The 288,358-nt window shown below is 37.4% G+C and overlaps 1 protein-coding gene, 2 long non-coding RNA genes and 1 pseudogene across 5 annotated transcripts; 1 reads left to right on the forward strand and 3 right to left on the reverse strand.

Moving 5' to 3' along the window:
* The window catches only part of LOC110740408, a 2,766-nt pseudogene extending 569 nt beyond the window's left edge, over positions 1-2,197 (reverse strand).
* A 12,617-nt stretch (positions 2,198-14,814) lies between these two features.
* TRPC6 (transient receptor potential cation channel subfamily C member 6) lies at positions 14,815-146,904 on the forward strand. The gene is made up of 12 exons (XM_031653018.1): positions 14,815-15,643; positions 92,477-93,251; positions 107,855-108,019; positions 113,749-113,965; positions 120,403-120,636; positions 123,095-123,359; positions 124,574-124,769; positions 125,514-125,717; positions 127,701-127,775; positions 143,329-143,412; positions 144,685-144,760; positions 145,306-146,904. The coding sequence occupies exons 1-12, from the start codon at positions 15,474-15,476 to the stop codon at positions 145,455-145,457; spliced, it is 2,613 nt and encodes an 870-aa protein (XP_031508878.1). The 5' UTR covers positions 14,815-15,473; the 3' UTR covers positions 145,458-146,904.
* LOC103877845 lies at positions 64,603-147,507 on the reverse strand. 2 transcript variants are annotated; one of them, XR_002517181.2, is made up of 7 exons: positions 147,453-147,507; positions 144,471-144,680; positions 142,904-143,056; positions 136,567-136,751; positions 99,917-99,998; positions 97,682-97,719; positions 64,603-69,139 (listed from the first exon to the last, which is right to left on the reverse strand). It is a non-coding gene; the product is annotated as an uncharacterized LOC103877845 (long non-coding RNA). The 2 variants fall into 2 exon arrangements; XR_004177391.1 differs by having other exon boundaries at positions 142,904-144,680.
* A 75,319-nt stretch (positions 147,508-222,826) lies between these two features.
* Positions 222,827-254,973, reverse strand: LOC110741269. Of its 2 annotated transcripts, XR_004177392.1 has the most exons (4): positions 251,505-254,973; positions 250,854-250,951; positions 247,552-247,650; positions 222,827-228,219 (listed from the first exon to the last, which is right to left on the reverse strand). It is a non-coding gene; the product is annotated as an uncharacterized LOC110741269 (long non-coding RNA). The 2 variants fall into 2 exon arrangements; XR_002517179.2 differs by lacking the exon at positions 222,827-228,219 and having other exon boundaries at positions 245,367-247,650.
* Between the last annotated feature and the right edge of the window lie 33,385 nt (positions 254,974-288,358).

Consider the following 288,358-nt stretch of genomic DNA (forward strand, 5'->3'; position numbering starts at 1 on the left):
AAAGGCAGTTTTCCTATTTCTTTTCCTCAGTAAAGTTATGTGTTGCGTAAAGGAATGAGGCTCATTTTGGTGAAAAATGCTTTTGTACAAAAACTTTTGAATTCTTTCACCTCCCGGTGCAGACGTTTCAGGCCCTGACTTGAACAAGGATATCAAAATAAGGTAACACTGGTTTCACATGAGCCTCAAGAGTGTAATCTAACTGTACCTACCATCTTACTTTACGTTACTTTAAAAAAGTTTAACGTCCATTTACCAATGCCAATTCAGTGGACTGTATTTTCTCTCTTAGGAAGTCTTCAACCAAATTGGAATTAAATTAATCTCCCTTTAAAGTGCAAGAAAGCTTTTGACAGACTAGTGTTTGTTCTGTGGCATAGAAAGAGAAGCATGCCTCCCCCAGCACTGGCCTAAGAGGCCCCACAGGAAGAACTGGCTGCAGGACAGTGATCCATTAGGTCTATCAAAAAGCAGGGGGAGTCAAGGTTCAGCCTAGAAAGAGGGGTCCATGCCAAGTGTGGCTTTTACCTGTACCCAGGTTCTAAACAGATCTTGGGTCCTCTAACTGACAAGGCGGGGGCACGGCACATGTAGTCAAGAGGGTCACAGTCCTCTCAATGAGTCAGTGAATACCTCTATGCCATGATTTGTCAAAGCTCATATGGGTAGTGGTAAAGGAATCAGGAAGCCTGGGTTTCAGAACAGCACAAACATTCTTTTCCTAGTAAGCAGTGATCGAAGTTCTTATCTAGGGTAAATGATGAAAAAATAGGTAATGAGATCCCCCATACATCACTGCTGAGATTATTTAGTCCAACTTTGAAGCAGTACAAAATGGCTTCTTGCACACAACAAGGGCAAGTTTTGTACTAATGTTTCTCAAACACCAATTATGTCTCCAGCGCTAGCCTCAATTTAACAGGTTTTTAAAAATGTACCTTTCCCATGTCACAGCCAAGGTAGAGTCCCTAGAATAGAAAGGGCTCTAGAAGCCAGTGGGTGTGAGCACATTCAAGTGAGGCGATTTGAGCTTATGGGTCCGTGGTGGCTGTTTCTTCCCTTCCATCACTAGGATGTTCGTCTTGGGCAGCTTCAAGGTTACTGCATCTTCAGCCATTCTGTTGGCCTGGGCATGGATCAATTCCATTGGAGAAGGCTTCTGGGCTCTTGGTAGGCCTGGGTGGCAAAACTTCCAGAATCATACTTCTGAAGGCATCTTGGTCCAAAGAGACTCCACTTATCTGACAAGTTTCTGTCCTTATCCCCACTTCCAGAATCCATGGTGCTAGGATTTGGGCCAGGTAAGGCTGTGGAAGAACCAGAAGTGAACCAGCCTCTGGGCTTCTGCCTAGGGGAGGAATGAGGAGTGGTGCTTGGGGTGACTGGGCTGATACAGGCTGCCTCTCTTCTTTTGTTATCTGTCCACTCTGTAGCTTTAGTTTGTGGAGTGTTTCTGCCACTGGAAGGTAGTTGGTCTCCTTGGTGGTGAGGCCCCTGTGGGGTGTGTAGCCAGCATCTTTCAGCCCTGCCTGTCACCCAAAATGCTGAATGCTTTCCTGGATCTGTTTTGTTATCAGATAATTCATGATGACATGGGTAGCTTAGCCTTCACCACTGGGACTTTGTCCACACTGTCGATGGCCAGGGTCATGGCTGGGGAGGGTAGGCTGGCCTCATCTTGCTCCACCTTGGTGAGGCACCGATATTGTGCTCTGGAATAACTGGCTTCCAGGGGACAGTGCCCATGTCTGATGGAGGAAGAGTCATGGGCACAGGGTCCTTGAGGGCATCATGATAGCTGGATGCCCAATGGTGTATCCTGATGGGCAGGAACGTCTTGCCTAGAGACCCACTAGCCTCAAGAGCAGGCACTCCTGGTTGTCTTGAAGCCATTGAAAAACTGGGATCCAGGTGCTTTTTCTATCTAGAATTCTGAGCTACCACCACAGTGAAATGATGTGATGACTAAGCTGACAGATGTTAAGGAGAAACACAATCCAGCTGCTGCAAATTAGCAAAACTTCCCAGGAAGTATCCATCCAGAGGTTCTGTTATCCTGCTGCCACGGGGCTGCCTGCAGCCTGGAATTTGGCACTAAAGAGGTTCCGAGGGCCCACGTCTCCTGAGAGGATGTGGCGCAGTCTGGACCCAAGCCATGGTGAGAGCAGCAATGACACAGAAGGTCTCCGGTTCCCAGCAGACAACACTGCCCCAATGCAACCTATTGTTAAAGGAAAAGATAATGAACAAAGATGATGCAGTTGTTGGAAGTAGAAGATAAGGGCTTTAAAGGAGTTGTTATAACTATGTGCAATGAAGTAAAATAAAATATTAATAGAAAATGTCTAAAGTAAAGGAAGATATAGCTTGCATATATATAGAAATAAAGAATAGACATGCTTCTATCTTTATTCTTCATATCTTATCCTTTATGTATAAAAAAGTATCCAAAATTTTGGAAGTAATATCAAATTTAAAAATTTATTTCATCATATTAGCAGAATCAAGATGGAAGAGGAAAAGAACAGAGAATTTAAAGATGACCAATAGAAAATATCTAATACATAGAGGTGTTTGTAGTATTCTCTGATGGTAGTGTGTATTTCTATAGGATTGGTGGTGATATCCACTTTACCATTTTTTATTGTGTCTATTTGATTCTTCTCTGTTTTCTTCTTGATTAGTCTTGCTAGCGGTCTATTAATTTGTTGATCTTTTCAAAAAACCAGCTTCTGGATTCACTGATTTTTTGAAGGTTTTTTTTTGTGTGTGTCTCTATCTCCTTCAGTTCTGTCTGATCTGTTATTTCTTGCCTTCTGCTAGCTTTCGAATGTGTTTGCTCTCGCTTCTCTAGTTCTTTTAATTGTGATGTTAGGGTGTCAATTTTAAATCTTTCCTGCTTTCTCTTGTGGGCATTTAGTGCTATAAATTTCCCTCTACACACTGCTTTAAATGTATCCCAGAGATTCTGGTATGCTGTGTCTTTGTTCTTATTGGTTTCAAAGAACATCTTTATATCTGCCTTCATTTCATTATGTACCCAGTAGTCATTCAGGAGCAGGTTGTAAATCTAGAAGAAATGGATAAATTCCTGGACACACACACCCTCCCAAGACTAAACCAGGAAGAAGTTAAATCCCTGAATAGGCCAATAACAGGCTCTGAAATTGAGGCAATAATTAATAGCCTACCAAACAAAAAAAGTCAAGGACCAGATGGATTCTCAGCCGAATTCTACCAGAGGTACAAGAAAGAGCTGGTACCATTCCTTCTGAAGCTATTCCAATCAATAGAAAAACAGGGAATCCTCCCTAACTCATTTTATGAGGCCAGCATCATCCTGATACCAAAGCCTGGCAGAGACACAACTACAAAAAAGAGAATTTTAGACCAATATCCCTGATGAACATCGATGTAAAAATCTTCAATAAAATACTGGCAAACCAAATCCAGCAGCACATCAAAAATCTTATCCACCATGATCAAGTGGGTTTCATCCCTGGGATGCAAGGCTGGTTCAACATGCACAAGTCAATAAACATAATCCAGCATATAAACAGAACCAAAGACAAAACCCTCATGATTATCTGAATAGATGCAGAAAAGGCCTTTGATAAAATTCAACAGCCCTTCATGCTAAAAACCCTCAACAAATTAGGTATTGATGGGACATATCTCAAAATAATAAGAGCTATTTATGACAAACTCACAGCCAGTATCATACTGAACGGGCAAAAACTAGAAGCCTTCCCTTTGAAAACTGGCACAAGACAGGGATACCCTCTCTCACCACTCCTATTCAACAGAGTGTTGGGAGTTCTGGCCAGGGCAATCAGGCAGGAGAAAGAAATAAAGGGTATGCAATTAAGAAAAGAGGAAGTCAAATTGTCCTTGTTTGCAGATGACATGATTGTATATTTAGAAAACCCCATTGTCTCAGCCCAAAATCTCCTTAAGCTGATAAGCAACTTCAGCAGAGTCTCAGAATACAAAATCCATCTGCAAAAATCACAAGCATCCTTATACACCAATAACAGACAAACAAAGATCCAAATCATGAGTGAACTCCCATTCACAATTGCTTCAAAGAGAATAAAATACCTAGGAACACAACTTACAAGGGATGTGAAGGACCTCTTCAAGGAGAACTACAAACCACTGCTCAATGAAATAAAAGAGGACACAAACAAATAGAAGAACATTCCATGCTCATGGATAGGAAGACTCAATATCATGAAAATGGCCATACTGCCCAAGATAATTTATAGATTCAATGCTATCCCCATCAAGCTACCAATGACTTTCTTCACAGAATTGGAAAAAACTACTTTAAAGTTCATATGGAACCAAAAAAGAGCCTGCATTGCTGAGACCATCCTAAGCAAAATGAACAAACCTGGAGGCATCACACTACCTGACTTCAAACTATACTAGAAGGCTACAGTAACCAAAACAGCATGGTGCTGGTACCAAAACAGAGATACAGACCAATGGAATAGTATAGAGCCCTCAGAAATAATACCACACATCTACAACCATCTGATCTTTGGCAAACCTGACAAAAACAAGCAATGGGGAAAGGATTCCCTATTTAATAAATGTTGCTGGGAAAACTAGCTAACCATAGGTAGGAAGCTGAAACTGGATCCCTTCCTTACACCTTATACAAAAATTAATTCAAGATGGATTAAAGACTTAAACATTAGACCTAAAACCATAAAAACCCTAGAAGAAAACCTAGGCAGTACCATTCAGGACATAGGCATGGGCAAGGACTTCATGTCTAAAACACCAAAAGCAACAGCAATAAAAGTCAAAATTGAGAAATGGGATCTAATTAAACTAAAGAGCTTCTGCACAGCAAAAGAAACTACTATCAGAATGAACAGGCAACCTACAGAATGGGAGAAAATTTTTGCAATCTACTCATCTGACAAAGGGCTAATATCCAGAATCTACAAAGAACTCAAACAAATGTACAAGAAAAAAAAAAACCATCAAAAAGGGGGCAAAGGATATGAACAGACACTTTTCAAAAGAAGACATTTATGCAGCCAACAGATACAAGAAAAAAACGCTCATCATCACTGGCCATCAGAGAAATGCAAATCAAAACCACAATGAGATACCATCTCATACCAGTTAGAATGGCGATCATTAAAAAGTCAGGAAACAACAGGTGCTGGAGAGGATGTGGAGAAATAGGAACATTTTTACACTGTTGGTGGGACTGTAAACTAGTTCAACCATTGTGGAAGACAGTGTGGCGATTCCTCAAGGATCTAGAACTAGAAATACCATTTGACCCAGCAATCCCATTACTGGGTATATACCCAAAGGATTATAAATCATGTTAGTATAAAGGCGCATGCACATGTATATTTATTGCAGCACTATTCACAATAGCAAAGACTTGGAACCAACCCAAATGTCCATCAATGATAGACTGGATTAAGAAAATGTGGCACATATACACCATGGAATACTCTGCAGCCATAAAAAATGATGTGTTCGTGTCCTTTGTAGGGACATGGATGCAGCTGGAAACCATCATTCTTAGCAAACTATCACAAAGGCAAAAACCCAAACACCGCTTGTTCTCACTCATAGGTGCGAATCGAACAATGAGAGCACCTGGACACAGGAAGGGGAACATCACATATGGGGGCCTGTTGTGGAGTTGGGGGAGGGGGAAGGGATATCATTAGGAGATATACCTAATGTAAATGATGAGTTAATGGGTGCAGCAAACCAATATGGCACATGTATACATATGTAACAAACCTGCACGCTGTGCACATGTACCCTAGAACTTAAAGTATAATTTAAAAATATATGTATAATACGAAGAAGAACCAGAAAAATAAGATCGAAATAAAGTAAACAAATAACATACATGTATTTATTTGGAGTCTGAGAAAGAGACAAGAGAATGGGCCAGAAAAAGATATTTGAACATATAATCACCCAAATTTTATCCAAATTTAGTTAGGCACAGGTTTTCAGATTCGGGTAACTCTTGCTTGCTTTTGATCCATCAATTCCACTTCTAGGAATTCATCCTAGAGATTTACCTCTGTATTAGTCTGTTCTCCACTGCTAACAAAGACATACTGGGTAATTTATGAAGAAAAGAAGTTTAATGCATTCACAGTTCCACATGTCTGGGAATCACAATCATAGGAGAAGGCAAAAGAGGAGCAAAGCCACATCTTGCATTGAGGCAGCCAAGAGCGAGCATGCGCAGGAGAACTCCCCCTTTATAAAACCATCAGGTCTTGTGAGACCTATTTACTATCATGAGAACAGCACAGGAAAGACCCTCCCCCATGATACAGTTACCTCCAACCTGGTCCCTCCCATGACGTGGGAATTATGGCAGCTACAATTCAAGATAAGATTTGGGTGGGGAGACAGCAAAACCATATCAACCTCCAATAATATGACAACACACATGCACAAGACTATTCATTATTACATGATTAATAGTTAAAAATATTGGGTACAGTTTCAATATCCATGCATTGGATATTGTTTGAACAAATTTTGATTAATTTTCACTAAGGGACAGCAAAATTTTCTTAAAAACCAGGGAGGAATTTTTGGCCCACAGTCTCTCATTTCAATTACTTAATTCTGTGGTAGTAATCCAAAAGCCACCATAAAAAAAAAAAAGAAAAACATATAAACCAATGTGCATGGCACATCAATGAAAGATCACTTACAAAAACAAATGCTGGGTCAGATTTTACCTGTGGGCCTTAATTTGTAAATCCTTGATTTACACAATGGATTTATACAACAATGCATCAATTTAAAAAGATTGAAGAGGATCTCTATAAACTGATATGGAGGGATTTTCAGAGGCTGATCAAAAGTGCCAAATCTAGAACCATTTGAACAGCAAAATAAATTATGATGATAATGGATAATAACCACTTCAATCAAAGATCTGTCCATGAATCCATGGATAATGAATGAATGGCAGAAAAAGAAAAAACTTTTCATTCACTAACCATGCATTCATGGATATAAATTTTATGTATTTATACATATTGTTGTATACATATATTTATGTATTCTTCACAGATTACTCATATTTTTATATTATATATATAATAATTATTATGTGCAGCGGAACTCCCCCTTTACAAAACCATCAGATCTTGTGAGACTTATTCACTATCATGAGAACAGCACAGGAAAGAAAATAATAACAGCACAGAAAAATTATTATTATTATTTCTGGGCTCTCTATTCTGTTCCATTGGTCGGGGTGTCTGTTTTTATGTCAGTACCATGCTGTGTTGATTACTATAGTTTTAGAGCAGATTTTGAGATCAGTTTTAGAGCAGATTTTGAGAACAAAACTGATGCCTCCAGTTTTGTTCTTTTTCCTCAGGATTGCTTTGACTATTTGGGGTTGTTTTAGTCAGGGTTCTCCAAAGAGACACAGCCGATAGACTATGTAGAGAGATATATGAAAAAGGATTTATTAGAATTGGCTCACTTGATTTCACAGGTTGAGAAATCTTGCAGACCATCTTTAAGTGGGAGAACCAGGAAAGACAGTAATGTGTCTGAGTCCAAGTCCAAACTGCAGAACCAACAAAGCTGTGGTGTACTTTTCAATCCTGAATGCTGGTGAGCGTGAGGGCTACATGTATGAGTCCTGGAGTTCAAAGGCCAGACAACCTGGAGTTCTGATGTCCAAGGGCAGTAGAAGAAAGGTGTCCTGTCTCAGGGAGAAAAACTGAGAATTCTACCTTCCTCTGCCTTTGCTCCATGAGGCCCAAAACTGATTGGATGATGCCCACTCGCATTGAGGGTGGATCTTCCCCACTCAGACCACCAACTCACATGCTAATCTCCTCTGGAAACATCCACACAGACACACCTGGGATAGCCTGATCATCTAATCAAAACCATAATTACCTGGGCTTCCCTTTTAGCAAAAGAGGGATCAGTTCCCCCTGAAGCATTAAGAATAATGCCTTACCTGCTATCTGAGTATACCTTAATCAAGTCAAGTCCAAAGTTAACCATCACAGGTTTTTTTGTGGTTCCATGAAAGTTTTAGAATTCTTTTTCTTTCTGGGAAAATGTCACTGGAATTTTGATGGAGAGAATCTGTAGATAACTTTGGGTAGTGTAAACATTTTAACAATATTAATTCTTCTAATCCATGAACATAAAGTATCTTTCTATTTATCCATGTCTTTACTTCCATTCTTCAGTGTTTCATAGTTTTCAGTGTCAAAGTCTTTTGCCTTCTTGGTTAAATTTATTCCTAAGTATATATTTTTTAACAATTGTAAATGAGATTGTTTCCTTGATTTCATTTTTGGATAGCTTTTTTTAAAAAAAATAAATGCAATTGACTATTGTATATTGATTTTGTACCCTGCAACTTTACTGTATTGTTTATTAGGTCTAACAGGTTTTTTTTGGTGGAGTCACTAATATTTTCTAACTATAAGATTATGTCATCTACAAACAGGGACAATTTAACTTTTATAAGATTTAACTTTTTTGAGATTTGTTAAACTGCCTTTTCTTTAACTATTGAGATGGTCATATGGTTTTTGTTCTTTATTCTGTTAATGTGGTGTATGACATTTATGGATTTGTACATGTTGACCCATCCTACGTTCCAGGGAAAAATGCCACTTGATCATGGTATATCATCCTTTTAATGTATTGTTGAATTCAGTTTGCTAGCATGTTATTGAGGATTTTTGCATCAATGTTCATTGAGGATATTATAATTTTCTTTTATTGTAATGCCTTTGTCTGTCTTTGGAACCAGGGTAATGTTGGCCTCATAAAATGAGCTTAGAAGTATTTCCCCTGCTTCAGTTTTTTGAAGTAATTTGAGAAGGGTTGGTACTAATTGTTCTTTAAACATTTGGTAGAATTCACCAGTGAAGACATCAGGTCCTGGGCCTTTCTTTGAAAAAGATTTTGGTTACTGATTCAATCTTCCTACTTGTGATTAGTTTGTTCAGATACTTTATCTCCTCATAGTTTAGTCTTGGTTGATTGTAAGTTTCTAGGAATTTATTTCTTCTAAACTATCCAATTTGTCGGCGTATAGTTATTTGTCTTTTAAGATTTTGTCTCTTAAGATTCTTCGTATTTCTGCATAAGTTGTAATGTTTCCCTTTTCATTTCTGATTTTAGAGTCTTCTTTCATTTTTTTATTAGCCTAGAAAAAGGTTTATCAATTTTATCTTTTCAAAAGACCCACTCTTAATTTTGTTGCTCTTTTATATTGCTTTCTGAGTCTCTGTTTTATTTATTTCTTCTCTGATCTTTGTTATTTCCTTCCTTCTACTAGTTCTGGACTTAGATTGTTCTCTTTTTTCCTAGTTTTTTTTGAGAAATGATGTTAGGTTGTTTCTTTGAGGTTTTTCTTCTTTTTAAATGTAGGTGTTTATTGCTACAAATTTTTCTCTTAGAATTGCCTTTGCTGCTTCCCATAATTGAGTAAGTTGTGTTTATATATCATTGTCTCAATATTTTCCCTTTGATTTCTTCTGGGATCCATTGGTTGTTCAGAAGCATGTTTTTTAATTTCCAAATACTTGTGACTTTTCCAGTCTTCTTCCTGTTATTTATTTCTAGTTTCATGCAATTGTGGCCAAAAAAGATGCATGATATGATTTTAATCTTCTTAAATGTGTTGATTATATGCTTTAAAAGGCTCACCTGTATCTTTCTTTAGTAGGTTTTACAACTTCTTGAATTACATTTGACTTATTAATGCATGCCATTTTTGACAAAAGTACGAGATAGAAATCTCTTATCGAGTTTGATTTATTCCACGTGCCTTCACATCTCCCATTGACTTAAGATGTGCTCTTTATCATACCACAAAATATTTTGTATCCTATATTCTATTACATTCTTTATATATTTCTAGTTTATGAGTACCAATTTATATTATTTATTGTGTTTTTATTAAATCGTTTGATATTTTTTAGACCCAAGTTTCTTTCATTTATTTTCTTTTTTGGATTTTTCTTTTAGATATTTATTTTTAGAAATGTGAAAAAATAAATAGTAGAGAAAAACCTGTCCTTAGACAGGAAGACATAAGTATTGAAACTACTACATTCTAACTAAATGTATAAATTTAATACAAGCATAATGAAACTATCAATAAAATGTATTATATAATTTGATACAGATCTTTGATTATTTTTCCATTAGGTCTTAGTGAAGATTTAGAATTTTCTTTTCATAGGTTTTACAATTCTCTGTTAAATATATTTCTACTTTATATTTTATGGCTTTTATTATATTTTGGCTAGCTATTGCTAATATAAGGGAAAACTGCTGAATTTTTAATATTTACTTTTATTATCTGGTACTGTACCAAACACATTTCTTACTTCTGAATCTAACTATTTTTCGTTAAAAATCTTGAATTTTTTATAGTAGACTATTAGATAACCTGTAAAGTGATAGATTTATGTTCTCATTTCAAACTTTTTCTTCTCATTTTTTATCACGTTTTATTTTACTTATTGTTGAAGTTCTCAGCTATGTAAAATAGTAATGATAATGACAAACATCTTTGATTTCTTACATTAATGGAAACATTTCTGGTGTTTCTCCATGTTGTTTTTATCTAAAATAGTTTTCTTCACCATGTTAAAAATTTGTCTGTTACTCTTAGTTTACTAAGCTTTTTCTTATTTTCTTTTACAAAATGAAGAATAGATATTAAATATTATCAACTTTTTGGATCCATGGAGACGATGATTAGTTTTTGAATTTTAGACTTTTTCTTAAAGGACCTTAGTGTTCATTTAATTTTCCATAAATATATTAATTTCCTTTGTAGTATATGTGGAAAATTGAGGTCCAGGTTGTATTTGAACATGTCCAGTGAAAAAAAAAACCAAAACAAAACAAGGCAAAAACAAAATAAAACAAAAACCCAAAAGCAGCTCAGTCCATTCTTGATATGTCTTCATTTATTTAACTTGGGTGACATTGATCTATAAATCAACAATCTTTTCAACGGTCTTCTAACTATTTATGAATCATTCCTTTGTTACCCAGTTCTTATTTTTCAATCGCGCTGACAAACATATTACACAATTGTTCTCTAAGTGAAACCATATTAATCACAAGTGCTTACAAAATAAGCATATGACAATGTCAGAATTTTGGACAACATCTATGTCAAGCTCAAATTAGAGCAAAAATGAAATTAGCAATTCATAGATTCTTCTATTGGTTTCTGATGATTAATAACATAACATTTTAGCTGCAAGAGAGATACCAAATGTAAATTACTATAACCTCTTTATTTTAAACATTAAGAAATTGAGGTTCAAAGATATAGCAGCACCTGCTCAGATTTTACTCAAACTGGAGTTTGCAGAGCACTTTCATTCATAGAGAATCAGCAGCCCCTCTGAAGCTTCTGAGGTGTTTCTGTTTTCACCTGGTCAGTTCTACACGTGATAGGAATCAGGGCTCAGGGTTTCCATGCTTTAAAATATCCAGATGAAATCGTGACTAAACTTTTATCTGTACTTCTGGCCAACCAGAAGTACATTTCCCAGAGAGACTCCTATGTTAGTGGTTTTCCATCAGCAACAGCAACTCACAAACTGCAGGTTTGTGTAACTTTTGAGCTTCTTGAGTCATTAAGCATTTAATGTTTTCTCAACCTTTTGCTCCTGGTGGCCATTTATTTTCCTTTCCCTTTAGGTTCCTTGCCTGAGACTTCCTAGAACAGCGGTCCCCAACCCCCGGGCTATGGACTGCTATCCATCTGTGGCCTATTAGGATCTGGGCCACACAGCAGGAGGTGAGCAGTGGGCAGGCCAGCAAAGCTTCACCTGTATTTGGTATTTACAGCTTTTTCCCATCACTTGCATTACCGCCTGAGCTTTGCCTCCTGTGAGATCAGTGGAGGTATTAGATTCTCCTAGGAGCATGAACCCTATTGTGAACCATGCACGTGAGAATCTAGGTTGTGTGCCCCTTACAAGAATCTAATGCCTGATGATCTGTCACTGTCTCCCATCACCACGAGATGGTACCACCTAGTTGCAGGAAAACAAGCTCAGGGATCCAATCAAGTCTACATTATGGTGAGTTGTATAATTATTTCAGTATATATTACAACGTAATTGTAATAGAAATAAAGTGCACAATAAATTTAATGTACTGAAATAATCTCCAAACCATCCATCCCACCCCACAGGTCTGTGGAAAAATTGTCTTCCACGAAACCAGTCCCTGGTGCCAAAAAATTTGGGGACCACTGTTCTAGAGGACAACTCTTTTTCTTTACTCCATTTCTTCTATCAGCTTTTCAAAACACTGTGTTACATATATTATATGTATAATATATATACACATAATATATATATCCCACATGTATATATGTAAAGTATCAATTTTTGCAAAATCAAACTATTAATCAAACAGTGCAGATGTATAATGAGGCAAAGGTCCTCTCTCAGTAACATCTCTTCCTCTGCCCACAGAGACACATAACTCACCTTCATCCTCATTTCTCAGAATGAATGAATGTTTTTTTATTTCAATGGCATAAACATACTATATAAACTTACATAACCTATAATTGCATAGCAACTTCCAACTCTGTAAGAACTATCAGTCCTGCATTCACCCAACAATTTTTTTAACTTTAAAAACTATCGTTTCTTTGTTCACTCAGCTTTCTTCATGACTCCAGATCTACTCAATACTTCCATACTTGATTCAAAAATACATTATTTAATCATATTTGGTCTTTTTAAAAAATTGGTTTCACCATGTTTTTAATGTAAAGTGATAAAACTGCATAGGTAACTACAGAATGCAGGAAGTTAGAGATTGAGGTGTAATTGTATACCAGCTTATTGATGAAAAAACTGAGGCAGAGAGAGATTTAATGACCTCTCTGAAATCATGCAACTTCAGTTAGGGAAGTGGCCGAAATAAAAATCCAGGCTTTGAGACTTCTGATCTAATGATTCCACTTCATCATGTCATAAGCTCTTTCAGAATCTTCTAACATTTGTACACCACCTTATTCCTTCTGGGTACTCAATAAATGCCTGGGCTTGTTAGTCCGGTACTCACTATACTTCAAAAAAAAAAAAAACCCAAAAAAAACCCAGAGAAAAACATGTCTTATCTTCCCACATGATAAATTGATGTCAGAATAAAAGTTTACTGTAGTAATTTTTTCAGTGTGAAGGTTGTTACCTGTGAATGAAAAACAGTGTTATGAGAAAAGGCACAAACAGCTCAACTAACTGTAACAACAGCAAAATAAATTCTGTCTCAATTTTTGTTTTTTTCCTTTTACATGAAAGGTTAACACTTCAACTGACACTACAAGTGTTTACTAATTTGGCTTTAGCTCACAGAATTTGAATTGGGTAGAAAACCTTTGAATATTACTTTTCCCATGAATGTTTTCCCCATACTTGGTGTTGCCAAAGAGATTACCTTGGCACTGTTTAACTTAACATTTATTGACTAATTCATTCAAGCATCAAAGCTTATGAATACTTACAGATAGCAGTTGCCACAAACAAATATTAGGCAGAATATCTTATTGCTAGGCATAAAAACTAGAAAATTGTAAGAATTTTAAATAATGGCTCCACATGTTGAGAGATCAAAAAGGAAGACTCTAACTTAAATCAGAAAGAACAGACTTTAGAATGATACGGGGGTTGTTTGTTTCCCCAGGAAAAATGTTCTTTCCAGGGCCAAGAGCATTTTCTTATTGTTTCTATATTCCTTCCGTCCATCCATCCATCCATCCATCCATCCACCCACCCACCCACCCATGCAGGCAGGCATGCACCCTACACACCTGTGTCAAATACAAAGCTGGATCCTCAGGACCCAGTGGCTTCTGCTCTGAGTTTCAGTTTTAAATTTAAAGGCAAACTCAGAAGTTTCTAAATGTGTGGCCTCTTTTCCCCTCTATCAAATCAATTGCTTTTTCCCACACTTCCAACATTCATTTTGTTGTCCACCTGTTCATGGGAAGCAAAGGCACCTTTGCAGACAGATTTCGGTCTGGCTTTCTTTCATCCAATTGCAATGGGCCTCTGATCTTTTCATGGCTGGCTGCTTGCCATGCACGTCTCAAGGAGCACCTCCTTGGAGGGGCCTCTTTTAACCATCTCATCTGAAGTAGTCATTCACCAGCTTCCATCACATCAACCTGTTTTATTTTCATTGCAGCATTTGTCCTTGATATTTTTTCAGTTGCTTATTTAATTGGTCCCCCTTTCTGCCATGAAAGCTCTATGAGGGCAGACAGGTGCCTCATCTGCTTGTTTGCCTCCGAATTCTGAAATGATTTGAAACGCAGTTGGCATTCATTAAATATTTGTTGACTGAATGAATGGATTCTTAATTGGCTACTACTGCTTGAAGGTCTACAAATACTGATTCATCCTTGTTGACAAGTTTTTACTTCTCACACGTGTGCATATTAATCAGACTTTAAAACTAAGTCTTAAAAATAAAAACAGCTTGGAAACGTGGGAAACATCTGGCAAAGAAATCATTGTGGCATTCGCAGTGATGGAAGGGAAATTTTTTTCTCTGAAGTAAGCAGGTTGTTGGCCTCTTTATCGGTATCATTGGAAAATGCTTGCCTATTTTTGTTGATTTTCTCAGGAACTGGGAACATCTGACGTTGGGAACATAAAAAGTTCATTTTTAAAGCAGAGTCATAATAACTTTAGGAGTTGAGAGTAAGAGAGAAAATGCCCAAAGAAAATGAAGGCAGTCTGGAGAAAGAAGAGGCTCATGTCCCTTTTAGGGAACAGGTTTCCCTGGCTTTTCGAGAGTGATACTTAAAGGAAGCTTCCTAGAAAGTCCGCAGTTGGTATCCTTACTAAATAAGCCAACTAAATAGTAGAGGGGAAAAAAATAGTGCGTGCCTGGCTCCTCCTAATTCAGGCTTATACCGCCTCCTGAAAGTTGTGGCTACAGCACAGGCTTTGGCTGTTTTCTAGAACGTCGCTCGGATCCCTTTAAAGGTGGGGATCTTGACGGAGAATGCCGGGGGATGAAGGCGGGAGCTGAGGGCTGGAGAGTCTCTGTTGACATAGTAACTCTTCAGCTCTGTCTCCCTTGCTCTCCGCTCTTACGCTTCGCTACCACCAGCGGCCCCGCCTGTGCCCTCTCTGCCTGGGAGTCCCGGACGCATTCTCGCGGGGTCTCCTTGGCCTGACCCGCTCAGGTCAAGGTCCCCTTTGCATCCCCTTAAGTGGTGATTTCTCCCCGGGCCAGTGGGCGAGCCAGTTGCGGCGGGCGGCTGCACCCCCTGCCTCATCGCCGTTCCCTGGGCACCGGTCTGCCCAGGACCAGTTCAGCCGCTGACGCGCGCCCTCGGCACCGGGTGCCCGCTGGGACTGCCCACTCGGCTCCCCCGGGAGCGGGACCCAGGCCAGTCGGGCGTTCCCGCCATGAGCCAGAGCCCGGCGTTCGGTCCCCGGAGGGGCGGTTCTCCCCGGGGCGCTGTCGGAGCCGGTGCGCGGCGCAACGAGAGCCAGGACTATCTGCTCATGGACTCGGAGCTGGGAGACGACGGCTGCCCGCAAGCCCCGCTGCCTTGCTACGGCTACTACCCCTGCTTGTGAGTGCCGGCGATGCGGGGCGGGTAGGGCGCGGGCTGCGCGGAGGGAGGCTGTGCACTAGCAGGAGTGGCCGAGCCCGGTCCGCGCGCGTTCTGAACCCGCGTGTGTACCTCCTAGGACGGTGCTGGGAGGTCAGCGAGAGCCAGGGCTGGGACCTGAGTGAGTGGAGGGGCGCGCGGGGAGTTGGGGGAAGGGGGTGTCTAGGTTTGCTCCTCGTAGGTACCCATGGATATGTTTGCCCACGAGAGTGAGACCGCAGAGTACCAACACCATTGCAGGTGATCAGATGGGTGGTCGATTTCTCCAGACCCGTTCATCCTGTGCTCTCCAAGAGACAGGATCGCTGCGTAACAGGCGTGATCTGGACACGGGGCTGATTCAGATGTGCGCTCGGGTGACTCTTAGCTTCCGTGAGAGAGATGACTAGAACTCCAAGGGCTGGAGCCGCCTGGGTGCGTGCGGGTAACTCCTGAACTCGTGCGCCCAGCGGCGGTCTCCACGCTTGGCTTAGCGTTTCGGGCTGAGCGCTCAAGTCCTTGGACCGTGGGACAGCCAAAGTTAGACCAGGACCTCTCCCCGCTCCTGGGGCCTTGGGGTGAAGACAGAAGTAGAACCAATAGGCCTCTCCACTGGCGGCGCGAAGCTTTTTACCAGGGGCGTCTGGGGAGACGAGGCTGTTAGGGGCGTGGGCTGGGAGACTCACGGGCTGTAAAAGTGAGGGTGTCGGGGTCGTTTGTGTTGGGCTATGGGTAACTACAAGCTTTTGTTTATGAATCTAGGGTATTTTTTTCTTGTGGCTGGGTGGGTGACGGGAGGGGAGGTAGGGAGTAAGCAGAGTGGACTCCAGAAGAAAAGACTCTGCTTCCCCAACACTGCTGTGACCACATGTGCAGCGGGCAGATAGCATTTCTGTCCCATTGCCCCTTTGGGTGATTGAGTAGTTAAGTTTCCTGACTTGTCACATCCACCCGCTGGCGGTTTCCCGAGGTTCTCAACTCTATAAACAGCTTTAGTTGTAGGGAGGATTCCTCCCCATAGGTGCCTGGCCTACCCTCTTGATAGATGGGTGCTGTGTCAGGGCTGTCCAGTCTCAAGGCCTGCGGTGCCCTTCTGAAGTAAGAGGTGAGCCCCAGTAAAGGGAGCACCTAAAAGAGGTGAGCCCCAGTAAAGGGAGCATCTAACTTTTCTCAAAGATAAAGGAAAATAGTTAGAACTGGTTTCATTCATCTTTGTGCTGTGCAAGTTAAGACCTTTTACAATTGTGTATATGTTTTTCTTTTTAAAAGTTCAAGACATAATTCCGTACCATACAATTCTCCCATTTAAGCTGTACAATGCACTATTGTTTAATACATCCTTAAAGTTGTACAGCCATCACCAATATCTAATTCCAGGACAATTTCATCGTCCTTCAAAGAAATCTTATACTTCGTGTTAAATTAGAAGATATTTTTATTTCTCATAGTACAGACTCTTCCAACTTTAATGGGTAGCATACAAATCATCTGGAAATCTTGTTAGAATGCAGATTTTGAGAAGGCAGGTCTTAGGTTACAGCCCAAGATTCTCCATTTCTGACATCCCTCAGATGATGACAAGATTGCTAGTCCATGAATCACCTTCTGAATAGCAAGGTGATATATGACAAGAAAAAAGAGTGGAAAAAAATAAATTAATCCTGGATATTCTGAAATGCTATTTTAAAATTTGCTTTGAAGGTGTAAGTTTAAGACATAGATGGAATTTTTATTGGCTTAAACTTGAGATCTCCGATGTCTGAGGGTTATAGGTTTGGCAACATTACCTCCTGGCTAAACTAGGTGACTAAAAATTTATACTGCTTTTTAAAAATTAGACTGGCCCATGAACAAAACCTTTTTTCATTCAGTAATCCCTATAATCACTTGTCACTGTGTCTGTCAAAAAATTATTTGATTAAAAAAACTTGTGGTTATATATCAGTAGTGAGAGAGACTAAATAAAGTAATAATGCCAAGTTGTCCTGAAAACTTTCCCTAGTGCTTTCTTCAAATGTGTCTTACTGCCTAATTTGTCTAATTATTGTCATTACGTTTTTTAGCTATAGGTTCTCACTGTTACCCAGGCTGTCCTCAACATGCAGTATTTAGTGAATATGTATTTTTCTCCCTTAGTTCAAGAATCCTGGACTATTAAAAAATAGAACTGAGCAGCAGAGTGATCAACAGAAATATTTTAATGTGCTTCAATTCATAACATCCACCCTCTGCATGACGTCAGAGGTACTATAATACATGTAAGAGTGAGCCATGCTCTAGAATTTGAGCTTGGTTTTATGTGAATCTATTATTTCCAAAAGGTTCTATAGCTACATTTCATCCACTGTTTTCTCTGACAAGGTTTTAATTTTTTTCCAGTTGAATAATCAACTAACAGAAACATTTTAACCAATAAACAAAAGTACTTCACACCTATGATGTATAAGAAAGAGCTAAAGAAAATTACTCCCTCTGGTAGAGTAGAAATCAACTCTTCCATATGCTTTTGACTTGTGAGTTACACAATTTCATTTTTTTTTTTCAGAGTAGGGGGTATACCATTTCTGAAAGTGGCAATCACTAGTACATTTTAGATATGAATATTGCCATTTTCTCAAATCACTGAGATTTTCCCTTATGAGATTCCAAGTCTTTGTAAGTTGTCATTTCTGTGGAATGAATTATATGACTCTTGCCAAAAATTTCTCTTTCAGTTTTCTTATTTAGAAAGATTTTACATATATTTACGGGGCTTTTACTGCTGAAAATTGTGGTAAATTATCTTATTTGTGAGCAATTATGTGTTATAAGGCCTTAATTGTTAAAGTAGTGACAAACTGAAATGATGTTTAGAAGAAAATGACTCAGATTTTCTCTTTGTTCAACGTTCAATAGCAAATCAATTAATACACTCTATTGTTATCAATTTGTAATGGCGATTAGCAAGAAAGGCCCATGTCCTGCCAAGGTCCCAGGAGGCATTTTAGATTTCCTTTATTTAGAACTTTAAAGATATGTCTATAGTTCATCACTTCTGAACTTGGGGAAGAATCCCAGACATTAAAAAAAGTTAAGCAGTTCTAAAATCTCAAGATCTGGAAACACAGTCCAGCTAAACTTCCTACTTGGGAAGGAGTAATTGATTAATTATGAATAATGAAACAGTAAACTGTAAACTAAAGCACTGGCAATGCAGTTGACTAAGACAATCTGAAAAATTTATGGTTACAGACACCTAGCAGTACTGAATAAAAGATTTTAAATGATTTTAAAACATTTCCCAATTTTGTGAAAAATAAAAGGGTAATCTACCATGGGCTAAGAACAAAGACAAAGATTGTGAAGTGACGATGTGGTTGTCCTGTGAGTTATGCATCTCAGTGACCAAGGAGCCTGGAATCTAATGTCCATATGAGACAGAAAGAAGGCAAATTCTTGGTGCCAGATGAGGCAGAGAGCTGGAACTGAGATATCTCTGTCCCCTGCATAAAACCATTAAATAAAAATGTAGGCTAGAAATATATGCCCACCAGCATAGAGTGAGAACTCTCCCCCTTGAGAATATCGTTTTTGGGATTTTTGTTTTTATATCCTACCTAACTAGAAATTCTCAACCTGGAAAATACTCCTGAGGCTCCTACAAGAGCAAAACATAAAATCATTATGAAAGACTAGTACCAAGCATCTAGATTGCCTAGGCTTTTCAAGAAGAAAGCAAGTCCTGCTAAAGATATGCTTGCTATAATGAATAACAAAACACACAAGGAAATAGTCAACCAAGAGTGAGAGTCAGTGGACGATACGATCCATGAGTGAGAGGCAATATAAGACATGCAGTAGCCAGTGGATTTTTTAAAAAGTTGAGATAATCAACAACATGAAAAAGAATATTTAAAAGTATGTATAAATATTGAAAATATAAAACAAGAAATCAAACCTTAAAAAAAAAATGACATTTTTAAAGAAAAGGACAAATAGAACATCTATAAGTAAAAAATACAATTCTTACAAAAATTCAATGTAAGGGTTAAATACCCAAAATGCAGAGACATAAAAAATATTTTATATGAACATTGTTAAGAGTAATGGAGCTAGAAGGTAAGAATTCCAGGAAAAGAAAACATGTAGAAGTGGGAGAGGCAACACTTGAATAGATAATGGGTGAGGATTTTCCAGAAATAATGAATTTTCATGTTCATGAAATATACCAATATTACTGTAAAACAGAAAAATAAACCCATTTAAACATATCATTTAAATTGCAGAACACCAAAGACAGGAGGAAATACTAAAAATTAATCAAAACATAGAGATTTGAATGAGAGTTTTAAAATTCAAAGTATTTACAGTGGAAATGCACTCATAATATATTTTGATATTACCTTGGTTATAGAATGTATAGCTTGTAAGAACAATGGATTTGCCATTACATAAAAGGTTTACTCTCTAGTTTTTAATGGAGTCAGTGCTCCACTGCTGATAAGGTCTCTGATGGATATGTACTAAAAATTTTTTAAAGGTGACTTATTGAATCACAGTCTTAGGGGAAACTGAAAGTGATTCTTAATGTTATCCTCTATTTCATATGAAAACACAAAAAATGACTTTTTAAAAATGAGTCACAGATCCTTTAAAACTTTATTGACTTCAAGAGGGTTTTGGATGACTTGAACCCCATTTATGAACCCCAAGATCCAGAGTTTGAATTCCCAGTTTAAAGTAATGTAATATCAGAGACCACAAATAAATAAAATACCCCACATAGTGCTTTCTTTTCTCCAGGCAAAAAAAGTTAGCATTGAACACATTGATAAATAAATAAGAGAATGAAGCATTCAGACCTTAGGCTAGAGAATCTTTCCTGATATTACTTGCCAATAGGGTAACTTACTCTCTTAAAGAAGTTTAAGATTGAAGAACATGGACTCAGGCCTATGCATCATATTACATTATCATACCCTTGTTATCTCTCCCTTGTTTTTGGCAACCCTGATCATTGAAACATCTGCTACACATTTCTACACTTATTTGTTCACATGTCCTTTTCCTCTTACTAGAGCGTAGGCCATAAGAAGTGGGTCTGTCCTTCATCCCCCTATGCTTAACACAGTACCTAGCAAAGAGAAGGTGCCATGTAATTTATTCCTCAACAAAGATATTTCCTCCTCAGTATTTATTCTAGTAAGAAATACAATGATGCCAGCTGCTTTAATAAAATAGCATCTGGATCAGCTAAGTTAGGTAGAAGAGTGAATGTCCATATCAAAAGAGATACCTTTATCTTATATTCCAGCTGCCTGTCACAAAGACTCATCTTTCAGGGAATCTTTCACTAATCACTACACGCTTCTTTTTAGCTTTCTAGCCTGAGGCTCTTCCCTTAAAGTTCTCTCTGCACACCTGAGGTGAGGCTGTATCTTTACCAGAGAGAATTACTAAAAAGGGAAAAACTCCTGGCTGGCTATAACTGCTCTTCCAGCTCATTTATGGAGTCTCCTAGGGACTGACCCTTGCCTGGACACAAGCATCATCTCTCTGGCAGTGAGTGTTCTTGCTTTCCCTCTGCAGACCGTCCTCAATTAATCTAGTCCTACGTCCCAGCCCAGACTGAAGAATGACTGCCTTCCCACCTCCCACCACAACCTTTTTCTTTGGTGTAATATCTGCTTTCCAAACTTTGTCTTTTAAAAATTCTCCTTCTTTCCTAGATGATTGACATTAGATATGTCTACTGCTTTGAGCAAAGATACCACCACTGATCCACAGAGGTGTGGCTTTACTCTCTGACCCCAAAGGGGCAGTCACATCAGAACACGACAGCCCAGCAGCAGTATAAGGTATTTCCAAATAAAATTAAAGGGTTGATTTTCTTACAAGACATATTTATTGAATGATACGTGAAATCAATAAAAGAGAACATGCACAACACCATGATTTCTTATACATACGTAGTGATTTAGAATGGAGAAAGAATCCTATAATCTATTACACCCTTTGAAATAGCATGTATAACCATAAAGCCAAGACCTGGACTTTGGTGAAAGATTTGCATTGTGGAAGCTTGCTCTTCCAGGGGAAAAGCACGTGTAAAAACACCTTTGAATCTGGCTCACCTTCTATTAGGAGTAATCATCTCCCCCAACCACTTGGATTAATGGTGGGTCTCATAGCTGATGACTTTGAAGCTCTGTGTTCTGCATGGAAACGACCTGTTTTGTGTTGAAACCTCCCCTGGCTTGAAGTAATCAACTCCACTGGTAACACATTATTATCGTGAAGCGTTTTTAGGATGCCAGCATTGTAGGTTGTGGAATGATTGCCAGATGTTCTTAAAAGCCCACATTTATTCTGTAACAAAATGTTTGTCTCCAGGAAGACATTGCATAATTTTTTTTTTCTCTAGACAGTTATGCTCCTTGAGTTGTAAGAAGTAACTTCATAAGGCAATTCATCTTAAAGAAGGTAAAAGTCATAAACGGAAAACATTTTCTTGAGTCCATTCTTATTTTTCTCCCTCTTTCATAAAAAATGCCAAATATAATTGGTTCCAGTTGGATACAATTACCATGTGTGATTGCTCTTTGTTTAGGAATCTTCTGATGGCTTTCAATACATGCAGAAGTGCTCATCCATATGCCAAATTTCAATTAAACTTTGGCATCTAAAATTTGGTATGCTGCTCAAGAGGCTTTAAGCCATTGGAACTGACTGAATCACAGTTCTTATAGAATCTCTGTTTAGAGCAGAATACAGAAATGAGTGTTACACATACTCAAACAACCTATATGATTGCAGCATAACTGTTCTCCACCTAATTCAGCTCTCAGCCATGACAAAGAGGAGAAATGATGTTAACTAGAATTAGATACAGTTTAATGTAAGTTGCTGTTTCTGTGAAGGACTAATCCAAAATATTTATGTATATTTGGGGCAACTAACATTTTTTGAATACCTATTCTGTAGCAGGTTATTTTCTAGTTGTCATACAAATGTAATTAGATCTTCAGAGCATCCACTCAGCTATTTTTAGCATCCATTTTATAAAGAACAATGTTGAAACTTAGAAATGTTAAACAATGTGCAGAAAGTTATACAGCCAGTAAGTCGTTGTCAAGTGGGCAAAACCCAGTATATTTTGGGCTGGAACACGTGGACCGAAGGGCTGGCAGGTTGCATGGAGTCCTCTATTCTCTCAGTATCCCATATCTCAGTCCTCTATTCTCTCAGTATTCAGCCAGGCACAGCTGGATACAGGTGGATTATGCTCTTCAAAAGTGCACTCACCCCCATTCCTTCTCTTCTCCCTTTTCATAGGAATTTGGAGAGCCACACATTGGCTCTGATCTACTGAACTAACATTCCTTGTGCTGTGCTCATTATATCTAAGTTATATCCTGGGTGCAGGCAGAGGACTGGAAGAAAGGGGCATAAATAGCAGTAATAAGTATGTTTAACCCTCACTTTCTCTTTCTGTTGAAATCTTAGCCATCTTTGAAGGTCAAGCTTTATATCTCCCTTATTTCATTAATTGATTAATCTATTTATTCTTTCACTTCTGTTGATTTTATATGATTATGTCCAGCAAGCATAGAAATAATAGCTAGATTTATTAGAGATTTCTGTGTGCTAGGCCATTCTCCAAGTGCTTTGTAGGTATTAACTCATTTAATCCTTATAACCTATGAGATATGCATTTTTATAATCCTCACTTTACTGATAAGGAAAAGGAATCACAGTAAAAAGAAGGTAGGTGACTTGCCAAATGCTACACAGCTAGCAGTTGGCACAAATGGGAAGAAAGAAAGGGAAGAGCAAAGGATTTCGTTTTATCTCTTATTTCAATAAAGAGTGAAACTAGGTTTTGAAAAATTGCCAATCTTTGTCACCAAAGGAAGACTATGAATGTAACAAAATTGTGTGTCGATTGCTAATGTTACCAAAGATCCACAAACTGATCATGACTAAAGACTGTGAAAGGCAAGGCTTTCTTTTACTTTTCAATGCCATCATGTGGATAAAATTGCTTCTGTGCTATAATGCAGGTTGTTTTAGAGACATTGACTCACATGACAGTGTGAAACTGGGGATTTCACCACAACATTTGCATAATTTTAAAGCATTTACATGGTATTCATCTAAAAATATAAGTTGCTGGGAATCAATTATAGTGTGGATAGTCATGTTAAGATTGACTGCCTATTCAAAGCAGAGTTCATGTTTCAGTTGCAGCAGCTTTGGTTTTTGACACAAAAAGCATTTTGTCCTGACTTGCACTAGCACAAAACTTAAAACACACACACACACACACACACACACACACACACAGAAAACAACCAACCAAAAAAAACTAGGAAGAATTCTTTTCACGGGACTCGCTAACAAAACTATCTTAAGAGTTATGAGTCATAATAAGAATTATAAATGGCAATTTCTAAAGGTAACTTAAAAATTCTTTTAGGGAGTTAAACTGTTACAGATAAAAATCATTTTTGTTGTTGCTGTGTTAGCCTTCTTGAAACAGAATTTTGCATGGAGTAGATTGAAGGGTGGCAGAAGCAGCTATAAAAAGCTGATCCCTGGGCAGTAAGAAAATCCTCACACTTACCTAGAGGAAGGATTTCTGCAGGAACCCTTTTCTTGGAGGGGCATTGAAGGCCAGACACTGTATTCCGTCTGGAAAGATGCTTAATTTATTTCAACAAACATTTGTTTAAGTTCCTTTGGTACATTAGGCACCATGTTAGGGTAACCATGAATACCATATAGCATGAAGTCTAAACTTCTATCAATTGTAACCTGCTCTGACATTTTATGTGTCTTTAAGAAGTAAGCAAAAAGAAGGGTTATCAGTTAAATTATATCTTAGATTTTTATTTTATACTTCTTAAAACAGTTCTTTATACTCAATTAGATATAGATTTGGATCATCTATAACTCAAGCACATAATAAAAAAGAAGATATAAACAAAATACATTTGTTATGGTATTCTTAAGTTCCTTCACATTTAGGGATGGAGTCTTCAGAATCGCTTTTCAACTCAGAAGCTTCAGTGCCCATATTTTTTCACAGTGCTGTGCTCTGTGCCAAAAGGATATTGGTGATGAAGGATTTCTTTAAAACAATCTAAAGAATCCATAATAGACCAAAAGCTTTTGGTGCTAGACAATTAAACTGACTTTGCAATTACATATAACTAGCCTATTTCGACTAACAGTTCCAGAATGTTGCTAAACAAATCTGATTCCACACTGTTCCTCATGTATTCTCCACCCTTCTCAACACACACACACACACACACACACACACACACACACACACACATTTGTTTCTCAGGCTTGAAAGGAGCTTCACTACTGTTCCCAGGATTTTTTTCAAGCCATGCTATTCATTCTGAAACTCTGGATGCTATTGTTTTTAATGTTGGCACATGCACTGATGATGAAAACTATGTCACGGTAATGACTGACACTTGACTGACAGTGATTGCAAGAAGGCTTAGATTATAAGACATGTTGTGTCTAGAGAAGTTAAAATGGGAGAAATATGTGTCTTAGAATCAATGAAATATGATGTTCAGTGTGCTAGAGTTACTGTAAATGAGGAAGAAGAGGAAACATGGAAGATTACAAGGCAAACAGTATTGTTTATGATCTGTCCAAAAGCTAAGAAGTTTGGATTTTATTCTCTAGCTGACTTTAAAACACAGATAAGACTATGCCAGACCCTTGCTTTATTTACATTAGCTTATTTGATCCTCACAACAAACCTGGGTGGTTGGTAATATTATTTCTACTTGTAAATGCAGAAAAAGAAGTTCAGAAAGGTAAAATAATTTGCCAAAGAATTAATGGTTCTTAAGTATCTCAGGATTTGGGCTCATATTTGACTGTTTTGTTTATTTGGTTGTTTGCTTTTACTGGTCTACGCTTCCTCTGAAGTAGAATACCAGTTTGATGAGGAAAGGATGTACTCTGTAAAAAATGACTAGCATCTGGTAGGGACTCAAGACATATTTGTGAAATGAATAAATCAATGCCTGCCTTATACAAAATTATTTCAGTGTATTGGCCTTATCTCTACAATTCTTTCTTCTATGGACATCATACGGTATCACCAGACTTTGCCTTTTAGGGTATCAAGTTTTCATCTTAACATTTTTAGAAACACATTATTGGAGTTTTATATTCTTGAAGCTTAGGTCATTTGACAAGTTGCATTTTTTAAATTAAACTTTAAATTTTGGGGTACATGTGCAGAACGTGCAGGTTTGTTACATAGGTATACGCATGACATGGTGGTTTGCTGCACCCATCAATCTGTCATCTGTATTAGGTATTTCTCCTAATGCTATCCCTCCAATAGCCCCTCACCCCCTGACAGGCTCTGGTGTGTGATGTTCCCCTCCCTGTGTCCATGTGTTCTTCTTGTTAATCTCCCACTTATAAGTGAGAACATGCGGTGTTTGGTTTTCTGTTCTTGTGTTAGTTTGCTGAGAATGATGGTTTCTGGCTTCATCCATGTCTCTACAAAGGACATGAACTTATGACTGCATAGTATTCCATGGTGTATATGTGCCACATTTTCTTTATCCAGTCTATAATTGATGGGCATTTGGGTTGGTTCCATGTATTTGCTATTGTGAACAGTGCTGCAGTAAACATATGTGTGCATATGTCTTTATAGTAGAATGATTTATAGTGCTTTGGGTATATACCCAGTAATGGGAATGCTGGGTCAAATGGTATTTCTAGTTCTAGACACTTGAGGATTGCCACACTGTCTTCCACAATGGTTGAACTAATTTACACTCCCACCAACAGTGTAAAAGTGTTCCTATTTCTCTACATCCTCTCCAGCATCTGTTGTTTCCAGACTTTTTAATGATCACCATTATAACAGACATGAGATGGTTTTGATTTATGGTTTTGATTTGCATTTCTCTAATGGTAAGTGAAAATGAGCATTTTTTCATATGCAGTTTGTTGGCTGCATAAATGTCGTCTTTTGAGAAGTGTCTGTTCACATCCTTTGCCCACTTTTTGATGGGGTTATTTTTTTTTCTTGTAAATTTGCTTAAGTTCTTTGTAGATTCTGGATATTAGCCCTTTGTCAGATGGATAGATTGCAAAAATTTTCTCCCATTCTGTAGGTTGCCTGTTCAATTTGATGATAGTTTCTTTTGCTGTGCAGAAGCTCTTTAGTTTAATTAGATCCCATTTGTCTATTTTGGCTTTTGTTGCCATTGCTTTTGGTGTTTTAGCCTTGAAGTCTTCGCCCATGCCTATGTCCTGAATGGTATTGCCTAGGTTTTCTTCTAGGCTTTTTATGGTTTTAGGTCTTATGTTTAAGTCTTTAATCCATCTTGAGTTAATTTTTCTATAAGGTGTAAGGAAGGGATCCAGTTTCAGTTTTCTGCATATGGCTAGCCCCTTTTCTCAACACCGTTTATTAAATAGGGAATCCTTTCCCCATTGCTTGTTTTTGTCAGGTTTATCAAAGATCAGATGGTTGTAGATGTGTGGTGTTATTTCTGAGGCTTCTGTTCTGTTCCATTGGTCTATATATCTGTTTTGGTACCAGAACCATGCTGTTTTGGTTACTGTAGCCTTGTAGTATAGTTTGAAGTCAGGTAGAGTGATGCCTCCAGCTTTGTTCTTTTTGCTTAAGATTGCCTAGGCTATGTGGACTCTTTTCTGGTTCCATATGAAATTTAAATTAGTTTTTTCCAATTCTGTGAAGAAAGTCATTTGTAGCTTGATGGGGATAGCATTGAATCTATGAATTAACTTTGGGCAGTGTGGCCATTTTCATGATATTGATTCTTTCTATCCATGAGCATGGAGTGTTTTTCCATTTGTTTGTGTCTCTATTATTTCCTTGAGCAGTGGTTTGTAGTTCTCCTTGAAGAGGTCTTTCACATCCCTTGTAAGTTGTATTCCTAGGTATTTTATTCTCTTTGTAGCAGTTGTGAATGGGAGTTCAATCATGATTTGGCTCTCTGTCTGTTATTGGTGTATAGGAATGCTTGTGATTTTTGCAGATTGATTTTGTATCCTGAGACTTTGCTGAAGTTGCTTATCAGCTTAAGGAGATTTTGGGCTGAGACAATGGGATTTTCTAAATATACAATCATGTCCTTTGCAAACAGAGACAATTTGACTTCTTCTTTTCAAAATTGAATACCCTTTATTTTTTTCTCTTGCCTGAATCCCCTAGCCAGAACTTCCAATACTATGTTGAACAGGATTGGTGAGAGAGGGCATCCTTGTCTTGTGCCAGCTTTCAAAGGGAATGTTTCCAGCTTTTGCCCATTCAGTATGATATTGGCTGTGGGTTTGTCATAAATAGCTCATTATTTTGAGACATGTTCCATCAATACCTAGTTTATTGAGAGTTTTTATCATGAAGGGCTGTTGCATTTTGTCAAAAGCCTTTTCTGCATCTATTGAGATAATCACGTGGTTTTTGTCATTGGTTCTGTTTATGTGATGGATTACATTTATTGATTTGTGTATTTTGAACCAGCCTTGCATCCCAGAGATGAAGCCAACTGGATCATGGTGGATAAGCTTTTTGATGTGCTGCTGGATTTGGTTTGCCAGTAGTTTATCAAGGATTTTTGGATCAATGTTCATCAGAGATATTGGCCTGAAATTTTCTCTTTTGTTGTATCTCTGCCAGATTTTGGTATCAGGATGATGCTGGCCTCATGAAAAAAGTTAGGGAGGATTCTGTCTTTTTCTATTGTTTGGAATAGTTTCAGAAGAAATGGTACTAGCTCCTCTTTGTACTTCTGGTAGAATTTAGCTGTGAATCCGTCCGGTCCTGGACTCTTTTTGGTTGGTAGGCTAATAATTGTGGCCCCATTTTGTTATTGGTCTGTTCTGGGATTTGACCTCTACCTGGGTTAGTCTTGGGAGGGTATATGTGTCCAGGAACTTATCCATTTCTTCTAGATTTTCTAGTTTATTTGTGTAGAGGTGTTTATAGTATTCTCTGATGGTAGTTTGTATTTCTGTGAGATGAGTGGTGATATCCTCTTTATAATTTTTTATTGCATCTATTTGATTCTTCTCTCTTTTCTTCTTTATTAGTCTGGCTAGTGGTCTATCTAGTTTGTTGATCTTTGCAAAAAACCAGCTCCTGGATTCATTGATCTTTTGAAGGGTTTTTCATGTCTCTATCTCCTTCAGTTCTGCTCTGACCTTACTTCTTGTCTTCTGCTAGCTTTTGAGTTTGTTTGCTCTTGCTTCTCTAGTTCTTTTAATTATGATGTTAGGGTGTCGATTTTAGATCTTTCCTGCTTTCTCTTGTGGGCATTTAGTGATATAAATTTCCCTCTAAACACTGCTTTAGCTGTGTCCCAGAGATTCTGGTATGTTGTGTCTTTGTTCTCATTGCTTTCAAAGAACATCTTTATTTCTGCCTTAATTTTGTTATTTACCCACTAGTCATTCAGGAGCAAGTTGTTCAGTTTCCATGTAGTTGTGCAGTTTTGAGTGAGTTTCTTAATCCTGAATTCTAATTTGATTGCACTGTGGTCTGAGAGACTTGTTATGATTTCCATTCTTTTGCATTTGCTGAGGAGTGTTTTACTTCCAGTTATGTGGTTAATTTTAGAGTAAGTGAGATGTGGTGCTGAGAAGAATGTATATTCTGTTGATTTGGGGTGGAGAGTTCTGTAGATGTCTATTAGGTCTGCTTGGGCCCGAGCCGAGTTCAAGTCCTGGATATCCTTGTTAATTTTTTGTCTTTTTGATCTCTCTAATATTGACAATAGAGTGTTAAAGTCTCTCACTATTATTGTGTGTGAGTCTAAGTCTCTTTGTAAGTCTCTAAGGACTTGCTTTATGAATCTGGGTGCTCCTGTATTGGGTGCATATATATTTAGGATAGTTAGCTCTTCTTGTTGCATTGATCACTTTACCATTATGTAATGGCCTTCTTTGTTTCTTTTGATCTTTGATGGTTTAAAGTCTGTTTTTTCAGAGACTAGGATTGCAACCCCTGCTTTTTTTTTTGCTTTTGATTTGCTTGGTAAATATTCCTCCATCCCTTTATTTTGAGCCTATGTGTGCCTTTGCATGTGAGATGGGTCTCCTGAATACAGCACACTGATGGGTCTTGACTCTATCCAATTTGCCAGTCTGTGTCTTTTAATTGGGGCATTTAGCATTTAGCCTGTTTATGTTTAAGGTCAATATTGTTATGTGCGAATTTGATCCTGCCATTATGATGCTAGCTGGTTATTTTGCCGGTTAGTTGATGCAGTTTCTTCATAGCGTCGATGGCCTTTACAATTTGGTTTGTTTTTGCAGTGGCTGGTATTTGTTGTTCCTTTCCATGTTTAGTGCTTCCTTCAGAAGCTCTTGTAAGGCAGGCCTGGTGGTAACACAGTCTCTCAGCATTTGGTGGTCTGTAAAGGATTTTATTTGCCCTTCACTTATGAAGCTTAGTTTGGCTGGATATGAAATTCTGGGTTGAAAATCGTTTTGTTTAAGAATGTTGAATATTGGCCCCCATTCTCTCCTGGCTTGTAGGGTTTCTGCAGAGAGATCTGCCATTAGTCTGATGGGCTTCCCTTTGTGGGTAACCTAGTCTTTTCTGTCTGGCTGCCCATAACATTTTTTCCTTCATTTCAACCTTGGTGAATCTGACAATTACGTGTCTAGGCATTGCTCTTCTCAAGGAATATCTTTGTAATATTCTCTGTATAACCTGAATTTGAATGTTGTCCAGCCTTGCTAGGTTGGGGAAGTTCTCCTGGATAATATCCTAAAGAATGTTTTCCAACTTGGTTCCTTTCTTCCCATCACTTTCAGGTACACCAATCAAACGTAGATTGGGTCTTTTCACAAAGTGTCATATTTTTTGGAGGCTTTGTTCGTTTATTTTCACTCTTTTTTCTCTAATCTTGTCTTCATGCTTTATTTTGAGTTGATCTTCAATCTCTGATATCCTTTCTTCCAGTTGATCTATTTGGCATGTATGATACTTGTGTATGCTTCATGAAGTTCTTGTGCTGTGTTTTTCAGCTCCATCAGGTCATTTGTGTTCTTCTCTAAGCTGGTTATTCTAGTTAGCAATTCTTCTAGCCTTTTTTGAAGGTTCTTAGCTTCCTTACATTGGCTTAGAACATACTTCCTTTAGCTCTGAGGAGGTTGTTATTACCCACCTTCTGAAGCCTACTTCTGTCAGTTCATCAAACTCATTCTCCATCTAGTTTTGTTCCCTTGCTGGTGAGGAGTTGTGATCATTTGGAGGAGAAGAGGCATTCTGGTTTTTGGAATTTTTGGCCTTTTTGTGCTGGTTTCTCCCCATCTTTGTGGATTTATCTGCCTTTTGTATTTGAAGTCGGTGAGCTGCAGGAGGGGTCTCTAAGTGGACGTCTTTTTTGTTGATTTTAATACTATTCCTTTCTGTTTGTTAGTTTTGCTTCTAACAGGCCTCTCCGCTGCAGGTTTGCTGGAATTTGCTGGAGGTCCACTTCAGACCCTGTTTGCCTGGGTATCACCAGCGGAGGCTGCAGAACAGCCCAGATTGCTGCCTGTTCCTTCCTCTGGCAGCTTCATTCCAGTGGGGCACCTGCCAGATGCCAGCCAGAGCTCTCCTGTATGAGGTGTCTGTCGGCCCCTACTGGGAAGTATCTCCCAGTCAGGATACACCGGGTTCAGGGACCCACTTGCGGAGACAGTCTGTCCCTTATCAGAGCTCAAACACTGTGCCCAGGGAGGAGGGACTCTAGAGAGGCCGTCTGGCCTCAGGGGCTTTGCTGAGCTGTGGTGGGCTCTGCGCTGTTAGAACTTCCCCACAGCTCTGTTTATAACTGTGAGGATAAAACCGCCCACTGAAGCCTCAGGAATGGCAGACGCCCCTCCCTGCACCTAACTAGAGTGTCCCAGGTGATCTCAGACTGCTTTGCTGGCCATGAAAATTTCAAGTCGCCAGATCTTAGCTTGCTGGGCTTCATGGGGTTTGGACTGGCAGAGACAGCCTTCAGCCCTCTTTCCAGGGTGTTTGCTCAAACAGCTGCCCAGGTTTGTGCTGGAAACCCAGGGCCCTGGTGGTGTAAGTACCCAAGGGAATCTCCTGGTCTGCGGGTGGCCAGGATCGTGGGAAAAGCTCAGTATTTGGGCCTGAGTGCACAGTACAGTCCCTAATGGCTTCCCTTGGCTTGGAGAAGGAGTTTCCCGACCCCTTGCGCATCCCGGGTGAGGTGATGCCCCACCCTGCTTCGGCTGGCCCTCCTTGGGCTGCACCCACTGTCCAACCTGTCCCAGTGAGATGAACTGGGTACCTCAGTTGGAAATGTAGAAATCACCCGCCTTCTGTGTTGATCTGCTGGGAGCTGCAGACCGGAGCTGCTCCTATTCTGCCATCTTGCCAGCAACCTTGATGAGTAATAAGAGTTCTGTGATACATTCTTGATCTCTAAAATGGTGCTTGTTAAATATTTTTTAACAATCCTACAAACAAGATGTGTATATAAACAATTTTTCTTTTCATCTTGATAGAATGCCTGTGAGGATACATCTTTTTTTGTTGTTGTTTTTATTTTAATAACAAGAGGAAAGGGGTATAAATTTTTATTTAAGTTGAAAGAATTTATGAAAACTAAACTTCCTGAGACCAGAGCTCAGTATCTCCAGGAAAAAAATCTTAAATACTGAAATGAAGAAATCCAACTTAAAATCAAGAAAGTTGGAAAAGAATGGGTAAGCAAAAAATGTTCTAAAAGTTACACATTATTGATAATATAATTTTAAGTTGTACCATGTTGTGCCTAGGCAAAACTTACAAAGTGATTTAGTTGATTTTTATTGTAATCTGTCTTCTAGAAATTAGGTCGATCATTTTCAAATTAGATTACAATATGCCCCATATACCCAAAGTGGCTTAGAAATTATCCGTATGTCACTTCTTACCTGCAAGAATCTAATATCCTTTTGCTAGAAACTTATGGCGGAAGATATCACTGAAGAAAGAATGTTGTGTGTTAAGTGAAAATAGAGAAAATATTAGCAAGCCCTTGTCTAAACATGTACACCGGATGATGGGGATTAACAAATGTTTTAATTAGTGGTTTTCACATCTGGTTATGTTTCTGAATCACTTAAATGATTTTTAAAAATACAGATTCCCTAAGGCTGACAAGAGTCCAAATAAATCAGAATTTCTGAGGATAGAGCCTAGCAATGACATTTTTTTAAAAAAATTATCCAGATGATTCTAATATGTAGGTAGTTTTGGAACCTATTATTTCAACTATTTTAGATTCACTATGAAAACCCGAGTTGAAAATAAACCTAGTTTCAATCAAGGAAGCTGTTACTGTGTATTTATCCAATAAAAAACATATGAGATTAAGAAATTATGCCATTTAGGATCCAATGATCAGATATTGTCAAATAAATTAGAAAATAATATATTCTAACTTAGCAAATTTTCATCAAATACCTATTATATAAAAAGTGCTATTCTTAACATATTTTAGGAGCAGAAATGATGGGTCTCTATGATATGCTTGATAAGATATCAGGAGAGTAATGTCAGAGAGTTGTTTTTTGCGAAAGTATATGAAAAAAATTCCCATTCCAGTTTGTTTCTTAAAGAACTGCCTGTTGGAATAATTTTATATTTGAATTAAAGGGTAAAAGAATTTCTCAGAATTTGATTTTTATCTTAATATTGACTTTCTTCCTTATTTGGATTCTCAGTGTAAACTTCAAGTTCTGCAATTTCAGAAAGTATTGAGGAAATTTGACCTTTTTCAAATCACTCAAGATTTTTAGGGTAAAATTTCCCCAAAGGATGAAAATTTTGCTAGTTAACTAAACTCATTATCACTTAGGTGGGTTTCTTCTTTTTCTGAATATTATGTAATTTTGAACACTTCTTTTCATTTGTTGTTTTCTTTGCTGTGCAGAAGCTTTTAGTTTGAAGAAGTCCTACTTGTTTACTTTTGCTTTTGTTGCCTATGCTTTTGGTGTCATATCCAAAGAATTATTGTCAAGACCAATGTCAAGGAGCTTTTTTCCTGTGTGTTCTTCTAGGAAAAGGTCTTATGTTTAGGTCTTCAATCCATTTTGAGTTGATTTTTGTGTATGGTGTAAGAGAGGGATCCAATTTAATTCTTTTGTGTGTAGCTATCCAGTTTTTCCAGTATCATTTATTGAAGAAACCATCTTTTCTTCCATTATGTCCTCTTTGTACCCTTGTTGAAAATTATTTAACCCTATATGCTTGAGTTTATTTATGGACTCTCTATTCTGTTCCATTGATCTATGTGTCTGTTTTTAAGCCAGTACCATATTGTTTTGATTACTGTAACTTTCAAATATAATTTGAAATTAGGTTGTGTGATGCCTCCAACTTTTTCTTTCTCAAGATTACTTTGGCTGTTTGGAGTCTTTTGTTGTTCTGTATACATTTTAGAATTGTTTTTCTATTTCTGTGGCTACTGGAATTTTGATAGGGATTGTTTTGAATCTCTGCATCACTTTAGGTAATATGAAAGGTTTAACAATATCAATTTTTCTAATCCATGAGCATGGAATATCTTTCCATTTGTGCCTTCTTCAATTTCTTTTGTATTGGAAGCATCTCTTTTTAAATTCAGGAGGAAGACAATGATGCCTACACTGCTGCTTCTATAAGCATGTACTGGAACCTTAACTAGCACAGTAGAAAGTGAAAGAAACAAAAATAGTAAGTTTGTAAAGGAAGAAATAAAAGTGCCACTATTAGCATAAGATTGTATAATAAAGCTCAAAAATTCCATGGAAAAATTATTAGATACAGTAAGAGAGTTTAGCAAATTGTTGTATATATGGTTGATATATAAAATCAATCATACTCATATCAGCAATGAACTGTTAGAAAACATACGGTTCACATAAACAACAAAACTTAAGGTCACTGGGAATAAACCTAGCAAAAAACGTGGCTTTAATGGAATAAAATTTAAAATTGTATTGAAAGACATTAAAGAGTATTCATACAATGCAAAAGTATACACCATCTTCACAGATAATAAAACTCAGTATTAAAGATGCCAGTCGTTTTTTTTTTCTTTATGAACTGATGTCTCACATTGGATTCTTTATTGGGTAGGTGGGAGTAGGAAGGACAAGTCTGTTAAATACTGCAATGTGTGCAGTAACATTCTCTGTTTCTGTAGCTTTATGCAGTTAAACATATAACCCTGTTTTCCTCTGGCCATCTCTTTCTAACTCTAAATGTACAAATAGAAAATGGAACAAAGAAGGGAAATACTTAATATGAAACTAGTTGGGTAATTCTTGGGTAGAGGGATGCAGAGGCCTGTACTGCCCTCACCTTCGCTCTATAGCCCCTCTGTGTGTTCACTTCTTCCTTCATGCTCTGCATACCCAGTTGTGCACAAACCCCCAGTGTCTCCTCCCATCCTGCCCCTCTCTTTTCTTCTCCCTCCAGCCCCATTTTCAGATATTCCCATCCTCTCTATCCTCACTCCATTCATACTTGACTTTTAAAATTTATAAATTAAACGAATGTATGGTGAGTACTATTAGGCAGTAATTATTGTACTAGGAACAAGAAATTAAAAAAAAAAAGATTTACAGGACATACACAGCCTACAGACAATAAATAGCTTTAACATTTTTTGTGATGTTTTCCTACCTAAAACCTATTCACTCTTCAAGACTCCTTAAGCTTCAGTTTTCCAACATATCAGCCCTGCCCCACTCTTGCAGACACATGGGAAAAGACAGACACGTGCACATATAAGCATCCTCAGCACTTCACGCAGCTTCTGGTCCAGAGTAAACCCTCACTCAGTATTTTCACAACTACCTGACTCAACAACACATTCTTATCCTGTTCTAGTCCCTTGGGTCTCTGTTATTCTTGTAATCAATCTCATAATCAGTTTCTAGTACAACACTATGTGGTAGAACTTTTTGAAGTGGTGGACATGTTCATTATCTGCTCTGCCAATGTAGCCACCACTGGTACTGAGCACTCGAAACATGGCTGGTGCAACTGAGGAACTGCATTTTCAGCATTAATCAATTTTAATGAATTTACATTATTATATATGGCTAGAGGTTACCATATATACTGGACAATACAATTCTAACCTCTTTACATGGATTAGTTTTCCAGATTACTGGCAGAAGAAACGCTAATGAAGAACATCCTGTCTGCCAGGCATATGCTAAGCGTTTTACACATAGGAATCCATTAATACCTCACAACAGCCCCATGAAGTAGGCCTATTATTTTCTCCATTTTTGCAGCTTAGGAAGTGAAAGCCCAGACATAAACTAACTTTCGCAAAGTCACATAGGTAATTCGGAGAACTGAGATTCAAATTCAAGCAGTCTGACTCCAGAGTTTATTCTTAGGGCTTATTCTTTACCCTCTTGGACGAGGTGTTTTTAATACTTACTTTCAATGTCATATTTCATAGGGGTCAGAAAGGAGGATAAAGGCATTTTTCCCATTATGCTTCAACTCACAACAGTAGGTAGCTACCTACATATGAGTATGGCTCAGATTATTTTATTATGTATACTAGGATTTTTGGTATGAGGTCTATAGAGCAAAATTTAAATGATTAGTTCTACAATTTCAGGTGTTACAGAAACAAGCATTTTCATATAATATATAAAAAATATCCAGTGAAAAAGAGAACAGAGAAAGAATTTTAAAACATGGGATTTGCAAAGGGATTTACCCTGGCAATATTCTGGAACTCAAGATGAAGCCATAAGCTTTTTGAATTTAGAGACTGTCCCGAATTCATAGGTACTAAATAGTTAACTAAATTATGTACTAAATACATAACCGCTCATTTAAATCCTTGCAAGTCCCACTGAAATTGGGTTATTTCCCCTAGTTTCGTATTTCCTCTTTGTATTCCTTTATTCTGTTACCATCTTTATTTTTAAGTCAATTGTGTCTCTTTCTCTTCCGTTTTATGACCAGGTTTATCCATTTTCAGGAGTATGAGAAGAGGACAAGAGCTGAGAAATAGGAACCATCCCCAATCAAAGGTAGTTTGAATTTTTAGTTTTCCAGGATATTTATTTACCACAGGTTCACTTCACTCACCCAGGCAACCAGCACCATCTTTTTGTGATCCTATGGTATATCTCAGGCATTTGTGAGCTGTGCCCCAGGCAACTTGTTAGTAATCAGGATAAAGAACCAAACTCTGAAAATGATTTACTTTTAAAAGCATTGTAATGTATATTCTTTAATATCTTTGTATTTATAAATATATATAAACTAATATGTATAAATATATAATATGTGTATATTTATATATATTATTTAATGTCTTCTTATCTATATTGTATATATTTTTAATGGGGTCACACTATGCTTACTTATATTGCAATTGTTTTGCTTTCCCATTTAACATGATTATGAATTTTAGGGCGTTTAAGTTTAGCCCTGCAACTCTGATATTGGCATGCTCTCTCATATGTTTCCTGAGTAGAAGAGAGAGGAATCAGGCTTTTGAAAGTCCCAGCCTACACTGTCAGTGCCTCTATATAGCACTATAGCCTCTATATAGTAAGGGAGCTCTCTCTCATTAGATATCCACCAGGTCAGATGTAGAGTAGAAGGATATAAAGGATGAGAAGCACTGTTCTCAAATGTTCTCAACAGTTTCCATGAAAATTTAAAATAAAAAGTATGGAGAGGCTTCTAAGTAAATAAAAGAGTTGGCATGGAACTCATGTATACAATTGATAAGGGTGCTTATTCTAACTGAAATAAATGACTGACTTTATGTATATCTAATGAACTTGCTCTTTTAACTTACAGTACATCAGAACAAATGAGAAGCAGAGGACAGTACTTGAGACTGAGATTTTGTGGTTGTCAATTTGCTTAACGCTTTATATTTTAAAAAGATGAGTTACTCAAGTGGAATATTATTAGTGTAGGAGGAAAAGTCCTGTAACCCTCAAACCCACTTATAGCATTGATACATTATCAGCAGCGTGCTATAATGATTGACATTCATAATGTGTTCTTGAGTCATCCAAAGAAACTTAATCTGATCATTGTGAATACAATTTAAGAAAAGAGAGATGTATCCAATGTATTTTAGAAAGATTTCAAATCCAATACAACAAAAATGTTCATGCTGTAAGACATCGTATTAAACTGGGATGCTCTTTTATATGGATTAACTCACTGACGACAATCTGAGACCCTATTGTGGGTAGTTCAGGTTGACTTTCACTCTGACTTCTGCCTTCCCTCACCAACATTAACTCTCCTTACCTTCTTCCCCATCTTTGTGCTCTAATAATAAATGATCAGTGCTTCTGACTGCTGTGCCATTCCTATACTGTTCTCTGCCTAGATTACCTTTGACTCTAATTCTTTTTTCTTCAGGAACAGCCCTTCAGAGAATCCTTCCCTGAATTTTCCTCTGCACTCTGGGTTGCTTCTCAGAGCTCTCATAATGTTCTGGGCAGATCTATGCTATTTTTTTTTTTAAATCACACTGTAGTACAGTGATTTATTTCTGTGTCTGCTGTATGGGGCTTTCGGGTATTTGAGGGCAGTGGCTATGGCTTAGTGATATACCTGTTAGTTATAGAACAGTTTGTCACACATATTATCTAAAAACGTTCAATGCATGGAAGGATGGTTGAATGAATCACTCCTGCCAACTCAAATGCGTAAGTGCAAGAAATGAAAACAAGTAAAGCACATCTGTTGTAAAGGACGGTTGGGGACGTCGTGACCTTGAGAGGAGCCTTACATAAAATTGATAGTGTTCATTCAACTCTGATCAGTTGTTGCCTGGAGACTCTAGAGGCTTGTGTTCCAAAATTCTCTCTTTATTTTTTTTTAAAGAGAAGCCAGAATTAAGGTTTTATATGTGAAGTGTTCTGATTTTTTCAAATGCTAAATGGTGCAAAAGAAGTATACACCAGGCTCACCCACAGACTAATCATTTTTAAAAGATTTAGAATGAATAATAGGTCAGTTTCCATGAAATTCTAACTGGAAATTGAATACATTTTGCCCACTCTTATGCCACCATAATGAAACCTAAAACTCTGTTGATCCAAAACAAAATTGAAGTTATCTTGTTGTCAAACAGGTTTTATTTTTATTTCAAAACTTGATCTGACAGATGTTACTTTTTCACAAGATGGTCAGCTCTTGCTTTAAAAATGAACTGTAAGAAAAGGCATTATAGTAGATGCTTTTAGGTGTAGAGAAAAATAAATTTTGAAAAATCACTGAAATAACAATTCTTTCAAATTGCCAATAAGTTCTCTTAGCTCCCTGTGAAAAAAAGTTCACTTTTATTTAGAAGTGTGTTCACGATATGTCATGATCATTATTTGTTTTGTTAAAATCTATGATGATAACTTGATGGAAAATAACTCCCTAGGGAATAGCTGGGCTAGTGCTCCTCAAACTTGTTAAAATTGTAAATGGGCAATTTATAATTGTATAATTTTGTGGGGTACAAAGTGTTATGATTTATGAATACGGCGTGAAATTAGGGATTTAGGCTAATCACTAAACAGACTAGCTCAACAGATTAGTGATGTTGAACATTTAAGAATACGTCTGTTGGCCATTTGGATGTCTTCTTTTGAGAAATGTCTATGTAAATCTCTTGCTCATTTATTAGCTATGTTTTGTTTTGTTTTGAGTTGTTTGAGCCCCTTATATAGTGTGGATATTAACCCCTTATATATATATGGCTTGCAAATATTTCTCCCAATTCATAGGTTGTCTCTGTACTCTGTTGTTTCTTTTGCTGTGCAGAAGCTTTTCAGCTTGATATAATCCCATTTGTCTGTTTTTGCTTTTGTTGCCTGTGCTTTGGGGCTTAAATCCAAAAAAACATTGCCTAGATCAGTGTTGTATAATTTCTCCCCTATGTTTTCTTCCAGCAGTTTTACAGTTTTTGATTTTATGTTTAAATATCTAATCCATTTTGAGTTGATGTTTGCATATGGCATGGGATAAGGGCCCAATTTCATTCTTCTGCATGTGGATAGCTAGTTTTCTGAACACCATTTATTGAAGAGACTATCCTTTTGATAGTTACCATTGTGTATTCTTGGCACCTTTGTCAAAAAATCAGTTGACCATAGGCTGGGCATGATAACTCATGCCTGTAATCCTAGCACACTTGGAAGCTGAAGAGGTAGAATTGCTTGAGCCTGGAGGTCAAGGCTGCAGTGAGCTGTGATTGCACTGCAGTCTGGGTGATAGAGCAAGACCCTGTCCCAAACACACACACAAAAAATCAATTGACCATACATAAATCAGTCCTGGGCTTTCTATTCTGTTCCACTGGTTGGTGTGTGTGTGCGTGTGTGTGTGTGTATATGTGTGTGTGTGTATATATACTTTTATATGTATACACACATACATGTATATACATATGTGTATATACGTATACACACATACATGTATATACATATGTGTGTATACGTATACACACATACATGTATATACATATGTGTGTATGTATACACACATACATATGTATGTTTACATATATATGTGTGTGTGTGTGTGTATTTGCCAGTACTATGCTCTTTTCATTACTATAGTTTTGTGCTAGATTTTGAGGTCAGGTATTATGATAACTTCAGTTTTATTCTTTTTGCTTATGAATTGCCTTGGCTATTTGAGGATTTTTGCAGTTCCATATGAATTTTAGGACTGTTTTTCTCTTTTTATGAAAAACGACATTGGAATTTTCAAAAGGATTCCATTGAAACTGTAGATCACTAATCTGTAGATCACTTTGGCTGGTATAAACCTTTAATAATATTAATTCTTGTAATATATGAACATGGAATATCTTTCTATTTATTTGTGTCTTCCTCAATTTGTTTCATCAACATTTTATAGTTTTCCTTGTAGGAGACAGTCACTTCCTTGGTTAAATTTACTTCTAAATAATTTACCCTTTTTGTAGCGATTGTAAATGAGATTGTTTTCCTGATATCTTTTTTCAGATAGTTCTTTGTTAGTGTATAGAAATGTTACTGATTTTTCTGTTGATTTTGTATCCTACAACTTTACTGTATTCATTTGTTATAACAGGTTTGTGTGTGTGTGTGTGTGTGTGTGTGTGTGTGTGTAATCAGTAGAGTTTTCTGTATGTAAAATTATATTATCTACGAGCAGAGAAAATTTAACTTCTTCTTTTCTAATTTGGATGCCTTTTATTTTTTTCTCTTGCCCAATTGTTCTGGCAAGCTCTTCCGGTACTATGTTGAATGGAAGTGGTAAGAGTGGGCATCCTTGTCTTGTTCCAGATATTAGAGAAAAAGCTTTCATTTTTTTCACCATTGAGTATAATGTTAGCTGTGGGCTTCCCATATTTGACTTTTATTTTATTTTTTGAGACACAGAGTCTCACTCTGCCACCCAGGCTGGAGTGCAGTGGCACAGCCTCGGATCATTGCAACCCCTGACTCCCAGGTTCAAGCAATTCTCATTCATTAGCCACCCTAGTAGCTGGGATTACAGGCATGTGCCACCATGACTGGCTAATTTTTGTATGTTTAGTAGAGACAGGGTTTCACCATGTTGACCAGGCTGGTCTCAAACTCCGGACCTCAAGTGATCCGCCTGCCTCGGACTCCCAAAGTGCTGGGATTACAGGCATGAGTCACCATGCCCGGCCATCTTTATTTTATTGAGGTACCTTTCTTCTATATGTAATCTGGTAGGAGTTTTTATCATGAAAGAATGTTGAATTTTGTCAAATGCTTTCCTGCATCTGATTAGATGACCATATGGTTTTTTGTCCTTTTGTTTTTCAATGTAGTGGATCACATTTATTAATTTGTGTATGTTGAGCCATCCTTGCATCTCAGGAATTAATCCCACCTGATCATGGTGGATGATCTTTTTAATGTGTTGTTGAATTTTGTTTGCTTGTATATTTTGTTGAAGATTTTTGGATCTATGTTCATTGAGGATACTGGCCTATAATTTTCTTTTCTTGTATAGCTCTCTTCTGACTTTGATATCAGGGTAGGGCTGGCTTCTTAAAAAGAGTTTGGAAGTATTCCCTCCTCTTTAATTTTTTGGAATGGTTTGAAAAGGACTGGTATTATTTCTTCTTTAAATGTCTGGTAGAATTCAGCTGTGAAGCCATCAGGTCCTAGGCTTTTCTTTGATGAAAGACTTTTAATTATTGGTTATTTATTCAATCTCCTTACTTATTATTGGTCGTTCACATATTCTATTTCTTTGTCTTGGCAGGTTCTGTGTATCTAGGAATTTATTTCTTGTAGGTTATCCCATTTGTTGGCATATAATTATTTCTAGTAATCTCTCTTAGGAGCTTTTGTTTCTATGGCATCAGTTTTAATGTCTCCTTTTTGTTTCTCATTTTATTTGAATCATCTCTCTCTTTTTTCTTAGTGAACCCAACTAAAGGTTCGTTGATTTTATCTTTTCAAAAAAATACTCTTCGTTTGTTGATCTTCTCAATTGTTTCCCTAGTCTCTATTTCATTTATTTCTGCTCTAATGTTTATTATTTGCTCCCTTCTGCTAACTATGGGCTTATTTTATTTTTCTGTTTCCTTGAGGTATAATAGTAGGTTGTTAATTTGAGATCTTTCTTCTTTTTTGATATAGGTGTTTATTGCTATAAACGTTCCTCTTAGAACTGCTTTTGCTGTATTCTGTAAGTTTTGGTATATTGTGTTTTCACTTTCATTTGCCTCAAAACATTTTTTAAAACCCCCTTTTAATTTTCCTTTCACCCATTGGTTGCTCAAGAGCATGCTATTCAGTATCCGTGCATTAGCAAATTTTTCCAAAGTCGTCTTGTTACTGATTTCTGTAATTTCGGTCTTTTGAAATTTGCTGAGGTATATTTCGTGCCCTAACATGTGATCTATCTTGAAGAATGTTTTGTATTCACTGTTCTTCAAGTTTTATAAATAAATTTTATTTATATAAAATTCTCCACATTTTATGTTCCTGACTACAGAAAAAAAAAATGACTGGTTCTCATAGAAATCTGGTACAGTCCACCATAAACACAGATATTCTTTGACATCTGTTTTACATTAAAAGTTTGCATTCTATTACATAATGTTCCCATGTTCATCTAAAAATAAAATTGTTTTTCCACCGTCCCTTCTTCCAAAAAGATGAAATATGTTTATCCATAACTTTGTGTGTCCTTAGGTCACACCGCATGCTCAGGGGTATTCATACCAGGATGCGGAAAAGCAGATGACTCACATTGATAACTATGAGCAGAATATATCAGCTCAACCACCTACCAAGCTCAGGTCATAAGCAAATATATTGAGTACACAGGACCCTTCCTAGACAGGAAAAGGAAGCCTTTTTGTGGTCGTTGTTAAATAATAGAAGAGAAGTCCATTGCAGGATGGTGAAAGAGTAGGATGCCATGTGACAAAATTGAAAAGAAAGGTACAGCCTTTGGAACGGAAGAAATAACGTGGAGTCCTCATATGTTCCATGACCAGTTGACACCAAGCCTAAAACATCCTGCCTTTGAATAATAGGTGAAGGCTGATTTCATCAAAAAGAGATTTAGGTGTATAGTCATCTAGTGAATGTACACTTCACAAGGATGAGTTCCCAAAGCCTGAAACTCTCCTGCTCATGGCAGTGTCCCTTGGCCTACCACAGAGTGAGGGCTCAGTGACTATCAGACTGCAGTGTCGTAGCACTTAACATTATCTAGGTAAGAAGAAAGAGCAAACACGAATGGAACCCGGAACAACCTTAACCCATGGAGTGGCATCTTTGTGGCCTGTTTTAAGACTCAGGCATAGAGAACAAGACAAACTTACAGAGGACAGAGAGGGAAGGGAGTCAAACGGGTGGCATGCCTACACCCAGCGGGAGGACAAGGTAGGGCGAGGAAATAGGGCTGGGATTGATTGAGGGTGTTACTCAGCTTTGAACGAAGATCAGCTGCTATCCATCTTAGACTGGAGTTTACAATAACTTTCATTAACTTTTAGTTAATATAGAATTTTGTTGATTGGTTATTTTTCATTTTTGTTTTTTAAAATTTTTCCTCACTTTTTGGGTGATGCGGGGAAAGGAATATAGTGAGGCTGATAACTTGCTTCTTCCCATTGCCTGGCACTGGGCAACCACCACCTGAAACTGGCCAGGACACTGAAGGATACTGTAGAGGTCAGTGTCTCACACTGAAACCAGGAAAACCCACCATATTCCCAATTTATATATATGTTTTATATATATATTCATGCAAACATGGGAAACATTAAGGATTCCAACATAATCAGGTTACTGTTTATTCTCTTAACAGGTTATTATTTATTTATTTATTTTTTTACTATTGTTCCACTTTGAAATAAGCTTAGATGCCCAGTTAATATTTGTTGTTAGATGCCCAGTTAATGTTTGTTGTTCCAGCTTCTCTGCTACTGGCCTCTTAACGAAAAGCAGAAGTGAAAAGGAATATACACAGTATAGAATATACTGTCTCACACATCCATGTCACTGAATGTGCTGGTCTGTCTGCCTGGAGCGCTGATTTCTCCTTCCTCTTTATTTATGGAACCCTTTTGCATCTGACCACGTGTGCTTTAAAAGTCACCGGCCGGTGAATTCAGTTTCAACTGATGCAGAGTCCATTGTGTCTATATCCGTATTTCCATGTGCATTGTGCATACCTCTAGCATAGCATTTAAACCATGTGTGAAATGTGTTCACATGAACGTTTTCCTCACAGAACTATGAACACTTAAAACAGCATCTAGTATAGAGCAGGGACTTAATTTTTTTTTCAATTGTCTCATTTTCCTTTACATATACCCTATTACTGAGCTTGGTATCTAGAACATGATACATCTTAAGACCCTTTTTGTGGAGAGAATGATGTATGAGTGCACTTGTTCTTCTAAGAGTAACTATGGGAGCCAAAAGAGACGTAAACAAAATAGAGGAGCTTATCCATACACGTGTGCTAGAATATGTTATAATTCTTAGCGAATGAGATCCACTATGTATGCTAAGTTCTCAGTAGGTGAGCTGGTTGAGAGGGAGGAGAGCTGGAAACTTTTAGAAGCACAACCTGGTGGATTCTAAAGTATTGATCAGCAATCTAGAGTATGTTGTCCAAAGGCATGGGACTAACATTACTTGCTTTAAACTAACATTGGTATCCAAGAGGGGCTGATGTGACAGGTGAGGAAGGCAGTAGGAGGTAATAGGCAGGGAGATATTTACATTTAGCCTATGGTTTCATCTCAATTACTCTTTTGTTTATCCAGTTTGAAATAGAATACCAGCTGTGATAAAGGTTCAGGGAGAGGGTTACAAAGTCTAGTCAGGAGGAAACAAAAGCAAAATTAAAAAAAAAAAAAATAAGGCTGGTATCAGAGTAGGCAGAGATGGGTTAGGTTACAGGAAAGAGTTAGCTTAGAATGGCATTTGGCTTCTGCAGTAAACTTCAGTGTTTCAATGCTAAACTTCACTGGCTAGAGTTATTACATTTATCAGAGCTGGCTCAGGTTCACAATCTTGAATGAGACAAAGAAAGAGGGGACAGGCGCTGACTCATTGATTACATCACCTATCTTACTTCCCATTAATACTCTACCTCACCCCATCTTACTTCCCATTAATACTCTACTTCCCAAATTTCTGCAAACCCAGACTTTAAGGAAGCTTCTCTTTTCATATTAGCCAAATGCCACATATTTCTTTGCCGTTATCTGATGAAAGAATAAACATTTATTGGTTCTGATATTTTCACTTAATTTCTGCCGCTTGAAACAGAAAAACCACACTGGATAAAGTCTGACAATGTTTGTCACTGTCATTTATATTTATGCCACATCATTTACTCATGTTATTCCAAACACTAACCAGAACCCAGAATTAGACCTGATCCTCAGCGGCTATAAGATGTATATTTAGTACCAGTTGAAAAATAATAATGTAGGAATTATAGAGGAACAATACAGAGTTTGAGACATTTATCATCTTAATTAGATGGAGAATTTTTTTTTTTTAAATGGGTAATCTAATAGCTAAGACTAAACTTCTTTTAGGATTTGTTGTTGGATCGTAAACCAGTGTTCTCTTTTTGATTTGGGCAACAAATAAACAAGCCTAAATAGAAGAAAGATGTCTGAAGAGCAAAACTTGAACTTTCTGACTCACCTCCTTAGTTTGCCTTCTGTCAGAATGGATTGACTAAAGCTTTATTATTTGGTACAAATACTTTCTGGACCATTTTGTTTCTTGACATACAAACTGCTGAGACAGAAGGTGATGAAAATATTTAGAGCCAAGTAATTTTGGGTGATTAGAAAAGCCAGCCTCTGTGGCTTTGTAGAAAGCTACTATGTTTTTCTTTCTTTCTTTTTTGAGACGGAGTCTGCCTGTCGCCCAGGCTGGAGTGCAGTGGCCGGATTCCAACTCACTGCAAGTCTACTACCGGTTCACGCCTATTCTCCCAGCCTCAGCCTCCGAGTAGCTGGGACTACAAGCCACCACCTCGGCCTCTCTCGCTATTTTTTTGTATTTTTTAGTAGAGACGGGGTTTCACCGTGTTAGCCAGGATGGTCTCCATCTCCTGACCTCGTGATCCGCCCGTCTCGGCCTCCCAAAGTGCTGGGATTACAGGCTTGAGCCACCGCACCCGGCCTACTATGTTTTCAAATATAGGCCACTGTGTGTTTCAAATGTGGGTTACCTTGATTTCTCCTCTTCGTCATCTTTCTTGTTTCTTACAGCTAGGGGTGACCTGCTGCCCATTGGAAAATGTGCACCGAATGGCCCTGGCTTTACTTAACAAAAGAAAACTATAAGTTTCTAAGTTCTGAAAATAACTTATAAAGGATAAATAAAGTATATGATCTTATTGGTGTAAAGAACTGTGAGGGGTCTGAGATTTTTATTTGCAAACATACAAGATGGCCTGACACAGTTTCATGGATGCTGATAAAAGACACAAACCTCCTGGGCAAAGTTGGACAGCCTTTAATCACAGCAATAATTGGAGCTAGTGTATTCTCATTTTTGTATCAGTTCCCCAAGCCGCAATTTCTACAAGGAGACACAACAGGATGGGATGGTACCTGCACTCACAGTGAGTTGCGTTACAGAAAGGATCTCTGAGCTTAGAGAACCTAAATCTTTTGTAATGAGCAATAACCATGATGGCCCTGAGGCTCTGGTGGGAGACATTCTATCTTCCAAGGCTGTTTGTTTGCTTTAGAGATGTCCTTGAAAATATAGTTTGGATCAAAGGGCAAACATTGCCTTGCACACAATATGTGTAGAAACTCTAGACCCATCTGTAAATAATGGAATTTTAGGAAAGTTTTTGAATCATTAATTGGCAGGGACAATTGTTGGTGGGGGAGGGGGAAGTTGATTTAAACCTTGTTTAGAACTACAGAAAAAAGGTACAACTTTATGACTGTATGAGAGAGTAAGAAAAGCAATTTCATGGAGCACTGATGAATCAAGATTTTTTTCTAGAGAATGTTATTTCTTAGAAGAATAATTTGTATTAAGTAATTTTTAAAAAGAGAAATTATGCCAACAAATAAAATACTTTCAGTGGTCAAATCTAATGTATTTTTTGGCCTTCTTTTTGACGAACAGTTTATAAAAATATTTTGTTACTAAGATTGTTACTCCAGATTGGCCATCAATACTGTTTATTCTTTAATACTTTATGGTTGCAGTTAATGACTGCCAGTTCATAATATTGATTTAGTCCTTTGAATTCATTTAGTAGTTTCACTGACTATATTTAATGATTAAATGTTAAATACTCATTTCCAGGAAGTTTGAAATTGAACTATTTATTTATAGAAGGATGTTGACTTGAAGATATGCTCTTATATGGAGAAACTATTTTCTGATTCCTAAAGTACAGAAGCATTTTCTCTAAGCAAACTAGACTAGGGATACTGACCACTTTGTCCTGTGTACTTATGTATTTGTAATCGTATAGTTGCTCTTAATGAAAAGATTCTTTTAATTTTGGTCAATGCAGCACCACAATTAAATATTTCCTTGTTAAATCACATGGTTCAATTTACTTTAAATACTATGATCTAATAAACTATGGGAATCATCTTTTGTATCACAATGATATTAGGTGAGCTCAATGAATGTATGGTTAAGCACATATATTATTTTTAAAATAAAAATGAAATATAAATATGCAATATTTCAAAGTACTACATTTGATAAGAATACATTTTTTTCAGTACAGTGAGGTCATACCACATACTCTCCATGTTGTGCGTATTTTTTACTTAATCTGTTTGTGTTTTATCATGTATCATCCTACAAAGGCCTTAGGCAACATTTATATATAAAGAATAATACTGTTATTCAATTGCCCTTTATCCTTATTTATTAATGCTTATTACAAATATTACAGATTTTGCTGTTGAAATTATTTTTTCTTTACTTCTGTTGCTTAAAAACACTACTGTGTGTTTTAAGGTTATGAAAATTATCAGTTGAACACATATTTGTATAATAGCATTAGCAGAAATAAAATTGAAATTAAGAAAAAGTATCAATAAATCTACACTCTAACAAATCAAATTATATTTCTCTCAGTTACCTTACTTTACCTCTCCATATATATGCATGATTTTACATCCATAGCTTATATACTTGTGTCTTTTTAAATTTAATGTAACATCATACTTGTATTTTCATATGTGTAATATGTATTCTTCATAATAATTATGATAAAAGGCAGATAAAATTCTGTCAAGGAACTTTTTGTTGAGGAATTAATTATATGATGATTTTGTAACTGTTGGGCATATGTAAGTTGATTCTAAATTTTTATTCTTATACATAATGTTGCAAAAAAATCTTAATTTAAAAAAATTTAGATTCTTTTTAGACTAAATTTCATCAATAATAATCTTCAAAGCAAAAAACCTGAATAGAATTATTTTCATGAGTCTTAGACTATACTATAATTTTCAAAAGACTGTTCCAATTTCTGTGTCATCAGAAAAATGTGAGGTTATAATTTTGTATCAGTCTTGTATACTTTCGGTATCGTTCTTTAAACTACTAACTCAGCATGGAAAAAATACCTCATATTGTTTTTAATTTGTATTTATTTGTCTATTCGTTGAATAAATATTTTTCTAAGTATTGCTTTATTATATTTTTAAAATTATATTTACATGAAATTTACCTATTTATCTATTAGGGCCATACTAGTTCTTTCTCAATTTTATTTTATTTATTTTTTGGCATTTTTTATTTGTGTTTTATATTTTTATTATTTAATTTATTTTGTAATATTTCATTTTACATACAAGAGTTTTCTTTTTTATCCCTTTTTTCTTTGTCAATTTTTCTCTCAATTTTAAATATAACTCCTCTTTTCTATCTTATTCAATGTAATGTTTTGCTCTCTGCCACTTTTTATTGAAATGATTTTATCATAAAGATTTAAATATTTCTTTTTATTATAGCCTTTTGTAACATATCAAAGTTTGTAACTACCAATATAAGATCTGATAAATGTTGACTTGCCTTTTTGCTATTTTCTTGGATTTGTCTTTATTTAGCTAGCTAAATAAAACATGTATAAATGTTTTATTCACTTTTTTTTTTGCTTTATGGTATAATATGAGGTGTGGATATATAATTATTTTTCCATATAGCTGACCATCCTCACATTGTTTCAATAATTATTTTTCAATTTTACAGTATATCCCTTTTTAAATCAACCTATTGAATACGTTAGATGTATTTCTAGGTTTTGAGTTCTGTTCAACTTACAGAAGTATTTGATTTTGTACTTCACTTGCTCTTAATCACTTCAGGTGATTAAAGCAGGCATGTTTAGTATTCAGCTCCTCCCATTAGTAGGCCTTCGTTCTGATCTGTACATTTCACAATCTTTTCTAGAATTGGATTATCTTTAATTTTAGAAAGTGATATTTGAACATGAAACATCAAAAAATACAGAAGGATACAAAAGGAAAATGTCAGTCTCTCTGCATGAACCCTACCCTTGGTACTACCCCCAGAGTTACCCACTGATATTTCCTTGCACATTCTTTCAGAACTTGTCAATGCATATGCAACCCTATATACTTTTTGACAAAGCTAAATTATATGATATCTTCATACTCTTCTACACCATGATTTTTTTTCACTCAATAGTATATCTATTTTGTAAAATCTTGCATTTTAGCAAATATACATTTATTGTATTCTTTCTAATAGCTGCACTATATTTCATTGTATGGAAATATTCTTAAAAGTTTTAAGTAACCATTTTATCTCAGTTTTCTTTTTATAAATAAGCATGATTGTTTATGGATGCAGCATCTCTTCAAGTCAGAGTGGTATGAGCTTTGCTATCACACAGAATTGGTGTGAATAAAAAAAATAGAATTGGATTCTTACTGTGGTTAAAGGGCTTGATGCTTCTTTGGATAAGTTACTTAATCTCTTTCAAACTCACTTTCCTAATCTGTGTGTGTGTGTGTGTGTGTGTGTGTGTGAGAGAGAGAGAGAGAGAGATCTCAGTATATATAATTATAATATTACATCAGTATATATATAATTATATATTATACATGATATATTTATATAATTACATAATTACATATAAATTATATATATTTTATATATGTGATCTAGTTCTTAGGCTGTTGGGAAGATTAAATGAGATGGTAAATTTTAAATGCCTAGCATACAGTTCAAGAAGTGAAAGGAGAGAATATTTCAGGAAACCTTATTTGTTGAAGTTCTCTTACAGTTGGTTGAATAGAAATCCTATTTTAGCCCCATTACTGAAATAATAGATTCACTGTACGTGGCAAGACTTCCATACTCTCAATAGTCTTAGGGAATCTTAAAGTCATAATTGGCATCTCCTGGAGACAGTTTATATGTGAGAAGTATGTGTGAATATATTTGCAGCATATTTATTGACATAACAGTTACATTTTGGTGTCAGAATTGTCTAGTAGTCTTATTTCAGTGTTCCTTAGTTTGCTATATGATTCTGAATGTTGGGAATTAATGAGTAGGAGGAGACAGGCAGCAGGCTAGGGGCATATAGTGCCTACTGGGATTAAAGAAGATACACACCTGTGTGCACCTGTTCCATTCTCCATGTCCATTTGTTAGTGTATGCTGGACCTTCAGGCAGTTTTCTAGGATACAAGTCAGAAAGATTACTACCTGGCTACCTGTTAATATAGTATGTCTTCTACACAAAATTTCTGATAACTTATTGCTTTCTAAATTACAGACAGGAAGAAATATTCGTAACAGAAATTGATGGTCTCAATTGATATACTGGGGGCATGGTTGACGTAATTGATAGGGCTTGTGCTAAACACACAGGGAATGTAAGTTCTCCTTAGTTTGAACCAAGAAGGTTTTGGGAATTTCTAAATAAGCTATTAGATTCCTACAAAATGTTCTTGGCAGCAGAGCCTTTGTTCCATGCCATGCCATCCTATTTGTGCTTTAGAGTACTTGAGATGCTTTGTTATTCTTATCAAAAAGGAAATATTACATTAATGTTTGTGAGTACATGGGAATCTCAGGGCCCATATATACTTAGATGTCATGTGTTTGTGAAAGAAAAGGAACATTAATTAACTAAAAATAATTAACACTTTGTAATAATAATGACATTTTTGTTCTCATTCTTTATTGGGAGACACAATACACACATAGAAAAGTAAATTATACATATAAAGTTTAATAATTATAAAATGAATTTCATGTAGCAATGGTCAAGATCAAGGAACAAAATGCCACCAAACCCAGAAGGTTCCCATGGACCTCTTTCTGACCTGACTCTTGTGAAGATCATTTGTTTTTCATTATCACTTAACATTTATATGTTTATCCTTAAACAATATAATGTGTTTGAACTTTCTATAAGTGGATGATGTCATTTGTATTTTTTTTATTTCTTGCTTATTTTGTTCACCTGATTTTTTTTTTTTTTTTGAGACAGAGTCTCGCTCTGTTGCCCAGGTTGGAATGCAGTGGCACGATCTCGGCTCACTGCAAGCCCTGCCTCCCGGGTTCACGCTGTTCTCCTGCCTCAGCCTCCTAAGTAGCTGGGACTACAGGTGCCCGCCACCACGCCTGCCTGATTTTGTGTATTTTTAATAGAGACGGGGTTTCACCGTGTTAGCCAGGATGGTCTCGATCTCCTGACCTCGTGATCCGCCCACCTCGGCCTCCCAAAGTGCTGGGATTACAGGCGTGAGCCACTGGGCCCGGCCCATCTGATAATTTTGACATTCATAAAATGTTAGTGTCTCTCTAGTTCATTCATTTTATTACTGTACAGTATCTCTTGTATAAATATACCATCATTTATTTATCCATTCTATTATTGATAGATATTTGTGTTACATGTATATAGTCTCTGTTTGGTAAAAGACATCTTTATTAAAAAAATAATGAATAGAAGTAAAATTTCATCAGTTTTCCTGCAGCTGCACTTCACTTTTTTTGAAAGCCACTGCTTCCCAGATGATGTGATAGATGCTTTATATACATCATGCTTAAAACTCAGATCAGAGTTACAAGTAAGTGTTACAATTCCCATCTTGTACATCAAAAAGCCAAAGCTCAGAAAGGCTAAGTAGCTTGCCCAAATTTCTAGGTACTAAGTGGAAGAGCTAAGATTCAAAGTCAGGTTTCTCTGGCCACTTCATTCACTCATTCATTAATTTATGCATGTGTTTATTCACTAACTTGTTACCAAGGAACCTCTATCTTATCTTGAAATCTTTGCAGTGCTTCCTTTATCTCATCACACCAGTCTGACGATAAAGAGTTGTAAATGTGATACTAGATCCATTATTTTTCTGTTTCCTGTGAACTCAGTTTATCTTCACTCTCTCTTGTTCTTTATAGCCCTATTCACAGAATGAAACAAGTTGAACATCATAGGCAAGCAAATAAATGAAGGGCCTATCTGTGTGAAAACCAGAAAACACCAGGAATGCTACATGTGTAATTAGGTCAGACAAAATCGATGCCTATGTTTAGTAGCTGATATGAAAAATAAAGTCTATCTCAAGCAAGAGGGAAGATGTCTTAATTAAAGGAAGGTAAATGATAAAGGCCTCTCCATAATCTACCTAAAAATTATTTTAAGGAATGGGGGGAAACTCCTAATGTGTTACTTAGAAGAAATGTATTAAGCCTGAATCCAAATGAGTGCTTTATCCGACTATTCGGTTTTTATCGGAGACTTCATGATGTTAACAGAGTATTGGATTAGCAGTCAAAAGATGCAGACGATCTAATAATTTCAAGAAAGCTATTCTTCGGATTACAAAATGAGCCAATGTGCTTGTAAAACAGAAGTTTTGTTTATTTCAACTGTTGTGGCAACGTAATGGATATATATACAGTTGTTCCTTAGTATCCATAGGGGATTGGTTTTGGGTTCCCCACTCCCCATGCAGATAGCAAAATTTATGGATGCTCAAGTCCCTGATATAAAATGTTGTAGTATTTTCATATAACCTAGGCACAGCCTCCTATGTACTTTAAATAATCTCTAGATAACTTACAAAACCTAATACAATGTAAATACTGTGTAATAGTTGTTATATTGTATTGTTTATTTGCAATAATTTTATTGTGTATGGTTATTATTTATTTATTTCAAATATTTTGGATCCACAATGGGTTGAATCAGTGGGTGTAGGACCCATGGATACATAGGGCTAACTGTATATGATGTGTGTGTGTGTGTGTGTGTGTAAAGACTAATACAGACCTATTTTTCATTCAGAACAGTAACTCTTATAGGAGTCTCACACTTAAAGGCTAGGTGATCTTCATAAATTGAACGAATTCCTACAATGTTATTTCACAGGGCAGGGTTTCTACATATAGCACTACTGGTGCTCCAAGTACATTCCTAGAAAAGTTAACAAAGTGTCAATTAATTTGAAGACCACTGAACAAACTTTTAAAAAAATTATTATTATACTTTAAGTTCTAGGGTATATGAGCAGAACATGCAGGTTGGTTACATAGGTATACATGTGCCATGGTGGTTTGCTGCATCCATCAACCCGTCATCTACATTAGGTATTTCTCCTAATGCTATCCCTCCCCTAGCCCGCCACCCCCAACAGGCCCCTGTGTGTGATGTTCTCCTCCCTGTGTCCATGTATTCTCATTGTTCATCTACCACTTATGAGTGAGAACATGTGGTGTTTGTTTTTCTGTTCCTGTGTTAGTTTGCTGAGAATGATGGTTTCCAGCTTCATCCATGTCCCTGCAAAGGACATGAACTCATCCTTTTTTATGGCTGCATAGTATTCCATGGTGTATATGAGCCACAATTTCTTTATCAAGTATACCATTGATGGACATTTGGGTTGGTTCCAGGTCTTTGCTATTGTGAACAGTGCCACAATAAACGTGTGTATGCGTCTTTATAGTAGAATGATTTATAATCCTTTGGGTATATACCCAGTAATGGGATGGCTGGGTCAAATGGTATTTCTACTTCTAGATCCTTGAGGAATCATCACGCTGTCTTCCACAATGGTTGAACTAATTTATGCTCCCACCAACAGTGTAAGTGTTCCTATTTCTCCACATCCTCTCCAGCATCTGTTGTTTCCTGACTTTTTCATGATCATCATCCTAACTGGTGTGAGATAGTATCTCATTGTGGTTTTGATTTTCATTTCTCTAATGATGAGTGAGGATAAGCATTTTTTCATATGTTTGTTGGCTACATAAGTGTCTTCTTTTGAGAAGTATCTGTTCATATCCTCTGCCCACTTTTTGATGGGGTTGTTTTTTCTTGTAAATTTGTTTAAGTTTTTTGTAGATTCTGGATATTAGCCCTTTGTCAGATGGATAGATTGCAAAATTTTTCTCCCATTCTGTAGGTTGCCTGTTCACTCTGATGATAGTTTCTTTTGCTGTCAGAAGCTCTTTAGTTTAATTAGATCCCATTTGTCTATTTTGGTTTTTGTTGCCATTGCTTTTGGTGTTTTATTCATGAAGACTTTGCCCATGCCTATGTCCCAAATGGTATTACCTAGGTTTTCTTCTAGAGTTTTTATGGTTTTAGGTCTAACATTTAAGTCTTTAATCCATCTTGACTTAATTTTCCTATAAGGTGTAAGGAAGGGATCCAGTTTCAGCTTTCTGCATATGGCTAGCCAGTTTTCCCAACGCCATTTATTACATAGGTAATACTTTCCCCATTGCTTGTTTGTGTCAGGTTTGTCAAAGATCAGATGGTTGTAGATATGTGGTATTATTTCTGAGGGCTCTGTTCTGTTCCATTGATCTATATATCTGTTTTGGTATCAGTACCATGTTGTTTTGGTTACTGTAGCCTTCTAGTATAGTTTGAAGTCAGGTAGCATGATGCCTCTAGCTTTGTTCTTTTTGCTTAGGATGGTCTTGGCTATGCTGGCTCTTTTTGGGTTCCATATGAAATTTAAAGTAGTTTTTTCCAATTTATCTTGGAGTGGGACTGCATGGTCATACAACACATGTAAGCTGAACTTTATAAGAAATTGCCAAAGTGCTTTTCAAAATGGCTACACCATTTTGCATTCCCATCAACAATGTATGAATTCTAGGTGTTCCACATCCTTGCCAAACTGGATGTGGTCAGTCTTTCTTATTAGCTCTTTCCTGATTAATTATGTAGCACCTTTTCACATGCTTAAGGACATTTGCATATTTATGTTTTCATTTTTTGCCCTTTGTTTTGGGTTGTTTGTCTTAATTGAGTTGTAATCATTCTTTATATATTCTGGATAGAGGTTCTTTACTGTGCATGTATTTTGTAAGTATTTTCTGTCTATAATTTGTTTTTAGCATTTTCTTGAATATCAAAGAGCAGAAGCTTATAATTTTAATGAAGAACTGTTTACCAATTTTTAAAATAGTTAATGTTTTTAATATCCTGTCTATGAAACCTTTGTCTAATCTAAGGTCACAAAGATTTTCTATGTTTTCTTAAGGTTTTTCTCTTGTGTTGAAGTCTGAAGTTCATAGAATTTTAATCTGTTTAGGTGTGTCTTTTATTTTCATTTAAAAATTATATATATATCACATTCACTAGGCATAATAGATTATATAAATCTAACTATAAAGATAGTCAGAATTTGTTTTATTCACTGGTCTTCATAATGGCAAAGTATGCTTATTTTTTAGTAGACACTATTCTCTCTTTAGTTTTCTTTTGTGTTTTTTTAAAATGTTGTAACTTTTTAGGATTCATAATAAATGGTTTAAACTTTAGACAATTAATTACTCATTCTGGGTAAATGCAGGATGCAAAACCCAAATATATCATTTGGTTTCTGCATATGAGTTGGGTTTGACTGCTGACTTTAGTGGTGACTATCAGCTAGTTGAAATCAGCATTTACACAATACAAACTTGCAAAACTACCTAACAAACCTAGATCGGTCCCAGAAAGATGTATTTTAGATTTTTACTTAAGGGGACTATCTTTATCAGTGGGTCTGAATAGCGTGGCTAATGTACATTTTTTTCAGTCATGAGGAGTTAATTGGCACCCTATTTATAATTGATCCTGGTATTCATTCATTACATATTTAGATAGGCTGCCACAGGCAGGTGCCCAACAGTCCTTGCACTTCTCTTTTACTCTGTGTCTCATCTGATTCCATACTTGAAATTACAATGGTCAAAATTGTAGATTAAGACACAGTAAATATGCTAAGTACAATTATGGCTCTAATTTCAGTTCTTTCAATAATTAAAAAAATTTAGGAATCCTTCTTTTTCTCTTCCAGTAGAGAATGCACCAGCCATTCTACCGATTACATTTTAGACCTGACAATTGCTGATTTCAACTGAATTATCCAAGAGTTGCCTGATATTTTCCAGATATTCCAAACTTCTAGACATAGTATATATTTCAAGATAATAGGGTGGTTCTTGGTTGGAGGCTCTCTGCTTGACTCCTCCCTGTAAGCGTCTTGAGAGCCCATTGTCATTACTCATGCTAAACATGCATATACATTAGCATGCTCTGTGCCTTAGCTCTTGAATTATTAAGAAAATTAATAATGTAATACTTTTTTGCTTTTGCGCTGCATAGCAATTGAAGAAGGCATCCTCCAGCCTGACATCCTCCAAGGTGTTCTTCAGCCCTTGGCAAAAGTAGGCATGAGTGGAGCCCTTAATCAGAAATTGCCCATGGAGAATTCCCTCACCATATCCATCTACTGCCTCTGGCCTAAGCTTTCTGTCTTATATAGACTATAAGAAACACAGTAAAACGTCATTTCTACTAAAAATACAAAAATTACCCGGGTATGGTGGCAGGTGCCTGTAATCCCAGCTACTTGGGAGGCTGAGGCAGGAGAATCGCTTGAAACCAGAAGGTGGAGGTTGCAGTGAGCTGAGATTGCGCCAGGCCACTCCGTCCTGGGCGAAAGAGCAAAACTCTGTCTCAAAACAAAATTAAAAACAAAAAAATACAGTCACTTTAAGAAGAAATTTATTTGTTTAAAGCATTATAACTCTTCTACCCCATTTTGTCAAAAACCTCACATAATTGGATGATAGATAACCAGCAAGCTGAATGAGTTTAAAAATTTCGGATATGTTTTCATCATAGAAAATTTGGAATGAAATTCAGTAGACTCCAAGCATGTAGGATGTGACCATTTAACACTACATATGCCTAGGAAATGCAAAGGATAAAATACTTTATGGTGTGAAGAATATCACGTTGTTCTTTTCCTCCATGTCTTTAAGAAAAATTAAAACATCACAAGATAATTTAATTTGCTGTAATTTAATGTCCTGCTCTGAGTACCTAAGTCTGCTTAACTCTCCCAATGTTCCTTAGACCCTGCGTTATTTTGTTTCCTCATCTGCTCTTGTTCTGCCTGTGCCCTTCCCATCACAGCTGAAGAGCAGAGGCCTCAGGCAGTCTTCTATGTGTCTACCCCATCGGTGTTGCCTCATTTCCACTGCTGATAATTGTTTCAGCATTTCCTAGAGAACAGGAAATTTTACACATATGTGTTGTTCACAGCTAAGAGAAGCTAAAGAACTTTTGAATAGCTTTTTAATCTTATATAACTCGCTCAATTATTTGCTGTATTTTGACATAACTAGAGGTTTAAAAATGATTTCGTATTTCAAATCTATAATTAATCACATAATAAAAACAAATGCTCCCATTGAAACTTCCATGATTGACTCTGAATGGCTGTTCCTTCACCACCTGCCAATTCTCCAGCATTGATGTCTAGACAGGTGGGCTTCATTTCACAAACACTCCCAAATTCATAAAACAGATGGCCTAGGACTTAAATAAATTTTAATGTCACTCTCCTTATGCAGAAACTTATTACTAAATTTCTTTATAAAGACAACTGCCATTAGAAGATTGAAATATGGCCTGTTTTAAGAATAATATGAGTAATTTTTCTAAAGTATGTTTAGATTAGGCCCAGGATTCTGGAAAGATGCTTATGGCAGAAGAAGCATAGTTTTTAAAAATGTCTTCAAACTCCCTCCTATAAACAGCCAAGGCAACTCTTTAGTAAAACCAAAAAATGATGGACAATATTTATGACAAAATTGGTGACAACAACCCCAAAATGTACGTTGATGAGGCAAGTCAGCAATAGCCAAAAGTTCTGCTTAGAATAAGTGCCTTCAGAGGAAAACTCAGTGTAGCATCTGAGAAACTGAGAACAGGTTAGCTCCACACAGAAATAGATATTTAATAGAAGGCCCAGGCAGTCTGAGAACAGCAGCTGAAAATGGGAGGGTTTTCCTCACTCTAATAGCAAAGTGCACAAGGCTTACGGTCAATTCTAAACATAAGAGCAGTCTAGCCTCAGAGTTGGAGCAGTCTAGCTCTAAGGAATCTGAAAACTGAGACTTGAGCGCTGCTTTCTAGGACTAGACCTCACAGTGAGGGTTGGAGTCAAAATTGAGCATAATAAAGATGATGGAAAGAAACGAAAAATATTCAAATAAAAGTGGATATGTTTGTTTTCAAATTACTAGTGTAAAACACTGCCACAAATTTAGTGACTTGAAACAACATAAATGTATTTCTCGCGGTTCTGCAGGTTAGCAGTCTGGATGGGCATGGCTGATTTCTCTGTTCTGAGTTTCACGAAGCACAAACCAAGGTATCAGCTGTCTGGGCTCTTGTTGGGAGACTTTAGAAATCGTTCACTTCCATGTTCATTCAGGCTGGTGGCAGAACATTGTAGTGTGTAGTTGAAGGACTGAGGTCTCTGTTTCCTTGCTGTCTGTTCTGGGGATCATTCTTAGCTTCTAGAGCCTGCCAGCATTCTCCGGTTCATGGCTCTCTTCATCTTCAAAGCCGACAGCAGTGGCCTTCTCACATGGGTCCAGTCTTTATCATGTCTCAAATCTCTCTGATCTCTCATTCTGCCTTATGTCTCCTGCCTTCAGTTGGAGAAAGTTTTCTCTTTTTAAGGGCTCATGTGATTAGATTGAGTTTACATGGATAATCCAGGAAAATCTCTCCAGACTATTTCATAGTCTATAACTTTAATTACATCTGCAGAGTCCCTTTTGCCATGTAACGTAACATACTTACAGGTTCCGGGGATTAAGGCATAGACATCTTTGGGAGACCATTCAACCTCCCACCCAGGATTTGGTTGAGGGGATAAGGTAAGGGGCCACAGAGCCAGGAAGTCTTGGGAAGCAAAGCTGCTGTACAAAAATGACAGAAGAGGGAGCTTTGTGACATTAGAAGGTTACCCTGAACTATATACCTCCTAAAAACTCAAATAAACTAATTTCATAGAAAAATAGGCAATAGAAAAGTATAGAAATAGCTTTTTCAAAATAAGCTAAAATACTTTAAAAAGATGATATAAGAGCAATATTCATCAGAATGAGAAAAATTCAGAAAGGAGGTAACAGAACTGAGGTATTAGAAATAACAAAAATCCACACAAGAGAGAAGAAACACACTAGAGAGTGCTAAGTAAAAAATTTTTTAAAAATGAAGAAAGAGATTTTAAAAAGAATTAGAAAGTTAACAATTGTGAATAGGCAAAGAAGAATCAACATAAAGGTAATTGAGATCTCTGGAAAAAAATTAAAAACAAAGCAAGAGGACAGAAAAATATACTAAGAACTGCAATCCAAGAAAACTGCAAAAAATATGTATACATTTAAAACTATATATTGAGGGTACATGGAGTACCTAATAATATCAACCCAAAATGACCAACATCAGACACATTCTAGTAAAATTATTCATTTTAAAGAAAAAATAATTTGGCATCTAAGCAAAACCAGTAGGTGAATTATAAGGCAAAGAAATGTAAATTATCATCAGACTTTTTTTTTGCTAGCAGAAAATGGAATAACATGTTTAAGATACTCCAGGAAAGAAATATTAGACAGTGATTTTTATATTCAGCAAACTGACCTTCAAGTAGAAAGGGTGCAGTTTAACTGTGAACAACATACAAGAACTCAAGGAAATAGTTCCCAAGATCCCTTCCTGAAGAAGCTTCTAGAAAATGTGCCCCAGCTATCCAAAATGACTAGAGGAACATCAACATAAGGCCGTGTGGCAGCATTAAAGAATTCTATAAGTTACTTATAGAATTCAGACAAGTGTTTTTGAAAGAGAGAGAATGTAGTATATATGGCCAAATGTTCAGACAGAATATGGTGTAACTACAAAAAAAAAAAAAAAAAAATACAGGGAGAAAAAAATAAACCCATTCTCAGTAACTGCATAGGCAACAGTAGCATTAGTGTAACAGTGAGACTTAATGACTGTAATGTGGGATAAAGTAAATGAATATATATGGAATATTCTATCATCCCTTGTGTCCTTGGGAATCAGGATTCTTGGTGTAGTTGAATAAAAGATATAAAAGAGATTAAGTGAAAAACGTTGTAGTCTTGAATTTGGATTTAAATCGGAAGTACTATTTTGAATATTATCTTAAAATTTTCTAAAGGAAGTGAGGTTCAAAGTCTGCATTATCTTATCCCAAAGTGCTCCAAATGTAGATGGCAGCACTGTAACCCCAGATGTTCAGTCCCGACACTTGACACTTGGTAAACACATTTAACCTTTTACATCCTTAACTCTTTGCTCACAGCCAGTCTGTAAATCCTATTAATTCTACCTTTCCAAGATTTCTCAAATTCATTAACCCCTTTCCATCCTAATGGTGCCATCTCTCACCTGGAGTACTGCAATAGTCTCCTGACTGGTCTCCTTGCATCTAGTCTTGCCACCCTCCCATCTGTTCCTCAGATTGCAAAGTATCTCTACAAAACAAATCTGATTGCATCACTCCAGGTTTTAAACTCATCAATGACATCCCAGAATCCTAAGAATGGTACAGTGGCCTGAATGCTCTGGCCTCTGACCAATGACTGAGCCCAGAGAGGCATCATTCTTCTTTCAGCTCTCTGATCCCCTAGACCTACTGGACTTTTGGCTCCTCAAACATGCCAGGATCTTAAGGGCCATGATATTAGTTATTTTCCCTCTCTGGAATGCTTTCTTCTCCCCTCTACTACGTCTTACTTTTTCTTTGGTTTTCATCTTAAAAATCATTTTCTCAGGGAAGATTTTCCTGATTCCTACCCTGGACTAGAGAATATACCTGGGAGTGTATTGCATTCTGCAGTTCTTGTCACACTCTGAGCACTTGCAGTGACCTTTTCTTTTCTTCACTTTCACTTCCTCTTTTTCTTTCTTTTCTTTTTACAGGGGGGGTAGGGGGCGAGTCTCACTCTGTTGCCCAGGCTGGAGTGCAGTGGTATGATCTCGGCTCGCTGCAACCTCCGCCTCCCGGGTTCAAGCGATTCTGGTGCCTCAGCCTCCTGAGTAGCTGGGATTACAGGCATGCACCACCAAGCCCGGTTAATTTTTGTATTTTTAGTAGAGACAGAGTTTTGCCATGTTGACCAGGCTGGTCTCAAACTCCTGAGCTCAGATGATCCGCCCATCTTGGCCTCCCAAAGTGTTGGGATTACAGGCATGAGGCACTGAGCTTGGCCTGCAGTTACATTTTCAATGGCAGTTTTTCTCATCAGCATGGAAGTTCCATGAAGAAAGAAATCTGTCTGCTGATTTCCCACAGTTTCCCTATTTCCTAGCACATAGCAATGCTGATTAAATAAATATTGATAAGGGAATTACTGTCTGAATAGACAGGATTGGAGCATTTTAAACAGTCTGCCATTTTCCTTGTTAATCTTTGCATTAATTAAAATCAAGCGTGATGTCATCTATTTTATTTATAGGAATATTATTTAAAGGATAGTCTCACATTCTATAGCCATTAATCTGGTTATAAACTTTTTTGTTATTAAAATTTTTCCAGGCAGGTCATTTCATTTATCTACAGAGCATTTTATTCTTTCCATCCTAACTTCTAACTTCAATAAAAGCTGATTGGCATGCCTAATCAATAATGCTTTTATGCTCTGCTGTGATCACACTAGACAAATCACAAAGGAGAAGCAGTCTATTATCAGGGATTTTACTAACAAGTAAACAAAAAATCTATTAAGTCATATCCTAGTCAGCCCAGTTTTCTGTATGTTCTATATTTGAGGTAAACATAAATGTTCAGAATAATGACTCTGTAGTCCTCAGAAGTTCTGTGTCATTAAAAAGATTCAGAAAGTTTCAAACAGAAATAGACAAATATATTTTATGAATACTTTCAGTAACAAAGGTTTAAAGCAAAAGAAAAAAAAAAGATTAAGGAATTAGTTGGCTAGTAACTAAGGTATCCATAAAAATAAGTTAACGAGAACATGCTACTTCTGAGCATTCTGGAAAGTGTTTACCTTTACTTTTATGTTATGATACATTTCTTAATCACGTTGGCTCCTCAAAGGCTTTGTGTTTGTGTCCTTCTTTTCTTTTTCTTTTCTTTTCCTTTTTTTCTTTTGCTTTTGTGACAGAATCTTGCTCTGTCACCCAGGCTGGAGTGCAGTGGTACGACCTTGGCTCACCGCAACCTCTGCCTCCCAGGTTTAAGCGATTCTTGATCCTCAGCCTCCTGAGTAGCTGGGATTAGAGGCATGCACTACCATGCCCGGCTAATTTTTTTTTTTTAATTTTTTTTTATTTTTTATTTTTAGTAGAGACAAGGTTTCACCATGTTGGCCAGGCTGTTCTCGAACTCTTAACCTCAGGTGATCTGCTCACCTGGGCCTCCCAAAGTGCTGGGATTACAGGCATAAGCTACTACGCCCAGCTTGGTGTGTGTTTATTTTCTCATATAAATCTTACAGGTGTATATGAACCATTTATGTTTCTGGTGTTTAGAAATCTCCTAATAAACCTTTTAAAATTTTTTCTGAAATGCAGATTGGATGGAAACCTCACTCAGCTGTGAAGTAGTTGTGTTAAAAAGATGTGAGCCATCTCTTGCTAAATGAACCACTAATTCTAAATATGTATCAGTTGTTATTTAATCTTTCTTTTAATTAGGAATACATGGAGTTATTAATCTTTTTTCTATAGTATTATTTAGCAACCTGGGGTTTTTTTTTTTTTTTAATAAACATCCTGGACATTTTCAAAACATAATTCTAGGTGAATTCATTTGTTTTAGGATTATGTTTACACCAAATCCTTACTATCATACCTTGAAATGATACTTTAGTGTGGGCAGTAGTAGTTCAGATTATATAAGAAGTGAAGGGGTGCCAGTCACGGTGGCTCATGCCTATAATCCCAGCACATTGGGAGGCTGAGGTGGGTGGATCATTTAAGGTCAGGAGTTCGAGACCAGCCTGGTCAATATGGTGAAAGTCCACTTCTACTAAAAATACGGAAACTAGCCAGGCATAGTGGCAGGTACCTGTAGTCCCAGCTACTTAGGAGGCTGAAGTAGGAGAATCACTTGAACTTGGGAGGCAGAGGTTGCATGGAGTGAGATAGTGTCACTGCACTCCAGCCTAGGCAACAGAGCGAGACTCCATCAGAAAGAAAAGAGAGGGAAGGAAGGAAAATAAGGAAGGGAGGAAGGAATTGGGGCCCAGTTCAGTATCCATCATTGAGGAAGGATAAGAACAGAGGGACCTTCCTGATGGCAGAGCCTGATTTTGGAAGAGCTGCCTCCTGAGCTAGATGGAATGGGAGCTTCCAGACAGGCATATAGCACACAGCATCAAGGAACCTATTAATAGCTAATGTGGAGTTACAGGAGTGGATGATCATCAGCCATAAGCCAATATATTATGGAGCCCTCAGTTGCCTGAGTGGGGCTGTGAATACATCAAACTGGCCTTTGATATTGGGCTGAGGTTCAGGGTAGGATTAAGTCCCAGAAAGGAATGGAATCCTAAGCAGAAAGCAAGTTAGAATAAAGGAATGGTGAGAAAGATAGAAGTCCTTGTATATAAATTGAAATACCATAAAAAAAAAAAAAATGGCCAAAGCTTAAGCAAAGCCCCAGTTAAATTTAGGAGTGACACCAAGATCCCAATATGGTCAGGCTCTTTCTGCTGTGACTCCCTGAACCTGACACTTGGCACTTCAGACCTACAACTGCTGATATGGTTTGCATATTTGTCCCTGCCCGAACCTCATGTTGAATTGTCATCTCCAATGCTAGAGGTAGGGCCTGGCAGGAGGTGTTTGGGTCATGGTGGCAGATCCCTCATGACTTGGTGCCATCTTTGTGACAGTGAGTTCTAGTGAGATCTGGTCATTTAAAAGTGTGTGGCACCATTGCCCCCCGCCCCCCCACAACCAAACTCTCTCTCTCTTTCCCATTCTTGCCATGTGATGTGCTTGTTCCCGCTTTGCCTTCCACCATGATTGGAAGCCTCATGAGGCCTCCCCAGAAGTAGATGCCACTATGCTTCCTGTACAGCCTGCAGAACTGTGAACTAATTAAACTTCTTTTCTTTATAAATTGCCCAGTCTCAGGTATGTCTTTATAGCAATGCAAGAACAGCCTAATACAAACTCTTACTCCCATCTTTTTCATCCCTGATCACCTCCCAAAGACTGAACCTTATTCGTTGTTCATTTTCTGTATTCTCAAGCCCATTTTTTTAAAGTGCTTCCTCTACCCTGACCTTCTTGGTTTGTGGCTCACCATGGCACTGTTGAATGTCTAGCCATGCAGCTCAGCCAGCACTGAGGTTTTGTGATGCTTTTTTTCTGAGGAGCTCAGAGTGGCTGCTGGCTTGGCAATGAATCCTCGGGGAAGCTGGGAGGAAGAAGGATCTGAGGCTGCCACATGGTCTCAAGAATCTTTGTTGTTGGAAATCTGATGTGCCTTCCCATACACTGCCTCACCCTCTTAACTGCCACCCCCAAGTGACATGGAGGGGAACAGCTTCTCCCTTTCTCCCACACTCCTCTGTCATGCTACTGGGTGCTCTTGGCTAATTCTTTCTCCTCCTCAAAGCATCCTTCTTAGCAGCCGAATTTCACCAGCAAAACAATGTTGGCTGAGGGCTGGAGCCACACTGTTCATTAGCTCTCTTCTTTTTTCAGGAGTTGGTTAAATTCGCTACATTGTCCTCTCCCAGTTACTTCCACCACTTGGACAGTCCTGATGAACAGGCCATGCATCTTTCAGTTGTTCTCATGCCATGCTATGAGTGACCCTTATGCACACTGACCCTAGGCTAGGACTCAAAATGCTGGCAAATCATTTTTATTCCTGGATGCTTTTAGGAAAAGAACAAGATCTATCTCAAACTCAGGTTAGCTTCAATAATTTATAAAACAAAGTAAGAATTCCTCAAAGGTGGAGTGAAGCAGACTGTAGGACACCAGATACACATTTTGTCTGGTTTCCAATTTTCCAAATAGCTGAACCAAATTCCACCTTGACGGTGTGATTAAAGCCATAGCTTCAATGAGAAGATTTAGGTTTTGTGGATTCTTGCACTTATATAATTTTAGGGACCTTTGCTAGAGTCTTTCCCAAGACTTGGAAAGAGACCTGTACCACTGAGATACTCTGAAGATTGAGTTGCTTCGTTTCAGGATACATTTGCCCTTGGGTTCAACTGTACGATGTTGTTGCTTGATCTAAACCCTGGACTTGCTTTTGCTTTAGCACCATGAATGATCTCATTTTGGTCCTTGCCCATCTAACTGTGCGTCTACCTCAGGACACTTCTTGCCATGCCCAGAAACACCTTCCCAAGTCTCCCAAACCTGCAATCTCTGTTATGGCTAAAACAGGCAGATAGGAGAGGGAGAGAATGCTTAGGGCAGTTCTGCAATAACCCGGGAATGGGCTTTTGAACCTCAGTGGAGCAGAAAGAATGGGGAGAAGAGGCGATGAACTCAGCTGGTTATAGAAGATGCAAATAAAATGTAGTATATAATGTCAATACTAACTGGAAGTGGGAACAATGGATGTGGAAAAGCTGCTGATTTGGGCCTTGTGTATTTAGATTGGGTGAAAATATGGTAGGTAGTAAAATAGTATTAAATACAAAAAGTCTCAAATTATGCCTGCTTCATTCATCCTATTCATAAGATTTGGGAAGAGTAATTAGCAAATAATCTTCTTTCAGTAAAATCAGATATTCCCAGAATCAAGATTGTGAGTCAAATTCTTTTTTAGAATAAATGCTATGCATGCTGTTCATACACACTAACACAATCTTTCATATCTAGAAAAAGTAATACTGAATGCCTACCAAGGTAAAAGGCAATGCATTTGAAAGGTTTAGGATGCAGACTTTGGGTCCAGACTTCCTGGAGTCAAGTCTCTGTTCCACCAGTAAGCAGCTGTGCTACCAAGACCAAGTTATTTATACTCTTGTTCTTCAGTCTTCCCACCTGTAAAGTGGTGGTACTAATACTATGTACCTCATAGAGTTCTTACAGGGATTGAGTTTTTTCCCAGATTTATTAGGGTGTAATTGACAAATAAAAATTATATGTGTTCAAGGTATACAACATGATGATTTGATATATGTATGCATTGGGTAATGATCACTACAATCAAAGTAACCAACTCATCCATCACCACACATTGTAACTGGTGTGTGTGTATGTGTGTGTGTATATGTTAGGCACACATTAGGTTACTCTCTTAGCAAAGTTCAAGTCAACAATACAGTATTATTTACTAAAGTCACCATGCTGTACATTAGATTCCGAAACTGAATGTTTGTATCCTTTAACCAACACCTCCCCATAGCCCCCAACCCCAGGCCCTGGCAATGCTATGTGTTTGACTTTCTAAGATTCTACATTATAAGTGAGATAATACATATGTTGTTCTGTTTGTTTCTTTTTTATGGTTTCTATTTATTTATTAAATATCTTATTTTGTTGATGCATTGGTTTTGTGCTTGGTTGGGTCCCAGGGCTGATGGGATTGCCTCCAGATCACAGTTTGTGGTTGGCAGGCCTGTTACCAGGGGCTCGAACTGGCATGAATATTGTCTGGTCCCTTGGCAGACTGGACTTCCAGGATCTTGGTCAGTAGGGCTGGTATTGATACAAGGATCCACTTCAGGGTCTGCAGACAATGGGCCTGTTACCAGGTCTGTAGACAGGCGTGGCTTCTTCTGGGTCCTTGGGTGGGTAAGACTGACCCCAGGCTGCAGATAAGAGGAGCTAGAACTGAGTGAGTTCCAGCTGCTTCAGGGTCTACAGCCCAGCCTCATGTCTCAGACCTGCCTCTGGAGGCACAGATGGACGTGTCTCCTGCCAGGTTCCTGGACAGGCAGAACTGACCATGGATCACAATTGAAGGACACTGGAGATAAATTTCTGGGCTGTCTTAGGATCTGCTGTGGGATGGAGTTCCGCAAGCCTGCTTCCCAGGATACCTACAGGTGTGACTCCTGGCAGGTTCCTGGGTAGGCAGGACTACTTTCAGATTGCAGTTTATAGGGGCTACAGCCAAGTTAGAGCTTTTTCAGGGTCTGCTGTGGGACTGAGGGTAGCAAGCCTGCTTTCCGCGGCACAGATGGGTGTGTCTCCCAGCAGGTCTCCGGGCAGGCATGATTGTTCTCAGACTGTAGATGAGGGGCTGGAGCTGAGTTACAGGGGCACTTTAGCATCTGCTGCCAGGCCTGTGGTTGGTGGACCTCTCACCCCAGGCATGAATGAGCACGACTCCTTAGAGGATGGTTCTGGTGGCAGGACCAAGGCTAAACAGGATTGTAGCTGGGTCCACAGGGGATGGGTTCATTTTTGATCAATGGCTTATACCATAGTCAGCAAAATGGCCACCCAAGTGTGGGCCTGCCCTATTAAAACAAGCCCACTTGGTTTTGGCCTGTACCAGAGTTTTAAAATCTCCCTGGATCCCAAAGCTCCCACTGAGGCACTTTTATCAGTGGATGGCTGCCAAATCCTTCCTGCTGTGTGGGTATGTGAGCAGGGGGCCTCCTATTCCATTATCCTGCCAACTGTGATTGACTTATCATTTATAAAATCATGTTGAAAATTGTACCTGGCATGTACATAGGAAGCAGTATCTGTAGCTCATAAATAAGTGCATGTTTTTTAAAGTCCCTCCTAATTCCGAGATTATCAAATTCTGTAGGACGATCTATTCTAGCCAGGCTTTAGCATCGGTTTACTTTGCATTCAGATGATTCTGCATTAAAACAAACAATTTTGAAGTACTACGTATGTCCGAAGTCCTAGTTAAAGGGCAAGAGATGACTCAGTGCATGCTCATGCCTTTATCCAGGCAATTTAATTCCTTTGATGAAGCAGCAGCATCTACTGTTTCCCTTAGGGGAGTGCTCCAAAGGCAGGAGCTTTCATTGCCAAGATGCCGCCCTGATATTTAGCGTAGACCTCTCATTTAGTCTATGTCTCACCATCCCTCCTAATCGACTGTATATGCATTATCCTACTCCCATCCTCAGGAGTAGAGTATTGGGCAGTGAACTCCCTTCATCCTTTCTGATCTTTCTAGGTTTTTAGTGAAGTTTGAAGCTTTTTTGAACCGTTTGATCTGTGAACCCATGTGTCACAACATGAAGTCTTTATTTAAAGTATGTGGGAATTCCTTAGAAAACGTACTTATTATTTCTTACTTTCAACTAATGTTCAGTACATGAGTTGTTCAAAGGAGAAAAATGGTGCCTATCCACTGTTCATGTCTCCTGCTTGCTAATGTGGCTGTGTGCTCATTAGTTGGAATTTTCCAGAATATATGGCTTGGGAACAATCATTAATATTTTCATGATTCCAGATGCCAATTGGCCTGTAGTATTTTTTACAAATTATTTCTTCATATGCATTCTTAGGTCAACTCAGCCTTCCAGAAATCATTTAAGAATCTTTCAGTCTGTTGAAATTCCGTTTGGCCCAATGAATTTTTATTGATGCAATTAATTCTTACCTCATACTGCTAAGCATGTTTATGTTTTTCAGATATGCACAGGCTAAGAAAGTACCATATGGCAAAGGTGATGGTCCTGCATCTGCACAGATTTCTGTAAGGGAAAGCAGACTACACATAATATAAACAATAATACAATAGTAATAAGCTCATTTATTGAGTGCATATTATGTGCAACTCTTTATAACATGTTGCCTCATATAATATAGATGCCAACAACCCTCTAAAGTAGCATTGATTTAAAGATAATTTTAAGTATTTCATAATAGATCGTATAAAAAAATAAGATCATATTGCATATATTAAGCTTTATGCAGTGACAGTGCCTATGAGGTTTGCAATGTGTAGGCAATGAGGTTTATCCAAGGCACAATATTGCTGATTGAAAACTCTTCCCATATTGCATATACCACCTTATGATCTACTTCATTTTTCCAGGTCCCATGTGGTAGACAATTTTCCATGTCAGTAGCTTAAGTTCTAATGATTAGATAATGCTCCAGTAATCTGACTTTTACCTTTCCCATTACACATTCTGTTTTTTTTTTTTAGATTTATTTATTCATTATTGATAGCTTTAAGTCTGTAGGGTACATGTGCATATACATGACAGGTTTGTATACATATGTATACTATGTGCCATGTGTGTGTCTGCTGTTTTTTTGTTTGTTTTTTTTTTTTTGAGACGGAGTCTGTCACCCAGATTGGAGTGCATTGGCATGATCTCGGCTTATTGCAACCTCCGCCTCCCAGGTTCAAGCGATTCTCCTGTCTCAGCCTCCCGAGTAGCTGGGATGACAGGTGCCCACCACTATGCCCAGCTAATATTTTAAATTTTTAGTAGAGACAGGGTTTCACCATGTTGGCCGGACTGGTCTCAAACTCCTGACCTCATGATTCGCCCGCCTTGGCCTCCCAAAGTGCTGGGATTACAGGCGTGAGCCACTGTGCCTGGCCGACAAAAATATTTTACACTCCATCACATTCCAAAAAATGTTTGTGCTATCATGAATTTTATCAGAACTAAAGAAAAAAACTTAATCAATTATTTAGTTGCTTTATTTTAAAATGTCTTTCTGCAAATAACTTTATAAAGTCAATTAGCCAAATTCAAATTTTATACCATTGTTTTTATAAAGGCTTCAAAATGTCCATGAAAAGAATTAAATAAGGTGCATGTGTGCACACCATCCACCAACTACACACACTTCACGAATGCATATAATCTCCTGTTAACCTAGGATACAGTATTGGAATTCTGTCATCAAAAATGTAAATTTTAAAATGCGTATTTCCTTGAATGTTATATAAAAACACGTACTAGCCCAGTCAAATCATGATGGGCATAAAATGATCAAGCAAAAGACTTGCTTCATAAAATTATTAAGTGTCCTAGAGGTTTCTATTATGATTATAGTGCTTTCAAGTATTGTTTTTCAAACTTCAGAGTAATTAGTGAAAACATAAACATATTTAACCAAGACTTGGAGGCAGTAATTCAACAGAGCCTTGTCAAACCAAGAAACCCTATTTAGTATTTAAGAGGAAGTATAGATTTCAGAGGCAAATAATATATTGCAGTAAATGATTAAAAAAACAAATTTTATTCCTGAATAGTCATAAATAATTAAAACTGTTCATATTTCCAGCATGTTTTTCTTCTCCAGTGTTAGTAGTGTGCTGTATAAAATACTACACAGCCTTGTAGCTATACAATAGTTTTTGAAATTGTAGCCTTGTTCATTCATTTAACATGTATGTAAACAGTGAATAGTATTACTCACCAGAAACATGACCAAATCAGATATACTTTAAAAATACATTTTCTATTGTCCAGGAACTAAGACTATTTAATTTTTTGTTGTTGTTGTTTTGAGACAGAGTCTCCTTCTGTTGCCCAGGCTGGAGTGCAGTGGAGCCATCTCAGCTCACTGCAAGCTCCACCTCCTGGGTTGACGCCATTCTCCTGCCTCAGCCTCCCGAGTAGCTGGGATTACAGGCGCCTGCCACCATGCCCAGCTAATTTTTTGTGTATTTTTAGTAGAGACAGGGTTTCACTATGTTGGCCAGACTGGTCTCAAACTCCTGACCTCATGATCCACCTGCCTCTGCCTCCCAAAGTGCTGGGATTACAGGTGTGAGCCACCATGCCCGGCCAAGACTGTTTAATTAAATCATCTTCTAATCAGAAAATTTTGGAAAGAATTTATGTACAGAAATAAAGAGACAGTTTAGCAATAACACATCTGAAAAGATTCACTCAGTAAGAAAACAACTATACTTATTGATCTTGACTTTAATAAAAGGAAGAGAAACTATGCCAAAATGTATTTTTTTAAGTTCAAAGCAAGTATCTTATATAAAAGTTTCTGAGGTCAGAAAATGTGCCATATTTAACTTAATGTTCAGCATGTAATACCATTTCACATGGATATTAGCACTGAGAGTTTCTGTAAGAATAACAGCGGTCTTCTCTCTATTGGAGGAAACAGTTCCATTAATTAGAGGGGTCTGCATCATGCGCATGAGTGGTCATTGTTAAAAAGAGAGGAACAAAGAGATTCATATTTACACCCTTTCATTAATGTACATATATGGAACTCTTCAGGTGCCAGAAATCACATGAGGGACTGGAAACAAGACACATCTCTTGTCTTGTTGGAATCTGTTCTACCATGTAATTAAAATATACTGTGATAAGCACTCTGCAATGAGGGCCATGAGTACAAAGGACTATGGATCACAGAAGAAAAGGAGCTGCCCCGCCCATCCTATGGAATCAGGGAAGGTTGTCCTGATGTGTTCTCTTAGTTCCTGCTGGTGATACCTCCTTTAGGCCATCACTGCGGCTTGTAGCCATAGTCTCTTGCCTGGTCATCCTGCTTCCTGACCCTTCTCCTCTCAACTTCAAATATGATGTAGAAGTTTTCAGTGTCTCCACATTATGCTCAGGATAAAGTACAAACATTGCATCATAACTCAAAAGTTTCTTCATGACTGGCTGCCCTTTCCCTCCATCTTAATCTCTAGCTACGCTGTTGTACTTGACTGTCAAAGTATATCAAAATACTTTTGAGTTCCAAAAATGTGTTATGTTCTCTCTTACCTTCTGCCTTTTGTTCATGCACTCCCAAGTTCTAGAATAGTCTCTTTCCTCTTACTGAACGTTTACCTGGCTGATTCATACTCATCCTGTAGGTCTCAGTTTGTATCTGTTCATCCAAGCCAGAACTATGAGTGTTGTCCTAGTCTCTTCCCTTCCTCCTTTCCGTTCAATTCATCACCATGTCTTAGAAATTCTAAGACTAAGCATCTTTGCTGTGGGTTACTTTTTAAATTTCCCCTACTTATTAAAATAAAACCGCACAGTTGGTTTTCTTGTTCCTCTTTCAAAGGTGGTGAAACTGAAGCTAAGAGATACTAAGTTAGTCACTCAAGATCACACTCTTAATAACTCATAAGCTAGGATTCGAGCCAAAGTCCATTTGACTCCAAAGCCAAAATGCTCTACTACCTTGCCTTTCCATTGCAAGAGATATGCTAATGACCATTACGTGTTTGTTCCAAAACAATAGTACTTTGATACTTTTCATTTTGTTTAATTGTTTCTTCTGTGGTTATGCAAAAATCAGTGGCTAATGTAACTGGCACCAGATTTTTAAACATATTCATCTCTTCAACAATTCCTTTAAGATTTCTACTTAATGCAAAGGCTATTTCAAGTGAGGCAATGAGACTTGATTGATTGTTGCTTAGGTATTTTTAAGGCATAGAAATGGAGAAATACTTGGAAAGTGAATTGAAGCAGCATTTCATTTTGTATCAAGGAAAAAAGTATTATTTAAAAAGTATTGCAGGCACACCGTGGAAAATTCATAAAATAATGACAAAAAACGAGTGAAAGATAAAATCACCTGTACTTATTCCTTCTATGGATAACACTGCATCAAATTTTGCTGTCTGCTTTTCTTAAATGAAGTCTATGTATCACATTGTATACATACCACCTACTACCTGCTACTCACTATTTTGATAAATGGAGAATATTGACATAGAAAAACAAAAAACAAAGTGCTGAAATCAAAGCTCTTGCAGCATGGTAGAATTATATTTAATGGTAGAATTACATTTATGATTTAAATACATTTAAATTTAAGGGATAAAAATGGCCTGAGGCTGAAGCCCCTACCTCTCCATTTGTTGGTAAATTCACTTAAGGGACCTTGATCAACTTATAATCCCAAATTTGAAAATGGAAGGCTGTTGTAAAGTAAAATGAATGAGAGGCTACTTTTAGATTGGAGGAATGTGGACTAAACAATGGGATGTAGGCAGCTGAGTATCTATGGGTAATCCTATGTTGACTTTGACAAAGACAATGGCTGTTCTTTTCAGAAGAATGCCTTCTAAATTAACAGCCATTATAATTTTAAAACCACAGAAGAATCAGGGTGAGTGGAATAACAGGGGACAATATATTTTACTAAAATGTAGGCAGGGAAAAGAGCAGAAAATTTCACATGAATCACCATCTCCATTCTGAATCATTTTATGCAATAATAGAAAAATTTTAAAACAACCTTGTTTCCTACTTGTATGCACATGCCTTAAATGATCACTGTAAGTGGAGCAAAGTGTTTGAGTAGAGATTAGATATATTTCATCTCAAATGTAGAACCACTGAAATGGTTTAGTCTTTTTCAATTTGCTCTATTCAGTTTCAGCTAACAATAAGTATCTGTGAAATGAACTCCTGTGTAAACTAAGAGAAAATGTGGAATTTTTGCTTTTTTACTCTCCAGTGAAGTTTCAAATTGGTTTCTTCAAAGATTTAGTCCATTAAGGTTAGTGTAATCTATATTTTATTTCTGCTGTTATTGATTTAAAATGTTTTATAAGAAAGATAAGAGAAAATTACAGATAGTTGAAGACAATGGCAACTTTTCAGTTCCATTTTCTAATATATCTTAGAAATGATATAGACTAAGAAAGGAGAAATAAAACTTCACAGATGTCATGCCCATGGCATAACTTGAAGACAGAGAAACACCAATTTCAAAATTACTCTGACCAGTAAAAGAAAAAACTCTGCTAAATCGTAATGCAGGTCTCTCATCCTCCTGCTCCCTGCTTTCACTCTGACCTGTTTTGGGACAAGCAAAGACAGCTAGTGAACAGTCACAAGTTGATCTAAAACCACTGCCAGAAAGACTCACTTGACCTTAAGTCTGAAGAATACTAAAAAAGTGCCTTGGTAGATCAGAGCATGAAGATTAAGCGTTCTTTCTTTTGATGATGCCCAATTTGTCAAATTTTTAAGTTCATGGAATCATGCTTTTGGTGTCATATCTAAAAGTCTTTTGCCAATTCAAGCTGTCAAATGTATAGGCATAAATTAGTCCACAATATACTATAATCCTTCTGACATCTCTAGACTCTGTAATGATATCATCTCTCATTCTTGGTATTGGCTATTTGTGTTTTTTATCATTTTTGTTTCTAATTAGTCTGATAAAGCTTTACAAATTTTATGGATTTTCTCAAATAATTCTATTATAATGCTGGCACTGAGGCTATGCCTAACATTTCTTTGCAGACATAGATACCTAGGTTATTTCTATGCATGCTTTCATCCATTCAACAGATATGTGCTGAGTACCTACCAGGTGGAGGCCCTGTTTTATGCACTGGGAATACTTTGGGGGAAAATAAATACTTTCATAGAACCTACATTCTTATGAAAGAGACAAACAATAAACAAGATAAATAAGTAAAATGTACAGATGTTAGTGATAAGATGAAAAAAATAAAGAAGAAAATATAGACCTGGAATGTTAGAGGTTGAGATTTTACTTTTAAATAATAACCAGGGAAGGCCTTAGTGAAAAGGTGACTGTATTAGTCTGTTCTCACATTGCTATAAAGAACTACCTAAGACTGGGTAATTTATAAAGAAAAGAGGTTTAATTGACTCACAATTCTGCAGGCTGTACAGGAGGCATGGCTGGGGAGGCCTCAGGAAACTTACAATCATGGTGGAAGGCAAAGGGGAAGCAGGCACATCTTACATGACCAGAGAAGGAGATCTTGTGAGAACTCACTCACTATCATGAGAAGAGTAAGGGGAATATCCACCCCCATGATTTGATCACTTCCTACTAGGCCCTTTCTTCAACACTGGGCATTACAATTCAATATGAGATTTGAGTGAAGACACAAATCAAAACCATATTATTCTGCCCCTAGTCCCTTCTAAATCTCATGTCCTTTTCATATTGCAAAATACAATCATCCCTTCTTAATAGTCCCCCAAGTCTTAACTAATTTCAGCATTAACTCAAAAGTCCACAGTTCAAAGTCTCATCTGAGATAAGGCAAGTCCCTTCAGCCTATGAGCCTATAAAGTAAACAACAAGTTACTTACTTCCAAGAGGCGATGGGTACAGTCATTGGGTAAATACATTTGTTCCAAAGGGGAGAAATCAGCCAAAGGTAGGAGCTATAGGCCCTGTACAAGTCTGAAACCCAGTAGGGCAGTCATTAAATCTTAGAACTCTAAAATAATCTCATTTAACCCCATGTCTCATGTCTAGGCCATACTGATGCATGCGGTGAGCTCCCAAGGCCTTGGGCAGCTTTGCCCCTGTGGCTCAGCAAAGTTCAGCTCTGATGGCTGCTCTCAAGGGCTGGTGTTAAGTACCTGTGGCTTTTCCAGGTGCACAGTGCAAACTGTCAATGGATCTACTGTTCTGGGGTCTGGAGGACAGTGACTGTCTTCTCACAGCTCCACTAGGCAGTGCTCCAGTGGGGACTTAGTGTGGGGGCTCCAACATCACATTTCCCCTTACCACTGCCCTAGTAAAAGTTCCTCATGAGGGCTCTTCCCCTACAGTAGACTTCTGCCTGGACATCGAAGAGTTTCCATACATCCTCTGAAATCTAGACAGAGGCTTCCAAGCCTCAACTCTTGCCTCTGTGCACCTGCAGCCTTACCATGACATGGAAGCCACCAAGGCTTATGGCTTGCACCCTCTGGAGCAGCATCCTAAGACATATCTGGGATCCTTTCAGCTACTGCTGGAGCTGGAGTGGCTGGGAAAGAGGGATCAGTGTTCTGAGGTTGCACAGGGAAGCTGGGCCCTGGGCCTGGCCTATGAAACCATTCTTTCCTCCTAGTCCTCCAGGCCTGTGACAGGAGGGGCTGTCACAAAGGTCTCTGAAATGCCTTTGAGGCATTTTCCCCATTGTCTTGGCTATTAACATTTGGCTCCTCTTTACTTATGCAAATTTCTGCAGCAGCTTTACTTCCTTTCCTGAAAAATGGGTTTTTCTTTTCTACCACAGGGTCAGGCTGCAAATTTTCCAAACTTTTATGCTCTGCCTCCCTTTTAAATATAAGTTCCAGTTTCAGATCATTCCTTTGCTCATGTATATGAGCAAATGCTGTTAGAAGCTGCCAGGCTACATCTTGAATGCTTTGCTGCTTAGAAATTTCTTCCATTAGATACCCTAAATCCATCACTCTGAAGGTCAAAGTTCTACAGTCCCCTAAGGGAAGGGCACAGTGACTCCAACCTCTTTGCAAAGGCATAGCAAAAGTGACCTTTACTCCAGTTCTCAGTAAGTTCCTCATCTCCATCTGAGACCACCTTAGCCTGGACTTCATTGTCCATATTGCTATCAGCATTTTGGTCACAACAATTTAACAAGTCTCTAGGAGGTTCCAAACCTTTCCTCATCTTCCTGTCTTCTTTTGAGCCCTCCAACACAATTTAACAAGTCTCTAGGAAGTTCTAAACCTTTCTTCATCTTCTTGTCTTCTTCTGAGCTCTCCAAACTGTTTCAACCTCTATCTGTTACCTGATTCCAAAGTTGCTTTTACATTTTTAGGTATCTTTATAGCAATGCTTTACTTCTCTGGTACCAATCTCTATATTAGTTCATTCTCACATTGCTCTAAAGAACTACCTGAAACTCAGTAATTTATAAAGAAAAGAGGTTCTGCAGGCTGTACAGGGAACATGGCTGAGGAGGCCTCAGGAAACTTACAATCATGGTGGAAGGCAAAGGGGAAGCAGGCACTTCTTACATAGCCAGAGAAGGAGGAAGAGGGTGAAAGGGGAGGTGAGACACATTTTTAAATAACCAGATCTCATATGAACTCATTCACTATCATGAGAATGGAAAGGGGAAAATCCACCCCCATGATCTAATCACCTCCCAGTAGGCCCCTTCTTCAACACTGGGGATTACAATTCATCATGAGATTTGGGCAGGGACACAAATCCAAACTATATCAGTGACTTCTAAGTAAAGAAATACCCTAATGAATTGAGAGTGTGTGCTCAGGTATCAGGATAAGAGCTTCCAGGCAGAGGGTAGAGAAAGTGCAAAAGCACAAGCATGCTTGGTACATTGAGGAAGAGCGAGAAGATCAGTGTGGCTGGAGCAGAGAGACTGAGTGAAGGGGTCAGAGAGTTAAGAGAATTAGTACAGGTGAGATTGTACTGATTCTTTTAACTCTCTGACACCCTCGCTCAGTAAAGATCAGATTGTGCCAGGCCTTCAGGTCATCGAATCTAGATCTAGTATCTAGATGCCTGGACTGTGGTGGTAGCAAGAGGTGTTCAGATTCTGGATACATTTTGAGATACAGCTCAGAAGTTTGAAAAATAAGCAGGATTTCCTGATTAAATGGTTTTTGGAGTATGAAAGAAAGAAGCCCAGGATACCACCATGATTTTTTTTTTTTCTGAGTAACTAGAAAATTGGGGTGCCACTAACTTACATAAGGAACAAGATGGGTGAAGCAGATATGGGAGAGAACATTGTTTTGCAGCATGTTTTCACCAAGTTCTCACCTGACTAGGTTATTTAGCTTAGTCTTTGTCCTCAAAGCTGTTGAAAATGAAGGTAAATGTTCCACTTAGTTAAAACAGAGAAATAGAATTAAATGTTGTATTAACTGGAAGGGTCCTTAGAGGTTGCTTTATTTATCTTAATTTTATTTTTTAAAATTATTTTTAAAAATTTTTGTGGGTACATAGTAGGTATATATATTTATGGGGTACAAGAGATGTTTTGATAGACATGCAGTGTGAAATAAGCACATCATGGAGAATGGGGTATCCATCCCCTCAAGCATTTATCCTTTGAGTTACATACAATCCAATTACATTCTTCACATTATTTTTAAATACACAATTATGTCATTATTGACTATAGTTAACCTATTGTGCTATCAAATAGTAGGTCTTACTCGTTCTTTCATCCTTTTTGTACCCTTAACCATCCCCAACTTCTCCCAAACCTCCACTACTCTTCCCAGTCTGTGGTAACAATTCTTCTACTCTCTATGTCCAGGAATTCAATTGTTTTAATTTTTAGCTCCCACAGATGAGTGAGAACATGCAAAGCTTGTCTTTCCTTGCCTGGCTTATATCACTTAACATAATATCTCCATTTCCATCCATGTTGTTGCAAATGACTGGATCTCATTCTTTTTTATGGCTAACTAGTCCTCTACTGTGTATAAGTACCATATTTTCTTCATCCATTCATTTGTTGATGGACACTTAGGTTATTTCCAAATCTTAGCTATTGTAAACAGTGCTGCAACAAACATGGGAGTGTAGATATCTCTTTGATATACTGATTTCCTTTCTTTTGGGTACATACCCAGCAGTGGGATTTCTGGATCATATGGCAGCTCCATTTTTAGTTTTTTGAGGGGAACCTCCAAACTATTCTTCATAGTACTAATTTATATTCCCACCAACACTGTACAAGGGTTTCCTTTTCTTCACATCCTCACCAACATTTGTTATTAGCTGTCTTTTGGATGTAATCCATTTTAACTTGGGTGAGATGACATCTCATTGTAATATTGATTGGCATTTCTCTGATGATCAGTGATGTTAAGTATCTTTTCATATTCCTATTTGCAATTTGTATGTCTTCTTTTGAGAAATGTCTATTCAAATATTTTGCCTATTTTTTGATTAGATTATTAATTTTTTTCCTATATGATTGTTTGAGCACTTTATATATTCTGGCTATTAATCCCTTGTCAGAGGGGCAGTTTGCAAATATTTTCTTCGATTCTGTGGATTGTCTCTTTACTTTATTGATTGTATCCTTTGCTGTGCAGAAGAGAGATTACTTTAGAAGCAAGGAAACAGAAGACCAAAGAGGGCAAATGATGCTTTTCTTTCAACTGAAATGGTGGCAAAAATCTGGCTGATTCTATTGATTAAGTTCCACAATAACATCTCATGAGCAGATATACTGGTATATCACAACTCGGGGCTCCAGCCAAGATCTGAGGAATATTGACTCAAACAACTTCTTAATCTAGGCCAATTCTTCTGCTTTTATTTGGCCACGGTATAAATGGGAACAAATTTAACACCAGCTATGGGAATATGTAGGGAAGAAGATGTTGTTTATTGAATTGGATCTTCATGATAAGAAAATTGTCCTTAACAGGACCAGAAACTAATTTCCTTTCAATAACATTTGTTTTTAGGTAATAGCATTTTGGAATAAAAATGAATTAACAGCTCAGGGTTCTAAGCAGCTGTTTAACATTGGGCAAGTTAGTTTGTATCTTGGTTTCCTCAGGTAGAAATTAACTATATAATTAATAATTTTTATATACTCCCTCCTCTAGGAATACTTAAAAAGGTACTTGAAAAGTGACAAGGTTGAAACAGACAATTTTAAGTACCCTTCTGGTACTTACAATTTGCAGGTCTATCATTATTACTTTGGTGGGTAAAGTGGAAGTAATGTAGAAATGTATTCCATGCATGCAAACACTTAAATAACTAGCATTCAGTCAGTGACTAATGGCAGTAATAAAGAATCACCGAGTAGGATGCATAGAGGAAATATGAGCCTTCAGCAGAGTTCTCAAATTTAAATTTACTAGCATAGGAATAAAAATACAATTAGTAAAAATGGTTTGAGTTATATCTGTAAAGACTGAAAACGAGAGTTCTTACCATAAGAGAAAAAGGGTAAGATAAGAATCACTTGTCCATGGAAAATAGAACTTTTTTTTCATGTTGTACCAAAACACCAAGGCTTTAGTCAACTAGATTTGCTTTATGGTGTACCAAAGCAATGGCTTCACTAGTTTCACTGAATTTGTTTTCCTTTTCACCTTCCTTTAGGGAAGTCATATAACTTTTATAGCTTGAACACACTATTCTAAGTAGAGGCACATTGATCACATCCCTGAAAGTTGAATACAGCTGCAAATGGATATAGACAAATTCCATTATTGGCTCAACATAATGGGTAGCTTTCCAGCTACTGGCTGCTCGTATTAGGTAGCTTTCAGTGTTTTGCTTTTGTAAAATTGATTTTTAAAAAATATGGGCAAAAGGGGAAACATGGCAAAAAACCTTGATTGACAACCTTACTCCTAAAGGCAATGTGGAAGAGTTCAATGAGGGTGAGCCCTCTCTCGCCTCTGAGGTAATGTGTTCTGACCTGCTCTTTTATAGCGGAGTAGGGAGTAGAGAGCAGCAGATGCATGGCCAGATGCCCTGCTGGCTACCCTGCCAGCTGCTGCAGCTCTGAGGAGCCCTGTGTTCCAGGATGAAATTCATGGTCAGCCTTTGACCAACCTACAGGGGCTCTTACAAACTCTCAGGGAAGCTGGAGCCAGATAATGAACCACAGACTCTGCTCTGCTTATCTTATTTTAAGAGTCTTCCTCTAAGAGTGTAGCAGTCCCTTCCTTATTCTACCAAGTTTGTGCTAAGTACTTACTTTTTTTGAGCTAATTTGTGTTGTTTAGGGCATGCAAAGCTGGAAAAGCTATAAAAAAATAAGAGAATTCTTAACATAAAAACCAGATAATGGTTGGTTGTTGGGGTTCAGGGGAAGATAATAATTTAAACAGGCACACAGAGGTCTTCAAAGTGATCAGTGATCACGTTCTTAAGTGGAGATAGGTAGGAAAATGATGTTAATTTTGTTATTAATCTTAAAATTGTAGTTCTTTTCAGCATGTGTGCTTCACAATAATAAAAAATAAGATTAAAAAAATGAAATAGGACATCTGCAAACCTACGTTTACAGTCTTGCCTTACCACTCATTGCCAGCATGAACTTAAGAGGGAAGTTTCTAGATATCAACCAGTTTATAACCAATTCTAGGTATTGTTGAAATTCACAAATGTTCACAGTTTTGGGGGAGGGGATATTGAAACTCTGCTTTTTTTTTTTTTTTTTTTTCCTTCAGCTGCATTATGAAAGAAATTCAGAAAACAAAGAAAGCCCCCAAACGTTTTTCCTTATATTGCCATGCCTGTTCAGGAGTGATCTCCAAACATTTCTTCATGTAGCGAAATAACAAAGCTAGCCTCACCAAATGCTGTGAAAATTAAATAAAATAACACCTATAAAGTTATTTGGTCGTAGTAAAAACTTCTAATAAATATCAGTTTCTATCCTCCTAGCCTTAGTCAAATTAATTTAATATATGTGTACTTACAAGTTTATATAATATTTTTATTGATAAAGCTAGAGAAACGGGTAAATATATAGTAAACTTATAATTTACTTGACACAATTAGTATACTCAAAAATCAAACTCCATCGAATTGCTATATTTCATTTTTACTTAGGGTGGGTAAGTACCTTTCACTTTATGACAAGTAAAAATTAGTTTAAAATTAAAATACTGTGAAAAAAATACAATTATGACTACTGAGAACTTACTTGGTAAATACAGGATACACTTCCTTGCAAAATTTAACTCTGACAGTAGAGGTAGTTTGTGTAGTAGTATGTTGTTATGCATTTGATTATTGATCGATAAGCGAAATTCTATCTAATTTTTAAAAACGTTTTTGATAGGGAGTAAAATAGTTTGAGAAACTCCTAAAACTGTGACAAACTAGGGTGCTCTCCACTCATTTTTCTTTTCATATTCTTTTTTCTATTGCTTTTTTATTCATTTGTAGATGCATAAAACATTTTGTGCCTGGCTCTGTGCTTGGCACTGGAATTCAAAGATAAGTTCAGGTTTAAAGAATACAGGTTAGAAGGGAAAGGGAAACATATAGTCAGAGATGAAGGTATAAGAATAGAACACACTTTAAGAACAGTGGTAGCAAAACAAAGCACAGAGTGTTCTGAAGATTAAAAGCATAATGCCCTTTTGGCCATGTTGACATCACAGCAAGGGAAAATACAAAAACAAAAAAGGGGGATCAAACTGTGTTCTTTGGACACGTGGTGCAGATTTAACAGCTGGCATTAAAGGAAGAGAAGCCATTTAATGATTTCTTAGTTTCTATCTCATTTAATAAGCAGAGCATCTTCAAACTGGAAAGTCTTGAATAATTATGATTAAGAAGGATTTGAGGTCCATGACAGATGAGGCATTGAATTACCTTAAGCAGAATTCCACAAATCACCAATTTCATAGTAACCCTAACAGGTAACTGCCATCCTTGATGCTGTTCTCTTTCCAGTTTTACAATTAAGGAATCCGAGGCTGAGAGGGATGACACAGGTAGTACCTGACAGAGTAAGGGTTCCCAACTCAGTTTATCTTTCTTTAAAGCTTTGTTCTTCCAAATATTTTGCAAGGTTCCCCAAAGTTTTCTCAAGTTTAGGTCCGCAAGGACTCAGTTCTCGGTTTCCCTCAATTTGTCCACAATTATTCTCAACTTGAGATCTTGAATTATAAAAGCTCCAAACCCCTCAGAACAAAACCTTGTGGGGTGGCAATCCAGTCTCCGAGTTTTGAAGCTTGAATCTCCTAAATCGGAATCCTGAGCTGTTAAGGAATTACCTAAATGTTTACCTTTCTGCCCTATGGTGGAAGTGCTAAGTGCTAAACTGTGAATATCAATGGATGTTTCGCTTCTAAACCTGAGTGCTAGACCTTTAGTTAAACTGAGCCCGGAACCAGAAATCGTGTTGGGGATGGGAACTCTCATGTGTTCCAGCCATAATAAACATTTTTCAGGGTTTTTTCTGGGCTGCTGACTTATACAACTGTGATTTTCTCTGCCTGCAGGCTGAGTCTCCTCGTCCCTCCTCTCAACTAACTCTCCTTCATTCTTAGGCTAAGTGACATGTCCTCAGAAGGCTTTCCGGGACCTTCCGATTGGGTTGAAAACTGTTTGCTAATCATTTATATGCCACACTACTTCCTTTTTGGTAACATTCATCACCCTGTAATCTTTTGCTTATTCTCTTTTTTTCTGCCATACCCTATTTTTTTCTGGCTGTACCCCCATGTGCCTAACACAGTACCTAGAACATGTTGAAGCTGAGGTTCAGTAAATATTTGAATTGACGAATGAATGAATGAATGAACTGTCACGATCCCAGTGGTGGTGGGTGTGAGGGTTGATAAAGATGTCTGAAATCATACCACATCAGCAAAGAAAAGCATTTCACAATTTTGGTTTCAATAAATGAAAGCTCTGTGCTGAATGGTCCTGCCAATTTCTCTGTCCATGTACTCTATTACACATAGCAGTCTCATACAGACTGAAACCTGTACTGTGAGCATTTGGAGCTGTCCCCCATTGTGGAGATTTAGAGCATGTTCCAGACCTATTATTTAAAGTCTTTCTTCAGCACCATTATCTCTGGTAGTCAGTAGCTTCAGCTTGTGCTCTTCACATTTTGAATGTTTCTATGACATCAGATTATCCTTCTTCTCACCCTCCACATCAGAGTTGTTCATCCTAAGCCTCATATGAACATCAACTTAGAATTTCTATGGATGAATCTTAGTTACAGATTCATTTTTTAAGATAATGGACTGCATGAACTTGAATGTGGATGTCTTTCCTGACAGCTTAAAGAAGGGAAAAATAAGCTCAGAAAGGTGTGAACTGATGATGCCATAATTACTCATCATCAAAAATACACTTACCATTTTTTTGGTGCATATGTTTTCATCAGTAATTTCTTTTCCTCTCTCTCTCTCTCTCTCTCTCTCTCTCTCTCTCTCTCTCTAGTAGTTTAAAATCTTTTAAAAAATTATTTCAGTAGGTTTTTTGGGGAACAGGTTGTGTTTTACATAGATAAGTTCTTTAGTGATGATTTCCGAGATTTTAGTGCAGTCATCACCGGAGCAAGGAGTTAATTATGGCAAAGTCAAATTATCGTATATAGAGCACATGCTGGGTGTTGTTGACTTGGTCCTCTTGGCCTACTTTTCATGCTTTGCATACTGTTCTCTGACTGTGGCAATAGCGCCAGAGCAGACCTGTGTGGACTGCATCAATGGGCTTCTTTGTCCCCCAGCACTGGGCTGAGTTCAGCCCATCAGAGGCACTTGTGAGATATCAGAGGGCAGGAGAGTGAGGTCAGAGTTATCAGTTCCCTTGGCTCTCTCCTTGATGGTGGGCTGTCAGCCTTTATAGAAGGTCAGGGCCACTGTCAAGTGTCCCTTGTCTTACAGTTATCCTGTTTTGGTAACTGTTCCCTCCTTATGCCCCTTCAGACTTAAGCCTACATTGTCCTAGATGTGAGCACTGCATGGTGCCATGTTGGATTTCCCTAACTTCGGAACACATACTCCTAGAGTTCCTTCATTAACTTTTTTAGATTGTCTTCTAATTGAAGTATGTTTTTTCCTCCCCGGAATCTATCTTATACACAGGATATTTGTGGAATTGGAAAATGCTTGTGTAATACACATGATTATGGCAGTCATTGATAATAGAAGCAAAGAATTTAAACCTCTTCTTTGATGAGATAATTTGGATATAGTTTGCTAGTATTACACAGAAACTTTTTAATATTCCCAAGAGTACTCTGTTTTGTTCTTAAAGCTTTGTTCTTCCAAATGTTTTGCAAGGTTCCCCAAAGTTTTCTCAAGTTCAGATCCCCAAGGACTCAGTTCTCAGTTTCCCTCAACTTGTCCTTAATTATTCTTACCATAAATGTCTGGCCCCAGAACTCTTCCAAAGAGCATTTCAAAGTAGGAAGACATGACACATGAAATAAATTAAACCACCAAGGAGAAGCTAAAAGGGAACAATGACATTTCAGATGTTGTTTTATAAAAAGGCAAGTTCCTGTAACTTCCATTATTTACTCACAATTTCATTCTCTCACACAGTTTGAGTTCTAATTTATACAAAAAAAATGTCAATTGATGATACACACAAACCAAAAATTTGTTACATGCACCTGACATTTTTCAGTCATACTTTAGCTGGCTCCTGACTGAAAGTGACAAGCAGCTCAGGCTCTTATCATTTCATTCATAGAATACTAAGGCAGGGTGTGATGTAGTGTGACTGATCAAACAGAAAGTTCATATTTGAAGAAATGAGAAGAGTTCATGGGGAAAATTGAAACTAATTGAATCAAAACAAAGAATTGCTATCTAGAAGACTATTTGGAAGTTCAAGGGATTTGGTAGTGCATTGTGAAGATGGATGCTCACACTCTATGTACAGTGTAAACAAGAGGCAGAGAGAACAGGGTAAGAAAATATTAGTTCTGGCTTTATTTTTATTTTTTTGTTTTGTTTTGTTCATTGAGACTGAGTCTTGCTCTATCACCCAGGCTGGAGTGCAGTGGTGTGATCTCGGCTCACTGCAACCTCTGCCTCCTAGATTCAAGCGATTCTCTCACCTCAGCCTCCCAAGTAGCTGGGATTACAGGCGCCCACCACCATGCCTGGCTAATTTTTGTATTTTTTAGTAGAGACAGGGTTTCACCATGTTGGCCAGGCCGATCTCAAACTCCTGACCTCAGGTGATCCACCCACCTAGGCCTCCCAGAGTGCTGGGATTACAGGCGTGAGCCACCGTGACTGGCCCTAGTTCTGCCTTTAAAGTCAAGAAAATCTCTGCTTCTGGATCATGAACAAGTCACAAGGATGCCATTAAAAACATGGCTTTCAACTTCCTTTTTCCCCTGTTGAGCTCACTACTTATTTGAAATGAATATAAAATATTAAATATACACTAGAACACACTGTGGCTCAACCTTTGTGTATTGTTCCTTTTTTTTCTGTGTAAGGTTGTACATTGTAGTCATTTGCAGTCAGGTTAATAGGGAACAAACAGGCTTTAAACTTTACTCCTTTGACAGGAGGGATTAATGTATTCCGCAGTTATGTTCTGAGAGTTTACAGTGTGTCCCTCTGCAAAGAGGGGTGAATTCAGTGTGAATAAGGCAAAGTCATCATTGCTCTCATAGGACTAAGGAAAACCACTTTAATTGTTTATTGCTTCCTCAACCCCAGAGGAAGGGCCTAGGGTATGTGCCCAGAGATTAAGTAGTCAGGGCAAAAACAGTGTCAGTGTTGTAAAATGAGAACCAATGACTTATTTCATTCCTCTCCCTAAAGTGGTTTGCAAACTTGCTAGTTGTGTATAATGTTAATCTCTAAATTTTATCTGAGTCTAATTATTCCCATTGATAATTGTGCGTGTAATAAAATGCGAATTCTGGAATTTCTTTTATTTTTACTTTCCTAGGATGTGGCTGACCACACTGCCTGAAATAGTTACATTCCATTTACAATTTTAAAACTTCTGCTGTAATAGAATTGTGCTTTAAAATATTTGTAAGGATTTTTAAAGCACAAAGTCAAAGTTAAGCTGAGTACTTAATATGGAGCTTAGTTTGTATAAAAGCAGTTCCATGTGATAAAAGTGTATCGTAGTGGAACAGGAAGTAGACAAAATTACTACACGCGCTCTGGACTCAAGCATGCAATCCACTCTACTCAGAAGCTAATTTACATTGCTGGCATTTTCAATAGAGATGGATTATTCCATCTCTCACTATGTGGGGCAACAAGCACTAAAGGGATCAGGAAAATGAGGTATGTAAAAACACAGTTTTCATGACCTAATCTATATTTGAGTGCCATAGGGGTGGTGGCTAGTTATATTCTTTCTTAGAACCAATATTTATATGTTGTGATAAACACCTTATAAAAATACAGACATGAAAATGTAGGTTACTAAGCTTTTAACCATGCTAAATGTGGCTAAATGGGTGAAGAAAATTTCTTAATAAATATTTTCATAAACAGAAGAGCTGTATTTGAAAAGTGCGCCCTTGAGCTGGAATGAACATGTCTTTTGTTGAAGTAGTGCTATGGAGCTATGGGCTGAGTTGTTCCTCTTTTTAATAGATGATTTTGCTGGGTTTCATTGGCTATTAATGTAAAATTCTACAACATAGTTTTATTAAAACCATTTGCAGAGAGGTTTGTAATATAATCTAGTAACATCTAGTAATTCATCTTTCTTGAATTGCTTTCAAATACCTATTACTTAAAAAGTTGTTTTACACATTTTGCTTTTGTGTAGGAGAGGCAGGGATTAAGCGACACCACTTGTGACATAAAAATACAAATAAAATCTTGTATTGCTTCTCCAGGCTGCAGTTAAGAAAGCTAAGGAGAGCAGCAAGGCATGCGTTTTGTTCTGTCAACAACATGCAAGCAGCTTTTACTGTGTTCACTGCTCATGCAAGAGGTGCCGAATCCATTGTGCCTGCATTTGTAATATACCTAAAACAATAAAAATTCATTGTGCCTGCAGTTGTAATATTCCTAAAATCAGCAAAAACAAACAAAAATGTATCAGATACATTCTGGCTTTTCAGATATAGAATGACAGAGTTGTAATTCTGTCACAGACTCATATATAGTTGACAGAGTGCTAAAGAGATTATGATAATCCAGGACTTTTTATAAAAATGTATCTGAAAATTATATGATTGCATATGATTAATATGTGTGGTCACAACAACTAAGACAGAAGATGCTTTAAAACTGAAAAAACAAAATTCTACTGAAATATCTTTGCTGTTCCTTCAAGAAGTTATAAGTACAAAAGCGATAGTAATTTAGAAGGAAATAGGACACATCATTAGGATTAGTGGCTTGCCAAGATAGCACTTGTCATTTTTCAAATAAATGGGAAGGAAAATCATAGATTGTTATTTTTAAATTTTAGAATAAAAGATGTCACAACTCAGACATTCTATTTAGCTCAATGTAAACTTAGTATTGGATGAAAAAATAAAGTTTTGTAAACCAGATTAAAAATTGAGATATAAGTAAAGTTGCTAATTATTATTTTTCTTTCTTTAAAAAGACAAACAAAGGGCAGGTGTGGTGGCTCACACCTGTAATCCCAGTATGTTGGGAGGCTGAGGTGGGAGGATCACTTGAGCCCACGAGTTTGAGACTAGCCTGGGCAATATGGCGAGACCCCATCTCTACAAAAAAATACAAAAATTAGCTGGGCGAGGTAGCATGTGCCTTTAGCCCAGCTACACAGGAGGCATAGTCTGTTGAGATAGGTCAGAATAATTGTTTCTCCCATTTTAATGGATGAACAAAATGGAGGCTTGTTCTTGATGTTTTAGTATGTTACTATTTTGTGTCAGTTTTGTGTCATTTTTTTAGTTACATGAGAACTTATCTTGCAAGTTCTCAGTCCCAATTCTTTCATCTTACTTTTATAGATCCCTGATCCTATTTTTTTCACCCTTAATTTTACAGTTTTTCTTTTTCAAAGCATTCTTCATGTTTGGAAGATATTGTCTCTCCCCCTAATTTTTGAACTTCCTCTTGTCTACAATAGAAACTATGCAAAGCAATAAATACAGAAGATAAGAGAGAGGAAGTGAAAACCTAAAGAGGTTAGTAGAAGCCAGAAAAGTGACAGAGAGAAGGGAAGAGGGTTAAGAATTTCAGCAGGAAGATGATGGATGGTTCCTCATGTAACAAACCTTGATGATCTCCTGTCTCTTCTACCTCATCCATCTTGTTAACTCAGAAATAACGTGATTCTTCTAGAAACTCACCCCTTACTCAGGAATCACCTTTTGCCAAAACCAACATTAGGCTCAGTCTAGTTTTTATAAGGGGAAATTATACTCTCTTAGAAAAGACATTATAAGGAATATTTCTTTAAAAAGAAGCAAAGAATAGCTACTAAGAATCACTAGCTATATGAGGAAAAATTCTATGAAATACAGAGACCAAAGCAAGCAAACACAAATAAGCAACTCAGGAGTAAGTTCTCTGAATTGTGATCTGTGCAGTCTTTATCATTAACATCCCCAGAGAGAGAAGAGAAAATTTTTGTGCCTTTAAAAGCAGAAAAGTCTTATAAAAAGTAACATTTGAAAATAAGGTTTTTTTGAAAATCAAAAATATAATTTTCATAGATATAAAGTTGAAGAAATTTCCCAGAATATAATAAATAATATTGAACATAAATAATTGGAAAGAGAAAAGATAAGAAAATTAAAGGACAATTCCAAGATGTCCAATCCAAAAAGGAGGAGTTCCAGAAATGGTACATTGGAAACAGGAAACGAAATGATCAGATAAATAGAGCAAGAATATTTCTTAGAAAAGGACACATTTTTTTTCCAGATTAAATGGTCAGCACTGTGAAGAAGAGACTCCCTTCAATAAACAACCATGTAATTTTAGAACACCAGAGACAAAGAAAATATCCAGAATCAAAATTACATCATGCTTCTCAGTAGTAGCCATAAAACTATAATTTATTAGAGCAAGCCCTCCAAAATTATCCTCAACTTGAATTCTCTACCCAGCCAAACTATCAGTTAAGTTTAGAGGTAGGACAAAGTCAGTTTTAGATGTACACCTTCTTTAAAAATTCACCTATGCATGCTTTATTAGGCAGCTGTCAGAAGATTCGCTGTACTAGAACAAAGAAGTCGACTCATAGAAAAGAAGATCTGGGATACAGAAAACAAGGACTACAATACACAGAAGCAAAGTAAAGAGAATTCTTGGAGTGATACTGTAGGAAGATTCAAAGACAACATACATGCATCAAGTCTAAACAGCAACTGGTCCAGATTTTCCAAAATTGAAAAAAAAAAATCCACATAATATGTCGAATGTATTAAAATAAGACTTACACTGATGGAGAAGAGAGTTTGATTGAATTAGTCATATGTATATAGAGCACTGAGAAAATGAAGAGAATTTTTATCTACTAGGTTTGAGTTTTTAAGGAAGCTGTACCTGAAAAGACACTATAGTTTACCACTTAGCTGTGATTAGCACTTGCATTGTCATATTTTAAACAGTAAATAGTTATCTAAAAAAAGTCATGATATAATGATTCTGGAATGATACGGCATCATGAAGGGGGTCTGTGTGTGTGTGTGTAAGAGAGAGAAGTGTGAAGGTATGGTGTAATGGGAAGTCCATAGGTAATGCCAAACCTGAAAAATCAAGAAGTAACAATATAACCAAAGCTATGTGGTTATAACATTTAAAATTATAAAATAGCCAGCGAAAATAGTTAAATTGAAATGTATTACCTCTGGAGATCAAGACATGGAGAGAATAAACTAAAATATGCACATGTATAACTTTACTAAAATTAAAAATGGAATTAAAAATAAAGTAATAGCTACAGGACAAAATAGTCACAGATGCTATTCCTTTATAATAAAAGTTGCATATATATTATCTACTGACCCATTTTGGAAATTATTATTATATTGTATAATTTGATATTGGTCCTTCATGTCATTTTTGAGACTTACAAAGTTATCTCTTTAAAAAAACATCAGTTTGGTTGATTTTAAATGGGCCTTGGGTAGCTAAAGGAATCACTGTTGAATGAAAATCTATGAAAAATATTTGTGAATATGGCAGCATACTCTTCAAGCTCCTCCAAGAAGTAAAATTTGTTTGTGAGTTGCTGAAACTTTACTGTCTTCCTTTCTATTCCTGGCCATTACACTGCCACAGACAGCATTGTCTGGAGACGTGGAATCAAGATTGATAAAGGTCAGTAGGGAAAGCAACTAAGATTCTCCAGACCTGAACATATTGGAGGGAAAGATGGCTTATGAGGTCCTTGGATCTTTTTATTGTCCTCTTTATACTGGGAAGTTTGTGACAGTTTTTAAAGAGGGATGAATCTTGGAACATTCATAAAGAGAAGAAACAATACTCATTTATCACACCTTTTACTTTCTCTTTAGCCTCCCCTATAACCTGGCCCTGTCCCAGTTCTGCAAAAGCATGCCTTCTTTGGGTTCAGTTAGTGATACCGGTAAGAGTTGAACCTCTAATTGTAATGAGATCCCTTCAAGCTCAGAAGACCTTAAGACACAAAGTTATGAATTAATAACAAAAAAATCTTCATTATAGCATTTTGATCAGAGGAAGAATCACATCCCCTTCCCCCCCTCCCCCCCTTTGATACAGGATTTTGTTCTATCACCCAGGCTCGAGTGCAGAGACAGAATCATGGCTCTCTATAGCCTTGACCTCCTGGGTTCAACTGATACTCTGCCTCAGCCTCCTGAGTAGCTGGGACTACAGGCATGTGCCGCCATGCACCGCTAATTTTTCTATTATTTGCAGAGATGGGGTTTTGCCATGTTGTCCAAGCTGGTCTTGACCTCATGGGCTCAAGTGATTTGCCCACCTTGGCCCTGCAAAGTCCTGGGATAATAGGCATGAGCCATAGCACCCGGCTCACTTTCCCTTCTTATAACAGATTGAAGGACTACATTGAAGGCTGGCCACTGCTCTGACCACTGCCTGCACCACAAAAGTGTTTTTTCCTACCTGACACCTTGTTCACAATTTTCTCCAGGTTTGCAGTGATTTTTAGGACAACAGAGTTCAAGCATTTATTGCCCATATTAATGAAACCTATACTCTAACATCTAGCTGATACCTCTGCTAGAGAAAACTTTCTACCTATACCCAACCCCTGTCTCACCCTCCCGAAAAACACTCTCACCTGACTTCTACTCATACTTCCATTTTCAGCTTGTCATTTTCCCTCAGAATCTGGGATAGGTGCCCCACTATAAGCTTATCATTATAATTAAGCTGATAACAAATCAATATGCTGATTGCCCATCTCTCCCTTTAGTCTGTAAGACTTGTAGAGGCAGGAAAAAGCATCTTTTTTTTTTTTTTTCCCCACTATTGGCTTTCTTGGACCTAATATAGTTCCTGGACCTGGCATCAGAGGGACTCAATAAATAATTGTTAGCTTGGCTGGATTTGCTATTGTCTCTACTTCTTAAAATGTAGTCTTATATTCTCTATCACATTGTGACTGATTATGAATAAAAGAGTCCATCTTTCCTAAGTCTATACCATCTATAGTACATTAGTTTCTATTTGAATGGCACAGAGTAATTATGGCAATTGCTAGTCTCCACCCCAAATTGGAATGTTAAAATCTGTAAAGTGCTTGGCTTTCTTAGACGTGAAGTTCTTGGAATCCATTAACAAATAAATGCATCTTCATTTTATAATATAGTAGGTCTAGAGATGATGAGACAACATCTAATATACTTGAGGATTGTATTAGATGAATGGCAAGTCATTTGGCACACTAAAATGCTCTTAATATGATTTGTTTACAATCTTTCTGTTTTATTGCAGCCGGGGATCTGACAACAGACTGGCTCACCGGCGGCAGACGGTTCTCCGTGAGAAGGGGAGAAGGTTAGCTAATCGAGGACCAGCATACATGTTTAGTGATCGCTCAACAAGCCTATCTATAGAGGAGGAACGCTTTTTAGATGCAGCTGAATATGGTAACGTCCCAGTGGTGCGGAAGATGTTAGAAGAATGCCACTCACTCAACGTTAACTGTGTGGATTACATGGGCCAGAATGCCTTACAGTTGGCAGTGGCCAATGAGCATCTGGAAATTACAGAACTTCTTCTCAAGAAAGAAAACCTCTCTCGAGTTGGGGATGCTTTGCTTCTAGCTATTAGTAAAGGTTATGTTCGGATTGTGGAAGCAATTCTCAGTCATCCAGCTTTTGCTGAAGGCAAGAGGTTAGCAACCAGCCCTAGCCAGTCTGAACTCCAGCAAGATGATTTTTATGCCTATGATGAAGATGGGACACGGTTCTCCCATGATGTGACTCCAGTCATTCTGGCTGCCCACTGCCAGGAATATGAAATTGTGCACACCCTCCTGCGGAAGGGTGCTAGGATTGAACGGCCTCATGATTATTTCTGCAAGTGCAATGACTGCAACCAGAAACAGAAGCATGACTCGTTTAGCCACTCCAGATCTAGGATTAATGCCTATAAAGGCCTGGCAAGTCCGGCTTACCTGTCATTGTCTAGTGAAGATCCAGTCATGACGGCTTTAGAACTCAGCAATGAACTGGCAGTGCTGGCCAATATTGAGAAAGAGTTCAAGGTAGGTCATTAACAACAGAGACTTCACCCTCCACAAGCCACAGTCAAGGTGTATTTATCAGCTTCCACCATGTGCTCAGCACTGTGCTAGTTACTGTGGACACTAGGTAATTTTATAAGTTTATTCAACAAGCTTTTTATTATAATCATTGTAGCAAAAGTTGTGATCGCTACCATTTAGTGATGCTCTACTGTCTGCCAGACATTTACGTTTATTATGTCTAATCTTTATCCCTCCCCCTTGAGGAGACATTATTAGTTCCTGTCTAGATGGGTAAATGAAAGCATAGAAAGTTTTGGTAATGCCCAAGATGAACAAATGGGAAATGACACAGCTGGGTTCAGAATCCAGGTATAGTGCTCTCTGAAAAGTCCAGGCATTTTCCTCCCAGAAAACACTATTTCTATGTTCAGAGCACAGTGATAGATGCTGTTGAGGTCAGAAAGAAGAATAAGCTTAAGGAAGTCACAGTTGACTTGAGAGACAAATGCACACATGAATAAAAAATAAAACTACCAGGTAGAGGTAAAAGCAACATACTGTAGAAATTGAGAGAAAACAATATTTAATTCCTATTAGGGTGCAGGGAAGTTATGTGGAAGATGGCATTTCAGCTGTATGTGGTGGAACAAGTAGGATTTTGGAAGGCAGAGAATGAGGGAAAAGATATTTTAGGCCAAGGTACCAGCAAAAGCAAAAGATTGTAGATATAAAATAGTAGGAAATTAGAACTTCGACCAGTCAATAATCTCTTAATAAGAAGTATATGGAGAGATAAATGGTGTCAGACGCTGCCGTTGTCCACATGGGCTGTACTACATGTGGAGAGGATGAAAGCTTGCATCCCTAGCCAAGATCTTCCCCACGGGTATCTCTAAACTCCCTCTACCTGTTTGAGGTAGTTCTGATCTGTCTTCTAGTGCCCATCACCTTTTACCATGGATTATTGTTATTTATGATGTGCTTATCTCCTTTACTAAAAAATGCAGGTTGGAAACAGGTTTGATTCATCAAGTACAATGTTTTACAAAAGTGACTATTGGTTTCATTTTTTTCTATTCTATATGCTGTGAGAAGGCTTGTTTTTCTGTACTCTGTTCTTGAGGTATTGCAGCCCAGGCTTTCCTGGGCAGCTTCTTGGTGCCACTGTCACTGATGTTTCATCCCAGTATTGGATGTCATGTGTCCATCTATCCTCAGGTCCAGTCTATCCAGAAAGGATAGAAGGAGGAAATGGCTATGGAAACACTCAGTATGTGCTTGGCTCTCAAGGTAGAGGAAGGTGTTTTCCTGCAGCTACCTGGCAGCTAACAGGGCAAGACAAGCAAATGGTCCTTTTCAACCGTGTCTCAGATTCTTACCTACTTTTTGCTTGCCTCCTAGGACACAGAGAAATTCACCTGATTCAAATTAAAGCATTTTGAACTCTGACGAATATTAATTATTTTCAAAATCTATATTACTAAATTTGCCTAATTTCAACATTTCTGTTTGCTTTACTGTATCCCTGTTTACATGCTTTCTCTAAACCACTGTAGGCTATTATATTCTCTATTTGTTCATTAATTCACTTGCCTACATCTTTTGAGTCCCTGCTCTTTTTTACTGGGGATAGTTGAGGATGAGGATGGCGAGGCAGTACAAAATACAAAGATAATTCAGTCAGCAATCCTGTCCTCAATTAGTTTATAATCCAATGTGATAGAAAAGATCTGTGTGTAGTAACTATCATATTAGGCATGACCTTATGAAGTGAGGAGGCGGCTAGTGGCTTAAAGGTGGGAAGAATCACATTTAACCAGGATGTAAACCCTTCATGGTCCCTAAATGCATTGCAAAATGTTGAGGCCTCCACATGATGATGAAGACGTAAAGATCTGGACATTCTTCTGTCTGTTCATCACACCCTTCTTTCTGCTTTCATCAGTGTGAAGTGTATGGATTAGCCACTTTCCTCCCATTTATGCTTCTCTATTTGCTCCATTGTCTTGAGCAGTTACCCAGAACCTCTGAACATGCATACCTTTTTCTAATGCCCTGCCTCTGTGAAGGTTTCAAGGCAAAGAAAAGATAAATCTAACCGAAAACATGAATGTATTTAGGAGTATGTTATTAATGTCTTTTAAAAATCACTTTCAAAAATTTGATTACTGTTAAACAAGAGTAGCAGTTTAAAAAGTATATCCTAGAACTTGACAATTTTTATAATTAGAAACCTGACTCAAAATTATTGCACAAGGAGAAAGGGCAGTTGTTGGCTTGATTTTTAAGGCCTTTTTACAAAAACAAACAAGAAAAGATTTCTTCCCTGCCAGGTATCACGCATTCAAACAAATACTCTTTTTCTCTGAGATTAGTTTGGACAGCCTTGCTGCATACAGGGCTGAGCCTCCCTTGCCTTCACGTGTAAACTAACAGAGAAATCACATTCCCCCACCACCCATGGCTACTGCGACACTCACTCTTGTCCCAGCAACCCAGCCTCAGTTTACAGCAGGATGGGACCTTACAGGAATAGAGAAGTTGATGTCTCTGAGGTGAGGTTTGCTGCTGAGTCTGCTGTTTCTGCCCTTAAAAATGAGTTATACCTGATGTAAATGACGAGTTGATGGGTGCAGCACACCAACATGGCACAAGTATACATATGTAACAAACCTGCACGTTATGCACATGTACCCTACAACTTAAAGTATAATAATAATAAATAAATAAATAAATAAAAGAAAAAAAATAACTTCTTTTTTCTTACTTTAAATAATATATCGCCATGTTAGAAAATAATAATATAAAAATGAAGGAAGCTTTAAAAATCATTCCTAATTTTGGCCGTCAAGAAATAAACACTGATACACCACAAACATGCCAGCACATACCCTTTAGGTCCTTTTTTTTTTTTTTTTTTTTTTTTTTTTTTTTTAATCGTTTTAAATAGTCAACCCCCTTAGAGTCTCAGGAAATAAATGTCACTGAGGCTGGATAGCTTAGGCCTGGTCAGCCTCACAGGGACCTGAGAGATTGCATTGGCCACAGGAGATCCTCCCTGTTCATGGTATGTATGTATGTATGTATGTATGTATGTATGTATTTTGTTCCCTTTCCATCTGAAAGATGTTTGAAAACCTCTGTGTTCATGTGTTCATTTGCACAGTTTAAAATTAATATCTATTTTTTTGTCTTCTGTAAGCATAAATGTTTTTAAGGGATATGATTTCTGCATGGCATACATATTGCCATTTAAGAATAGAACTCTTCAGTTCTCCTTCAGATACATGCAAAGGACTCTAAATGTTATAATGATTTCATGCCCACCATCAACTAAGCGAACAACATCTTTAATGTTCAGAATAGCTGCATCTTTCCTTTTACTCCTGAGGTTATATTTTCAGTCCAATTTCCTTCACAAATGTGATTCCTCATATTATAGCTTTTTATTATTGTAAAGTCTCTTAAAATCGCTTTATATAGATATCAACATATATATCATATATAAATAAAATACATATAACACACATATATATGAAATTTTAGAATTTGTTTCATTTCCTCTTGCTAAAAGGCTCTGGATATTGAAAATACTCTGGAAAGAGTTGTCATTATATCTATTATTAGCATATTAGATCAAAAACTACAAAAATAAACCCAGTTGTTAAAATTAATTATTATGGGCCAAGCGCGGTGGCTCATGCCTGTAATCCCTGCACTTTGGGAGGCTGAGGCGGGCGGATCACGAGGTCAGGAGTTTGAGACCAGCCTGACCAACATGGTGAAACCCGTCTCTACTAAAAATACAAAAAAATTAGCTGGGCATGGTGGCGCGCACCTGTAATCCCAGCTACGCAGGAGGCTGAGGCAGGATAATCGCTTGAACCTGGGAGGCAGAGGTTGCAGTGAACTGATATCATGCCACCACACTCCAGTCTGGGTAACAGAATGAGACTCTGTCTCAAAAAAAAAAAAATTTTTTTTGAAAGATAAATTTTAACTATGTGACACAATTCTTATTGGATGTATTTTTTAGTGGTATTAATCATGTTCACGCTTTTGCTATATATTTAAGGAAAGAAAAATGTGTGTGTATATATATACACAATATAAAATATGTATATATACACTATTTATATATATTTATGTATATGTAGCTAAAAATTAGTTGGTATGGCAGCCGGTATGTTATTTTAGTCTTTGTTAATAGGATATATAAACTATTAAAGATTTTATGGAATAAAATTAAAAGAGGATAAATAGTAGGAATAAATATTTCTAGATATGATTGGATAACAATTTTACTGGATTAAAATTCTAAATCAGAAAGAAATCACATAAAATTTCATCCATGGATTTTGACCACTTTCCTGTAAAAATTTTGAGTTCTGTAAACCATTCCAAGTCACATTTAAAAGAATCACTCTCACTAAGCTTTTCTGCCTTACCTGTTTGAGATACTTTTCTTTTCTAGCCAATGATACATCTGAAAGATATTAAGAATAATATAAGGAATCATTTACATTTCAATACTTGACAAAGCATTGTTTGGTATTCGGTATTCCCTACTGATGCTGTCTTTGCCTAACTCTTTCTGGACTCTCACTCAAGAAGTGTTCATTCTTTGACAATTGTTGGCAAATGAAGGGGAAAAGTCATTAAAAATGGCCTTTGTTTCTGTCTCCACCCTGCACTCGCCATCTGAAATCAGAACATCCCAACATGAGCCAAGGTGCTGCATTTCTATCACTAAGCTTCATCTTCAGCAGAAGTGTGTATTTATTCAGGGAAATACAGGAAGCCCTTCAGGGTTTATAGTACCTGGATACTATACAAGGGGGACTGTCTGTTGTTTAAAGGGGGACTCTCTTTTGTTTGCTACATGGGTGGGTGGGTGAGCCAAAGATGCATTTTCAAGGAAATCCATTTTAGGAAAGCGGAATATCTGCAAATTGATTCCCTAAAATTTGTCCATATTCTACAGCTCCTTGGAAAGTATTCATATACCTCTGTGTGAAGACGATTCATCTATTTTATGACAGTCAGAGAATGACTTTTCATAAAGATTTTATAAGCTCCAATATATAGCTTGCTTTTCTAAGCACCTTCCAAACTGTCTCCTACTACAATAACCCATAGTCCATTAACAAAAGAGACCATGGGAGATGTTACTGGGTTTCCGAGGCAGTTTTATCCTGTGCCTTGAACCTTCTAAGCCTAAATTTTTTGTTACTCATATCACCACATGTATAGCTGGTTCCAAGCAGAGGTGACACCAGACCTCAGCAGAGAAATCTAACAATTAGGTGGAGCCACAGGAACAAGAAGAAAACCAAGAGATGTTGGGGAGTTGCAGGTTTTAAAAGAAACTGGGGAAATATAATAAATATTTTTACCCATTCAAATTCAATTTTTATACTGAATCTTTATAAATAGTTTTAGGTTTTGGTAGCATGAGACCTCAGCCATCTTAAGCTTAAAATTGGGTTAAGACAATTTTGGCAACACACACACAGTCAGTAAAAAACAGAAAACCCAAAACTTTGACTGGTTTTGATACCAAAGAAGGACAGCAAAAGCTCTTGGTTTTTCTCCTTGACTTGAGTTTTCATTCAAATAAGGGATAACAGACTTAAAGACAAGGAGATCAATACCAGGGATGGTCTTGTCCACCAATACATTCCCCAGCAATCTTAATTTCTTTTTAGTTCTCAGTATTTGTCTATGACTTACGTCTCTAATTCCCTCTTTTTTTGAACCTATTTACCTTTTAGGTTTGTGTCTTTGTAGTGACACACAAGGTTTCCTTTTGTTCCCCTTAAAAATCCTCTCTTTTGGGGCTTGTCAGAGGGTGGGGGACAATGGGAGGGAGAGCATTAGGACAAATACCTAATGCATGCGGGGCTTAAAACCTAGATGACAGGTGGGTAGGTGTAGCAAACCACCATGGCACATATATACCTATGTAACAAACCTGTACGTTCTGCACCTGTATCCCAGAACTTAAAATAAAAATTAAAAAGGGGAAAAAAATCCCCTCTTTTATACAGCAGGAATCGTCCTCTTCTCTGTCATTCTGGATAGAGAGCTTTTCTGGAGGTCTTCCAGCTCCTTTACATCTTCCTAGAGGTCTGCGCATGGATGTGCACATGGCCCTCCAGATGCCTCTGCTGCTGACTCTGAGAAAGAGGAAGGGTAGAGAAGCTCCCGCCGTATCTGTTTTTAAACTGTTGCTATGTGTATAATATTCAAAAAATGCCTGGCATTGTTTCAAAGATAACTATCCTCCAAGAAAATGGCTGCTTTCAAAAGTACTTTTTGTTGGGACAAAGATGATGTGACTGTTATCAGACCTTAACAGGGTGACAAAGGGTGTCACATGCAAAATAGTCTGTGAGGCAGAATCACAGCTCCAGAAGAAGAGAGCTTGGATCCTGACCAAAGAGGAAGAAGAAAGTGTACCTTAGCTGAGCTTTATGAATTATTCTGTTATTTACACTCTATGCTATAGCAAAATTTAAGTTGTCCATAATGACGTGAAATTAGGAGAAGGCCAGCAAATGAAATAACCTTTTCAAGGTCATATAGTTATTTAAGTGGCAGGGCAGAAATTCAAATCCAGGTATGCTTTCTACTCAGCTATGTTCCTTTCGTTACATCAGTTAGCAAAATGTGTTGCTTACCTACTATGTACTTCACACCATGCTAGGTTGGGAGGATTCAAAGGTGAGTAAGATATAATCCTTGTCTTGAAGGATATTGAGTCTATTCAAGAGAGGCAGAAACATAAACCAATAAATGCAATAAAGTGATATGGGTGTGTGTGTGTGTGTATGTGTGTTATTGTCTTTGAATGTCCTATTGTAGTTTGAAACAGATGGGCAGAGAAAATCTCATTCTCATAGGACTGTAGGTCTGTGACAAGTCAACAGTTAGGGAGGGAGTTAAGTGCAACAGTTTGCTTGAAGAGCAACCCCAGCCCCTGAAACTCTTTACCTTCATCGCTACTCTCCAAGCTTCGTAGCTTCAATGGGACCTGAAAATTCTTATGCAAAGGCAAGAGTGAAAGCTAATCAGACATTATGCTAAGTGTATATAACCAAACGCTATATTAACTAAGCAGCGACTGCTGATGGCAACAATCAATAGAAAAAACCTGACATATCTAGGAAAATGTTTTTCTTCAACTCTTGTTTTGAAATTGTATTTCATTTCTTTTTACCTTTTCTATAGAATAGTGCCTGATTAACTTTTATATCCTCAGAATCCCACATAGTAGATGCTTTATAAATGCTTGTTAATCATCACCACAGAGCTCCATGATCAGTGTGCCATCTGGTGACATTTATCCTGAGGAGCAAGAGAGCCCCAGAGTTATACTTGGTCCCAAGAAGCATGGCTGGCCAATGCAACACTGTATATATCATAGTATTATACACTCATCTTACTGATATGGTTTGGATTTGTGTCTCTGCCCAAATCTCATGTCTAATTAGAGGAGGGGCCTGGTGGGAGATGACTGCGTCATGGGGATGGATTTTCCTCATGCTATTCTCATGCTAGTGAGTTCTCATGAAATTTGATGTGTGTGAAGTGTATGGCACTTCCCCCTTCACTCTGTCTCCTGCTGCCACGTGGAGAAGGTGCTTGCTTCACCTTTGCCTTCTGCCATGATTGTAAGTTTCCTGAGGCCTCTCCAGAAGCAGAAGCCTGTATAGCCCATAGAACCATAAGCCAATTAGACCTCTCTTTTTTATAAATCACCCAGTCTCAGGTAGTTCTTGAGTGTCAGTGCCTCTGTTGCTGACTGAGAAAGAGGAGGAGACTAATATGCTTACTCTTCACATATATAATCTCATTTTACAAACTCCCATCTTAGTAAGAGTGGTATCTATCACAGTGCTGTGCATAAACTATTTGTTGTGAAAATACATGAATAATTGTTTTATTTCCAACGTTTGCAGATGATATCCAGGAATTCCAACATGACTTGATATTTGATAGCATAGCTTTGTGATGGGGACTGCAAAGAGCTAGATACTGTTTGTGAAATAATGAAGACAGTAATAATTATAATTACCATTGATCTGCACTACCCTGTGCCAGGAAGTTGGCATTCATTGTCTTGTAAAATCTTCACAGCAACCCTAATTCATGGGTACTAATATTATTCCCTTTTTAAACATGAGGGTTAGAAGCTTTAAGAGATTAAATCATTTATCTAAAGTCACATAGCTAGTAAGTTTCAAACCCAGGTCTGCCATCTTCAAAGCCCACATAGTAGATTACTGAGAATCAAGGCACACATTTTTCTCTACCCTGTTAATTTCTATGAAGTAAACTTCATTCTTTATATAGAAAGAAGAGCCAGAGATTAAAATCACAAATCATAACATTTATTATTTAAAATCCAGCTAAGAGGAACTTTTGAAATGATCATTTTAACAGGGGTATTTTTTTGTAGTTTCTAAACTGTGTTTCATTAGCCCACTATGAGTTATCTCTTTTCAACTTTTCAAAGGTTAATAGGCAAGCACCCATATCTTGATTAATGAATGTACGGTGTAGGTGTGTGATCCAAAGACATGACCCAGAATTAAGTTAACCCACCAACTTCACTTTTCCTCTCACGGAACCAACATCATAGTGCTGCATTCTAGCTAATGAACTACCACCAACGTTGTATTTGAGTGAGCTTACATGTCAGTTACTGAAAATATGAATTAATAGTAATGTCAATAACTTAAAATAGGAAAATATTTATAAATGATTTCCCAAGTAGAAAAAGTGCATATTTCTGAAATCATAGTCTTATTCTTTCTTTCTCCCTCTCCTTTTTCAATAGGTATTTTTGCTTAAGAAAATGTCTTAGGAATTAGTGATGAATTGGACAAAAATTTATAGATTAAGGTATTAAATACCACAAAACTCTTGCACTTTACTTTTTCAGTCCATGTGGTTTCTGCTTTAAAAAAGTGTTACCTACATTTGTAAGATCATACGCTCTTTTCCAATATCTAAATATATCTGAGCTTTCTTAGAATTCTAGAGAGCACTGATTTTGACAATTACTTTGTTGCTTTTAAAAGGACTAAGAATTCACTATACTTGAACTCTACAGTCCAGAGAAGCCAGGTGCATTAAATTTTGTCTTAGCTCCATGGTATGTTTTGAATGTCAAGAGATGGCCTGTTTTCAGATCTTCTCTGTGATGATGTAAAGTAGTTACACTTTATCGAATGCTTGCTAAATGCTCACAACCATGCTAAGTCCTTGGCATGCATAATCTCTTTAATACTTATTTAATCTCACTAAACCTCACTGTTCTTATCTGTAAAATGAGAGTAATAAGAACCCCTACCTGATAGACTGCTTCTGACTTATTAAAGGTTACATAGCTCATAAGTAAAAGAGTTGGGATTTGATTACATGTATCCAGCTCTAAGCTACCAAGTCGTAACTACTATAGTATAGTGGACACGGACAAATATGTACCTCCGTGTCTAAGAGTTTGTCCCCAGGGCCCTAACAGACTATTTTATAAAATGGGCAAAGCCATTTCCTTGTAACACTCTATATACTATCTGCCTAGACGTCTGTTTATAAGTAGTTTGAGCCATTTTCAGCTAGACATTCTCAAGTAAGACACAATTTGCTTTATTAATTTGCTTTTCTGGAATCTTTTTGAACCTGCATTTTAGCGAATTGTAGCCTGTTTAGCAGTTACTAAACTGCACTGATACTCACTTTTGGCATGATTTACAGAAAGGAGCCCAAGCAGGTACCTTACACATACCTAGTATTAAGCTGTTCTCCATGCAGACACCCCCTAAATATGGCCTTACTGACTGACATCCAGAATCACATATATTTCTCTGGATCTTTCCAAAGAAATCTTTTCATCCTACAACACACTGGTTTCAGGAAGAGGAGACAATTAACTTTAAATCTGCAGCGCTGGGTTTAAGAGAAAAGTCTGTCATTGAAGCTGTGTGAGAACCTTAGTTTTTTCATGTGCAAAATGGTAACAGTATTTGCTCTGCTTGCCCCCTCAGTTGTTTCAAAAATCAAAGTAGAAAAGCACTCTACAAATAAGAGAGATAAAGTGGCATTATCCCAAAGGCAAAAGGCTTGGGGCCAAGAAGATTTAGGGTTAAAGCTTGATTTTGGTGCTTACTAGCTGCATGATTTTGGACACACAATTCAACCTGAGCAATTGTAAAGATTAAATGAGATAATACCATCCACCTGCAATACAATAAGCTCTAGCTCAAGCTTGTCCAACGCACACCCCAGGGACATGTGGGTTGAACATGAGGCCCAGGATGGTTTTGAATGCAGCTCAACACAAATTTGTAAATTTTCTAAAAACATTGTGAGATTTCTTTGTGAAAATGTTTTAAGTTCATCAGCTATCATTAGTGTTAGTGTGTTTATGTGTGGCCCAAGACAATTCTTCTTCCAATGTAGCCCAGGGAAGTCAAAAGATTGAACACCCCTGCTAATAGGCTTTCTTGATTAGCATTTAGTTATAGGTGGTCTTAGTGTAAGAACATAGAGGGAGGAAATGTTAGAAAGGCATGAATGAAGATGTAAAATGATGTCATATAGAAGCAGGACATGAGTTTATGGTAATCTGAATGTGACCTGCACGATATAAGTCTTCCCAATAGAGTATTAGATCATCAGCAACAAACTACAAAACTACAACAGTGTTTCATTAAACTTTCTTTTCTCTAAAGAGATGAGTCTTAAATTGCAGACTCTATGTCTAGATTTCATCTTTTGACCCTGTGCCTGCCATATAAAGTTCTTCAGTTAAAATCTGTTAAATAGACATGTACTTTTGTTTCCTTCTTGAAAACCTTCCTGTAAAATGCCTCTATGCTTCTTTTTTACTTAACGACAGTTTTAAGCAAGGTCTTCCAAAGACCTATTAAATGTATATTGCATGCCTAACGGATGAAGTTGAGCCCATGAAGGAGATGATATATGCAAAGATCCTATGATCATGCTGTGGAAAAAGTTGGTTATTTATTTTATTCCTGAATCCTCAAATATAGTGAGTTTTGTACACTATACTTCTTTTTTTTTTTATGTGGGTCTCAGCTTTGTTGCCCAGGGCTGGAGTGGTGGCACAATCATATGGATCACTGCAGCTCCTCGGACCTGCCCCATGATCCCTCCCCGCCTCAGCCTCCTGAGTGAAGCACTGGTAACTGCCACCACCACCGCAAATAATTCCTTTCATTTCAAAACAGTACTCAGTCTAGGGGTATAAAACAATAACGCAGGGTTTTGTTAAGATATGTATGGCGATGCCACAGCCAGTGCTGCACCAATTAACTCATCATTCACATTAGGCATATTCCCTGATGCCAGAGAATGCAGGCTCGTCGTGTTGCTCCGTGGCTGGTCTTCAACTTCTGGGCCCAAGCGATCCACCCACTCTGTTCATGCATCGATGCGCTGTATCATACCCACACCTGGCCTAGCACCTTTGTGTCACCCGATTATGTCTTGCATTTAAATTTCTTTTTTATACAGCCTAAAATGGCTCTATATATCAGCAGAAACTGCAATTGAAATATGATAAATAAGGGATAAAATGAACAGTAAAACAAAAATGGAATGTTTCTCTGAGCAGGAGCCACGCCTGTGGGTCCTTTAGCTAGAGCCAGGACGCTTATGCCCATGACTCCAATCATCCCCTGGCCACAGGAAACCCCTCGTGGTTTCCATCTGCACGTGCGCTCAGTCAGCTGGTGGCGGGAGGATGTAGTCCCAGCTGGCTGGGAGGCCGAGGGCAGGAGTGGAACCCGAGGGTGAGCTGCAGTGAGCCGAGACGCTGACTGCACTTCCGGCGTTTGGCGAACAGGAGCGACCGTTCCGGCAAAAAGCAAAAAAAAAAGTAGAATGTTTTCCGAAGGCAAACCTCTGCCTCGAAGTCTCTGAAGTACAGCAAACGTGGTTATTCTCCACGTTATTGCTTTTGTTTGTTGTTCCTTCAGAATGACTTACAAACTATTACCGCAGGCAAAGATTCCTTTGTTATTGTTGATCCCCTTTGATCTGCGGCGAAAACACTGGAAGCTGAAAGCCTTGCGCGATCTTTGAAATCTGTGAATGCCGAAACAATCCGGAGAGCGGATCACGGCCTCTCAACTCGTTAAAATTCGTCATTGGCACGATAAAGCGGCACATCTGGTATGGAAACCTATTTTACATTTATTTTATCTCTGTTGGTGCTAAATAAGGATAAAGGGTTGATAGTTTTGACGAGCGATTTCGACGCGGTTCGCTTGTTGCCCAGGTTGGAGGGTAGGGCGCCATCTTGGCTCACTGTAAGCTCTGCCTCCCTGTCTGGTCTCCTCCTCTAGTCTCTTTAGCCTCCCGAGTAGCTGGGACTACGAGAGCCCCAAAATTTTGTGCCTCCCAAGCCTGATTTTTTGTACTTTTAAGAGACTCAGCTCACCTGACAGTTCAGGCTGTCCCCCAAACCCGACCTTCTCATCCACCACCCCAGCCTCCCATCACATGGTTTCATGAGCCCAGCCTAGATTCTCTCAACTCACCAGCTAAACTAGGCAGATTCCTTTCTCTGAACAACCCATACACCCACAGAACTCCTTACCCACACTAAATGCCAGTCGCCTTAAAATCTTAGATCTCACAGTAGAACCTTACAGAGATTGCCACTTTTCTTTGACTGGGCTAATGATATAACAACGACTTTATGAATCCAAATTCTAAAACATTTGTTATAAGACAGGAACATCATTATTTGACACTCAATTCCATTTTCCCATTTCTTGCTGTTTTCCAATAATGCCTTCAATTCCTTCTTTGCTGCATTAGACTTTCCACCAGCTGCACTTTTATTTGTGAAATATTTTTAGTCTCTGTCTTCAAGCATTGGTCCCATTCTCTGCTTTCTTAGATTATGTGAGGTATCTTTTAAAAAGCTGGCTGGGCACAATGGCTCATGCCTGTAATCCCAGCTCTTTGGGAGGCAGAGGCTAGTGGATCACTTGACGTCAGGAGTTGGAGACCAGCCTAGGCAACATAGTGAAACCCGGTCTCTACTAAAACTACAAAAATTAGCTGGGTGTGGTGGCGTGCACCTATAGTCTCAGCTACTAGGGAGGCTGAGGTGGGAGGATCACTTGAACTCTGGAGGCAGAGGTTGCAGTGAGCCAAGATCATGTCACTGTACTCCAGGCTGGGTGACAGAGCGAGACTCTGTCTCAAAATAAATAAATAAATAGATAGATAGATAGATAGCTTTTAAAGGTAGGTTTTTCTAATAAAAGTAACATATGCTTATGGTAAGTTTTCAAAGAGTATAAACATGTCTCCTCCCAATATTTCCAGTTCTGAAGGGAGAATAATGAACCATTGTTATGTTTCTATACACAAATTTCTTTCTTGGACAACTTTACATAACAGTCAATAAATGTCCACTTTATCTTTTTAAAGGTTGTATTATTATCTCATTATATTCACATCTGTTTACTATTTAGGGATGTTTATTATAATTTTCAGATTTTTGTTATTAGATTTTTATTTATTTTTTATACAGTAAACATTTGTTCATATAGCTTGCTTACTTGCATGACTTTTACTTGTAAACAAAAATTCTTAGATGTGGAATTAATATGTCAATTTTTATTTTTAGATTTCCAAACATTTGCTAGGTTTCCCTTCAAAAATGATGTACCAGTTTCCATAAACACCAACAGTGTGTGACAGGGCTTATTTCTTCCACCCACAGTGGGCTTTATCCAACTTTACCATTCTGAGTAGATAAACATTCTATCTTGTTTTAGACTTAACTCCATTTTCTACCTACCGCTCAAACTATCTTTGAGGTTAATTACCCTTAAGAGTCACTTGTAGTTCTTTTATATAACCTGCCCTTTGTCATATTTTAATATTAATGTCAATATTAAATATTGTAACTTTTTAATAACTTGACCAATTTTTATTTTGGGATATTGCTTTTTGTATATTAAATAACTCTGCCATATGTATATTTCAGTTGTAAAAATAAATACATGAGAATGTAAAGATTCCCTCAAAAAATAAATATTGAAAATTTAAGTCTTCTTAATTGAAGAGTTTTTGGCACAAGAATAAAAGGAGAGATCAATAGAATAAAATAGGCAGTCCAGAAACAGACCCATATACAAATGGGAATTTAGTATTAACTGTGTGACATTGTAGGTCAATGCAGGAAAGGTGATATTTTTAAAAAAGTATTTAGGCAACTGAGTTAATGTGATCTCTTTCTAGATGAAAAAACTATATAATCATAAAAGCTATACATAAAAAGTAGATTAATCTTTTTATAATATTCCATTAAAATTTTTTCTGTGCTTTGAAAGAAAGCTTGTTTGTTATAAAGGTAAAGCTTGATAAATTGGAATCTTCAAATTTATGTCAAACATGTTAGAACCTTTTCCCATTTGCTTGTTGCCTGTTAATTTGATGTTTTATGTTTGTTCTTTAATTCTAACAATATATTTCATTGGAAAGCATGGAATATTAGAACACATGAAAATCATTTATGCTGAACCTTTCTTTAATCAAACTTAAATGTTTTGTCACTTCCCTGCTAGTTTGTAGCTCATCCAAACTGCCAACAGCAACTTCTCTCCATTTGGTATGAGAATCTTTCTGGTTTACGACAGCAGACAATGGCGGTCAAGTTCCTTGTGGTCCTTGCTGTTGCCATTGGACTGCCCTTCCTGGCTCTCATTTACTGGTTTGCTCCATGCAGCAAGGTATGTACGTGAAGCCTACACCTCCATTATCTACTAGAAGAATGTCTTAAGTGGGGAAAAAACTTACCTTCAGAGTGAAAATTTAAGGAATTATAGTTGAGTTTCAGTAATCTTTATTGTTTTTAATATTATAAAATAACTCCTGTTTGGGCTCAAATAATTTTCTTGCTTTTATTGTCATAAAATAATACATGTTTGCTATAGGAAACAAAAAAATGGAAAAGATAAAATTCACCTGTAATATCACCACTGTTAATGTATGAAAGGAAACTCAGTAACTATATTAGTTTATTTCCTTTTACTCTTTTCTCTATGTATATCCATGCATATACTTTTATATTTCTAAATGAGGTCATAGTACCATTGAGCATATATTTCAAATGACATCCTAAAAGATGAAAACTTTTTCTGTTTCTCCTCTGGAAAAAATTGAGATGAAAGTTTTGTCTTGTATTTATTTTAGCTACTATGACCAGATAAATCTTAAAGGCAATCATGTAAATACTAGTGTAATACTTGTTTCAGTAAAGAATATATATATATATATTAGGGACTAAGTACACCAGAGCCTGAGAGCAAAAATAGCCTATTTTCTTAGCAAAAGCTATCTACCCATGCTTCGGTAAAAATGCTATGTTCAGATGGATCTAGCCTTTCATTAGCGTGACAGGACACGTTTGAGAAATATTGACCTATCATTCTGTTAACAAGTGGAGAAATTCGTGTCCTGCGTTGCTAACAAGCCTATTCTTTATGTTTTTGAAGCCACATTTCTGGATCTGTTGAACTCTGAGAGGCAGATTAAAATAATTCTGAAGCTTAGTGGCTAAATGTCTGCTGGACCATCTATTAATGTGCTATGTAGAAAGAACTATCAGTTGGGTTACTTCCAGTGCTTACACATAGGCATGATTCATTTTCAAACATCTGTAATATGTGGGCGCAAACACAAACATCACCATTACTAACATATTGTTTTCTAATTACTTTGTCATATTTTTGGTGTTTTAGCCATATAAGGACCGTTCAAAATGACTCATGCTAGAAAGCTTGTGCAAAGCCTTTTAGACAGTGGAAACATCCTAATTATTTCTAGTGATGATGATAGGAACTACAGGAAACTGGACGTTTTTTTCATGAGAGTAAAATCCATCATCATAGACATTTGCCCCTTAAAATATATAAGGCCAAAATTTGGTATCTTAGATACATAAAATATAAATGAAGAACATAAAATGAAAATAGTGCAATTTACTAGAAATGACATCTATAGTACAGATTTTCATCTAGAAAGTTGAAATTTTTCCCCTTTTTACTAGAAATGACAGATTTTGCCTGGAAAAATAATGTGTGTACATGGACATGGAGTGTGGAATGATAGACATCGGAGACTTAGAAAAGTGGGGGCTCAGAATAGGGACAGGTGGCGACACATTATTTAATGGGTACAGTGCATATTATTTGAGTGACTGGTACACTAAAAGCCAGGACTTCACCACTATGCAGTATATTCGTGTAACAAAATTGCACTGGTACCCCTTAAATTTAGACAAATACATTTCTAAATGTATTTCCCTAGAACATGAGTTATATCTATGTAGGTCGTCTCTTTGTTCTTCTTCTCCTTATATTTCCTGAGTCATCTGAGATTTAAACTGAATTAAAATAGGGGGAGTTTTTGAATTATCCCTGTTCTCATTCTGTGACCAGTTAAATTATAATCTCTTTCCTAAACTGAATAATTTTCCTTTTCCATAACCAGTGTGTTTGAAAGCATAATGTATTCCAGAGTGTCTGGTGCTTTGACACAGACTATTTTTGGCAGTCCTTAGAGTTACATATTTCTTAAATTTTGATTGAACTCTAATTAAACTGATTTCCTTTACTATTTCTTCTTCCCTGGCCATATTTCTTTCTGGCATCTGTTTTCCATCCTCGTTTATGAACATTGAGGCAAACAATCAAATTAAAAGGACATTGTCAAGGTATTTTTTTCTCCTATCCAATACCTATTTTACTGTTTTTATTCTTTGAGTCATGATGATAAAATCTATTTTATAGTTTTCTATTTATAATGAACATAAATATGTTTTACAGGCCACAGGAATTTTTTGTGGGAGGAGATTGCTTCAGCTAAATTGGTACTTTTATTCCAAATATATTTTAAAAATTTTGGATTTTCCAGTATATCCGTGAACATCAATAAGATCAAATTGCAGGCCTATGCACTGTGACTGAGTCCCGATTTCTGTTTAAAGTTGGTTTTGCTATAGGAAACAAAAGTTGATGTTCTTTTTTCCCCTTTCTGAAATCCCTTTTGTTTTTACTTGCCCTCTTTCTTCTACTGTAATCCAAACATCACTTGTTTTTGTTCATTACAATAAGAATAGTCACACTGCAATTACAAATCATTTTAGTTTAAGCTAGTCTCAACCTTTTTCATTTCTATGTGGTGTTGAGTAGCTAGGTATTTAGTCATCAATAAACACCTAAAAAGACTCTGACATATAATATTTAATGACAAGTATCTATTTCAATGCTTACCCTCAGTAATTTTCCAGGTACATCAGTTGTTCAATTTCTTCATCTAGCTCTCCTCTTTTACAATTATTTTTTGGAAATTTGTCTATATCCCAGAGTATATAGATGGCAAATCTTACTGAAAAGGGTAACTCCCTTCAATTCCTAAAGTCTAGTGAGAGATGCCAAAATCTCCCTCAGTTTAAAGAGAAATATAATTCTCAACTTTTGTAAGAAAAATAAAGGCTATGAGGTTTCAAACATGCCCATTTTAGTTTCTAGGCAACCAGCTTTCTGTTTGATTGTTAAAACAAAACAAAACAAGAAAACACCAACAAACAAACCTAAAAATACCCTAAGACTTTTAATAAGCAGAAGAAGATGCCTGGATTGACACTCCCTTTAGAATAAAATAAAGGAAGAGTAATATTATCTAAAGGTCAGTAGGCCAGTGGAGGAAGAAGGGAAGCCAGGTAGGGGCCAGGCACACAGATCAGACACCTTGCCCTGAAAACTGAAGATTGACTTTAGAGGTGTTCGGGACAGTTAAACTAAGGTTCCAGAGTTTTCAGATATCAATAATGTAGATAGCTTTATTTCAACTCCATTTTATGTCCCCAACCTCATGTTTTCTATTTATGTTATTTATTTGGTTCTATTTTAACTTATGCTCTACTGTATGATGTCCTTGAAAGCTGCTTCTCATTCTTCCTGTAACCAGGCAGGTGATAAATAACATTTTCATGAATTTCACTAACAGTCATTGCCTCTAATCCCAGTTTTCCCCAAACAGTCAAATAAATTGAGAATTTAAAAAGAAATAGTTTAGGATTTATAATGGATTTTCCCATGAGAAAGATATGGATTCCTGCAATAACTTTAATACACAGTTAAAACAAATCATACATAAAACATTATAGAATTAAAATTTTATGTATAACACATCATGGAAATAGAACATTGATGTTTATTTTTAATTGTTTATATTTAAAAAGAAAAATAGCAAAGGACAATAGAAGAAAATCAAACTTACTTTTTCTACCATTTGTTTTAATTTTGCCATCATTTGATTACTTGAGAGTTAGATTTTAAAAGGATCTTAAAAAAAACAAAACAATTTAAATCAATTCCATAGGTGATAGTATCTAAGCATTTTTTTACAGCAAATTTTTACAAAGTAACTTTGGATTGGCTCTGCAATCCTAGAATCTATTGGCTTAAAACTCTGTGTGTGTGTGTGTGTGTGTGTGTGTGTGTGTGTGTGTGTGTGTGTGTGTCTATGTCTATGTGTCTAGGTCTATTCTTTGGCCCTCTGTAACTGTGGGTTCTGCATCTGTAGATTTAACAAACCACAGATTGAAAACATTTGAAAACAATTGTGTCTGTGCTGAACAGGTACAGACTTCTTTTGCCATTATTCTATGAACAGCATATTGAATATTCTCAACACAAAGAAATGATAGATGTTTGAGATGATGGCTATGCTAATTACCCTGATCTAATCACTATATGTTGTATGTATTGACACATCACTGCGTACCCCCCATAAATATGTACAAATATGTCAATTTAAAAATGTCTCTTGTAACAAAAATTTACATAGCATTTACATGATAATATATAAGTAATCTCAGTATTAAAGTATATGAGAAAATATGCCTAGGTTATTTGTAAATATTATGATTTTATATCAGGAACGTGAGTAGCCTCAGAGTTTAGTATCCATGGAAGGACCTGGAACCAATCCCTCATGGATACCTAGGGACAACTGCACACACACACACACACACACACAGCATGAGAGAGAGAGAGAGATACAATACAATATCTCCTGTTTCTGGCCTAACATTCAGAATGTCAAGATAAGTTAATTGGTTCCAGCTCTAAGTTTTATTATTTTGAAAACCATATAGACAAATAAAGGTATGGAAATAGAGAACACCAATTGTTTTCCTTCCATGATAGCATTTATCTTTTCCGAGTCTTAAAAGATAATTCCTAATAATTTACATGTGTAGGCCCATTGATGAGAAAGTATGAAATTATTCTGTAAACCAAATAGAAGTATTAAGTTAGGGACAAGAATGCCTGGGTACAAGTTCCAGCTCTACCACTTATGAGATATGTGACCTTGAACAAGTTTCTTGACCTCACTTCCTCAGTTTCTTCATCCAAAGTGGGCATTTGAGGGCATCTACCCTTTTGAATTGTTGTAATGATTACAAGTTAACAGTGTAAAGCACTTAAAAGAGTGCCAACTAAGTGTTGGTTGCATTTTATTAGTTTGTAAAGTTTTCTGTGGTAATAAACTCATTTGAAAAGCTGTTGAAAGCTATGGACCATCTTCTAAAGGGCGGGGGAAACTGTACACACAGTTTGAGTTTTGTTCATTTCAGAGGATGTCCAGATCCCTGAGTCATATCCTAGATCCTCACTCTGCCGAAGTGAAGATCTGTACATCTTAGACAGAAATTAGTCTTATACTATAAAAGGCACACTAGCTTTTATTGTCCCCATATTTCATATAAGAATCTGGTTTTCACATAATTTAGGAAATGTGCTCATTGTCACTCAGCTAATGAGGGAATGAAACTGGAACCTGAACTTAAAATGTTAGACATTAAATCCAGTGTCCTTCCAGGACATTGTTCCAGTATACTATAGGAACCGCCCTGCTGCCCTGTCCTCAGTTGGGAGTTCTCTTCTTGGTACTCATGACTGTTACTGCATTTACAAGATCACCAAAATAGCAACATCCACTCAGGCCTCAATTGCATGCCTGTCAATGGAGTATATGTGAGGACACCCACCAAGGTTCTATACCTTGCAAAGTAGACTCAGTTTCATATTTTCAATGCCACTTCCTCAATACCTCAGGCCCACTAAATTAGTTGCTTTATATGAATAATGCTGACATTATTATGCCCCATATTTTGTCAACAATATTATATATTTTAAGAATTTAAATATCGTTTATTAGAAAAACACATGTATTTCGTTATTAATCAAGAACATCAGCACATGTAGGTGAGGAATGTGAACAAAATTTTATAACAGCATAAAGATATTACTCTATCACGAATTGCATAAATATAAACAATTAGGAGATGGTTGGAATATGCAGATGTTTATTCTTGCATGTATGTATGTGGGCTTTGCAAAGCGTACAAAACAAAGTTAAGATTTTCTTTTGGTGTGTGTTGTGGCAGATGGGGAAGATAATGCGTGGACCATTCATGAAGTTTGTAGCACACGCAGCCTCCTTCACCATTTTTCTGGGACTGCTTGTCATGAATGCAGCTGACAGATTTGAAGGCACAAAACTCCTTCCTAATGAAACCAGCACAGATAATGCAAAACAGCTGTTCAGGATGAAAACATCCTGCTTCTCATGGATGGAGATGCTCATTATATCCTGGGTAATAGGTAAAGACTGATTTTCTGTCATGTTTTTTCTTTGCAGTCTTAGCAGTTGGACTGAATGACACTGATTCTTTCACACATCAGTTATACAAATGTATGCAGCATGATACAATGCACCGCACATCATAATTTTCTTTGTGTTCTTAAAGTACAGTTCCTTGGGTTCATTATCAGTGCCATAGTCTTCTCACATGCTGTGCGTTTTTTTGCATTTCCAAGGAAAACCCAGGAAGAAAACCAACAGGATATTATCAATCACACCCCACCAGTGACACAAAGCTATTATGCCATTCATATTTCGAGAGAGAGCTGTGATTTCAAGCTTCAACACAACCACAATTTTCCATTGAGATTTGACAGGAATTGACGCTAATAGACACTTGCATTTATTGAACATTTATTATGTGCCAAGAATTATTCCAAGCACTTTATAGACATCAAATCACATCATTTCTCTGCACCTCAGTTTTCTAATCTATAATGTATAATCACATCTGTTTTATAGGATTTATGTAAGGATCAAGTAACTTTCTTTAGGACTCCTGGGTGGTAAGTGGAAGAGAAGGAATATGGTCTTAGTTGCTATACTATTTGTCTTAAGAATCAATCGTACATGTAGCATTAAATATAATACAAACAAGAAAGATATTTCAATTAGACATTTATGAATAAATAAATCCAGTGACTGTTAAGTGCCTTTGTTAAGTAATGAGGATACTAAAGTGAATGAGACATAGTGCCTGTGCTCAAGGAAGTTAAGTCTGGGAGGCAGGTCAGTAAGTAAATCAATAATTAAAATTCAATGTGACAAATGCTATAATTGAGGAGTCATTGGGATATTATGAACATACACAGATTGGGGGTATCTAAATCTGAGGTGGGCTGTGAAGTGGAAGGGGCAAGAAGCCCTTCCTGGACAGTACCTTCAATTTGATACTTTGAGGATAAGAGAATGTTAACCATATCTGTTTGGGGGACAAGGATACTACAAGGCACGGGAACATTAGAGATGTGAGACTACGGCAACACCTGGCACACTTGGAATATGATGAGTTAGGCAGAGAAGGAGTCAAGGTGCATTTATGGATGTGAGTGATGGGAGATAAGGGTGGAGAAATGGCTAGAGGATGCTTTTCAGCAATTGGTGATCTGATCTGATCATGTTTTAGAAAGGTCACAGTGGTTGTGAAATAGAGGGTGGCTTAAAAGAGTCCAGAGGCTGAGACTCAGTGGAAGTGCTCCCTGCTAGGAGGATGAGGCCTGGAACTTGGGAGATAGGGGAAAGGACTTGAGAACAACCTAATAGGTAAACCCCAAACAACTTGGTGATTATTGCACCTCAGAAGGGAGAGCTGTGGATTCTGCCTTGGATCAGTAGGTAGTGACTACAGTCTCTAAGAGGGAGAATACAGAAGGAAGACCATGCCTGGGACTGGAGGAATGAAAAGCTGATAAAGTTTAGGTTATGATTGACTTTGAAGTGCCCATGGAATTTCAAAGTGGAAATGTCCGTTCAGTAATATAAAGTATGATCCCTGGGAGTATTTGGGTTTTGAGTAAAGTTCTAGCAATCCTCAATTCCAGATGGTACTTAAGGCCCTGACTATGCATAAAATTACCTCGGGTTAACATATGTAAGATGTAAAGAAAATTAGGCTCAGGGGTTTTCATATAAATCCTTTAATAATCCATAGACTTCTCCATTCCCCCCATAACATCCCATCTCCCTCTTTAGGGACCTGGAGAAGCATTGTCAGTTTTGTATCACTTCTAAGGCAGGACATGTCTTCTTGGTTTAATGCTGGAGCTTGATGAGATGATCAATCAAAATATTAAGAAGCATTTTTCAAATTACCATAGGAATATTTTAAATGTAATTCAATAGCATTTGAGTTATTCAAAACTTTCAAATCACTTCATTTCCTGAATATGTTTTAGGGAAAAATAAGGATAGTGGCATAAAATGTGAATTGTATCACCAAAGTAATGATAAATCTTGGACACAGAAGATGGCTTTGATTTTATTCTAATTCTTTTCTAATTTAATTGATGAGGCTATAAAAAGAAATTATATTTCACTTCTAATGTCTGATTTAAAATAAGAATAAACAATCACTTTTGCATGGCCTTTATCTTGTTAAACTAAAAGCCCATGTCTCATAGTTTATTTTTTATGTGTTAGTACATGTAAGGTAAATAATACAGTACTTGGCACGATGGACATGTTCAAGAAATTTCAGAAAATTATAATTATTATTCAACTTTTCACTAAGCGTTTATATGTCACTTTTACATAGGAGTGCTATTTCCTATTAGGCAAAACATGACTGTTTTAGGACAAGATGAAACTTTGAAAAATTAAATTTTCTATAAGGGGTAAATAATTTTAAAAATTAAATTTTATATAGAGGGGTATGAGGAGAATGATTTATGGCAAATAATAAATTGAACATATTATATTTTACATATAAAAATACATATAAACTTGAGAGCACCCTAAAAGGTAAACCCCAAACAACTTGGTGATTACTGCACATCAGAAGGGAGGAGCTGCTAGTTCTGCCTTGGATCAGTAGGTAGTGACTACAGTGTCTAAGAGGGAGGATACAGAAGGAAGATCATGCCTGGGGCTGGAGGAATGAAAAGCTTTGAAAACAACTAGACTGCACGAGTTCAGTGAGTTATGTTTTACATAACATGTTCATTTTATTCTTTACCATAAATTATCCTCCTCATACTAGTCTTAGTTTTATTTATTTTTTATTTTATTTATTTTGAAACGGAGTTTCACACTAGCTGCCCAGGTTGGAGTGCAATGGCGCGATCTTGGCTCACCGCAGACTCCACCTCCCGGGTTCAAGCAATTCTCCTGTCTCAGCCTCCCGAGTAGCTGGGACTACAGGCATGCACCACCACACCTGGCTAATTTTGTATTTTTAATAAAGACGTGGTTTCTCCATGTTGGTCCAGCTGCTCTGGAACTCCCAAACTCAGGTGATCCACTCACCTCAGCCTCCCAAAATGCTGGGATTACTGGCATGAGCCACCGTGCCCGGCCGTCTGAGTTTTATTTTAAACTTTATATATATTTTTTCCTTTTTCACTTAGAAACCTAACGTAGGAATATTAAACGAGGCTTTAATCAAAAGCAATTTCTTTGTAACTTTTGTCCCACCAGTCTTTGTATTTGACTTCAGAGACTAACTAACAGTGTTTATTTAAAGGGAAAATAATGAACAAGTCAGGGCAGCTGATGCTTTTGTAGCATATGTTAGATTCCTGGTTCCGTTTCTGACACTGGTATTTTTTTTAAAGTTATTCTTGAAAGAAAGTTGTTGTACTTTCTGGAAATGTTAATAAGAAGTGGCCTACTTAGATGAGGTGTTGGGTGTGTTATGTGGGCTTGAGGGAGAGGACAACACTGTTAGTCACAAAGCAGATTTATCTAATGTTTAGTTGACAGAAAGTTGAAAGGCTAAATGACAAAACTGATGTGTCAGGAGATGTTGACAAGGCAGAACAGTGAGCTCAAATCAAATCAATGAAAGGACGTATAGCAGGAACACAGGGAGGCGGACATGCTTGAAGACACTTGTGAAAAGGGCCTTAGGAGCACTTGTCACTTAATGGTCAGTCTGAGCTGCTGAGAAAGCAGATGCAGTCCTGGGCTGACTCTTCAACAGAAGGAGAGGATGGCAGTTGAGGGCAGTAATTACCCAATGGCCAGACCACATCTGCAGGCCCCGGGTGCCCCGTGCAGCCAGTTGGCAAACTAAGGAGCATTTCAAGCACAACAGCAGTTTGGAGAGTGAGTCGTTCTCACAACAGCACTTGAGGGGCTGGGGAAGCTTACCCTAGAGGGTGAGGCATGGGGTAAGACCCAGTGGAATCTGAGGCTTGTTTATTCAGAGGGCCCCATTTAGAGAAAAAGAAGACAAAGGGAGGACTTAGAAGAAGCCTGGGCAAGTAAAGACATCTTGAAGCTTCAGTTTCATGGTTAACCTGCCTCTGCTAGAGAAAAACAGATTTAATGAGCACACAGGTAGGTTTTTTGGTTGTTTTTTTGTAAAAATAAATTTGAAGGCAGAGGGAGCTGACTCATTTGCTACCTCTCTAGAGGGCAAAAATAGAACCACTGCATCCACGTTGAAGGAATATTCTGAAAATTCAACAGTGGGATGAGCAGCCTTCAGAATTAGCGAAGCACCTTATTGCAAGATCTGTATGAGCAGAGGCTTGATCAGGCTTGATCCCTGTGAAGTCTCCTGCTTGCCGCGAGCTTGGACTTGATGCGGGATTTCAAACTCTCCTTGGCAGCTCTCAGGGGTCCTCAGGACAAATGAGACAGGAACTTTTCCTTTGAGCAGAATAGCTCACTTACTTGTTTTAGTTTTTTAAGCTTCAGGAAGACATCATTTGTGCCATGAATTCTACTTCTTAGAGAAAGAGAAAAGAAGATGGAGAAGTGGGAGGAACAAGAGGAAGGGAAGTTTTGAAAACTAGGCTGCATGAGTTCAAATGTCCCTTTAGTCCCCATGCTTGTTACTCTGAACCATCCTCATCTCCTAGTGAGGCTGACAGGAACCCGGTGACCACAGTGGGGGAAAAAAACTGCCGTATTTCCTGTCACAAATTTGATCCCCCAGATTTTATATTAAATCAATCCTAGTCCCCTCTTAACTTGAAATAACTCAAAATAAGTAATGAAGTCTTCTCTTAAATCCGTATCTTCTATGTTGCATTGAATACTGGCTTTAAGAAAAGGCACATGATGTGCTCTTGGAGATTAGAGATGGGGTGCTTCCTTAATCCCCACAGGGCTCTGCAGCTATTCATATAGCAGGTTCTGTGATTGACATTTAGGACCACTGTGAGTATTTGAGGCAGGTGGTTGCTGAGAGTAAAAGGTTAATTTCAACTCGAGGCTGTGAAGGACTTCTTGATGGTGACAAGTTTTGATCCGTTGTTGGAGTTTGGGTTGTATTCTCCAGATGGCTCCAGAAGGAGACAGGATGTCAGAGTAGAGTATCTTAATAGGGATAAAGCAACTTCTTTTTAATTAAAAAAGGGGGATTCTTCAAATTAAGAAAAACATACATGTGCCAATCGTGGAAAATTTTAAATAGTAAGTACTCAGTAAACGTTAGTCATAATTTTTTCCAAGTGCCAGACGCTGAGCTGTGTATTTCACATGAACTATTTTGTTTAAGGCTCATAACAATCCAGTGAAGCGGGAATGAACCAATATAATTTCCATTTTACAACCTGAGTTTTAGATAGTTTAAATACCTTATCAAAGACTTCATAACTGACAAATGGAAGAACAAATTCTCAAATCCATGGTAGCCTGTGCACCTAAATTCCTCAAATCCAGTGTTCCTAAATACTACACTAAAATTTTGAAGAAATAGGCAGTACTATTAATAATTCCACCAGAAAAAGGCAACTACTATTAATAAGTTCGTGTCATCCCATCTAGGCTTTCACTGTGCTGGTTTTAAATATAAACCATACATCATAACATAACATTTGAAACATTTTTACTTAGCATTACAATATAAAGGTTTTTGCAATGTATGTTAGTCCAGGTCCTCTAAGAAGCAGGCACAAAGATGAAATGTTCAACAGGTTTATTAAGGGAAATGGAAATTTTATTAAGGAACATTTCTTGTGAGAGGAAATGGTGAGAAAGCTGAGAAAGGTCTCAAAGGCTCTCAGGCAGGGCTATAAGTCAAACCCCAAGGGACAGAGAGAAGGCAGGAAGGTTGAGTAGAAGCATCCTAGATCTTTACACAGTCTAAGGAAAGCTTGGCAAGGCTGTCATGAATCCTTGAGCCAAAGTCAGCCATCAGAAGAGTCCCATGTCTCCCAAGAAGAGGTACCCTCAGTAATTGGATGAGAGCAGCCTGGGGGAGACATGGCCTTGGACAAAAATGGCAGTGGTTTTCAGAAGACAGTAGGTGAGGCCTGTGACCAATCAAATTCCTATAGTTGAATGTCACTGAGGCACATTCTCATGGTCACTGTCCCATGGTAATTAATAAAATATCACATTAAATGGCTTCATAATACTCCATCTGTGGAAGTCCCACTTCCATTTTACTTCTATTTTGAGGGTGTGGGTGTGTTTGGGTTATTATAAAGTATCCTACAATAATCATCTTTTAAATATATTTTTATGTGTGGAATTAATTGATCAGCAGGACATTTGTTATTTTAAAGTGTTCAATGAACTTTGTCAAATTGCTTTCAGGTATGCACTGATATTTCTGGACTATGATATTTGTGAGGATATGGGAATTATAGTGGGACGGCAGGCTGGGGCCAAATTTTGAAGGGTTTTGTAATGTCAGGCTGAGACCTTTCAAACATATTTTGTTCTAAAGAACAGCTAAGACTGAATGCAATAGAATTGATATTTTAACCCCTTTCTGATACAGGCATGATATGGGCTGAATGTAAAGAAATTTGGACTCAAGGCCCCAAGGAATATTTGTTTGAGTTGTGGAATATGCTTGATTTTGGTATGTTAGCAATTTTTGCAGCATCATTCATTGCGAGATTCATGGCATTTTGGCATGCTTCCAAAGCCCAGAGCATCATTGACGCAAATGACACTTTGAAGGACTTGACGAAAGTAACATTGGGAGACAATGTGAAATACTACAATTTGGGTGAGTTTACAGTAGAGTCAATATAATTAAAAATGTAGAATTTTCTTGTAAAACAGGTGTCAGTAGTAGTTTGGTTACTGCCCAATTCTCATAAAATTGTTCGTTTCCAACATCTGTATCTGAAGAATGAGCATCTATATGTGAGGAAGCATGCTTTCCGCTTCTTCCTTTGATTTTTCTACTCCCTGGAAAACTCTCTTAATCACAAGACCCATCTCCCTTTATCTCTTGGATCAATTGGCTAGTTACCAAACTTCATTGAGAATACATGTCTTATGTCCTGGATTTATTTTTCCCTCTTTTTTTTTTAAACTAAAAATAGTTCACATTTGATCTAGCTAGCTAGCTATCTGTATCTCTCTCTCTGTATACATATATATGTGTGTATATATGTATATGGATATATACATATGTGTATATATATGTATACGGATATACACACATATATGTGTATGTGTGTGTGTGTACATATATACGTGCAATGGAATACTATTCTACCTTTTAAAAGAAGAAAATCCTGTTATTTGTAACAACATGAATGAAATTGGAAGACATTATGCTGAGTGAAATAAGGCAGGCACAGAAAGACAAATGGTATATGATCTTACTTATTTGTAGAATCTAAAAAAAGTCAAACTCAAAGAGATAGAAGGTAATGGTGGTTGTCAGGGGCTGGGTTAAGGGGCACAAAATGGGGAGATGTTGGTCAAAGGTACAAAGTTTACAAAGCGTACACGGTTAGGGTGAATAAGTTCTGGAGATATACAGTATGGTGGCTAGAGTTAATCATCATGTACTGTATACTTGAAAATTGCTAAGAGTAAATTTTAAATGTTCTTACCACAAAAATGTAAATATGCGAGGTGATGAATATGTTAACTAGCTTCATTTAATCTTTGCACAGTGTACACGGACATATATGAAAACATCAAGTTGTGCCCCATAAATACATATAATAAAGTTCACATTTGAGTGCCATTTTCATTTAAGATACATAAAAAGTATTTGAAAACAAAGGAATTGTTGGGATCTCTGAGAGGTTCCCCAGTCAATAACACCACTGCTTCCCAACCAGTCTTAGAATTAATTGAAAAATAAAACAAGACATTAATATGGAGGCCAGATCATCACCTCTAACACTGATAAAATCCAGAGTGGATGACATAGGTCTGAGTCTATTAGCTAATGGGTTCAGTAATACTGAACCCCAGAATTAGGCAGACATATCCTCCAATTTCTAGATAGCAATGGACCAGGGCAGTCCTCCCCACAAAAAGAGGATGGCAGCTCCATGGATGACCAGAGGAGAATTCCCAGGACAGAGAAGGCAATGCTGAGCCAGCTATGCCCAGTTATTCATCCCAATTAAGCAATCAGATAAGTCGTTCCAGCTTTCCAGGAAGAAAGTGACTAAGAGATGGAAACTGGTTCAGTTATTTACTTAAGGAGACTACCACCTCGTAGAAACCTGGATGGGGAAAATATATTCCCTTTGAATACTCATTTCAAACCCTCTGATAAGAAATTAGTTAACATTCACTTGTGAGTTTATTGGCAATATCACATAAGGGCTCCATTATTATTAATGTTTATTTTAATGAAAGATTTTTAAAAATGCACTTAATTAAAAAAATTCAAAGCTATTTGTAGATAATACTTATATTCAAAGCACTATAAAAAAGGAAACTGCTTTTATTAGTTTCTTGTTATCCTTTCCTAATTCCACTTCTCAACAAATAAGCAAATTCAAATTTGTAATTATGTTTTTCCCCTTTCTTACACACTCTTTTGTATTTTTCTTCATAATGGTTTCTTAATTGCATTTTTGATGACCTGATGTAATAATGCCAGAAAAAAATCATAAGTGAATAATTGCTACATTTTATGGTAAAAATAGACTTGAGTGTCCAATAAAAGTTACTCCTAATAAATTTAAATGACTACAAATATGCTACAAGCCTAAAATTATAGTGTAATTATAGTTTAAGACTGAATAATAAACACTACCATTTATTAAGTGCCAGGCACTTGCTAAACACGGAACGTATGCTGACTTATTGAATTCTCACAAAGACAAGAGAGTTAGAGGGGACATTGTCTCATTTTCAAAAATCGGGAAACAAAACTAAGAGAAGTAGTTTTGTAAGTTCTTTGATATACGTGTATGTGTGTACATATATATACATGAACTTTTACAGATACTGAGTCTATAGTCTGAACTCTTAACTATTATGCTATCCCCTTATGAGAAATTGCTAGCAAACCAGGAGAGTCATGTTCTCAATAAACTAAGAAGCTCAAATATAGCAGACACTTAAGAAGCCCTTTAAGTTAAGAGACTTCCATTCGAAAACGTATAGGATTCTAACGTAACTATATTTCTTTCACAGAAAAAGAAGTTACCTAAATAAACAACTTGAAGAAACTCACACAACTCTTTATCTTTGCTTTTTCCTAGCCAGGATAAAGTGGGACCCCTCTGATCCTCAAATAATATCTGAAGGTCTTTATGCAATTGCTGTAGTTTTAAGTTTCTCTAGGATAGCTTATATTTTGCCAGCAAATGAAAGCTTTGGACCTCTGCAGATATCACTTGGAAGAACAGTCAAAGACATCTTCAAGTTCATGGTCATATTCATTATGGTGTTTGTGGCCTTTATGATTGGAATGTTCAACCTCTACTCCTACTACATTGGTGCAAAACAAAATGAAGCCTTCACAACGTATGTGATCTCAGATGTTTTGATCATAGTTACTGCAAATTAAATAAATATTAGTTTAACAGTGTTTATGTAAGTCCATGGGATAAATAATGTTTTGGTAAAGACTTCATCTCTAGTTCCTCTTGCAAAATGAGGGGATTTTAAAAATGAGTTGGAGGGACTCTAAAATGTAGGAACCTTTCTAATATTAAATAATAACTAACATTTTTAGATCCAGGTAAATACCTTGCATGCCTCCCTTTATTATCTCTATTTCACCAAGAGGAAACTGAAATTCGCAAAAATTAAGTAATTTGCTGAATATTCCATAGCTGTATGTGGAACAGCCAGGGTGTAACCCTTGCTTGCTGACTCTAGGATCTGTTGCTCTGAACTCCCTTACCCTCCTGCTTACAGGGGACTCCTGGGGACACTAACTATGAAAACAGCTGCTTTCCTAATTGAATTGCTCAGATCTTATTACTGAGTAGATCTGACTTATCAATAGTGACAAGAGTTTTGACTTATGTTCACCATGGACACATTTTTTTTTTTTTAAATAAAGTGTGTTTGGAATAGATTATTTAAATATTAGGTCTGCAGTGTTACAATGAGAAGCAACAACTGAAACATAAGCCTACTGTTTTCCATATTTCTCTGAAATACAGTTTGCCAGGGAAATGTAACCACCTAAGTTAAGCAAATTGCCTTAGCTTTGGTCAATAATTAGGCCTATAGCATTGAAATTCCTACCTAAGACATGTCAGTGATTTTGGTAACATTGTCTGTTTATATTGTTATATTTTCCATTAAGATGTATATGATTATTATCTATTTATTGGATATGAGTAGAAGTATAGATCAGCAGGAAAACTAAAAGGATTCTAACAAATTATGTTATTTTTAAGTAGTACATTTAACAATTCCATTGCCAAAGCTATGGATTATTTAAGTGTTCATATCTGTGGTTAGAAATTATGTTAATAGCATTTATTGAGTGCTTTTTATGTGTTTATTGAGTTATGATTATGTACTTCATATGCACAATATTACCCCATCCTTGCAGCAATCCTATTGTAACCATTTTACAGAAAAAAGTGAGCTTCCGAGAAATGAAGATTTTTTTTTTTAATAAATAGTAATTTGCAAAGACACTAAATCAACTCACTTTTATTACGGTAATATTGTTATTTACTTATACACTTTATTTCTTTTCTTCTTTTATTTTTCCCCAGAGTTGAAGAGAGTTTTAAGACACTGTTCTGGGCTATATTTGGACTTTCTGAAGTGAAATCAGTGGTCATCAACTATAACCACAAATTCATTGAAAACATTGGTTACGTTCTTTATGGAGTCTATAATGTCACAATGGTCATTGTTTTGCTCAATATGTTAATTGCCATGATCAACAGTTCATTCCAGGAAATTGAGGTATAATCTTCAATACATTGTTATCATTTGTGCCTACATGTTTTAATTATTCCAAGGACTAACTCAGCAATGAGGATGAAAGTATGGATTGCTCTTCCCCCTTTGTTCATTCCCTGTTTTATACACTCGTTTGACCAGTAATCTGGAAAAGTTTAACTCTTTGCTTCCACATGCAACATCAATAAGGTGTCATGGGGCAGTAAGGCATAAGAAGCAGAAATGCTGATTTGATATCGATTTAATAAAAAAAACTTTAGAAATACTATATCAGCATGAATTTATATTTTATTCAAAAATTACTGCTTATGAATACTATTATTCTCCAAGTCTTTTTTGAGTGATATTCAAAATTGACCTTTTCTCAAGTTGAGATTAATAGTGTAAATTTTTATTCCAGAAATCTTTCTCTGTGTCCCAAATAATGAGTGGTATATTGTGGGATAAAAGAGAATAATTTTTCATAGCGTTTTTCAGAACGTAGGAAAATACATTTATATCTATCAGGTATTTATAAACACATGGGAACTTGGAGATTCACAGTCTTGTACAACTGTCAAAATTTTAGACAAATTTAAGAAAGAGTGTGTGAATAGAATGTTAACGTTTTGAAAAAATCTTGGAATGATCATTGGGGTCTGGGAGTGTTTATAGGCATTGTCCTCCATCTAGCCACACAATGGTAAAAGCATCCCAGTAATTCTGTTTATGCATTTCCTTGCTGACCTGTCATGTGTATTTGTATAGGATGACGCCGACGTGGAGTGGAAATTTGCAAGAGCCAAACTCTGGTTCTCCTACTTTGAGGAGGGGAGAACACTTCCCGTACCTTTCAATCTGGTGCCAAGTCCAAAGTCCCTGTTTTATCTCTTACTGAAGCTTAAAAAATGGATTTCTGAGCTGTTCCAGGGTCATAAAAAAGGTTTCCAGGAAGATGCAGAGATGAACAAGGTAACTTAGCTTGATAATGTATAATTGTATTCTTTAATGCTGAGACTACTGTAACCATTGTGCCACATCCTCTTTTTTTTTTTTTTTTTTACTATTATTATACTTTATGTTCTAGGGTACATGTGCACAACGTGCAGGTTTGTTACATGTGCCACATCCCTTTAAAGAGAATCGGTTCCTGATGACTTGTCCATTCATTCCCACATGCAGTCACTTCACATAGCACAGTCCTTTGGCTTGTGTCTGTTCAACATGAGCACACTGGACATTTCCTACTTAAAAGAATGTAAGAAAAATTCATGAAATATAACTAAAATAATATGTTATCTGGAGCGAGTACTGAAAGAAGAGCTATTCTGGGCTGCTTTTTTGCTGTTGTGGCTACATGTCCCTCACTTCTCCTTCAATTTATAGAGCCGGGTAAATCAGCAGCAGCTCGTTATGACTGGGGGGCAGCTTGATTAACTCTTAGATAACTTCTATGTTGAAAAGTTCAGAAATCAGTTGCTCACATGTAATTTAGGGAACGAGACTTGGCAATAAGTAGTTCAAGAAAGAAAGAGCTAAGGATATTGATTGAAAACAGTAATCCCACAAGGCGATGCAATCTTTAAAAAAAAATAAAAAGATTTAGTGCTTAGATGAGGCGGTAGGGCGATCACAGCATGTTCAGATATGTTTAGAGAACATGTGGAATTTTGTCTAACTGGAGGTGGAAGGTGAGGGGTTATGCTGTGCAAAGATCTCTGCTGAGCACAGACCACTATACTCAGAAGGAACACTGAGATACCAGGTGCATCCAGAGGAGGAAGGCCAGAATGGGACACATAGGGATACGGTGTCATATGAGGGAGAACTGAAGGAGCTGGCTGTTTCTTCTGAAAAAGGAAGATTGAAATTGACTAAAAATATCTTTGTAATTTCCATCTTTAGGAAGTATACTTGTTTTTCAAAAATAGGAAGAAAAGCAACGGGCAAAAAATTTAAATAGTTAATTTTTTTTTTTTTGAGACGGAGTCTTGCTCTGTCATGGTTCACGCCATTCTCCTGCCTCAGCCTCCCCAGCAGCTGGGACTACAGGCGCCCGCCACCACACCTGGTTAATTTTTTGTATTTTTTAGTAGAGACAGGGTTTCACCGTGTTATCCAGGATGGTCTCTTATCTCTTGACCTCATGATCCGCCCGCCTCGGCCTCCCAAAGTGCTGGGATTACAGGCGTGAGCCACTGTGCCCGGCCTCAAATAGTTAAATTTTAATTCGATATAAGAACAAACTTTTAACAAGAAAATCTGCCCAACAGAAGAGTGGGCTGCCTTTCAAAGTAGTGAGCTTCTCACCATTGTAAGCAGTCAATAAATGCCAGATGGCTGACAGTGGGAATTTATTGAAGATTTTTCCTTTTTACACTGCGTGGGCAATTGGACCAAATGATTATAAAGTTTCCTTGCAATAAGATTCTATCATTAAATAAAAGGAAAATGTTGTAATTCCTGCACTGTTTACCATTTACTATTTAGGGTTCTCAAGTATGTAACACATTCTCTGAGTTCTAGTTTCCTCAACTGTAATATGTGAAAAAAATTATATCTACATCCTGAAGATCAACTCAAGCATATAAAAGTATTTTGAGAATTTTAAAGCTTTCTTTAAATGTAGTTATGATTAATTTGTGGAAAAAATACCATCTATGACATTCTTCCAGAAGTATAACTTGTAGAATTCAGTGGATTGAGTGGCAAAAATTTCCTTTCCTCTTTTTTATGTAATTAAATGAGTGGTTTACAGGTCTGGTTAGAACTGCAACCTGAGGGAATTCAGAGTCCAAAGGAAATGTCCAAGCACTTGCAAAGAGAAGAACCCCGTAAGAATATGGTTCTCTCATTAAAACTTGTGGGGAATTAGACGAAATGGCTTTTAAAATACAGAATGAAGAGTGAAATTGGTTATGCAGTTATACTCATTTTACTATCTATCTTTAAAAGATAAATGAAGAAAAGAAACTTGGAATTTTAGGAAGTCATGAAGACCTTTCAAAATTATCACTTGACAAAAAACAGGTAAGCTCATATTTGAAAATATGAAGTCATGAACATGATCGGGCTCATCTTTTCAAAGAAAGGGACAGATGTTCAGAAGCAATTTTAGGAAGTAGAGAGCAGACACATTAAATAATTCAACTATTTTAACAGTTCTCAATTCCGTTATTGAGAGGTAGAAGTAAGCTATATTTCATAAGCAAAAAAGAATAGCATGTATATTTAAGACATATACTAAGCAAATACTTATATATACTTATGGTGATGGAATATAAGATTAGTGACATACAGAAAGGAATATTAAGAGATGAATCTGTCAGGAACCTGATGGAGGTTATGATTAACTTCACTCTTTGCAGCTCAGGTAAAGAGCAGGCATAGTCCCCAGTGCCTCCCAATTTGTCAATAATCAAGAAGTGATGGAAAAAGGCACTGTGGGACCTTAATGGCTATTGTGGTTGACACTGTGTATAATGAACAATGTGCGCTAGAGATCTATCAGCTCCATAACTGAGAGTAGCAAAATCCTCAACGATGAGGACATGTTTCCTTTTTTGTGGCATGTACATAGTAGGGGTACAATAAATGCTTGTTGCTAAAGGGAAATGATAAAGGAATGAATCAGGAAAAGGGCAATGTATCAGGTAGGACCTGCATTCAATTACGCACAGTAATATAAAATCCACATCATGGTGATTTAAACAAGACACGTGTTTGTTCCCCGCCTCATTTAACTCTCCAGATTTAGGCAGTATGGGGCTGTTACCAGGCATGAGTTTCTGTGATTCTTCTGGATTTTTGTCATAGTCAGATGCAAGAGGACAGCTTTACCTTTAGCTATTATACCTACTTTTCAGGCATGTAGGAGTAAGGGCAATGGAAAAGTAGGGGATGCTAGCTAAATCTGCCACCACCTTCAGAAGAATCTCCCAACAATTTCTGTTGTTATAGCTCATTGACCAGAACTGTGATACATGGCCATCCCATGGAATACAAATGACAAGGAGGGAGACCATTTTTTTGTGTGTTTTTTAAGCTGCTTATGTTACCTCCCCCAACAACATAGGAATCCTGTTAAGGCCTATCTGATAGCCAACCTCCCAGCTTCCTTTCTAACCATCCCTTCCACTAGCATGTCAACCATTACCCATTATAAATCAGAAAACAGGAGAGCTTTAGGTAAGGGGAACCCTAAGCCATTAGCCCTAGTAAGATTGGGAGGTTTGATTGGGAAGAACTTCCAAAGAACAATATCACAGGTGACAAGGGCTTCAGTGGGAGGTAACATGTGGGTGAGAGACCTGTGCATGAATTCTGCGAGCCCTGCCACAGTCTGGGGCTCGGTCACAGCAATGGGGCTGCATGGGCTGAGAGCAAGAAGGCAAGTGGAAATTGTCCCTGATCATCCAAGAGAGTCAGCAGATTAGAGTCATTGCATATTGGGACATTCTTGCTGTTCAGACAAGTTGTGTTTGGCTTGCCTATCCAGGTGAATCTAGATTGCGTTTAAAAATGACTCTAATAAAGGAAATTTAAGAAATGGAAAATAAGGGATGTAACAGAGCTACAAAGTCATTTCACTCTAGAAAGGATAGTTTAGTGGTTAGGAGTCTAGTGTATGGGGATCAACAAATCATAGCCCTCAGACCACATTTAGTCTTGAGCCTGTTTTCAGACTGAGAGTTCGAGATTTTTTAAAAATTACATTTCTAAATAGTTGTGAAAAAAATAAGGATATGTGAGAGAGACTATATATGGCCCACAAATCCTAAAATATTTATTATCTGGCTCTTTACAGAAGAAGCCTACCACCCCTGTTCTCATGATGATGGTTATGATGAAGAGAATACATAGGAAACACAGAATTAAGTTCAAATATTTTGTGAGCAATTTCTATGATTCTAACGCATGCCTGTGTGTGTTCTACTTAGAATGTTGTCTCATTAAGACTCTACTTGTTCACAGGTTGTAGGCAGTAATCACACCAACACCCAAATGTTCTTTTGAATATTAAATTACTTAATACTGTAAAGTTCTGACAACAGGGCCTGGCACATAGTGGGTATGTAATAGCTACTTATTATTTTTCTTGCTATTACTAGAGAGCAGGAACAGTAAGTATACCACATAATTTGGTAATGATATTAATCCACTGAGGACAGAGAAATAATACTAGGCCTAAAAGCCCTATAAAAAGAATGCAAAAAAATAAAGAAGGGGTCCAATTAAAAGTCATAAATGGGCATATCTGGAAAAAACAACTTGAAATAAATGAAGTAGTGAGTGGAAGAAACAAAAACAGGATTTCTGGCAAGATGGCTGAATAGGAACAGCTGCGGTCTGCAGCGGCCAGCGAGATCGATGCAGAAGGCAGGTGATTTCTGCATTTCCAACTGAGGTACCCAGTTCATCTCATAGGGGCTGGTTGGACAGTGGGTGCAGCCCACGGAAGGTGAGCCAAAGAAGGGTGGGGCACGACCTCACCTGGGCAGCACAACGGCTTGGGGAATTTTCTCCCCTTCCCAAGGGAAGCCATGAGGGACTGAGCCTGAGGAACCATGCACTCCCGCCCAGATACTGTGCTTTTCCCATGGTCTTCACAACCTGCAGACCAGGAGATTCCCTCTGGTGCCTACCCCACCGGGGCCCTGGGTTTCAAGCATAAAACTGGGCGGCTGCTTGGGCAGACACTGAACTAACTGCAGGAGTTTTTTTTTTTTTCCCCACACCCCAGTGGTGCCTGCAATGCCAGCGAGACAGAACCATTTACTCCCCTGGAAAGGGGGCTGATGCCAGGGAGACAAGTGGTCTGGCTCGGTGGGTCCCACCCCCATGGAGTACAGCAAACTAAGAACCACTGGCTTGAAATTATCATTGCCAGCACAGCAGCAGTCTGAGATCGACTTGGGATGCTCAAGTTTGGTGGTGGCAGGGGCATCTGCCATTGCTGAGGCTGAGTAGGCAGTTTTACCCACACAGTGTAAACAAAAGGGCCAGGAAGTTCAAACTAGGCAGAGCCCACTGCAGCTCAGCAAGGCCACTGTGGCCAGACTGCCATATTTCTCCTCTCTGGGCAGGGCATCTCTGAGAGAAAGGCAGCAGCCCCAGTCAGGGACTTATAGATAAAACCCTCATGTCCCTGGGACAGAGCACCTGGTGGAAGGGGCGGCTGTGGGCGCAGCTTCAGCAGACATAAACATCCCTGCCTGGCGGCTCTGAAGAGAGCAGCGGATCTCCCAGCACAGTGTTTGAGCTCTGCTAACGATCAGACTGCCTCCTCAAGTGGGTCCCTGACCCCCGTGTATCCTGGAAGGTGCCCCGCTGGAACGAAGCTTCCAGAAGAAAGAACAGGCAGCAATCTTTGCTGTTCTGCAGCCTCTGCTGGTGATACCCAGGCAAACACGGTCTAGAGTGGACCTCCAGCAAACTCCAGCAGACCTGTAGCAGAGGGGCCTATTAGAAGGAAAACTAACAAACCAAAGACCAAAGGTAGATAAATCCACAAAGATGGTGAGAAACCAGTGCAAAAAGGCTGAAAATTCCTAAAACCAGAATGCCTCTTCGCCTCCAAAGGATCACAACTCCTCGGCACCAAGGGAACAAAACTGGACGGAGAATAAGTTTGACAAACTGACAGAAGTAGGCTTCAGAAGGTGGGTAATAACAAACTTCTCTGAGCTAAAAGAACATATTCTAACCCAGTGCAAAAAAGCTAAGAACCTTGAAAAAAGGTTAGAGAAATTGCTAACTAGAATAACCAGTTTAAAGAAGAACATGAATGAGCTGACGGAGCTGAAAAACACAGCACAAAAACTTTGTGAAGCATACACAGGTATCAAGAGCCAAATTGAACAAGCAGAAGAAAGGATATCAGAGATCGAAGATCAACTTAATGAAATAAGATTAGAGAAAACAGAATGAAAAGGAATGAACAAAGCCTCCAAGAAATATGGGACTATGTGGAAAGACCAAGCCTACGTTAGATTAGTGTACCTGAAAGTGAACAGGGAGAGTGGAACCAAATAGGAAAACACTCTTCAGGATATTATCCAGGAGAACTTCCCCAACCCAGTAAGTCAGGCCAACATTCAAATTCAGGAAATACAGAGAACAGCATAAATATACTCCTTGTGAAGAGCAACCCCAAGACACATAACTGTCAAATTCACCAAGGTTGAAATGAAGCAAAAAATGTTGAGGACAGCCAGAGAGAAAGGTCGGGGTACCCACAAGGGGAAGCCCATCAGACTAACAGCAGATCTCTCTGCAGAAACCCTACAAGCCAGAAGAGAGTGGGGGCCAACATTCAACATTCTTAAAGAAAAGAATTTTCAATCCAGAATTTCACATCCCAACTAAGCTTCACAAATGAAGGAGAAATAAAATCCTTTACAGACAAGCAAATGCTGAGAGATTTTGTCACCACCAGGCCTGCCTTACAAGAGCTCCTGAAGGAAGCACTAAATATGGAAAGGAACAACTGATACTAGCCACTGCAAAAACATGCCAAATTGTAAAGACCATCAACACCATGAAGAAACTACATCAACTAATGGGCACAGTAACCAGCTAGTATAATGACAGGATCAAGTTCACGTATAACAATATTAACCTTAAGTGTAAACAGGATAAATGCCCCAATTAAAAGACATAGACTGACATATTGGCTGAAGAATCAAGACCCATCAGTGTGCTGTATTCAGGAGACCCATCTCACATGCAGAGACACACATATGCTTAAAATAAAGGGATGGAGGAATATTTACCAAGTAAAAACAAAACAAAACAAAAAACAAAAACATACAAAAAAAACCAGGAGTTATAATCCTAATCTCTGATAAAACAGACTTTAAATTAACAAAGAACAAAAGACAATGAAGGGCACTACATAATGGTAAAGGGATCAATGCAACAAGAAGAGCTAACTATCCTAAATATATATGCACGCAATACAGGAGCACCCAGATTCATAAAGCAATTAGAGACCTACAAAGAGACTTAGACTCCCATAAAATAATAGTGAGAGACTCTAACACCCCACTCTCAATATTTGACAGATGAACAAGACAGAAAATTAACAAGGATATTCAGGACTTCAACTCAGCTCTGGACCAAGCAGACCTAATAGACATCTACAGAACTGTCCACCCCAAATCAACAAAATATACCTTCTTCTCAGCACCACATCACACTTATTCTAAAATTGACCACATAATTGGAAGTAAAACTCTCCTCAGCAAATGGAAAAGAACAGAAGTCATAACAACCGCACAACTACATGGAAACTGAACAACCTGCTCCTGAATGACTACTGGGTAAATAACGAAATGAAGGCAGAAATAAAGATGCTCTTTGAAACCAATGAGAACAAAGACACAACATACCAGAATCTATGGGACACATTTCAAACAGCGTTTAGAGGGAAATTTATAGCGCTAAATGTCCACAAGAGAATGCAGGAATGATCTAAAATTGACATCCTACATCAAAAATTAGAAGAACTAGAGAAGCAAGAGCAAACAACTAAGATCAGAGCAGAACTGAAGGAGATAGAGATGTTAAAAACCCTTCAAAAAAATCAATGAATCCAGGAGCTGGTTTTTTGAAATTACCAACAAAATAGATAGACTGCTAGCCAGACTAATACAGAAGAAAAGAGAGAAGAATCAAATAGATATAATAAAAAAATGATATAGGGAATATCACCACTGATCTCACAGAAATACAAACTACCATCAGAGAATACTATAAACACCTCTACACAAATAAACCAGAAAATCTAGAAGAAATGGATAAGTTCTGGACACATATACCCTCCCAAGACTAAACCAGGAAGAAGTGGAATCCCTGAATAGACCAATAACAAGTTCTGGAATTGAGACAGTAATTAATAGCCTACCAATAAAAAAAAGTCCAGGACCAGATGGATTCATAGCCAAATTCTACTAGAGGTACAAAGACGAGCTGGTACCATTCCTTCTGAAACTATTCCAAACAATAGAAAAAGAAAGAATACTCCCTAACTCATTTTATGAGGTCAGCATCATCCTGTTACTAAAACCTGGCAGAGACACAACAGAAAAAGAAAATTTCAGGCCAATATCCCTGATGAACATTGATGTGAAAATCCTCATTAAAATACTGGCAAACTGAATCCAGCAGCACATCAGAAAGCTTATCTACCATGATCAAGTTGGCTTCAACCCTGAGATGCAAGGCTGGTTCAACATACCCAAATCAATAAATGTAATCCATCACATAAACAGAACCAATGACAAAAACCACATGATTATCTCAATAGATGCAGAAAAGGCCTTTGACAAAATTCAAATTCAAAAGTGCTTCATGCTAAAAACTCTCAATTAACTAGGTATCGATGAGATGTATCTCAAAATAATAAGAGCTATTTATGACAAACCCACAGCTAACATCATACTGAATCGGCAAAAACTGGAAGCATTCCCTTTGAAAATCAACACAAGACAAGGATGCCCTCTCTCACCATTCCTATTTAACACAGTATTAGAAGTTCTGGCCAGGGCAATCAGGCAGGAGAAAGAAATAAAGGGTATTCAATTAGGAAAAGAGGAAGTCAAATTATCTCTGTTTGCAGATGATATGATTGTGTATTTAGAAAACCCCATCATCTCAGCCCAAAATCTCCTTAAGCAGATAAGCAACTTCAGCAAAGTCTCAGGATACAACATCAATGTGCAAAAATCACAAGCATTCCTATACACCCATAACAGACAGACAGCCAAATCATGAGTGAACTCCCATTCACAAATGCTGCAAAGAGAATAAAATACCTAGGAATCCAACTTACAAGGGATGTGAAAGACCTCTTCAAGGACAACTACAAACCACTGATCAACAAAATAAGACAGGACATAAACACATGGAAAATCATTCCATGCTCATGGATAGGAAGAATCAATATCATGAAAATGGCCATACTGCCCAAAGTACTTTACAAATTCAATGCTATCCCCATCAAGCTACCACTGACTTTCTTGACAAAATTGGAAAAAAACTACTTTAAACGTCAAATGGAACCAAAAAATCCACATAGCCAAGATAATCCTAAGTAAAAAGAACAAAGCTCGAGGCATCACACTACCTGACTTCAAACTATACTACAAGGCTACAGTAACCAAAACAGCATGGTACTGGTACCAAAACAGAGATATAGACCAATGGAATAGAACAGAGGCCTCAGAAATGACACCACACATCTACAACCATCTGATCTTTGATAAACCTGACAAAAACAAGCAACGGGGAAAGGATTGCCTATTTAATAAATGGTGTTGGGAAAACTGGCTAGCCATATGCAGAAAACTGAAACTGGACCCCTTCTTTACACCTTATACAAAAATTAACTCAAGATGGATTAAAGACTTAAATGTAAGACCTAAAACCATAAAAAATCCTAGAAGAAAACCTAGGTAATACCATTCAGGAAAATATGCATGGGCAAAGACTTCAAAAGCAATGGCAACAAAAGCCAAAATAGACAAATGGGATCTAATTAAACTAAAGATCTTCTGCACAGCAAAAGAAACTACCATCAGAGTGAACAGGCAACCTACAGAATGGGAGAAAATTTTAGCAATCTGTCCATCTGACAAAGGGCTGATATCCGGAATCTACAAAGAACTTAAACAAATTTACAAGAAAAAAACAACCCCATCAAAGTGGGTGAATGTCTCAAAAGAAGACATTTATGCAGCCAACAAACATATGAAAAATGCTCATCATCACTGGTCATTAGAGAAATGCAAATCAAAACCACAGTGAGATACCATCTCATGCCAATTAGAATGGTGATCATTAAAAAGTCAGGAAACAACAGATGCTGGAGAGGATGTGGAGAAACAGGATGTGGAGAAACACTTCACACTCTTGGGGGGAATGTAAAATAGTTCAACCATTGTGGAAGACAGTGTGGCAATTCCTCAAGGATCTCAAACCAGACATAACATTTGACACAGCAATCCCATCACTGTGTATATACCCAAAGGATTATAAATCATTCTACTATAAAGACTCATGCACATGTATGTTTATTGTGGCCGTATTCACAATAGCAAAGACTTGGAACCAACCCAAATGTCGATCAATGAGAGACTGGCTAAAGAAAATGTGGCACATTTACACCATGGAATACTATGCAGCCATAAAAAAGGATTAGTTCATGTCCTTTGCAAGCACATGGATTAAGCTGGATCAGCAAACTAACACAAGAACAGAAAACCAAACACTGCATGTTCTCACTCATAAGTGGGAGTTGAACAATGAGAACACATGGACATAGGGAAGGGAACATCACACACTGGGGCCTGTCAGGGGGTAGGGGACTAGAGGAGGGATAGCATTAGGATAAATACCTAATGTAGATGTTGGGTTGATGGGTGCAGCAAACCACCATGGCACATGTATATCTATTTAACAAACCTGCATGTTCTGCACATGTACCCCAGAACTTAAAGTAGAAAAAAAAGAAACAAAAACAATAATGGAGAATTGTAATATCAGAACGCATTTGAACGTCAGTAGACATTATTTGCAACATGGCAACAAAATTAGCATTTGTCAGGTATGTTTGGCAGCAACATACACTTACATAGCACACACACACAGGGTCATGTTGGTTTCCCACCACTTTCCAGCAATGGATGTGGATACACTTTATGGCCTTCACAGGCCTGAGTTTCCTCACTTGTCATTACTACAGCCTTGAAGGGTCATTAAATTAATGAAATAACATACCTAGCAAGGAACATGGTAAGAAGTATATTTTGCTACTCACATGCCCGTTTCTTCCTCCCATTCCTCTTCCTTGGTGAAATCATATTGGTCATGGTGCGTTAACCAATCCCCCAGACCAGGAAGAGGCAAACTAACTGATGAAGGTGTGGGTTCTCGAAGATAGAGCCCATGTCTTAGTTTAACTCTGATCCTTAATACTTCTTTGGTTTTGGTACCTGCAAGTGTCTGTGGAAAGAAAGAATGCATGAATGTACAGAGGGAATGTATGGACAGAAAGATGAAGGGGAAAAAGTTACTGAAAGAATATGAAATAGCTTATCTCCAAAAGTGTTCAACTCAAAACATTTTATTTTTATTTCATTTTATTTTTTGAGACAGGGTCTCCATCACCCAAAGTGTTGGGATTACAGGCATCAGTCACTGTGCCTGGCCCAAAGAATTTTATAATTTGCTAGGACATTTTAGTAAATTATTTTGTTTGTGTGAATTAAATTATCTGCACATATCACATAAGAAAACTGGAGTAAGGTGAAATGATTTAATTTCTCGAAGCCTTCCCTAGTTAGTGGATATATTCAGAAAAGTATTCAATTATTCCTGGTGACATATTGTTTGGTCTCAATCATTTGTAACATGTGTACCAAGCATTATATAATCAAGTCTATCTTACAAGTTTAACTTCACTGTATGTATTTTAAATATTGAAATGTTTAAATATTTAAGCATTTCATGGCACCCCTTAATGGCATTAAGGGGTGCCTTTCAGCTAGTCATATTATTTAGTCTTTCTTATGAGAGTTGTGTTATAATTGACAATGTGGCCCATTATGTTTTCTTACCGATAAGAGGTTATGGATTATTAATTTCAAGAATAACAGTATCCCTCTCTAAAACCTAAATATTCATAGCAACCCTTGGAGTTGGCATATACAGGCAACTGACTTCTTTTTTATATTTATTTTCATTGTTATAAAATATATATAGCATAAAATTTACCATTTTAACCATTTTTAAGCGTATGGTTCAGGCACATTAAGTACATTCACAATGCAGACAACTAATTCTTAATTGAATATTCCAAGGACATGGTTCTGGCTCTTTTCCACCTACCTCCCATTTATGATCTATAAAATGTGTGATATGACAAAATTGTTTTACAATTTTGCAAAGGGCATTTCAATTAAATATCACACACGCACACGCAGTCCACTCTCCATGTCCATATGTTCTGCATTCGCAGATTCAACCAACTATGGGTCAAAAATATTAAAAACATCAAAAATAATATGATCATAAGAATAATAATTTAAAAAACAGTACAGTATAACAATATTTATATTATAGTTACATAACATTATATTGGGCATTGTAAGTACTAGAGATGATTTAAGGTATACCAGTGGCTATGAATAAGTTATATGCAAATAGTACACCATTTTTTATAAGGGGTCTGGGTGTCAGTGGATTTTGATGTGCTCAGAAGGGTCCAAATCCCCCGTGGATACCAAGGGGTACATGTACTGACTTTATATAATATACAATTGACTGCATATAACATATATTATGGATTAATATGAATATATAAAATTCAGCTTGTTTGATCAATATTTTATATTCACTACTTTTCCTTCCTTATCAAAACTGCACTTTGGAAATTGATATAATAAGAGTACTGAACCAAGTACTCAGAAGATTGAGATCTTATAATAAGTGTACATCTCTGCCCCTTCAGCAATTCATTTAACTTCTCTGAACCTTAGTTTCCTCATCTATAAAACAGAAATAATCAAGTTGTACAACCCATCACACAAGCATATTGGAAAGATTATATTGGTACTTTGACAATCACAGACACTATGCAAATGTAATATACTCGTATTATAAAGAAATGGCTCTTTTTGTTATTTGGTTGTAAAAAACTCAATAAATTTTTTGCAAAGATAGGTCAGTGTAATTGGATCTTATATTTTTCCGGTAAGAAAATACTCATCCTGAAAGCGTGAAGGATGTATAAGTCACTGGACAGATAAGAGAAAAATTCAAATAGAATCAAAATGCCTTTTCTTTATGATAGAAACTATGGTATCTATCAAATGAAAAAATTTTATTTTCCCTGTAGCTTCTCTAAAAATGTGGAAAATTAAAATTTATTTTAATCATCAGCAAAATATATATGATATATTGTAAACGAGTTACAGTTTTCAATAACACATATTTTAATCATAGCTTAAAACCAATTGTAGAAGAAATACTAACCCTGTGATGTCCGACCTCAATTGTGAAGTTTGGAATAAAACGTTGATTCCACTGTCCATTTAAGAATCTAGAGAGCCTTTTGTGTAATTGTGTATTGTGGTAGCCATGGAGATGTGCCGCTCCCCATTGGGCTGACTGACTTTCCCAGACAATCTTCTTACCTCTCCCCCTTTCACAGGTGAGCAGAGCCTCACAGTGGAGAGGCTTTCTCTGCCTTCTCCCGCTCCCACATATTTACCACAGTGGTTAATATATAATATACCATACGTATAATCCTGGGTACATCTCATACTTCCAACTCAGTCTTGGCATTTGATTCTTGGAGGCTTAAATCAACACAAGTATCTCTTTTCCCTTGCCATATGAGCCTGTGGTGAACAAAACTTGAGATACATTTCACATGGTTTGGTTTTACTACATACATTAAACTGTATTCCTGAGAAAAAATTTTAAGGCAATCATTTATATTTCAAATAATTTTTGCCCATTGCTAATGAGATGGTTTGGCCCTAGTGTATACATACTAAGAAAAACTCTCATGGTTCATTCTTTCCTACCCAACTCATATGGCTTATGCTTAATCTTATTTTCATAACATCTATATCTAAGATGGTAAGTGAATTTCTGATTCACTCAAGCCTTCTCTCTCTGACCTCTTGAATTTTAAAGTACTTAGTTAGCTGCACAAACACTGCTCCAGGTGCACCACAGATATAAGTAGGATGAACCATATATAAAAATACATTTTGAAACAAGGTAAGCAGACCTATTCATTATCTCTGACTGTATCCTTTAACTCTAAAGGTCACTGACTTTGGTGGTTGCTAGCATTAGCTTTTCATATAATAAGCAGACCTATTCGTTATCTTCAATCATATCCTTTAATTCTAAAGGTCATTGAGTGTGGTGGTTGCTAGCATTAGCTTTTCAGATATACAGTCTGAAAGGATAGCATAAATTAAAAGTTGAACTCTTCCATAGTCTATTACGTGTGTAAACCTGAAAATGCCAGATAACTTCTTGAATAACTGCCCTGTTCCAACTTCTGAACAGATCACATTCCAGTTGTCGTCTTAGGGTAGGTGTTTAAACCATGTAGGGTAGAGCTTAGGAGATTTTAATGCTCATCTGAATGTGGGAATCACTGTTCATTCCCTGAAGGACTTAGTCATGGACTTGGGCACATCAGTAAAAAGTAATATTTGGCAAAATATCTCTAGGATGAATTGACTACAGACAGTCCCAGACTTACCATAGTTCAACTTAATGATTTTTCAACTTTATGATGGTGTGAAAGCAATATGTGTTCAGTAGAAACTGTACTTCAAAGTTTGACTGTTGATTCAAATTTTGTGTAATAACTTTAATATAAAATAGGTGTTGTGCTAGATGCTTTTGTCCAACTGTAAGCTAAGGAAAGTGCTCTGAGTATGGTTAAGGTCAGCTAGGCTAAGTTATGATGTTCAGTAGTTAGGTGTATTCAGTGCATTTTCACCTTACTTACAATGGATTTATCAGGACATAACCCCATCATAAGTAAAGGGGTATGTGTAGATTAAAGTTAACCATGAAATAGACCTAAAGCCACATAGTAGATATTTATCTTTTTTCAAAATAATAGCTATTGACAGTTATAGAATGTCCAGTGTATTTCAAGCTATATATTCTCTATACCTCATCTCTTTAATTCTTGTAATAGCTCTGGGAGGTGGGTAATACTATTTTCCCTGTTCTATATCTGAGGATCCTAAGGATATAGAGGTGAAATGATTTGCCTACAGTCCCATTTCAAACAAGTGACAGAGCCTGAATTTGAAACAACATCCACTTGATTCAGAGCAGTATGTTTATAAGCCCTGTATAAAACAGCTTCATTTCATATCTACATTCACTGCTGACTGAATATATTGTCCATACCTTTTCAGTTCATTGCTCTGTTCCTGGCTGCAGGACATTTAATGCTTGTGGGAAATAGGTGACTCCATGAACTCTTCCTATATCCAGCAATATAAGAAACTTTAAAGACTTAAGATTACTTGTTCTTTTTAATGAATTAGAAACAAATTATTGGTGTCGCTCACTCTAATCCTACAATGAACCTACAAGATGAGAAATGTTAATATCAAACTAATTATTAGGAAATGAAAAAGAGAATGAATAAAGAATGCATAAAATGTGGTAGAAGGTATTAACAAAGGGGGCAGGCAATGGTTCATTCAGAATTGGAGAGAGTATTTATTTGCATATTAGGAACAAAACGTGCATCCAGTCCTTCCTGCTTATAGTCAACAAGCTTCCCACTTCCAGCCTCTGTGGCAGTATACATGTTGGCACCGTCTATAAATACCCAAATCCTTAAGCTTTAAATACTATTCAATTTTCAAATTGAATTTTCTTTTATGTATAAAAGTGTTGCAGACTTGGATTTCCAGACATTAAATAATTGTCTATTAGGATTTTCTGCCACCAAGTGGTAATAATACTTCCTTGCACTATTGGATAGGTTGACTCTTCTCTGTATCATTCCGTTTTTTAAGAAACATTTACTGAATTTCTATGATGTATTAGAAACTGACTCGAATTTTTTTCTGAAAATAAAATATGTTATATATGCATCCAAAACTTGGTATTTCATACTTAGAAAAAAAACTAGTCACATAAAAATGTTCCATGTGAATTTATAGATATTTAGTTTCACACCATTTAACTGTGCCATGGGTGATTGTGCCCTCCACCCCAATCTAGTGCATTTGATAATACCTGCAGATATTTTTGGTTGTCACAATGAGGTGTGGTGGGAGCTGTGATTGGCATCTAATCCGTAGATGAGGGGCCAGGGATGCTGCTAAGCATTCCATAATGCACAGGAGACCACCCACACTGAAGAATTATCTAGCCAAAAATGTCAATGGTGAGTTGATGAATAGATGGTAAATAAATCAGAGACATGATGGTTATGAGCCTGTCCTCACCTGCACACTTTATCATAATGGGCTTAATGGGAGCTTCACACTGGTCCTCACCTTTTATGATATTCTTAAGGCATAAATCATAGTTTCAAACCAGGGTTCCCATTATATTATTTAAAATGTTATGTGGAAGTTTTTATGCATTTCACAAATTTATAAATTGGTGGGGCTTGAATGATAGAAGCTAGCTAGACCACTTCCTTCATTGTCAGACAAGGTTATAGAACACTGAAGCATCTTGCCTACTGTTCCATGGCTAGCTTGTGGCAAAGCCGGATGGCATTTATCTTTCAGGTTCCCATCAAGTGCTCTTTTTGAGAACCTAAACTGCCTCTCTTTGGTTAATTTGATGAATTATATAATTTATCAGAGTGATTTTAAAATTCAGTATAAGTAAAAATATATGGACACAGACATTTTAGAGTGAAGGAAAAAGGAAATAGATACATGAAAAATGATGCTATCTAAATTATTTTCAAATGTATATATTGTTTATTATTAATCTTATCAATCTTGTCATATTTTTCATAATTGAGCTATTACCATAACTCAGCTACACCATAATTGCTTATGTTCATTTATACACAGAGCCTAGCACAGCAGCTTACATTTTGAGGACTCTCGATATATACTTGTTCAATAGGTGAATGTCTGAGTAGCTGTTTTAATTCAGTATGTGGCTATTTAAGGTATCAAAGCAAAGCACTGAAGTTAATGCAAGGATTTTAATTCAGTCTCATTGAGCTTTACTTACAACAACATAGATATCACCAGGAAATATGAATCACTGTGTATCTTTGAAGACAATCTCGAGGTGTCTCTTCCCCTAGGAAACAGTTGTGTATCATAAACATGCAAATTTAGAGCTGCTTGTTTTGCTTCAGTTCTTCTACCTATTTCTTTGTAAAACCAGTGTTTTTTTTTTCCTTTAGAAAATGCATTAAAGAGGTTTTAAATCATCCTCTTAGCATGTTAATAAGGTATGCTACCACCTTTATTGCAGATTGCTTTAATTTTTTGTTATTTGCCTATTTGGGTACATGTATTTTCATTTGAAAAGTGTGGCCCAAATGGGATTGTATTCAGTGTCTAAAATTCAAACATTAATTAGAGCTTTTTTCGCAACTGAATTCTGTTCCACCACAGTCTTACCCTGGTGTTTCTGCAGGATCCACATCAGACCCTGCTGCAGGTGTGGATGTCTTAGGTAATCAGGTGACACTGTTGATCCCTCATCAATGGACTTCTGAGATCACCACCATTATTTCCTCAATTTGTTTGGCTCTTTGACTACCATGGATGTCTCTGTGAGAAGGTTAAAGCGTGATTCTCATGACAGCGTGATTGGCAGCCACAAAGTCTAAGAGACTCCTCAGACAACCTCTAATAGCCATTAACCTAACACACCTAAAATGTCACTGATTTGTCTTGGAAGACAGAATATTAAGCACAATAAATGGCACTATACATACAGATAATTTGTGTGTATGAGACTCTTAGTTCATTAGATAACTAATTTCATTATATTATTTGAAAGAAAATTTAGGAATCCATTTCTAAATCTTTTCAAATTACAGGTTGGGTACAATAAGCAACCAAGTGTAAGGAGCTCAGAAGATTTCCGTTTCAATAGTTTCAATAATCCTCCAAGACAGTATCAGGTAAGCATGGATTTTTAAAGGAACAAGACTAGTTATTTGCAATATTTAGATTCTTGAACTATGTGATTCTTTAAAGTATTAGGATATTTTTCTCAATATCAAATAATGCATTAATTCAACAAATATTTATTAATTACCAGTACCAGGCATTTTGTAAGTGATAGAGATATATAAGTTAAAAAAATAAAGTCTTGGAATCACAGATCTGAGAGTCTCCGTGTTCACTGAAAAAGGCAAACTTTACAAAAAACATAAGAGAGTAAAATTCATTTCAGATTCCACCAGTGAGAAACAAAGACTGCTTGTTTTTGGTGAAAATTCTGCCAGCTGATTATATGTCTAGATGTGCATAATTTTACAAATATTTTAATATTATAAAATGCATATATATAATACTATATGAGTTAATTGTACTTATATAATGAGTAATCATTTTTAGCTTGTGATTTTCTCTCCACAAAATATATATTCCTATTAATTTCAGTGAATTATCATATTCCCTTATACAAATATATAATTTACTAAAAATAATTCCTTATTGATGGACATTTAAAGTTTCATTTTCGTCTGTTATATAACTAGTTCTATGAACATACTTGTTAATGTACTAAACCATATCTTTAGAATAGATTCTTGAAGGTAGAGTTTTACTATCTATCATTTAACCTTGGCTTAGGTGTAAAATTTTGTTTAGTTCTAAAACCATCAGGACTTTCTGAGCACCCACTAAGACGCCTTCTTTTTATGAAAAATATATAGTAAAAGCAATGTTTGCATGATAGAAGCCCAGGTACTTGAAAAATGTATTACATTGAAACTAGCCATTCCCAAATTAATAGAAAGTTTAAAATAAAAAGTGGTTCCATTTTTTGGTGGGTCAGACGTGGGGCTCCAATGAGTAGACCTTAGCTTAATCCCCCATTTCCATGAGCAGTAGTGTATATCTTTTACCTACCCTACTGAAAGACTGTCTTGCTTCAATACTTTTCAAGTCAAATACAGACAATGGACATAAAGGCTTACATACTTGCTCTAAACATTCTTTTCTAAGAACTCACTTTTGAGTCATTAGCCCAGGTGATGTGAAGACTGTTTTAAAAAGGAAAGCAAAATGTGGCGATCGCATGCATCCCGGCTGAATCATCTTAGTCTTTGACAGCCATCACTTCCAAAGGGCTCACTACAGGGACGAGGACTCTGAAACTTGTTCCAAATGAGAGATTTGTCATGAACCTGAAACTGACATAGATTTCTCCTTTCTCTGTTTTCTAGAAAATAATGAAAAGGCTCATTAAAAGATATGTACTGCAGGCCCAGATAGATAAGGAGAGTGACGAAGTGAACGAAGGTGAGTTGAACACAGAAGCAAATCAGCCCCTGAATGTGAGTCAGGACGGGAGCCTGATGCAGAGTGGCAGGAGAGCTGCAGAGATGGGCATGGGGAGAGTGAACTTCAAGGAAGGGGCAAAGTAGAACAGGATCTCACCAGCCACCATTCTGTTAAAGGTGGGGAATAGGCTATTTCTCCACAGGCGGGGACAGGTACCCCTGGCTAGATAAAAAGCTCTCATTCTTATGGTGGACTTGGAGGGAGGAGGAAGTGGGTGGGAAAGGCAAGGAAGGGGCTGCTGCCTCAACCCCTGAATGATTCACCAGCGTTTCGTTTTAACCTACTTGAGGGCTTTTGTTATCATTCTTCTATAATCTCTTCATTCACCAAAACACTGAGCTTAGAAAACAAAAACTTGGTTCATTAGGAAGTTATTTCCTTTCAAAGAATTCAAAATAAAATTGTGTGTGAAACTAGAGCTGATTTCCTCCTGTCCCACAGTCACTAGTGAGTCACTGCAGTGAGTATTTATAGTTGACTTCTTATCACTCTTGCTTTCAAAGGGGAACTGAAGGAAATTAAGCAGGACATCTCAAGTCTCCGCTATGAACTCCTTGAAGAAAAATCCCAGAATACAGAAGACCTAGCAGAACTTATTAGAGAACTTGGAGAGAAATTATCCATGGAACCAAATCAAGAGGAAACCAATAGATAATGCAAAGACTTCCTTAGAAATTCATATTTATTTGTGCACTTGAAGCCATATTATTTTCTGATTTATTTTCTTAAGTGCCAATGTGCCCACCTTTTAAACAAGAAGAAGTTAAATGATACCTTGGGCCATCCTATCTTCTGGAACCCTAGTATCTAATTTTTTTTGGTGATTAAACTCCACTGTTCAGGGTAAAGGCTGTAGATTATGATGAAAATTATGTCCAGTTGTTTGGTGCTTGTTTTATAAACTGCTTTCTTGGATATAACTGTTGTGATGATGTCATTGCCATGTAGTGTCTGCCTGAAAATGGGTCCCAGCAGACAGGGGCTGACCTACGTTATTCCCCATGCAGTTTTTCCTCTGAAGGTTATTTCAGGTTCCTCTTCCCCTGCTCTGTGGATCCCCTGCTGGGGACTCCCAGCTCTGAAATTTTGGAAAGAGTCGTCCATGGGCCTTTAGAATGCTTTAGTCCTTTCTTTAGAATGCTGTTTAACCACCATTTACCCTACTTACCCCTCAAAGCACATGACTGATACTGTTCATACAAAATGGGCTTATATCTATGTAAAATTTCCTGATTCATCTATTTGAAAACATTACACTTAACAATGAAAAAAGTTTTTACTCCACTGAACCCTGGAAACATGATCCAGTTGTGTGTGTGTGTGTGTGTGTGTACACACACACATACATACATAAATATGTGTGTACACATATAAATGTGTACACACATATAAATGTGTACACACATACATAAAGTAATTGCCCTATTTATTTTGTGGCTAATGTGGGCGCACGAAAGCTCTTTATGTTATAAATTTTTATTGTGACTAAAAAATTACTGTCTAAATAAGTACGTTTTATTGGAGAAAAATCAAAACCCCAAACATTGTGGTTATTTGGTTCCATTATAGCACAATTTTGTGCCATTTCTGGGGGCATTTACAGATGAATTCCCACACTTAGCCATTGAATGTAAAGGGGAAAAATAAAGTGGGAATTTGTAAATACTTATCTGTTATTTTCAATATGTTCTATCCTACCCAAATATATAAAACAGGAATTTGCATTCATGCGCATTTATCAAGAGGTGGTTGTTGTTATTTACTGATCATGTGAAGTGGTGTCTTAAACAACTAAAAGAGATGAAGGTTCATATGTTTACTCAGAGACCATTGGCATTCAGAGGATGATGGACATCAACTGGAAATGCTACTACCAATTCAATAACAGGAGATTTCAAATGCAGATCTTTAACTTCATCTTAAAGATGAAATGGTCGCAGAAAATCTGTTTTAGCTCCGACTTTGGCTTAATTTAAATCAAAGAATAGTTATGTAAGCAGATCAGAAAATACAGCTGAAAATTTATATCCAGTGATTTTGTATTTGTGGATGTTACTTATGGAAAAGTTACTTGGTGATACGTAAAGATCAATTTTCAAATATTTTGTGACAATATTTGAATCAGCAGTTGTAAAAAGTCAACCTCATACTAAATGCACTATCAGCAAATTAAAATAGTCTAACATCCACAAAAAGTGTGTGTTGTGCCATGCAAGAGATGGACCTTCATCCCAAGGATGCTCTATGACAGCACATGGGCTTGACTCCAGAAGACTCAAGAAAAGATATTCAGATTCCTCAGTGTCTTCTAAGTTGGATTGACTTGACAAGATATAAGTTTTGGGAAACTCAACAGGCATGACTGTGGGTTCCTCAGCAAAAGGCACTACTTTCCTGGTGGCTCCTATGGTTCAAATTAATGTCCTAAAGTCAGATTTTCATCAAAGTGCAACTTAATTGACATCTCTTCGAATTTCATCTTCCAACTTAGAATAATTGGCATTTCTTCTAAGTTGGAAGATGAAAAAGGAAATTAAACGTATTTTAAGAAATCTTTTAAAATTCTGACAAGAGCTTAATTACAGGCACATTGCCAAAAGGTGGTCATAAGCCTGGGAAAAGTCTCAAGACCACTGGTTTTAAATCCTACCTTCACGTCGCAGTCGTCTTCATCTTTGAAACTAAGATGATAAGTTGAAACGTTTTTATCCCAGTTGCTCTCTCCATCCTATTTCTCCCCTCCGAGTGGATGCTTTCTGGAGGCTCATGCACCCATGAAGAGGATGAAGCAGCGCTGCTTTTCTCTGTGACCACACAGCTGCTCCCCAAAGGCTGAGCCCTGCCCACTCTTCACCGTCTCACCACAGATTCACCACCAACGAATAGAACAAAGTCCTCGTTTTTGTCCATCAATGCCTGGGTTTCCTCTCTGCTGCTCTTATTACTCTGAAACTGAGAAATAGCACAAACTCAGTATGATTTTATGAGGCATATCAAAGAAATTAACAGAAACTGCTGTCTGCTTAAAACTACCAGGGATTGAAAGGAGAAGAAAATGAACTCAAGGTACTTGCAACCAAATGGGGTAATGGGCCTTGATACAAGTATGAGAAATGTTAAATATTTTCTATGAATTATCAAATGTAATCTAACTTAATGCTTACAATGACTATATGAGGTAAATGCTATCACATTTCTCATTTTGGAAAGGAGACAACTGAGGGAGTTAGAGGCTAGGTAACTTATACATGGAGTGTCAAAGCCAGAAATGAACACTATGCCTGCCTCGCATTCATTGTAGGTCTTGATGAGCCCTATGGAAGAGCGGTCGTCTCATTGTGTAGCTTATATTTAAGTTTCTAGGTGAGGAAGAATACGTGGTACCTGAACACCCTAGCTTCTGTTATATGTCCAGTCTAGGGAAAAATGAGCATTAGGCAAAGAAGGCTGTGGGTTAAGAGAGGATTTGGTTTCAAAAGGATTGTAGATATAGGGGAGGAGAAATCTCTCTCACTCATCCTATGTTCGTGACTGAGGCCTCTATGACCAAAGACAGGTTAACCAAAGAAAAGCGTACAAATTTATTTACTGTGTTTTATGTGACACAAGAGCCTTCAGAAATGAGGACTCAAAGAAACCCTTAAACTTATGTATTTTTATGTTAAGTTTGATGAAGAGTAGAATTGGACAGGGGGGTATTATGTAATGGTACTGAAGTGGTGGGAACTTAGCAAGGCCTGTTCAAATTCTTCTCTTATTCTTTGGTTCTATAACAAGAGTCTTTTATTCTTTTAATCATTTATGATCTATCTATAACATTCTCTTTAGGGGTCTGGGTAAAGTTGAGTATCTTTGAAAAACCACTGATGTGATTAAGTATGTGATTAAATATAGGGTACAGAAATCTATTTACAGTCAATAAGCCAATAAGGCCTGGGGCTTTGAGAGATGTGAAGCCTGTGTGTGTGTGTGTGTGTCTTATCTGTGACCCCATGTCTTCAGAGATAAGGAGTTTCCTGTCTTCCATGTATAGGAAGGACACTTCTGGAATGAGGGTCTCATGACCTGCTTCAGTGGAAGATCATTAAGTTTTCCCTGGAAAGAATTTTCCCTAGGAAGGGAAACCTGCTTCAGGAGAGAAGGATGAGGGGAAGGTGAGAATAACCTTCCTGCTTCTGCTGTTTCTTGAATTCCTTCAGCTCAAAATATTCAATATGCTAGGGTGCCATATTTTCGAGTAGCATGTCCTGAACCCTGTCATAGTTATAAAAAAAGAATAAAAGATGGAGATGTATATTTCTTGGCAGGGACAGTATGAGCAAAACCAAGAGCTGGCCACGAGTGTGGGACATTTAGGGAGTTCTTCGGCAAGCAATAGTAAATGCAATGGCTATGAGTCAGTGAGGAGAATGGATTGACTCAGGAGCAAATGTTTTCACTTTATTTGGACGGTCTTTCCCACCCTTCCAGGACTGTTTCGGTATGAAAGAATTTTACTGCCATGTGAATAGTGAAAACAAACTGAACTTTCAATTAAAATGGAGAGACTATATGTCAGTATTTGCCTGCCAGCCAGTCCCCTACTGAAATCACTGTCAGGATTGATTACCAGCTTCAGACCAAGGAAGAGCCCCAGACACAGATGATGTTTCTCCAGGTGGTACGTTCTAAGCATGCCCCGCATCAGTTCTGATTTGAACACATAAATATCATCTCCTTCTTGGCTCTGAAACCCTCCTTCATCACTGTGTGCCAAGCAGGGTTTGTGAGCATCATGCCAGTCATCCTGGCAGATCTGATGAATGGTGCTGAATATGAATTCCTACACTTTAAAGTCTCTGCCCTTTGATGTAGACAGCACATGTTTCCAGGTTAAACCAAGGTTGTGCAGTAGTGCAGCCCAGAACCCTAAATGGATGGAAACTGAAACTTCAGCTGTTATCTGTTATTGTACAAAACATGGAATGCTAGTCCAAGTCTTTACTTCTATATGTGGTTAGCTGAGGTGAGAGACACAGCACAGACTCTCTAAAAGACCTGGTAATTAAAGCAAATTCATTTCTTCTTTTCATGAATCTTGGAATAATTGCTTGAATTTTCTTCCTTACTCTGTGTTCATAGCTACAGCTATCAAAGTTACCAGAAGCGCTTTTCAAAAACGCTTTCCTGGGATGGATTTAATGATAAGACCTATCAAAAATATTCCATTTTAAATTAGAGATTTTTGTGTAGCTGAGTAAATAGCTAGAGACACTGACTGACTGTATGATCATTTCTTTTTTTAATATTAGTGCCACTTGATGGATAATCAATTTATCCAATATAAGTGGATCACAGATATAGTGGCTCATATTTTTCAAAATTTCATGAAAATTACGTATCAAAAGGCACTTTATTCAATGGCAAAGGTAATTTTATCTACTAAGAAGATCATATATTCATAATGACTGTAATACTTCGTAAGTATAATGTTACCTGGAACACTGAAGAAAAAACAGAAGAAAGATAGATATTCTAGTCTATTTGGGCTGCTAAAATAAAATACCATATTGGATAGCTTATAAACAGCAGAAATTTATTTCTCACTCTTCTGCAGGCTGAGAAATCCAAGATCAAGGTGCTGGCAGATTCAGTGTCTGATAAGGGCTCACTTTCTGGTTTTTGATAGTGTCCACTCGCCATGTCTCACATGAAGGAAGGGGCAAGTGAGTCCTCTAGGGCCTTTTTCATAAGGGCACTAATCCCATTCATGAGAGCTGTGGCCCCATGATATAATCACCTCCCAAAGGCCCCATCTTCAAATGCCATCACATTGGGGGTTAGGATTTCTACATATAAACTCGGGGAGGACACAAGTATTCAGATAATAACAACTGGTTTGTATAGAATCGAATGAATTTTTAACCTTTTTCTAATGTCCACCCTGGAAGTCACAAGGCTTTCATCATTGTACATTGATAAACTGTAGAAGCAGTGTATCAAAAGTTGACAGAGAGGTACATCCTCTCGCAAATGCATCGAAAGCACACTTTTTTCCCCCTAAATAATGAAAGAAAACCTTGATGCTGACATTCAGGAAGTGAGTTTGGAATTTCACGTCCCTGCATTTTTGTGCTAATTATTGTCTATGAAAAGATACTCTTATACCACCATAGGAACAATTTTTTCAAAATAAAGTAAGTTTACTTATTATTATGTCTCAGGCTAAAAGAACTGTGGCAATGCTTTAACCTTTTTAGTAGTCTGTGATTCAGCCGTGTGACATTTACCCTTCACTCTTCTTCAGAAAATGGACTTTCACCAGAATCATTGGAAAAGGTCAAATTGTAAAGTGTCTTCTTATATTTTGAAAAATGTTAACATGTCCTGTTGTTGCTACTCTTTGTTAACATTGGGAAAAATGTATACATACACACACACACACACACACACATATATATATAAAGTCTGCCATGATATACAATGGATAGCCAAAGAACACATATATATGTAATTGTATATATGCTCAAAGACATTTTTCAAAACACAGCTATCTATAATTCTATCAAAAATTATAAATATGGATCTTTTTCTTTTCCCACATACCCTTTTATATTCTTTTTTTCTTCATTTCAATGATTTCAGTCTCTCCCTAGTCTCTCTATATTATTTATCTCTGAGTTCTTTTCATGCCAATGGTTCAGAGTATAGCATCTATAGCCAGAAGTATTGGGTAAATCCCAGCTCTGACAATAGCTGTATACTCTTCACCAACTTTCTTAACCTTTTTGGACCTCATTATCCCAATTCTACAGGTGAAAAACAAAACACCAATATCTTCTACATTGAGTTTTTGTGAGGATTAAATGAGTCAATACATTTTAGGCTGATGATAAGCATTCAGTTAATACTAGCAATCATAGAGAAAGCATGTGGCTTCAAAATTTCTTTTTCCACTCTGTCTTAAACATCTCTCCCTTAAACCTCACAAATCTATTGAAACTGAGGTTCTAACTCATGTTTCTCTGATCACTTGGTACATCATGTCTAGTGCATTGTGCTAAGGATTCTGAGGCCCAGTCAGAATTGGTAGGAAAGAATGACATAGAGACATTGAATAATGCTTGCCATGGCCATGGGAAGTTGGCCCTCATGCCACATATTTGCCATTTTTGAAAACGATGAGTCACATTTGAGCAATATGTGGGAAAAATTCAAATCACTTTTATTACTTTTGAGCATGATAATTTGTATCATTTTATAATAGTATCATTCATAAGATGGCTTAGGGCAACTCCCATACTAGGTCCAGCTCACAAAACTTTTATTTGAAACCTGTGAAATTCATTGCAGTGTTCTGGGGGCTACTGCCAGTAACAGTACTAGAAACAGAATACAAGTAGTCTATAAGCAAAAGACCTGATTAATACAACCTACTTCCATGATGCCCATCTTAATTTATTCATCCTAGATAGCTATACAACCCTTGAGAATGAAGCCTGGACTAATTTGTGTTGGGTTAATTCACCTGCCACAGCTTGTGGTTTCATCCTATTTTGTGGAGGGCATACCAAATCCATGTAAGAAAGCCTTGACATTGTCCAGTCACTACGTGGCTCCTGAGTGATTTGCATCTCCGTCTTTGAAGGTGATGACTTTTGACTCATTCACTCATACTTTTGTTTAATAAGAAAGCTATCTTTTGGCTGAAGAAGTGGAAGTAAACAATCAACGAATCACATGCCAGCTTTTTCTGCTAGTCCATTTATGGGTCTAGTCTATCAGGCCGCCTCGGAGCCATGATCCAGTTGTCTTTCATGATCTACTAATAGGATAGAATTAATCCATACCTTGTGTCATTAGTTCATTTGACATTTAGCCTCACTGACAAGCAGGACACAAAGAACCTATCTCAATTTCATCACTTCTGCCTGATACTGTCCACTCTGAGACCTAATTACTTTTTCTTGCAAATCCCCAAAACATTTAGGTTTGAACTTAGGGTAGGTGTTTCTCTCCTAAACCACTAACATCTCACTAATGATTTAAGAGCCCCGGGGGAGTTTATAAAGAAAATCTGTGTGAGGCACAGTTATGGCCCCTTATAGCCTTTGAATTACTATCAATCAGGACAAGCCAGAAATCCTCCAATATTGTGGTTGGTAAAAGACATTTAATATGTCACAGGATCAGCAGTTATTTTTTAAAATAAACTTTTTCCAATAAGAAGTCTGGCCTGAGGCTGACATGAGGACATAACTTTTCCAGCAATTCATTTATTCTTAGTGTTACAATCTAGACATTAATTGTAACCTACCTGCTGCTGACTGCATCCAATGAGATAATCTAAATCATCCCCCATTCCTTCCTCTCGAAGCAGGCACCAGGCCTACAGCCTTCTAGTATTTTCCAGTATTTCATGAGAATTGCAAAAATATCCATAAGAAATGCATTATCAGAAAATCGAAATAATGCAGTACTCCATGTGTCTTGACCTGTGCTTTGCAAGAGAAGTATCTAATGCCATTTTCATTCCAATGACTTTTATGTGTCTCCATGCTTGGAAGAGCTCCTCGGACTTTGTGGCTGCCCAGCAACATGTGATTTATTCACTCTCTAAACCAAAAATAAATTCTAAGCTCTGCCCAACTATCTGAATGGGCCCCTCCTCTCAGCCAAGGACATTCCAAAGTTATCCTTAAAAACTCATTAAGACCATGATGTGAACAGGGAGCTAGAATGCTTTATTATACCCTCCTGTGTTTTGGAATTACTGGTAGAACAGACTCTTTAAGTCTGATAAGAAATATTCACAATCTACTCTGTCTGAAGCCTGCTACCTGGAGGCCTCGTCTACATAAAATCTTGGTTTCCACAACCCCTTATAACCCAGACGTTCCTTTCTACTGGTAATAGCTCAACCAATTGCCAATCAGACAATGTTTAAATCTACTGATGACCTGGAAGCTCCTGATTCGAGTTGTCCTGCCTTTCCGGACAGAACCAAAGTACATCTTACATATATTGATTGATGTCTCATGTGTCCCTAATACGGACAAAACCAAGCTGTGTCCTGGCTGTCAGCGGTGGTAAATCCTTACGAATCTGCAGTAACCTCAATTCTTGCTACTTCAGAAGAAAGAATTCGACCAAGGGGGCATAAAGCAGAGTGAGAGACCAAGGCAAGTTTTAGAGCAGGAGTGAAAGTTTATCAAAAATCTTTAGCGCAGAAATGAAAGGAAGTAAAGTACACTTACTTGGAAGAGGGCCAAGTGGGTGACTTGAGAGATGAAGTGCACAATTCTGCCTTCCGACTCACTGGCATGCTTCCAGGATCTTGTGCTACTTCTGCCCTGATTCTTCCCTTGGGGTGGGTTGTCCACATGCACAGCGGCCTGCTAGCACTTGGCAGCGGACACATGCGCAGTGTGTTTACTGGAGCTGTATGCATGCTCACTTGAGGCGTTCTTCCCTTACCAGTCAAACGTCCCCAGAAGGTCCGATACCAGTTAAATTCTGCGATTTTTTTTTTTTTTTTTGCCTCTTAATGTGCACGCTTGAGCCCATTCCCCCAACTCCTGAGATCTTGTCAGGAAGCTGCTGATTACCAGTTTCAGGTGTTTCTGTTTATAGGGAGACCACCTTTCCCTGGTGCCGGCTGCAACCAATTATTTTAGAGATAGTTTCATAGCTGTCCATCACCTGATGGTTGCCTGACATTCCCGGTTGAGGGGGACCTTCTCCTGCCTGTTCATGTCTGTCTGACTACCAGCTATAACACAATCACCTTGGGCACATGTTGTCAGGATCTCCTGAGGCTGTGTCATGGGCATGTCCTCAACCTTAGCAAAATAAACTTTCTAAATTGATTCAGACTGGTTCACAGTCATTTCACAAATCATTCTGGGATCACAAATCATTTCACTTAAAATTCAAACAATAACTAAGACACTTTATGCTCTCAAAGAGTTCTGAGCCAGACATACAGCCTACGAAATTAGCTGTGAAAGCCCCCAGGAGAAGCATCTAGGTATGTATTTGGAAGGGGGTGGGTGGGCTGGAATTTCAGGTCAAAGATGCTTCTGTTTGGAAGTAGCATACATTTTGGGGAACCCTGCACTGAGACTGAAGCATCGTTACTTCCATTCCTTGGGACAACGATGTCAGAAGGAGACCCTAGAACAAGGATTCATATGCAATCGATTTATGAAGAAATGCTCCCAAGAAAGAACTGAAAGTGGTAGGGAAGGCAGGACAAGGAAGGAGAAAGCCAAGCACTTGTGCAATTCAGGCAAAATCCTGCTAAGGGTAACTTCAAACAGATCTTGCACAGGAATTCTCTGAGCTGGACTTTCATTTTCCATTTTCTATCAGTCATTGGCTAACGGCTGCCTCAGGCGGATGTAAACTCTCGGGCACTTTCAGCAAAGGCTCCAGTAGCCCAAGGGTAGGTTTCCAGAGAAAGCAGCAGGTGTAGGCATGTAGAAGCAAAACCACACAGTCTTCATGGACAGACACATTGATAAGAGATGATGGAGGAACGCTAACAGCATCCACTCCACACCCAATGCACAGAGCCAGAAACAGTATTCTTTGTAGTCATAGATTGCATCAGAATTCTAAAATGTTACTTGGTGGCAGATTTTTTGGTACTTTGTAATTTTGGAATTTTGTTTTGGAACTTTGAGATTTTGAGAAATTGTTTTTTTTTTTTTTCCTTTGTTTTTGAGTCTGTAGAGGAAATGCATTGTATCCTCTTGAAATCAAGGAATGTCGGGGTTACATGGGGTTAAACCAGGTGACATCTTTGTCCCCTGGGGACACGGCTGTTTTTATAGGTGGCTGCTTACTCCATTAAGTTATATCATTTGGTTACAGTGATATCCCAGGCCCCCCTCCCCACCTTATGAAGCAGCTAGGCCCTTCAAATTGCACACTCATTGTCCTTCCTTTAAGTGAAGATATGCTTCTTTGAAATGAAATTTTAATGAGGGTTATATATGAACCAGTTATCATGAGAGAATTTATCTGGACCTCTAAAGAAGGAGACCCAGAATCGATAACTTTAAATGAGGGTCTAAGAACACATCCAGAATACGGGGTCATTTTGTTAGGCTGCTTTGTAACCGAGAATACCATAGCAATGTCCTTGGCCTGAGGGGCAGCAGTAATGTATTAGATAACTATGGGAAATGTAAGGGCCAAGGGCGGCCTTGAGAATAGGCAGCCAGCAGCACGAATGACTAATTTTCCCTTAGGTGGCCTTGTTCACAGTACTCACATTCCTATTGCCACAAAAAAACAACCCTGCACAAACTTTAGAGACTCATAACCCAAGGAATTAGTTCACAGTCACTTTCAGGCATTCTAGCACATATTGGATACTCAAAAATACTGACTGAATGAATACATTTGTTGAATGAATCCTTTGTTTGGTGCGACTTGCAACCCCAGAAGGGCTGGTAGCCGCAGCCTGGGAGGGAAAAGGTGGAACAGGCCTTAGGTAGAGAAAAACTCCCAAGGGACCATTTCAAGACTTTCTGGCTGAGCCTTGTGACATAGATGCCTCAGTAACCTTCTCCAGGCTTAGTCAGCTTTGAGACTTGGTGGAGGACACGCTGTACGGTAATAGGGGAGCTATCTCTGGCTGGCTGGCACAGGGATCTCCTTACAGACTGCCAGAAAGAACACACAAACCTGGCTTGACTTGGGCTCTCTTTGTTTCCTGTACACCTGACTGCTGGTCAAAACACACAGTACTCCAGATTGAGAGGTCACACTGACACAGTTCAGGCAGGCTGGTGACAAGGCCTGTGAAGAAGTAGGTGGGAAGCACCCACCCCCTGCCGCTGGTGCTGATGTCATGTGGCAAAGTGGTTCAAGGAAACGCACACAGCTCCAGAGTCATAGCTGGAGCAAAACCTACCAGCCTCCACTCATCACCTCCCAGGTGAACTTGGGCAAATGTTGAGCCTTTCTGAGACCCACTGTCCTCAGCTGCTTAAAAATAACCTATTTGATAAGGTTATTATTACAAGAAAATGTATATGAAGGGCTTTTTCTTGGAGGGTCTTAAAATTGAGCATCCCTCTCAGGAACTGGGCTAATACCATGCCTTATACATCTGCATCAGGTCTGCCCTACAGGCCCAACTCAATCTTGAGATGATATTTGTGCCTGTAAAATAATCCCAGGGCAAGACCCGGGGTATGCATCTGGGCTAATAAAGACAAGGCTGAGACATGAACAGACCAGTCTTGGGGAGATGGGGAGCAGACAGGTAGCAGAGTGGGAAATGGGGAGCTCTGGCCCAGAGCCACAACAAGACAAACACACCTGCTCTTGTCTATAACTCTTGGTTAATCTAGGTGCTAAATTTCGCCTCCACACTTCACACTGGTCTTCTCTTCTATACGTGGCTGCTGTCTCTGGTGGGGACGTGGCTTCAACCGGGCTTTATTTTCTGACACTTCCCTGATCTTGATGATAGGGGCTTAGTCATTGGTACCCTAGTCTTATGCCTGTTCTCAAAGTCAGCTAGGTTATGATCCCATAAACTGCCGGGGATCCATTGCTGAATCTTAAACACTCTGTAAGCATTCCTAGGCACCACTGGACTACAGCCCCTTCCTTGATACTTCTGTGACAGCCCCATCTGCTCAGGACTGAAGACTCCCTGGAGCATGTGTGCCCCATCAGAGATACGGTGCTGAGAATTGCAAGTCCAAGATACATTTGTTGACAAACCAATACGCTCTGAGCGCCTAACATGTGCCAGCAGCTGTTCTCAATGATGAAGACAACAGGGAAAACCTCTGCGTCCCCATGGAATTTGTATTCAGGGAGGTAAAACCAGACTATAAGCAAAATAATTAGAGGTAAAGGAGTTGCAGTTTTAAATAGGGTGGTCAGGAAAGGCCACCCGAGGAAAGATCTAAAGGAGCTAGAGGAGGGAACAAGTAGATATGTAGGAAGAACATTCTAGGCTGGGTGAACCTGAGTACAAAGACTCGTGAGCATGTCTGGCAGGGGGTTGCGGAACAGCAAGGAGGAGAAGGGGGTTGGAGGGAGGGAGGGGGATAGCAGGAGGAGATGAGGTCAGAGAGGCCACAAGAGGGGCCAGAGCATGGACAGCTGTGAGAGAAACAGGGAGACTGTGGCTTTTACACTGAGTGGAAAAGGAAGGCCTAGCAGAATTTTGAAGACAGTGAAAGTAACATTGTTCTCTGGCTGGCTGGCTGTGGGGCCTGTTCCTACCCTCATTTCTAGAGCTGAGACCTTCCTTTCTTCATCTTACTTGGCCATCATCTCCTGAACAGCAGTTTCTTGTGATATCGGGAGCATCAGAACCGGCTGGGTTGGGTCAAAGACCCACATTGTGACATTCTGTGCAGACTTTTGCTCTGACAAACGGCCGGAGCTGGACTGGAACACACTATCCAGTTCACACTATCTCCAACACCAGCCTACCCTCCCCACAAGCCTTCCTCCTTTCTGCTAGCTTCTAGCTGAATCTCTCTGCCCCTCCTTTCTCCCACCCTTTCCCCATAATTTCCTTCACATGGGCTCTTTTGCCCTAGAAAACCTGATGCTAACCTCAGGGTTTTCTAAACACCTATTAGAAGCCAGTGTTGACAGTGTACCAGGCTACCTGGTATTTCCCTGGAAGCTTCCACTCCTTCATCCTCCCACCTACTTATGTAAAGAAATGGCAATAAAATTAGCATAGGGCTTGCCTCAGGAAATTATAGGCCCAAATGAACACTAATTTCAAAAAGGAGTTTCTAAAATCTCTTCATTTTTCTTTTTGAAATTGACTAACCTGAGCCGGCATTTCAGCGCAAACCAACTATGGTTTGTGACTAAATCAAGCCACAGCCACGTTGAGCCATAGTGCCCACATCACTCTCTAGCACTACCCTGTGGTGGAGAAGGGGTGATGCGTGAAGTTGTTTTTTTTTTTTTTTAACTCTTGAGTTCAGGGGTACCTCTCTCTAGCACTACCCTGTGGTGGAGAAGGGGTGATGCATGAAGTTGTTTGTTTTTGTTTTTGTGGTTTTTTTTTTTTAAACTCTTGAGTTCAGGGGTACATGTGCTGGTTTGTTTTATAGGTAAACTTCTGTGTTGGAGGTTGTTGTACAGATTATTTCATCACCCAGGTATTAAGCCTAGTGCCCATTGATTATTTTTACTGACCCTCTCCCTCCTCCCACCCTCCACCCTCCACCCTCAAATCAGCCCCAGTATGTGTTGCTCCCCTCGATGCGTCCCTGTGTTCTCATCATTTAGCTCCCACTTATAAGTGAGAACATGTGGTATTTGGTGTTTTGTTTTCTGCGTTAGTTTGCTAAGGATAATGGCTTCCAACTCCATCTATGTCCCTGCAAAAGACATGATCTCAATCTTTTTTACGGCTGCACAGTATTCCATGGTGTATATGTACCACATTTTCTTTATCCAGTCTATCATTGACTGGCATTTGGGTTGATTCTATGTCTCTGCTATTGTGAATAGAGCTGCAATGAACATATGTGTGCATGTGTCTTTATAACAGAAAAATTTATATTCTTCTGGGTATATACCCAATAATTTGCTGGGTCAAATGTTTTTCTGTCTTTGAGAAATGGCCACATTACCTTCCACAATAGTCAAACTAATTTATGCTCCCACCAACAGAAGGTAAGTGTTCCCTTTTCTCCACAACCACACCAGCATATGTTATTTTTGACTTTTTAATAATAGCCATTCTGACTGGTATGAGATGGCATCTCATTGTGGTTTTGATTTGCATTTCCCTAACAATCAGTAACATTGAGCTTTTTTTCATATGTTTGTTGGTCACATGCATGTCTTCCTTTGAGAGGGGTCCTGTTTATGTCCTTTGCCCACTTTTTAGTAGGGTTTTTTTTTTTTCTTGTAAATTTAAGTTCCTTATAAATGCTGGATATTAGACTTTTGTCAGATGCAGTTTGTAAAACTTTTCCCCCAATCTGTAGGTTTTCTGCTTACTCTGTTGATAGTTTATTTTGGTGTGCCAAAGCTCTTTAGTTTAATTAGATCCCATTTGTCAACTTTTGCTTTTGTTGCAATTGCTTTTGGCATCTTCATCGTGAAATCTTTGCCCATGCCTACACCCAGAATGGTATTGCCTAGGTTGTCTTCCTGGGTTTTTTTACAGGTTTGGATTTTACATTTAAGTCTTTAATGCATCTTGAGTTGATTTTCATGTACGATATAAGGAAGGGGTCCAGTTTCAGGCTTCTTCATATGACGAGCCAGTTGGCCGTCTCCAAGGCAAGGAGCAGCCAGCAGGGAGCAGCTTGTGCTCCAGCTCTGGAGCAGCCTGCCAGGAGGCCTGGAGCACTGTGACATGGACTGGTTTTATGAGTAACTGGTAGGTTCTAATAACCCTGCTCATAACAATGGCATTGGAGATGGGGCCCTGAAGACCATTCATAGAGTCAAAGCAACTATGGCCTTGACTTGTACATGGGCCATCTACAAGTCATTCCTTCATGTCATCTTCCCCAGCAGTGAGTGAGATGCTGCAATATTTGAGTTTTGCAAATAAATATATTCAAATATAACATAAATATATCTGAAAAAATAAAGATTTTTAATAAATAACTTATTTTTAATTTTTACTCTGTAAAAGTCCTAATTCTTGTAGAAGATTTAGTAATATTAATCAATAACTGTCATGTATTAAACAGACATAAATGGCAGATTCTGTGCTAGGTCTTCTAACTACTTCACCTCATTGAATATGACAACCCTACGATGTAGGTATTGTTTTTTCAGAGATGAGAACATTCGAGTTCAGTCAGATCAAATAACTGGCTCAAAGTTATATAGCTAATACGTGATAGACTCAGGATTTAAGTAAGATCTGTTTGGAAATAACAGTAAAACGCAAGAAGTACAGCTATTGGAGTTAAAATGCCTTAATTCACCTGACTGTGTTTGACTTTTGTGGATGGAGGATGATTTACACACATTTAATGGTGTTGCATCGGTATGTTATAGCATTGCAAAAATGGAAGGATATAGTTTCAGCTCCCACTTTATTTCCCACTCTGAGAAGAAAAGCAACTCACTCCACACACTATCACAGCCCACCAGGAAAGCCAGTCACTCAGAGGAGCTGTGACGGGCAGAGCACTGTAGAAGCTCAGGTCATGGAGAGAGAGCCCATTTTGCACTGCCATGTCCAGAGTTCACACACACACACAAGACTTATTTTTGTGGGTTACAAAGACACAAAAACATAAAGCTAGCATACAAAGAGTGGTCTGTTTTGGTGACACTCTTGGTTTCGTTGCTGGTTTATTCTGAATTCTATTTCCTCATTACATAGGTTAAAACAAACGCTAGCTCTTTAGTAAGAAACCCTTGGAGCCTAAGCTCTGCAAGTGATCACAGATGGATACAGAAGGTTCTGATAAATGTATGGCATTTCTTTATTTTTCCTTGCAGAGCATTTGACTCAGTACCTTGTGGAGAAGACAAAAAGATCTGCTAATCATCACTGCACCCCTTTTTTCATATATATATATGGATCCCATCTGACTATTAAAGTTGTACTTCATAGTGAGAAAAAAGTAGATGGATGCTTATATAATGCTTCTTTAATATATCTTATTTTTCTCTGGGTGCACTTCATATGTTCTATGTTAACACATCTGCTAATTTAATTTTCACAGTAGTCCCCATCTTGCATCTTAGAGAAGAGAAGTAGCAATCATTGTTCTTGCTGAAGACCAGAATTCTAAACCCAACACTTTGAAGACCAAGTCCAGTACTTTATGTATGCAAGCATGCAGAGTAATTGCAAAAGAAGAGGCTCTCTCAAGAGGAAGAGTGTTGAAGCAATTTTCAAACTCAGGTCAAGTTGCTCCTGTCTATCAGCAGTGAAGTGAAAGAACAATTCGTCTTTCAATTTGCCAATGAAAGATAGAAGCAAAAAGCATCTTGACCTAGGTAAGCCAGCAGAGGGTGCCGTTGCCCCTTCCTGTAGATGTAATCATGCAAGCCCACGGGGCTCACCTTTCTTGCCTAAAGGAAAAGGTCCAGGCGAGAGGTCCCAAACTTCTCAGGTCATAATGCTCCTGCATCTTCTTTCCACAAAATTGAGAACATCAGTAAAAAATTTTCCAATAAGCAAACAGGGAGCTGAGCTTTATGGATACAGGTAACTTAGTATCTTTGAAACTGGCTTTAAATAATTTTTTTGAACTCACTAGAAAATGTTTTTTTTCAATGACTAAATGAGACCTGAGAGGACAAACAATAGTCCCTGCTGTCTGACTTCGAATAACTTTAATTTTCTCTTTTAGGAAGAGAGGATTAGTCTGTGAAGCAGCAGCTTTTCCCAGCCCTACCAGAAGAATCAGAGTTTAAACTGCCCTAGAATGATTTCTAACCCCATTCCCAAACCACCACCACCACCACTAATCCTAAATTCTCATCCAGCCACCTTCCCGGATCTATTCAACAGTGGACAACACGAGGACTTCTGTCCACAGGAAGCACGTAATAAACAGTGGTTGAATGTGCGAGTGCCGCCCCTGCTTCAATACTTAAATACCCTCAACAGCAACAAAGTGATCTGCACATTCCCCAGCTATGCATCCTGCCGCGGTTTTGAGCTGCCCTGCTTGTATGTGTCAAGAGTGAGCGTGCTGAATATCAAGCATAGAAGATGTTTACATGTGTCTTGTCCCTGCCAGTGGTTACAGACACAGCCTTAGTCTCACCATATATGCTTCAAAAGTATCTGGTGAACTGAGTAAGTAGGAGCTGGCTCTAATTATGAGTAATAAATGGAACTGGAAAATTGAGTATGAAACAGTTTAAGGGGGAGACATTCATGATAAAATCTGCTCGTGTGTGTAATTGCCTCCCACCAGCAGCAATGGCTGTCCCCTGCCTTAATTAACTTAGTAAAAGAAATAGTTCAGCCTAGAGCTCTTCATGTGGGGATGCAATGACAGGATGAAGGAGGCAGGGGAAAGCACAGCAAAGGTGCCCTAATGGGTTTTCCACATCTAGGTTGGTTGACTGTTGAGAAAAGAACAGCTTGTACTATTCTGGGTAGCATGAGCACTGTAATTTGTGACAGCTATAGGTCATGTATCTATTTTTCTGTCTGACAAGGACGAGGAGCAGCTGGTGGCTGGTACAAACTCAGATTGGCTTGGTCAGGCTGTGAACTATGAGGATAGAGCCTCGGTTTTCAGCCTGAGCTACAATGGAGGAAGGGTTTGTGGTTAATGCTTGCATATCTGTGCAAATTTAACTGTAGTTAACAGATTTGTTGCTGCAGGTGGAAAATGAAGCTTAATGATTCTAAGAACTCTGTCCTTAATTTCCTTCTGATTCTGAAAACAAGGTAGATTTTATACCTTTCGTATCTCTCCCCACTTCGACTGTGGCCACCTTCAATTGAGTCCAAAAACATTGTTTTAGTTCTTGTCAAATACTTGGCACCATGCTGGGCATTGAGGAAGTGAGAAGAGTGTGGCATACTCCCTGTCCTTTGAAGATTCATTTAATACAGAAGACAGACAAGTAATCAGATAGGGTGGTAATTGTGATAACGGATCTATGCACAAAAGCTACAAAGATGCAGTACAGATAAGGGAGCACTTTCCTCTATTGCTGTAGAATAAGGAGAATGTAGAAAACATCTCAATTCATAGAAATGAGAAGACCATATTAAAGAATGCAACTTTCCAATGCATAATTCAAATTCTTCCCTCCTGTAAGGTGATTTAAAAAGTGTTGAAGGGTAAAAAGACAGCCTCATCCTTATAGAGAGACTTTCTTCTCTGCTTATCCAAACCTCCCATGCCAAGTGATGGACCTCTGCTACTGTGACCAGACCCCTAGCAGGTTCCCTGCTCATGACCCCCACCCCTTCCTAGGTCGCAGTGTCATGGCCTCCAACTACATTAATATCATATATTTTTTTGTCTTGCAAAATATTCTGTGATTTTTATTTTATTTCCTTTGGACATTAAAAAAAAATCCTGGAAAATGCGTTCAACTGGAGCAGGAGTGTCCAACTTCTGGCTTCCCTGGGCCACACTGGAAGAAGAAATGTCTTGAACCCCACATAAAATACACAAACAGTCGCTGATGAGCTAAAAAATTGCAAAAAAAAAAAAGTCTCATGTTTTAAGAAGGTTTACATAATTGCGCTGCAAAGCCATCGTGGGACACATGTGGCCAGTGGGCTGTGGGTTGGACAAGCTTGAGCTAGACTGCTTTTGTCTCTGCAAGCCTGAAGTGCCAGTGTTTCCCTTAGGAAAAGAGCATTATCAAAGCTCCATGTAGTTAAACCACAAGACAAATGCATGTATTGAAACTGTGAACTTCAGAAAGTCAAATACACAGTTTCCTGACATCTTCTTGTTCCTAACGTGCTCATTAATTCTGTCCTCATTTCCCCTTATCCCTTCTTAACCACACCTTCCATGACTCCTCCCTTTATGGACCTTCTCCCTGTTATGACACATGCCAAAACAAACAGGTCTCCCTCGTAGACACTGTCATCCTTCACGAGGAAAAAAATTACCAAGTGGAAAGAGGGAGTTGCAATGTCCTATCACTATAGGAATAGCAATATGGTTCGCTTTTGGAGGACCAGTGCAGAGTGAACAACAAATGAATAGAAACCAAGTCTTGTGTATTTGGAAAGATCTCAGATTCTTGGAATAAATCCATGCCCTCAGATCTTCAGTGGAAGGAAGTGAGTAATAAATATATAAATAAAAATAAATATTGAAGTAAATCCTCAGTGGTGTATAAAGAAAATGTATGGAAACTTTTAAAGAAATTGCAAGTAATAACTGAATATTCCACAGTGTGACAGCAGTCCTCTTTATATTCCCAGGCTCATTGAGTTATTCCTGGAGTATTTAAACATTGAATTCTGTCCAACCATCAGACTGAGCCTCAAGATTGTAAGAAAACCACCAATAAGGGAATGTCCCCTGAATCCTAGATCCCTAGGATTTGCTGTATTAGCCAAGCACTTAAATCTTTTCCATTTGACTTAGGCTGTATTCCCCGCCTGGGTTTGTCAGGTGATCTACATGGAAAGGTGTCCCTAATTCCAGAGAATAATTGACAAAGATGTTCATTCTAAAGCAATTCAGGTTATGTTTAGACCATAGCACATATCAGGAAGTCTCTGAATGTATATGTATCCTGGAGTTTGCTAAACTTTGGGTTTTGATGCGCAATAGATTGGAATATAAACTACAATTTAGGAGGCCTTCGAACAGAAGTACAGTCTGGACCCGTGGCTTATGGTGTGTCACACAAACAGGAACAGTTTGTTTAGCAAAAGCTTGGAAGTTTTAGTGTTTCCAAAGCAGATATTCAGGGACATAATCCAATATCCTCTATTGCCAAATGAATTCCAACTGTGACCTGTTTTTCTCAGCCACGATGAGCTTTGTGTTTTTGATGGGACCCAATTGAATCCAGGAAGAAAAGGAACTAAAATAATTAACTGCACATCTCAGAGTCTGTGTCTGGCAGTGTTTAAAGTTGAAGGCAGGGACTAGCATTAAACCCTTTTATGTTGCCATAGAAGCACCCAGGACGTTAAAATCAAATCATTCGCAGTCTCGATGTCTCTCGCTGCAGGAAGCTCCTTGGAGGGGCAACAGGGATCAGACTTATTTCAGTAGAGACTCCTTATCAGGGTAAGGCACCCCACACCCTTCTCAGCACGCAGCCCTGAATTTTGTGCATGCCAGCCCCTGAGGCATCAGCTGTGAAGTTACTGCAAAAATCAAAATGGACTCCATGAATTTTGTGGTAAGTAACTTTGGAAGTTATTACATACTTTATCTTCCTCCTGAATATTCACCACACTTTTGATCACCTTAAAGACCCTGAGAAGTCTTAAAGCCAAAATGTTTTATGTGTTCCTATACATAATGTATTTTTTAACACAGACTTTTCTAATTTATTTGACTCTGAAGCCATTTTTGCAGAACAATTATTAACATCTCAAGGAATCGATGTTCTATGATACACATTTTGGGAAAGGCATATCAAAGTAACACACACTTCACACAGCAAATGAACACTGGCAAGTAGGTGCACAAACTACTCACAGGTGAGGAGGGATGCAGAAGAATATTTATAAAAATTCAAAATATAGGAGCCTCGGGGAAGGCAGCCAATATCAACCAGGTGATTCTTGCTCAAAAGTGAGGGTGTGTTTGATGAAAGTGAAAGTGGCAAAGTAAAAGTAACTTCCCTCAAATGGAAGGAAATTGGCACAAGGTGGGCTCTCACTTCTACATATTTTCGTTAAACCCCAAGGCAGATCTTCCGGTCAAATTACAAAAGCCCTGGGCAGGGTGGAGCCTGAAACCTAATCAGAACCACACAAGGATTTGTCTGCGGTGGGTTCTACGTGGGAACAGATCTTATGGCTCCCTAATGGGTCACTGACAACATTATTAAGTATGAAAGTAAAGGGAGGGATGGAGACACATTGCACACAGAAAGACCACACAGGACTGCGATCAGCAAGCTTCCTTTTGTTTCCATAATTATCAGCTTAAAACTGACTTGGAATGGGAACTCTGAGGATAGAATCAGAGCCCTTTGGCCTCAGAAGTCTAAATTGGAGCTCAAGCTCTTCAATCTCTGCTGTGTGAGTGTTATAATTTATATTCGCCTGTGAAGGGGAGTAGCCTTGGGAAATAGAATTCTAAGTCTGAGGGTATAAGGAGAGCTTGGGGACAAACAACTCATTGCTTGTTTACTGGAGATTTGTGGAAAAATCCAGGGAAAATAATTCCTCAAGAAAAACAAGTTCTTACGGAGTTTCTACCTCTTCCTGGCTTTTCCTCTCATAGACTAATACCAGAATGTTCCTGTATGTTAATTTGAATTCCTCTTAAAAGCAGACACCAAGATGAGATATGTTGCATATAAGAGATTCATTGGGGGAAATACCTATAAGGATAAAGAAGAGGGAAATTCAAAGAGTGGGCAGAGACAGACAGCTGTGAAAGAGGGGAAAAGAAGAGTGACTGGGTGGAAGGCAATTCAGCCTGCAGCAAACTGCAGTGTGGTTCTAAGAAAGTATCAGCCAGGCCAATGGCAAACACATCAGCTGAGGGTGCCTGTTGAAGTACTCCAGGCAAAACTGCGTTTCTCACAGGAAGGAGCCTGCAATTTACCTCCACAGTGCTCCAGGCTTCTAATAGCCACCCTAGCAGTGAGTTTGCCCTATCTCCAGGGGTCCTCACGAGAATGGTAAATTCAGTGTCAAGAAAGTTCCCCCAAGTCAACGAATTCTTGCTTGTCCATTCTTACATTCCAGTACCCTCCATCAAATATTCCTAAAATTCCAATACAAGTATAAGCTAGCTAAAATTCATAGTTTCTCTAGTATATAATTTCTTCCTTCCCTTATCTGGCCCAGCACATCTTCAGCTGGAATCATAGTTATCAGTGTGGAATCTAGGAGAGGAAGTAGGGGCAGCTCTTGAGTGGGATTCTTCTTGACTCACTGCTTTATCTTCTAGCAAGAGGGTTGTGTTAGTTCTTGCTAGGGAAGGGTTGCTAACTGCTGAAAGCTCTGAGAATCATCAGGATGGGAAGAATTGTGCAGAGTCAATATCCTCAGGAAATCCATCCGGTTGCCCCCATCTCATTTTTTGGGGTCCCAGGTCAGGTTTTCTCAACCATTTTCAACCCTTCTCAGCATTTAAACATCTTTGGGGCTTACAAAGGAGAAAGTAAGAGGGATTAAGTAATAAGACTTCCAAGCTGCAGCACAGTTCTAAGAACGCTTTAGCCATATGCAAACTCTCAAGTAAAGTCACCCAAAAAAGGAGTCCTGTGTTTTACAGGAATAGGCCTGCATCTATTAGGCCAGTATCCCCACTATGCTCATTTGTTATCTGGGGGGAATTCATGGGAGACATGATCTTGTCACAAACAAATGAGCAGGGAAGAGCCAGAAGAAGAGCAGCTAAGGCTACCAATCAGTTATGCTCCCCGAAGCAAGAGATCTGATTGGCACATTTTTATGGCCATCCCATCCTTCCAGGTACTGTGTGGCTGCCCTGAAGACCTGTCTGACATTGAAATGACCTTCTGGGGAAGTCTGTCTACAGCTTGAAGAGGCCAATTCTATAGACAGCAAACTATCCCTCTGGCTGATTCCTGTTGATACTCTCCAAATGAAAGATGGGTGAAAGCCAAGAGGCAGAAGAAGAATATGGAATAAAGTGGAGAAAAAAGAAGATAACACAAACCGAAGGGTGGAGCAGTGCCTCTTTTATGTCAAAATAAAAACTCAAAAATGAAATAGCAGCCAGAAGATGAAAAAGAATAACAACAACCACACAATTCAAGAAATACGAGGGGAAGAAAGGTTGCTTCTCTGCAAGGCTGTGTGCTGGACTCAGAAAAAGAAACCTTAAGAGACTGTTCTTGCCCTCCTTCTTCCCTTGCAATTGCTGCTGATTTTTGACTCTGCCATGTGACGTTTGCAACCACTTAGCTGCCTTTTGTTAACATGTCAAATGAAGTTTCTTCTCTAATTACCTCCAGCAGACAATTTAGTGAAAATTTAAAATGGATTCACTGATAGCCATCAAAATGGCAAAGTAGGAGCAATCTGGCTTCACTCATAGGAAAGCAAAAATAACTATCCAGTGCCAAGGTTATCACCCAGAATATCCCAAAACTTACAACTGAGGCTATGACAATCCCTAGAGCCTCAGAGAAGTGAAAAACCAGGAGCAGAAGGTAGGGGAAATGAATTTCTTTAACCTTGATGCCCCTCCAGCAAGCTGCCAGGCAGCACATGGAAAACTGCCCCTGGACTTCTACACTGGAAAAGTGTTGCCTCTACACTTGGAAAAACTGAGATCAGTGATCAAGGCAGACGTCTGGCTTCCCCACCATCCTGGGTTCCTTAGAAGGAAAAACATTCCTGCCTTAACCTGTGGGAATCATTCCAAGTGTCTGTAGGGTAAAAACTCCTTAGCTCAGCCAGAGACAAGAAGTGGAGGTGAGGCTAGCAGCAGTCAGCATGCAAAACTGGTGGCTGCTCTTCATTTCTGCCTAGGGAGGCAGAAATCAGAAAGGCTACTCAGAAGCATCATGCTATAGGAGGCATTATCCATGAGTGCTTTGGGCACAAACCTTCAGCCAGCCTTCCCAGACAGCCATGTATCCACTTTTCATCCCACCTCCAGGCCCATCCAAAATAGGCACTATGCAAAACTCCGAACCTGTGAAAGAGCTACAGCAAACATTAGCTTAGGGAACCATCTAGTGCTGAAAAGGAGTCAGCAATCTTGAGATAAGGGACCTTAACAGTCTGCCTAGGACCTTTAGACATATATACTCTAGAAAGATCAACACAAACCCAGACAGACAGAAAGCCTGGAATAAATACCTAATACTTCAGTGCAAAGACACAGACACATACATCCAAAATAAACAAGTGCAAACAGGAAACTGTGGCCTCAAAAATGAACAAAATAAGAAGCCAATGACTGACTGTAATAAGATGGCAATGTGTAACCTCTCAGATCAAGAATTTAAAATAGCAGTTTTGGGGAAACTCAGTGAATTCCACAATAACACAAAAAAGCAATTCAGATATTTAATCAGATAGCTTTAACAAAGATATTGAAAAAAATTTAAAAATCAAACAGAAAGTCTGAAGCTGAAAAGTGTGATGAATGAACTCAAACATACAATAGAAGGTCTCGACAACACAATTGATCAAGCAGAAGGAAGAATCAGCAAGCTAAAAGATACACTAGTTGCAAATAAACAGAGGAGAAAAGATTGTAAAAATGAAAAGAAACAAAGTTTACAGGTTCTAAGGGACAACATCCAAATAGTAAATATAAGGGTCACTGAAGTTTAATGACAAAGAAAATGCAAGAAATGCTAAAGGGGGTTTTTTAAACTGAAAGAAGAGGTGTAACAAGAAAACACTTGAAAGTTTAAAACTCACTGGTAAAATTAAGCATACAGAAAAATTCAGAATACAATAATATGATAATTGTGGTATATAAACCACATATATCCTTAATATGAAGAATAAAAGACAAAAGTTTAAAAATAATTGTAACTACAAAAGTTTGTTAAGGTATAGGCAATATAAAAATACGCAAATTGTGACATCAAAAATTCAAAATTTTGGAGGGGGCAGAAATAAATTTAAAGAGTGGAGTTTTAATTTGATTATTTCTTTTTGACAGGACTAAAGTTGCTATCAGGTAAAAAATAACTGGTTATAACTATAAGATGTCTTTTGTAAGCCTCATGGTAAGCACAAAGCACAAACCTATAATGGATACACAAAAACTAAAAAGCAAGGAATCAAAACACATTGCTGAAGAAAATCACTTAACCACAAAAGAAAACAGCAAGAGAGGAAAAAAAGGAGAAATAATCTACCAAATGACTAGAATATGAGTAACAAAATAGCAGTAGTCCTTACCTATCAAGAATTATCTTGAATGTAATGGATTGAATTCTCCAATTAAAAGATAGAGTCACTGAATGGATTTTTGAAACATCAGAAAAACAAAACAAAAAAAGACCTGATGATATGTTATACACAGAAAACTCATTTCATTGTCAAAGAAAAATATACACTGAAAGTAAAGGAATAAAAACAAAATCCATGCAAACAGAAACCAAAAGCAAGCAGAAGCAGCCATACTTACATATGAATTAGACTTTATATCAAAAATGGCAAAAAGAGGTCAAGAAGGTCATTATATGATGACAAAGAGATCAACACGACAAGAAGATATAACAACTTTAAATATGCACTCAACACTAGAGTATACAAATATATAAAGCAAATATTATTAGATCTAAGGTGAGAGATAGACTACAATATAATAATAATAGGGAACTACAATGCCCCTCTTTCAACAGTAGATAGATCATTTAGACAAAAAATCAACAAAGAAACATCAATCTTCTGGCCAGGCATGGTGGCTCATGTCTGTAATCCCAGCACTTTGGGAGGTCGAGGGGAGTGGATCGCCTAAGGTCAGGAGTTCAAGACCAGCATGACGAATATGGTGAAACACTGTCTCCACTAAAAATACAAAAATTAGCTGAGTGTGGTGGTGTGCACCTGTAGTCCAAGCTACTCAGGAGGCTGAGAGAGGAGAATTGCTTGAACCTGGGAGGCGGAGGTCGCAGTGAGCCAAGATCGTGCCACTGCACTCCCGCCTGGGTGACAGAGTGAGACTCCGTCTCAAAAAAAAAAAAAAAAAAAAGAAAAGAAAAGAAACATCAATTTTCAATTACACCGTAGACCAAATGGTCCTCACAGACATTTACAGAACAGTCTAAGCAACAGCTGCAGAATATACATTGTTCTCAACTGCACATAGAACATTGTCCAGGAATGATTACATGTTAGGCCACAAAACAAGTATAACAACTTTAAAAAGATAAATGTCATGTCAAGTATCTCTTTGGAACACAATGGTATAAAACTAGAAATTAAAGCAAAACCTCAGAAACCATAAAAATCCATGGAAATTAAACAACTTGCCTCTAAGTAACCAATCCATCAATGAAGAAATTAAAAGGGAAATATAAAAATGGTGTGAGACAAACAAGAATGAAAACAAATTATACCAAAACCATGGAACACAACAAAAGCAGTTATAAGTGGAAAGTTCACAGCAACAAATCCATACATAGTAAATGAAAAAGATATCTAATAAACAACCTAAAAATGCACCTCAAGGAACTAAGAAAAACAAGAATAAATTAATTTCAAAATTGCTAGAAAGAAATAATAAAGCTCAGTGAAGAAAGAAACAAATTAGACACCAAAAAATGCAAAGTATCAACAAAACTAAGAGTTGGTTATTTGAAAAGATTAGCAAAATTGACAAACCTTCAACTAGAGTAACCAAGAAATAAAGGAAAAAAGACCCAAATAAATAAAATTACAGATGAAAAAGGAGGGAGACATTACCACTGATATCAAAGAAATACCAAAAAACACGAGACTCTAACCAAAAATTAAACACCAACAAATTTGAGAATATAGAAGAAATGGATAAATTGCTGAACGCATACAACCTACAAAGATTAAATTATGAAGAAATAGAAACTCTAAACAGTCTGATAGTTAGTGAGGAAATTGAACTAGTGATTAAAAGTATTTTATCAAAACACAAAACATGGCATGATGGCTTTACTGATGAATTCTATCAAACATTTCAAAAGTAAAGAGGAAGAAATCCTTCCAAACTCATTTTATGAGGCCAGCATTACCCTGATTCCAAAGCCAAACCATAACACAACAACAACAAAAAAGTACAAAGCAATATCCCTGATGAACATAGATGCAAACATTCTTAACAAGATATTTGCCGGTGGGATCTATTCCAAGTATACAAGAATGATCCTACATATGCAAATCAATAAATGTGATACACCACATTAACAAAAAGAGAGGAAAAACTCACATGATCATTTCAATAGATGCAGAAAAAGCATTTGACAAAATTCAACATTCCTTCATGACAAGATGCTCAACAAATTAAATATAGAAAGTATGTGCCTTGATAGAATAAAGGTCATATGTGACAAACTCACAGCTAACATATTAAACAGGGAAAAGCTAAAAGCAAGACAGGGTGCCCACTTTCACTATTCTGTTCAATATAGTACTGGAAGTCCTAACCAGAACAATTAGGGAAGAAAAAGAAATAAGGGAATCCAAATTGAAAAGGAGAATGTCAAATTGTCCCTGTTTTTAGATGACATTATCTTATATATAGAAAACCCTAAAACTCCACCAAAAACAAAACAAAACAAAACAAAAAAACCCAACTGTTAGAACTATTAAATTAATTCACTGAAGTTGCAGGATACAAAACTCAGTAGTGTTTTTATTTGTGAATAGCAAACTATCTGAAAAAAGTAAAACAATTTCATTTACAGTAACTACAAAATTAAAGGTACCTAGGAATCAACTAAATAAAGAAATTGAAGCAACTCCACAAGGAAAACTATAAAACACTGATAAAAGTAATTGAAGAAGACACAAATAAATAAAAAGACATCTTGTGTTCATGAATTGGAAGAATTAATTTTGTTAAAATGGCCTTACTACCCAATGGTATCTACAGATTTAATGCAATACCTACAGAAATTCCAATGACATTGTTCACAGAAATAAAAAAAAATTCTAAAATTCATATGGAAATACAAAAACCTAAAACAGCCAAAACAATCAAGAGCAAAATGAACAAAGCTGAAGGAATCACAGTATGTAATTTCAACATATACTACAATGCTACAGTTAACAAAAGAGCATGGTACTTGTAAAAGAAAAATAGACACATTGATCAATGAAACAAAATGGAGAGCTCAGAAATAAATTATTGCACCTACGGCCAACAGATTTTTGACAAAGAACACACACTGGGGAAAGAACACACATTAGACTTAAAGTCAGGGTTCTTGAAATAATTCAGTCAGACAAAAAAAATATATATATATCAAGAGAAGAAAAAAGAATGAAGTAAGCCTTCTTGACATATGGGATAACATTAATTAAACAAACGTTTGAATTTTAGGATTTCCAGAAGGAGAGGAGATAAGAAAAGGCATATAAAATTTATTTAGTGAAATTATAGCTGAAAATATCCAAAGCCTTAGGAGAGCTATAGACATCCAGATCCAGTAAACTCAAATACCCTGACTTAGATTCAATCAAAAAAATGTCCTGTCTCTCGAAAGTCAAAGGCAAAGAGAGAATTCTACAAATAGCAAGGAACTGTTCCACACACAGTCAAGCCACACATAAGGGAATCCCTATCAGACTAACAGCAGATTTTTCAGCAGAAACTTTATAGGTCAGGGGAGAATGAAATTATATATTCAAAGTGCTGAAAAAAATTCTTTAAAAATGCTTCTAGCCTAGAATAGTATATATATTCAGCCAAGTTATATTTCAAAAATGAAGAAACAATAAATTCTTTCTCAGACAAGCAAAAACTGAGATGAGATAATTCATCACCACTAGACCAGCCCTCCAAGAAATACTTAAGGGAGTTTTACATCTGGGAAAAAAAGACAATTATCGGACATTATGAAAATATATGAAGGTATAAAACTCACCAATATAGCAGATACACAAATGAGAAAGAGAAAACAATTAAGCATCATTACTACAGAAAATCATCAAACCACAAAGATAAACGACAAAAGAGGAAGCAATAACAAAGGGTACATAAAACAACCAGAAAACAATAAACGAAATGACAGGAGAAAGTCTTCATCTATCAATAACAACTTTGATTGTAAATGGCTTAAATTCCCATTTACAAGATACAGTCTGGCAGAAGGGAGTAAAAAAAAAAACTATACCCAACTATATGCTGCCTACAAAAAACTCATTTCACCTGTAAAGACACACATAGACTGAAAGTGAAGGGATGTAAAAAGAGATTACATTCCAATGGAAAAAAAAAATGTACTGTAATACTTATAATTATATCAGACAAAATAGAATTGAAATAAAAAACATAAAAATATTCAAAGAAAGTCATTATATAATGATAAAGGGGTCAATTCAGCAAGAGGAGATAACAATTGTAATATATATATGCACCCAACACTGAAGCACCCAGATATAAAAAGCAAATATTTTCAGAGTTAAAGAGAGAGGTAGACCCCAATACAAAAATAGTTGGAGACTTCTACACTGAACTTTCAGCATTGGACAGACTATCTTGACAGGAAATCAACTAAGAAACATTGGACTTAAACTGAACTTTAGACCAAATTGACCTACCAGACATTTGCAGAACATTTTTTTTTTCCAACAGCTGTAAAATACACATTCTTCTCATTAGCACATGCAACATTTTCCAGAATATATGTTAGCCCATAAAACAGATATGAATAACTTTTCAAGAATCAAAATCATATCAAGTATCTTCTTATACCACAAGGGAATAAAACTAGAAATCTGTAAGAGAAACTTGGAAAACTGTAAAAATACATAAAAATTAAACAACATACTTTTGAATGACCAATGGGTCTTTTAAAAAATTAAGAGAGAAATCAAAATAGCTTCTTAAAACAAGTGAAAATAAAAACAGAGTCAATATGATTTGGATTTGTGTCCCTGCCCAAATCTCACATTAAATTTTAATCCCCAATTTTGGAGTTGGGGCCTAGTGGGAAGTGATTGGATCATGGGGATGGTTTCTCAAGGTTTAGCACCATCCCTCTAGTGCTGTTCTCATGATAGAGTTCTTACAAGATCCAGTTGTTTAAAAGTGTGTTGCACCTCCCACCTCTCTCCCATTCCTCCTGCTCCAGCCATGTAAAATGTGCCTGCTTTCCTTTTGCTTCCACCATGATTTTAAGTTTTCTGAGACCTCCCCAGAAGCAGAAGCCAGTGCAGCCTGAATAATCATGAGTCAATTAAAACTCTCTTCTTTATAAATTATCCAGTTTTGGGTATTTCTTTATAGCAGTGCAAGAATGGACTAAGACAGCAATGTACCAAAATCTATGGGAAACAGTAAAAGCAGTACTAAGAGGAAAGTTTATAGCAATAATGTCTATATCAAAAAAGTAAAAAGATTTTAAATAAACAACCTAACAATGTACCTCAAGAAAGTAGAAAAACAGAACTAAGACCAAAATTAGTAAAAGGAATCAGAAAGATCACAGCAGAACTAAATGAAATAGAGACATAAAAATAATACAAACAAAAAAATTGTTTTTTTAAAAAAGATAAACAAAATGGAGAAATCATTAGGAAGACTAAGAAAAGAAGGAAGAAGACCCAATAAATAAAATCATAAACAACAAAGGGGATATTATAACTGATACCACAGAAATACAAAGAATTATTACAGACTATTATGAACAACTATATGTCAACAAATGGGAAGACCTAGAAGAAACAGATGAATTCCTGAACACATATAAGCAACCAAGATTGAACCAAGTAGAAATAGAAAACCTGAACAGACTAATAACGGTAACAAAATTATATAAATAATAAAAAGTCTCCCAACAAAAAGCCCAAGATAGATGGCTTTACTGCTAAATTCTATGAAACAATGAAAGAAGAATTACCACCAATTCTTTTTAAACTATTCTGAATAATTGAAGAGGAGGAAATTCTAATTTATTCTACATGACCAGTATTACCCCACTACTAAAACCAGACAATGATACAACAATAAAAGAAAACTAAAGACCATTATCCCTGCTGAAAATAGATGCAAAAATCCCCAATAAAATACTAGCAAACTAAATTGAAAAGCACAATGAAAAGATAATACAATACAATCTAGTGGGATTCATTCAAGGGATCAAAGGATGCTTCAGTATATGTAAATTGATAGAGGTGATACATCACATCAACAGAATGAAAGACAAAAACCATATGATCATTTCAATAGATGCAGAAAAAGCATTTGATAACATTCAACATCCCGTCATGATAAAAATTCTCAATAAATTAGGTATAAAAAGAACATACCTCATCACCACAAAGTCCCTATATGACAAACCCACAGCTAACATCATACTGAATGAGGAAAAGCTGAAAGTTTTGCCTCTAAGAACTAGAGCAAGACAAGGATGTCTACTTTCACCACTCTTATTCAATGTGGTACTGAAAGTCTTAGGCAGAACAATCAGGCAAGGGAAAGAAAGAAAGGGCATCCACACTGGAAAAGGGAAAGTCAAATTGTCCCTCTTTGCAAATGACAGATGATCTGCTATAGAGAAAAATCTAACAACTTCACCAAAAGACTCCTAGAACCAATAAGCAATTTCAGTAACGCTGCAAGATATGAAGTTAACATTAAAAAACAGTAGCGTTTTTCTACTAACAATCAATTAGCTGAAAAAGTTTTTTAAAAAAACACTTAAAATAGCTACAAAAATACAATACTCGGGAATACATTTAACCAAGGAGGTTAAAAATATCTACAACGAAAACTATAAAATATTAGTGAAAAGAACTCAATAGAACACAAAAATAAGAGGACATCATATGTTAATGGATTAGAATATTACAAAAATGACCACACTACTCAAAGCAGTCTACAGATTTAATGTAATCCCTATCAAAATACCAATGACATTCTTCACAGAAATAGAAAAATAAAACCTAAAATTCACATGGAACCACAAAACACTTCAAATAGCAAAAGTAATACTGAGGAAAAAAAAAAAAAACCGAAGCTGAAGGCATCATACTACCTTACTTCAAAGTGTATATTCCAAAGCCACAGTAACCTAATCAGTATGATACTGGCATAAAACCAGACACATAGACCCATAGAAAAGAGTACAGAACTCAGACATAAATCCAAATATTTACAGCCAACTGATTTTTTCCACAAAGGCATTACTAACATGTAATGGGAAAGGACTCTTCAATAAATGTTCACCCAGAACATGCACTGGGGAAACTCTCTTCAATAAATGGTGCTAGGAAAACTTGCTATCCATATGCAGAAGACTGAATGTAGACCATCTATCTCTCAACATATACAAAAATTAACTCAAAAGGAATTAAAGACTTAAATGTAAGACCCAAAACTCTAAAACCATTAGAAGATAACACAGAATAAACTCTTCAGGACATTTTCTGTACTTTGGATTTTCGACCCTCCAAACCTCATGTTGAAATTTGATCCCCAGTGTTGGAAGTGGCGCCTAATGGGAGGCATTTGGGTCAGGAGAGAGGATTCCTCATGAATGACTTGGTACTGTCCTTGAAATGAGTGAGTTCTTGTTGTAATAATTTCTGAGAGCTGCTTGTTAAAAAGAGCCTGGAACCTGGCCGGAGGCGGTGGCTCACCCCTGTAATCCCAGCACTTTGGGAGGCCGAGGCAGGTGGATCACAAAGTCAGGAGATCGAGACCATCCTGGCTAACACGGTGAAACCCCATCTCTACCGAAATAAAATACAAAAAAAAAAAAAAAAATTAGCCGGGCGTGGAAAATTAGCGGGGCGTGGCAGCGGGCGCCTGTAGTCCCAGCTACTCGGGAGGCTGAGGCAGAATGGCGTGAACACGGGAGGCGGAGCTTGCAGCGAGCCAAGATCGCGCCACGGCACTCCAGCTTGGGCGACAGAGCCAGACTCCGTCTCAAAAAAAAAAAAAAAAAGCCTGGAACCTCTGTCTGTCTCTCTCTTGCTTCTTGTCTTGCCATCTGACCTTTACGCACCAGCTTTCTTTCACCTTCTGCCATGAGTGGAAGAAGACTTAATCCTTCACCAGAAGCAGATGCTGGTGCCATGCTTGTACAGCCTGCAGAACTGTAGACAAACAAACCTCTTTTCTTTTTAAATTACCCAACTTCAGGTATTCCTCTATAGCAACACGAAAAGACTAAGACAATGTTGGTCTTGGTAAAGATTTTATGGGTAAGACCTTGAAGTACAGGCAACAAAAACAAAAATAGAAAAATGAGACTGTATTATACTAAAAAAGCTTCCGTACAGCAAAGGAAACAATCAACAGAGTGAAGAGACAATCTGTAGAATATAAGAAAACATTTGCAAACTATTTATTTGGCAAGGGACTAATATACAGAGTATAAAAAGAAACAACTGAATAGAAAAAAAAAAACAAACAAACCAATAATCCAATTAAAGAATGGGCAAAGGATCTGAATAGACATTTTTAAAAAAAGATATGCAAATGGTCAACAAGTACATGAAAAAATGCTCAGCATCACTAATCATCAGGGAAATACAAATCAAAACCGCAATGAAATATCATCTCACCCCAGTTAGAATGGCTATTACTAAAAAGATAAAAAGTAAATGCTGGTGAGAACATAAAAGGAACTCTCATACACTGTGGATGGGAATATAAAATAGTCTAGGCATTACAGAAAACAGTATGAAGTTTTCTCAAAAAACTAAAAATAGAACTAACATACAATCCAGCAATCCCACTACTGGGTATATATCCAAGGAAAAGACATCAGTATATTGAAGAGATATCTGCACCCCTATGTCTACTGCAGCACTATTCACAATAGCCAAGATATGAAATCAACTTAAATATCTATCAGTGGATGAACAGATAAGGAAAATGTAGTGTATCTCTCTCTCTCTCTCTCTCTCTCTCTGTGTGTGTGTGTGTGTGTGTGTGTGTGTGCATCCCCACAATGGAATCTTACTCAGCCATTAAAAAGAATAAAATTCTGTCATTCAAGGCAACATGGATGTGCCTGGAGGATATTATGTGAAGTGAAATTAGGCACAGAAAGATGAGTATTGCATGTTCTCAGTCACATGTGGCAGCTAAAAAAAGGTGGGCTCATGGAAGTAGAAAGTAGAATTGTCATGATTAGTAGCTGGGAAGGGTAGGAGGGAGAGGAAGTTAGGGAGAGTTAGTTAACAGATAGAAAATTACAGTTAAGTAGAAGGGCAAAGTTCTAGTGCTCTGTAGCACTGTAGGGTGAATATGTTTGTTTGTTTGTTTGTTTGTTTGTTTTAAAGAAACTTTCATTTTAGGTTCAGGGGTACATGGAGAAGTTTATTATATAGGTAAACTTGTGTCATGGGTGTTTGTTGTACAGATTATTTCATTGCCCAGGTATTACCCAGTACCCAGTAGTTATATTTTCTGCTCCACTCCCTCCTCCCATTCTCCAGCTTTAAGTAGACTCCAGTATTTGTTGTTCTCTTCTTTGTGTTGTTCATGAGTTCTCACCATATAGTTCCCACTCATAAGTGAGAACATGTGGTATTTGGTTTTCTGTTCCTACTTTAGTTTGCTAAGGATAATGGCCTCCATCTCCATCCATGTTCCTGAAAAAGACATAATCTCATTCTTTTTTATGGTTGCATAGTATTCCATGGTATGTATGTGCCACGTTTTATTTATCCAATCTGTCATTCATGGGCATTTAGGTTGATTTCATGTCTTTGCTATTGTGAATGGTGCTACAATGAACATTCACGTGCATGTGTCTTTACGGTAGAATCATTTATATTCCTCTGGGTATATACCCAGTAATGGGATTGCTGGGTCAAATGGTAGTTCTGTTTTTAGTTCACTGAGGAATTTCCAGACTGCTTTCCACAACGACTGAACTAATTTACACTCCTACCAACAATGAATAAGTGTTCCTTTTTCTCCACAGCTAAGCAGCATCTATTATTTTTTGACTTTTTAATAATAAAGATTAGTATTAGATGGCATCTCATTGTGGTTTTGATTTGCATTTCTCTAGTGATCAGTGGTATTGAGCTTTTTTATAGGCTTGTTGACCACATGTATGTCTTCATTTGAAAAGTGTTGTTCATGTCCTTTCCCTACTTTTTAATGAGATTGTTTTTCTCTTGTATTTATTTATTCAGCCCGCAGCTCTCAACACCTCACAGGAAGGGGAACACGCAGGTGAGCAGGTACAGGGGCTTGGATAGGTGCTTCTGGACACCAGCAGGAATAGAACCCTGTGAGGCCTGTGGCAGCATCTAGGGGAGTACTCGTGACCCCTGGAGCCCAAGAGGGCATATGTTACCGTGTGCTCTTTTAGCTTTGCTTAAATGTTTAACAGCTCAGTGAAGGGTCAGGGTAACAACCTTTTGCACCCACCCTCTTGGTACCCGAGTTGTTGTCTGGCATCCAGGAACAATTAGATTGCATGAATGAATCGAAGGGTGGTGAATGTGGAGGAATTTATTGAGCAATGGAAGTGGCTCTCAGTGGGATGGGGAGCTGGAAAGGGGATAGAGCAGGAGGGTGGTCTTCCCCTGGAGTTTGGGCATCCCTGGCCGAGGTCTTCTCCAAAGTCCTGCCATTAAGCCATCCCTCTGAAGTCAAGCTGCTTCTCTCTGACATCTGGCGGCTGCTTCTTTTCTCTCTTTCTCTGCTGCTCCACTCTGCCACTCAGCCACTTTGCTGTCCCTCTGCCAGTGGAGCCTCAGGTTTTTGGGGGTACATGATGGAGGGTGGGGCAGGCCAAAAAGCAACATTTCAGCAGGAAAACAGGAATGCATGTTCTCACTTTGGGCCGTGGATCCAGGCTTGAGGGTGAGACTTCGCCAGGAACCCCACCCTTTTCTACCTAGTATTTCCCCGCCTCCTGTCCACATCAGTTTCAGGATGGGGGAAGAGGTGGTAGCACTTAAAGTCAAGGAAATATTTGCATGGAAAAGTGACTTTGAACATCATTGGTGAACTTGAAAACCAGTCTCAATGAAGTTGAGGAGCTGAGGCCAGCTTATAGAGGCTTTAAGCATGAATGAAAGATGAAGAAGTGATAATAGATATAAGAAACCACATTATAGCAGCTGGAAGTTTATTATTTTGGAGAGAATTTATTATTCTTAGGAGAGACATTTAAGCATAATTAAATCCTGATGGGCCATAAATTGAAAGAGGCAAGGGACTGGTAAAGCAGGAAAGTCAGTCACCTATGGAAATGAAAGGATGTGCAGGAATACAGACAGAGAGTTTATTTTTAGGCAGGAAGACAATATGTCTTATTTAACAGACAAATAATAAAGAATACTGTGTGGACTCCATAACTATGTGAGTTTGGTGGGAGAGTATATCAGGAGTTACCATTAGCTGGCTTTAATTTTCTCTTTAAAGTCAGAGACAAGGGAAATTCTTGTTTCTAAACCATTCGGTGCCTTGTTATCCCTTGATCATGACTTCTATCTCTTTTCTCTTCCCAACATTTACATGGAGCTCTTTATAATTTTGCATGGATTTCAAAAACATTATCTCTTTTTTATCTAGGGTGACCATATAATTTGTCTTCCAAACTAAGACATTTTAGTGAGTGAAGGAAATACTAACGCTTAAGCCAGGCAACAGACTATAAACTGGTTCTGTTCTGACCAAACAGGGATATAGGGCCAATCCTATTATATGTATATTTCCTCTTTTCAAAGAACTTTCCCTAGAGCTAACTAAATCATAGCTGTTCTAGAAGATACAACTTCTTCTGAAGGTACTTCTATGAGAGCTGCTTATTCTGTTGCATTTTACGTAAGAGAAGGTCAGAAGGTGAAGCCCCATCCTTCTAATTCTCACTGATGCTTTCATGGCTTAATTCCATTACTGCTTGAGGCTTATCCATTTGGCTTCTCATCATTTTGTCTGTCACTAACCACTGCCATGGTTATACATTAGAACTTGATCTTGTCTGAAATTGTTCTACTTAGGGATTTTAAGCCCTGAATCTTTTTCTAAGATATCAATTATTTTTACGATCCTCTCATAACCTTACAATGACTACAGATCCTCTGTATCAGCATGATTTAAAGTATTTTAGCAGAATAGACCTTCTTTTAATCAAGTTGATGGTTAAATGCTCATGGAACAGTTTATAAAAACCGACCAAAGTTTAAGTCACCAAAAATTCTATAAATTTACCAAATTAGAAATTATCTGACCAACATGCAATATAATCAGAAAATAATTCCAATGAAAAGAACAAAAACAAGAAAACCCATTACTTCAAATTTTTCAAAAATCTCCTAAATTCAGATATCTTCAAAGATAAAAAACAAAATTTCAGAATGTCTAAAAGATACTAATATTGAATTTATTATATATAAAAATATTTAAAAATATAAATATGACTAAATCTATGACAAAAGAAATTCATAGCTTGAATTTGAGTGTTTGTATAATTTTAAGTGTTCAACTCAAGAAGTTAGAAAAGGACCACAAAATGAATCTAAGCTATGAAAAGAAAGGAAATAATGATAACAAATTAGAAATTGTTACAAAAGAAAGAAACAGTGGGATCACTAATATATGTGTGATATGCTTTAAAGGTACACAAAATAGATAAGATACTAGCCAATCTAATTAAGAAAAAAGGAAAAAGGCCCAAGGACAAAAAATGAACAGTAAAAAATAAAGTGGGTTTTATCAGGAATTAGTAAGAGTAGCTTACAAAATATGCCAAAAGATCTGAATAGCTTACTGAGATGAATGAACTCCTAAAGAAATACAAACTACCTATTGCTTGTTAGGTCATTTTGATAACTTCTATATTTCCTGTAAGGCCATAGATCTGTTTCAGTTTTCTAAGAGTTAATTCCTCATAAAAGACCAACAAAGCAACTAAAATATTTAAACAGAGGAGGGAAGAGATCAAAACTGAATTGTAAGAGATCACTCCTATCCTCCAGCCATGACATTCCTTACTCTGTAGCCAAACAGAATGTCGGGAGACCAGTTAAGAGGCTATTACAAGAGACCAAAGAAGGATGTTGGTGGCTTTGACTGGTGACTGTAACTGAGACATATGCACAGATTCAAAATGTAGTGAGCAGAATCAACAGGACGGATGATTAAGTAGATAGAAGTGACGGGAACCGCACACAGCAAAATGATCGTATTCATTTCCTCACTTGTCTCTCCCCTTTAATTGTCTCTGTAGCCCCAGGACCTGGCATAGTATCTGCCCAAGTTACAGGTATTCTGTGAACTGTCCATCAGTTTACTCAACACATCTTTATTTCCAAATGACACTGAGGAAATATTGATTTACCTTTTGAGTGTTGCTATTTAGACAGTAAAGGTTACAAAAAAAATTGTCTACATGGGAAATTGCTTAGGAAATAAAGAGATTTGAATAAACTCACCATGACTCTTGATTTGCAATCAAAAGGACTATGGTGGATGCATTAGTAACACTCTAAGAACTTACATTATGTGAATGACATTTGGGTAGCCATTTTCCTCAGAAAAAGTCTATTAACTCAGATGTGTGACTCCATTCCCAACGACTGTAGAAAATATCTTTTACTTTGTTCATGCTTGGTAAAAGCATAAGCCCATATAAATGAATTTGAAACTAATTCTGGGATTTTTAAAAGCATACCAGAAGTACATAATGGCAAAGCATATTAAAAACCCGGTAGACTGAGATTCTACAAGCATACCAGCATACCATAAATCTCAAACTGTAGTCAAACTTCCTATTCAAACAAAATTTCTAAGTTTCATAATTGAAAGTCTCTCTGACCCAGACAGAGTTCCTCGACCGTTCCATTACATGACTATCAGAGCACTTACACATTACATAAAAATGATTGGATTTTCGGTCAGCCTCCCCTCAGTTCAGTTTGAACTTCCTAAGGACAGCAGGCATGCCTTATTTATTTTTATGCCTTCATGGGTAATATTTGGCACACACCAATGTATAATAAATAATGAATAAATGAAAATCTGTGTTAACTGCTACTAAAAAATAAAAGCCTTTGGAATGCCAAAAAGTAGATGAGTTAAAATTAATATCCAGTTTTAAAATGCTTCTGTTCGTTCAACTTACTTGAATTCATGTTTACTGCTAATCTAAGACTCATCTTTTGTGATGTAGTTACCCAATTCAATTTTTTTTGTCCAAGGTTTCTCAACCTCAGCACTGTTAACATTTTCGAATGAGTAATTCACCATCATGTTTCACTGTGCATCATGGGATGTTTAGCGGCATCCTTAGACTCTACCCATTAGACACTAGTAGTACCCTCCTTGTTGTGACAAGAAAAATGTCTGCAGACAATGCCAAATGTCCCCTGTGGTGTAAAAATCACGGTAAATTGAGAACTACTGCTCATGTCTGCCTTGGATTTTATCCACAGAGGGATAAGAAAAACAAAACCAAATCCTTGTCTAAGACAGGCTAATTGGCATGTACCAAGTTATGTGACTCAAAAGTTACAATGGGAATGAAGGCAATTCTAAACGTTCATGGTGGGAATTACATGTGATAAAATAGGTAAGCATCCTTGACAAATTTCCTAGCACATACTGGGTCTTAGAAACACTTGTTGATTCTGAATGCTGGTGTGTGATGACTCTGGAAAAATGTGTAATTTAGCAAAAACTAACTGACAAACTGAGACATTTGGGGTTTGCTGTCAACATGTTCAGCTGCAATGATATGGCTTTATTAATATGAGATTTTTTAAAATTTTGTTCTTTATCTTGCATTACTGTTTATAAAAAGTAGAATGATAGCCTTATTTTTAATTGAATTATTCACTTTCACCAAATTTTTAATCTGGCATTGTTGTTCTAAAATTTATTTTGACATAAATAGAGCCTCACTATCACCAAAGTCAGCATTTGACATGAAACCATTCCTTAAACTTAAATACATTAAATCTTCTAGAATGCTTTAGCTATCTTTAGTTTTGACTTTGAATACAAATGGAATTATGAATAGGAATTAAACCCGATTCTCCATATATTTCTTGACAAGTCATTGAAGACAATATTAAATAATTAAACAAAGGAACACTGTCCTCTAAATTTTGTCTTTCAAAATCATTTTTTCCTCATATTCAAACATTTGCATTAATCAAATCTTAAACAAGAAGCTTTTAAAAAAATACAAGTATACTACATGGTATTTTCTAGGAACTTGAATGCAAAACAATTTCACAAACTAGATATATGGCTTAAGTGGCAGATTCTGCCCCTTAAGCCTAAAATGGAATGGGAAAGGTCAGGGTGTCCTAGAGAACAGGTCTCCATGGCCTTGGGTATGCTTTCATTTTGCTGTGGGAGAAAGAAAGAATAAGGAACTGTTCTCTCCTCCTTAGGGGAAAGGCAGCTCATCCCTTGGCAAGCCTGCTACATTCCTCCTGGTTTTCAAACAGCTCACATAAAGTCCTGGAAGTCTTACCAACCTTGGACTTCTCTGTGAGCCTGAGACACTTTTGAGATTGTTTTAGAGACAGGAGCCATACACAGGCTAAGAGGCAGCTACCCACTCCTGCACAAGTATTATTTGGGTGTTCAGATCTTGACAGTCCATACTATACAGTCAATGTCTGTGCCCTTTCAAAATTCACATAGGGAAATCCTAACTCTGAAGGTGATGGTATTAGGAGGTGGGATTTTGGAGAAATGATTATGGCATGAGGGAAGAACTTTCATGAATGGGATTAGATCCCTTATAAAAGGGACCCCAGACAGATCCCTCACCCCTTTTGCCATATAAGGATGCAGGGAGAGGGCATTATCTAAGAACCAGAAAGTGAGCCCTCACCTGACACCAAATCTGCCAGTGTCTTGAGTTTGGACTTTCCAGCCTCCATTTAGTTCTCCATGAGAAATAAATTTCTGTTGTTTCTAAGCCAGCCGGTTTATGGTATTTTGTTATAGCAGCCTGAACAACTAAAACACTTCACCACCACCCCATCCCCCTTCCCCTTTCAAGCTCTCAAACCCCATCCCACCCCCCATCTTGATGCAGGTGCTTTCAAAATGGATTCCTCAGGGCTGCCTTAGGGATTTTCCACAAGCCCCACTCTTCCCAGTCCCACCACTGCTCTAGATGCTGCTACAGATCTGGTCCCTGCTGTCTGCCAGCTCCATGATCATGACTTCTTGCTTCTCATGGCAACCCTTATCAAGGAGCCTCATTTCTTTTTTTTGCAAGCACAGAGACCACAATTGCCTGTGGTTGATGATTTACTCCTTTGGAAGGTAATATGTATAAGAATTTGGAAAAGAACTATACAGAAGGACTTGCATACTTACGGAATATACCTTCCTTAGCAGGCAGTGAGAATCTAATACTCGCTTTTGCAATCATCAGTACTGGATGTTGTGTCCACACTGATCTAAGCTTAAGGCAGAACGAGTACCATTCTCACTTTGAGATGTAGTTTCTGAGGAAAACAGCACTGTTTCTTGTGCTCTACAGTAACCATAAAAATACCTGCATGAGGCACCCTGGGAGCTGGAGAGATACTCTCTGGCCAGCAGCTGGATTGAAGCTACATTCTGCAGCAGGACTGTTCGTTTGCAGATCAAATGAACTGGAAAGAATTATGAAAGGGGGACTAATAATTATAATTAATAATATCTGTAGATAACGTTTTAGTGAATCCTCCTATAATCCTTTAAATAGGTACAGTGATTATCCCTATTTCAACCAAAGCATAGAGTTGTTAAGAAACTTGCCAGTTTTCTGACAGCTAATAAATAATGGAGGCATGATTTAAAAGTAACCCTGTCGGATTCCAGTGTCAGTGTTCTCCACCACCAGGCTCTTTTGCTGTAGACTACTTAAGTTAATTTAAGTCCTAGTTCTTAGTTGTCACTTCAGCTTGCTTTGCCGTGGCTACTTCACTCATTTACAGCATTTGAAATTTGCTAAGAGAGTAGATCTTAAGTGTCTTCACTGCACACATACACAGACACACACACACACGCACACAAAATGGTAAGTATGGGTATTGATAAATGTATTAATTTGACTGTGATAATCACTTCACAGTATATATATATATATGCTATATATATTTATAACATAAAATATATTTATATCTATAGTACAAGTCTAATTATATGTATATAAATATGTATTTTATACATATATTTATATAAATATATAAATTATATATTAAATTATATCTAAATATTATATATTAGATATATAAAGATATATTTATATATAATTTATATATATATGTTGTATGTAAATATATATGAATAAAATACATAAAATAATTAAAATTTTATATAAATATATGATATAAAAATTATATAAAAATATATAAATATTTATATAAAATTTTTATATTTATATAAAAAATATATTAAATGTGTATTTATATATCAATATATTTATACTGTACATATATACTATGAAATGATTATCATAGTCAAATATTTATATATTTAAATTGCAAATATTTCTATATTTCTATATATAATTATATATATATACTGTGAAATGATTATCACAGTCAAATGAACACATTTATCACCACCCAGTTACCATTTTGTGTGTGTGTCTGTGTGCATGTGCAGTGAAGACACTTAAGATCCACTCTCTTAGCAAATTTCATACGTTGTAAATTAGTGAATATGTATATATATAATCATCACATTATACACCTTAAATACATACAATTTGTATTTGTTAATTATATCTCAATACAGCTGGAAAACATAAATTTTAAAATAAATAAAGGTTAGGCAACATCTTCCTCAGAAGACCGTTGTGGAAATGAGAGAGATAATGGATGTGGGAGTGAAATATTTCAATTTTAGGCTATCTCATTGTTATGGCAAGATGTAGTGCATTGTTGAGCTTATGGTAATACAATGGAGTGGCTTCCAAGAGATGCTTTTCACAGCTGAATTTAAAAGAATATGTCTCTATCTCTGTGACCTGATCTTTTAGAAATTCAATTCAGGCAACATATTATTTTGTGACAGAGTTGAGTTTCAAATAGAACAACTTGACACGGGTGTTGCCAGCCTGGATTTATAGTCAGTTTGTCACTGTGATCTTAAAAGAGGAAACAGTGTAGGTTGGAACAACATCTGACATGTTTATCATGGGAAGTCATATGTTAACAAAGAACTTGGGGCTTCAGTCAAGGTTTGTATTTGTAGAAAGAACCAAACTAATGCTATTTAATAACCTTTCAGGAAATTGGATACTAATGTTTTATTAATGTTGCAATTATTCTGAAAAAACTACCAGGCACTGGAAACATAAAATGACCAACTCCCGGAAATAAGATGTAGAATAAGAGTGGTTGAAAAGAAATAATGAGGCTTGAGGACTGGTCTACGTGAAGGTCAGGTAAGTGCCATTTGTACAGGCACAGAAGTATTTTCCTTCCAGAAATTTGCTGCAGTTATTACAATTGTAATAACTTCTAAGTTTCTAATATTAGAAAGCCCTTTTTTTTGGTCTAAGTGTCCAACTCTTCCTGCCCCTTCCATTGTAAAAGGAAAGTCCTTATGAAAGAGAGCACGGGAGTCTGTGAGCGATTTATTTAGTTTCCCAGATTATTTTCTGGAAAAGAATCTTATAATGGAAATGGAACTTGTTTTCAAGTCAGACATAGCAACTTCATTTCAAATTTCAGCCTTGCCACTTTCTAGCTTTGTGAGTGCAAGCAAGTTTCTAGCTTTGAAAATGTAAGCAAGTTGCAAAAGCATTCTGAATCTCAATATTCTTCAGTATAACAGTAAAAATAGTTAACTACATTGTATACCATTTCACATAATCTCACAAGGTATTCTGGGGGCTGCATGTAGATCTGGGTCTGCCATATAGGAAGGCCTAGACAAATCATCGCTTCTCCACACATCTTCACCATGATCATTCAAGTTTGATGTCAGGGGATGAAAGAAAAAAAAAGTAGTGAGCTAGAAATGGAAATCACCTTAGGAATAGTCATATTAGTTAAACTTAACCAACATCCTCTCCCTTGGGTTATTACTCTAGCTTTGGGAGTATTCTTGACTGCCAAGGAGAGATAAAGATCCTCCCCTAGGAAAATGCTGGCATCTACTTTTGATACCACCATTCTCTGTCCCTTGCTCCTTAGGCTGCAATGAGTGTCCATTTGTCAAAGCAAGTCTGCCAATCTTGCTTTCAACCTTAAACAGCACAGTGGTAGCCTGACTCTTTTGAGAGCTGAGAGCGACACTATTTAGCTCCCACCAAAACCAGAATTGTATTTGTGCTCTTTAAAAGTCAGTCATGTGGTAGGTGCTACAGAAATAGTAGTAAACAAGAGAGCCTGTCATTTAAATAGCTCACATTCTGGTGAGAGAGAGGGGACGAAGAATAAACAGGAACATGTTAGAAACTGGAATTATTTCTTTTAAGGTGATTAAATAATTTGGGCACTGAGACGGAGAATAACAGAAAAGTCATTTTCTAAATGGGGCAGTCAAGAAAAATGGTATTTCAACCTAAAAGGAGCAAGTCATTCAAAGGGCTGGAGAAAGAGCAGTGCAGGTGGAGCTTGGTGGGAAGAGCCTAGTGCATTTAGAGGAAACTCTAAGGGATTGTAGGTCATCTGGGGCAACAACCGTTGGGGAAGTAGGCTGAGAGATGGTTTAGAAATGGAAGCCAGGGGAGAGAGGAGCATTCCTCATAGTCCTCTTGTCTTCATTCAACAGGGTAGATGGGAACATCTTCACAGGAACCTCAGGTCAGGATATTTGGTTCTTGTCTTGAAGTTGGGTTCCAGAGGAGAAAGGTCCCAGTATCACCTGCTGTATCTGTTTTTCCTTAAGATGCCACAGTGAAGGTAGAGTGAGATGGGTTTCCTTGTCCCTTCTCAACTTCTTTAATGAGCGCACTTTAGTGAGAGAGCCTGTCCTTCCCCTCATCTCCAAGACTGAGGTTTAAGGACCCGTTCAGTAAAGTCATCAAGGAGATCAGGCTGACCCTCTAATCTTCCTGAAGTTTTTACTTTCCTTCCGTCCATGTGCCCCAAATTCCTCCATTTACTCTGAACAACTGTCCTCAGCTACTATCCTAAATCTGCTATCACAGGGCAATTTTCAATAACCTACAATCACCCACGCCTACTGACCACATTCCTATCAAATCTCTTTCCCCTAAAGAAAAATATTATCTTGGCTATGGTTGTTGCTGGGGGTGGGAGTGGAGAGATCGCTTATTAAAATAAATAGCACTGAGGAGGTATGAATAACTAAGTTTCCTCTTAATACCTCCCAAAGATACTTACATTCTTGAAGAATAGCTTAATGCACACAAGATAACAATTTTCTATGATAGAATTCTAGAAAAGATAAGCTTTCTGTCTTATGAATCCATGAAATATATAAAATTTTTAAAATGCACTGAGTCAAATTGGCTTCTTTTGATACATACTCATGCAATAAATACTTGGGTCAATCATGGCATACTTTTTATAGTCGATGGAAAGTGTTATTGATCTAAAATTTATGAGTGTTCTATTAAAGAATGCTGACAAGAAGAATAATGTTTGTAAAAGAATAGCAGTAAAAATACTCCACAATAATAAAATTCTATTTTTAAATGTTATGTGCAGGGGGACATGTGCAGGTTTATTACACAGGTAACCTCACATTGCTGGGGTTTGTTGTACACAATTTTTTGTCACCCTAGTGTCCAGTAGTTATTTTTCCTGATCCTTTCCCTCCTCCCACCCTGCAGCCTCAAGAAGTCCCCAGTGTCTGTTGTTCCCCTCTTTGTGTCCATAAGTTCTCATCATTTAGCTCCCACTTATATAAGTAAAAACATGTGTTATTTGTTTTTCTGTTTCTGTATTCATTTGCTAAGGATGATGGCCTCCAGTTCCATGCCATGTTCCCATAAAAGACATTAGCTCATTCTTTTTTATGGGTGCATAGTATTCCATGGTGTATATATACTACATTTTCTTTATCCAATTTGTCATTGATGGATATTTAGTCTTTAATATTGTGAATAGTGCTGCAGTGAACATTTGTGTGCATGTATATTTATGGCAGAATGATTTATATTTCTTTGGGTATAAACCCAGTAATGGGATTGCTAGGTCAAATGGTATTTTTGTGTTTAGCTTTCTGAGGAATTGCCACACTATCTTCCATAATCGCTGAAGTAATTTACACTCCCGCCAATGGCGTATAAGCATTTCCTTTCTCCACAGATTACCAGCATTCGTTATTTTTTGACTTTTAATAACAGCCATTCTGACTTGTGTGAGTGCCATCTCATTGTGGTTTTGATTTGCATTTCTCTAATGATCAGTGATATTGAGCTTTTTTCATATGCTTATTGACTGCATGCATGCCTTCTTTTGAAAAGTGTCTGTCAACGTCCTTTGCCCACTAATCAATGGCGTTGCTTGGTTTTTGCTTGTAAATTTGTTTAAGTTTCATATAGATGCTGGATATTAGAGCTTTGTCAGATGCACAGATTGCAAATGTTTCTTTTGCTGTGCAGAAGCTGTTAGGTTTTATTGATCTCATTTATTGCTTTTGTTGCAATTGCTTTTGTCATTTTCGTCGTAAAATCTTTGCCAGTTTCTATGTCCAGAATAGTATTGCCTAAGTTGTCTTAAAATCCATCTTTAGTTGATTTTTGTATATGGTGTAATGAAGTTTCGATCTTCTGTATATGGCTAGCCAGTTATCCCAGCACCATTTATTGAACAGACAGTCCTTTCCCCATTGCTTGGTTTTGTCAGCTTTGTTGAAGATCAGATGGTTGCAGGTGTGTGGATGTTATAAAAATGGAAGAAACAGATCTGGTGTTTTGTTTTCCGAATAGCAAACAGAATACAAAAATTTTAAAGTATATATTTGGCAAAGAATTCTTTATGAGAAATTATATATATTTGGTGAAGAATTCCGATTGTTTATGCTATAGAGCACAGTTACAACACATCCAGCAGAATGAGAACAAAGTTTATGTAGTACCATTCACACAGTGAGATGGTAGTAGGACTCAGAGGACAACTCTAAACCTAATTTGAAGGTTTTTATAGAGTCGGCTGAGTAGCATGACCCAGAGATTAAATTGAGGCAGGATTTTGACCAGACTTGATTTCTGATGACAATGTAAGAGAAGATTGGGAACAATGCTGAAAGGAAGAAGCTCATTCCTTAAATAAGCTAGTTTCACCTTTTTCCTCTAACAGCTCATCTTACCCTTCATTCTGGGCTTTTCTGTTCATGAAATTTTGCCTCATTTTGATTTGTAGCGTAATTGCATCCATTCTTGAAAGATTTATCATCCAGCATAGTTCCTAAGTACTTGGATTTAAACATCTTTTCTGGTGCCATGGTATTCTTGCTTTATATGTCTTTTAATTTTCTGCCCTAATATCCCTCCAAATTTTACATTTTGTCATTTTATTCTAAAGAAAATTGTCTTCCATTTTCCCAAGGAAATCTCATCTCTCTGTCTCTGAATGCTCAGGTTCTGGGCATCCCTTCATTATAAGGGACATTAGTCACTACGAGGTATCTCATTTCCTGAAATTCAAGCTGTTGATCTAAGGAAAAAGGCCAAAAATCAAGTTGTAAGTGAATCACTCATACATTTTAAGGATGCATCACAGTTTTCTTGTATAAAGTTGTTATGCTACTTACTACAATTTCTGTTTTTTATATTAACAGTGGAATTTCCAGTGTTCTATGGCAATTCCACACTGAATAAAGAGATGTTCCTATGTTTAAATTACTTATAGTTTTTTTTTTTAGAAAGATAGCTTATGTTCCCTATCATATTTTCTAGGGGCCAAGTCTATTTAGACATAGCTCTAGGCACAAGAATTAGTCCAGATCAACTCTAGTGGGGTCATCACTGCCAGACATGGTTCCTCTCTCTCCATCTACATGGTTAGTCCTTAACAAATGGATATTATTGTAATAATAACAATTATTATTTACCACGCACTGTGTTAAATGCTTTATCGTATCCCATTTAATATTTACAACAGATGCGTTTGCTACCATTAGGGAAAACGAAGCTCACAGAAGTTAAGTAAGCTGCCAGAGGTCACGCAGTTTGAAAGTGATAGAATTACACTAATTTAGTGATCCCTCAAGCTTGTACTTGATCCTGTGATCTCTCTGAAGCCTGGTATTCCAGATACCAAAGTCAAAGTCATATTGGTTTCAGGAACTTAGTATTACATGAATTTCAGTTTCCTCCTGTAACTTCTCATATGCAACAGGAATCAATTTTCCATTCTTTGTCAGTTTAAATCAGACCTAAGGCAGATGCCTTAGGTCTGTTTTCATTCAGTCCAATTTGTTCATGCTCAAGATAAAACTGCCTCATTCAACAAGGTTGAGTATTTGCTCCATGCATCCTCTTATTTTTTATTCATAGTTTGCCCATCAATTAAGATACATTTTGCTACAGGAAGCCATATCCAAACTGGCATTAAAGAAATGTATTCTCACACATAACAAGAAACCTAGACATCGTGTGGACTCCAAGCTTGGTTGTTTGATCCCCAACACTATCTTCAAGGACATAGGCTCTTCACATTTCTTCTTCTCTAATAAAATGGCAGGAGCAGTTCCAAGAGTTACCTCCGGCATATAGACCTCTTTATAAAGCTTATCGATAATAAAACATGTAGAAAGTGGGCAGAAATATTATTGTTGACTGGAATGTAATGGATGTTGGACAATCCAGAACAATGTCTGCTTCAACTTGTGAACCACTTCTACCTAGGAAAGAACTTACACTTAACAAAGTGTTTCTGCATATGTGATTGTAAAACAGTGCTGTTGGGTGGATATTACCAGGTTTCTAGTTTTACAGTTGCAGGAACCGAGGCTCAGAGAGGCAAGTGTCTGTCCATGATGAAAATGCTAACACAGTGAACTAGACCTGAAGTCTGTGCTCTTCCCACTCAAAAGAAGAATATATGTGATTGTGTATTTTCATACTCTTTACTGACTGCCCAATTTCTGAAGCAATGGTTCTGAACCCTGACTTTGCATTAAAACCAAAACAACAGACAAACAAACAAATAAGTAAATAAAAACTGAGGAGCTTAAAAAAAAATCCTGATGCTATGCCCTGTTTAATACAAATTAAATAAAAATCTTCAGAAATGGAATCTATTTTTTTTGCAAAGCTCCCCCAGGGGATTCATATGTGGCCAAGATTTGAATCATAGTTTTAAAAATAAAAGCCAAGCTGTTTTACTTAAAACTTATCATGATCTGACCTCTCTTTCCTGTCTCACCAATGAGCCTAGTGTGTCAACCAGCTGGTCCCCTCAAGGATCTATATTCCAACAGTACAAGATTGTTCCTGAACTCCTGCGTATACTAGGCTGTTTGATGATTCTGAGCTTCTGCATGCATCTACCTACCTACCTACCTACCTGTGTACCTATCTTTTTATGTGAAATGTTTGTTCTATCACTACCTATTCCCTATCACAGCCAACTAATAAACTCCAATTAGCCTTTCAATTGCAGCTCATATATAACATCTTCTGGAACATCTTTCTAGACCGTTCCTCAGTAAATAGAGATTATCACTCTCTCTGCTTCTTCCTCATTTTTGATTTACATGTCCAAGGGCAATACTAAAATCATGTGTCAAAAATGTGAAATTGCCATGTCCTAATGGGCCATAAGTTTTTTAAGGACAGGGACAGCATTTTATTTATCTTGGTGTCCTAAGAACTTAGCATGATGACTAGTACTTGGGCAACACTTAATAAATGTGTGTTGAATTAATTTCTTTTACTTTTTTTTCTCACTTTCAGGAAAACTTTTCTATTTCAATTATTATTTTATTTTCACAAAGCTTCTTCTTATCCAGGCATTCCTCTTTAAAAAATAAAACAGGCTAGAGAAGTAAGAGCAAACAAATTCAAAAGCTAGCAGAAGGCAAGAAATAACTAAGATCAGAGCAGAACTGAAGGAGAGAGAGACACGAAAAACCCTTCAAAAAAATCAAAGAAGCCAGGAGTTGGTTTTTTGAAAAGATTAACAAAATAGATAGACTGCTAGCCAGACTATAAAGAAGAAAAGAGAGAAGGATCAAATAGACACAATAAAAAACGATAAGGGGGATATCACCACTGATCCCACAGAAATACAAACTACCATCAGAGAATACTATAAACACCTCTATGCAAATAAACTAGAAAATCTAGAAGAAATGGATAAATTCCTGGACACATACACCTTCCCAAGACTAAACCGGAAGAAGTCAAATCCCTGAATAGACCAATAACAAGTTCTGAAATTGAGGCAGTAATTAATAGTCTACCAACCATAAAAAGCTGAGGAACAGATGAACTCACAGCCAAATTCTACAAGAGGTACAAAGAGGAGCTTGTACCATTCCTTCTGAAACTATTCCAAACAATAGAAAAAGAGGGAATCCTCCCTAACTCATTTTATGAGACCAGCATCATCCTGATACTAAAGCCTGGCAGAGACACAACAAAAAAAGAGAATTTTAGACCAATATCCCTGATGAACATCGATGCAAAAATCCTCAATAAAATACTGGCAAACCAAATCCAGCAGCACATCAAAAAGCTTATCTACCACGATCAAGTCTGCTTCAACCCTGGGATGCAAGGCTGGTCCAACATACAAAAATCAATAAATGTAATCCACCACATAAACGGAACCAGTGACAAAAACCACATCATCACTGGTCATTAGAAAAATACAAATCAAAACCACAATGAGATACCATCTTATGCCAGATAGAATGGTGATCATTACAAAGTAAGGAAACATCAGATGCTGGAGAGGATGTGGAGAAATAGGAGTGCTTTTACATCTCAACAGATGCAGAAAAGGCCTTCAATAAACTTCAACACCCCTTCAAGCTAAAAACTCAATAAACTAGGTATTGACGGAACATATCTCAAAATAATAAGAGCTATTTATGACAAACCCATAGCCAATATCATACTGAGTGGGCAAAAGCTGGAAGCATTCTCTTTGAAAACCGGCACAAGACAAGGATGCCCTCTGTCACCACTCCTATTCAACATAGTATCGGAAGTTCTGGCCAGGGTAATCAGACAAGAGAAAGAAATAAAGGGTATTCAACAGGAAGAGAGGAAGTAAAATTGTCTCTGTTTGCAGATGACATGACTGTAAATTTAGAAAACCCCATTGTCTCAAGCCCCAAATCTCCTTAAGCTGATAAGCAACTTCAGCAAAGTCACAGGATACAAAATCAATCTGCAAAAATCACAAGCATTCCTATACACCAAAACCAGACAAATGGAGAGCCAAATCATGAGTAAACTTCCATTCACAATTGCTACAAAGAGAATAAAATACTAGGAATACAACTTACAAGGGATATGAAAGACCTCTTCAAGGAGAACAACAAACCACTGCTCAAGGAAATAAGAGAGGACACAAACAAATGGAAAAACATTTCATGCTCATAGTTAGGAAGAATCAATATTGTGAAAGTGGCCATACTGACCAAACTTATTTGTAGATTCAATGTTATCCTGATCAACCTACCATTGACTTTCTTCACAGAATTGGAAAAACCTACTTTAAAGTTCATATGGAACCAAAAAAGAGCCCGTATAGGCAAGACAATCCTAAGCAAGAAGAACAAAGCTGGAGGCATCACGCTACCTGACTTCAAACTATACTACAAGGCTACAGTAACCAAAACAGTGTGGTATTGATACCAAAATAGACCAATGTAACAGAATAGAAACCTCAGAAATAATGCCACACATCTACAACCATCCGATCTTTGACAAACCTGACAAAAACAAGCAATAGGGAAAGGATTCCCTATTTAATAAATAGTGTTGGAAAAACTGGCCAGCCATATGCAGAAAACTGAAACTGGACCCCTTCCTTATACCTTATACAAAAATCAACTCAAGATGAATTAAAGACCTAAACCTAAGACCTGAAACCATAAAAACCCTAGAAGACAATCTAGGCAATACCATTTAGGACACAGGCATGGGCAAAGTCTTCATGACTAAAACACCAAAAGCAATGGCAACAAAAGACAAAATTGACAAATGGGATCTAATTAAACTAAAGAGCTTCTGCACAGAAAAACAAACTATCATCAGAGTGAACAGGCAACTTACAGAATGGGAGAAAAGTTTTGAAATCTATCTGACAAAGGGCTAATATCCAGAATCTACAAGGAACTTAAACAATTTTACAAGAAAAAACAACCCCATCAAAAAGTGGGTGAAGGATATGAACAGACACTTCTCAAAAGAAGACACTTATGTGGCCAACGAACATATGAAAAAAAGCTCATCATCACTGGTCATTAGAGAAATGCAAATCAAAACCACAATGAGATACCATCTTATGCCAGTTAAAATGGCAATCATTACAAAGTCAGGAAACAACAGATGCTGGAGAAGATGTGGAGAAATAGGAACACTTTTACACTGTTGGTGGAAGTGTAAATTAGTTCAACCATTGTGGAAGACAGTGTGGCAATTCCTCAAGGATCTAGAACTAGAAATACCATTTGACCAGCAATCCCATTACTGGGTAAATACTCAAAGGATTATAAATCATTCTACAATAAAGACACATGCACATGTATGTTTATTGTGGCACTGTTCACAAGAGCAAAGACTTGAAACCAATTCAAATGTCCATCAATGATAGACTGGATAAAGAAAATGTGGCACATATACACCTTGGAATACTATGCAGCCCTGAAAAGGGATGAGTTCATGTCCTCTGTAGGGGCATGGATGAAGCTGGAAACCATTATTCTCAGCAAACTAACACAGGAACAGAAAACCAAACACCACATGTTTTCACCCATAAGTGAGAGTTGAACAATGAGAACACAAGGACACAGGGAGGGGAACATCACACACCAGGGCCTGTCGGGGTTGGGGGCTAGGGGAGGGATAGCATTAGGATAAATACCTAATGTAGATGACAGGTTGATGGGTGCAGCAAACCACCATGGCACGTGTATACCTATGTAACAAATCTACACATTCTGCACACGTATCCCAAAACTTAAAGTATAATAATAAAAAGAAAAAAAAATTACATATAAAAAACAGAGCAGGGATTTATTATTTTATAATATATCTGTGTATAATTGGAATGTTTTTCTTACCACTTATCACTCAACCTTAGCAGAAAAATGCTGTGCTGACTCTCTGACAGCTGTACTAAAGCAAATGAGAAAAAGCAGCACCTTTTCACTCTGGAGAAAAATTAGGCTGTGGCTAATATAGCAATTTGATAAAAATTCACGGTGTTCTTGTGTGTAACATTTCAAGTTTGGGACAGGCTAGAAAATCTGACAGTCATTTTGTATTTAATCAGAGCAAGAAGAAAACAAGACTGTTGGAGTACTGTGCTATATCATTCAAAGTAGCCATCCGCATTGTGGCTAGTCTGGAAAAACAAGTGAATATTCTACAGGTACATTTAGATTCAAAGTGTATGTAGAAAGCTAAGTGAATTTTTCACATTCTTCTAGCCTAGCTTGGGCAAGGAGACTGTACAAAACAAGAAGAAAACTCAATATCCAATCCAAAATTAAAAGTACTTGTAAAGCTGTGAATCCAAAGGGAAGAAAAATCACTCAGAATGGCAACAGGATTAATGACAGGGAATGCATTTCTATAAAACATAGAATTAATTATTTACGAAGGAAGACGGAAGAATTCTGTTTTACATAATCCCTGACTTGGATAGTGACTTAAGTACTTATACTCTTAGAATAACACAGATGGAAACAAAGAAGGAGATGCCCACGGCAGTGACAGAGGAGCTCTGAGAGCTGCTCCAGGTAGGCAGGGTCCAAATGCCCCTGCACAAGTGTGGGGGCCAGTTACCCACATATAACAATTCTTGATCAGTCTTCTTGTTTTAGCAATATATTCACAGCTGCCTATGGAGATCACCACAATCCTTCATTCTGGTCTCTGAGAAAGCAACCTGACCATCTAAAATAACAATTCTCATCTTGCTGTCTCTTTTCTTTTTCTTTTTTGAGACAGAGTTTCACTCTTGTTGCCCAGGCTGGAGTGCAATGGTGTGATCCCAGCTCACTGCAACCTCCGCCTCCCATGTTCAAGTGATTCTCTTGCCTCAGCCCCCTGAGTAGCTGGGACTACAGGCACACACCGCCATGCCCAGCTAATTTTCTTATTTTTAGTAGAGACAGATTTTTTAGTTTCACCAGATTGGCTAGGCTATAGTTAAATGCCTGACCTCTAGTGATCCATCCACCTTGGCCTCCCAAAGTGCTGGGATTAGAGTGCATTTTCTTTAAAGTACTTATCACAACCTGAAACTACTTTTTAAAAATTATATATTGTCTCTAATCTCCACTAGCATAAGAGAATATATTTTGTCTAGTTTATTTACCCTTTTTTATCAACTAGAATATTGCATGATGCATCACATGTGCTCAGTAAATACATATGTGTTTATATATGTGTAAGTGTGTATATGCATATACATGTATACACACATATTTTTAAATGCATCAATTACTTTAATGAGATTTTCTCTTCTGTGGCAAATATTTTGGTGTAGTTGCTAGTGAATCTAAAGCATACAAAATGCAGGTATTTGGCAAAAAATATATATGCATACACACATATATTTGTATACACACACGTGCACACACATACTCACATATATATCTACACTTATGTAGTCTCCTCACAACTGATGAATAGTAAAATTGTTAGTGAAAAGAAAGAATGAAATAGGTTGAGAATGTCTCTGTTCCAGTCAGGAGTTGAGGAGAAGTGATCCAGAGGGCCTAAGAAATTTGGTATCCTCAAGGCTAAGTGATTGTAAGAAAGTTTCCCAATATAATGCAGACCTGGAAGGAAGTAGATATTCTTATAAACTTTTATGTTTATAAAACAAAAATTATGCTGACCGAGAGGACATGCACCTTGCAGGAGGACCCTGAAAGGGCTGCTGGCAGAAGATGAATCCTTATGCTATGAGATAACTTCTTTCACTTAAAAAAATTGCTTGAGTTCAACCGAAACCAATAAGAGGCAGTAAAACAATAAACTACCATCTGGATTTAAAATTACTCTTAAATTCTCCCTTTGTTTCTCCTAGCTCAGGAGCAGAAGTTTTCCCTTTCCCTAGCCAGCAGCACAGGGCGTAATGAAACCTATGAACTCGTACCACCAAGCTAACAAGACACAAGAAGGGGCCAAGGAAGGGTCACAGCCCGGAAATGCAGGGCAGATGGGGCCTCCAGGGGAAGCTTGTGCATTAAGAAGGTGAGATTATCTCCATGAGGATATGCCTGGAAGCTCTGCACAGTGATAACGGGTTTTATTTGATTCTTGGGGACATTTTAGATAGCTTAAAATTTCTATACTCAGATTTCTGTCCTACACCCCACTTGGTTTGGAGTCTACCATTATTGAAGTGTGCTAAGAACCTTTGAGACAATTTTTGAGGTCCTTGGCACAAAAGGGGGAATAAATCATTTCCTGAAGCCCCACCACAGCCCCTGCAATCACTAGTAAGCAAAAGACATCATTAGTGAAGGCACAGGACTGAAAAGAGACAGTCAAGCTTATCGCCAGGTAAAGGTGAGGCTAATTTCCCTTACTGCAGTTCTTACTTGGGAAGAGGTAAAAGGCCAAAAGCACCAAAAACCAAAAATCTAAGGCTTGTGGCACACAAAGAAAGAGAAGCCTACCCTGATTCCACAATTTTAATACTGACATGTAATGCAGTGAAAGAAAAACGTATCAGTTGGCATGTCTTAAGCAGTTACCTCGGTACAAAATGTAAATGAAATTATTGAGTTATACAAAATACTAAAAATAGAATCTGGTAGTATATTAACATACAATGATAAAGTAAGGTTTATTTCAGAAAAGCAATACTTAATCATTATTAAGACATAGACTTGGGGAAGAATTTCCATAGATCTTATTCTCTTACTGTCTTATGATATCAACTTTAATTTCTTTACAAGTGAGTCCATGTCTTTTTCATTCCCTTATTCCTGTCCCTACTGATAGTTTTTAGAGGCTGTGTTGATAAGAGGTAGTTTGGGTGTAAAGGTAAAAAATTACAAGGTAACACAACTGACAGAGTAAACAATCAGGATATACTGTATAAACGTTAAATCTATTCTTAATAAATTATAAAGAAAAATGTGTCATCAAAATTGACTCAAGAATTGCTTATAAATCTAAATGACTGAAAATTTTTTCAAATTCTTCTGTAGCTAATGAATGATTTTCTCAAAGAAAGGTTCTAGACATTTTAAATCAACACATAAGTCCACCAAAATATCCATGAAATAGAAAAATAGAAAGGAGTATAAGAATAAAAGCATAACAAATGTGTAAAACAGGAAAGAGTGCCACCAAGTGGAATGATGTATTATTTAGGGTTCTCCTGAGAAACAGGACCAGTAGGAGACTGGTTCTCCTATTCTCACTAATAAAGCTATTATATATGTAATATGACATATTATTTAATTATATATATATTATTATATAATATATATTATTTAATTATATATTTATATATATTATTATATAATATATATTATTTAATTATATATATATTATTATATAATATATATTATTTAATTATATATATGTATATATGGGCTCATGTGGCTGTGAAAGCAGGCAAGTGTAAAATCTGCAGAGTAGGCTGACTGGCTGAACACCTAGGGAAGAGTTGATGCTGCACTTCAAGTTCAAAGGCAATCTGCTGGCAGAATTTCCTCTTCAGGGATGTCAGCCTTTTTCTATTGAGGCCTTCAACTAATTGTATGAGGCCTACCCATATTATGGAGGGTAACCTACTTTACACAAGTCTACTAATTTAAATGTTAATCTCATCTAAAAAACACCTTCACAAAACATATAGAATTATGTTTGATCAAATGTCTGAGTACCATGGCCTAGCCCTATTGACATATAAAATTGATTTTCACAGACGATACTTGAGGAATTCCTAAAAGAAACTGAAAGCAATCATATTTGCTGAAAAAATAAAGAATCACTGTCAACCCATATGAGGAAAAGAGTGAGTTTAAGGTTTTTCCAGAATCCATTTTCTTCTCCACAAAGTCACCAACAGATAACAATGAGCAGAAGAGAGCCATTGGACAATTGTTGGGATAATTGACTTCATCTCTATATTCAGAGCAGGTAAACCCTTGGCTCCTTGCCCTTCCTGACTTGAGCTGAGCAATGGGCAGCAGCAACGTTAGCTGAGAGGTTTCAGCTCTGTATGGATAATGGGGTAGAAGGGGCAACACAGAACCAGGGGATAGGTTCTGACTCTCAGAGAGAAAGAGATCACACACTGCTAGAAGCCAGGATGAGGAACACCACACTTAGTGGCACATGCCACACTTTACCATGATCACATAATCAGCACTTACTAAGGGAAAACAGAAACTCTTAAATTCAGAAATAAAATCAAAATCACCAATCATTTGAATAAGGAATGCAAAGAACTGTAAAAAGAGCAGTGTGACCAAAGCACAGAAGGTCAAGAAGTAATGTGGCATGGGAAGTCACTGGAGCATTAGGAAAAGGGGATCATGCAGGGTTCTGTAAGCCAATTGATGTTTTAGCTTTATCCTAAGAGAAACAGAAATCCAAAAAGGAGTTTCAGCCTTGATGTAATATGACAAATTAAAACAAAAACAAAACAGATAATGTGGTTGTCAGAAGAAAATAGTTTGGACAGGCTTTCCATTTCCAGTTATGATAGACTTAGTAACCAAGCCAAATTTCCTTCTGAAAAAAAATTCCAGATAAAACACACACACAAAAACCCCATCAACTGCATGGAAGAAATATACAGAATATTGACTTTAAAATCCACATGCAGACAGAAACTCATATGAATGAAAGTAACACAGAAACCACTTTTGGCCTAAATTCAGCTAAAGATATTGAACTCAAGTTTTGTTCTTCATGCTTTTTGGGTACAGGCAAGATGAGGCACAGTGCAAGGCCAACCAAAGTATGGAAGATAACAACAGCCTTTATTTTTATAAAGCTGGTACCCTAAAAGGCACATCCTCAGTACTTGAGTGAATTAGAAATAAACACAAGATTTCCTAATCCTGCTCTTGCCATGGAATGTTTCCTGTTTCAATGATGTTACTGAGAAAAAGGGGGAAATAGCTCTGAGAAATGTGACATAAGGTAGCTTTCTTATGGATCTGTAGCTCAAATTCACAGTGACTGGGTAAAGCAAAATACCTTAAGTAGTGATTTTAACTAAAATGGTCCCACACAGGTAGTAACTGTCAGAGACGTGAAACGAATCTACATGAAGGGAAATTACCTTTATCCTAAGCATCGAATAATTCTCACAAATAAACCCACAAGGAAAATGAGCAGCTTACAGTAAAAATATAATAAAAATAAATCACTAAACACTAAGTAAAACAAGTCTTCATGAGCAAAAACCAGCAGAAACAATGAACAACTGAAACATACCTGTAGAAAATACATAATAGTAATGTTTATTATATAAAAGGAAATAAAAAACAAGCTTGAATATCAATTCAGGATACAGAAAACCAAAGTAACCTAGGAAGAAACATTAAAGCATCAAATAAATATTCAAAAAAATTAATATTTAAAATAATCAATGGATGATTTTAATAATAGGTTATACAAAATTAAATAATTTGTGAACTGGAAAATATATCAGGAAAATAAATCTACAATGAAGAAAAAGCGCCAAAATATATGAAAATATGATGGAGAAAATAACATACAGAGATCATAGAGTAAGAAAGTCCAATATATATCGATCCAGATATCCCAAAAATAAATAGGACACTGGCAATATTTGAAGCAATAAATACTAAGCACTTGCTCAAATCTAATGAAAGATATCAATTCACAAATCTAAAAAGTTTAATAATTCCCAAGCTGGATAAAAAGAAATCTATATTTGAGCACTCATAATGAAAATATTGAACACCAAGCATAGAGATAATATACAAAAACAATAGTTTTTCAAGGAGAGTAGTTAGATTGGGAATTGACTTATCAATAGCAACATAATGCAAGTGGAGATTTAGTGGAATAAAATCTTCAGTGTGCTAAAAAAAAACCAATCAAAATATTTTACTAGATGATTCTGGTAATTGCAAATAAGATTGCTGTCGATAATTACTTCTTTCAAAAACAAGTAGAAAGTCTGAACAAAATACAAAGCAAAAGAAAAAAAAAAGTATTTGAAGATGTCAGAGACCCACCTAGGAAGCAAAAACTTGATGGGACAACAGAGAGAAGCAAACCTGACATTCATTGTTACTTTTATAACTGGAGCATTTGCTGTCTTGGAAGCAGGTATTGAGGGACTGAAAATGTGCCCAAACTTTTCAGTAGGTTTTTAAGGCTAGGGGGAAAATGAATGTGGGTCTAGAAAGAGTTGGGGACCCAATTAACCCTGTAGGCTATCAGCTGGAACTCCCAAAGGGATACACTCTAGGCATAGCAGTGAATTAAAAATAAACACAAACCCTGAAAGCTAGCTTTGAAACAATTATAATCTCTAATTAAATTGAAATGATCTGTCCCAATTTTAACTGCCTAACACAAAGTAAATCCTCTCTCAGGGAAGATTTATCTTCAAAAAACAAAAAAAGGGATTAGTCATCAGGAAAGTTAATGTAAATAAAAATCATAATGAGATACCACTGGATACACAACAGAATATCAAAAATTAAAGAGACTGACAATTCCACATTTCTAAGTGTTAGCAAGGATAAGAAATGGTTAAATGTTGTTGTTGAAAGCACAATTAGGTACAAACACTTTGGCAGAATAACTGTGGAACATGCATATAATCATCCCCAAGCAATTCTTCTCCTAGGCATATAACCAGTAGAAATTAATATATGTGCACAGGACAAGTACAAGCAGGTCACACTGTTTTATTGTAATTGCCCTGAACAAGAACAATCCAAATGTCCATCATCCATAGAAAGGATAAATAATTTGTAGTACGTTTATACAAAATAGAAAGGATAAATAATTTGTAGTATGTTGATACAAAGGGAACACTATAAACAATGAAAATAGCCAAACAAATGCTGCATAGAGCATGAATGAATTTTGCCAATGTGATATTGTACAAAATAAGGAGTCAAATAATACATACTATACATAAAGTTTGAAAATAGGCAATGTGTATCTATGATGTTAGATACCAGGATAGAAGTTACCTCTGGAAAGAAGAGAGAAGGGAAGGTCACTAGGGCCTTGGAGATGTTCTCTGTCTTGATCTAGGTAATGGTTACACAGGAGTGTTCAGTTTATAATTCATGAAATTGAATACTCAAGAATTATTAATCATTTGCAAATGATGCAGTGTAAAAAATGAGGGCAAAATAAAGACATTTCTAAACATAAACAAGTAGAACTTGTTACAGCAAACTCTCCATAAAGGAAGTTCTAAAGCATGTACCTCACTTAGAAGGAAAGTGATAACTGAAGGAAACATCTGAGGTGCAAGAAGAAATAATGAACAAATAAATAGTTAAATATATAAATAAATGTAAACAAATATTAACTCTAAATAATAACAATATCTTGTCCAGTTTTAAAGAGAGATGAAAATAAAACATATTAAACAGTAGTATATAATTGGGGAGTGGGTTTAAATGGAATTCAACTGTTTTGAGTTCTTGTATTGCTTAGGAAGCAAGCAGGTCACTGATTAAATTTAGGTTTTGAAAAGTTAATATGCATGTAATAATTTCTAGCCTATCTTCTTGTAGTGAAAAAAGGTGTAAAACTTTCAAGCTAGTAGAGAATAAAGCAGAACAAAAATTTGTCAGTCCAAAGCTAGTGAGCAGAGGGAAATAAAACACAGAAGAGATAGAACAACTAAAAAGCAAAAAATAATATCATACATACAAGCCAAAATCTATCAGTAATCACAAATATAACTTAAATTCTCCAGTTTACAAACATTACAGATTAAAACTATAAAAACAGACAAAATAACCTCTACAAGAAACCCCTATGACACAAGTTTACCTATGTAACAAACCTGCACATGTACCCCTGAACTTAGCAGTTAAAAAAGAAAAAAAAAAAAATATATATATATATATAAAATGTAGATAAAGGATGAAAATGATATTTTAGTCAAATATGAACGAAAAGAAAACTCAAAAAAATTATGTAAATATCAGATTAAATAAACTTTGAGGCAAATATATTCACAGAAACGAAATTGAAAGTTCAATTCACCAAGAAAAATTTACTATTAAAAAAATGTAGTTATTTAAAACAGTAGGAGATTTTTCCCAGGTATGTTGATTTCTCCTTGTTCTGTGATTTTTTGCTATATAGTTGCTGAGTATAGAAATACATTTGCATAAGTAACTAATAAGCAGATAAATCAGTAAATTATAGAATATCTGAATGAAACAATAAGCCATATTTAATGGACGTAACATATAGAACACTGAACATATTACAACAGGGTAGATTTATTTTGTTTAGCCCACACAGAATATTTATAAAACTGAACTGCAGACTGGACAATAAAACAAGACATATTTCAAAGAAAATGAATCACAGAGATTTTTTTCTACCATCAGCAACATTAAAATGGAAATAATGACAAAAGATAGCAAAATAAATTCTGTATGTTGGAAGTTAAGAAACATTGAAAAAATTTAAAATATATAGAATCAATAATCACTACCTATCAAATCTTGTGGGGTGCAGTTAAAACAATACCTATCATTTTATAGCCTTAAAAGATTACATTATAATCTAAACGTGGCTAGTATTTATTGAGCTAAGCATCTGTCTTTAGAAGCTGGAAAAATAACAGCAAAATAAGCTCAGAAAATGGATAGGCAGAAGACAGTAACAAAAGTAGGCATAGGGACCCAGTTAAAGACTAGTGAAATGCCCTGTAGGAAGAGGCTCTGTAGTGATATGAGACATGGAGAAAAGATCAACTCTAGAAACAATATGAGGCAGGGAAGCAAATCTCTGTGAATTAATTGATATAGGAGAATGAGGGAAGGGAAGTTGTAGGATTATTCCCCAACTCTGGAATTGATTCAAATTATTTTTCATTGGAAATTGATGAACAACTTGGCCAAGTGTAGAAAATGGAAGTGAAAGGAGATATCATTTATTGAATGCAAATGCACATACCATTTTTGAACAGCCAGCACTGTACCATTCTGCACATTGGTCTTATTAATCCTCACAATAGCTTTTTGAGGTGAATCCATTAATATACTCCTTTGAGCTAAGGCTTCAGATGTATTAACTAGCCAAAAGCCGTACAGCTTATGTATGAGTAAACAGAGACTTAATTTAGGTGTTGCATTTAAAGTCCATATCCATTCTTGATTTTGATTCAGACATGTTACATTTGAGTTGTCAGAAAAAAACTAAGAACATTGGGCAAAATACATATGAGCTGGCCAACAAAATAAAAGTAGCCAAATATAGGATGAAGATAAATTCCAAACTGAGAAATTTCATTAGCATATTACTAAATTGCATCTATTACATTTTCTTGTGGTTCACTTTATTTTCCATGATGATATAGGGGTACTTCTTTGTCCAATAATAACTATAATGCAGGTTTAAAAAGAAGCAGGAACTTGATAAATGTTGTTCTTACAAACTACAAATCATTTCAATGTGTTCTGCTTGTTGACTTATGAATCACTTACAGAATTGATTGCAACTCTGTGGAAGTGGAAATAAATGAATCAAACTCAAATTCAGTGTCCTTAGAAGTCTCCCAAACCAAAATTTGCTGCAGTCTTTTGGCCAACAAATTAGAGTGCTTCATCAGAGGTAACACAAGGCTTGCTGGTAAGCAGTCTCTATCTACTTAGTGAAATAATCTTGAAAAATAATCTTATCAGAAGAGGAAAACAGGAATTGTTTAGGGGAATTTTCTATGGATAATAACTTTACATGAATAATTGGTTTTTCCACAAATTCTTTCATGCCTGTATAATCATTCACAATAAGGAAATAAGTCAATTGAATGCATTATTCTGCCATGTTAATTTTGGACAGCAAAATTGCTTACTATATTCTAAAGAACATTTACCCACACATGGCTGCTGCTTACTGGTGAAACCACAAAGATTATTAGAGCAAAATGAAAGTGCAATAGGACTAAGAAGGAAGAATATTTTTTAAAAGTTATTTCTAGAACATGGAGTCAATTTTCAGAATATAGCAGGTAAAGTTAAAGGAACAGAAACTTCACTTTTTCCAGGCAACTCTCAAATATTCAAGGATCAAAAAACAAAGCTGTATTCTATTACAAGAAAATGTAATATCTCTCCACTAAAAACAGCGGGCATTTGAGCTCAGTAATGAGGAGGCAGAAAACATTTTAATCTTGTTTTACAAATGAAGGTAAGTGAAGTCAAGTCTTTCATGTATGACAACTATATAGCAAAAATTATAAGAAAAACATCATAAGGGAGAATGAACACATGTTAAAACAATGAATATATGAAGTGTTAATATTTTCCATACATATTATTCTATTTTTTTATTGTTCTTATTTCTCTGCAGGATTTATTTATCCCTTAGGCAAATTTCTATACCAACAAAATGTAATCTTTTAAGTGCTCTCTTACAAATGATATCAGGATTATCAGCAGCCATATGTTAAGCCAAGAGGGAGAAGGGAGGGAGAAATGGACCACGAGTTAGGACACTTTGGTAAAAGTTCTAGTTTCACCAATGAGGCCAGTACTATACACTACTTATCAGTAGCCATTTTGCCCCCCTCTGTGCTTCCACACCCTGTTTTAGTCAATATCTTATTTATCTAAATGTACAATGAAATATAACTTTACAGGGTGAATTTAATAGCTAGGCTCATTAATTTATTTGCTAAATATTTATTAAGTATCTGTTACAGACCAGGTGAGAAGCTTTGCAATATGATACTAAACATGTCTATCCCCTCAAGTAGTTGTATATTATAGGTAACATTTCTATGATTGTATGTTTTTCATGTTCCTTTTTATAAACAACATGGACTTTCATTTTTCATTCTGTCAAATCTAAAAATATCTTTTAATTGGGAAGTTTAGATCATTTACATTTATTATGATATATTTGGTTTTCTGTTGCTGTAACAGAATATATTCTAGATTGGGTAATTTGTCAAGGAAAGATAAAAGTTTTCTTTGACTCACAGTTCAGGAGGTTGGGAAGTCCAAGACTGGCGGCCAAATCTAGTTAGCTTCTGATGAGGGCCTCTTGCTGTGTCATAACATAGCAGAGAAGTGAAAGGGAAGCAGGCATCTGTGAGATCACAAAAGCACACAGGGAAAACTCACTGTAACAACCTGCTCTCCCAGTAACTAACCCACTCCTGCTATAATAATATGAACACATTCATGAGGGCTCCACTACTGTGACCCAAACACTTCCCAGTAGGCTTCACCTCCAAACACTGCTGCTGTGATAAGGAATCTTCCAACACATGAATTCTGGGGAACACACACACAAACCACAGCAATATATAAACACACTTGCACATACATAAAACTTTCTATCTACTCTCTATATTTCTTATCTTCTATTTTATATTTGTCATCTTCTTATTTCTCTATGTGGTTGTCTGAGAATTTATTCAGGCTTATATTCTAAAGATTCTCTCTTCAGCTTTGACTAATATTCTGTATAACCAGGTATTAAGTTTTTAATTTAAAAATTTAATTTCTATCTAAAATTTCTATTTTGTTCTTTTACAGATCTGCCTAGTAATTTTGGTGTTCTCTTAATTCTAGATCATTATTTATTTACCATTTATAGAATTTTATGAGATACAAGTATAATTTTGTTACATGGAATTATTGTGTAGTGGTGTAGTCAAGGTTTTTAGTGTATTCATTATCTGAATAACAAACATTGTACCCTTTAACTAAGTTTACATCACCTACCTCCCTCCTACCCACCCCCAACCTTCCAAATTTCCATTGTCAGCATCGTCACCATTATTCAATACTGTATGACCACGTGCACAGATTATTTAGCTCTCACTTTTAAGTGAGAACATGTCGTATTTGTGTTTTCGTATCTGAGTTGTTTCACTTAAAATAATGGTCTCCAGTTCCATCATGTTACTGCAAAAGACAAGATTTCATTCTTTTAATGGCTAAATAGTATTCCATTGTGTATATATGCATCATATTTTCTTTATCCAATCGTCTGATTGTTGATGGACACTTAGGTGGATTTCATATCCTTGCTATACAGTGAATCGTGCTGCGATAAACATACAAGTGCAGGTATCTTTCGATATAATTTATTTTGTTTTCTTTTGGGTGGATACTCAGTAGCAGAATTTCTGGATCAAACAATGGGTCTATTTTTTATTTTCTATTTTACTTCTTGAAAATTTTATACATGTTTATTTTATATATAGAACCTGAAAACACTAATATCTGAAGCTCTTAGATGTCTTGTTTACTAATTTTCCTGGTTCTCTATAGTGATTTCTCATCTTGTGGGTTTGAAAATGCATTCATGTTCAAGTTCATATTTTATTGAACTTAATCCAGAATTATAGGCAACTACAGTGGAAATGGTTTCTTCCAAGAGAATTTAGTTATTACTTTACAGGGCATCAAAATATGCTACTAATTGTCTATGGCTTCATTTCCTTATTGCATCACTAATCATCAGGACTCCATTGCCTTTCATATTCACAATTTTATCTTGGGGAGGCTGGGGGCTAGAGGTAAGCTTGTAGGTTTCATTACTTTCAAGGAATACAGGGAAAAAATTTATTTTTGTAACATGTAGGATCTAGTTGTATTTTAGCACACAGGCTTTTCATAAAATCTAGTCTATCACAGTACCACCAAAAATAGTCCCCTTTATTTTTCCAACTGAGGTAGTGGAAATATAACATTTATTTACCCAGTAATAAATAGATTAAATCCCATGTGCTCAATTAGTTACATAATTAAGACTGTAGTAATAGGCAAGGAGCTTCAGTAATACAGAATTAAAGCTGGTATTGGTAGACATCTGTATACATCTATGTAACATCTAGGTGAGTTATTTTAATTGAGTACACAAACATTTTATTTAGGATGATATCTACAGAGAGAGTTTTGTTTTAAATGAGGATGAGAAGGTAGAAAAAATAGGATGAGGAACAAACTTTTGAACAAAAATTATATAAATTACATAGTAGTTATATGTAGTATAATTACAAAAATATTTTCATTTGCATATGTTTCTAAATCTGGTAAGTCACTTTCTTTCTAAAAACCCTTAAATGATGCCCCATTTTTAAAGGATAAATCCGAACTCCTTAGCATAACATACTAGGAATGTTATGATCTGTTTCCTCATCAGATCTTATAGTTCACCACTCTCCACTTCATAGTTTACACTCCATCTATATTGAATTACTGAATGCAGCAGGCATCTACCTAACCAAAAGCTAGTTGTTTTCCTCTGTTTTGCAAACAGAATCTTGAGTTTGTTGCAATATTGAGAAGAGATCTTTTTCTGTCAGAGAATTCTGGCCTATTATGTAATATGGAAATGGGCATATTCCTGAGTTCTGGGTAAGAAGAAGTCTTCTAAAAAATATTGGGAAAAGATCTCTTATGAATAAAAGAAAATATCCATTTTTCCTGTATTTATTTTGCTTGTGAAAAACCAAGATGCCTAGCGCTACAGTAGCCATCTTACAACCATGAGACAATAAGACTGGAGCCCAGATCTATCAGACTGTAGTGTCCACATTCTTCTCACTACCTCTTTGACTCCTGAACAACCTTGAGGTCATTTGGCTAAGATTGCCATCTCATCTGTGAATAAAATGAACAGAAATTTCAGGTTTAATATGCCAAAGCTGAATTTCAGCTCAATCCCACTGCTACCCCACACATGAAAGAACAATCTTGATTCACCTACAATGTTCCATTGTAGCTGCTGTGACTCTGTACAATTTTAGTTGCTGAGGCCATAAACCTTGAAATTGTCTTTGACTTCTCTTTTTGCACATGTCCCACAGACAATCTGACAAGATAAATCTAGTTGACTCCACCTTCAAAATGTATCTGGAATTTGATCACTTCTTATCACAGATCCTGCCACCATCCATGTGTGAGGCACTGTCCCTTCTCACCTGGATATTTGCAACAGCCCGCAAACATAGCAGACAGAGTGAGCCTTTACAAAAGTAATCCAGATAATGACATGCCTATGCTTAAAACCTTCCAAAATCCCTTCAACGATTTCTATGTTCTGTCCATTGGTCCCCCATGGACCCCACATCACAGACCCTGGAATGTTAGAAGTTAAATGAATTACTTACCCAAAGTCACAGAGCCTATAGTAATAGGGCTGAGGCTAGAACCCAACTTAAGGCAACAAGATGAAGATGGCAAGTTTCAGGTTCTTATGTTATATTTAAACATGAGTAATTTATCTAATTTAATTCATAATAAAGAAAATTTGGGAAAGGACTGCCTTCCCTACCAAAATGAAAGTTGATCAAAGGCAATGATAGCCCTTATGATTCTGGAATATTCTCAGGTTATTTCTTAAATTACTTCTCATAATGACCAAGTGAGCACAATGACTTTCTAAATGTATACTGTGTTCTATGTAATGGATATCATCCATTAATAATCATCAGAGTCAGGATTCTCCTACTATTCTCCATTGTGCAATACCCAGCAAGTCATTAAGAAAGTCTTCTGATAGTGTATACATTTGTAACCAAGTGCCTAAAAATTACATGTATAGTGAATGAAGAAAGTATTAGTTCAATAATATCTTTATACCTCTCAAACTCAAACACCTTCTTCACTAAAGTCTCCTTGGCTAAAAATGTCCCCTTCCTCTCATCTTCCCTTCTATTCCTACACACATGTGAAATACACTCTGTTAACCTGAACTCCTTCCTTTGGAAAACAAACATTAATTATCCAGTTTGCACTAGGGCTGGTTGAAAATGTTATTAATCTATGGTGGATACTGAAAATGGAAGTCCCTTTGCTAGCACTGCATAACATGAGGCTCTCTTTCAAGGGGAAGCAGGCCCCAAATTACAGATTCCCCCACCCTGAATTAATGCAAGTCGAGTAGATAAAGTTATAAGGCAAATGCCCATTGCCCTTTGGCATGATTCCAATCTTACTTGATTCTAGGGAAGAGGGTTGTTGATTTCTGATAGGTAATATTTTTACTAGCAGCCCTCACCAACACAGTATCTTGGTAGTGGTAAGAGATAGATATGTATAGACCACCAAAATAAATATTGTGTTCTATGTTTACATATCTATAACCCCAAAACTCTGCATCAAAAATGACACTCCTTTCTTGAAGTTAGCCGATATCACGCCACTGCACTCCAGCCTGGCTACAGAGCAACATTCCATCTTTAAAAAAAAAAAAAAGGAACATAACTGGTACAATTTTTAGTTTAATTCTCTGAGTTTAAAGTCTCTTGAATACTTTGTGCCAGGTCACACTAGACAGCAATCTTTATAGGTCACTCATTCTTTCTCATTTCATTGATGAGGATCAAATCATTTTCCCAAAGGCACAGAACAGAGAATGCCAGCACCAGACCCCATGATCCCATCACCCAATGTAGAGTCAGACAAGGCCATTTGTGATATTCTGATAACAACGCATCCGTGGAGAGAAGAGGAACCAGAGGCCCTAAAAGCTTTGCTCCAATTTCCTTGATTGAAAGTAACATCAAAATTGCTCCTTATTTTTCACAGTGAAAAAATGCTGCTCTTGAAGAAGTTTTTAAAAGGTTATACTAAGGGACGTTATCTGTGAAACAAACATTTCCCAGGTTGTCTACCATCATAACAGTCACTTGCATTCAAGAGCGTAGTTTGTTTTTTATTTCACTTAAAGGATTTTGTTCAGAAATTGGAAAATAGATAGAATATCCTCAACGAAGAGCTCCTTTCATCTTTTGAAATGTAAGATCGAAAACAGAATCAACAAAAATCTTTTAATAACAAGATGATAGTGCCTGGGGAGGTTACTGAAATGCAGGACACAGTGTTTCCTGATGGTTTGAATGAGACTTGTTGTAGAGAAAAGGGCCAAAGAATGCACTTTAGACATTGTTGACTCACTCTTCTCAAGGCCCTTTAAGAATATGAAGGGAGAACAACAACCAAAAACTACGTACTAAAATCCAAAGGACCTGGTACTCATACCAAATCTGCCACCACTACTGTGGTACTTTGAGTAAGTCATTTAACCTCTGGAAGGTTTGATAAATGAGAGGGTTAAACCTAAGTGATCATATAAGGTTTTCTTCAGTTTAGAAATTTAAAACTCTACACTTTAGCTTCAACAAAATGTTTACTCTAAACTCCATTGTATCCCTTGCCCACAATGAACATCTACATCCAAGTATTCCCCACAGTGAAAAATCTCACAATGTTGGATAAACTGCAGTTCTGAGAAGTCATTCCCCTCTCTGAAATCAGAGTCATCATTTTATAACACATGTCTAATCATGCCATTCCCTAGATTAAAACACATTATAATTCAATAGCTAACATTTATGGAGTGCTTACTATGTTCCAGGTTAAGTACTCCAGCTATTCTATGTACTTTATGGGGTTTAAATTTTTCCACTGTTTCAACAACCCTATGAGGGAGGTTTTGTTATTGTCATCTCCATTTTACAGATAGGAAAAATGAGGAATGGAGTCCATAATCCTAAACATTCTATTTTGCTGTGTCTTCTTATAGGACTGTTGAGAATGCATTGTCTCCATTGCCCTTAGGATAAAGCTCAATTCCTAACTAAGGTGGGTTGAGTCCGTATTCAACAGCCTCGTTTTGGTCAGATCCTCTCCCAGTACTCTGAACTCATTGCAGTTCTTCTGAAATGCAGCCTTCAAGAGATAAATAGTGAGAGACTGATGTTTCCTCTGCCTCTACCATTGCTCTCTTAGATCATAAAAATGTCGTAGTTCAGAATTCACTTCTTCTAAGAAAAGGTTAGTTGGTTGGGTTGGTAGGCACCCCTTTCTCATGCTCCTATATCTTTCTGTATTACTTTTACTGTAGCATGTCTTGCAGGATATTGAAATTAACTGTTTACCTTTATGTTCCTCAGTACTGTAAGCTTCTTGGCTTTTTTCTCTTTTTTCTTTTTTAGAAACAGGGTCTTACTCTGTCATGCAGGCTGGGATGCAGTGGTGCAGTCATGGCTCACCGCAGCCTTGAACTCCTAGGCCAATAAATTTTCCCATCTCAGCCTCCTGAGTAGCTGGAATTACCATGATAAACCACCATGCCCAGGTCATTTTTTTAATTTTTATTTTTGTAGAGATGGAGTCTTGCTGTGTTTCTCAGGCTGGTCTCAAACTACTGACCTCAAGCAGTCCTCACACCTCAGCTTCTCAAAGTGCTGGAATTACAGGTATGAGCCACTGCACCTGGTCCTGTAAATTTTTTGAACATGGAAACTATGTATTCTCATGTTTATGATCTTAAATATTTGTTGAATTCATGTAGAGAAGGAAGCATATTTGCCTTTTTCCTGTTTACATTATACATCCTCAATACCATTATGTGACTTTTGAGAAACTTAGTGGATTCCATAGTGCTCCAAATCCATTTTTCTTCTTTCCAGTTAAAAGTTATCCATTCTATGAACTTCTCCGTCAGAGTCTTGATCTACTTGCCCATTTGTCTAATACTGCTTACATTTCCCCACAAGTTTTCCAAAGGAGTTATTACAGGCAATCGAAGCACTGAGGTAGATGAGATACTTCTGACCAAGTCATACCACCAAAGGGCCTGCCTGCTCTATCAACACATCAGGGGCCTTCGCTGCTGCAACATTATGACGCTCTCGATTTTCAGAGGCCTTCCCTGCTACAGCATTATGACACTCTCAATTTTCAGAAATTTTTGATGTTCTGCAAATTAGGATGATCACTTTTATTCCTGGAAATAACGTAGAAAAAAAATTGCTAATTCAGAGAAAAGTTATTTACTATTTATAAATATTTGCCTGACATTTTCAGATTTTGAAAAAACACTTCTCAATTATTTTTATTTCTTTAATCCTCAAATTGATACATGGATTTATTTATAAAGATATCACTTTCACAATTCCATCTAGAGAAAACGACATGAAAAAGATTTGGTATCAGAAAGTTAAATTGTATCTTCCCATGAGAGAAAGTATAAAAAATGTTGGGAAGAAAATTCTTCATTTCACGGTTGGTCCCATGACTGTTTAAAAGCAAGGATTTCTCAACATTTGTACTTCTACTGTTAACTGCCTCACACAGTTTTTTGGATGTAAGGTTTGAGGTTTCTAGATTGTAAACACAGAAACATGACAGAATGTGACTACAGCAGCCAATAATGTCTGTTGCCAGTTCGAATCACTGTAAGAATCCTAAGCATTTTTTTTTTTTTTTTTTTGAGACTAAGTCTCATACTGGGTAACAGTACAGTGGTACGATCTCAGCTCACTGCAACCTCTGCCTTCGAGGTTCAAGTTATTCTCCTGCCTCAGCCTCCCAAATAGCTGGGATCACAGGCACATGCCACTACACTGGGCTAGTTATTCTATTTTTAGTAGAGACAGGGTTTCGCTATGTTGGCCAGGTTGGTCTTGAACTCCTGACCTCAGGTGTTCCACCCACCTTTACCTCCCAAACTGCTGGGATTACAGGCTTGAGCCACCATGCATGGCCAACCTCCTAAGCTTTTAAATACCATTTAAAAGAAACCAAAGAACACAGTTTGCCCATAAGAGAATAGGAAATAGCATATTGCTAGTCTGGAGAATTCTAAGTCAGGCAAGCACAAATTGACTGGAGGTTTGTGGTGTGGAGCAATAACATTAGCAAATCCAGCAGAATTTGGTGGCATTAAATCAGCTTCTGAGATATCCAGATTTGGGCTGGAATCTAAAGTTTAGTCATGCACGGAATGGTAATTTATTTGGCAGCATCAGGACTATAAGAATCATTGCAGAAACTATCACTTAAACAAAACTCTTTGCCCATTTCACATTAGTATTGACATGTTTGACCTTTAAATTCTATGAAAATGTCCCCTTTGGAATTTAGATGATTTTGACTTCTGGGACTTTTCAAATAACAGAACTCCAAATGCAAGGAGGGGGGAAATCTGCATACCAGTCTTCTCCCAGCCCATTTCTCACCTGAACATTCTCAGACAATTTTTAGTGCACCCAAGAACTCTGTACCTTCTGTCCCTTCAGCCAGGGGAATAGAAGCAAACTGTTACGGTAATATTTGGCAGAGTACATAGCACATGGACATGTATTACCTTGGTCCTGTCAACACCCCTGAAGTTAGGCTGGGGGCAGTTGCTACTATCACCATTTAGGAGACAAACTGACCACCAAAATATTAAATGACTTAACCAAATTTGCAAAGCTAAAGAATAGAGAAACCAAGATAATAATTCCAGCCTATTGTTCCTAGGACCAGTGATTGCTGTATGTCTTCTTCTACTTATAAGATCCTGATATATAATGGGGGGCTGGCAAGATGGCCAAACAGGAACAGCTCCAGTCTGCAGCTCCCAGAGACATGAATGCAGAAGGCAGGTGATTTCTGCATTTCCAACTGAGGCACCTGGCTCACCTCACTGGGTCTGGTTAGCCAGCGGGTACAGCCCACAGAGGTCAAACCGAAGCAGGGTGGTCAGGGAACTCCCTCCCCTGGCCAAGGGAAGCCATGAGGGACTCTGCCATGAGGAATGGTGCATTCCAGCCCAGATACTGCACTTTTCCCATAGTCTTCGCAACCCACAGACCAGGAGATTCCCTCAGATGCCTACACCACTAGGGCCCTGGGTTTCAAGCACAAAAATGTGCGGCTGTTTGGACAGACACCAAGCTACCTGCAGGAGTTTTTCATAACCCAGTGGCACTTGGAATGCCAGCAAGACAGAAACGTTGACTCCCCTGGAAAGGGGGCTGAAGCCAGGGAGCCAAGTGGTCTAGCCCAGCAGATCCCACCATGACGGAGCCCAGTGAGCTAAGATCCATTGGTCTGAAATTCTCACTGCCAGCACAGTAGTCTGAAGTTGACCTGGGACACTTGAGCTTGGTGAGGGGAGGGGCGTCCACTATTACTGAGGCTTGAGTAGGTGGTTTTCCCCTCACGGTGTAAACAAAGCCACCAGGAAGTATGAACTGACCAGAGACCACTGCAGCTCGGCAAAGCCTATGTTGCCAGACTTCCTCTCTAGATTCCTCCTCTCTGGCCAGGACATCTCTGAAAGAAAGGCAGCAGCCCCAGTCATGGGCTTATCGATAAAACCCCCATCTCCATGGGACAGAACACCTGGGGGAAGGGACGGTTGTCGGCACAACTTTAGCAGACATAAACATTCCTGCTTGCTGGCTCTGAAGAAAGCAGTGGATCTCCCAGCACAGTGCTCAAGCTCTGCTAAGGGACAGATTGCCTCCTCAAGTGGCTCCCTGACCCCCATGCCTCCTGATTGGAAGACACATCCCAGAGGGGTTGAGAGACACCTCATACAGGAGAGTTCCAGCTGGCAACTGGCAGGTGACCCTCCGGGATGAAGCTTCCAGAGGAAGGAACAGGCAGCAATCTGTGCTGTTCTGCAGCCTCTGCTGGTGATACCCAGGCAAACAGGGTCTGGAGTGGACCTCCAGCAAATTCCAGCAAACCTGCAGTGGAGAGGCCTGTTAGAACTAAAACTAGCAAACAGAAAGGAATAGTATTAAAATCAACAAAAAGGACATCCACTCAGAGACCCCTTCCAAAGGTCACCACCTTCAAATACAAAAGGTAGATAAATCCACAAAGATGGGGAGAAACCAGCGCAAAAAGGCTGAAAATTCCAAAAACCAGAATGCCTCTTCTCCAAATGATCACAACTCCTCACCAGCAAGGGAACAAAACTAGATGGAGAATGAGTTTGACAAAATGACAGAAGTAGGCTTCAGAAGGTGGGTAATAACAACCTCCTCAGAGCTTCATAGAATTAGGAAAAAAACTACTTTAAATTTCATATGGAAACAGAAAAGAGCCCATATTGCCAAGACAATACTAAGCCAAAAGAACAAAGTTAGAGGCATCATGCTACCTGACTTCAAACCATACTACAAGGCTACAGTAACCAAAACAGCATGTTATTGGTACCAAAACAGATATATAGATGAATGGAACAGAACAGAGGCCTCAAAAATAATGCCACACATCTACAACCATCTGTTCTTTGACAAACCTGACACAAGCAATGGGGATAGGATTACCTATTTAATAAATGGTGTTGGGAAAACTGGCTAGCCATATGTAGAAAATTAAAACTGGACCCCTTCTTTACATCTTATACAAAAATTAACTCAAGATGAATTAAAGACTTAAACATAAGACCTAAAACTGGAAAAACCCTAGAGGAAAACCTAGGCAATACCATTCAGGACATAGGCATGGACAAAGACTTCATGACTAAAACACCAAAAGCAATGACAACAAAAGACAAAACTGACAAATGAGATCTAATTAAACTAAAGAACTTCTGCACAGCAAAAGAAACTATCATCAGAGTGAACAAGCAACCTATAAAATGGGAGAACATTTTTTGTAATCTATCTGACAAAGGGTTAATATCCAGAATCTACAAGGAACTTAAATTTATAAGAAAGAAAAAAACCCATTACAATTGGGTGAAGGATATGAACAGATACTTCTCAAAAGAAGACATTTATGCGGCCAACAAACACATGAAAAAAAGCTCATCATCACTGGTCATTAGAGAAATGCAAATCAAAATCACAATGAGATACCATCTCACACCAGTTAGAATGGCGATCATTACAGTCAGGAAACAACAAATGCTGGAAAGGATGTGGAGAAATAGGAGACTTCTACATTGTTGTTGGGAGTGTAAATTAATTCAACCATTCTGGAAGACAGGGTGGTGATTCTTCAAGGATCTAGAACCAGAAATACCATTTGACCCAGCAAATGTGAGAACATTTGAAGTTTGTTTTTCTGTGCCTGGCTTATTTAACATGATAACCTCCAGTTCCACCCATGTTGTTGCAAATGACTGGACCTCATTCTTTTTTATGTCTGAATGGTGCTACATTGTGCATATGTACCATATTTTCTTTATCCACTCTTCTGTGGATAGGTTGCTTTCCAATCTTGACTATTGTGAATAGTGCTGAGAGTGCAGATATCTCTTCCATATACTGATTTTCTTCCTTTTTTTGTATATAGCAATGAGATTGCTGGATGATATGGTAGCTCTGTTCTTAGTTTTTTGAATTTTCCATAGTGGTTGTACTACTTTACATTTCCACCAACAGTGTATGAGGGTTCCCTTTTCTCCATATCCTTGCCAGCATTTTTATTGCCTGTCTTTTGGATAAAAGTCATTTTAACTGGGGTAAAATGAAATCCCATTGTAGTTTTGATTTGCACTTCATTGATAATCAATGATATTGAGCATCTTTTTATATACTTGTTTGTTGTTTGTCGTCTTTTGAGAAATGTTTCTCCAGATCATTGATCAATCTTTATAATTGTATTATTAGATCTTTTCCTATAGCTTTGTTTGAACTCCTTATATATTCTGGTTATTAATCCCTGGTCAGATGGATAGTTTGCGAATATTTTCTCCCATTCAGTGGGTTATTACTTCACTTTGTTGACTATTTCTTTTGCTATGCAGATGCTTTTTAACTTGATGTGATTCCATTTGTCCATTTTGGCTTTGGTTGCCTGTGCTTGTGGTGTATTACTCAAGAAATCTTTGCCCTGCACAATGTCCTGGAGAGTTTCCCTAATGTTTTCTTTTAGCAGTTTCATAGATTGAGGTTATATATTTAAGACTTTAATCAATTTTGAATTTTTTATATGGCAAGAGATAGGGGTCTAGTTTTATTCTTCTGCATATTGATACCCAATTTCTCAGTGTCATTTATTGAAGATACTGTCTTTTCTCCAGTGTATGTTGCTGGCACCTTTGTCAAAAATGAGTTCACTGTAGGTGTTTAGATTTGTTTCTGGGTTGTCTATTCCGTTCCATAGGTCTATGTGTCTGTTGTTATGTCACTACCATGTAGTTTTGGTTACGATAGCTCAGTAGTATAATATGAAGTCAGGTAATCTCATTCTTCCAGTTTTGTTCTTTTTGCTCAAGATAGCTTAGGCAATTCTGAGTCCTTTATGGTTTCATAAAAATTTTAGGATTGTTTTTCTATATCTGTGAAGAATGTCATTGGTAGGGATTGCACTGACTCTGTAAATTGCTTTTGTTGGTATGGACATTTTAACAATATTGATTCTCCCAATCTATAAGCATCTTTCCATTCCAAGAATATTTTTACATGATCATTTCACAAATATGAAAATGAAATACACAAGTTTCCTGTTGTTACAAAAGCTATTAGAATTAGATGTATGAAAGAAAAGTCATTGATCTCTATGTCTAGAAATCATCTTGAAAGGAAATCAAATCTGCTGGTAACAACCAACACTTGTTAAGCTTTATGTCAATTATTTAATACTTAATTTCAATTTTTCATGTTTTACATAAGAAAAAAAGTTGTTGGCTTTCATCTCAACACCTGCTTCCTTTTAGCCAAAAGAAGCAGGTAAGGGAAGTCAAAAGCTTCCCTGGCTTTGGACCAATTAACAAATATGACATTTAGTTCCTCATTATGGAGAGGAGGTAAACATTGGGTCAGTACTGAAGCCTGTTCCTGCAGCTGGGGGGCATCGGTCCAAGAGTGACTAGCATCTCTGGGCAATGGACAAGCAGGCAAGAGACAAGTAATAGGGATCCTCAGTGCAAGAACAATAAGAAGTCTGTCTGCCCATAGCAGCGTCATGCTGACCACTCCCTGGAGGAAGGCTTGTATCTTCCTCAGGACAGTTTATTGTTACCTTGGGGCTGGATCCCTGAATGATCACTCACAAGGGCACTGTGAATCAGGAAAGATTTTAGGTCCATCCCCTTCGGCTTATCTTCTGAACAAACCAGGAAAATGCTTATTATGCAGATCAACTCAGCAGTCTGCATGATTTGAAATTTAATCCTTATATATTCTGAATGCTGGCACACATCCATTATTTTACAGGATGAAGAATTTATAGCCACTACATAGTAGCTTTTGGAGGGGGTGGTGCGAGCTAAGTACACAAATTCAAAGATTTTTGCCTCCAGTTTTCCGTGATACTTTTATAGAGCCAGTGATTTGTCTATGATCAAAAAACTAGTCACTAGTGAATCTTAGATCCAATCTAGAAATCTCTGATTCCCTGTTGGTATTCAGTTTATGAGTCTGGTGGATGGGGTGAATAACCTCACTACACCTCATAATACTGGGGGAGTTTCCCTCTACAAATTAAAATGAACATATTTCCCATCTAGATCCCAGAAAAAAAAAAAAGAAAGATGTATCAGCAATCTCTAAAGTACTGTTTCAGATCCTCTAGTCTTTTCCTGTCTCTTGGTCTAGTTGCTGTCATAGTACTCTTTGTTTTTGTTTTGTTTTGTTTTTGAGACAGAGTCTTGCCCTGCTGTGCAGGCTGGAGTGCAGTGGCGCGATCTCAGCTCACTGCAGCCTCCACTTCCTAGGTTCAAGCAATTCTCATGCCTCAGCCTCCCATATAATTGTAGCTGCAATTACCGGCACGTGCCACCATGCCCAGCTAATGTTTTTTGTATTTTTAGTAGAGATGGGGTTTCGCCATGTTGGTCGGGCTGGTTTCAAACTTCTAGCCTCAAGTGTTCCTCCCGCTTCGCCCTCCCAAAGTGCTGGGATTACAGGTGTGAGCCACCTCATCCAGTCTGTCATAGTACTCTTTATGGGATCTGAGGCAACCTGAAAACACCGTGTCTCATGCAGGTGGAGATGCATTGTACCACTCACCTCCTCCCCAGAGTGACATGGACTGAGACTCCATATTATGTTTACACATGCCTAACCTAGAAAAACAAGTGTGTCAATGTCCTGTAGAACACACTCTTAACCAGTGGAATAAAAGGAGATTTTGGGCAATTCTTTACCCTTCTTCGTCACTAATGGATTATTCTGAAAAACAGTTTGTATGACTTCTTAAGGACCATCTTTTAGGATCAAGCATTCTTATCTTGCCTCTTTCTCCTTTCCTGCTTCACTGCCTACAGTGTAAGGGAGGAATATGTCATCATTGAGACTGAAGTCTTCTCTATGTATCATTCAGAAGTCACTATTGTAAGGTATAGTTTGCATAAATCATGCTGTCACATGCCATAAACCCTATTAAATTTGAGAAAGCATAGTATTGCAATGACAAAGTGATGACAAGAGGGTACATGGAATAAAAAAGGGTAAAAATTCAGACTATTATGCTAAAGCCGTCTTTATGGATGGTTTGTTCAACCCCTGCATTTTAGAAATAAGGAAACTATAGCCAGAGAAGTTAGATGACCTCTCTCAAGTCACACAGCCAATTGATGGAACAGTCTGGGTGACATCCAGGTCCCCCGTACATCTCGACAGTCTGCGTCTCCCACTGAATCCTGACCAGCGACATCAAAATTCTGTCCCCTTGGCAGTTTTGGCACACAGAACAAATAATGTGTCATCAGGCCCCCAGAGTTTAATGAAAAATATTCACTAAAGGCTCCAAATCATCATTCTTGGTTCTCCCACATCTTTTGGGTTATCACTTTTCACAGCTGATTCCAAACAGTGATAGCCATGATTGTTGTACAAAAATATTAACTCTACCTAATAGCTGCATACCCAAATGCAAATTATTTTGAATCAGTTCTTCAGAGCCCAATGTCTCTAAGTAAATGAATAGTTAAAATTTTGTTTCCTGAATTGGAGAGCCAGAGGACAAGACTTCAGAGCATGAGACTACATTTGAGCATCTGCCCAACACAGAAGCCAGACTCCAATCCATATGACTTTTTCCTCCTCTTTAGTCCCAATCTGTGAACAAAAAGTTTGCTCCAAACATCACATCAGTTTAACTCAACAAACATCTGATGAGGGCCCACTTATGTACAATGAGCTGAGTGAATGAAAAGCCAGGCATCCTTTTGAGAATCTGCTCGAGTCCTTTCTAGTTCACAAAAACTTTCTACAGAGAGGCAGGCTCTCTCTCCCTAAGGGTCAAAAGTGTTTAACCAATGTACATAAAACCATGTGGCATAATCAGTATCACACTTTTCTCCTTTCAAGAAGAGACATTATGAGGGCAGGAGCTGTTTATGTGTGTGTTTTGCTCACTACTGTAATCTCTAGTTTATAACATAGTGTACACCACATGTACTGGCTGGGCATTTAATAAATATTTGTTGCATTAACTTGTCTTCTCCTTTCCTGTAGGATAACTGACTGGTCTCAATTTGCTAATGACTTTCTTGGTTTTACATAAAAGTCCTGCATCCCAGGAAACTCCTCGGTCCTAGGCAGATGGAGAATGTTGGTCATCCTCCTGTAGGAGTTTACAAGTTGATCAAGTTGGGAAAACCATGTATTTTTAAAGTATGTAACCCAAGACTCTGCTGGATACATAATAAATAGCAAATATTCACTTATCCTGGACACTAACTGGAATGCTTTCAAAAGAGACTGTTTTCCCAGACAATTCCCAAAAATCTACTAATACTACCCTCACATGATTAGAATTATCTCAGAAAATCTCTTCGCTGGCAAAAAACAAAATTCCTTATCGTTAAAATCTGACTCACAGAGATACTTAAGTGACTGACGATTAGGGCAGTTCAGAAGGAAGAGGAGAGCATAGTGACCCAGAAAGTCTCTGTGAAGGGCCATGAAAGTCACAAAACATCAAAGTGAGGAGAGGCAATTTCCCTTAGTTATTAGTAAGTGACTGCATCTTGTAATCCTTCTTTGAAGCCGCAGAACTGGCAGTCCTTTTTTTTTTTATTTTGTCCCACATCCTGGAGGTGTGGTATTAAAAACTGTAGAAAGCATTCTGCAGTAGTTTAAGATTTTATATTAGCATTTTTGATCCAATTTCCCCTTTGTCTTATGTCTCAGATAATGCAATGCATACATTCTAGTTGTATTAAAAATAAGAAAGTATGTAAAATAAATAATTTCAATTGCAGTCCCCACTCCATGCCCAACCCTACCAAAATATTTCCCTCCCCATAGGGAACTGCCTTAAATAGTTTATTGTGGCTCACTCTTGTGTTTCTCTTGCGGAATTCATGCATACGTTATATAGAAACATAATTTTTTCAAAAGCAGATTCATTCGTTTCTATATGTATATGACAGATATTATGTGTGTATATATATCTCAGAACTTTTTATTATTACTATAATATAGATTTACCTCATTATTTTTCTAGATTGATGCTGTACCATATGTACCATATGGGTTTAACAATGTAACTGTTTTCTCATTGATGTCCATTTAGTTTGCTTCTAAGTGTTTGCTGTCACTATTAGTGCTACAAAAACATACATGCCTGCTTTATTGCAGTATTGAAAGGTAGGTGGATTTTAAATTTGATATATTCAATTAGTGTGTTTATAAGTGGTGTATTTTTTTGGCAGGCAACTTGGGCAGTATCTGGGAGTACCTAAAAAGTTGCCAACCTGGCAGGGAAAAGAAATATAGTATCATGTTATTTTCCTTCATTATTAGATAAGTTTCATTAAATCAACAACTCTTTTTTGACAATATGGACGCCTTCTTTTAGATCCCAGTGATATGGAGCAAAGCATCCTCATTCTCATGGAATTTATCTTTTACTCCACGGAAATGGGTAGTATACAATTTAAAAAACTGTCAGATGTTTATAAATTGTATGAGTCAAAATAAGGTACTGAGACAGAAGATAGTAACGTGGGGGCATGATATTTTATATAGAGTGAGTATGAAGGCATCTCTGATAAGAAGATATTAAAGCAGAGACTCAAAGGAAATGAGAAGATGAGTCATGAGGATATCTGTAGGCAGTAGAGTTTCAAGCAGAGGGATCAGCAGTTGAAAAACAATTAGGCAGAAACATACTTGGCATAATCATTATGTTGGCCATTTGTATTTTCTTCTGCGAACTACTTGTTTATATGCTTTTTCTATGTTTCCACTGGGTTATTATTTTTTTCTTGTTAATAAATAGAAGCTCAATATATTATAGACATGTAATAGGATAGTCATTCTTCACCTTTATTTATGCTACAAATATTTTCTTTCAGTTTTTCTACCAGACTTCCATTTATTGTGTTTCTTTTATTGTTCTTGTGAACATGAGTTTTAAAGTTTTGTGTCTTGTGTCAAGAAGGTTTTCCTCGACAAACCACTTTAATTTTTCCCGTGAAAATAGGGGTCATGATCCTTCCAGATCAATTACCCTCAACTGCCTTAGTTCTGGCTGCTTCCCCCAGCCCTGCTGGTATTCCTGAAGAAGCTCTTGGACTTGCAGACATGTCCTAGGAAAGCTGCTGGACCCAGGAACCACCACAAGCAGCTGTCAGCATCTCTAAGACATGGGTCTGCTCCATGAAATACATAGCTCTATAGTGAATATAAGAGAGAAACTTAGAGTGGATATACTTCTAGGCTATCCTCTGGGACATTCTGAAAATGGTTTAGTAAATTGGTTAGCCATAAATTCTTCCCCATCCCCAGATTCCATGAAACTGTATGACAGAGGAATGCAGAGCATATTGAGGAACTGAACCCTCAAAGCTTTGGAGGACAGACAGTTGAAGCCTGGGTTGGAATACTCACTTCTGGATATATTCCAGATCTGGCATATATCAGCTTTGAAATAAACCCCTAGGGCACAGTTCTCAGTTCTGGTCAAGCATTAGAACCATCTGCATAGCTTTCTGAAAATGCAAACCTGGAACCAAAAAACATTCAAATTCACTAGTCTGAGGTGCTCCCTGGAAACGGCAGTTTTAAAGCCTATGGGCAATTCTGGTGCTCATTCATGGTCAGGAAGCCTGAATACAAACATCCAGTTCACACCTGAATCGTTTTGCCAATTATCTGTACACATCCACCACATCTGTTCTTACTTACGAAACAACTACAGAGCATTTGAATACTATGAGCCATTTACTCTTCTTTTACAAGAACTTTGAGTGACAAATGTCATGTAAACCCAAGTGTATGTGCATTTAATTATTCAGTTTTGTAATAACGAAACACTAAATTTCCCCCCCTCCCAGAGTTAAGGGCCCCCGTGACAACATAGCAGTTCATTGCCTCATATATATAAGTTTTATTGTTTCTGAATATGAATTTTAACTAGCTTTTGTTCTATTTCTTCCCACTAGTTTTTTTCTCATAAATAGGAATAATTTCTACTATTTGTTCCATCATAGCATCCAACAAGGTCACGAACAATACTGGAAGCAGAATGGTGCATATGCCATCTGACCACATGCTCCAGAAATGAGAAAACTGAATAAATCACTATCACTTTTTAAGTGCTAGTTGTCTAAACAGCATGATTAGGTTCTCTATGTACTATCCCTAAAAGAAGATGTCTTATTAATTAACAATCATCATAAAAAGGACATCAACTCTAAAAACAAAAACAAAGAGCATCTTTATCTTGAGTACAGTCCTAACTAGGAAAAGAATATCCAACTGGTGTGTTTGGTAAATAAAACACATGGAAATTCAAATATCAGAACGTATAAATAAAGTGATTTTTTTTTTCCTGGAAGATCAAATTTGAGGAGGTTGGGGTAAACACAGGAAACATGTGGAGGACGTCGTTTCTGGCAGCTTTATCTACTTTTATGACCCTACAAAATCATTGCAGGAGTATGTCATTCCAACCCCAATCACAAGACAGAAAAAAAATACTCTCTGTTGCTCTAACCACCAGACAACTGCAAACCAAGTTTATGGTTTTTTCAGGAATCCATGATTCACTTTGAACAAATCAGAGACCAACACAAACTAGCAAGTCTTCTAAGCCACATTGAGACAGAAGCCCACATTTTCAGGCCTCCGTTTGAGAAACTGTCTTCCTAAATTCATTGTGAGTACAGTTGGATGCTTTTCTATATTCCCCATCACACAGCTTCCTACTTACCTCTCCAGGCTTGGTTTCTCCGCAGCCGACTCCCTGCCTCCACACGCACTCTGCACTCCAGCAGTACTGAAAAAAGCATCACAGCATCAACACCTGTTTCCTTCCCTCCTCAATTTTCTCAGGAGTCTGTAATTGTATTACTTAGCTCTAGAAAACACTGTGTGGTCAAAATAATGAAAACAAAATAAGATGGAAGGGCTAAAATATATGTGTCAGAACCAGGAAAGTAGGTTCCCAATGTTATGCCTTCTGCCAATGACTGGCTTTACGGGTACAAAAAGCAGGCCCTTTTTCTGAAGTGCGGAGGACAGCTGTCTGGTGTGGTTTTTGCTACAGAGCCCTTCCCCCTTGGATCAGCAAGGCTAGATCTCACCTGAAACAGCTCGCTTGCTCAGCTCAATTTCCTAATTATCCCGCTTCCTTTACAGGTTCTTCCTGACGTTCCTGAGTGAATCACCTGCACCCTGATTACTGCCTCGGGCTCTGCTTCTAAGGAACTTCAGCCATAAAGTCAAAGACACTTAGAAATCTTTCTGTGTGTTGTGTGACTGGCTACAATTCCAAGCTTTTTTGATACTAGCATTTTGTGTATTTTGAAAATATCACTACGTGGAAATGGCCTTTAGTGATAAAGCAATAAGGCCTGGACTATTCATATTAAAATGAACTTCTGTGAGTGCCATCAAATGTATCTTACTTTCTTTCCTCTTCTCACACGCTGTTCCCCGTGGTTAGAACAATTTTCAGCTTATTTTTTGTCTAGAAAATTGTAACTTATCCTCAGTTTAGATGCCTTTAAGGAGCCCTCCCAGATCTCTCCCCACCTTTCCAAAATTTATGTTAGGTGTTTCTCATGTAGTCCCGTAATACAGTACATTCTCTAGCCATGATAGATTATACACCCAGGAAGGAGGTGGAATGAGACTATTTTGGTCATTTCTGAATTCCCGGAATCTAACATCATATCTGACACATGATAGGCATCCAATTTTAAATTTTAAATTAAAAATGAGTGAACGTGTAAATGCTAACAGAATGGAAGATACGTTGGGTGGTATTATTTATTCTGTGATACCTAGAAAGGGCTTGGGCATGATATGGGCTTGGGGAAGTTTTTCTTAACAGCTGGATAACTATTCTACTCTATCTCTGCTCTCTCTATTTTACTCTGTCATCTTTCCAAAATGGTGCTGGAGTTGGGTGTGGTGCTCCTTGTTGCATTTGGAGAGATCTTGAATTATCATCATTAGACTGTATGCTGCTCAATAGAACGAACTGTGTCTTGTTCACCTCTTTATTCTAAAACTCTAGCACAGTGCTTGGCACACAGAAGATATGCAAGAAATGTTGAATAGGTGAAGGAATTTCCTTTCTGGAGCCAGATAAATTTGTTATGAATAAACTTCTGGTGGAATAATAGTCGCTGGAGACTGGAAGAGGTGGAAGGTGGGAGGGAGGCGAGGAGTAAGAAATTACCTAATGGGTACAATATATACTAATTGGGTGATGGTTACACTAAATTCCCAGATTTCACCACTATGAAACATATCAATGCAACAAAACTGCACTTTACCCCCAAAATCTATAAAGATAAAATGAATTTTAAAAAGAATAAACTTTTGAACCTGACTTTCTCACCTACACTTTTCATTGTTAATACTGTGCTGACCTTCCTCTAGAATCCACTGACTCTCCTCTTCTATTGCCAGTCACATCTCCATGCCTGCAGATATGCTGCTTCCTTGATGGAGAACACCTTCCCTATCTCTTCCGGGCACCCAAATCCCACAGAGTCCACTGAAGTCTTCAGTTGATTCATGAGGCTTTCCGAGACTCCTCCAGCTCTTGTTGACATTCTTCTCCATTGGATTTCATAAAACTGAAAACCACAGAAATGCTGTCATCTCCTCTAGGGCAAAAGTTCTGCCTTAGACACTGGGAATGCAGAGATAAATAACACAGTGCCCAGAGCATAACTGGTATTCAATAAATGTTTTTGGAGTTTTTAATAAGTTAGGATAGGGGAGTAGATGTGAGCCAAAAATTCTTTCATCACTTCCTGCAGTCGAGACCTAACTTTTAGAGGAGAGAAGTTTGGGCCTGGACAAACTGCTCTTCTCTAATTCAAATGGCAGTTCTATTCAGTGACAGTGTAAAGAAGTTTACAAATATAACTAATGTAATGAGAAACAGAATACACTATTAACATTCAAAGGCCAGGGTTTTTTTTTTTTTTTTTTGCAAGAAGAGTTGTCAACGTTATGTTAACTTGAAAAACATGAGTTTCTGACTTAGAATTGATGGGAATTTCAGAAGAGAAATAATTCATAATGTGGTGAAGTGTGTTTGACTTTGGATACTATAAGAAAAGGACAATTGTAACCCAGAGATGAAGCTTTCCCACTCTTTCCTGTCCTTCTCCATTAGCCATAGTTCTCCCCATTCCTCCTCAAAATAGAAAGCACTGAGACCAGAACCCACCCTTCTCCTCAAAAGCATTTACAGTTGGCAGTTGGCAGAAGCCACGATGTGTTCAAAAACCAATAAAGAAAGTAGCAAGTAGTGTGAAGAGGATTGTTGCTTCCTGGGAAGAGGGAGAAGCTGAGGAAAACTGACAGGGAAAAGCCTAACAACAAGAAATGGGGCTGTGATAGAAAGTGTCTGGCATTGAAGGCACATCCATGTGGAACACCTTTGGAGTTCTGTGTCAGGATCACAACTTACTCTCCTTCAAGAGGCAGAAAGGTGCTGGAGTCTCCAGCAAATTAGAGGAGGCTTGCATAGCCTACAGGCATTTAAATTTAAAAAAATTCGGAGGGCAAGTTTGCAATTCACAGACCAGACAGTGAAGCTTGTTCTTCATGTTACTCAGAGAGGTACACTCAATCTGTTCCAAATCGGAGGCTCCTGTGTGGCTTCAAGAATATTATCTAAACCCCTCAGTGAATACCACTGGAGACGAAGTGGGCAAAGCAGTGCCTGGAGTAAGAACAGGTAACTTAATTACCTGTACCATGAAGGTCAGCCAATGGGTACTAACAGCACCTTGGGCCGGGCGCGGTGGCTTATGCCTGTAATCGCAGCACTTTGGGAGGCTGAGGTGGGTGGATCACCTGAGGTCAGGAGTTCGAGACCAGCCTGGTCAACATGGTGAAACCCCATCTCTGCTAAACATACAAAAATTAGCCACGTGTGGTGGCAGGCGCCTGTAATCCCTGCTACTTGGGAGGCAGAGGCAGGAGAATCGTTTGAACCTAGGAGGCAGAAGTTGCAGTGAGCCGAGATCATGCCATTGTACTCCAGCCTGGGCGACAGAGGGAGAATCCATCCAAAAAAAAAAAAAAAAAAAATCAACAACAAAAAAACAAAATAGCACCTTAATATTGTATTACTGCAGTGAAGAAATAGCCACCTATAAACAGTACCTAAAGAGAGAAACAAATGTGATCTATACTGTGACTTTCTGCCTAACAGAGCTTAGCTTCAAACACATTTAGTACCCCAAAACTGTGGGTTCAAGTCTTGGCTAGGCTACAAACTAGCTGTGTGGCTTCAGGAAAATCACTGGATCTCTCTTAGCCTTGGATGTTCACCTATAATATGAATGTTTGGACTGGAAGGTCCCTCAAACTCCCTTCAACTCTAAAAGTTAATGATTTTGGATCAACTTTAATTATTATAAAGTTGTGTTTAACAAGCAAAAATCTAGACTGTAACTTCCAGTATTCTGTATAGCTTTTAAGAGCAAAAAGTATACTAAATTATTTGCCCTATTACAATATTCTCCTAGTCAACTACCTCTCACACAAGGAAACCATTGTTACGCTCATGAGAAAAGTAGTAAAGACTCTGTCAAGGGACTTTCCTATCATCCAAACACGTGTAGGAAATACCCTCGAATAAGCAACCCAAAAAGTTTTTTTAAAAAAGCGCAACATGTTTATTTAAAGTATGGTTCATTCTTAGTTGAGATATCTTCTATTGATCATAGCTTCATTTTTAAGTGTTAGTAACGGTAACCATAATAAAAATACAATACCCAATCTTATAGAGCACTTATTATGTGGCTAGAATCTTCTACATGTCTTAACATAATTTAATGTTTATAACATCCTTGTAAGACTGATATTAAGAGTATTCTAATTTTACAGCTGAGGAAACTGAGGCATAGAGAGGTTACATAACTTGCCAAAAGCCATATAGCTGGTAAGTGGTAGAGCCGGCAATCAACCAAGTCAGTCTGGCATTGCCTGATCATCTATTCTAGAATTTTGCTGAAAATCATCAACTTTGGTATCTAGACTATAATGTCTGTAATTTATTTTTCCAAGTAATTATTTAGTGTTCCACAGCTCCAGAAGTTTGACACTTCTGTTTTCTGCAATTCTTCAAATACTTCTACATCTGTATCTTTCTCCAAGACCTTTAAATGAGTGAAGTGTTGTCTTCTGGGGTCTCCATTTGCATGTGGCTCTTTTACCCTTTCCAATTATAAGGTCCTTGTTGGACATCAATTTTCATAGAATTAGAAAAAAAAATCCTAAAATTCATATGGAACCAAAAAGAGCCCAAATAGCCAAAGCAATCCTAAGCAAAAAGAACAAAGCTGGAGGCATCATAATACCTGACTTCAAAGCATGCTGCAAGGCCACAGTAACCAAAACAGCATGACACTGGTATACAAATAGACACATAGATCAATGGAACAGAAGAGAAAACCCCAAAATAAAGCCACATGTCTACAACCAACTGATTTTCCACAAAGTTGACAAAAATATACAATTGGGAAAGGACTCCCTATCTAATAAATAGTGCTGGGAAAATTGGATAGCAATATGTAGAAGAATGAAACTAGCCCCATATCTCTCACTATATACAAAAATTAAGTCAAGATGGATTAAAGACTTAAATGTAAACCTGAACCTATAAAAATCCTAGGAGAAAACCTAGAAGAAACTCTTCAGGACCTTGGCCTAGGCAGGGAATTTATGACTATGACTTCAAAAGGAAATGCAACAAAAACAAAAATAGACAAACAGGACTTAACTAAACTAAAGAGCTTCTGCACAGCAAAAGAAGTAATCAACAGTGTAAACAACCTACAGAATGAGAGAAAATATTTGCAAACTATGCATCCAACAAAGGACTAATATTCAGAATAAGGAACTCAACAACTCAACATGAAAAAACCCCTTAAAAACTGGGTAAAGGACATGTACAGACATTTCTCAGAAGAAGACATACAAGCAACCAACAAATACATGAAAAAATGCTCAACATCACTAGTCATCAGAGAAATGCAAATTAAAACCACAATGAGATATGATCTCACACCAGTCAGAATGACGATTATGGTGAGAATGTGGGGAAAAGGGAATGCTTATACACTGCTAGCGGGAATGTAAATTAGTACAACCTATATGGAAAACAGTATGGAGATTCTCTAAAAACTAGAAATACAGCTACCATTTCACCCAGCAATCATTATATAAAAAAGAGACCTGCACTTTCATGTTTGTCACAACACTATTCACAATAGTAAAGATATGGAACTAATCTCAGTGTCCTATAGAGGATGATTAGATAAAAAATATGGTATATATACACCATGAAATATTACACGTCCATAAAAAGAATGAAATCCTGTGTTTTGCAGCAACATGGAAAATGGAGCTTGAGACCAATATCCTAAAGAAATAGCTCATAAACAGAAAATCAAATATTTCATCTTTTCACTCATAAGAGAGAGCTAAAGAATGGGTACACATGGACACAAACAGGGAAACAATAGACATTGGAGACTCCAAAAGTGGGGAGAATGGGATGGGGGGAGAGTTGAAAAATTACCTGTTTGGGCACAATATGCACTATTCTGGTGATGGGTACAATAGAAGCCCAAAGCCAACCACAACATTGTCATATATCCATATAACAAACTTCCACTCTACCCTCTGAATCTATAACAATATATTTTTTAAGAAGTATGGTTAATACTTCTTAAATAAGAAAATGATCCCTGTTGGAGATTAATGAATTACAAGGGAGAAGTAACATCAAGCTGTCTATGTTATTTGCAACCCCAGGCTTGGGTCAAACTCTCTTTATCTTTTCCTAATTCCCAAGGACTTTTGCAAGTCTTTTGCACTTTCATTAAATATTCTATTAAACTCTAGTTCCTTCTGGTATTTGCTTTGCTATGTTTTTGTATTTATTATGTCTTACTTGCCTCTGATTATTCAACAAGTATTTATTGAGAGTCTGCTGAGCCATTATAATAGTCTTTGGAGGATCAAAGACTAAAATGGCACAGCTCCTGCCCTTGAGGAGCTTACAGTTTAGTAATAGGAAAATAAAAAAACCTCACTTGGAAAATAATGGTGAGACTGAAAATATCTTTTTTGCTATTTTACAGGTGAACAGAAGTTATCGTTGCCCTATCTTGAAATCTCACTTCCAGATTCATCCTAACTTTCTTCCCTCCTCTCACCTGAAGAATTGTTAGTCCTCTTCCCCATTAAGGTTCATTCTTTCATCACTGGAAAGTAATATACCAAAATGTTCAGATGCAATACTACAAAGATTTTTACTTTCTTCCTTTAATTTTATATATATTAAGCATTTTTTTTTTTTTTTTTTTTTTTTTTTTTACAATGAGTAGAAGCTTTTTAGAAATGTTTAGAGCCTATCCCGTCTAGAGTGTGTCCTGGACTAGTTAACATTCTCTTCATGCCAAATTCAATGTCTAGAAGCAATGTTGAGGGAGCTGCCTCTCTTGGGGGTACATATTTCTGCTCAAGGCCAAATCCATGCTATTCAAGTTCTCCTTGCACTTAAATCATGTCATATTGAGGAAATTGTCCAATTTTCTTAGAACTTGTTCTGTCACTTTCTGACATCTTTCCATTAGGTCATTTTCTTTCACTAGCTCATATTTGTCCACATGTTTTGTGAGCTTAGCTCATAGCTTTTTATAGCATAGATTGTGTTCATATTATCACTGCTATTTAGGACATAACATATCTTTTTCCCCTTATCTGATCTTTTTTGTTTCTTATTACAGTCCATCGAAAATTCTAAATTGTGGAGATAGTAACCAAATATTTCTAGAGTTGATTATACAGAAATAGCAAAAGTAAATCAATGAAAATATGTAAATTGTGCTTTGAAGCTGAGCAAGGTGACATCAGAAGTCCAGTATGAATCTGACCCTTCTCAGGCTAAATTTACACCTGCATTGTTCCCTATGGGTCCTGCAATTTGAAAGTATGATTCTTGCATCTACTGGCTTACTTTTAGGCAACTTATATGAAGTCGCCTAAAATTCCTAGGTAAGGAAATGTACTCCTACCCACCTCACAGTCTCAATTATTATTTTTTAATGTGAGAAAGTAACATAATATTTCAAAAATTTTAATTATTGCTCTTGGCTTCCATGTATTTTTGTTCTGAAAAGTCCAACAATTTTGCTCTACAATCTGCTTTATCTCACAATTCATATTGGCAGTCTTTTCTGGAAAAATCTTTGAAGAAGTTGCACCTTTTAAAAGCTGATTTTCTGTTTTAAATTTTGTCATAAATCCATCTTTTTACTCAAAAAAAGAATCATGGAACATTAGTTAGAAGGAACTTTGCGGATCCTCTTGTCCAAACTCCTGAGGAAACTGAAGCCTAAGATGGTCAACCTGATGTTCAAAAGTAGGGCTGGCTTCTTAATAGCCTTCCTGCTGTCTACAGAGCACATATTCAAAACTCTGAAAATATGCCCCCACACTCTACATTGAACAGAAGGATACAGCTTACTCAATAAAAGGAAAACTAGTTTTATCTATTGTCATTTTTAAAGTGAAAATTAAAACATGTATATTTATCATGCACAACATTCTGTTTTGAAATATGCATACATTGGCAGGGCGAGGTGGCTCATGCCTGTAATCCCATCACTTTGCAAGGCCGAGGCAGGTGGATCACCTAAGGTCAGGAGTTCGAGACCAGCCTGACCAACATGGTGACACCCCATCTCTACTAAAAATACAAAAAATTAGCCAGGCGTGATGGTGGGTGCCTGTAATCCCTGCTACTTGTGAGGCTGAGGCAAGAGAATCGCTTGAACCCGGGGGGCGGAGGTTGTAGTGAGCTGAGATCCATCATGCCACTGCACTCCAGCTGGGCAACAAGAGCGAAACTCCATCTCAAAAGAAAAAAAAAAGAAAAGAAAAAAGAAATATGCATACATTTTGGAATGACTAAATCAAGCTAATTAATCTATTATCTTTTTAATAAATAAATTTGTGATAAAGTCATCTTTACATACATATTCGCTTACACAAATATATGTACACATATATAAATATATGCACACACATATATATGTATATATAGACTTTTTTTTCACAGATTTCTTCAGCTCCAATGCCAATAAAATATCCCAAGCCCAATGAGCTAGGAGGAAAAAATAAAAAGAAAGCTTGTTGCAAGATTTAGGAACAGCCAAAATTGTTGGATGATAAACAAGAAGAGGAGGGAGTAAACTGAAGAGAAAGTTAATAAAGCAAGCAGGCTATGGGATTGAAGGGACCATGACTTCCAAAACTTTTTCTATCTTCTTGGAAAATCCTATTAATGCCATAAGTTGCATCAGAACAGCTTATCAAAAAGGAGAGTTAGGCCGGGTACAGTGGCTCACGCCTGTAATCCCAGCAATTTGGGAAGTTGAGATGGGTGGATCACATGAGGTCAGGAGTCCAAGACCCATCTAGCCAACATGATGAAACCCCGTCTCTACTGAAAATACAAAAAATTAGCCGGGCATAGTGGCACGGGCCTGTAGTCCCAGCTACTAGGGAGGCTAAGGCAGGAGAATCGCTTGAGCCCGGGAGGCAGAGGTTGGAGTGAGCCAAGATGGTACCACTGTACTCCAGTCTGGTCAACAGAGCAAGATGCTGTACTCCATAGTCTGGCACGTCAGAAAAAAAAAGACCTATATTACTCATCAGTGCAGGATATGACCCAGCTAAAGCATGCCTTACATACATACATGTGAAGTATGTAACTTGAGTAACACCTCATTCTTCTCTGGATCTTGATTTTAGCAGAAGGCTCTTTGTGGGGGATTTAGTGAAGTGTGTTAGAGATTGACACCCCCAAAATTCAATGTAAGGGTAAAGGGAAAGTCTTTTAAAAATTGGTTAAAATATTTGGAAACTCAAAATATTTGCTAGCAACAATTCAGTTACCAGAAGACTACACATTGAGGACTTGGAATCTTTTGCTCATCACCTTGCCTGCCTGCAGTCTCATTTCATCTTACAGATTTTCCTCTGAACCAATTATGCAGAGATGGAATAAATATTCACAATGCCTTTATTAGTATAGAGCCTTTATGGTCTCAAAACTCTAACTACTTTTATGGTTTGTATCATTGCATTTTTACTTCTTAAATATTGTCTTATACTTCACATCTGCATTAGAGTCTTGAGAAGAAACACGCAAGTTAAAAGTGTAATAAATAAATGCCAAATAATTTCTAGATGTATATATTTTTTTCTCAGAGTTTGATTCCACATTTCATTTTCCCAAATCCAAATATTTTTCCATCTTTTCCACATGAATACATCTTAGAAACTTCAAATGCATTATGGCTGAAATTCAATTTACAGTTCCTTTCTGTCCTGCTGCCAAATATTCTTCTTTGCCTGTGTTCCCTAACCTAGAAAAGTGTTCCCTATATATTTATTTATGACACAGACCTTAAAAATCATCCCTGAGTTTCCCTTCCTCCTACCCTGGACCTATCAATTCCATCTTATAGTCCTGCCTGTTCAATTTATAGAACATTTCTTACATCCATCCCAGTCTGCATTGCCTAGTGTTGTCATCTTTCTCCTGTAGTACTGCGGTAGCCTCCTAACTGATTTTCTCATGCATTCTTATTTCACCCCTTACTTCCCAGGCTCCTTCTTCAGGCATTGATTAGAGATATCTAGCTGAAATATAAATGTGATGAAGGCATTCACCACTTCAAATCATTCTACAAATTCCTATTGCTCTTATGACAAGGTTTTAAATATTTCACATGACTTTTTAGTCTCTTTATATGTTCCCTGCTCTCATTATAAAACTTCCTGTTCTTTAGTTTCCATATCTATAAAATAGGGCTAATAATATTATATACCTTCCAAGATCATTATAAGGATTCAATATTTGTAAAGAATTTAAAGCTCTTCTTGGAAGACAGTAAATACTATATGCATGTGCATTAAATGAATAAATTAATACATCGCATCTTGAGCTATCCTTCCCTTATTTAATTTTCTCTACTGTTTTGATTCCCTTCTAATTTCAAGCTTAGTCTCCCCTTAGCACTGCTACCCAAGTTTATTTCTCTACTGGGAATTCTTCTCCCACCTCCTCCTTGTTATCTCCATCCCTTCTTTCTTTGGCACCCGGTTTAAAAAGGAAAGCTTTTCTTGATGCCTCACTCTCCAGACTAAATTATTTCCCCCAGTATACATTCTTATGGCACCCTTTACTTTTTCTGCAGAAGATTTATCACAATTCTAATTATTCGTGTGATTTCCCGCCTAATGCCTAATGTACCTAGACAGACTAGACGCCCCAAGATGCAAGCACTAGGATTGTATTTGTTACTTATGTTCTAACCCCAGCATCAAGTACAATATCTAGCATGTGGTAGGTTCCCCCAAAATATTTAGTAAATAAATGAATGAAAGAATAATGAATGATGTCACAACTCTCCACCCATGCACACTATACTGTTCCCTTTGAGTTTCATAGATAACGTGGTGAAAAAAGACAGTGTAATCTTATCAGTTTAGGTAAGACAGGTGTACTAAAGTGGAGTTGTAGACACTCTGTTGAGTGGCTCTGTACAGTTTGACTATCTGGTTAAAGTTGCCTAAGCATGAATATTGACACTCAGGGAGTATTATTCTCCCTCAAGTTTTGTCTCAAAAGAGATAGCAAAAGTAATGAATTCCCAGACCAGTGATAAATTTTCTTGCCATAAAGGAGTCCCAATAAGGGCATTTTGCTTATAATGCTCTCTTGTTACCAGTCACTTTACAATGAATTGAAAAACTTCCTAAAGAGGCAGGTGCATCTTTCAGGATCTCCAACTGACCAAAGCCCCTTTTCCAGATGTGGGACCTCAAAATAGCAAACAGAGGAAATCATTCCCACAGCACTTAACTGCTAGACAAGTATATGACTAAATTGTTGTCCTATTGATCAGTGAGAAATGTTCACTTTCAACTATTTTAGATTTTAATAACCCTCTGTCTCTAAGGGAAAAGTGCAGTTAAATAACAAACAATGAAGAAGCTAAAAAAAAAAAAAACATACTTGTGACCACCCCCTTAAAAAAAAGCATCTATTCATTTGTGCACTTGCTTGTATGTCCTGAAACATCTCAGCATTGGATTGCGTGATTTATGAAGGGATCAGCTCGACTGTGAGCCAAACGCTCTTCTTGTTGTAAGTCAGGATTATCACCACTTTCACGGCAGCAGGGTATCTTGACATTATGAGGCAAATTACCTCCTCATGGATACGAAGTGGTACCGGGAAAATGTAATTTACCCTCTTCAGGTTACACACACACAGAGGATAAAGCACTCACCAAGATCAGCAAATTGCTTTTTTTTATCATTATGCAATGCCATCCTGACACCGTGTTCTCTGCTCTGGTCCATCAGAGGGCCGGCTTTTATCGTTCATTTTCATATTCTTCTTTCCTTTCAGTGGGGAGCTAGGAAAAGAACTCAGTGACAAAATGAAGTAGGCTGCTTCTATTGAAAATCAAAGGCCACGACTCAATGGAGTAATACTCGTTCTGTTATTCCTCTGATTTGTGTCCCTAAAACACAGACTATATCTGTACTAAAGAAAAAAGTGCATTTCCAAAGGTGAAGCAGATCAGCAAGATGCAAACACGTTCAAATGGCTGATGTGCAGTCACGAGGAGCAGCCTGAAAATAAACATTTTGAATGGCATTTCTTACAACTTGTTTACTAAACTCCACGGCATTAACTTGAGAGTTGAATTTCGCAATGGCTCTGCATCCCCTTGTGAGATCGAGGGGATGACCTTTTCCAGGAGATCTATGAGTTCTTTTCCGTCATGAGGGCATCATGTTATGTCCTCAAAAACTCAATTTCATAAGTCATCTTTTGTATCTTCCAAGAGTTACTGTGACCGCCCTCCTCACAAATGACTCACTCTCTTTTCATCCACAGAGACAGGTGTGCCACAGATTTGATTGCATCAAAAATAAGCACTCACTAAGGATAGAATGTTTACAGAATTAAAGACAGCAGAAAATATTAGACACATATCAAGATGGGCAGGTATAAAAATACACAAGGGTGTCCTGACCCGTAATGGTTTTCATGGAAGAATTAAAAGGCAGTGATTTTTGTGGTTTGTTTTCTTTTCTTTTCTGGGAATGCTGCTATATTAATTGAAAGAAACAAGACATAGACCAAGAGCCTTTAGATATACAATTATTACTTTCATAATATTATTTTGCCTGTAAACTTTATTTGTTTTTAAATAAGGCCTGAGTTTTTAGCCATGAAAAATTAAGATTTAAAAAGTAAAAAATACAAATAAAAACTAACAAATACAACATTTAAAATGTGAAATGTTTCTAAATTCATAACATGTTAAAGTAATCCTTTGAAGGAACAGGAAGCTAAGGGAAAAATAATGTGACATTATCCTGTTGTAAGTACATGAGACACAGCACCTTCAATGTAATCTGGAGGGACTGCTCATTTCCCCTTGGATCCCACAGACAAAGAGAAACCCAGAAATAGAAGGGGTCTTAGAGTAACTTTATACATTTTGCAACTACAGATTGCACCTCTGCTCTTGTTAGAGTCACACAATCTATCTAGTCCCCGCCAAACTCTATCAACACAATTATTTGGCTAGTGAATTTTAGACTCCTTAAACATAGTACATGTAATATCAGACAGGGAAGGGACAGAGAAAGAGGGGAGGGGGGCAGAGAGAGAGAGACAGAGAGAGAGATAACCAAGGCAGAAATGAAAAAAGAGGTGGATTTGAAAGTATGTACACTCCCTTTCTCCTTGGGAGTCTGACCCACCACATGCTCCATTTCTTTTTGGAAGGCTAAGGTTCCCTCTTCACTTCTAAGCAAGTGTTAATAACATTTGCAAGTCTTTTTTGCATTTCTTTTCTGCATTCCTTTTTTTTTTCATTTCTATTTCAATTTTATTGTATGAAATACATGTTAAAACTAGTATGCATTATACAACCATCGTATTTGCATCTCCTTCCCCCAGGAAGACTTGGGTTTTATATATTTGTTAATTTATTCATTTGCACACTCAAACATTTATAGAGAGAATATTATCTACTGGAAATTGTATTATGTGGTGGGGTTGCACGTTGGATAAGATATAGTTGTTTTAGTTTCAACATATATAGTAAGTCTACAGACAGAAGGTTATGTTGTGAACATACAAGTTAGCACGGAACAAAAAAGGAGAGCACAATTCTATGTTTGCAAAGATATTCTGTGTTGACACAGATGAACAACAAAAGGATAAGAGACTTCTGCTTCTGGTCAAGATGGAGGAATGACGACTGCATTTACCTCTTTGTCTAAAAAAAACCAAATGCTTGACAGACTATATAAAACAATGGTCCCAATCATTGAATATCAGGCAGTGAGGGACAGAAACTGGGAACAAATAAGGTGACCCCTACAAATTCCTCCATTAACTGCTTTGAGATAATTTCTAAGATACAACAGAGGGAGGCAGGAACCTAGGCAGAGCCTGGTAGACTCTCAGAGTTGAGAAGTTGGCATGAGAGTCCAGAAATACCAAGGTAGTGGGAATTGGCAAGACAGAGTACTGAGGAGGAGAAGGTTGCACAGAGAACATTAGAGACCACTGTAGGATCTCCTTGAGCATTCAGCAGAGTATTAATAAATTTACGTATGTTTGAAAACTACCCAAAGCAGTGGAGAAAAGAAAAATATAACATCCAAAGGGTTTAGAAGCAACAGTGCTGAGTACTCACACAAGGACAAGAGATAGCGTCTTTTCCTGCCAGCCAGACCAGAAAACCTCACTCATGGAGCACTGGGTAGAGTAAGAGAAGTGTCTCGCCCAGGCAGGGGCATGAGTAGTGCTACATAAATCACTGTTCTGAGCCCACCTAACAAATTGTAAAAGCAAGACCAAAAAAGATCAAACTATTTCCAAGTAACTTAACTGCACCCAGAGCAAAGCTTGAGAACATTTGTAGCAATACAAAAATATCTAGCATCTAAAAAGGTAAAATTCACAATGTCAGGTAGCTAATTAAAATTGGCTGGAATGCAAAGAAATAAACGAATACAAATCATAAAGAAAAAAATTCAATCAATCAAAACAACAAGAGCTGGCACAGATGTTTAAAGCAGTAGACAAAGACATTAAATACGTACTTTAAATATTCCACATGTTTAAGATGCTAAGTAGCAACTTGGAAAATATAAAAAATTAAAAACTTACCCTCTAGGAATGAAAACTAGTGTCTGAAATGAAAAATACACCAGATGGGAATAATGGCAGATCAGGCATTGCAGAGGAATGGATTAGTAAACTTGAAATAGAAATAGAAATTATTAAAAATTAAACACAGAAAGAAAAACAAAAACAAAAAAAGCAGTGATCTGTAGAAAACTTCTAGCAGCCTAACATTATATAATTGCTAGTCTGTGAAGGAGAGGAATGAGCTGAAAAAGTATTCAAGTATATGAGGGCCAAATTTTCCTATATCTAATGAAAACGATAAGAAGCTTGATGAACCGCAAGAAGACAAAACACAATGCAAACTACACCAAAGCATAAGATAATGAAATGTCTCAAAACTAATGATAAAGAGAAAATTTGAAAAGCACCCAGAGATTAATTTTTTAAGACCTCATATATAGAGGAATAAAAATAGAAATAACAGCAAATTTCTTGAGATTTGTGCAGGTTTTCTGGTTCTCCATTATTTCTCAATAAAATTGTAAAAAGAATTTGTTAATAAAATAAATAGAAAGATGAGTCATGTCAGTGTTGAAAACTGTTGGGGCTGGATGTTGACAGACCTAGATTTGAATCCTAGCTCCCTTACTTAATAACAGGAAGTTGGGAATTGCCTGAAATATTTTTTCTTAATTATAAAAATGATAATAATACTAACCCACTTATGAGGTTGATATTGGATTAAATGAGATAATATATGACGAAAGCACTTGTGAATCATAAACCATTATAAAACAAAACACACCATAGATATATTAGTAGATAGATGATAACGATACACAGATAGATAGATGTATAGTTCATCGTTACTCTGGTGACATTACAAATCCTAACCCATTTTAATTAATAATCTTGCCCAAATGTTATTGCTCCTAATAATTTAACAAAAAATAGTTTATCCTTTGAGTGTAATATATTTACAACTTTTATAATCAATAAATCAATTTGTATAAGATTATTATTAACTTTTTTGGAAAATAGGGTGAAAAGCTATGATTTTCTTCCCAGAAAATCGCAACTATGCATGTATAAATTTTATTTTTTATTTATTTTCTTTCCAACTTTTATTTTAGGTTCAGGGGGTACATGTGCAGGTTTATTACATGGGTAAATTGTATGTCACAGGGGTTTGATGTACAGATGATTTTATCACCTAGGTAATCAGCATACTACTGATAAGTAGTATTTCAATCCTTGCCCTCCTTCCCACCTTCTGCCCTCGAACAGGCTACAGTGTCTACTGTTTCCTTTGTTGTGTCCATGGGTACTCAATGTTTAGCTCCCACTTATAAGTAAGAACATGTGATATTTTGTCTTCTGTTCCAGTTAATTTGTTTAGGATAATGGTTTCCAGCTCCATCCATATTGCTACAAAGGCCATGATCTCATCTTTTATACCTATGTAGTATTCCATGATGTGGAATACTTTTTCTTTATCCAGTTAATCGCTGATGGGCATTTAGGTTGACTCCATATATTCGCTATTGTGAAAAGTGCTGCAGTGAACATACACCTTCATGTGTCCTTATGGTAGAACAGTTTATAATCCTTTGGTTATATACCCAGTAATGGGATTGCTGAGTTGAAATGTAGTTCTATTTTATGTTTTTTGAGAAATTTCCAAACTGCTTTCAACAGTGGCTGAACTAATTTAGATTCCCACCAATAGTATATAATCATTGCCTTTCCTTTGTGACTTGGCCAGCATCTGTTGCCTTTTGAAATTTTAACAATAGACATTCTGACTGGTGTAAGATGGTATCTCATTGTGGTTTTAATTTGCGTTTCCCTAATAATCAGCGATATTGAGAAATTTTTCATATGCTTGTTGGCCGTGTGTATGTCTTCTTTTGAGAAGTATCTGTTCACGTCCTTTGCCCATTTTTAATGGGGTTGTTTTCTGCTTGTTCATTTGTTTGAGTTCCTTATAGATCCTGGATGTTAGACTTTTGTCAGATGCATAGTTTGTAAATTTCTCCCATTCTGTATGTTGTCTCTTTACTCTGTTGTAGTTCCTTTGCTGTGCAGAAGCTCTTTATTTTAATTAGGTCCCACTAGTCAATTTCTGGTTTTGTTGCAATTGCTTTTAAAGTCTTTGTCCTTTAGTCATTGTCTGAGCTGAGTCCAGAATGGTATTTCTCAGATTTTATCCCAGGGTTTTTATATTTTCACATTTTACATTTTGCTCTTTAATCCATCCTGAGTTGCTTTTTGTATATGGTGAAACGTAGGGGTCCAGTTTCATTCTTCTGTATATGTTTACCCAGTTATCTCAGCAGCATTTATTGAACAAAGAGTACTTTCCCCATTGCTTGTTTTTGTTGGCTTTGTCAAAGATCAGATGGTTGTAGGTGAGCAGCTTCATTTCTGGGTTCTTTAACCTGTTCCATTGGTCTATGTGTGTGTTTTTGAACCAGTACCATGCTCTTTTAATTACTGTAGCTTTATAGAATAGTTTGAAGTCAGGTAGTGTGATGCCTTCAGGTTTGTTCTTTCTGCTTAGGATTTCTTTGGCTATTCTAGCTCTTTTTTGGTTCCAAATGAATTTTAGAATTTTTTTTTTTTTTCTAATTCTGTGAAAAATATCATTGGTAGTTTGATAGAAATAGCATTGAACCTGTAAATTGCTTTAGGCAGTATGGCCATTTTAACAACGTCAATTCTTCTTATTCATGAGCATGAAATGTTTATCCATTTGTTTGTGTCATCTCTGATTTCTTTCAGCAGTATTTTATAGTTCTCACTGTAGAAGTCTTTCACCACACTAGTTAGCTGTTTTCCTAGATATTTTGTTCTTTTTGTGGCTATTGTGAATGGGATTACATTCATGATTTGGCCCTCAGCTTGGATGTTATTGGTGTATGGAAATGTTACTGAGTTTTGTACATTGATTTTGTATTCTAAAATTTTGCTGAAGTTGTCTATCAGATTTACAAGCCTTTGGGAAGAGACTACGGGGTTTTCTAGGCATAGTATCATATTGTGTCTGAAGAAAGATAGTTTGACTTTTTCTTTTACTATATGGGTGTCTTCTATTTCTTTCTCTCACCTGGCTAGGACTTCCAGTAGTATGTTGAATAGAAGTGGTGAGAGTGAGCATCCTTGTCTTGTTCCAGAGGGGAATGCTTCTAGCTTTGCCTGTTTGTTATGATGCTGACTCTGAGTTTGTAGTAGATGACTCTTATTATTTTGAGGTATCTACCATCAATACCTAGTTTGATGAAGGTTGTTAGAAGGGATGTTGGATTGTACTGGATTGCCTTTTCTGTATCTATTGAGATAATCATGGGATTTTTGTTTTTATTTCTGTTTATGTGATGAGTCATTTATTGATTTGCATACATTGAACCAGACTTCCATCCCGGGAATAAAGTCTACTTGATTGTGGCAGATTAGTTTTTTGATAATGTACACATTTTACATACTGTTTGGGGGGTTTATGGACTCCTTGTAGCCCATCCAATTTAGAGATTTTAATACGGTAATGTAGTGAATTTTTATAATTATATGTTGGCTCAGTATGCATTTTGAATATAAATTAGAATTTCTCACAACAGAGTCAAGATTTACTAACCCTTGACACAGTTTCGAGTTTTCCAACTCTCCCAGTTCTTCAGTGTGATTGATCCAGATTACATGCCTTATACTAACACCTTTTGGTGACCACATCCTTGTGGACAGATAGATACAACCTGCTTGACTTGTCCAACTGACCCTCACACCCCACGTGGCCTGCACAGAGGTGCCACAGTGACCACCTTTCACTCACAGCATGATTCCAAGGAACTCATGCCTACTTGTTGTAAACCCACCAATTAGAACTACCCTCGGGATTCCTGCTTAAATAACACCCTGGAAAGGCCTGGCCCACTGATTTCTCACTCTTTCTCTCTTGCTCTCCATGCACTGGTTGGGTGTGCATATCCCCAGTGACTCCCCACTTGCTGTTAGCCCTGTGAGGCTTTCTACCCTATAAGTAACACGCTGCTTCTGTTACTTCATGTGTTTTGTTGGGTTGCCTCTTCTGTGTCTCACCTGATGGGTGCCCCTGAATCTAACTCTCCTCCCACTCGTATCTATCTCAGAGGGTGGTTACCTTGGTAGGAATAAACTGAACACAGACCGGAAACGAGCCACAAGGGCATCTGCCAGTACAAGCAAATTTTCTGTGAGAGGAACCCCTGGTCACAGGTGAGACACTAAGGCATGAGAATACCCACCAGGATAATGAAGCAACATCCATGACTACCTTATCTAGAGCCCCATCAGGGCACAGCTAGAGTTTATTGCCAATCTCATGAGAAAAACTTCAAGATCAAATCTGAGTAAACTATTACAGGTAAGGACTCCAGTTTTAAAACATTGCATTAGAATTATATCTTAAGACCCAACTTCCTGACCAATAAAGAAATCTTGCAACATTTCAGCTGGTGGTCTCCCAGCCTCTTCATGGACACCTACAAAGCCAGGAAATCTGGATGATATTTAATAGTTCTAAGAGCTGATAATTCTTAAAAAATGAATGCTCTTAGGAATACTATACTTACCACCATGGAAAACAATTGAGCATAGTGGCTAAGAAGGCAAGCTATGGAATCCAACTGCCTGGTTTCAAATCTTGACCTCTACCCCATGAAACTCTCCTGGTCCCTGAATCACCATCACTGCAGCACACTCCAAAGCCTACAAATAAAGATTACTGAGACCATCTTACATTTTGTTCTGAAAGCATTTGAGGCAGGAAGGATGAAAACAGGCACAGAATTATTGTTTACTAGATGCCAGTGCTTTCAGATTTAAACAATAATTTCTCCTATACTTATTCACCTTCTCATTCTCCATCAGTGATGTAAAGTTCCTTTCCTCTTCCTCTGAAAACCTGAAGCCAGCCCAGCCAGATGTAGGAGAAGCTGTGTTTCTATTGATCTGAAAAGAAAAACTTTAGTCTGAGGCAAAAAAAATCAAATGATTTAGATGGACAACAGATTAGAATCACGAATGGGAAAACAGTCAAGTTTTATTAAAGGACAGAATTCCCTTCTTCAAAAGAGAGAAAGTAGCAGTTAATTTTCCTGAGTAAGTGGCAGTAAGGTATCAGGTGGATGGAGATGTAGTGGAGGAGACAGGGGTTGCTCTTACTCTAAAGCAGTTGAAAACATAAGCAGCCTAATGTCTCATAGATTAGACATTCAACTCCTATTTATGCTGCAAGTGTTGATAAAGACGATGACTATTTATGAGTTAATCAATAGAGGGACGCTATGCCTACTAGGAACAAAAATGCCAATTATAGACAGTCACTAGGTAGTGAAATATAGGAGGAAATGTAGGAGAAAAGACAAAGGGGACAGGGGAAAAGGAAGGGAGAAATAATTGTCTACCGAATGCCTGCCCTTTAGGGGTTTGCCAGGCTTATTTACACGTGGAGCCTTACTAAATCTTCCCAGGAGCGGCTGCTATTATCACTTCCCATCAATAAGAAAACTGAAGTTGTGAAGTGTTGAACTATGTACATGCTTTCCACATATATTTACTGCATGCCAAGTATGTTTCATCAGTGTGCTCATCTCTGAGGACATAAAGATGAAAAAAACAAAACGAAATATCCCCCTACTTCAAGAAAACTACTGTCCAAATTGTGACAACCATCAAGTGACTTACTCAAAATCAGATAACCAGTAAGTGGAAAAGGATGTGAATGCAGGTTTTTCTAATTGTAGAACCTGTGCTCTTTGTACCATCATACCAGGGAAAAGCAAGGAGCTGCTTCTCCCCACTGCCTTCCTTGACAGTGTCCACATCAAGAGTGTGGGCAGGTCTGCTAGCCTCTTTATACTTTCTGAGCCCTGGCTTCACAGGCTGTGCCTAGCCTCCCATCAAGCTACTAAATACAACAGAAGTAACTGCTTAGAAACCTGTCATAACAAATAATCACACAGGCCAAAAATTTGCAACTGTAACATATTTTGAGATATTGGCTTACATGTTATTTTTGTCTCTCTGGATATTCCCTTTTCCCTTTACCATATTTAAGCTTGTGGCTTGCTCTGTGTTTGTTACCTTAGGGAAGGTATGTGTCAGGAAGAAAACAAAAACATCTGTAAGATTCTGTTTGTCTAAAGAGCAAAGACAGGTAAACATATGGACAGAATATTTTGGAAGAAGTATTGTTTCCCAATCCTCCCTCATTTGTTGAATAGAATGAGACTCCTCTAATCTAGCAGAGGTAGGGAGAGAGAACGGAGCCTGCAGTAGGTTCACCCTCTACTTGGCTTTCTAGCAGCATTACTGGGAGAAGGTAACCCCCTCCCCACCCCCCGTAAAAAGAGTCATATGGTGCATTTGGATGCATACGAAATAGGTAGCATTTTGTAAGATTACAATTCCCTAATTGTAGCACAAAATGATTGAGATTGAAGCTCCTCATGGACCAGGACAATGAAACAAGGACCAGAGGGTTTCATGACATTACCACTGCTGCCCTCCCACCCCAATGATGTAGTCGGGAAAACTGTAGCACAGTCTCGCGGGGAGGCAAAGAGAGCAAGCTGTATCCCACAAGCTCAACAGGATACAGAACTCAGAGACAAATCAGTTGAGCTATAAATATGGAGTTATGTTTCCTACACTCTTCGTTTGTACACTAATATTTATAACTCCTTCAGGGAGAGAGGAAGAATGTAGGGGAGTGAACAGGGTTAGGGAAAGGGTACTCCATTCCTCATGGCTTCAGAAAGCACACTCAATTTCTTTCATTGATGGGGGAAAGGTATCATTTGCATCCTCCCATCTCTGCCCCACATCCCCAATAAGGTAAAATCCTTCTAAGCAACATCTAGTCTGCCCAGTGTAAACACCAAATCTTCACTTCAATAAAGGATGTCTTCCAGGCCCAACTATCTAGCTAAAATAAAACTCGGAGGGGCTGGTCTCTTATATATAGCCTACTATTTTAATTTTAGCATAATACACCACATAGATCAGGACTCCAAATCTCATACTATCTTTCTGAGATCTGGTGAAAATCCTTTTGCCTGATGTAGCTAAAAAAAAAAAAATAGTCTCTTTCTTCCTATGTCACTCCTGTTACTAGTCATCTTTGTGTTCTCCAAAGCAGGACTTCCCAGGGATGTTGATTCCTTATATTTGTAGACTTACAGCTATTGAATAAAAGGCCTTAGTCTGCAGTTGTTCTACAAGAAAGATGAATTCCTTCAACCTTAGCTGCCAAATGTCAAATGTCTTATGTAAACTACTACTTAAGAATCATTGCCTGTCTGAGTGAGAGATGTGATTGCTCTTGTTATCCGTCTGCTTTGAGTGATCTGTGCTCAGGCGGTTTTCCTGCCTCAATGAAAAGTGTATTCCACTATCTACACATCTTGGAACACAGTGAGGCCTTTACATTGGGTAAAAACCGAAATGGATTGCAAGTCACATAAAAAATAGGAATGCCATTGTTTTAGCGTGATCTTGATAAACATCCTTACTACCTATAGCATTCAACTACGAGGTTTCAAAACTTAACCATGTAATACTCAATACATGGACTGCAGAAACATTACATAGATCATTGTGTACCATTATTAATTAGATATTCATGATTGATGAATCAAATAGAAAATGTGCTTAAAAATCATTTACAGAACCAAGGGCAATGAAAAAGATGTACTGTATACACACACACACACACACACACACACACACATATATATTTCAGATATCATATGAAGTAAGAAAAAAACCTTGAAGTCTAGCTTGCTTATAAGAAAATTGATTTGATTCAAAGCATTTCCCAAAGGGGAACATAATTCAGCTGATCAGCTAGTTTCCACATTCACACAACTTATTCTACATTCTACTCCTCTGACAGCTCCAATGTGTCTACTTGCAAATACTTTTTGTAAACCACTTGGGGGTACACAACTGCCACTGCCTGTCAGAACAATACCAACATCCACACTCAGGGTACTGCCTGCAGATGCATTCATTACTTCCTACCTCATGCCATAGCTACATTGCTGGGGTCTGGGGTGTAGAGTGGCTGCCTGCTTCAGTGGAGAGCTTTCTTGACCTAGTCCCAAAGATACAAAGATATTTCAAAGTCACATGAAGTTTCCCTGGCTTACTTGCATCAGATTTTGCCATGAGCAATAGCATCAATGTCATCCAGTCTATCCTTCAGTCTTCTTTCTCCAGCCTTCCCAGATCAAGCCTTCCTCTTTCCCTATTAACAAAAATAACAGAGAATAGGGCAGTGATAGAGATATTGGTAGGCAAGTGCTTTATTATGTGTATAGGTTTGCCTTAGATATTAAATTTTAAAAATTCACATTTTATAAGGAGCTTCTTGTTTCTGTTCATGTCTATTTGTATCACTGGATTTCCCAGGTAAATGACTTGATATTTCATTACTTGGAAATTCCTTACTATATTGAAACCTTGGGAGAACAAAACACTGGTTATATCTCAGGGTCATGGGATTATTGTGACTTCTATTTTCTACTTCAGATTTTTTTCTGCTTCTTTGTAGCAAGCAGGTATTAACTTAATGATCAGAAAATGCCACAAGTAAGAAGAAACGGAACCTTCTCAAGCATTTCTTGGAACTCTGTCTGTAATGTGTGCAAAGATGTTGATACCTGCCCTTCTGATGCAAGGCCCCATGGAGCTCTAGACCACGTGTACTCCCGGAAAATTTATTTACAAGTTGAGTTCATGAGATCTTTCTTAAAAGAAATGCTCCTATTCTGGGCTCCATTTTTTTCTCTCTTACTTACCCTATTCTTCCCCCTCCCCACTTTTTCTTTGTTGTAGAACATTCTTTTCTTCTTTCCTCTTCTTCCTGTTGAATAAATTTCCAGACTGAGTCCTTTCTATTATTCTTCCCTGAAATTTCATACATTCTTCTATCATAGCACCTGCTTTACTTTAATGTTTATATATGTCCAAACATTTAACCAGGTTTTTACATAGATTAGGACTTTAGAAAACAAAGTGTCACCTGGTATTTAAGTTCTTACAAAATTTTTGTTGCTGGGCAACACTCATTTATGTTAATTGACAAAGTATTCTTTTTTTTTTTTTTTTTTGTATTTTTTAGTAGAGATAGGTTTTTGCCAAGTTGGCCAGGTTGATCTTGAACTCCTGACCTCAGGTGATCCACCCGCCTCGGCCTCCCAAAGTGCTGGGATTACAGGCTTGAGCCACCGCGCCTGGCCGACAAAGTATTCTTTAGTGGGGACATCTGAGTCTGAAACACCTCCATTGATGCTAACTTGGGATCTTTATATATCACCTGATTGGAGGAAATAAGGAAAATAAATTTAACTCAGAACTAGTCATTATTCCTGAGAGTAAAACTTTGCAATTCCAAATATTGGAAGTTACAAAAAAACTAAATTTATTATTTAACAACACTATAATAGTTGGTTGCATGAAGGTCCCAAATATGTATCTACACAATGAATGGGAGGAAATTATCCTTGTCTCATACAAAAGATTAAAATTTCTACCCCATACATACATCCCCCTTTCCCCACAATGATATCTCTCAACTAATTTATATGTAAGTAAACATGATATGCTCTAAAAATTTGTTAGATATCTGGGTAAAAACACTCTACAGAAGTCAAAAATACAAATGTAAATGTTAAATATACATGTAGAGAGTTTAAATGAAATTTGATTAATAAAATGTGAAAAGGGAAAAGCTAAGTACATTATATGTGTCTATATAAAATCTTAAACATAAATTTATCATTAAATTGATAAACTCAAATATAAACATTTCTTTTACATTGTTCGAACTTCATATATTCAAGTTTCATTTAGACAATTAAGTTCATATATTATATATAGGTAACTTTATATAATTTCTTGTCTAAACAAGGGTAATTTTAAGAGTATTAGAAGTATAAATAAGCGAATGAGGAAACAGGTATAAACTGTTAGTGATTCAAGCAAGCCAATACATGTGGTCATCCATAGTATATATAGTATTATTTATGAATTTTGCTTCTTGAGGGTCAAGTCTGTTTATGTGTATTAGGCATTTGTTTTAGCCCTTGCCTAGTAAGATATCTGGCATTTGGGAGATAGTTAAATGCTTAAGCTAATGAATGAATAAAATAATTAATTAATAAACTGTATTTTATAGATTTGAGTTATGAGCCAGAAAAGAAAGACCAGAATTTTACACACTCATACCAGTTATGTACAAATATCCAAAAATACAAGCATAATGTATTTTACTGCCATTTTCATCTTTTGATGAATAAAAATATACAAATTTGAATAAATAGTTATTTAGAAAGGGTTGATTAACAACAAATGGGGAAAGGAGTTGGAGCAAGATGGCCAAAGAGAAGCCTCCACTGATTGTCCTCCCCAAAGAAACACCAAATTTGACAACTACCTACACAAAAAAAGCACCTTTATAAGAATGAAAAATCAGGTGAGTGATCACAGTACCTGACATTAACTTCATATCATTGAAAGAGGCATTGAGGAAGGTAAGAAAGACGGTCTTGGATTGCCAACACCACCCTCTCTGGCGCCCAAGAAGTGATCACATGGCAGCGTGGAGAGAGAATCTGTATTCTTGGAGAAGTAAGAGTTAAGTGACTGTGGGACTTTGCATTCGAACTCAGTGCTGCCAATAACAGGCAGAACTCAGCCAACACCCACGGATGGAGTATTTAGACTCTCCCTAGCCAGAGAGTAATTGCTGATTCCAGTGAGTGGAACTTGAGTTCTTGCAAGCCTTGCCACCACAGGCTAAAGTGCTCTGGGACTCCAAATAAACTTGAAAGGCAGTCTTGGCCACAAAGATTGCAACACCTAGGTGAGTCCTAGGGCTGAACTGGGCCCAGAGACAGTGGACTGGGAGTGCACATGACCCACTGAAATACCAACTGGGGTGGCTAACGAATGCTGACATCACCCCTCCACTAACCCCAGGCTGCACAGCTCATGGCTCCAAAGAAGACCCCCTTTTCTGTTTGAGGAGACAGAAAAGTGGAGATTATTATGTCTTGCATATTGGGTACCAGCTCAGTCACAGCAGAATAGGGCACCAGTCCTAGTCATGAGGTCCCTTTTCCATGCCATAGTTTCCGGACATTTCTAAACACACCCTGGGCCAGAAAAGAACTGCAGCCTTGAAGGGAAGGACCTAGTCCCCTGGCAGGATTCATCACCTGCTGATTGAAGAAGTACTATTGAGATCTGAATAATCAGCAGTGGTAACCACGTAGTACATACCGTGGACCTTGGGTGAGATTCTGAGATTTGCTGGCTTCAGGTATGACCCAGCATATTCACCATCATCATGGATATGAGAAGAGACTCCTTCTGCTTGAGGACTATGTAGAAAGTATTCCCAGGAAGGATGGACACAAACAAGCCCAGACTGTGAAGACTATGATAACTGCATAACTCTTCAATGATCAGACACAAATGAACAGCCATGGGCATCAAGTCCATACAGAAAAACATGACCTTATCAAATGAAATAAGGCACCAGGGGCCAATCCTGGAGACAGAGACATATGTGACTTTTCATACAGAGAATTCAAAATAGCTGTGTTGAGGAAACTCAAAGAAATTCAGGATAACACAGAGAAGAAATTCAAAAATCTATCAGATAAATTTAACAAAGACATTGAAATAATTAAAAAGAATGAAGCAGAAAATCTGGAGGTGAATATGCAATTCATATGCTGAAAAATGCATCAGAGTTTCTTCATAGCGTAACTAATCAAGTGGACAAAAGAATTACTGAGTTTGGAGAAAGGCTATTTGAAGATATATAGTTAGAGAAGACAAAATAAAAATGAATTTTAAAAACGAAGCATGCCTCCAGGATCAAGAAAATATCCTCAAAGGGGCAAATATAAGTTACTGACCAGAAAGAAGAGGTAGAGAAAAAGATAGGGGTAGAAAGTTTATTGAAAGGGATAATAACAGAGAACTTCCCACACCTAGAGAAAGATATCAATATCCAAGTGCAAGAGGCTATAATAAGCAGCAGGCAGATTTAACCCAAAGAAGACAACTTCAAGGCATTTAATAATCAAACTCCCAAAGGTCAAGGATGAAGAAAGGATTATAAAAGCAGCAAGAGAAAAGAACAAATAACATACAATGGAGCTCTGATATGTCTGGCAGTAGACTTTTCTGTGGAAACATTACAGGCCAGGAGAGAGTGGAATGACATATTGAAAGTGATGAAGGAAAAAAAAAAAAAAAAAAAACATTTACCTTAGGATAGTATATCTATTGAAAATATCATTCAGGCATGAAGAAGAAATAAAGAACTCAGACAAGCAAAGTTGAAGGATTACATCAACACCAGTCCTGTCAACCAAGAAATGTTACAGGGAATACTTCAATCTCAAAGAAAAGGATATTAGTGAGCAAGAAGAAATCATCTGAAGGTACAAAACTCACTGGTAATGGTAAGCACACAGAAAAACACAGAATATTATAACTCTGTAATTGTGGTATATAAACTACACATATGTTAAGCAGAAAGCCTAAATAATGAACCAATCAAAAATAATAATTATTAATATGGTTTAGTTGTGTCCCCACCCAAATCTCATCTTGAATTGTAGCTCCCACAATTCCCATGTGTTGTGCAAAAGACTGGGTGGGAGGTAATTGAATCATGGGGGTGGGTATTTCTTATGGTGTTCTTGTGATAGTGAATAAGTCTCATGAGAGCTGATGGTTTTATAAGGGGGAGTTTCCCTGAACAAGTTCTCTCATTTTCCTTTTGCCTGCTGCAATATAAGATGTGCCTTTCACCTTCCACCATGATTGTGAGGCCTCCCCAACCACGTGGAACTATGAGTCAATTAAACCTCTTTTTCTTTGTAAATTACCCTGTCCCAGGTGTGTCTTTATTAGCAGCATGAAAATGGACTAATACAGTAAATTGGTACTGGTAGAGTGGGGTGCTGCTGTAAAGACACCCAAAAATGTGGAAGTAACTTTGAAACTGGGTAATAGGCAGAGGTTGGAACAGTTTGGAGGGCTCAGAAGAAGATAGGAAGTTGTGGAAAAGTTTGGAACTTCCTAGAGTATGTTGAATGACTTTGGTCAAAATGCTGACAATGATATAGACAATAAAATCCAGGCTGAGGTGGTCTCAGATGGAGATAAGGAACTTGCTGGGAACTGGAGTAAAGGTGACTCTTACTATGTTTTAGCAAAGAGACTGGGGGCATTTGACCCTGCCCAAGAGATTTGTGGAACTTTGAACATGAGGGAGATGATTTAGGGTATCTGCCAGAAGAAATTCTAAGCAGCAAAGCATTCAAGACGTGACTTGGGCACTGTTAAAAGCATTCAGTTTTAAAACGGAAATACAGCATAAAAATTCAGAAAATTTGCAGCCTGACAATGCAATAGGAAAGAAAACCCCATTTTCTGAGGAGAAATCCAAGCAGACTGCAGAAATTTGCAGAAATAACAAGGAGCCAAACGTTGCCAAAATCATGGGGAAAATGTCTCCAGGGCATGTCAGAGGTCTTCATGGCAGCCCCTCCCATCACAAGCCTCAAGGCCTAGAAGGGAAATATGGTTTCATGGGCCAGGGCCAGGGTGACCGTGCTGTGTGCAGCCTAGTGACTTGGTGCCCTGCATCCCAGCAACTTCACCTACAGCTAAATGGGGCCCAGGTTCAACTCTGGTCATGGCTTCAGAGGGTGCAAGCACAAAGCCTTAGCAGTTCCCATGTGGTGTTGAGCCTGCAGGTACATAGAAGGCAAGAATTGAGGTTTGGGGACCTCTGCCTAGATTTCAGATGATGTATGGAAATGCCTGGATGTCCAGGCAGAAGTTTGCTGCAGGGGCTGGACCTTCATGGAGAACCTCTCCTAGGGCAGTGCAAAAGGGAAATGTTGAGTTGGAGTCCCCACACAAAGTCCCCATTGGGACACTGCCTAGTGGAGCTGTGAGAAGAGGGCCACTGTCCTCCAGCCCCTAGAATGGTAGATCCACTGACAGCTTGCCCTGTGCTCCTGGAAAAGCCACAGACACTCAATGCCAGCCCACGAAAGCAGCCAGGGAGGAGGCTGTACCTTCCAAAGCCAAAGGGGCAGAGCTGCCCAAGGCCATGGGAACACACCTCTTGCATCAGTGTGACCTGGATATGAGACATGGAGTCAAAGGAGATCATTTTGGAGCTTTAAGATTTGACTGCCCCACTGGATGTCAGGCTTGCATGGGGCCTTTAGCCCCTCTGTTTTGGCCAATTTCTCCCATTTGGAATGAGTGTATTTATCCAGTGTCCGTACCCCCATTGTATCTAGGAAGTTACTAACTTGCTTTTGATTTTACAGGCTTATAGGCAGAAGAGACTTACCTTGTCTTAGATGAGACGTTGGACTGCGGACTTTTGAATTAATGCCGAAATGAGTTAAGACTTTCGGGGACTGTTTGAAAGGCATGATTAGTTTTGAAATGTGAGGACATGAGATTTGGGAGGGGTCGGGGTCAGAATGATAGGGTTTTGCTGTGTCCCCACCCAAATCTCATCTTGAATTGTGGCTCCCACAATTGTCATGTGTCATGGGAGGGACCTGTTGGGAGGTAGTTAAATCCTAGGGCTGGGTCTTTCACATGCTGTTCTCATGAGATTGAATAAGTCTCCCAAGATCTGATGGTTTTATAAGAACATGTTGTGTGCAGCCTAGTGATGTGGTACCCTGAATCCCAGCAACCTCTTTACATGTTCTCTCATTTTCCTTTTGCCTGCCACCATGTAAGATGTGTCTTTCACCTTCTGCCATATTGTGAGGCCTCCCCAGTCATGTGGTGTGAGTCAGTTAAACCTTTTTTTTTTTTTTTTGAGACAGAGTCCTGCTCTGTCACCCAGGCTAGAGTGCAGTGGTATGATCTTGGCTGACTGCAACCTCCACCTCCTAGGTTCAAGTGATTCTCCTGCCTCAGTCCCAAGTAGCTGGGACTACAGGTGCATGCCACCACACCCGGCTCATTTTTGTATTTTTAGTAGAGATGGGATTTTACTGTGTTAGCTGGGATGGTCTTGATCTCCTGACCAAATCTCTTTTTCTTTGTAAATTACCCTGTCTCGGGTATGTCTTTATCAGCAGTCTGAAAATGACCTGATAAAATTACAATAACTTTTCAAGACATAGTACAAGAAGATATAAAGAGAAAAAACAAAAAGTTAAAAAAATTGGGCAATGAAGTTAAAGAATATAATCTTTGTTAGTTTTCTTTTGGGGTGTTTGCTTGCTTGTTTATGCAATCAGTGCTAAGTTGTCATTAGTTTAAAATAATGGGCTATAAGATAGTATTTGCAAGCCTTATGGTACCCTGAAATCAAAAAACACACAATGAATATACAAAATATAACAACCAAGAAATTTTAAAAAAATACCAAAAATTCATCTTCACTAAAAAGATGACAAGAAGGAAGAAAAATAGGAAGAGAAGACCACAAAACAGTTAGAAAATAAATTACAAAATGACAGGAGTAAGTCCTTACATATGAAAAATAATATTGACTGCAAGTGGACTAAACTTGTCAATAAAAAGACATACAGTGGCTTAATAAATGAAAAAAGAGAACCGATGTTCTGTTACCTACAAGAAACACACTTCACCTATAAAGAACACATACAGACTGAAAATAAAGGGATGGAAAAAGATATTCCATGCCAAAGAAAACCAAAAAAGAGCTGGAGTAGCTATACTTATATCAGACAAAATGGATTTCGAGACAAAAACTGTAAGTAGAGACAAAGGAGGTCAGTATGTAATGATAAAGGGATCAATTCACCATGAAGATGTAATGATTGTAAATATGTATGACCCCAACACTGGAGCACCCAGCTATAAAAAGCAAATATTATTGGAGCCAAAGATAGACTTCAACACAATAATAGCCATAGATCTCAGCACCCTTCTTCAGCATTGTACAGATCTCCCAGAGAGAAAATCAACAAAGAAACTTCAGACTTAATATACACTATGAATAAAACTGGTAGATATAATATTTCAGAACATTGCACCCAGTGGCTGTAGAATACACATTCTTCTCCTCAGTACATGGATCATTCTCAAGGATAGACCATATGTTACATCACAGAACAATTCTTAAAGCATTCAAAAAATTGGGATAATATCAATCATCTTCTCTGACCACAATGGAATACAACTAGAAATTAATAACAAGAGGAGTTTTTGGGAACTATACAAACACATGGAAATTAAACAACATGTTTCTGAATAATCAATAAAGAAATTAAGAAGAAAATTGAAAAATTTCTTGAAGCAAAAAATAATGAAAATGCAACATACCAAAACCTATGGGATACAGTGAAAGCAGTACTAAAAGGAAAATTTATAGCTAAAAGCACCATATCAAGAAGTAGAAAAAGACGTTTGTAAATAACCTATTTATGCATCTTAAAGAACTAGAAAATCTAGAGCAAACCAAACCCAACATTAGTAGAAGAAAAGAAATAATATGGATCAGAGAAAAAAAAAATTAGAAATGAAGAAAGCAATACAAAAGATCAATGAAACAAAAAGTTCATCTTTTGAAGTGATAAACAAAATTGACAAACCTTTGGCCACGCTAATGAAGGAAAAAAAGGGAGAAGACCCAGGCTGGGCACAGTGACTTATGCCTGTAATCCCAGCACTTTGAGAGGCCAAGGTGGGCAGATCACTTGAGGTCAGGAGTTCATGACCAGCCTGGCCAACATGGTGAAACCTCATCTCTACTAAAAATACAAAGGTGGTGGGCACCTATAATCCCAGCTACTAGGGAGACTGAGGCATGAGAATCGCTTGAACCCAGGAGGCGGAGGTTTCAGTGAGCCAAGACCATGCCACTGTACTCCAGCCTGGGAGACAAGAGCGAAACACCATCTCAAAAACAATCAAACACATACAAAAAAACAAAAACAAAAACAAAAACAAAAGGGAGAAGACCCCAAAAAATAAAATCAGAGGTGAAAAAGGAGACATAATTGGTACCACAGAAATTCAAAAAAACCATCAGTTGCTACTATGAGTGATTATATGTCAATAAATTGGAAAATGTAGAGGAAATTAATTAATTCCTGAATACATACAATCTACCCAGATTAAACCATGAAGAAATTCAAAACCTAAACAGAACAATAAAAAGTAATGAAGTTGTAGTAGAAAGTCTCCTAGCAATGAAAACCCCAGAATCCTATGGCTTCACTGCTGAATTCTACCAAACATTTAAAGAAGAACTAATACTAATCCTACTCAAATTATTCCAAAATATAGAAGAGGAGTGAATACTTCTAAACTCATTATATGAGGTCAGTATTACCATGATACAAAAAACAGACAAAGATATATCAAAAAAAAAAAAAAGAAAGAAAGAAAGAAAGAAAACTACTAGCCGATGTCTGTGATGAATATTGAGGAAAAATTCGGAACAAAATACTAGCAAAATTAATGCAACAATACATTAAAAAGATCATTCATCATGACCAAGTGATGCAAGGGATGCAAGGATGGTTCAACATACACAAATCAATCAATATGATACATCCTGTCAACACAATGAAGTATAAAAACCATATTATTTCAATTAATTCTGAAAAAGTATTTGATAAAATTCATACCCCTTCATGATTAAAAACCCTCAAAAACCTGAATATAGAAGGAATATACCTCAACATAATAAAAACCATACATATCAGACCCACAGCTAGTGTTATACTGAATGGGGGAAAACCGAAAGCCTTTAAATTCTAAAACATGACAATAAGGCCCACTTTCACCACTGTTATTCAACATAGTACTAGAAGTCCTAGTTAGAGCAGTGAGACAAGAGAGAGAAATAAAGGGCACCCAAATTGGAAAGGAAGAAGTCAAATTATCTTTTTTTTTGCAGATGATATGATCTTATATTTGAAAAAAATCTAACCACTACACCAAAAAACTATTCAAACTGATAAATAAATTCAGTAAAGTTGCAAGAAACAAAATCAACATAGAGACATCAGTACCATTTCTATATGCCAATAGTGAGCAATATGAAAAAGAATAAAAAATGCAATCCCATTTACAATAGCCACAAATAAATTTAAATACCGAGGAATTAATTAAATAAGTGAACAATCTCTATAGTGAAAATTATAAAATGCTGATGAAAGAAATTGAAGAGGACATTAAAATTAGAAAGATATTCCATGCTTGTGGATTGGAAGAATTAATATTGTTAAAATGTCCATACTACCCAAAGCAATCTACAGATTTAATGCAATCCATATAAAAAACCAATGACTTTCTCACAGAAATAGAAAAAAACAATTCTAAAATCTATATACAACCACAAAGACCCTGAATAACCAAAGCTACCCTAAGCAAAAAGAGCAAAACTGGAAGAATCAGATTACCTGACTTCAAATCATACTACAGAGCTATAGTAACCAAAACTACATGGTACTGGCAGAGAAACATACACATAGACCAATGGAACAGAACAGAGAACCCAGAAACAAATCTATACACTTACAGTGGACTCATTTTTGTCAAAGGTGCCAAGATCATACCATGAAAAAAAAGACAGTCTTTTCAATAAATGGTTCTGAGAAAACTGGATATTTATATGCAGAAGAATGAAAGTAGACTCCTATTCTCACCATATAAAAAAATAAACTCATAATGGATTAAAAACTTAAATCTAAGACCTTACACTATGAAACTACTACAAGAAAACATTGGGGAAACTCTCCAGGACATTGGTCTGGACAGAAATTTCTTAAGCAATACCTCAGAAGCACAGGCAACTTAAACAAAAATGGATAAATGGGATCACATCGAGTTAAGAAGCCTCTGCACAGTAAATGACACAATCAATAAAGTGAACAGACAACCCACAGAATGGGAGAAAATATTTGCAAACTATCCATCTGACAAAGTATTAATAACCAGAATATATAAAAGGAGCTCAAACAAGTCTATAAAAATCTAATAATCCAAATTTAAAATGGGCAAAAGACTTGAACAGACATTTCTCAAAAGAAGACATACAAATGGCAAATAGGCATATGAAAAGGTGCTCAATATCACGGATCATTAGAGAAATGTAAATAAAAACTACAGTGAGGTATCATCTCACCCCAGTTAAAATAGCTTATTTCCAAAAGACAGGCAATAACAAATGCTGGCAAGGATGTTGGTAGGAATGTAAATCAGCACAATCACCATGGAGAACAGTTTGGAGGTTTATCAGAAAACTAAATACAGAGCAACCATAAGATCCAGCAACCCCACCCTAGGGATATACCCAAAATAAAGAAAATCAGTATATTGCAGTGATAGCTGCACTCCTATGTTTGTTGCAGCACCATTCACAATAGCCAATATTTGGAAGCAACTTAAAGTGTCTGTCGACTGATAAATGGATAAAGAAAACATGATACTTAAACACAATAGAGTACTATTCAGGCATACAAAAAAAATGAGCACCTGTTATTTGCAACAACATAGATGGAACTGGACATCATTATGCTATCTGAAATAAACCAGGCACGCATTTGTTCTTACTTATTGGTGGAATCTGAAAATCAAAACAATTGAACTCATGGAGATAGAGAGTAGAAAGATGGTGACCAGAGGCGAGAGGATTTTGGGGTTGTCAGAGGGGAATTGGGGAGGGTTACAGTGTACAAAAAGTAGTTAGAAAGGATACGACCTAGTATTTGATAGCATAACAGGGTGACTACAGTCAATAATAATTTAATTGTACATTTTAAAATAACTAAAAGAGTATAATTGGATTGTTTGTACCACAAAGCATAAATGCTTGAGGTGACAGATACATCATTTGACATGGTGTGCTTATTATGCATTGCACGCTTGTATCAAAAGATTTCATACACTCCATAAATACATACACGTGCTGTATACTCAGAAAATTTTTTCTAAAAGAAACCAAAGAAAATCACAAGGGAAAATTCAACATTCATATATATATATATATGCGCACACATGTAATTATATCTATGTGTATATATAAAATATATGTAATGTATATGTACAATATATAAGATGCAAGAGACATAATATATAATATATTATATGTAGGATATATATTTATATTTTATGTATAATATATGTAAGTATATATTTATATTTTACTTATACATATATGTATAATACATGGGCAATCATATATTATATACATATGTAAGTATATATCTATTTCATTACATATACTTATATGTATCTATATTATATACATTATACATATCTAGTACATATATAGAATACATTATGTCAGTATAATAAAAATACATCATATTATGTCGTGCTGAATCTGAAAGTTAAAGAAGTGATAATCAGGGGGATAATTATAGCTTAAAATATTTATAGTATAAAAGAAAAAACACATATTTATATTCAGCTTCTAAATTATCAACATAAAATAACTAGAAAATATGAAAAAAATTAAACACAAACTAAATATGAGGAAGGATGGGAGTAGAAATTGGTGATTCAATAATCGAGAAAATTGACAAAAGCAAATTTGCTTATTTTAAAAAATTGGTAAAATTGACAAATTACTAGCAAAGCTGACCAAGAAAATAGAAGAGAAAACAAAAATTACCAATCTCAAGAATAAAAACTTGGCTCTCACTATAGGCCATACAGGCATTTAAAAAATAATGAAGAAACATTATTAACAGCTTTATGCTAACAAATTCACTTTTGTGTCAGATTTCTTCAAAAACGAAACTTACTAAAAATTTGCATAGCCCTATATATATCTATTAAGGAAATTAAATATCCATCAAGAAGATTCACTACTAATAAATTCACAGGCCTTGATGGTTTCATTGGAAATCCAATCAAATATTAGGGAAGAAATAATGCAAATATTACACAAAATTTTGCAAAAAAATAGAGGAGGAAGCAGTTCCTAATTTGTATGAGGCCAGCATAATCCTGATACCAAACAAATAATGACAAAGACATCGAAAGGCACAAAATTATTGACCAACATATCTCATTCATGAATATAGATGGAAAAAAATCTGTTAAAAAATTATTAAATTTAGGAATCCAATAACGTAAAAAAGAAATATATCATAACCAGGAAGATAATGTTGTCTTAACATTCAAAAATTAATCAGTTGAATTCACCATGTTAATAGACTAAATAAAATAACTGCATGATCATCTCAAATAATGTGCAAAAACTGTTGGCAAAATTTTAAAAGCATAATAAAACCTTTCAGAAAACTAAGAATGGGAAATAAGTTCCTTGAATTTACTAAAAAAGGGAAATTTTGGAAATACCTTCAGATATTATTATATTTAATTATGAAATATTTTATGTGGTCTCCCTCATATCAGGATCAATGTACAAATGCCTCCTCACATGTTTCATTCAATATTTTTCGGGAAGATTTTTTTTGTTTCTTTTTGTTTGTTTGATTTTTGAGACAGAGTCTCACTGTATCACTCAGTCTGGAGTCCACTGGCAGGATCTTGGCTCACTGTAAGCTCCGCCTCCCAGGTTCGCCCCATTCTCCTGCCTCAGCTTCCCAAGTAGCTGGGACTACAGGCACCGGCGACCACGCCTGGCTAAATTTTGTATTTTTAGTAGAGACGGGGTTTCACCGTGTTAGCTAGGATGGTCTTGATCTCCTGACCTTATGATTCTCTTGCCTCAGCCTCCCAAAGGGCTGGGATTACAGGCGTGAGCCACCGCGTCCAGCCAGAAGTTTTAAGCATTGCAGTAAAAATAAATAAAGAATATAAAACCCAGAAAGGGCATAGTATATTAATAAAGTGAATAAATTTATAATAGTGTCAATATAGAATACTTAGGAATAAATTTAACAGAAGACATTCAAAACTTCCTCATTGAATACTACAAAAATTTGCTGAGATAAATTTTGAAAGACTAAAAAATATAGCTATATATCACAGTTATGGATTGAAAGCAATATTTTACAATGTTAATTCTCCCCAAATTCATTCATAGATTCAATTCAATACTAGTCAAAACTCAAGCAGGTTTTTGTCAAAATTTACAAGCTAATTTTAATATTTTATAGTATTTCAAAGGACCTGTGCTATCCCAAACAATTTTGAAAATGTTAGATGACTTACACTGACTCTCAGACTTATTGTACAGCTACAATAATCAAAACAGTGTGATAAGTGGCATAAGAATCAACAAAAACAGATCAGTGGAACAAAATAGAGAGCCCAAAAGTAGACCTGCACTTATACAATTATTGGATTCCTGAAAATTGCATCAAAGCCATCAACAGGGGGAGAAAAGTCTTTTCAACAAAAGGTGTCAGTAAAATTGGTTAGCCATATGGAAAAAGATAAACCATAACCTCCTACCACACAATATATAAGGATTAATTTGAGATGGAACTCAGATCCACACACAAATGCTAAAATCAAAAAGCTCTCAGAAATAATCATAGAAGAATATCTTTGTGACTTGGGAGTGGACAAAGATTTGTTAGAGTGGACATGGCTATTAAAAAATATTAATTAAATAGGCTTCATCAAAATTTGAAACGTCTGTTCATCAAAAAATACTGTAAGAGTACAGACCCCGGGGGAGGATGAAAATAATGGATAGGAGGCAGGACTAGCTTGCAAATCCAGCTTGGATGGACAGAAGAGTGTGTGGAGACTCACATCATGAACTTTTGCTCCAAGAACTACCTCAGGAGTATACTAGGAAAGCTAAGAGAATCCACAGACCCTTTGAAGGAATGAGATCACTGATGCAGTTTCCCTGAGATGCTGAAAAACTGAGCCGGCTTGCTTCCTCAGCAGGGAGGCTGGTGGTCTGGGGAAAGTTCTCACGCCAGGTCACCTGCTGACTGGAAATAGACTCGGTTCTGTTCAGGGGGCACAGTGAGAGTGAGACGGGCCTTTAGGACTGCAGGCTGCAGGAGAGCTGGATGAGGTCTGTGATTGCTGCTTTCCCCCACTTCCCTGGTGACCTGTATGACTAAGCAGAGGCAGCCATAGTCCCCTTGGGAACATAACTCCACTGGCTTGGGAACCACACCCCGAGTTCCCACAGCAGCTGCAGCAAGCCCCGCCCAAGGAGAGTCTGAGTTCCAACACACAAATCCCTGTCCCCCACCTGGTGGTCTTTCTCTACCTGCCCTGGTAGCAGATGACAAAGGTCATATCTCTTGGTAGCTCTCTGGCCCTGCCCACTGCCTGAGAAACCTGAATACTTAACCAGAAATCCTTAGGGCAAGTTTGCATCTTCCCTATAGTACCAGAGCTGATGCGCTCTCAAAAACGCCACCTCCTGGCTGGAGGCCAACCAAAATAAAACCATTGCACTAACAAGAATACAACCAGGGACCCTCAAAGAGTCCACTTCATTCCCCTGCTGCCCCTACCACAGCAGGTGCTGGTATCCACAGCTGAAAGACCTGAAGACACATCACATCATAGGACTCTGCATGCATTCCCCAGTACCAACCTGGAGCCCAGTAACTCCACTGGTTGGCTAGACCCAGAATAGCAAAAACAATCACTGCAATTTGGCTCACAGGAAGTCCCATTCCTAGGGGAAGGGGGAGAATACCACGTCACAGAAGCACCTCATGGAACAAAAGAATCCAAACAGCAGCTCTTGAGTCCCAGATTGTCCCTCTGACATAGTCTACCCAATGAGAACGAACCAAAAAAATAATTCTGGTAATATAACAAAACAAAGCTCTTTAACACCACCAGAATATCAGACTAGCTTACTGGCAATGACTCCAAACCAAAATGAAATCTCTGAATTGTCAGAAAAAGAATTCAGAAGGTCAATTTTTAAGCTAATCTAGGAGGCACCAGAGAAAGGTGAAGTCCAACTTAAAGAAATCAAAATCATGACAAAGGATATGAAAGAAAAATATTTTCAGTGAAATAGATAGAATATAAACAATCATAACATCTGGAAATAAAGGTCACACTTAGAGAAATGCAAAATGCACTGGAAAGTCTCAGCAATATAATCAAACAAGCAGAAGAAAGAACTGCAGAGCTCAAAGACAAGGTTTTTGAGTAAACCCAATCCAACAAAGAAAAGGAAAAAAGAATTTTAGGCCAGGCGAGGTGGCTCACGTCTGTAATCCCAGCACTTTGGGGGGCCGAGGCAGGCAGATCACAAGGTCAGGAGATCGAGACCATCCTAGCTAACATGGGGAAACCCCGTCTCTATTACAAATACAAAAAATCAGCCGGGCATGGTGGTGGGTGCCTGTGTCCTAGCTACTCAGGAGTTTGAGGCAGGAGAATGGCGTGAAACCAGGAGGCGGAACTTGCAGTGAACCAAGATAGTGCCACTGCACTCCAGCCTGGGTGACACAGTGAGACTCCATCTCAAAAAAAAAAAAAAAAAAAAAAAAAGGAAAAAGGAAAAGAAAGAAAGAAAAAAGAATTTAAAAAATGAACAAAGCCTCCAAGAGGGCTTGGACTATGTTAAATGTCCAAACCTAAGAAGAATTGGTATTCCCAAGGAAGAAGAGAAATCTAAAAGTTTGGAAAACACACTTGATGGAATAACTGAGGAAAACTTCCCAGCCTCACTAGAGAGCTAGACATTCAAATAAAAGAAGCTCAAAGAACACCTGGGAAATTCATCCCCAAAATATCATCACGTAGGTATATAGTCATCAGGTTATCTAAAGTCAAGACAAAGAAAGAATTTTAAGAGCTGTGAGGCAAAAGCATCAGGTAACCTATAAAAGAAAACCTATCAGATTCTTTTGCTATGCAGAAGCTCTTTAGTTTAATTAGATCCCATCTGTCCATTTTGGCTTTTGTTGCCATTGCTTTTGGTGTTTTAGTCATGAAGTCCTTGCCCATGCCTGTGTCCTGAATGGTATTGCCTAGGTTTTCTTCTAGGGTTTTTGTGGTTTTGGGTCTAACATTTAAGTCTTTAATCCATCTTGAATTAATTTTTGCATAAGGTGTAAGGAAGGGATCCAGTTTCAGCTTTCTACATATGGCTAGCCAGTTTTCCCAGCACCATTTATTATATAGGGCATCCTTTCCCTATTTCTTGTTTTTGTCAGGTTTGTCAAAGATAAAATGGTTGTAGATGTGTGGTGTTATTTCTGAGGTTTCTGTTCGGTTCCATTGGTCTACATCTCTGTTTTGGTACCAGTACCATGCTGTTTTGGTTACTGTAGCCTTGTAGTATAGTTTGAAGTCAGGTAGCAGGATGCCTCCAGCTTTGTTCTTTTGGCTTAGGAGTGTCTTGGCAATGTGGGCTCTTTTTAAGTTCCATATAAACTTGAAAGTAGTTTTTCCAATTCTGTGAAGAAAGTCATTGGTAGCTTGATGGGGATGGCATTGAATCTATAAATTACCTTGGGCAGTATGGCCACTTTCACAATATTGATTCTTCCTATCCATGAGCATGGAATGTTATTCCATTTGCTTGTGTCCTCTTTTATTTTGTTGAGCAGTGATTTGTAGTTCTCCTTGAAGAGGTCCTTCACATCCCTTGTAAATTGGATTCCTAGGTATTTAATTATCTTTGAAGCATTGTGAATGGGAGTTCACTCATGATTTGGCTCTCTGTTTGTCTGTTATTGGTGTATAGGAATGTTTGTGATTTTTGCACATTGATTTTGTATCCTGAGACTTTGCTGAAGTTGCTTATCAGCTTAAGGAGATTTTGGGCTGAGACTACGGGGTTTTCTAAATACACAATCATTTCATCTGCAAACAGGGACAATTTGACTTCCTCTTTTCCTAACTGAATACCCTTTATTTCTTTCTCCTGCCTGATTGCCCCAGCCAGAACTTCCAACACTATGTTGAATAGGAGTGGTGAGAGAGGGCATCCCTGTCTTGTGCCAGTTTTGAAAGGCGTCAGAATTAACAGGCAACCTACAGAATAGGAGAAAATTTTTACAATCTACCCATCTGACAAAAGGCTAATATCCAGAATCTATAAAGAACTTAAACAAATTTTCAAGAAAAAATCAAACAATCCCATCAAAAAGTGGGCAAAGTATATGAACAGATACTTCTCAAAAGAAGACATTTATGCAGCCAACAGACACATGAAAAAATGCTCATCATCACTGGCCATCAGAGAAATGCAAATTAAAACCACAATGAGATACCATCTCACACCAGTTAGAATGGCGATCCTTAAAATGTCAGGAAACAAGAGGTGCTGAAGAGGATGTGGAGAAATAGGAACACTTTTACACTGTTGATGGGACTGTTAACTAGTTCAACTATTGTGGAAAACAGTGTGGTGATTCCTCAAGGATCTAGAATTAGAATTACCTTTTGACCCAGACATCCCATTATTGGATATATACCAAAAGGATTATAAACCATGCTGCTATAAAGACACATGCACACGTATGTTCATTGCGGCACTATTCACAATAGCAGAGACTTGGAGGCAACCCAAATGTCTACCAATGGTTGACTGGATTAAGAAAATGTGGCACATATACACCATGGAATACTATGCAGCCATACAAAAGGATGAGTTCATGTCCTTTGTAGGGAAATGGATGAAGCTCGAAACCATCATTCTGAGCAAACTATCACAAGGAAAGAAAACCAAACACCACAGGTTCTCACTCACAGGTGGTAATTGAACAATGAGAACACTTGGACACTGGGTGGGGAACATCACACACTGGGGCCTGTCATGGGGTGGGGAAAGCGGGGAGGGATAGCAGCATTAGGAGATATACCTAACGTAAATGACAAGTTAATGGGTGCAGCACACCAACATGGCACATGTATACATATGTAACAAACCTGCATGTTGTGCACATGTACCCTAGAACTTAAAGTATAATAAAAAAAAAAATGAAACAAACAAAAAGACTTAAAAAATCAAGAAAAAAAAGAGAAAGAAAACCTGTCATATTAACAGCAGAATTCTCAGCAGAAACTCTACAAACTGAAGGGATTGGAGTCCTATTTTTAGCCTCCTGAAACAAAAGAATTATCAGCCAAGAATTTTGTATCCAGTGAAACTAAACTTCATAAGTGAAAGAAGGATACAGTCTTTTTCAGACAAATACTGAGACAATTTGCCACTACCAAGCCAGCACTACAAGAACTGCTAAAAGGAGCTCTAAATCTTGAAACAAATTCTCAAAATACACCAAAATAGAATCTCCTAAAAGCATAAATCCCATGACATATATAACAATAACACAATGAATAAAAGAAGATATTCAGGCAACAAAGAGTGCAATAAATAGAATAGTACCATATATCTCAATATTAACATTGAATGTAAATGGCCTAAATGCTCCACTTAAAAGATGCAGAATGGATAGAAACTCAACAACCAGTTTGTGCTGTCTTCAGGAGATTCACCTAACACATCAGGACTCACACAAACTTAAGGTAAAGGAGTGGAAATAGATACTCTATGCAAATGGACACCAAAAGCTAGCAGGAATAGCTAGTCTTACATCAGACAAAACAACCTTTAAAGCAGCCACAGCTTAAAAAGACAAAGAGGGACATTATAAAATGATAAAAGTACTAATCCAACAGGAAATTATCGCAATCCTAAATATATATGCACTTAATGATGGAGCTCCCAAATTTATAAAACAATTACTACTACACCTAAGAAATGAGATAGACAGTAACACAATAATAGTGGGGAACGTTAATACTCCACTGACAGCACTAGAAAGGTCATCAAGACAGAAAGTCAACAAACAGTGGACTTAAACTATACAACAAATGGACTTAACAAATATTTAAAGACCATTCTACCTGACAACTGGAGAATGTACATCCTATTCATCAGCACATTCTCCAAGACAGACCATATGATAGGCCACAAAACAAGTCACAGTAAATCTAAGAAAGTCAAAATTATGTTAAGCACTCTCTCAAACTACAGTGGAATAAAATTGGAAATCAACTTCAAAAGGAACACACAAATCAGCAAATACTTGGAAATTAAATAAACTGCTACTGAATGATCACGGGATCAACAATGAAATCCAGATGAAAATTAAAAAATTCTTTGAATTGAATGATAATACTGACAAAACTTATCAAAACCTCTGGTATACAGCAAAAGTGGTGCTAAGAGGAAAATTCATAGCATTAAGTATGTACATCAAAAAGTCTGAAAGAGCGCAGAGAAAATCTAAGGTCATACCTTACAGAACCGGAGAAACAAGAATGATCCAAATCCAAACCCAGCAGAAGAAAATAAATAACAAAAATCAGAGTAGAATTAAATAAAATTAAAACAAAAAAATATAAAAGACAACAGAAACAAAAAGTTAGTTCTTTGAAAAGGTAAATATAATAGATAGGCCATTAGCAAGATTAATCAAGAAAAGAAGAGAGAAGATAAAAATAAACTCAATTAGAAATAAAACAGGAGATATTACTACTGATAACACAGATATACAAAAGATTATTAAACATTAATATGAACACTTTTATGTACATAAACTGGAAAACCTAGAGGAGATGGATTAAGTTCCTACAACCCTCCTAGATTAAACCAGAAAGATATAATAACTCTGAACAGACTAATAACAAGCAGCAAGATTGAAATGGTGATTTAAAAACTGTCAACAAAAAAGAAGTCCAGGATCAGATGGATTCACAGCTGAATTCTATCAGACTTTCAAAGAAGAATTGGTGCCAATCCTATTGATACTCTCCCACAAGATAAAGAGGGAATCCTCCCTAAATCATTCTGTGAAGCCAGTATCACCCTAATACCAAAACCAGGAAAGGCTGTAACAAAAAAAGAAAACTACAGACTAATATCGCTGATGAACATATAATAGATGCAAAAATCCCCAACAAAATACTCGCGAAATGAATCCAACAGCATATCAAAAAGATAATCCATCATGATCAAGTGAGTTTCATACTAGGGATGCAGGGATGGTTTAACATACATAAGTCAATAAATGTGATACTCCATATAAACAGAATTAAAAACAAAAAATCATATGATCATCTCAATTGATGCAGAAAAAGCATTTGACAAAATCCATAATCGCTTTATGATTAAAACCCTTGGCAAAATCGGCATACAAGGGACATATGTGAATGTAATAAAAACCATCTAGGACAAACCCACAGGCAACATTATACTCATTGGGGAAAAATTGAAAGCATTCCCTCTGAGAACTGGAACAAGACAAGGATGCCCACTTTCACCACTTCTGTTCAACATAGTACTGAAAATCCTAGTCAGAAAAATAGGACAAGAGAAAGAAAGAAAGGACATCCAAATCAGTAAAGAGGAAGTCAAATTGTCACTTTTTGCTGATGATATGATTGCATACCTAGAAAATCCTAAAGACTCATCCAAGAAGCTCCTAGAACTGGTAAATGGATTCAGCAAAGTTTAAGGATACAAAATTAATGCACATAAATCAGTAGCTCTCCTATACACTAACAGTGACCAAGTGGAGAATCAAATCAAGAACTCAACCTCTTTTATAATAGCTGCAAAACATAAAATAAAATATGGAAGTAAAAGACCTCTACAAGGAAAACTACAAAACATTACTGAAAGAAATCACAGATGACACAAACAAATAGAAACACATCCCATGCTCATAGATGGGTAGAATCAATATTGTGAAAACGATCATACTACCAAAAGCAACCTACAAACTCAGTGCAATTCCCATCAAAATACCACCATCATTCTTCACAGAACTAGAAAAAAAAAAAAAACCCTGAAATTCATATGGAATCATAAAACAGCATGCAAAGCAAGACTAAGCAAAAAGAACAAATCTAGAGGCATCACATTACCCAACTTCAAACTATACTATAAGGTCACGGTCACGAAAACAGCATGGTACTGGTATAAAAATAGGCATATAGACCAATGGAACAAAATAGAGAACCCAGCAATAAAACCAAATACTTACAGCTGACTGATCTTCAACAAAGCAAGCAAAAACATAAAGTGGGGAAAGGACATCGTATTTCACAAATGGTGCTGGGATAAGTTGCAAGCCACACGTAGAAGAATGAAACTATGTATAAATATATGAAATGAAATGAAACTATATATATGTGAAACTATATATATATCATATATATATATGATGGAATTGGAGACTATTATTCTATGTGAGGTAACTCAGGAATGGAAAATCAAACATTGTATGTTCTCACTCATTAGTGGGAGCTAAGCTATGCGGACGGACGTGAACGCATAAAAGAATGACACATTGGACTTCGAGGACTTGGGGGAAAGGATGGGAAGGGGTGAGGGACAAAAGGCTACACACTAGGTACAGTGTACATGGCTCAGATGATGGGTGCACTAAAAACTCAGAAATCACCACTGAAGAATTTGTTCATGTAACCAAACACCAACTGCTCCCTAAAAATCTATTGAAAAATAAATTTTTAAAAAGAGTAAACCAAATAAGAAAATGAAAAAGCAAACCACAGACTCACATTTACAATAATGGTGACAAACGGGACTGGTGCCCAGAATATATTTAAAAAACTCCTACAACCTATACTAAAAATACAAACAATATCCCAAAAATAATTAAAAAAAAAAAAAGACTCTTCAGAAAAGGAGATATACAGATGGCCACACACACACAGGGACATACACACACATAAACACACAAAAAACTGCTCAAAGTGATTTGTCCCTAGGAAACTGCAAATTAAAACGATGAGAAACCACAATACAGTCTCCTGAGTGGTTAAAATTAAAATGAATAAAAGCATCAAGTATTGACAAGAATGTAGAGAAATTGGAGTTTTCTTACATAGTTAGTGGAAATGCAAAAGGATCTTGTAGATGTTTGTAAAACTAAACCTACCTTATGACCTATTCCATGGTATTTATCTCAGAGAAATAGAATCATATGTCCAAAAAATTACATAAGAATGTCCATGGCAATTTATTAATAAGAGCTAAAATTTGTAAGTAGGTCAAGAGTCCATCAATAGGAAGATGAAAAAAACATACTACTGTATATTTACACAAAGAAATAACACTATGCAACTGAAAAGAGCAACAAACTGTGGGTACATGCAACAGCGTAGATGAATCTCAAAATCATCCAGAGTCAATGAAGCCACACACAGAAGAGTATATAAAATATTATTCCACTTATACAAAGTTCTAAACAAGCAAACTAATCTATAGTGGTTGCTTCAGGAGGTTGAGGACAGTAATTAACTGAGAAGGGGCTTGAGGGAACTTTCTGGGGTGATAATTTTCTATATCTAGAAAGGTGTTTGTGTTTGTCAAAACTCAGCTAATGTTCACTTAAAATTTGTGACATTTAATTGTATATAAATTTTACCTCAAAAGAAAAAAAACCTGTAAACAAACATATACAAAGTTATAGGGTAAGTTCCCAACAGCAATTTACTTTGAAATGCACCCAATAAAAAGAAAGACTAATGGATGGTGAGAGGGATGAGAGATGAATATATATGCTATAGGACAAATATAGTAAAATATTGATGGTAGAATTTGTGTGGTGGGTACATGGGACTGTAAATTTTTTTTAAAAAATTGTATACTGGCAAATTTCCATAGTAAAATGTCAAGAAAGTACTTATACATCTGTATAACTAAAACGTGTGCATTTAAAGACGCCGTGCCACTTATGCCTTGCACATTTGATTCTGTGTATAACGTTGCGTGCCTGTCTCCTGTCTCTTCCCTTCTTCCTTATCCTTCTTTCCTCTCTCTTCCTCTTCTCTTCCTCTCTCTCCCTCTCACTTTCCTTCCTCACTGTTCTTTCTCATTGAAACAACACTACATGGCTACATTTCTCTCTAACTCCCCACCTACCCACATCATTTTTGAAGCATCTTCATTATGATGAAAACTATGAGAACTCAATGGCCATTCTTCTTAATAAATGTATGACCTGAATGTGAACCATGAATATATTTATATGTAATTAATTTCAAATTAAAATAACAAAGCCATCAGCCCGTCTACAGACCATATATTGGGCTTCACTGGTCCAGAGAGGAAAAACTGTGGAGGATTTTTTTTCTCCTTTGTTAACTGATGGCTAGAAGAGTGCTCAACATATTGTATGTACTCAAAAGATATTTACTGAACTGCATATATGTACATTCATATATACGTGTGTGTGTGTGTGTGTATATATATATATGCACAGACACAAACAAGGTGGAAGACCCCTAAATAATGTTCTTCATGATTTTTTTCCAAGTCAGTTCTAGCATTAAGAACTAAACAGTGTTGGGCTGGAAAAAATAAAAATTATTCTACTCACAGCCCTGAGTATGAAGCCAATTCTACAACTGTGGAGGCCTCTGCTCAGCTCAATTGCTCTGTGCCTTCTCCTACTTCAAAAAGTTTACTCACAAGACCGTGTTATGTGTTTGGTGGACTTTAGGCACCTTTGCCTTTATGACACCTTCCTTCACTGAAAAAATATTTAAAGTTACATTTTATGACTTTCTGGGCATACAGACAGGTATATCCCAGCCTGGGTTTATTATTTTTTATTTTCCTTTTTTAGATTTTCAAAGATATTAAAATTGTTTTCATTGTCAACAGCTGCTGTAAGTATCATGGTTTCTAGGCACTGTTCTTTCTGTGCCTAGTGAATGAAGTGGTTCTGACTGTAAGACTTCCTTTTTGAATTTGTGTTGCTTTTTAATATTTTCTTTCCTCTTACCAACTTTCTAACCATCTCAAGACATCTTCAGTGATGACAAAGTGTACTTTGGGCCCTACACCCAGATTTGAAATCTTTAAAAAATAATTTTTCAATAGAAAAATTCATTTCTTTGACAGACAACCTTTCAATTTCTCTCCTTGAGAGTAGAGAAGTCAGCCTGTTATACATTTATCCTCTTCCCAAGTAGAGCTCAGCTTGACCAGAGAGCTTCTACTGAATTGACAGAGTGAGGTTGAATATGCACTGAGCTTTTAAATGGAGTAGTTCTAACGTCTCCTAATGCTTATGATGTCGCCTAATACAAATGAAAAGCCAGTTCTTTCTCCAGTAGTCTTGAAGTGGATTTTAAAATAAATAGGAGTAGGAATCTTTTCATTTAAAAAAAACGCATTAAAAAGGCACACTAGAGTGTCTACTAATTTTAGAAAACATTAACTTGTATTACCTTTTTCTAGTTCTAAGACCAAAGAATGCTGAAGATGATAATTTTTCCAGAAGCGGACACTAAAACCATTTACTTAATATACGTATTTTGAGAATGTATACATGCTCTGTGGTGTTGTTGACACTAGGGATACACAGAAGTGAATAAATCACTATTTCTGCTCTGGAGGAACTTGAAGTCTATAAGAGGAGATAAACTTAGCAATAAATAATGTCAATAAAATGTGTTAAATTCTATGATAGGAAAATACACAGAGAACAAGTACCATGTAAATAAAGAAAGCTTCAGGGATTATTCCCAACTGAATCTTCTCACTTCCTATGAGGATTATCATACAGACACATCCACACCCATGCAACTTGAGGCACATCTCTGTAGGCAGAGTATATTCCCCATCAGGCTTGGCCATGTAACCTGCCTGGGTCTATGGATTATGAGCAGAAGTGACACCGTGCCAACCCTAAACAGAAGCTTTAACATGAACTGTTTGTCTTGGCTTGGTCTCAAGTAGTTCTTCCCTTTGCCATGAAAATTGCACATCCTAGATAGAGACATTCCCTTCATCCTGGATCCTAGAATAAGAATATATGTGTACCCAAACAGAAGATAACCAGTCTAAGCTGCATTAAAACTGCTCCACGCACCTATGAGTAAGAAAAAAAAAAAATTGCTATTGTTTAAGCTATTGAGCTTTTTTGTTTGTTTTACTATAGCAAAGACTGACTGATACAAATTAGTCTGGCCATCTTAGTGGATCCCAGCTTTTCTGCCTGACGAAGCTACACATTTGTACCTTAGAAACAGAAAGGATACTACTTGACTGGCATTAATACAATTACTGGGAAAATAGAACATAAAACAAAATAAAACATGAGGGTTTACCAAGGTTTCTTGAAAAGATCCAGATTATATTATAAAAAGATATAGTTAATACCTGGTTTGATAAACTTCTTGTGAAACTTGTACATCATACTTTTCTGATGGTATTATAATTGGGTCCCAAGCCCTTAGAAAAGTAATTATAAGAACTGAGAAGTCTGGGCATGGTGGCTTATGCCTGTAATCCCAGCACTTTGGGAGGCCGAGGCAGGCAGATCACTTGAGGTTAGGAGTTCAAGACCAGCCTGGACAACATGGTGAAACCCCGTCTCTACTAGAAATACAAAAATTATCCGGGTGTGGTGGCGCACACCAGTAATCCCCGCTACTTGGGAGGCTGAGGCAGGAGAATCACCTGAACCCAGGAGATGGAGGTTACAGTGAGCCAAGATCATGTCACTGGACTCCAGCCTGGGTGACAGAGTGAGACTCTGTCTCAAAAAAAAAAAAAAACAAAAAGAACTGGAAAAGTGTTTCTGTTTTGGTACAGTAATACTATTCCTGGAAACATGTTCTAGGGAAATAATTTTTAAAATGAGAAAAAGTATCTTATTCAGAAGCTTTTATTTTTCACAATTATCCATAATGATAAAAATTATAAAATTATACACAAAGAGTCATATTGGCTTATTAGCTAACTTATTAAAAAAAACAGTTTTACGGAATGTTTTGAAATATTAAACTTGTACTTATGAACACCAGGTAGCCATGGGGCAAAGGTTTATGAGATAGTGTTAATTGAAAACAGTAGACCAAGTTGAAATGCACACTGTAATTATAATTATATAAAATGTGTAAGCATATGGGCTAAAATGAAGATTGGAAGAAGTCCATGATATCTCATCTCCCTAATCCAAACTATTTTCAATATTTTCTTTCATGTGTTTTGAGATGGAACTGAAAATGACAAAAACAACATGTTATAGCAAAGAGGCAACACTCTCATGCCAGCAATCCTTTTATAATCGTGTTTAGTCTCTCATTGCTGAAAATTCTCTGAATTTTTGGTTGTAAATCTGTGTCTAGTCTAAAAAGATGTCTGCTTATTCTAATAAGAAGTCTAGTCTAGAGTTTACCTACTTGCTCACTACAAGTAAATTGCTTTTTGTTTGGTATTCGTCCCCAAACATAGTTATCTGAAGTCCAAGGTGGATGCCCATCAGAGGGATCTTTTGAAAAATATGGATTATTAACTTCCATCCAAAGCTACTCCAACAGAATGTTGGAGGGTGGATTTCAGGACTCTGAATCTTTCCCAGATAATTCTTATGTTACCATGCTTGGAAACCACTTACGTTCTGCTTGAATTTTTTCATACACCTGAATAGTGGAAGTACAAGAATAGGATGTTTTAGAAAATATAATCTTGAAAAAAAAAAAATGTAGGAAGAGAGCCAGCAAGAAAATTAGAAGATTACGTTTTCTATTCAACTTCTATTATCTAACATTGACAACCCAACCTTCCTGTTTTTCACTTACTTTATATTACAAAAGAGTGTTTTTGAGAAAATGTAGTAATGAGGTAAGATAACGACTGAACTTACAAAAAGCACCTCGTTTAAAGTACATGCCACTTAGATCCCTAGAATACAAGGAAAGGGTCCTGGAATCACAAAAACAAAAATTGGCTCATGTCAACATCATGATACATTCTCTAGCTGTGTGCCCAGCTCTGATTCATTTAAGTTCCCGTCAATAATTTGGATAAGAACAGGTATAAGCATAGATGATGGCATATCAGATTTACAGATGAGACGTTGAAATAGTGATTCATCTGATGTCAAAATCTGCCAAGATTATTTCTAGGCTAAAACAAAGAATAAATATAGGGAAGTAAAACTTACAAAAGATAACTGTATCTTACACTTGAGTCCAAAAATTTACTGATATAAAATATGGGTGACATGATTAGACAGTGATAAATACATAAAAAATTTAAAGGGTAGATGGATTACAAGCTCAATATAAAAATGAATTGGAGGTGGGGAATAGAAGGAGCCTGATTATTAATCAATTCCAAGATGTGGCTGCTGAAAATTTTTTTAAAAATATATAAACTAATTTAATTTTAGGCTGCGTTTATACCTATGCTATCTGGAATAAAGGGAGTGATCATTATGCTTCATAATTTACTAGAGTCTAGCAGATACTAAATAATGAGCACTGAATTTTTGAGCAACTGAACTATATATTTTAAAATATAGGGAATCAAACTAGCAATTGTGATACATTAGAAATAATTGAAACAAATAAGAATATTTAATATGGAAATTTAAGGAAGTGGAATTTTTCTATCAGTAAGTAAATATTTATTTTCCTTAGGCATAAAAAGTTTAGTTTATTTCGTATTCTCTTTCCCAGCAGTAGTTTACTTTTTAAAAATTATTTTATTTTTGGTTGACAAGTAATAATTGTATACATTCATTGGGTGCAATGCATTGTATATTTCAAAATTGCTAAAAGAGTACATTTTAAATGTTCTTACCACAAAGGAATGATAAGTAAGTGAAGTAATAAATATTTTAATTAGCCTTATTTAATCATTATATAATATATACATGTATCATAATACACATTGTACTCTACCAGCACGTGAATTTTTTCTTTTTTTTTTTCTTTTTTTTTTTTTGAGACAGTAGGACTCTTATCACCCAGGCTGGAGTGCAGCAGCACAATCTCGGCTCACTGCAACCTCTGCCTTCCAGGTTCAAGCAATTCTTGTGACTCAGCCTCCAGACTAGCTGGGATTACAGGCATATGCCACCATGTCTGGCTATTTTTTGTATTTTTAGTAGAGACGGGGTTTCACCATGTTGGCCAGGCTCCTCTTGAACTCCTGACCTCAAATGATCCACCCACCTTGGCCTCCCAAAGTGCTGCAATTACAGGCATGAGCCACCGCACCTGGCCCAGAATATTTTAATTATCATAGGTGGAAGAATAGATAGATTCAATTTATCTCCCACCGAGTCCCTCCCACAGCATGTGGAAATTATGGAAGTACAATTCAAGATGAGATTTCAGTGGGGACACAGACAAACCATTATCAGAATGTATTACTCAATTGTTGGTAGAATAACTAAGAGAAAAAACAGGTAACTAGAAAATAGATTTTTAAAAAGTTATTTGTCAGAATGCAGCCCAGAAATATAAAAAGATAAAGGAATATAAAACAGTGGTTAAGCAGTCTAAAATTTAGAACAAGATCTAACACTTCAATTGCATTTCCAGAAGAGATAAAAACAAAACATTGGGAGAGACAAAGTTGAAAGAGATAATAACTGAGTATAACCCCACCAGCGCAAAATCAAGAAAGGGTAAATATGAATAAAACCATAACCTAGACATACCAAAATCAAATTTCAGGGCAATGAAGACAAGAGAAGATCATAAAAGCATATAGAGAAAAAAAAATAAATCCTCTCAAAGAAAAGGTAATTAGGCTGCTATTCTCAACAGCAATAATAGGAGCCAAAAATCCTAAGCCAAAAGAACAAAGCTGGAGGCATCACATTACCTGACTTCAAATTATACTACAAGGCTACTGTAACCAAAACAGCATGGTACTGGTACCAAAACAGAGATATAGACCAATGGAACAGAACCAAAACCTCAGAAATAATACCACACATCTACAACCATCTGATCTTTGACAACCTGACAAAAATAAGAAATGGGGAAAGGATGCCCTATTTAATAAATGGTGCTGGGAAAACTGGCTAGCCATATTTAGAAAGCTGAAACTGGATCCCTTCCATACACCTTATACAAAAAGTAATTGAAGATGCATTAAAGACTTTTGTTAGATCTAAAACCATAAAAACCCTAGAAGAAAACCTAGGCAATACTATTCAGGACATAGGCATGAGTAAGGACTTCATATCTAAAACACCAAAATCAATGGCAACAAAAGCCAAAATTGACAAATGGGATCTAATTAAACTAAAGAGGTTCTGCACAGAAAGAGAAACTACCATCAGAGTGAACAGGCAACCTACAGAATGGGAGAAAATTTTTGCAATCTACTCATCTGACAAAGGGCTAATATCCAGAATCTACAAAGAACTCAGACAAACTTACAAGAAAAAAACAACCCCATCAAAAAGTGGGCAAAGGATATGAACAGACACTTCTCAAAAGAAGACATTTATGCAGCCAACAGACACATGAAAAGATGCTCATCAGCACTGGCCATCAGAGAAATGCAAATCAAAACCACAATGAGATACCATCTCACACCAGTTAGAATGACGGTCATTAAAAAGTCAGGAAACAACAGGTGCTGGAGAGGATATGGAGAAATATGAACACTTTTACACTGTTGGTGGGACTGTTAACTAGTTCAACTATTGTGGAAGAGAGTGTGGGGATTCCTCAAGGATCTAGAACTAGAAATACCATTTGACCCAGCAATCCCATTACTGGGTATATACCCAAAGGATTATAAATCATGCTGCTATAAAGACACATGCACACATATATTCACTGCAGCACTAGTCACAATAGCAAAGACTTGGAACCAACCCAAATGTCCATCAATGATAGACTGGATTGACAAAATGTGGCACATATACACCATGGAATACTATGCAGCCATACAAAAGGATGCGTTCATGTCCTTTGTAGGGACATGGATGAAGATGGAAACCATCATTCTGAGCAAACTATCGCAAGGACAGAAAACCAAACACCGCATGTTCTCACTCATAGGTGGGAATTGAACAATGAGGACACTTGGTCACAGGGTGGGGGGCCTGTCATGGGGTGGGGGAGGGGGGAGGGATAGCATTAGGAGATATACGTAATGTAAATGATGACTTAATGGGTTCAGCACACCAACGTGGAACATGTATACATATGTAACAAACTTGCATGTTGTGCACATGTACCCTAGAATTTAAAGTATCACAAAAAAATCAAGAGAATAAAATGCCAAGAGTAAATAAATATTTAACCAGGCTTTGTGTTTCAAGATTTTCTTTTTTATTTATTTATTTATTTATTTATTTATTTATTTATTCAATAAAACATATTTACCTTTCTGTCTTTCAACAAGGCTCTTCAAAGAAAGTAGTTTTTTTTAAAAAATTTATTTATTTATTATTATTATTATACTTTAAGTTCTAGGGTACATGTGCATAACGTGCAGGTTTGTTACATATGTATACTTGTGCCATGTTGCTGTGCTGCACCCATCAACTCGTCAGCACCCATCAACTCGTCATTTACATCAGGTATAACTCCCAATGCAATCCCTCCCCCCTACCCCCTCTCCATGATAGGCCCCGGTGTGTGATGTTCCCCTTCCTGAGTCCAAGTGATCTCATTGTTCAGTTCCCACCTATGAGTGAGAACATGCGGTGTTTGGTTTTCTGTTCTTGTGATAGTTTGCTAAGAATGATGGTTTCCATCTGCATCCATGTCCCTACAAAGGACACAAACTCATCCTTTTTGATGGCTGCATAGTATTCCATGGTGTATATGTGCCACATTTTCTTAATCCAGTCTGTCATTGATGGACATTTGGGTTGATTCCAAGTCTTTGCTATTGTGAATAGCGCTGCAATAAACATATGTGTGCATGTGTCTTTATAGCAGCATGATTTATAATCCTTTGGGTATATACCCAGTAATGGGATGGCTGGGTCATATGGTACATCTAGTTCTAGATCCTTGAGGAATCGCCATACTGTTTTCCATAATGGTTGAACTAGTTTTCAATCCCACCAACAGTGTAAAAGTGTTCCTATTTCTCCACATCCTCTCCAGCGCGAGGCCAACATCATCCTGATACCAAAGCCTGGCAGAGACACAACAAAAAAAGAGAATTTTAGACCAATATCCCTGATGAACATCGATGCAAAAATCCTCAATAAAATACTGGCAAACCGGATTCAGCAGCACATCAAAAAGCCTATCCACCATGATCAAGTGGGCTTCATCCCTGGGATGCAACGCTGGTTCAATGTTTGCAAATCAATAAACATAATCCAGCATATAAACAGAATCAAAGACAAGAACCACATGATTATCTCAATAGATGCAGAAAAGGCTTTTGACAAAATTCAACAGCCCTTCATGCTAAAAACACTCAATAAATTCGGTATTGATGGAACGTACCTCAAAATAATAAGAGCTATTTATGACAAACCCACAGCCAATATCATACTGAATAGGCAAAAACTGGAAAAATTCCCTTTGAAAACTGGCACAAGACAGGGATGCCCTCTCTCACCACTCCTATTCGACATAGTGTTGGAAGTTCTGGCTAGGGCCATCAGGCAAGAGAAAGAAATCAAGGGTATTCAGTTAGGAAAAGAAGAAGTCAAATTGTCCCTCTTTGCAGATGACATGATTGTATATTTAGAAAACCCCATTGTCTCAGCCCAAAATCTCCTTAAGCTGATAAGCAACTTCAGCAAAGTCTCAGGATACAAAATTAATGTGCAAAATCATAAGCATTCTTATACACCAGTAACAGACAAACAGAGAGCCAAGTCATGAATGAACTTCCATTCACAATTGCTTCAAAGAGAATAAAATACCTAGGAATCCTACTTACAAGGGATGTAAAGGACCTCTTCAAGGAGAACTACAAACCACTGCTCAGTGAAATAAAAGAGGACACAAACAAATGGAAGAACATACCATGCTCATGGATAGGAAGAATCAATATCGTGAAAATGGCCATACTGCCCAAGGTAATTTATAGATTCAATGCCATCCCCATCAAGCTACCAATGAGTTTCTTCACAGAATTGGAAAAAACCGCTTTAACGTTCATATGGAACCAAAAAAGAGCCCGCATCTCCAAGACAATCCTAAGTCAAAAGAACAAAGCTGGAGGCATCACGCTACCTGACTTCAAACTATACTACAAGGCTACAGTAACCAAAACAGCATGGTACTGGTACCAAAACAGAGATATAGACCAATGGAACAGAACAGAGTCCTCAGATATAATATCACACATCTACAGCCATCTGATCTTTGACAAACCTGAGAGAAACAAGAAATGGGGAAAGGATTTCCTATTTAATAAATGGTGCTGGGAAAATTGGCTAGCCATAAGTAGAAAGCTGAAACTGGATCCTTTCCTTACTCCTTATACGAAAATTAATTCAAGATGGATTAGAGGCTTAAATGTTAGACCTAATACCATAAAAAGCCTAGAAGAAAACCTAGGTAGTACCATTCAGGACATAGGCATGGGCAAAGACTTCATGTCTAAAACACCAAAAGCAATGGCAGCAAAAGCCAAAATTGACAAATGGGATCTAATTAAACTAAAGAGCTTCTGCACAGCAAAAGAAACTACCATCAGAGTGAACAGGCAACCTACAGAATGGGAGAAAGTTTTTGCAATCTACTCATCTGACAAAGGGCTAATATCCAGAACCTACAAAGAACACAAACAAATTTACAAGAAAAAAACAAACAACCCCATCAAAAAGTGGGCAAAGGATATGAACAGACATTTCTCAAAAGAAGACATTCATACAGCCAACAGACACATGAAAAAATGCTCATCATCACTGGCCATCAGAGAAATGCAAATCAAAACCACAATGAGATACCATCTCACACCAGTTAGAATGACAATCATTAAAAAGTCAAGATTTTCTTAATTTAGTTTTTATTTTTTGAGATTAAGAAGCCAATCCCAAACAATAATCCCATGAATGCAAGAACTGTGGGCTTCCTCTATTCTCCTTCATTTCTGTTTGTAAATTGGTAAATTTTTCTCTAGGTATATATGTTTCTCTTCATAACTGACCAAAGACAGACATTGCAACCAACACAAATCACAAAATAATTTTTTCTCACCCTCTCTTCTATAGCAAGAAGTTTGTTAGGTACAAAGATCTTCTTCCCCAAAAACCCATGGGCACTAATTTCATTGAATGTTTTGCCATTACATAAATGGATTGCCATGTTTCCAGCATTTGATAGCAATTTCCTCACTAGCCATACCCTGCCCATTAAGTCAATGCCAACTGCTTTGTATATTTTAGGTTGTTGTTAGGCATCCTACTTTGAGTCACAATTTCTGTATAGGTCAAGATGGCATAGGTAATCACCAACTCAGATACCCCAAATCTCAGGGATTTAAAATAAAGTTTTGTTTCTCACTCTGAGGCTGGCTAGGGGCTCTGTTTCACAAATCTTCTCAAGGATGCAGGCTAAGAAAGAATCCACCATTAGAATGTCACTTCCTGTAGTAGAAACCAAGATGCACTGTCCAAAACCGTCTTGGAAGACGTACTTTCTGCCTGGCTGCAGGCAGTAGAGTCATTAGACAGCCTCCTATATGGCAGAAGTGAGGTCCTTGCCTCAGTGTGTATATAAGTGCAAACTTTAAAGGGCAACCAAAAAAAATCAGTAATCAAGATAAGTCACACTTTCATGAAATGTTTTTAAAAATCAAAATTGATGCAAAAATTTATTATAAAGAAAATATCAAATTTTAAATAAAGATCGGCTATCAGCTCCTCTGAGGTCAGTGTCAGCTCTAGAAAGCTCCTTTGCCCAAGGTCATATGCTTCCTGGGGCAGCCAGCATCTTGTGACTGAGTGAGGTTGGGGTTTATAGGCCTGACTGTTAAATCCCAAAGTATAATGTTGAGTGAAAAAAGCAAGTTGCAGTGAAATATACACAGTATAATTTAAATTATTTAAAGTTTATAATATTCAAACACGTATCCTAAAATTCTAACAAAATGTATGTATAGAACATAAAATTTTTCAGCATTAGAAAAAGAACATGATTTGGAGTGGGACGCACATAGGCTTAAAATATATTAATGATTTTTTAGTTCTAATTAGGGGTGTGTGTTTATTTTAGGGCTCCTTATGTCTTAAAAACATATACAGAGAGATCTTAAACTAAGACAGATAAATAAAAGGTTAGCATTATGAATGACTTTATAACTAAACGTCTAAAGCAATATGCATGATATAATCCTATATATATAGTTTACAGATGCAATACTAGAAAAATGCACACACACAAATATACAAAAACACACAAAAAGTCCTTTTCCTTGAGCATTTTAAGGCTTCTACCCTCCAATTTTTAAAAAAAGTCATAAAAAATTTTAAATTATAATTGTTTTTCATAATTGTGAACATAATGCCATATCTCTGTAATTCTGTAACTAAAGGTATACTTCCATTGGTTAGACATATCTTGAGGAATATTTAACTAGAACTCAAATCCATATGGAAACGGAAGAACAACACATTCCCTTTGTTTTCTCAGGCTTGAAGTTAAATATCAAAATCTTAACATTGTTAATAGTTTATGTGCTTCAAACAGATGAGTAAGGAAAGCCAAAACACTCCTTTCTCTCCAACTAGTCAATGTGCTCTTGGCATAATAAGGTTTTGGTCTCTACAGTCTACTACGTAATTGATGAGACACTTCTCCGGTCATAATAGCTTTTTGATTCACTCACATTTAGACATCTTGACCTGAATTGTGGTAACTAAAGTGAGTCTTGACAATCTGTTCAGCGTTAAATCAAACATGAGAATGAGAAGAAAACATTTCTTTGAGATTTCTATTACATCATGTTCTAACGATCCTTTTATTGTACTCAAACTGTGTTCAGGGTTACACAGGCAGGACGACTTCTCAGACCTACTTCATATAAAGGCTTCTGTGAAAACCTCTGGGAAGGAGAGGGAGGTGGGAGCGGGCCAGGTATCATATTTACAGCCAAAGCAGGTATTATGAGTGCTATTCATATGGCATTGAAGCAACAGGTCAGGCTAGTCAAAGCTGAAATAAGTCTGTTCGCAGGTTAATGTCATGATGACCTAGTCCGTACTTGGAGCAGGCAAATATAACAATACTGTAGAAAAGGCCAAAAGAGAAACAGCTCTGCAACACTCACAGCTTTTCTTAAGGATCTTGTAACTTCTCCTTCTGGCATCTTTTCTACTTGGTGTGGTCTCTGTCAAAACTAAGATTCTTAGTTCCACTGTGCTCTCCCTCCTCTCCTCCTAATATTCAAAACTTTTGTTCAGACAGTTGTCCCTTTGGGAAGAATAAGATAAGTGAATTCACACTGATGTATGTGACTGCAGTAATGCATGGCTATTCCTAATAAGAGTCTACCACTACTTCTATCACATTACATAATAACTCATCCTGTTGTTATTTTCTTTTTTTTTTTTTTTTTTTTTTTTTTTTGAGATGGAGTCTTGCTCTGTCGCCCAGGCTGTAGTGCAGTGGCCGGATCTCGGCTCACTGCAAGCTCTGCCTCCCGGGTTCACGCCATTCTCCTGCCTCAGCCTCCCGAGTAGCTGGGACTACAGGCGCCCGCCACCTCGCCTGGCTAGTTTTTTGTATTTTTTTGTAGAGACGGGGTTTCACCGTGTTAGCCAGGATGGTCTCGATCTCCTGACCTCATGATTCGCCCGTCTCGGCCTCCCAAAGTGCTCGGATTACAGGCTTGAGCCAGTTGTTATTTTCTGTTTCCCTCTAGTAGACTGTAAGCTTCCTGAGAGCAGGGACCTTGTTTTTCTCTGCTGAATATCCAGTCAACCTAAAATAAAACATGATGTAACTCACCCATTTTTTTAAGCCACATTTCTAATTACCCTCCAATGTACCAGTCACAAAACATAGATAGCCATGTCCTGCTAGAAGCCAGGGGACTGTTCTTGATACACATTCCCAGGGTAGAGTATGGAACACAGAGCAACCAGAGTGAACCTCAGTCTCAGGTCATAGAATGGCATGACAGTCACTGAGTAGACTTTTCTCTTAGGTAAAGGGCTGCTGAGTGATTACTTGCAGGAGGCAAGTGGTAGAAGTGGGGACAGACTATGTCCACACAGTAGCTACAGAATGTTCTCTGAAGATCACCAGGGCCAGATCAATAGACACTAAAATTAACTCCTGGTGCTTATGGAGGTGAAGCCATTGATGTACTGTAGAAAAGCCAGCCCAAGGAGGTAGTTGTCACCCACAAAAATAAATATTATCTGTCCTTAACTGCCCACCCACTGCCCTGTGATTTCTTCCCTTTTGACTTTTCATATCCCTTCTCTCTGGGTTTTCATTAGCCAAAGAGGATCATTTCTTCTTATTTGAGTCAATAGAACAAAATCAGGAAAACTTGGCTAGATTATAGCAGATAGGAGGCAAGACTAGACTGCAGCTCACACTTGGATGGACAGAGCAGAGTGTAGAGAATCTCATCGTGAACTTTTGCTCCAGAACTACTGCAGGAATAATCCAGGAAAGCTGAGAGAACCCACAGACCCTCTAAAGGAAGCAGATTGCTCCTATAGGACCCAGGAGACACCCCAAATGCTGTGAGTGTCCAAGCTGTAGAAGTGGGAAAGGGGGACTGTCCACCCCCAAACACATACCCTCATTGGGGAACCTGAAAGTCTAGATCACGGGAGAAGATTCTGAACTTACCTGGAGCTGAGTAAATTCAGAGAGCTGAGCAAAATACAGGGGTAGAGAAAGCTATGGGAAAAACTCTGTGGGCTCTCTGGGTCCCCTGGGAAGCCATTTCTGCTTTGTCTCACAGGGGTCTTTGGGGAAGGCTGCCAGAGGTACTAGGAAAAGACCACAGGGA

The sequence above is a fragment of the Papio anubis genome, chromosome 12, assembly GCF_008728515.1.
Source record: "Papio anubis isolate 15944 chromosome 12, Panubis1.0, whole genome shotgun sequence".
Lineage (NCBI taxonomy): Eukaryota > Metazoa > Chordata > Mammalia > Primates > Cercopithecidae > Papio > Papio anubis.

Excerpts from the sequence above, each read along its gene's own strand:
- TRPC6 (XM_031653018.1), top strand. The coding sequence starts at position 15,474 with ATGAGCCAGAGCCCGGCGTTCGGTCCCCGGAGGGGCGGTTCTCCCCGG. Across the intron at positions 93,252-107,854 it reads ATATTGAGAAAGAGTTCAAG|TTTGTAGCTCATCCAAACTG; the intron begins GTAGGTCATTAA and ends CTTCCCTGCTAG. Across the intron at positions 123,360-124,573 it reads CAAAATGAAGCCTTCACAAC|AGTTGAAGAGAGTTTTAAGA; the intron begins GTATGTGATCTC and ends ATTTTTCCCCAG.